This window comes from Tachypleus tridentatus, chromosome 10, assembly GCF_004210375.1.
Source record: "Tachypleus tridentatus isolate NWPU-2018 chromosome 10, ASM421037v1, whole genome shotgun sequence".
In the NCBI taxonomy this organism is placed as follows: Eukaryota; Metazoa; Arthropoda; class Merostomata; order Xiphosura; family Limulidae; genus Tachypleus; species Tachypleus tridentatus.
The window spans coordinates 39,788,298-40,035,360 of record NC_134834.1 but is presented as its reverse complement, the minus strand read 5'-3'; the positions used below and the strand labels follow the sequence as shown (position 1 = coordinate 40,035,360).

At 32.8% G+C, this 247,063-nt stretch overlaps 2 protein-coding genes across 15 annotated transcripts; both read left to right on the top strand.

Moving 5' to 3' along the window:
- The first annotated feature begins 13,282 nt into the window (after positions 1 to 13,282).
- Positions 13,283 to 114,246, top strand: LOC143229108 (uncharacterized protein C2orf42). Of its 7 annotated transcripts, none has more exons than XM_076460949.1 (10): positions 13,424 to 13,564; positions 39,729 to 39,821; positions 51,705 to 52,415; positions 74,295 to 74,403; positions 78,851 to 79,024; positions 83,951 to 84,058; positions 89,501 to 89,602; positions 92,053 to 92,261; positions 109,892 to 110,054; positions 113,782 to 114,246. In XM_076460949.1, exons 3-10 carry the CDS (start codon positions 51,735 to 51,737, stop codon positions 113,967 to 113,969), a joined length of 1,734 nt encoding a protein of 577 aa, XP_076317064.1. In that variant the 5' UTR covers positions 13,424 to 13,564; positions 39,729 to 39,821; positions 51,705 to 51,734; the 3' UTR covers positions 113,970 to 114,246. The 7 variants fall into 7 exon arrangements, with proteins under 7 accessions (XP_076317063.1, XP_076317069.1, XP_076317068.1 ...); XM_076460950.1 differs by lacking the exon at positions 39,729 to 39,821 and adding an exon at positions 34,206 to 34,231 and having other exon boundaries at positions 13,451 to 13,564; XM_076460948.1 differs by lacking the exon at positions 39,729 to 39,821 and having other exon boundaries at positions 13,283 to 13,564.
- Positions 114,247 to 121,968: 7,722 nt separating this feature from the next.
- On the top strand, positions 121,969 to 237,039 carry Sec15 (exocyst complex component Sec15). 8 transcript variants are annotated; one of them, XR_013015671.1, is made up of 21 exons: positions 121,969 to 122,348; positions 144,435 to 144,600; positions 147,081 to 147,265; positions 152,000 to 152,204; positions 163,320 to 163,526; positions 167,342 to 167,425; positions 180,632 to 180,678; positions 181,263 to 181,383; positions 182,266 to 182,337; positions 184,167 to 184,370; positions 192,887 to 192,996; positions 194,820 to 194,931; positions 198,734 to 198,813; positions 199,904 to 199,958; positions 201,116 to 201,188; positions 215,604 to 215,710; positions 217,636 to 217,777; positions 225,032 to 225,105; positions 230,672 to 230,784; positions 235,025 to 235,183; positions 235,971 to 236,107. XR_013015671.1 is itself a non-coding variant. In XM_076460941.1 (20 exons), exons 1-20 carry the CDS (start codon positions 121,993 to 121,995, stop codon positions 236,092 to 236,094), a joined length of 2,637 nt encoding a protein of 878 aa, XP_076317056.1. In that variant the 5' UTR covers positions 121,969 to 121,992; the 3' UTR covers positions 236,095 to 237,039. The 8 variants fall into 8 exon arrangements, 6 of the variants coding, with proteins under 6 accessions (XP_076317056.1, XP_076317057.1, XP_076317060.1 ...); XR_013015672.1 differs by lacking the exon at positions 235,025 to 235,183 and having other exon boundaries at positions 230,679 to 230,784; positions 235,971 to 237,039; XM_076460941.1 differs by lacking the exon at positions 235,025 to 235,183 and having other exon boundaries at positions 235,971 to 237,039.
- The last annotated feature ends 10,024 nt before the right edge of the window (positions 237,040 to 247,063 follow it).

Sequence of the window (247,063 nt, the reverse complement as noted above, 5' to 3'; positions counted from 1 at the left end):
TATTTAAAATGTTTACTTCTCACGTACGTATTTCTGTTGTAATTACTCATATTGTTTGTTTGTTTTATATATTTAGCTTACTGATGATGAAAATAAGATGACTGTTTATTTTATATGTCTAGGTTAGTGATGATGAAAAAACGATGATTCCGAAACTATCCTATTATCACATTCGTGTTTTGTTTTATCATTAAGTTACATTTTTTGAAAAATGGGCGTATTACTAATTACAACTATTGTTTTCTTTACAATGTGTTTTATTAAGTCAAAAAATAAAGATACTGACAAATATGTCTATTAAATTTACTGGAACAGCTGTTGATTCAAATACATTGCAAATCATCATTTGTTTTGAGAAATGCTTTATTATTATTTATCCACTATAGTTCTTTAATTAAGTCGTCTGCTTCTAATGACAACTAAAAAACGCATTGGTAAAAAACTTAATTTTTCTATTCCGATTTAGCTGGAAAATGTCTTTAAGCTTGTGTTAATGCAAATTTTCTTGTCAAATCTTTTGGGTTTGTTACACAAACAAAGCGCTCAGAAACAGTTGTTTGTCTTTCCAACTAAATTTTCAACACATATTTATATCCCGACAGAGGTCTAGAACGTTCCACACACAGTATTAGATATTATGATAAAATAATTTGTTTGTTTGTTTGTTTCTTTGTTTTGGAATTTCGCACAAAGCTACTCGAGGGCTATCTGTGCTAGCCGTCCCTAATTTAGCAGTGTAAGACTAGAGGGAAGGCAGCTAGTCATCACCACCCACCGCCAACTCTTGGGCTACTCTTTTACCAACGAATAGTGGGATTGACCGTCACATTATAACGCCCCCACGGCTGGGAGGACGAGCATGTTTGGCGCGCGACTCGGGCGCGAACCCGCGACCCTCAGATTACGAAGCGCACGCCTTAACGCGCTAGGCCATGCCAGGCCCCAAATAAAATAATACTCATTACGATACCAAAAACTCAGTAGGTTTTAGTAACACGATAAAATAATATAACAATTGCCAATTTAGAATAATTGAAGTACACAGCTTGCGATTCGTAAACAGTTAGATAAACAAGAACTTGCGATAAGCTGTTGCTTTGAAAAATAACTAAATTTAACACTCGTGTGATGTAATTATCTAAATCATAAGATTTGGATTAGGGCTGGTCTCTGATTAAATTTGGTTTAGTTTACATTTCGCGCAAAGCTACGCAAGGGCTATCTGCGCTAGCTGTCCCTAATTTAGCAGTGTAAAACTAGAAGGAAGGCAGCTACTCATCACCACCCACCACCAGCTCTTGAGCTATTCTTTTATGAACGAATTATGGGATTGACCGTACTTTATAACGCCCTCACGGCTGAAATGGCAAGCATGTTTGGTGTGATGGGGATTCGAACTCGCGACCCTCGGATTACGAGTCGAGTTCCTTAACTACGTGGCCATGCCAGGCCTAAATCTCTAATTAGGCGAAATAAGCATTTGACTGGGGTGCAAAAAGCTTGGGGGCGCAAAAATATGCTGGTCATAAAAAAAAGCAATTGCCAGTTGTCACAAAAATCTTGAAAAGTTTCCATAGAGCACCCAAGCTCATTTTGTGTTGCTATCAAAGTTGCCTCGGTACAATGATTTACATTCAAAAGTTAAAAACAAAAAACATCTCTCGCTTCTCAGCAAAAGAAGAACGTAATACTTGTGAAGTGCACCAGAACACTTTTTATCCTCGACATTATTTTGTCAGGCGCCTGATAGTATCAACGGTATCAGTGCATTAGCCTCATATCTTGCTTTGGTTCATTTTCAAAATAGAGGAGGTGGCACTGGTGCTAAGATAGCAACTGGTGTCCCTGCTGTCGTTTTTAGAAATATTATTTGCGTTGTTATTTCCGCTATTTTTTATTTAGCTAGTGTAGACTATTCTTAGCATTAGGAAATTTAGATCCTTGCACATATATTATGTAATGATAAACAACAGAATAACGGCAACAATGATAATAATATACCTGAGTGTACGGTAAGAAACATTTAATTCTCGAACGTTTTGAAATGCACATATACTTTCTTCAACAACAGATATTGAACAAGGTAAAGAATTAGGTACCAATAATTTATAGAGTTCAACCATCATATAGTGATTAATTTAAATGCAGATCAAAAAATGGAGTCAACAGAGAAATAAAATCAAATAACAAATCAGAAATAATAAGAAAGTGTAACAGTTGTACAGGTTGCACAAAAATAGCATCTCTTTCAAACCTATATTTTCAGGTATCGGTTCCCATACTTATAAAAATTTCTCGTACGCATGCTAAATTCAATTCTATCGAGTTTACACTTAAAAATTCCTTTCCCTTTACGCAAGGAATTGTTAAAGTTACTAATGCTGATCAGTATATACTCCTTAGTTTTAACATTGAATTTCTATTATCAAACATTCAACTTGAAGAAACAACATAAATTATTTTAAAGGAGCTATTCCCTAACTAAAAATGAAATAGATACAAACTTTAATAACCAACAGTTCGAATAATTACTTAATCTCTCCCTCAAAGATAATCAATTTGTCTTCAACAGTCAGTGTGGCAATAGAAGTCACTTTTAGACGCAATTTTCGCTAGTATATCCCTTTGCCACTACGAGCTTATGATCTCTCACTAAACCGTGATAATAGTCCCAGCAACAAAAACTATTTAACAAGCTCTAATCCAGTAGTTCTTAACCTGGGGGTCGTGACCCCTTGGGGAAGTTTGAAGTTTCTCCGGGGGTCACGGAAGGTTTGGGATTATTGGGGAAATAACAGAGCAGTTTATAGTTTTTGTGGCAAGTGCTTGTAACTGCCCACCAATGAGAAACACACTAAAGTGCGGCAATTGAACCGCGTCGAGATGCTTGTTGCGCAACCACCTGTCTAATTTTGAGTAAAATTTTTTATATATTACAACGTTTTGAATTGCCTAAATTTTTTAACTATATAATATTAATACATCGAGCTTAAAATTTAAATATCGAAGTTTCCATCGTATTTAGTATATTTTCTCATTATATATATATATATACAATAACAAACAGATTAAGAGTGACGAGGACACCCTAATCTACAAAACCGTGTTAGGAGATCTCTGTTGATTGACTGAATTCCGAATGACAATTATATACTTTTTGCTAAAAATATTTTCATAGGTCTCTGCAGATTGCTTGTTTTTTTAATTTCGCGGAAAGCTATACGAGGGCTATCTGTGCTAGCCCTTCCTAGTTTACCAGTGCAAGACTAGAGGGAAGGCAGCTAGTTATCACCACCCACCACCAATTCTTGGACTACTCTTTTACGAACGAATAGTGAAATTGACCGTCACTTCGCCCCAACGGCTGAAAGAGTAACATGTTTGGTGCGACTCTCACATTATGAGTCGAGTGCCTTAACCACCTGACCATACCGGGCCTGTGGATAGGATAAGACCTCTTTACTTAATTTTGCTGCTCTTCTTCTTTATGGGTACTAGGGTATGTTGATAAGTATCTATCCAGGAGGGTCAGGTGCAAAACGATCTCTTCCTCCATCCCTAACTTCAATTCGCAGCTACTAATATGATGAAGTTGTAGTGCTTGGGGGTCAGAGTAACCCACAATTACTCCGGCCTCTTTCAGGGCAATGCTCATATATTGTGTACAACCCTTAAATCTAAGTTTATATATAAATAAATCTAAATTACTTAATTTCTTTTTGGTTTGCTGGTTGTTTTGAACTTCGCGCAAAACTGCACGAGGCTACTTGCGCTAGCCGTCCCTAATTTAGCAATGTAAGAATAGAGGGAAGGCAGTTAGTCACCATCACCCACTTTCAAGTCGTGGGTTATTCTTGTATCTACGAATAGTAAGATTCACCAAAATATTATAACACCCCCACAGCTGAAAGGACAAGTATGTTTGGTATCACGCGAATTCGAACCTGCGACCCCCAGATTATGAGTCAAGCGTTCTAACCCCCTTGTCATGTCGGACCATTTATTTTTGATAAATAAGAATAAAATGTGATCTTATTAAAGTTTACAAGATTATCCAAAAGATCAATAAAATATATTAACCTCTGATTTATTTGTGCTACAATATGAAAATATAGAATTAGATAACATAAGTTGAAGATTAGGGAAAAAGCAAGCTAGGCTTCAGTTAGTACAATTTTGTTTTTCTAACAAGGTAATTGAATTACCGAACGAGATGCTATTGGCATTGCAGAACGCCAGAAATATGTGATATTATAAGAGTGAAATTGGTGGTTTCTTGAAAACAGAGGAAAATTTAAACCCTTGAGGGTCTAGATGGTCCACTATTGTACATGTGTTATATTACGATAATTCAGTCAGAAAAGATCAAGAAATATAACACAATTGCAAAAACAGTATGAAAAAGAAGAATAAAAAGTAAGAAACAGAAAGTTCCAAACTTTGCCAAAAGAGGTGTATTTTGCAAATCATAATATATATGAGCTCTCCATGATAACAAGAAATCCCCTTGAAATAAAAAAATTATCTCAGGACGGCTGGTATGGGTATTAACGCTTTTACCAAAATAAAGCAGAGAACAACTTTTCGATCTTCTCGGGTCATCTTCAGGTTAACAACAGCAAAAAATCTGAAGATGACCTAAGACTGTCGAAACGTTGTTCTTTGCTTTATTTTGGTAAAAGTGTTAATACCCATACCAGCCATCCTGAGATACATATTTGACCATTAATATTAATGTCATTATAACAGATTTAAAAATTTGTTGCTTTAACTTAAAGCAAATTAAGTTTTTGTTTTGCTGAAAAGTTTAGCAACCACAAAAAGTTCAAGACTAAAAATTCAAAACTATAATAAGTTATATTATGAGTTATGGAAGCAAAGATTATTTCTGTTCATTTAACTAAATAATGTAAGTATATGTTTTCCTGAGAAGTTTAGCAGCTATAAAAGAATTCAAAACTCTAGAAATTCAAAATAATAATAATTAATAACTTGTTGAAGTTAAAGTGTCTATTTCATTTCGTGCTTATAATTATTTAAATAATTATGACAGACATATTGAACACATTAAAAACTAAACTCTCCTTCTATATAAACTTTTCACGAACCAAACCATCATCATCAAAATCAGATGACTCGCGTATGGGCTAGCAATCCTGAGAATTCTGCGGCCTACTATTTTAAGCCTTTGTATAGTGCAAGAAGTGGAGACACGAAGGTGTAACGTGCACTTGTGCTATTATGCGATGGTGGTTCTACTGCTTGGATACAAATCAAGATGTTAAGCACTGATATTGGTACTATATTGCATGAAGTGTCCAGAGGAAAGGAAAAACCAGTCTAAATAGAGTAAACTTGAAGCAAAGGATTGTTGGCTCTTATTGAAACAGAACAACCATAGATAATGTTAGGCCTCTTTCAAAAACTGAATGGGGTAGTTAATATGTACTGATTGTTATAAATCACTTCACCAATTGGACTAAAATTTAACCAATGGCCAATATAGCTGATTTGTTGATAGAACAATAAGTAATCACATTTTAGTGCACCATAAAAAAATTCATACTGACCAAGAAACTAAAACTAATTTTATCAGCCAGCTGTTTTCTGAGTTGTGCAAAGTGTTGGATGTGGTGAAAATGAATATAAACTTTTGTCTTACAATCAGATACTTTGGTAAAATAGATAACATAAGACATCAGTTGTGTGCTTGTAAAATTTGTTAATCCTGGTTGAGCTAGTTGAGATGAATAATTGCTATATGCTACGATGGCATACAGAGTAACTGAACAGAGTTCTACAAAATGTTTTCTGAACGTGCTAACGTTTGGCTCAGAAATACAACTCTCTGCTGACGTTGTGTATGATTATTCCACACAAGAGGACGTTTCACGATCTCCACGAGAATGTGTGGAGTGAATAAAATGTTCATTAATTGATAGGAATGAATTCGTTCTTCAAGATGGTAAAAGAATGAATGCATTATTATGGCAATTGGATCTCGCTGTGGTATACGCCACTAGCATAGAAACAACTTGTGTGGACTGGTTCAAACTTCATAATCCAACAAATTAAACCATTGGCAGGCGAGTTATAGTGGGTATGATGTGCGAAAGAATACGTGAAGCGCGTCAATAAGCTGTGTCCATACATTATAGCCAAACCTCTGATATAGTGACTTGATCAAGAGTCTGAGGTTAAAAATGAAAATTGAAGGCTGTCATCTCAGTCTTGGTAACTCACCGGCAAAAAAAAAAAAAAAAAGATAAAATTGTATATCTAGCTGTCCACGACAAGTCAGGTAAGGAAATGTTGGAGTTAATAAAAATGATATCCAGATGTGCAAATCTCAGTTGTGGGATATGGTATTTCATTGCATAATTTAAGCACATTTTGTGATATCCATTTTATTTTTTTTATAAGTTAAAAGGGGCAAGTTGTTGTGTGGTAGAAAAATTGTAGCCCTTGCTTTTTTAGCTACAAAATGAGCTTTCCGAGGCCGAATGTCGTTATTAGATAATCATTCATCTTATCTGTAAGGTAAGAGCTCCAAGAAACATGTCATCTGGTACTAGCTAAATTTTCCCTATATAACTGAAAGTCGTGTTTCCACTGTGTGTGAGTTGGCGTGCAGCAGTATAATCATGAGTATTAATTGTGGTACGAGAATTTCAGTTAAAAAGTTTTGGTTTGGCTTAATTATGCCAGTAATTATTTATTTTGTGATGTCTGAAATGAAAAATGAATGATGTCTGCCAACTTTTAGATGAACATTGGCTTCAGAAGATAACCTGAGAAAGTTACAAAATTAGTTTAAAGAAGAACCAGGATCAAGCTGTTATAAGCTACTAAAGTACGTTACAATGTGTGTTATGTATGTATATAAATAAATATACATGTGGCCTTGGACGCATGTAAGACAATTACATAAAGTCATTCATGATTGCTCCATAACATAAATGAGCCAAATACACAAATAACACGATAGTAAGAAATATGTGTTTGGAGACAAAGCATTTGATCTTCATGCTAAGACATTATAATATGTTGTTAACTCTGATATGTGATCTGGAAAATATTATTTGGAAATACATTGCATTATTTTCTATAATGCTAGTAAAACAATACTTCAATATCACCATCAAAATATTCTGCACATAGTGTGTTTGTGTGTTTTTCTTATAGCAAAGCCACATCGGGCTATCTGCTCAGCCCACCGAGGAGAATCAAACCCCTGATTTTAGCGTTGTAAATCCGGAGACACACAGCTGTACTAGCGGGGGGCTCTGCACATAGTGAATGTTCATGAAAGAGATAAGAACAACAGAAAAATATATGCTACATCACAGAGAAAACAGTTTCAATAGTGTTTCTTTCCCAGTGCAATTGGACTGAATTGAAATATTCATGAGTGGGTCAAATTATGAGTAGTAAATAGACAGTAGTTTAGATATCTTAACACATATGAGCCCGGCATATCCAATACGTTATTTGGTTTTCACATAATATTTACATCCATGCAAACCGAAATATTTGTAACAAACACACATTTTCATTACAAGATACATTAAAGAACATGAGAAAATGCAGGCTGTAAATGTACTAGTGATGAGACAGAAAGTAAAACCTCTGTTGTGAAGGTTTGTAAGCCTGAGATAAAACATAGTTTCACTTAGTGTTTTATGGGGCAATTTGGATTGAACTTAAATATTCATTAATAGGTGAGATTATAAGTAGTATACTAAACTCACAGGCAGTATTTTAGCAAATACGAAATTGGTGCAACCAGTGTTTTATTTCATTATAATAGATTTTTAGTCGTGCACACTGAATTAAGTACACAGTTTTAGTAATTGTGGGATAAAAACTTTGTAAATTGCACCAGAAATTTGTACCAAACTTCTAATTGAAGGAAAGTCCTTAGAGAAAAACAGTATAAACACTATTATATTCCTATGGTAAAAATAATGGCCGACATTATCTAACCCACGTATATAGAATCTAGCTGCAGTTTCATCTCAATCCTTTTAACTAGAACTGGGCTCTACCCAGGTGGTAGGGAGAGGAATGGTACCAATCTAATATAAAGACTAAGCCATGGTATCGGTTGTCTGGCAAAGACAACAGGGAGCATTATTCCTAAGTGTAATGGTCATTTGAAAGCTGAAGCCAAGAGATTGGAAAGTGCATGAGTATTAAGGAAATATTTTATATTGATAATATAAGGAGTGAGTATGCATGAAGCCTGTAGATGTGTCATTAAAAATATACCAACACTACTCAGGCCCATTGGATTAGACTCATAACCACTTATACTCCCTATAGTTTACTTACTGGTAACTTCTAATATATTAAATGTATCTTCACAAAATTTGGTAGACTTTTAGTAAACATTACAAGGCTTTTGCACACGAAAAATAAGATTTTTTATTAGTATTTATTTGTGAAATTATTGATTCCTTTTTAACTAGTACGAGAACGAAGTGATTTTCATTTTGAGATTAAAAATACTTTTCTTTGTCTCAAATATCTTATACTTTATTTGTGCAATTATATGAAATAAACATATAAACTTTTTCAGTAAAACTATATTTTATCTGTTATTACATTAATTATTTGATTATTCAGCCTGTAGAAAACTCAAATATAATGGAAAGAAAAATTGTAGAATTAGAAATAAAATGAGCAGTTGTGTCCTTTTTTCTTCATTATTAACTCACGAGGTTTTAAAGTACGTACCCTGAAAGTTTCAATTGCGTATTAATCTATTAAAAATGAAAGATAAAAGTTCAAATATCTAATCTCCGACTTTCTTTGAAAACCTTTGGGAAAGACTTGTCTACCCGCCATGCTGTATCAATTTTTTAACTTTCAGTATTTCTATTTAACTCAAAGGGGTTGTAACAAGTTAATTTGACTTTCACTGGTTAAAAATAAATTTATTTAAGTCCAAAATGTTAATACGGTCGTGGGTTAGGCTCGCAAGTCGCCAACTTGATGGAAATTACATGAAGAGTAAAGAAGTTACTCAGAAATAGGTGAATAAAGCAACACTTATACTTTTATTATTAAAATTATAACGGATTTACTAATGTATACTTATTTTAACATAAATGTTGTTTTTTAAAGATATATTTAGAAATGTATCTAACTTAGTTGTTAAATATTTATTGCAAAAATTTCGTTTGTTCTCTAAATCTGTAGAAAATTCTCGAGTGTGAGAATCAATAATATATACACGTATGTGTGTGTGTGTGTGTGTACATTAATACTAGTATTAATGGACCCACTGAACTTTCGAGAACTACGCTTGAAGTTTATAATCGAGGCGCCAAGAGACAGTATATATTATTGGGTCGCTACAGTCAGTATACTACAAACCTCGGAAGCTATAATTGTTATAAAAGCTCAGTTCATTATGTAGCTACAGATATTTGACCAGGAACATTTATAGATTTCGAAAATTACAAATCATTTAACTTCAGTGAATTAGCTTCAGACGTTAGTATTTCTACGAGGACATTAAATATCATTGTGGCAATTGTTTTTTTGTTTTTTTTTTAATTTCGCGCAAGGCTACTCGAGGGCTATCTGTGCTACCCGTCCCTAATTTAGCAGTGTAAGACTAGATAGAAGGAAGGAAGCTAGTCATCACCACTCTCTGTCAACTCTTGGGCTACTCTTTTACCAACGAATAATGGGTTGACCGTCACATTATAACGCCCTTACAGCTGAAAGGGCGAACATGTTTGGTGTGATCGGGATTCGAACCCGCGACCCTCGGATTACGAGTCGAACGCCTTAACACGCTTGGTCATGCCGGACCCCATTGTGGGAAAAAAAAGTAGCTTTGTAAGCGGCGTGAGGCCAGTCAAGAATAACAGCTAGTAAGCTTAAACGAAGTTTACCAATACCGATTCAGAATGAATTTGTTCGTTCTGGACCTGGACAATCTTCCATCTGGTATGAAGCTGAATACTGTTTGTGAGTTTGTAAAATTTTTGTATATGAATCATTATTTATAATGACTATTTGTAATAACAGTTTTTATAAATTTTATTATTGTTTGTATATTAAAATATATTTGTGTTAAGAAAGAAAATTGTGGGTATCAATCTTGTTGGCAAACATCATAAATCTAAAACATATTGGTATTTAATTAGCTTTCAAATTAAAATTGAAATATCCAGCTATATGAAATTAATACATAACGTTCTTAACATAATAAATCGATGACTTGTCCGAGATAAATTATAATATGTAACATAATAAACTGGGGCTCCTGTCCGATCTCTGAATTAGAGAAAAAATTCGTTCTAAATCAAAAATCAAATTTTAACTCAATTTGTATTTACAGGGCCAACAAGATTTTATTATGTGTGATTACCAAGGTTTTCTTGAATCATCTTCCTTCGAAGAGTTACAAAGGTTAAACAAAAGCGAATTACACGAAACTGACAATGTTTTTAGAATTAGAAGTTAAGAAATCAATGAGGAAAAATGGGTTAAAGTGTATTATTGAAATACTAGTCCATGATGATTTGATGTCTGAAGAAGAATTAGGGAAACACTCTAATGTCTCCACTTGCTGATCAGAGTTGAGCGATAAAGATAAGCTAGAAATTCAGTTAAAACTCAAACAAATCGAGCTTGAACAAGCCCATATCGAATCTGAGAAAGAGCAAGCCGAAAAAGAGCAAACCCTTATCGAAGCTGAAAGAGAAAATAAATGTCTCGAGGCCAAACAAGTCCGTATTAAAGCCGAAGAAGGAAAAGAGCAGTTCCGTTTCAAAATCGTAGAATAAGGTAAACGTCTCGAGGTCGAACAAGTCATAATCGAAATGGAGAAAGAAATTACGCTGAAAGAAATGGAAATTAGACTCAACTCTGATCGGCCAAAACAAGATGACAACATCGAACTCAATTGATAAATCAAAATACCACGATTTAATGAAAATTAAGTTGATAAATATTTCCAACATTTTGAGAAAGTTGCTCAAACCATGGAATGGCCCACCGAAAAATGATCATTATTATTACAGGATGTTTTAAGTGGTAAATCACAAGAAGCTTATGCCCCCCTCTCTCTCTAGAAGGCTGTATGGATGATGATAAGGTGAAAGCATCTATTCTCAAAGCATGTAAGTAATACCTAAGGTTTATCGCAGAAAGTTTCGAGGTTGTCGTAAAAAGATAAACAAACGTATATGGAATTCGCCCACGAAAAAGAAGTCTATTTTGCTTGATGATGTAATTCTATGCATACTGGCAGCAGTTTTGAGAAATTAAGACAATTAAGTCTAATTGATGAATTTAAACACTGTACAAGTGATGACCTCAAAACGTACTTAGAAAAAGGAAAGTTGAAACATTACAGGAAGCAGCGCCTCTTCCTGTGATCACATTTTAACACATAAAATAATTTTTCTTTAAAAGAAATCCCTATAATTTCGACAAAAACTGTATTTATTCAATCTATGAGGTTCGTTAGAGTTCTGCGCTTCCATTTATATGCTTTGCGTTTCATAAGTATCTTGTCAACTCTCTTGATTCAAAATGCCTGTACGACATCACCTAAGGACTCCAATAATTTTTGGAGATTGTTTTTATTAAATCATCTTGCAGGAAGACAATAATGTGTGGTTATCATAACGTGTCATGCTCTTTATTTCGTATAGTGTTACTTCTTCATGTCTTAATAAAATGCATTAGAATAAGAAGCCAGTTATGTTGCCTACAATGGAATTGAGGAAGAAAAAAATCAACAGTTTTAAATTTCCCCTTATCTCTCATTATTAATCTCATATGATTGGTTATTTTTTAAATTACTAGTACACATGTTTTTGATGCAATAACTCATCATACTTAGTAGCATTTCACTTAGTAAAAACTTATTAAATCTTACCTTGAAAAAACAACAACAAAAAACGATTTTTCAAAACATTCACATTATAAGCGATTGTTTCAGGATCGCCCCCCCTCCAGTCGCACAGCGGCATGTCTGTGGACTTACATAGCTAGAATTCGGATTTTAATATCTGTGGAGGTCCGGCATGGCCAAGTATGTTAAGGCGTTCGACTCGTAATTCGAGGGTCGCGGGTTTGAATCCCAGTCGCACCAAACATGCTCGCCCATTCAACCGTGGGGGCGTTATAATGCGGCGGTCAGTCCCACTATTCGTTGGTAAAAGAGTAGCCCAAGAGTTGGCGGTAGGTGGTGATGACTAGCTGCCTTCCCTCTAGTCTTACACTGCTAAATTAGGGACGGCTAGCACAGATAGCCATCGAGTAGCTTTGTGCGAAATTCCAAAACAAACAAATCTGTGCTAGCCGTCCCTAATTTAGCAGTGTAAGACTAGAGGGAAGGCAGCTAGTCATCACCACCTACCGCCAACTCTTGGGCTACTCTTTTACCAACGAATAGTGGGATTGACCGTCACATTATACACCCCCCACGGCTGGGAGGGCGAGCATGTTTAGCCCCACGCGGGCGCGAACCCGCGACCCTCGGATTACGAGTCGCACGCCTTACGCGCTTGGCCATGCCGGGCCTCTAGCACAGATAGCTCTCGAGTAGCTTTGTGCGAATTTCGAAACAAACAAAAATATCCGCACTGGGTACAGCACACATTATGTAGCTTTGTGCTTGATTACAAATAAAAGGAAAGAAAATGTGTTGTAGGATTAGTATCTATAAGCTTTAGACCAATTTTAATATTTACCGTGGAATGGTCAGGATCAGCAATATTCCTAACTTTAGAATAAAATTAAACACAAAAGAGAAGAAAACATTAACATTTCAGCTTTCAGGATGCTTAAGGATCCATCCCCGACTTACGATGTCAGAATACGAGGCTCGATTCTCCGTGTTGGACACAGACGAAAGCTCTTAAACAAAATTTTATTTTGCCTGTAAAACATTAAATAAAATATTTTCCAGTAGTTCAAAAATTTGCCAGCTGTTTTTCATAAACTTTCCACAATTTCTTAGTTTCTCTTTCAATCAGATTTACCACACTTCTGTAGATTTTCTAACCAATCTCACAATTTAAACTTTTTAAATTTAAGGCATCGATTTTATTCTTGATTGTTTCGTTTGTACCTTCAGTAGGGCGATTAAGTTTGTTCTTCCCTGTACCTTTTATTTCTCTTTTTACTTAAATTTCTATGTTGTATTGCAAACAATGCATTTTTAAATTTTATCAGTTTTGTTCCATATCGGCATTACTTTTGCTGCATTTTTACATAAAAAAAACATAAAAAATTATTAATAATACTCTCTTCGATTTGAAATTACACAACATGTGAACTTGTAAATTACTTATATTGATAAGGAATATGAATCAATTTTTAATATAACTCAAATTCAACTGTTTAAATATTTTATTGAAATTTTTAAACTCAATATGACATTTCATATGGTTAACATGACAAACTAAAAGATAAGAATGGTATTAATAACGGCTTTAATTTATTGTCGAACTTAAGCATGTGTGTGCGTGTGGTCGTAATCAGCTTTATACACAATACGATCGTAAATTTTTATACAAGTTTTTGTAAAAAGGTAGGAAGACTGCTTACATATTTAAAATATTAGTGTGATGTACGTATACGACTTGCTAGGTTAGATTATGATCAAAACAAATTTAGAATGTGAGTAGTGTTAGTGCGTATTACCATAACTAATGTTGTTCGTAGAAAATGTTAACTAATCGTAGTAGTACTTATCTGTACAGTTACGTACTGTATGTGTTTGCGCATTTCGTTTACAATTTCATAATGACCAAGCTTCTTAATTGTTAAAAGCTGATTATGTAGTTAAGTAGTTAAAGGTTCTAAATATAAGCTACTTGTTCTGTTCTCGATAAAAGTTATGCCTCTAGGCATGCTTGGAAAGCTCATTATTTAACAACAGTGAAAATAAATAACATAGCTAAGAAAAGAACACTGTTGGACCTAAATGACAAACATGTTTCATAATATTATATTGCAATAACATATAAAGTATTAGGTAGTTTGATCAGAATTTTATTTAAATCAGCTGTTAGTGTTATGATGTGCATATGTCTATTTGTGTGTGTATGTATGTATATATATAAATGTATGTATATATGTTAAACATATCTGTTTTTTGTTACTGTTTCAATAAGTTCCGTTTGCTTTAAAGTGCTTTTACGTTTACTGGTTTAATGAATTAATTATTAAAAAAAAAAAAGAGCAGTGAATATGAGTGACAATCAACATAACTGAAAATGAATTTGATTTAAAACCAACAATATTTTGAATCTGAAAGAAGTACATGACTAGACAAATCAAAGTCAAAATGTTAATGTTAAAATTAAAGTGTGACACATTATACTTATAAATATTATTCATAATCAAAATGTGCCATTCTTTAATTTTAAAGAATGTTGAATTTAATGGTAGAGGTTATTGATGACAGTATGAATAATTCACAATCATTAGTTCAGTAGTGGAAAGAGTTAACGAAAGTTGTAATCACTGTTAGTGCAGAACATAAATACTGATATGAATAGTTGTAGTTTATATGCCTATGATTTATTGTGAAAAGAAAATTAACATGTTCAGATAAACTTATGCCTTTGAATGATAATAACATGTTATCATTGCAAATAAAGTTTATTGTAGTTATAATTTTTAAAGTGTTTTTATATCAAGTTCAAAAATATAATTCCTTGATTTATTAGTCTCATGACTTTGAAATTGAACATTCAAATGAATTAAGAATTTATCTCAGAATGGCTGTTATGAGTATTAACACTGTTAACCTGAAGATAACCTAGGAAGGTCAAAACATTGTTCTCTCCTTATCAATAACAGTGTTAATATTCATATCAGCTGTTCTGAGATACATTTTTATTTCAAGTGGGTTTCTCGTCATCAAGAATGTATATTTGTTTTGACTGATATATTCTATAACTTAAAGGGATTAGGATCTGGTGGAATATAATAGTTTGTCCAAAGTTGGTTGACAGTGGAGAAACTTGTTATGAGTGACAGTGGCTTTTGTCTCAAAGTGAAAGCAGAGCTAAGTTTAGCTCCAAGCTATAACAAATGGGAATGAGAGAGGATACATGGAATTTATTTTAAGTTTACTGATTTCTGTCTATTTAGCAAACTGTCATTTTGGCTTTCTTGCAAAACTTGTGCATCATTTTGTCCAATTGTTTTGATTTCATAAATTATATTGTTAACCAGCGCTTACCCTGGACTGAATTTTTTTGTAGCCAGGCTATTAGCCAAATGATTTTTTTGGTAGCCAATTTTAGCCAGTGTTTTAGCCAGATAGGTTTGATCCGTATCCAACCCTCCAGCCAGTCACATGTGATAAGACAGTCAACGAATAAACGACAACTAAGTTCTTATCATACATTTTATTTCAATGAATTTATCATTTATCAAATTTATTATAAAACAACAGTTTCACAGTTACAAAGTTCAATGTTTTTCACACACAAATCATTACAATAATGACATGGGAAGACGAGTCACTAAATTAAAAGTAACTGTTATTACATGCTGCTAAACAGGGGCCTCTCTAGACTTGCAAACCAGGGAGAAGTTTTGCTCTAATTTTACAAAATTATGGAAAAGTTTACAGTCAATAGCATTCTTTTCTTCTATAATATAATCTGTATAAGATGGCTTTTCCTTGAGCTTAAGAAGGGTGAGGTTTGGTCTGTTTTGGGAGACCACTTCTCCCAAGTCTCTCTAGTGAGAGCCCTGCTTAATAAAATATATATCATCACTCAAACATCACCAAACTAAACTTGACAAGTTTCAGTGACATTCATGCTGAAAATCTGAACACAAATTCATGACAAAATGAAAAAATATATACATGCCTTGAAGCATGTCATTTTGTTGTGCCTTACGACTCATTTACAGTTACAACTGGTGCCTTTGTTTTAATGATTACATTAGAATGCGTCTGTTCTTTTGTGTACTCCAGATCTTAAAGGCACGTTTAAAATCAAAATTTCCAGTGTTTGGACCATCTGTTGACAGACACATGATATTTTCCAGGTTTCTAGCACTCATCGAATTCCTCAGACACGTTTTAAAGGATAAAAAAATGAATTACCTCATGCATTGCAACATCTTTTTAATGTAATAACACTGCTAAAGTATTAGGAAATAAATTGACATGGGCATATTTTTTTTATTATATTTAATAATTTTATAAGTTTAACTATCCAAATAAGTCTCAACATTTACTCAGTCAATAAATACCTTTTGTTTTATGATGTTTGGTTAAGTTGTCTTTTTTCATTACTGCACAACCAGTTGTGAAAGTGTTTGAGTTTTGTACTTTAATGCACAATGTGCAAAACATTTGCTTTGTAGAGGCTTCATGTTTGAACCAGTTAAATTCATTCAACCATTTTTCTTGGAATGATCGTGAACTGTCAGTTTCAGATTTGGATTTTTCTGATGGAGGCATAAGACAACTTTCACTGTCTAAGGGACATTTGGCATGTGAAGAAGCTATTCTGAGATCTGATGAATTCGCTGCATATTGGCTCAATTTATAGAGAATCTTTCCACTAATTAACATTTTGTTTTTTACAAGTGCGTGTTTACTATGGTACTAATCCAGTAACCGCTTTTAATTAAACTTACTGGCCAAGCCATGAGCCATTAGATAATATAATTACAGGTGTGAAAGCCATCACAATCTTCGTGGTCGTCCTTTAATTATAGCGCCGCTAATCAACCACATATAAATGAGTTATTCGTGTCAACCCGTTAGGTCGCTGTTGATTGAACAATTTTTCACACGTTTGTCGATCCTGACTATGACCTTGCATGAATGCAGATGGGTTATTGATTTTTATCTGCTTACCGCATACTTGCATTAAAAAAAACGTCAATGTAGTGAACCAGTCTAGCATTTTGTAAACAATGTTTCGCTGGTATATTCGCCAATTACAATTTTTCTTTGCCAAAAAACAAAAATAATAGCCATTGGTAAATATGGCACGCAATAGCGTGAGCCCTGGTTAACCCTATCATTACTTGGATTCTTTTATCTGATAGCTTTCTAGCTAATGCATATTATCAAATTAAGATTAGCTTATGCTCACTATAAGAGTTTTATATTATGCTTTTGACAGTTCTTCTGTATAGTTTGTTTTATCATGTATTTTGTTATTTTTATTTCAAAATATTATGGTTACTGTTTTGAATTTCATTTTCAGAATGATTTTTTTCAGTGCATAATTTCAACATATATTTAACTGTGCACATTTCTAAGGAAAAATAGACAGTTCCATTTGCACTGTTGCTGCAGTGCATTCTTTCATTGACCTATTTGCAGAAACTAATTGTAGTACTATTTTTAATGGTATTCTGTTATGTTTAAAGTCCTTTTCACTTTAAAATAAATTGTCATATCATCATATTATTATACGATTTAACCTTATTAGACTTGTATTTTAATAGTAATAAATACAACCTAAAATTCTATTTGTCATAACAATAGCAGCAGCACGTTGTTTTGATAGCTCAAGCAGCTTATTAACCAAAACACCAGAACCTCATTGCTTAACAAAGTTAAGGTTATTCTCATCAAAATTATGTTTGTAATAATCAGTACTTCATAAAATCTCATAATTACATAGTCAAAGAAGATAAAAAAAATAATAACAGTTCTATATTTCAAAACTATGGTTGTGAATAATTTAAGTTTTTGTGAAATGTACAGATATATTTTTCTTAAAAACTGTGTAATTTTACTTATGATTTAAATCTTGCATTTAGTATAGTTAAAAGCCAGATGGACCAAATTCTTTTGTAAAACAACAGCAGTCTCACAACCAGCAACATCCAAGTCTTTAATATCACTGAGGTCTGATGTAGCAAACTTGTGGCATTAACCTAGTTTGAGTGAACTCTATTTCTGCTTTTCTATTCAATCCAGTCTCTTTTCTCTCTGCTGAACCAAACTGTTCACAACTAAAGAGATCATTTGTTTAACAAGCCTCTTAGGTGGCACCTTGTTGGATGCTTTTAAAAATTTAGGTACACTAAATCCATACCTTTACTTTTATTTACAATAGTAGTAACTTATTCAAGGAATAAAAAGATTGTTAAAGTAAGATATTTTCTACTATTTAAATCATGTTGACTATAGAAAAAACAAAACAAAAACTTCAAACTTTGCAAAAGATCCTTGAACAGATTTTATTAAAAATCTGACCCAACACTAATTTAAGACTTTTGACATACAATTGACAAGTGCTGAACTGAAACATCTCTTTATTATTTGAGGGAACTATTAAGTTTTTGTGAATTAGTAGAATGACAATTTTTGAACACTTGTACTTGCAAAATATTATCAGTGATTATTATTTGTTCAAGAATTCATACTTACCTTGGCTCTCTTTGCAACAAGCCATGAGTCATAGGCCATGTCATCATGTTTGTTGACTTGTATTTAAAATTTTTTCAGTCTACTATTTTATGAATATATCTCAGTAAGCTGGGAATCCAATTATTAGATTATAATTCAAACTTTAATTTCTTAATCTAAAATTAGAATATAAAATAAGAACCTCATATCTTTTCTGTTTGTCAAGATATGCTTATGCACTGAATCAAGCACAATAGCCCTGCTCATCTCTTTCTGTTTTTGGAAACAGTCCCTTATATACACTTATTCAATATATGACATGCAAATAACCATTTGAAAGCTCAAAACTGTTCACCTAGTTGATTTCTCAGCCACTTTAAAGTGCAAGAAACCAACCTTATGTTTTTCAAACTCGGATTTTAAGCATGTATGTTGCATTTTTAACCTGCTCAAAATTACATACTTTATTGACAAAATACAGCTTAGTTACCAAGCTTGATAAATTATAGTAGAATTATTTGATATCAGTATAGTTTTTTTTATTATTATTTCAGAAGTATATATAACCCCCCCAAAAAAAAATTATTTCATTTCACATTCTCTACATGCAAAATTAGAAGAGGCTAAGCAACTTATGGCAAGCAGCAAACGAGTACAAAGGTTGTCATAACTCAAAGATATAATTGTTTGCTATACTTATTTAGTGTTCTATGTTGTAAGAAAACTTTAAAAATTCTTGTGAATAGTAGTAATCTATTTAAATATAAAATTCTTAATAACTGAAATGTGAAATCAAGAAAAAAATGTGAATGTATTTTACCAAATACCACTCCACTGAAGCACAGTCAAGACAGGTCTCTTTGTAAAGACTAAAACCAGTAAAAGTCAGTTTTATAGTATTGGCTACAGTAACATGAGTACATGTGCACCACATTAGTCCAATTTCTGTAATGTTAGCAAGGCACGACTGGAAGGTCAATGTAGTAAAAACACTAAATATACATAAATGTCCAGTGTTATGAGATTCGAGCTATTTAGACTAAACGTTGTTTTTATATTATATGTACTTTTCTGGAACAAAAAAAAAAGCATAATTTTTATTTCCTAATTTTCTGTGATGGCTTATGAGATGGGTCAAGTTTAGTCCCCATGTAGTTAGGGTAGAGAAAATAGCAGACAAAATATAAAGTTTTACTGAAAAAAACATTTGAAATATATTTAGGAGGTTTCAAAGATTACACAAATAATATGAGATCTTTGGGACAAAGGATAGTTTTTTTATAATAAAAAAGAGAATCACTTTACTTTGGGACTAGTAAAGAGACATTCTCTATTTTTGGAAATTAATTTTTATTAAAGTTAATTTATTTAAAAAAATTTGTGTGTGTGTGTGTGTGTGTGTATATAAAAGACTTGTGATCATCACTAAAAGTCTGCTAAATCTTGTGAAGGTACACTTGTATCAAAAATTATAAATACTTGACTCATATGTTATACCAAGCCTGTCACAAAATGGTTAATTAAGAGCTTGAAACAGATCTTTTTGATTTGTAAAGATCATTCTGTAGCTCCCTAACAAAAGATTATGTACAGGGGATGGTTAAAATACCTCTAAATGAATATTTGAATGTTTAAATTCTCTATACATCTATAGGGTAATATAAATTAAAAAAATGTAATTTCCTTTCTCTTCCAGAAGATTTTTATTGTTCAAATATAGTACTTACTTTTTTTTAATATATTAAATATTACACCTGTCATTATTTTTGGAATTCTTCTTTTATTTTGCAACACTGTACATAGTGGTTATGGCTGAATCACTTATGCCACTGATAGCAATGTGAACTAAGAGCTTAAAGATTAGTGTGCAGTGAAAATGACGATACTTGGAAAGACAGTAATGGGGAAAAGCAACAGTTTTTTTTTTAATTGAAAAAGTTACAGAAAAGCTGCAACCTGTGTTGTCATTGTATTAAATGTAATTATGTAGTTTTCCTATATAGGATATTTTATTGGTGTTATGGTCATAATAGGTTCACCAGTAGCTATTTCAGAAAGTAGAAATAGTCAGAGATGTCTTAAGAAAGACTTAATAATTGAGCAATAATATTGCAATGAAAACATTAAGTAAACAAATAATGGTATAAAACGTCCTGTACTTTTACTATTATATGTATTCCAAATGATAGTTCTTTGCATGTTGTTTTTACTGACTGTTGCTAAGATACGTTACAATGTGCATACAACACAGGGCATTGTACAGAATAAGATTCAAAGAAGCAAAGAATGTGCAGATAAGACTATAATGCTCATAACATTTTTTCATTTATATAGAAAAATATTAATGACAGTTACAGACAAGGCTAACTAAAATATGAGTATTCACCTGGAATTATGTAATTTGTTTTAATGTTGTTTTTGAACCTCAATATGTGTAAGTCTGTTATTTGTAATACCTTCATTTGTTTCATCTGTTCTGCAGGTCTAAAGTTATGATTTCTTATCTTTAAATCCTTAGATTTTTAAAAATCCACCTGATCCATAAATTTTGATTATCTTTGCTTTTTAAGAGAAAATAATTTTCAATCTATTGTACAACCAGTTCATCTATAGAATTACCTTATAGTAGTAAACTTCTTCTGAATCCTCTCCAACAGCTGTGTTAGTCCTAAACATTACAATAAATAGTATTTATGAAATTAAATTTCAAGAAGTAGTGGAGTATAACTTTTTAAGTAAAGGGCATGTAAAAGCCTAGTTGTGTTTGTTCATTTTAGCACAGTAGGGTTTTTATGAGTGGTGTGCTAGTTTAATAATCTATGCACATATAGTGAGACTTTGTTGTGGTCAGTTAAGATATTTACATGACTTTTGTGAATGCAAGTTGTCGATGTAATACCATGCTATTTTACTCTTGAAGTGTTTGCTCACATAGCTTTCTTGGTATAGTGCTGCCCTCTGTATGCAGATGTTTTCATTTACCATCAGCCATGAGGCTCCTACCTAGAACCTAACTTGTGTTTCCACATATTACTTTGTAAAAAATGAGCATGTGACAACCATCCACCAATAGGAGTGCAACACATTTTTTTTCATGCATGAGCTTTATTGAAATTCCTGATTTTTTCTTGTAGCTTTATTTAATGAAACCAAACACGTTGTTGTTGAAAATTTATGCTTGAACTTCAGTTTTACTTTTACAATTAACTTTTAATATTATTTTGAACCTGTAGGTTTATTAGGTCCTTTTTATTTTACGTAATGAAATCTTAAGTTACTGTCACTTCCACTTTGTTCAGTGTAGGACATCAAAATATTATTCATACTGAACAAACAAAAACTGTCTTCAGGATCCTTTTTGTCTTTCAAGAAGATGACAGCCATTGTTTGATGGGAGATGGAGATTGTTTCCCTTCTTCAGATTTGGAGTCTAGATCCTCTGTTTTCTTTTCACTTTTCTCAGGCCCAAATTTTCCACCTTTATCTTATCCAAAGAAATCCATTATTCTCCCAAGAGAATTTTGGCAGATACTCATTCCCTTTTGTTCTTTATTTGGGGTGATCATTTTCCTCTTTCTGAAACTGAAACAAATATTCCTTTATCTATGAATCCACTTCATGATGATGAGGATTTTGATGGCCTTTTTCCACTTTCTGCCTTTACTACTACATCTTCCTCTACTACAGTTGATCTCCCTTGGCATTTCTCTTCTTTCTTGCATATTATTTCTCATATACATTAAATATTTTCTGTTATATTATTCTTTGTCTTCTCTTCTTCATTCAACCCCTTTTTCTAACTATTAAGTTTGTCTTCCTCCAGATATCCGAGTCCTTGCTGAACAATTTTTATCTCAAGTTAGTTTTGATGCTAGTATGCCTCATCCATCCCCATGCCTAGTTTACAAATATTCCTTAACTTATTATTAAGTTGAATTCCCATTCCAGGACATCCAAAATCTTGAATTTCTTCTTCAGACTTGGAGTGTATATTTTCTTTTTACTTTACTCAGGCCAAAAATTCTTATTTTCATCTTATCCAAAGCAGTTCATTATGCTATGTAACACAAATTTTGTTCCTGGATGATATGTGTTATTTCTTAATTGCTTATATTGTAAAAGAACAGAAAATAGCCATTATTTCCTTCAAACTTTGCTTTTGACCTGGATAATGAAATTTAGATATCAACCTATTTTCTATGTAAAAACAGACAAAATTGCAAATTCTCATTTACATAAGGTCTGAATAAAACAACATATGAATCAAGATTTACATGTATTTATACTAAAGATATACAAAAATGTTTAGAAGTGAGTAGTTTTTGAGATTTGCAACTGTAATGTAAATCACTTTCATGTATCAGCCCCCAAATATAGTCTCTCATCATGTTTTTGTTATACACTCCTTGGTAGCATCATTCAAAGTCCAGTATATCTTGGCAGAAGCACTCACATTGCTCCTCTGAGTATGCTCCCATATTTTCCTTGAATTTATCAAGATGAGCATCAAGAATTTGAACTTTCAGGGACATCCTCTAGCCCATTTAGCCATAGTTCTTCACCAGAGCCTCAACCAGTTTCATATAATTTTCGACCTGTTATTGCCCAAGAAGCCCTGAACCACTGTGACAAAGCTGCCTCAAGCTTTTTTTTTCTTCCTACTGAGCTTGGGGAATTCCATGCATTTCAGGTTTTTCTTTATTTGTGGTCCAACAAAGACACTAGCTTTGATCTTTGACTCGGACAGCTTAGGGAAGAAGTCTCGAATGTACTTGAAGGCTGCAGACTTCTTATCAAGAACTGTGACAAATTGTTTCATAAGACCCAGTTTTATGTGCAATGGTTGGAACAATGCCTTCTGGAGGTCCACTAGTAGCTCACACTTGACATTTTGCCTTCCCACAGAGAACTCAGTACATTGTGGCCACTGCTTCCTATTGTAGTGCACTACAGCATCCCTGCTGTCCCTAAGGCAAAGACAACAGGGAAACTTGGTAAAGCCTACTTGGAGACCCATCAGGAATGCCACCATTTTGAAGTCTATGATAACCTCCCAGCCATACTCATCATACTTCAAGGCTTCCAGCAAGGTCTTGACACTATTGTATTCCTCTTTGAGGTGCATCGAATGAGCCAGGGGAAGAGACAGATACTTATTCCCATTATGGAGCAGTACAACGTAAAGGCTTCTGGATGAACTATCAATGAAGAGGTACCACTTGTTTGGGTTACAGGCAATTTCGATTGCCTTGCACAGACCAGATACACTGTGGCAGAAGCAAAGCCCATCTTGACGAGTGAAGAAGCTTAAAAAAATATCGGTGACACTTCCTCTGACTTGCAACTTGCACACTTTCATCTAACAAATTCCACTCCTTGAGCCTAGATGTCAAAAGCTTGGCATTTAACTTTGTTAGACCAAGATCTCTGATCAAGGCATTGAGGTCTCTTTGGTTGGGGTAGTATGGATTTCTCTCACCAGCTACACTTCTGAAATTGTAATCTGGATTGTCAGTGTCTACATCCTCTTCTGATTTGCTGTCCTCTTCTCAGGATGGCTGCTTTCTCTCTGGAGGAGTGGGTACAGGAAGCTCAGGGCAGTGTGGCACTTGAGCGATGGAAGGTCTGGATACATGGTAGCAGATGCATTCTTGCTAGCCTGACATTTGGAATGGTCCACCATGCAGAAGTAGCAATTGCTTGAGTGGTCAGTGGGTTCACGCCAAGTTCTTGGAATAGCGAACTTCATGGATCTCTTTTCTTCTTTGTACCTTCCTGCAAAAGAGCAAAATAAAATTGTTATTATGAAGAATAAATTTATTTCATCTGAAACTAATGTATAAGAGGTTCATGCAAAATATTTTATATGGGATATTTTTTATACTATTGGAAATAAAAAAAAGTAAAGTAAAAGATATTTAAATTTTAAAAAGTCAAATTTTTATAATATGAAATCTTACTGTTCAAGCAAGTAAATATTGCCCATCTTACCTTCTATAATTTTTTGCAGTGCTTGCAGGTAAAATGAGGTGCTCAGGGTTTGCCTTGATCCCCGACAGGCATGCTAAAATATGCCATGTAGGCATCATACATTTTAGCAGATGTTGTCACAGAGTATTTTTTAGCTCTCATCTTGATAAACTGGCCACATACATAGCAGAATGCGTCTGGAGAATGCTTGCAGCTTTTTGATGCCATCTTTGATTAAACCAGATAGGTCTATGTGTTCACTAAGGCAGCCAGAACTAAACTGAAGTGGTGAGCCCCTGTATATGTATATATATTACTATGGAAAGTTCTAGTAAAGTCTAAGAGGTTCTTAAATTTTTGTAAGTTCTACAACATTCTTGAAAATTCTTTATCAGCTACTCAGCACTGAATCTTCCTTGAATGTTCTGGAAAATGGGTAAATTTGAAAATTCTTTACCCAGGTTACAAAAGCAAAGTTTCTAGAGAAAAATAGGTCTTTTTCATTTACTTTAAGCATAAGTAATTGGGAAATAACACTTTCTGCCCAGGAACAAGAAAAAGTAAAAATTTTGTTACATAGTGTTATTCTCCTGAAGGACTTTCAGCAGACACTCATTCCATTATATTTTTTGTTTGGGAACATTCATTTTCTTTAGTTTTATTTCTTCTTACTTAGTTGCTTTTGTTATTTTGATCTGTTAGAGAGGAATACTTTTTTTACTTTGGTGTATTGTTTCTTCCTCTTATCTCACAGACCTTTGTTTGGCTACTTTTCCTTTGCCATAATGTTTTTGATGAAGTTCTTAATTCTCTGAAGTTGAGGCCATACACCAACATTTTTTCCCATCTCTCAAGCTCTTCTTTCATCTGTCCCTTTCTCATCTCTTTCTGTCCTCTCCTCTTTTATTGTGGATGCCTGTATGTGGTGAAGGGACCTCCCAGAAAAGGTTCTGTCTTTTCAGTTTACCTTCTTTGGGGTCTGAACATCCATCTACATGTTTCTCTTGCATGGTGGACCATGAAGGAGAGGAGAAGATCCTAATGGTTAAGGGGTCCAACCCCAATATACCATTTTGGCTTTAAATTTCACCCCCCCAGGGTCAGTCAGCTAGTCCTGTTGGACTAGGGTCAATTGAGTACCAGTGCTGGGTGTTCTCAATAGGTGTTGTGAACATTATGTCTGATGCTGGTCTTTGGGTATAGTGCTCAAGAAACCTGGCACCACTGTAGCGTCCTTTTTTGGCCTTGTAATGTATTCCCTTGTAGGGCTCCATGGTGGATGGGGTCATTGGACACTTAATCTTTCTTCTTTCATTATGGATTCCCTACATTCAAATAAAAATAATATAAAACAATCATCAGTAAATGACCATGTCTTTAATACTGGACAGCAGTTTCCACCTTCTTCTACACCTGTATATCATTTTCTCAAACTACGCTTTTTGTCAGACAAACCTTTTGGGCAAATGTCTCCCTTTTTAATTCAGATGGAATTAGAGAGGCTTGCTGGCTCTCCCCAGTCAGTCAAGTAGCTATGTTCTGGGGACATTATGGTGGAAACATCTACCCCAAAACACAGTGAATTTCTCAAGCATTCGAAGGCCATTGGAGATATACCTGTTGAGGTTACTTCACATGCTACTTTGAATTGCTCATGAGGAGTTACTGTTAAAAGGGATTTATAAAACATCTCCAAGTCAGAAAACCTTCCTGGTTTCTCTACCCAAGGAATTTCTGCAGTTGGGCATATTTCCACGTATAGGGACAGAATTATACTGCCTACCAATGTTTTAATTTTGACATTTACATCACCACATCCACTTTTTGCTGTCATGGCAGGTTATGTGAACTGTAAGGTCTGACCATGAATTTTTAACCCTCTCAGATGTTTCCAGTGTCACCGGTTTGGTCACTTAAAGGCATTATGCCATAGTTCTTTGATGTGTGCTTGTTGTGGTGGCATAGACTATGATGCTTACAAATGTGAACTGGACCATCACTGTGCTAATTGCAGTGACTCTCGCCTCTCTTACTTTCATTCTTACCCTAGATGAGTTGAGGAGAAAGAGGTGCAGCATTTAAAAACAATTAACAACATTTCTTACCCTGAGGCTTAGAAATTTTTGTCCCCAACTCCATTTTTGGACATATACTGTTGCACTGCATTACACTGATACTAGATCTTTTGATGCTTTTAACAGTGCTGTTCTCAAACTATGTAAGGAGTCTTTTTGCCCTCTATGATTAAGTGAGACGACAAGAAAACATGTTTTTCTGTTTCTGTGCTCGTCATCCCTTCCAGTGACTGCCTGTGTCCATTTCCTCTGGCCTTGGCTTTTGGCATCTGCTCATGTCCACCTTTGGCCCCTGAGACATTTGATAATTATTTGTTCACACCTTCAGTCACTGGAATCTCATTCTAGTGACAGATAACTGGTCATTCAAACCAGGGCAGAACCCATGGAGGCAAACAGTCTGGTCATAAACCAAAGGGTTCTTCACTCAGTTCTACTCCAACAGAATAAAAATGACCACTTTAATACTCTTGAGATTATTGCTCTAATCTAGATGACATTAAGGCCTTGATTGATTTTTATCATCCTGTGTGGCTTTCTTTATAAGAAACATTTCTGAAACCTGCCAATACAGTTTCCTTTTGGCAGGTTATTTTATACAGGAATTACAGGTTTTATATTGCGCAAGTATGAAGAAGGATGGCATTGCTAGTTGACTGATTTTATTGTCCAGGCAGCTGACCATTCTATTCCAAAGATCTCGACATGTTTTCCATGGTTTCCTCATCCATGGTGGAGTCCTGTCTGCCAGGAGAAAAAGAAGGCTCAAATACAGACCTGGGATACCTTTCACAGGTATCCCACTCCTTTGAACTCCATTTTTCCTTAGTGGATCTGTGCCATTGTACAGCAGGTTAGATATAGCCAAAGGGAATATTGGTTTAAGTTCACAACTGGTCTCCTCGGTGTGGATTCCTGTATGTGGTGAGGGGACCTCCCAGGGAAGGTTCTGTTCTATCTGGTTACCTTCTCTGGGATCTAAACATCCACCCACGTGTTTGCCATGCGTGGCGACCCGTGAAGGGGAGGAGAGGATCCTGGTGGTTGAGGGGTCCAACCCTAACACACCACTTTGGCCTCGAATTCCTGTAGATGGGCGGCCTTTGGGTGGCCCCCCTTGGGTCAATCGGCTGGTCCACTTGGGCTAGAGTCAACCAAGTACCAGTGTTGGAAGTTCTTAACTGGTGTTGTGGACATTGTGCCTGATGCTGGTGTTTGGGTATAGTGCTCACAAAACCCTGGCGTTGCTGCATTGTCCTTGCATGACTTTGTAGTGCGTCCCCTTGTAGGGCTCCATGGTGGGTGGGGTCAGTGGGTACCGACATTTTTTATTTTCCTATGGATCCTCCAAAAAAATTTAAATAAAATTGTAAAAAAACAGTCAATGGGTAAGCGACCACGTCTTGAATACTCAGAACAGCAATCTTCAACATCAGTAACACACGTACCTCATTTTCTTGTATTACATTCTCTTTCAGAAAAACCTTCAGGGCAAATGTCCCCTTTTTCTATTCAAAAGGGACTAGAGGCACTTGCTGGCCCTCCAAAGTCAGTAAAGAAACTTCGATCTGGTGACATATTGGTTGAAACATCCACATCCCAACACAGTGAACTTCTCTTGAATTCAAAGGCAATTGGGGATATACCTATTGAGGTTACACCCCATGCTACCTTGAATTCTTCACGAGGAGTTATTGTTGAAGGGATTTGAAGAATGTTCCCGAGTCAGAGATTCTCACTGGTCTCTCCACTCAAGGAGTTTCTGCAGTGAGGCATATCTCCACTCGCAAAGATGGAGTTACATTGCCAACAAATACCCTTGTTTTTACATTTACTTCACCACGTGCACCTGCCACCATCAAGGCAGGTTATCTCATTTGCAGGGTTCGACCATACATACCAAACCCTCTTCGATGTTTCCAATGTCAGAGATTCGGCCACTCACAGACATCTTGTCGTGGTTCCCTGACATGTGCTCATTGTGGAGGCAAGGACCACGATGCCTATGCCTGTGACATGAACCCACATTGCTTAAACTGCAATGGTTCTCACCCCTCTTACTTTCATTCTTGCCCAAAATGGTTGAAGGAAAAAAGAGGTGCAGCGTTTGAAAACAACACATAACATTAGTTATCCTGAGGCTTGGAAATTGCTGTCCACAACTCCATCTCAGACATATGCTGCTGCACTTCATTCCACAACTACAGTGGGAGTGCAGACAGATCTCTCTGTGCCTCCAAGAGAATCGTTTTCGAAACAAATGAAAAGCCTTTTGACCTCCGTGGTTAAAAAGGTGGATGAATCGACTTCCACACCCATCTCTGTTCCTCCCATACCTTCCAACAAACCTCAAGATCCACATCCTTCAGTTTCAAATACATTTCTTCTGATACATCTTTTTCTCCCACCACAAGAGACAAAACAATTATTCGTTCTCGTCCTCAGTCACTGGAATCCCCTTCCAATAACAAAGACCTGCCTAATCGACCCAGGGCAGGATCCATGGAGGTTGATAGACCTCCTCCTACTAAGGACAGTAAGGAAAAAAGACGTGGCCGTAAATAGAAGGGTTCTCCAGCCACTTCGCCTACCCATCATTAAAAATGGCCACCTTGATACAATGGAACTGTCGAGGTTTACGTTCTAATCTGGATGATATCAAAATGCTGATTGCTTCCTACCATCCTGTTTGTCTTTCTTTACAAGAAACATTTCTCAAAACTGCTGATACTGTCTCCATTCGGCAGTTTTCTCTGTACAGAAATGACAGGTTGTGTGGTGGTCTAGTACATGGAGGGGTGGCACTGTTGGTTGATCAACACGTGCCCACCCTGTCTTTGTCAGTCAACACACCCTTGGAGGCTGTAGCCATCCATGTTTCCTTGGGTCATACCATCACTGTTTGTTCTCTGTACCTGTCCCCTGGAGAGACATATGATCAATCAGATCTTGATGCTCTCGTTGAACAGTTGCCATCTCCATTTCTAATCCTAGGGAATTTTAATGGACATCATCCCCTCTGGGGGAAGTGCTATTATTGATGGGAGGGGCCGATCTATAGAGCGGATGCTCTCTGATCACAATCTTTCTCTTCTTAATACTGGTTGTTCCACTTACTTTCATGCACCTAGTCAGTCCTTTACCGCTATTGATCTCTCAGTTTGCTCCCCTTCATTATTCTCCCATTTTTCATGGAGGGTTGACAGTAATCCACTAGGCAGTGATCATTTTCCGATCCTTTTGAGAGAGACTGGCCGTGGTTGATGCCACCCTACCCACGTGCCCCGGTGGAAGCTGGATCAGGCAGACTGGTCCACTTTCACTACTCTTGCAGAACTTGATCCTGCCATCGTAAATCAGCCATCAATAGACGACTGTGTAGCAGCGGTTACTGACTGTATTACACATGCAGCTGCTCAGTGTATTCCTAAAATCTCGACACGTTTTCCACGATATCCTCATCCGTGGTGGAATCCTGCTTGCCACTTAGCACGGAAGGCTCAAAAGCGGGCCTGGGATACTTTTCGTAGATATCCCACACTTTCAAACCGGGGTTGCTTTCCAACGGGCCCATGCACATGCTAGGTGGGTAAGATGTCAAAGCCAGAAGGAATCTTGGATTAAGTTCACAACCAGCATATCTTCTACCACCAGTTCCAAGATCATATGGGACAGGATTCAAAAGGTTAATGGGCACTACAATTCTATCCCCCTCTCGATCTTACTCTCTGATGGTTAGGAGGTGACTGATGTTCGGAACATCGCTAACACTCTAGGTGAAAGCTTTTGCCGGGTATCTAGCACTTCTGCTTGTTCCTCCACCGTTCTGGCCATCAAGACTCGGGCAGAGCGATCACCTTTTTCCTTTCGAACTCACTGTTTCTTTGACTATAATTGTCCCTTTACCCTGGTGGAACTAAAAATGGCCCTTCATCGGTCTGCCAGTACGTCTGTTGGACCTGATGATATTCATTATGACATGTTGCACCATCTATCTCCTGCTTCTCTTGATGTCCTTCTGATTGTTTTCAACCAGATCTGGCAGAAGAATGTTTTTCCTGATGCCTGGTGCCAGGCTATTATTTTACCTTTCTCTAAGCCAGGGAAAGATCCCAAGATTCCTTCAAACTACTGTCCAGTTGCTTTGACGAGCTGGCTATGTAAGACATTAGAAAGGATGGATAATGCTTGTCTTGTTTGGTTCCTTGAATCAAACAACCTCCTCTCGCCCACCCAGTGTGGGTTCTGTCGACAGCACCCCACCACAGACCACCTAATTCGTCTTGAAACATCTATCAGAGAAGCCTTTCTCAACCGCCAACATCTTGTATCAATATTCTTTGACATAGAGAAGGCTTACGACACAACATGGAGGTATGGCGTTTTGCGAGACTTCCATACATATGGGTTACGTGGCCATCTACCCATGTTTATTAAAAAATTTTTAATGGACAGGAGATTCCAAGTTCATGTGGGTTCGACACTTTCCCCTTCTTTTGTACAGGGACTTGGAGTCCCTCAAGGCTGTGTATTGAGTGTTACACTCTTCAGTATAAAGATAAATGCCATCACTGAACAACTCCCTCTCACTGTTGCGAATGGGCTGTATGTCGACGACTTTTACATCTCATGTCGGTCGTCAAACATGAGATATATTGAGCGGCAACTACAAACCGCCCTCAATTGTGTACGGAAGTGGACTCTTGCAAATGGCTTTAATTTCTCTCTCTCCAAAACTGTATGCATGCACTTTTGCCATCGACAGGGTATTCACCCTGATCCTGAACTTCATATCGGTGAAGTTTTGCTGCCAGTGGTCCTGGAGACCAAGATCTTGGGGCTTATCTTTGATCGTAAACTGACCTTTATACCACACTTAAAGCAGCTTCGGGTCAAATGCACAAGAGCACTGAACATCCTCCGTGTTCTCTCTTCTACCAGTTGGGGGGCAGATCGCTGTTCAATGTTAAAGGTATATCGTGCTCTTATTAGATTGAAACTCGATTATGGATCAATGGTCTATGGTTCTGTCAGACCCTCGGCCTTAAAGATGCTGAACCCCATTCATCACCAAGGACTTCGACTCTGCACTGGGGCTTTCCGTACCTCTCCAGTTCAAAGTATATACATTGAATCTCATGAACCTGAGATTGCAACGTTTGCAACTATATTTACAATATACTTCGAAACTTCATTCCTTACCAAAGCATCCCACCTGGAAATGTGTTTTCCTTCCTCGGTGGGCAGTACTTTTTCAGAACAGACGATCTGTCATTGCTCGTTTAGCCTTCGTGATCCGGCGCAATTGGATGAATTGGGTCTGTCCTTGGATAACATTGCAGATTCCACAGGTCGGCCCATCCCACCATGGCTTATTACAGCCCCCAAATGTGACCTTTCTTTCAGTCACCTAAAAAAGGCAGATACTCCAGATTGGAAGTACCGTCTTTTATTCAATGAATATCTTTCAAACAATCATTCAGTTCCCATTTATACAGATGGTTCCAAATCAGGTAATTCAGTGGGCTCTGCTATGGTTTGCTATGGGTCAGTAGTTGCACGCAGAATCCCTTCTACAGCTTCTGTGTTCACTGCTGAACTGTATGCCATATCTCTTGCCCTGGATCATATTGCAGCTGGGCAGTACTCCAAGTGCACTATTTATACTGATTCGCTTAGTTCTATACTTGCCTTGGAATCGCTACACATTAGCTCACACCCTATTCTCGCTGATATTTGAAACCGACTGGCCCATTTCTCATTAGCAGCTACTTCAATCCAGGTTTTCTGGATACCAGGCCATGTTGGTATTCGCGGGAACGAGCTTGCAGACATGGCAGCTAAATATGTCTGCTTCAGCACCATCACTCCTATGCCTATTCCGTACATGGACTATGGTGTTGTCTTCAAGGCTCGGCTCCGTGCCAGCTGGCAGTCCATTTGGAGTGAGCAACGCGACAACAAACTTTTTCAAATCAAACCCAAAATTGGACTTTGGCCATCTAGCTTCCGTAAAGTTCGGAAGGAGGAAGTTGTTCTCACTAAGCTACGCGTTGGTCACAGTTTTTTAACTCATCATTTTTTTTTATCTGGAACTGATGCACCAATGTGTAGTTTGTGTATCACTATCACTCAAATCACTATCAGCCACGTTTTACTTTCTTGCCATCGTTACAATTCTCAATGACGGCAATATTTTAAACATATTTTTCCCAGGGTCAGTCTCTAACATTGGACAGTTATTGGTGATGGTGACTCTGTCCACCTTGATAATGTTTTTAATTTTTTAATGGCCATTAATCTTTTTAATCTCATTTAAGTGTTGCATATTTATTCATTACACCTTTTTAATTGTGGTTCCTTTTTTACAGTTTTAATCACTCTCATTCAATTTGACATTGGACAATGGCCAGAACATTAAATAACTCGACACCAGGACTGGAAAGGCCAACTTCAGGTGACTAACACTGCTGTTTGAACTACCCATTAGTTGTCCTGGCGAGTTGTTATTATACTTTTGCTGCATATAATTTCACTCTTTTACTACTTTACTTTTTAGTACTGGCCATATTGACTCATAACCCGGAACCAGGACTGGAAAGACCAACTTCAGGTGACTGACGGTGGTTTTTATACTTACCTGTTAGTCTTCCTGGCGGGTTATGATCATTACCATTCTGCTACAGGTAGTCCTTTACAACTTTGTTGACTGGATGTCAACATTGGTTTTACCATTTTCTGTTTTAATTGCCGTTTTGCTTTTATCTTCAATTACTTTTACAAATTTTACTCCATTTACTTGACTTTATCTTTTTACTGGACATTTGGCTGCTCATTGTTACAATTTTGCTATGTATCTTTTAAAACTTTTATTCTTTTAGATTTTGATAATAGCTGCTATGACACATAACCCAGAACCAGGACTGGAAAGGCCAACTTCAGGTGATTGACGGTGGTTCTTGAACTTACCTGTTAGTCTTCCTGGCGGGTTATGATCATTACCATTTTGCTAGAGTAAATATTTTACAACTTTGAAGACTGGATGTCATCATTGGTTTTTACACCATTTTCTGTTTTAATTGCTGTTTCGTTTTTACCTTCATTTACATTTACAAATTTTACTCCATTTACTTGACTTTATCTTTTTACTGGACATTTGGCTGCTCATTGTTACAATTTTGCTATGTATCTTTTAAAACTTCTATTCATTTACATTTTGATAATAGCTGCTATGACACATAACCCGGAACCAGGACTGGAAAGACCAACTTCAGGTGATTGACGTTGGTTCTTGAACTTACCTGTTAGTCTTCCTGGCGGGTTATGATCATTACCATTTTGCTAGAGTAAATATTTTACAACTTCTTATACTCTGCCTTCTATCTTAACATTGTAGACTAGGTGTCAGCATTGGTTTTAAACTTTTTTGTTTTACCTTCATTTCCATTAATGTCTATTACTAAATTTTTTTTTATTTATTTTTTTTTACATTTTTACCGAATGTCTGGTGCAGATAGCCTCGCTGCTTTGTGCCATAAAACACTAAATCAATCAATCAATCACAACTGGCATCTCTTCTACCATCATTTTTAAAATCTTGCAGGACAAGATTTGGAAGGTCAGTGTTAAGTATACTTCCCATCCCCTTTTCACCTTGCTCTCCAGTGACCAGGAAGTTGCTGATGTCCTGAGCATTGCCGATACTCTTGTACATTTATTCTTAAGTGCATAATTTAATTCAATAAAAAATCATTTAGTATAGTAGGATCCTTTTTAATTGACAGTTGACAGCATAACCAAGAAGACTAAGGTAAGACCTTTATTTTTTGTTTATTCTTTATTTATTATTATAAAAGTAACTAAAATGTAAAAATTAAAATTTGTTAGATTAAATAAGATAATGATAAATATTTAGTACAGTGATGTGAGCTTCATGTTTGCCAAATGGTTTACAACTTTTTGTGAAATTGTTAGTCACATGCAGTTCAAATGGCAATAAAACAATGAAATTTATGTTCAAGTGGATAGATTCTCTTTCAAGCATTTAAGTTATTTCTGATAAGTGTATTTTTCTGTTGCAATTTGCAATAATACTACAAAGAAAAAAGAATAATTTAGATTTATTTCATAATTTTTATGGCAGTTATGAGGTTAGCCAAATTGACCAAATGTGTATAAAGTTAAGGTTAAGAAAATAACAAGTAAAATATGAATATTTGCATAAAAAGTTTAATGTTTATTTAATAAATTTAAGAGATTGTGCAAATAAAATTGGGCAATTTTAAGATGAAGAAAAGTATTTTTAACCCTAATATGAAAATCACTTTGCACTTGAAGCAGTTACCTCTGACTATATATATTCACAGAGAAATTTTTAGTAAAACTACTTGATTTGAAAATCCTGCTTTATTGTGTGTAGGTGTTTTGTAATGCTTACTGAAAGCTTTCAAAATTTTGTGAAGATACACAAAACATTAAAAGTTGTAGTATGGAAATTATGATGGTCAGTTTGCGGGTCACAAATTTGGTCAAATAAACTGAGCCTATAGCAAGAGAGTTATGAACATAGCCTATAAATGCTAGTGAAGATTATTGTAAAAAATCTAAAAAGTTATAATTTTTGGTGAGAACTTTGTCAGTTCTTGTATGACTGGAAAAAATTAACTTTAACTGTTAATATTAACATTGCTTTAATCTTGCAGTCTTTAGTGTCTACTCAGTTAAACTAAATGTTAATATTTTCAAAACAACATATACTGTATAGTTATATTTCAAAATTCATTACTTTTGCTCATTTACATTTGAAATTTTGAACCTAATGTTTCCACATTAATCAAATGTGACAAGCTTTTAAAAAAGTAAACAAATCTGTTATTAAAAAAAAAACAAGCCATTAAATGAATTATAAAAGCAGTCATACTTTTAAAATGTTTCTGTGAGTTGATTATATCATTCTGACTCTGACAGGTCAGAGTGACAGGTAATGATTAACCCTTTTGTAGCAGCCTTGGTATAATATTCCCAAGTTCGTCTACATATTTGCATATGTTAAGTATTTGCACTTTTACTTTTAATACAGCATATATTTCTTCACAAAATTTGGTAGACTTTCAATAAAGATCAGATTTTTTAATGAAATATTTTCCTAAAATGTTGTTTGAGAAAGTACTGAGTCTTTTCATTACTAGCTCAAGTGCAAAATGATTTCATGTTATAATTAAAAAATCTTTTTTCTTTGTCCCAAAAATCTCAAATATTATTTGTGTAATCTAGAAATCTCCTAAATATATTTTAAACTTTTGTTTTAAATGAAACTATATTTTTTATTTTCTAAACCCTACTATTTGGGGTCTTTCAATTGACCAACCCCATAACCATCATTAAAAAAAATTAGGAAATGAATATAAATTGTGTTTTCTGGTGTGAGAATGACTATATATTATAACACAAAAATACAAATGTTTAGTCCAAGTCTCATAACATCATATATTTATGTATATTTATTATTATAGTGATCTTCCAGTCAAGCCTAGCTAACTTTAGATAACTTTTATTGATGCTGAACACATGCACTTGTGTCACTGTATCCAATAATATAAAACTGACCTTCAGTTTTTTTTTGTCTTGGCTGTGTTTTAGTGGACTAGTATTTTGTAACAAGTTACATCATTAAATCAGTTACATTTGAATTATTATACATTTATATATGTATATAGATTATTACTATTTAGAAATAAATTATTAAACTTATTTTTCTTAAAATATAGAGTAATAAATAAAGAAGTAAAGTAAAGATTTATATCTTCTAGGTATGAAGTGTAAAGTTGGTTACTGCTGGATATTAGGTTGTTAAGCTTTTTAAAATTTGCACATGGAGAACATCAAACAATTTTTTTTTAGGTTTTATCCATACACACAGGCTTGCATATACAGTTGAATAAACAATAAAATCAAAAGTAACTACACTGATACCATAGAATTCCATTATAATTTATTAAGCTACCTTCTTGAAATATTTGTTCAAAAGAATGTGGTAGCTTTTTCACAGAATAAATTGCTGAGAAATCCACCAGGGGAACATTCTAAGCTCTCAATTGGTTATTCACATCATATATTGAATTAACTGTATATAAGGGACCATTTCCTAAAATGGAAAGAGGTGAACAGGAGATGCATACCTGCAGTTTTTTTCAGTATCCTTCTAAATTTTAACTGATATTTTACACCAGGGTGGTCTTAGTCATTTTAGGGCTCCATAATGATTAGAAAACTCAGAAGTAGATTAAATAGTATAGCATTCTGAGCCCTTCCATATGTGGGGCCCCAAACAATTGCCTAGTAGATAAGACTGCTAATGATTTACACTTCTTTGCAGAAATGATTGCAATTTAAGCAGTGTAGAGTACTTTAAAATAAATAAGAAATAACTTTGATATCAAATATGTAATGCCATGCTAAGTGACACTGTAAAAGTTCATGGCTTGTATACATTAATCCTCACCCATGCATATGGGTCAAATCACAAGTTTAAGTGCATTGTGACATAATATTTTTATGAGTTTCATGTTTATAACAATTTTAAAAGAATTTAATTGTTACAGTAACAATTAAAAATGTACCTTGTTTAGGAGTTTTTAGTTCTTTTTCTTATATTCATCAGTTTGCTCATTGGATTTTTTTTAAATGTGTGTGTGTATATATATATATATATATAGTTTTCTGATTTCTATTGGAGGCTGGAGGGAAAACAGTAACAAATATGTTACTTTTGGAGGTTACACCCACTAAAAACATTTTGGAGAGTTGATGAATCTGTCAAAAGATATTTAGATATTTTTGTAGCTGATTTAGGCAGTCTTTATTATGAAAAAGGTGAAATGGGAAGCAGTTGCACAGTTGAGTGTGACATTTGTGGAAAAATTTTTGAAAGTCTAATCTGCAAAAGTTGCACAGATGGAATGAAAAAATTTCAAAAAGTGAAAGATGTATTTCAAAACATCACCCTTTCTATCTGTGTTACTCTTTTTAGATCAGTTTTCCAAAACCTTATTCAAATGTGTTATATCAAAGTATGCATTTTCTACCAATTTCGTTTTTGTTTTTATGTAGATATCTTAATCTTTTCTTTCACTGGCATCATTTGATCACTAAAATACACAACAGAAGCTTTAATTTTCAGTATACAAATTCAAATATTTATTTATGTGATTTAAAACTTTTAAACCAAAGAAAACTTATTGTATGCTAAAATTGTACATGAATCCCAAAAACGTTTTTGATCCAAAATCCCAGATAGATGAAAAACTGAAGAGGTGCTAACAGGGATTTGTATTGTGAATGATCTACTTGAGAGAAGTAGGAAATTGAACATGTGCTATGGAATAAGCTCATTATTTCAAGATAATTATCTTAAATATCTACCTAAGCCATCTAATATCTGTTTAAGAAATAGTTTTAACCTTCTCATATTTTCCACATTGAAATGAAGAATACCCAAGAAAAGATGGAGATAAGACAAATCTGCCATAGAGATCCAGTCTCCTGGCTTTCTTGTCATCTAGAAAAATATGGGAATTGAAAAACCTTGAGACATGATGAACAATTTTAACACCTTTTTGTTTCTTTTCTTGTTATTTTTAATCCAAACTTTTTTTCGAAGTTTTATTTGAGAGACCAGAGAATGTTCAGGGTGAAAAAAAAAGAAGAAATAGGTGACAAAATTAAATAGAAAGACTGAATTGAAACAGCTTTCAAGTCCAAGGATCCTGTAATAAGATGAGTAAATGAACCCACACACAACTATTTTCAACAGTTCAGACAGTGTGTAGGTCTGATACTGAAGAAAGTCATTGAGCAGTTCATATAGAACCACCTCACTTGCTTCTACATTTAGAAGCTCAGTTTTGGCTACTGGAATGTGTAAAATTAGAAGATAAATAAAACTTAGGAATAGAAAATGGAGTGTTGGCTCTTGCCAGACATTGCAAAGGGGAATGATAACCATTAGAAAAAAAAAAAAATGCAAGAGGATAGAACCCAAATTAGCTCCTGCTGATGTGTCTCTCCTGATTGTAAAATAGATTTGGGGGAAATTCTTCTAAAGCAGAACACTGCTAGAAAGATTGATAAAATGTGAGGGGAATGAGTGCCTTATGATATAGTACTATGGGCTACAGTACTGAAGAAACATAAGAGTCATGTGGTAACAGATATTTAATTTTTAAGGTTAGTGAGGAATACGTAGCAAAGACTGCAAACTAGAAAATTAATCTTAATTAAAAGATTCAGGTGAATGAAAGTAGCTGATAACCAGTACGTGCATTAAAGAAGAGTTTTTCAAAATGAGATGAATCATTTTGCCTAGGAAAGAAAATGATAAGAAGACGAAGAACAACACATGGAAGATCTTCCCCCCTCCAAAGAATAATCTGATTGTCTAAAACTTGGGAAGAGAGACATGTTGTAGAAGAAGAATTGAGTACCCTGCTTAAGGACCATTTCCATGGTTATTGGAAGGAATGTTGAATATGCTAACATTCTACTCATTTATGAAAGCAGCATCAAACTGAAAGTTATCTTTATCTAACAAAACACTAGTATAATCAGGCCTAACAGAAATTAGTTGACGATTTAAGGTAGTATAGATACGAAAAGAAGAAAATAAAATAAGATTGGTAGAGCTTCTTCAAAATTAGTGGTAGTGGGGAATTCTGCTCCTCAATTTAAAAAAGTAAATAGGCTTGTTCAAAATATCAGGCTAGTTCACTAAAATGAGAAAAAATGGGTGTCCCACAAAATGAGTATCCACACAATATGGAAAATTAATTGGTACACCAACAGATACTTTGAAACAACAGCCTTAATATGCTAATAAATGAGAGCTGACAATGCAGCTTAGGATCTCCCTGCACATTAAAAAGGTTATGTGAGTAAGGCCTTTAATTTCCCTTACACTTGCACAAAAGATGAAGTGATAGGTAGGTGAGTGAGAAATTTGAGTAAGGTAACACCTGTAATATATTGCACCAAGAACATTCATAAACAAAAAACAGTTGTTGGCAGAATGAGCTTATAAATTTTAGATTTTTATCTTGTCTGATTTGAATATATATACATATATATTACATTGAAAATATACACAACTATATATCAGTTATTCATATATATGTACCAAATGTTTTTATGACCATTAGTCCCCATTCTGGTGGTCTAACAGATATGCCATATTTATTTATGATGTGTAGTACAAAGAATGTGTAATACTCTCTAGAACAGTTTATTTAAAAGTAGTTATATACTTGCACTAGGCCCAGCATGGCCAAGTGGTTAAGGCACTCGACTCGTAATCTGAGGGTCTCAAGTTCGAATCACCGTCACACCAAACATGCTCATCCTTTCAGGTATGGGAGCATTATAATTTGACAGTCAATTCCACTATTTGTCAGTAAAAGAGTTGCCCAAGAGTTGGTGGGTGGTGACTAGCTGCCTTCCTTCTAGTTTTACACTGCTAAATTAGGAATGGATAGTGCAGATAGCCCTTGTGTAACTATGTACAGAATTCAAAACAAAACAAACCAATATGTGCACTAAAAAGTAGAAGTAAAAAAACACTTAGGAAAAATAATTGTGATATTGTATTACATTCAGATTCAACTAATTTTACTTAAGATCATTAGGATAGGTCTGCAGAATAACTGGAGATTTACTCAAAATACTTATTACTGAATTCCTGAGTCATAAGAAAAATAAGATCAGACGCAAATATTCAAAATCATGTATACTGAAGTCTCTAGGTGGGATAGCAGTGAGCTTATGGACTTACAGTGCTAAAATCTTGGGTCTGATTCTCTACATTGGAAACAACAGGTAGACCAATGTGTCTTTTTTTTTGCTAAAACAAACAAACAAACATATCTACTGAAACAATCTTTCTTCAAACTCATTAACACAAAACAGTGTGTGTATAAAATAAAGGGCAATGCCTTTACCATTTAGTTCTTTCTGAACTGGCTCAGAACTTATAAAAATATTTAATAAGTATCAGTTACTGTTAAAAGTTAAACTTTAGAATATTACTACTTACAATGAAAGGACTTAAACCTTACTTACCAAAGAGAGGGCTTGAGTTTGAGAGAGAGAGCAAGTTAAGAAATAGTATTATATATCAAAAATATATAACACTGTATTGTTAAGATGTGTGCACCACCTATGTCACAGTTGTTTAATCCTGTTGAAACAAGGAAGGTCTAACCTCACGATATCACCTGACCCACCACTGAAGGGCACTGCTGTTGACATTTTTTCACCATGCAGCATCACAGGGGCAGAGCATGTATTATTTCCAGACAATAAAAAGGAAGAAATGCAACTCAAATGAAATAAACTTAATGGCTTTCTCAGCCATATGCTATCTGAAATTTGCATATGTACAGATTCAAGGATAAATTCAGAATACTGTTGTAATACAAGAAGGTAGGAATGCATAATATTTATATACTATATTATCTTGTCTTTCCTATTTCAGGCTTGTTTTCAAACTGACAATTTTTAATTTAAAACCAGTGAACTTTAAGCTTTCACTTTGGTTGTTAAGTGCTTAAATTTTTACTTGCCCCAGAAAACATTTAAAACAATATAATGATATGAGAGAAAAACTAAAAGAACCATTTAATAAGATGATCACATCTAACTTTACAATACTGTGTATAGTTTGAACACTTACACATCAGCATGATATCAATTGTAATACAACACCTTGGCATTACAGATCAGAATGACCATATTAATACATGTGTATAAATAATTAAATCATAATCATCATACGAGATAAACTCCTTGATAATACAGAAAAATATACAGCATTGGAAGTGCATGAAAAGAATGTCCTATAATCAAATTCATAATTTCAATTTCACCATGAATACCACAAACACAATCATGCAGTAACTTTAAATGGAAATATACAATACTACTAGATACATCTCCTTCAAATTAAACACAAAAGAAACTGAAAATACTACCCCCATTAGCTTAGTAGTAAGTCTGTGGGCATCTATGCACAAATAGTCCAATATGTAGCTTTGTGCTTAACTACAAACAAACAAAAGAAAACTGAAAATGCTTTACAGATAACATATACATTCTCCCATACAGATAAATATAATATTTACACTTGCACAAGCATATAAACAAAAACAATCATAAAAATAGTAACTTCACAACACACACACACACACAAAAACAAACAAAAATAAACCCCTTTAGAATTTGCTGAAACATTATCTACATACACATACATACAAGTACTACTTACTATAGAAAACTAAAACATTTTTTACTGAAACAACTAGATAAAACAAGTAAATGAAAAATGTAAAAAATTCAGATTATATATATATAATATATGCAACCTTTTATTTTAATAAAATGGTATATAAGCTTACCCAATAGCAAGCATAAAATTGAACTCTATTCTCCTCAGACCCTCTAATATGGTGGTTTACTGGTGGTTGGTTGTTGCAGTGTCTAGGATAATATCTATATTTTGGACAAAGGATTTCTTTGTCTATGCCAGTTCCAGATTTCTTCCTTTTGAAAAGTCAGGTGCTCCTCCAAAACAAATAGTTTTCTTTATGGCTGTATGTTGTCTAGGCCTTTGTCCACTTTGTGGTCATCTTTTAACAACACCGCTTCTTCATGGAGGTCTGCTACAGAGTAAGCAGTATCATAATTGTAACAGGTGGAGCTGTTGGCAATTTGGTCCTTGATTACTGTGGGTGCATTTGATGAGACCTCTTTGGTGGTGGTGACAGCTTTAGCACTAGTGAGTTTGAGGTAACCTTGTGTGTTTTTATCTTCTTGATCACCAACAGTTGTTGGTGCTGTCATTAAACTTACTGAGCCACTGCCAGTATTATGTCTGTGGTGCCGACAAACATGGTCTCAGTTACTACTATTTGGCCTTTGTCTCCCAACTTCAAAATTTCTATAAATCCTAGTCAAACCTTGAGTTTCCTTTAGCTTTGGAAATATCTTTCTCAGTTTTGTAATGCAATGCTGCTGTAGGTAACTACACATTTGGTAGCACTTTTTTAATGTAGTTACACAACACTAACTATTTGAACAATTGATGATTAAGTTCTGCTGCTTTGATAGCCAGTAGGATTCCATCTTTACCAGTATATTTCTCAGCTTTTTTTGCCTTCTTGCAGGCTGGGTTCCAACAACATTGTTGTGTTTGCAGGCTCCTCCATTACTGGTGTTGGGATATCCTCTGTACTGTGTGTCTCCATTGGCCATCTTTGTGACTGACAAGCCCCAGAGAGGATTTTAGGTTTACTGTAATAACTGATGCTGCAAGTTTTCCATCTGTTACCTTCTGTACACTCGTATTTTTGGACACAATTTCGTGGGTTTCATCTTTTTTCCCAGTTTATTATGACCTTGTCTCTTCCTCATTATGTAATGCTCCATTTTCTGATTACCTTTTTTTTTTTTTTTTCTCCTCTAAATATCATTACGTGCTGGGCATTTTCTTTCTTGTTTGAGAGCTGGTGCCAGTATGCCTCATCTACCACAAGCTTCTGATCATTATGCATTGGTTGTCATCAGGCCATTTGTGCTTTTCTGAACTCCCTACAATTAAAATCACTTTGGCTGTGCAGGAGCATATCCTGATAATCCTGTTTATTTAACTTACAACCAGTTTTTACAGCTTCATCTAATCCTTAAATCTTTCCTATAATACCTTTCTTCTATACACTTACTTTTTTAGTCTTTCCACCAATTCCCTGTAGGATTTTCAGAGAACAACTTTTCTCTCATTCCCTTCATATTGACATGATTATTCTCCTCCACCTCATCCCTTCACCCATGGTTTATTTGTTGTTGAGATCTCCTTGGAAGGGATGCTGTCTTGTCTCAGGTTTCTTTGTCTACTACAAATCTTTGTGCTTTAGTATGGATTCTGTTCCTCACAGGTATGTTTCTGAAGATATTTCTGAATATTTTAAGTCATGTATGGAATCTGTGAGGCATCACCAAACTTTGGTTGTTCTTTCATTTTAGTCTGTTCCCATACATCTGCTCTACTTGTTTCCCATTCTTTGCAACATCCTGCTTTTGCCATGGATATGGCAGTTTATGATTTGCCACAGCACCATGTTCATTGCTTCTAACAGTTCCTGAGACAATCAAGTGGTTTCCAGCCCACTGGAGTTTTATTTGTCCAATTTTAATCACCTGTAGTGGGAGTTTACTCCTGATCTATGAGGGATCATGGTTTTGCCAGACAGGCTTTTTCTTTATTTCTTCTTCCTTCTTCCTTTGTCTCCCATGCCAAACCCCTTCCCATATCCTTAGAATCCTGCTACCAGTTAGCACCTATTCAAAGCTGTATGCATACTTCTCTTAACAGCACACTATTTATTCTCAGCCAGCCAGATTTCTCCTGGCTATTACTCTAGGTTTTGTGTTTTTCCCCAAAAAAGACCAGGGACTGGTATCATGTGGTTGATTTGCCCCACCTCAACCAATTTCTGGATCTTCCCATTTTACCTTGGAAAACATTTTTACCCTTTAGCAGACTTTCTTCTGGGTCTGTGGATGATCTAGGTGACATTTTGCACATTTAACCTCCATATTTCCATTTCTCTCCAGCCCTAACAATATCTTTTATTTGTCCACATTGGGGCTATATTGTGGTTTTGTGCTTTATGTTTTGGATTTGCTTCAGTAATGTACCCCTCGGTGTGGATTCCTGTATATGGTGAGGGGACCTCCCAGGGAAGGTTCTGTTCTTTCACTTTGCCTCCTCTGGGATCTAAACATCTATCCATGTGTTTGCTGTGCATGGTGACCTGTAAAGGGGAGGAGGGAATCCTGGTGGTTGAGGGGTCCAACCCTAACATACCACTTTGGCCTTGAATTTTTCTGTAGATGGGTGGCCTTGGGGTTGTCCCCCTTGGGTCAGTCGGCTGGTCTACTTGGGCTAGGGTCAACCAAGTACCAGTGTTGGATGTTCTTAACAGGAGTTGTGGACATTGTATCTGATGCTGGTGTTTGGATATAGTGCTAACGAAAACCCTGGCATTGCTGCAGTGTCCTTGTTTGACATTGTAGTGTGTCCCCTCATAGGGCTCCATGGCGGGTGGGGTCAGTGGTCACCGAAATTTCTCTTTTTTTTTTACTATCTATCCTCCAAATAAAAATTTAAATAAAATAGTGAAAAACAGTCCATAGATAAGTGTCCATGTTTTGAATTTTCTGAGCAGCAATCTTCAACATCTGTACCACCTGTTATACCCCATTTCCTTATCCTACATACTTTTTCAGACAAACCTATAGGGCAAATGTTCTTCTTTTTTATTTAGAAGAGACTGGAGGGACTTGCTGGCTCTCCAAAGTCAGTAAAGAAGCTTCGATCTGGTGATATATTGGTTGAAACATTCACATCTCAACACAGTGAACTCCTCTTGAATTCAAAGGCAATTGGGGATATACCTATTGAGGTTTCACCTCATGCTACTTTGAATTCATCATGAGGAGTTATTGTTGAGAGAGATTTGAAGAACATGCCCAAATCAGAGATTTTGCTGGTTTCTCCACTCAAGGAGTTTCTGCAATGAGGCATATCTCCACTCGCAAAAATGGAATTACGATGCTCACCAGTATCTTTTTTCTGACATTTACATCACTTGCCACCATCAAGGCAGGTTACCTTAATTGCAGGGTATGGTCATACATTCCAAACCCTCTCCCATGTTTCCAGTGTCAGAGGTTCGGTCACTCAGAGACAAGTGATCCTCTCTGTCCCTTACAAACATTCTAACAAACCTCAAGATCCATATCCTTTGGTTCCTGATACAAGCATTCCCTCAGATACATCTTCTTCTCCCATCCTAAGATGCAAAACAATAATTTGTTCACATCGTCAGTCACTGGAATCAGCAAAGACCTGCTCAATCAACCCAGGGCAGGATCCATGGAGGTTGATGGACCTCCCTCGAATAAGGACAGGAAGGGAAAAAGACCTGGTTGTAAACAACCCAATTTGCTTACATGTAATTAAATATGGCCATCTTGATACAATGGAACTGTCAAGGTTTACATTCTAATCTGGATGACATCAAAACACTGATTGCTTCCTACCATTCTGTACGTCTTTCCTTACAGGAAATATTTCTGAAACCTGCCGATACAGTCACCTTTTGGCAGTTTTCTTTGTACAGAAATGATAGGCTGTGTGATGGATGAGTGCATGGAGGAGGTGCACTGTTGGTTGATCAGCATGTGTCCACCCTGTTTTTGCCACTCGACACAACCTTGGAGGCCGTAGCCATCTGTATTTCTTTTGGTCATACCATCACTGTTTGATTTCTCTACTTGTTGCCTGGAGAGATACATTATCAATCAGACCTTGATGCTCTCATTGAACAGTTGCTGTCTCCCTTTTTAATCCTAGGGGACTTTAATGGACATCATCCCCTCTGGGGAAGTGCTGATATTGATATGAGTGGTTGCTTTGTAGAGCATATGCTCTGTGATCACAATCCTTCTCTTTTCAATACCGGTTCTTCTACTTATTTTCATGCACCTAGTCAGTCCTTTACTGCTATTGATCTCTCCATTTGCTCCCCTTTATTATTCTCTCATTTTTCATGGAGAGTTGACAATAATCCATGAGGTAGTGATTATTTTCCTATAATTTTGAGAGAGACTAGCAGTGGCCAATGCCACCTGAGCAGCGTGCCCTGGTGGGAGCTGGATCAGCCAAACTTGCCCTCTTTAACTGCTCTCACAGAACTTGCTCCTGCCCTCATCTGTAAGCCATCAATAGACAACTGTGTGGCAGCAGTAACTGATTGTATTATACAAGCAGCTGCTCAATGTATTCCTAAAACCTCCACACATTTTCCACTATATCCTCATATGTGATGAAATCCTGCCTGCCACATGGCACAGAAGGCTTAAAAACGGGCTTGGGATACTTTTCGTAGATATAGCACACTCTCGAACCACATAATTTTCCAGCGGGCCCATGCACATGCTCGGTGGGTAAGATGTCAAAGCCAGAAGGAATCTTGGATTAAGTTCACAACCAGCATATATTCTACCATCAGTTCCAAAGTCATATGGGACAATATTCAAAATGTCAGTGGGTAATACAGTGGAGCGCCATTAAGCCGCGGACCAGTAAACCGCAAAATAGCTTAAGCCGCTGTAGCAAGTCTTGTGAGCGAGGATTATCTCGGCTCACCGCTAATTTAAGAACGTGTAAAAGCATGGCTTACGAATTTAATCCTGGCTTTATAACTTCAAGGGGATATTTAAAAAGGATTTGCTTTAATTTGGGAAATAACTAAAATATATTACAATAGAAATCGACCGTTAATCTACCTTATCTTATCTCTATGTCAGCTTTATGGAGGCCACCATTGTTATCGAATCACACCTCTCCATACATTAAAGTTAATCCTCGTTAAATCCATGAAAAAAGTGATCAATAATTAAAGTATTATTTTTAATTCGATAATCTGATATAATGATCAAGCAATGGCCCGGATGAGGCTCCTTGGCGGAGCTGTTGGCGACTTTGGCTTTTCAGTCACAAAGGTTTAAACCGTTGACCACGTAAGCCATGGTTAAGCAGGTTGACCCCCCCAAATGCCGCAGCTTAATGGCTCTCCACTGTATAATTCTGTCCCTCTCTCGATTGTACTTTCTGATAGCCAGGAAGTAGTTGATACCTGGAGCATTGCCGATACTCTAGGTGAAAGCTTTTGTCGGTTATCCAGCACTTCTGCTTCTTCTTCCACCTTCTTAGCCATCAAGACTCGGGCAGAGCGATCACCTCTTTTCTTTCGAGCTGATTGTCTCTATGACTATAATTGTCCATTTACATTAGTGGAACTATAACTGGCTATTCATCAGTCTGGCAGTACATCGGTTGGACCTGATAATGTACACTATGACATGCTACACCATTTATCTCCTGCTTTTCTTGCTATTCTTCTGATTGTTTTTAACAGGATCTGGCAGGAGAATGTTTTTTCTGATGCCTGGCACCAGGCTATTATCCTACCTTTCTCTAAGCCTGGGAAGGATCCCAAGATTCCTTCAAACTACTGTCCAATTGCTTTGACGAGCTGTCTCTGTAAGACCTTGGAGATGATGGTTAATGCTTATCTTGTTTGGTTCTTTGAATCAAACAACCTCCTCTTGCCCACCCAGTGTGAGTTCCAATGACAGCACTCCACATTGGACCACCTGATTTGACTTGAAGCATCAATCAGAGAAGCCTTTCTCAAATGACAACATCTTGTATCAATATTCTTGGACATTGAGAAGGCTTATGATACAACATGGAGGTATAGCATTTTGTGAGACCTCCATATATGTGGGTTACGTGGCCATTTGTCCACTTTTATAAAAAAAATTGTTAATGGACAGGAAATTCCAAGTTTGTGTGGGTTTGGCACTTTCCCGTTCTTTTTAAAGGCCATTGATTTTTTTAATGCCATTTAATTTTTTTAATTTATACATAAAACCTTTTTTAATGTGGTTTCCTTTTAAGAATCAAAGTTCATCTAGTTTGATTTGAAATTAGAAAATTGCAGTATTGTTAAATAATTCGAAACCAGCACTGGAAAGGCCAACTTCAAATTAGTAACGCTGCTGTTTGAACTACCCGTTAGTCATCCTGGTGAGTTGTTATTATTAAAAATTTGCTATAAATCTTTTAAAACTTTAATTACTTTACTTTTCAAAAATAGCCATAATGTCAAATAACTTGGAACCAGGACTGGAAAGGCCAACTTCAGGTGACTGACGGTGGTTTTTGTACTTACTTGTTGATCTTACTGGTGGGTTATGATAATTACAATTGTGCTACAGAAAGTATTTTATGAATTCCATTACTGTAGTTTTTCTCTTAACGTTGTAGACTAGATGTAAACATTGGTTTTATGCTATTTATGATTTTTTGTAAACTTTGTTTTGTTTTACCTTAATTACCTTCTATGAATTTTACTAAATTTACTTTAATTTTACCTTTTTACCAGATGTTTGGCACAGACAGCCTAGCTGCTTTTTGCCATAAACCACTAAATCAACCAACCAACCAGTACTGTATATACTCTTTTGAGTGGTCAAAGCCTTTGCCTAACTTGTGCATTTATGCCTACCCTCCTATCTGATTTCTTCCCAGGGTAATTTTTGTCATCCATTTTTCTTCATGTCGAATTCCTCTGATTGCTCCTTGTCGTCCAGCACAATTTTGGTTTCCTCATTTTCTTCAGCTCCAAAATAACCCTGTTACTCCTGTACACTTCATCCCTCCTTGGTCACTGGTTTATCGTTCTGCTGTTCTCATCCTCCAACTTGAAGCCTGTATTTTGTAAGGATAGTTAGATTGTGAGTGTGTGTTGCTTCCCTTTTAGCATAGTCCATTTTCTCTTCCTCCCTTGCAATTTATTAGTGTGGGGTTCCTCTTCTCACACCATCATTCCTCTCCTTAAGAACTTTTTTACCTGACTGTTCAACCATGAGACTTGTTTCTTCTAATTCAGGTTATCAAGCAGCATTGTCCAGCACTTTTGATTTTTCTAGGTATTGTGTCGTGTTTTCACTGCTACTGTTTCTCTTTTATAGCATTTTTTATGAGTTTATTGACCATCTTGTCAGATGGTTCTTCTGTATTGGAATTTCAGTGTAGTTCACTGTCTAGTACCCTTTGAACTCTTGTCCTTCTGTTCCCTATATCACATATCCCTTAAAACTTTTAACCTATGAACATTGTCAGTCTGATATCTTTACCATAGACATATCACATATTCTGTTCAATTCCATTTATATCTTCCTCTATCTGAATCAGTTTTTACTGCTGTAAACTTTGGCTGCTTGTGAGAGATAATCTTCATTCTTGCTGATTTATGTATCCTCCATTTCCCACCTTTTTTCTCTGTATTATCCAGATAAACCTTTGTGCCCCCACTGCATTTGTCCTGGTTATATTGTCCACACAATTTCTTCCTTTTATTCCTGATCCTGTTTTTTTATTCCCTGGAACCGTTTTTCATTGCAAGACTTTTTCATTCTATCCTGACAGATTGGGTTTGACAGCATATCAGACTGGCATATTTCTTCCTCTGTATCTCCCATTTCCCACAATTTGTTTCAAATGTCATCTTATCAGATACGATATCTTACTTTCCCTTTCATTACATCCCTATCATTTAATAGAGGAAATTCTTCATTTAAGCATGCAAACAATACCTCATACTTGTATTTCCCACCACCTTCATCAAATAGTTGTTTTTTCATTGTCAGGGCACTTCATATCACTGTTCATCAAACGTCAGTTTGACTATGACATGGTAAGTTATCATATACAGTATATTAATTTTGCTTACAATGATGTACTATTTAGGTCTAGAATCTCATTCAGTGGCAAGGATTAGCTATCCAGGTATGCTACTTATTTATTTTTTCCAAAAAGCTCCACAGTACAGCTGACCATAAGTCATCCTGGGATGTATTATCTGTGTCCTAGTGATTCAGTCACTCCACCTCTGTGTATTTCGGTCCCAGAGATTTACGTTCTGCAATCCCAGCTGTGATTACCCTCTGTACTGTAGTTGCACAGAACATCTGCTGGTAAATATATGCACTCCAGTTTCAGTGTCGTCTTGTTTGGAAGATGTTGCTGGGCAAGTTGCACATGGCCACTCCTGATGCTCTGCCAGACCATACTAATATATGGATTTTCATAGATAAGGTAAAATGGGATTGCTGCTTATTCCTGCCATCCATTTTATTGAATAAACCAGTGCAGTCAGCTTTTCAAAGTAAGTTTGTTTGTTTTTTTGTGATCACTCTTTGTGATCTAACATTAATACTAGTAGCAGACAACAATCCTATTAATTGCTGGTTGATGACACTGTCTGCCTTACTTTTGTTTTTAAATTTTTAAGAGCCAGTGTGTTCTTTTTAGTTCTATTTAAGTTTTTATATGAATTTCTGCCATTGTTTTAACTTGATTTCTTTTCACATGTTTTAATAATTTTACTTTTATTTTTTTTTACTGGTTATTTGGTGCAGATATCCTAGCTGCTTTGCACCACTAAACAACAACCAACTAATTGCTGATACCGTGACACTAGTTACATGAATCTAATTACTATTTTAGTGAATTCTCAGCAGCTATTATATAATAATAGAAACAATTATAAGTTTTCTTTCTTACTTAGATACAACTTGAGATAATTGCATATTTTTTTTCAATTTGCCATTTAATAGCTTTAGTATCCTATTTCCCTTTAAAAAAAAACAGTAAGTTAGGCCTGATGATTTAAAAAAAAATCTTGTAACTTTAAAACCAGTTGAATATACAATAATAAAGCCTAAAAGTGTCCACTCTTAGGAAATATAGATAAAATACACTAAAATAATTGATTTAAACTTTACTAATCTAAAAAAGAATGCTTTTCTTCTCCAGCAGAATTGTATAAATTACATTTCAAGTATTTCTGTGTCCAGGAAGTGAAGTGTGTTCTGAACATTACTTTCAACAACTCTCTTAAATTCACCCAGTTTACAGAGATGATTAAATCATTATGAGTCTTATGGCTACTGCTTTACTGTTTTTACAAGAACAACAAATTGCTGTTTTTGTTCGGGAAGACTTGAGTAAATTTTATCATGAAATCTTATTGCAATTTATTGATGAAAGTGACACATTGCTCTGCCCCTTAAAATAAGTTATGCATTACATAATTCTTTATTGCTTAAATTGACTTTGAGGTTGCAGATGAATCAGTTTAAGTGAATTCATTTTTATGATGAGTGCAATGATAATTTACTATTTTATACTTCGCAATTTTATATATGGGCATAGGTAAGATATTATGTGGATAATGAAAATATATTGACATTATCAGTTAGGAGAAAAGGTTGATTTATATAGTCTAATTTGCTATTGATTCTGCATTTTAAAGATTGAAAGCACCTAATTTTGAATGATTTCATATTTAAAATATTTAGAACACATACCATGCTAGGTAGATGTGTGCAATATGTTTCGTTTTATTGCTTTATTGTTGAGGTAATGTAGAAGCAAGTGAAATAGTGACTTCGTTTTGAAATACAGTAAGAATTTTAAAATGTGACCTGCATCTGCTTAGTGTGTGATATTTTCAAATTATAAAAGCATTGCATTTTGTGTTAAGTGTCACTTTTGCTTACTACAGTTAATTGTTAAATGTACTTGTATGTTTTTTTTTCAGGGAATAAAATTCAGTTGTACTGACAGTACAATGTCATCTTCTAACCAAAGAATGAAGACCTTATTTGGAGATTTAGGTAAACCTACCCTTCGAGGAATCCGTAAATGTCCTAAATGTGGCACATATAATGGAACCCGTAGACTGACGTGCAAAAACAAAACTTGTGATGTAGTTTATCGTGATAGTGGAGAACATAAGAAATCTTCAAGACCTGATGCAGTAAGAATCATCACAGGATCCACAGACCAGTTATATTCTGTGCGTGTTCGTGACAGAGGCCCAGACTACAGACGGTTTGTTCAGCTACCTCTGATTGATGCAATAGGTAACTCTGACATCTTAAAGCAGGGGCCTGCCCATTGTTATGTTGAAACATGTGTTAAATCAGCCCAACAGCAAGAACTGAATTTGAACCCTTGCCATCATATCAAGGCTGCTGTGAATTGTCTTACAGAAGGTCAGCCTTTAACATTAAAAAATTCTGTTTTGAATGCATTGCCTATATCAACAGAAATCAAACAGTCAATTTGGTTACTAGCCACAGAAACTGCTGGGCCTTTGGTACAAAGGGTGTCCAAAAATACAATGGTAGTAAAATGTAAGACAAGTACAAAGCAACCTTTAGGATTCCTCCATTTTTCATTTTTTGGAATGTCCAGAACGAGGGATGCACAAGATCAACGTTTCCAATGTAGCTGTAAAATGTTTAAGGTAAATTTTGTTATAATCTTGTTAATTTTTGATACCTTGTTATAATGTTTGCAAATAGATGTGTTTAAAAAAGCAACTGTACCAACCATTTTATTGCATTACACACAACTACAGAACATGTATCAGGTCAATATATTTCAATAATTTGGTTTGGTTCTTTGCACTATACTTCAATAATGTGGTTTGTTTCACTGCAATCACCACAAAAATCATGAATTATGTGTATACGAGCTTGATTAAAGATGCCACATGAAAAATACACTACTCGTTAAATTGGTCCATAAAATATGATTCACGTCATTTTATTCTTAAGCATTTTACTCTCCAAACAAATAAACAAAATTGGACTGAGCGTGGCCCAATTGTTTGCATGCTGAACTGTGGATATATCTTTAGCATTTCATTACCACCAAAAAAAATTGCACTACATACTTAGGGCTATGGATGCATTACAGTGGTGATGATTTTATTCCTATAATCTACTAGTTCAAAATTAGTGATAGCTAACACAGATAACCCTTCAGTTGCTTTGCATAAATGTCTCGTAGCAAATAGACAAAGCAAAAATAAATGCCAAAGGTGTGATCATTAATCCAATATACACTTACCCTTTTGTGATGGTCCATGGGTCAAAGGCCATGTCATCACATTTGTTGACTTGCATTCAAGATTTTATTAAACTACTATTTTATGAATTTATGTCAACAAGTTTGGAATCAAATTGTAGATTATAATCTAAAGTTTAATATTATATATTACTTTATTCCTTTAGTTAAAAGTAAATATTAAAAGAACCCACTTATAGAATTTAGTAAGTCAGGTAGCGTGTTGAATGTAGCAATGTTTAAAATTAGATGTTTGTGATGTCAAAATACAAAGTCTGTTGTTTTGTGTGAATTAGGAACTCAAATTACTGATATTGATAAATTAGAATATAATAATAAGAACATTGTATCTTACTGAGATATGGCTTATGTACTGAATCAAAGACAGTGGTCTTGTTCACCTCTTTCCATTTTTGAAAACAATTCCTTCTATACATTTACTTCAATGTACGACATGTGAATAACCAATCAGCGGCTTAGAATATCCTCTTAGCAATTTTATAGGCCATTTTAATCTGTTGTAACATCTTGTTCTTTCAAACTAAGATTATTTGCTCTTAGGTATTTGTGATTTTTTTTATTCAACTGTATATATAAAGAACCTAAAAAACAAATGTTGATATTTTCCACTTATGACATTTTAAATTGGTTAATAACCTATGTCCAACAGTAACTGAGTTCAAGCATCATAGCAAGAAGAGATAATTGTTTACTTTACTCTTTATTTATTGTTCTATATTTTGAGGAAAATAAGTTTAATTTATTTCTAAATAGTAATAATCTGTATATGTGTTTTATGTATGCAGTGGTGTGTGGTGATTTGTCCTGATGGGAAAGCAAAAGCATAAAAGGTAGATTATAAAATAAAACAAAATATGTACAGGACTGCACATAAAGATAAAATTAATTACATGTAGTCATTTATCATATTTAATATTAAGTACTACCAATTAAAGATGAAAACAAGACATATTTGGCTGCTTACATTATTTATATGTTAATTCAGTCCTCCTTTCCTTTTTAATTGAATAAATTTATTACATCTTTATAAAAACTATCTGTTTTTATTTCCAGGTCATTCTGGATTCTATTTGACAGGCCAGAAAAAAACATTCAATTTCTTTAAATGGGATTTCAATAATGGATCATATTTCTTGCATACCTTTACCATTTCCACACAAATGCCTTGGATAACAGACTTTAGTGATTCATCATGACTTCCAAATGCTAATTGTAAATAAGCAGCTTGAGTATTTAGTTAATACACAAGAGCAGTGATTTATGTTGACTAATTTCTCATAAACTAAACGATTAATTAAGTAATGTAACAGAAATAATCAACAACTCAAAATTGGTTTTTCTGACTATTACTGCTTTTGATTATTACAAAAATTGATTAATTGAAATTATGATTAAATCAGTTGTTGTTGAAAATAATCAACTTTTAAAATATAGGACATTCAGCTTTATGCTGTTTTTGATTATTCCAAATATTGGAATACTAACACTGTTTGTTATTGTGCACAAAGCTACCTAAGGGCAGGTGGAGGGATGATTCACGACTTAAGAATTTTGGTTTGATTCCCCTTGCTGCTAAATTTTGTGTTGTCTTTGTCGTTTCAAAACTATTAAGGTTATCACTAATTTTGAACTACTGACTAAAGAAAAGGCAAGTGACTGGTTTTAGCTAGTACCATATCTCTGGTTACACAAGTGTTAAATAAAATGTAAATTTACATTTTGTTTTTACACATTATGTTTCTAATACATAATTGCATGACATTATTGTTTAATATTCTATAAGCAGGTACATATCTGAGGCAAGGCTGAAGTTCAATCCCCAATCTATTTTATGCTCCAGTTATTAATTGTATATTTTGCTATATGAGCAGACACAAGCAGTGGAGGTGCCTAGGGAATGAGCCCATAATCATTTTTATCAGAACTTAATACAACAACCATATAGTATAAAAAATAAAATAAATAAATGCCACTGTTTTTATTTGACTGATTTGTTGGTTACAATAACTTTTTTAGCTTTTTGAAGTCAACATAGCTGGTGTTTACACTAATTCTAATAACCAAGCATTTTTAAATGATTACAACAATATGGGCATCAAATAATATTAATATTGTCATGGTAAATTTTTGTACCTTAGCTTTTCCAGACAGTAAGAGTATGTGTGCTCTAGGCTTCAGAGATTCATTTTCATTGAAGTTAGTATTGCTTAAGACATTGACAACACTTATAAACTTATTACAAAATTTATTTTTTTTATTGCTTGAAAATTATAATACTCATAAGAAAGATGATTTCATATTATTGGTGTCCAAAATAAGTGGAAATGCAAGCTCTACAAACTAGCAGTTATAATTAAAAATTTAAAATAGGTATCTTGTTTATAAACACTAAAATACTAATTTATGTGGAGACAGTATCTTTTTTTTTAAAAAGTTAACTATTTAATTTGAATTACAAAATTTGAAATATTTATCTCTAATTGTTTCATTTTCATATCAATCACATTACTAGAATTAAAGATAAAAGATTTTGAATTGTTGGATTATAACTAGGTTGAGCTACTTGTAATGATTTTTTAAGCTTTCTCATTGATTTTATTATTAAAGTTATGAGTAGTGTGCAGTTGTAAGAGGAATAAAAACAGCAAAAGTAAATGTAAGTTTATTTGTAGTGCTGGAGTATAGGTCTAGTTTGACCCTTTCGTAGAACATCCTGGATTGTTCCTATTTTGACTGGTAATTTCTACTATGAATCTCTAGCAATGTTTAACATAAATGAAGAGATGCATGAATTGTGTATGAAGAATGTTCAACATAAGCACTTAATATAGAAAATGTTTACAATTTTATTTTAATGAACATATTCTTCATTAATATCATTGATTTTTGCATGTGTTTTGAAGAATAATTTTATTTACAACAGTGAAAGAGTATTCAACTAATTTACATGTAGTGTAGGCTTATAACCAAAACTGGTCTTTTGTTTTAACACTTTATTATTAATGTTTTTTAGATGATAAAGTTTATTAACATTACACCTCTATAAAAACAGTATTTGAAAATATTACAAAAGTTCAGTAATTTCAGTACCATAGTCTTGTGAAATTTGTAGGGAGAATCGGTAGAATGCTATAAATCTTATTTTAAGGTTGTTGCAGGTTTTGTATTATTTTGAATGTATGATAAATTTTCATGTATAACAGTTCAGGACGAGCAAAATAACTTACTCCCAAATTATTGTATCTGTAGATGTGATTTTCTCTAGCTTTCAGTAGATTTTCACCAAACATTTTGAATGTTACTTCTATGTATTTAAACAATTTTAACTCCATAGTATTTTGAAATTGGCATTTTGTCATATTCTGACATATTTAATCTAATTCATGAAGGAAAAAGTTAATTTTTGCAAAGTTCCAAAGAATTTTGCTGGTAAACAAAAATATTTTTAATCTTTGAGGTCATCCCATAGAAAAAATGTTAATTTTAATAAAAAAAAACCTATCACCTCTTAAATATTTTATCAATTTCTTGACTTTTCAGCATTTTTTTTTTTGCTTTTTCAGAGGTTGTTATTTGAAACCTTGCTATGGCACCATGCCAATTGGTTTAATTATTTGCTAGTAAAACACAGCTTTGAAAACAACCTTTTTATTAAAATGTGTTTTATCTGTACTTAGTTATGTTGTTACTTGACATAATCTGTTATCTAAAAACAGCTTTTTTAACATCTTTCACTATAAATACCTTGCTCTGGTAGCTATGTCCAATCATAATTTAAGTTGGTGCAATTGCAAAATAGAAATGTAGGAGTACTCTAGAAGACCTTTGCTTACAGGTGCAGTGAAAGGCAAGCAGTACATACTCTACTCATTTGCCCCCAGCTTCAAGTTCTATGCACATTAAAAACTTTGCTGTAGCCAATAGATATTCATATGTGCACAGCACTGGATGGAAAAATGTATATGGATAGGTGGAAATGACAAGAAGCAGATGGTGTTAGCTGAATCTTTCTCTTGTTCACCTTAGAGTTTAAACTGAAAAATATTCTTGTCATAAAGAAGGACAAGTTGTCTCTGCTTTGTCTGTTCATCAGTCTTGATATTTATACCCAGATGCTACTACAGAAAAAGAATACAATTTGATGTTTTTCAATCTACAGTGTAAATAAACTACCTGTAAAGTTTGCTTGATTATTTAGCTTTTACTTTTTACTATATTATGTTTTTAGACACCTCAAGACACAAGTAAAATACAAAGCATATTCAAGGCACTGTTCTTAAACAATTCCTGTAAAATCCTGGCACCGAAATAAAACATATCCTGTTTTCAAAGCAGTGACAATGGTGGTCATCATAATACAGCATAATACCTTCTTCAGTTTATTTGGTCATATATCATCTTTGATAAAGAATGAGTTTAAACATATTGACACAGCCAGTAATCTGTTGTTTACCTCTGTAAAGACTCCTGCAGTTATTAATTGTATTGTGGATGATTTAATCCTGTTGCAACAGGCTTGTGTATTTCACACAGTTTTGTGACTATGGTGGTATACATACTATAACTCTGATTGTGCTAAAGGTATTCTGAAATTACTGCAAATTGTAATAGAAAAACACTATTATTTATCCTAAATAGCTTATAAACTTTGCAACCATATACATCTATCTATACTTACTTTTATTGTTTTATTGCCTTATGAACTGTTCCTACCTAATATTACTGCCATACAATTTGCATATCACTTGGTGAACATGTAATCCACATTTTCCTATCAAAGTTTTTAGTGCACAGGCTGGCCATGAGCGTACCTCATGAAAAATGTTTTTATTATAATTTATTATGTGTAACAAAACCTGAAAGGTTTCTGATTTTAGTTACTGGTATAATAAAAGGTAAAGCACATGAAAAACAAGAATTATAGTTCTAACTTAAGTTTTCTTTTTTTCTCTTCTTCTTTTGTTTTATTTTTTTTAACTATCTTTTTTGTATTATTGGTACTACTCAAATAATAAAAGAATGAAATAAATAATACACCTAAAAACAAGGGTAATAACATTTAAAAACTAGACAGTATCCAATACCTGTTGCAGTTTTTCTTCTTTCAAACTATGCAGTAAGAGATATTTAGAATCAATCAAAAGTCATCACTGTTTTTACTATGGTTATAAAGTTTAAACTGTAAGCAACAAAGAACATTTTCTGTAGAAAAAAAATGTAACATAATGCATCATTTAATGGGTTAAAACTTTAACTTTTTATTAGTTACAAATAATGTTATATTAAATGTTAGGGGGAACTACTGACAATTTTTTAAAGAGAGGACATAGAAGGTGTCCGATTTTTTTTAGTTTATGGCTCTGAAACGAAATAAGATTGAAGGATATAAAAATTATGCTTTGGTTGAGTAATAACAAAATTATAAGTATTTTACATTGAATTTTGTATTTCTCAGAGGGATGGTAAATAAAGTAGAAAAGAGGGAAGACAGAGAGAGCAAACATCACAGTTCTTTTATCAGGGAAGATTGAGTTGTTTTTTTTTAAATATTTCATTATAAAATAATGACTTGAAACTTAACTAATATTAAAATTTGATTTATTAAGTATGTTTTGATGAAAAATTTATTCATGTACATTGATGATAAAGTAAGGTAATTAAATTTTAATATAACTTACAAGATTGTTACATGTGCACTTTGCCCTACCTGGTGCAAAAGGTTTAAAGGATAGGATTGTTGCTGAGATGTTAAAGCAGCCATATACCTTTATGATTTATGGAAATAATAACACTGAGCTGCTTAAAATGTACCCTATTGCTATTTGTATATTTAATGTCAACTACAACAGAATGACTTTTTTTTTTTAACATGAACTTAATTGAAGAGCCAGATGCATCAAAGGCTTTCAGCATATTTGAAAGTGTTGATGGTTTGAGAAGTCTGATATCACAGGGACCTTAGTTACTGGTCTTAGAGTTGATAATATCAGTAGAAATATTGGTGACAAGAATTTGGTGAATGGTAGGACTCTTGAAAAAAAAACCCAAGTGTTGTTATTGCTGGCTCTCCAAGTTGCATGCTTCATATTGCAGCTAGTAAAGTCTGTACCTCATTTAAATATAATTCAGTATATTTATCTTCTGGCTTGATAAAGCAATAGAGAAATGGGATTCCAGAAGATTACCATGAGTAAAATAAACTTTCTGGGCTCAAGTCTTATTTCTTTAAAAAAAAAACTGCTCAGAGACCAAACCTAAAATACTGAAAGATACCTTTAAAGATCATGTTATTGGGTTTACTTCTCCTTTATACAGTCAATAATAGTGACCTTCATGGTGTTTTAACAAATTCTTTCAGCATGAAGACCCATTGATCTATCTGTTAGGAAAGAGAATGGAAAAGTTGTGATCAAGTTAGTTTTGAAATTTATAAAGCCTGAAACTTTGAGGAAAGAATAGAAAAATGATGGATTCATATAAAATACTATTCTTTGGATTCCACAATCAGAGAGATGACAGTCAATTACATATTGGCATTTTCACCAAAACTATCAAGAAGCATTTTAATGAAGAAGATATTAGCCAACATGAAGTTTATAGATTCTGTGATAATGTTAGAAAATGCTATGAGTCAGTTTTTAGACAATATCTGAATGAATGTCACTAACTGATATGCTAATTGAAAACAGTATCTTTATTGATTTTAATCAAAAGAACAAATCAGTCTTTGGTAATGTGCACACAACAGTGTCTCAACTGCCACATATCCATGATGGTACCCTTGTAAATTATCAGTAACTGGAGGAGGAATTGATGACTTATCAATCAGTGACTAAGAAGGGTATATCTGACTCTGTATGGAGTGAAGCAAAGGTCACGGAAATGTAAAAAGGGAACCAACATTACTGCATATCTTCCTAAGGATATGATTTAGAAATATTTGCAGCAGTAACCATGTTGCCTTGTCAGTTTTAATATTTCCACACAGCATGCAACAAAGAAATTTTTTCTCTTGAATTAAAAAGAATAAGAGATTTTAGTTGGTTAAAGCATGCAAATAGCAAAAAAAAAAAAGATACATAGCAGCTGTGAACATACTTTGTAAGAACAATTAAAGTTTCAAAATTATATATTGCAAGAAGTGGACTTAGTTCTGAGTGATATGTTCATTTAAACCATTTTTGTCTCTTAGTTTCACAACCATTTTTATTGCATCTTCTATTATATTTTGACAACTCCAGATAAAAAAAAACGGTATCATGAAATTTCATAACACATTTGTCATCAAAACTCTTTAACTTTAAATCTATTAAATTCACATCAACTTTTCTTGTGTACAGATAATTTTAGAATCCCAGAACTGCCAATTTACCAAGAGCTTCCATGGACCCTGCCCAGTGCTCCCTACAACTCCATCTGGATGGTGTCATGCCAAGATGCAACATTTTGGGATGTCTCTTAAAACTCTTCCTGATAAAGCATATTTAAAATTGGAAACTCTGAAAAAGTTATTAAAAGTTTAACACAGTAACAAATATATAATGTTTAAAGAAGGTTTTATCATCATCAGGTTGAAATCATTTTTCTTAGACACAGAAATATTGTACATGTATATATTGTGAAGCAAAAAGGTGACATGACTGGAGACTGCATAAAGCTCAATAAAAGTATGTTGATGTTGGGTTCTTTGTTTAAAACAATCATATTTTATTTTTTAATATATATTCTGTTATATTGTATTGAGTTGCAATACTTGTTAGCATATACTTGTTAACAGGAGGTTTTTTTATTGTGCTTATTAAATCTGATAAGTATATTGTTTGGTGAGTGTGGGAGGCATTAGTAAAATGTCTCAGTGGGTCAGCAGTAAACGTTTGAGGACTCGTACTGCTAAAAACAGGTTTTTGATAAAGTGAATATAGTACATTCTGCCAATGTTGATCTCGGTGCTTAACAACAAACAAAGGATTGCAATATATTGTGATAACTCAACTATTTGTTGAATATCATTTTTATATTTTTCTTATTCATTCAATGTACAGAAATAAATTGTAGTGTCTGACTGGCTACGTAATTATTTAGCATTGTAATCATTACATGGTTTAATTAAAAACATTATTATCTTCACTGGGTAAATAAACTTTGTTACTTATTTGATTTATAGGAGATCAGTGTGGGATTAAAACATTTGAGAAACAGACAATGGCAATCACTTCTTGTTATTCAGTCAACATTAGTCATTCATCCACCAAGTTGAAAATACCCATTAAACTTGCAGGAAAATATTTTTTGTTAAAAATTGTTTTTAAAAATTGTTCAAGTGGCCACTATAAGAGATGAATCATATGAAATCAAGTGTAATTCAAAAACCATTTAACCAAAACAATACCAAAGAAGGTAGGAAAATTAATAACAGGTTGCTTGAAAAAATTAAAACAGTAAGTGCATACCATTTTCATTTTTCTTTATTTATGTGCATGGGATGTAGAGAGCATGTTGTACTAATAAACTAGTCTAATGTAATCAATTAATAAGCTGGTAAATTAATCAAAGAGTAAATACTACATACTTTATTTAGAGGTGCATGATGACAATAACTCTCCCCCAAAAATAGGTAGATATAATCTACATTCACAGTAACACATGTTATTCACTTGCACTCACAGTAACTTCATTTCTTTCATTTACATTGTCTTGAACAGGCATGTTGATAATTCAGTGTACTGAGATTTGTATTTTAAGTTTCTTTGTCTTTTATCTCAAATTCAGGTGCAGAATGATTATTTGTTCACACCTTCAGTTGCTGGAATCTTCTTCTAATGACAGAGACCTGCACACTTGACCCAGGGCAGGATCTATGGATGTCAATAGACCTTCTTCTAATAAAGAGAGGAGATGTAGTGAAAAAGAGAAGGGCTCTTTGCCCAATTTTCTTCCATGTAAATAAAAGTGGCCACATTGATACAGAACAAGTGTCAAGGTTTCTGTTACAATTTAGATTATATCAAGGTGCTGATTGATTCCTGTCATCTTGTGTATCTTTCCTTACAGGAAACATTTCTGAAACTTGCTGATGCATCACCCTTTGGCAGTTTTGTTTGTAAAGAAATGATAGGTTGTATGATGGACAAGTGCATGGAAGGGTGGCACTGCTGGTTGATCAGTATATGCCCGCTCTTTCTTTGCCACTCAACACTCCATTGGAGGCTGTAGTCATCCATGTTTCCTGGTGTCATACCATTGCTGTTTGTTCTCTCTACTTGTTTCCTGAAGAGACCTATGATCAGTCAAACTTTGATACCCTCATTGAACAGTTGCCATCTCCCTTTTTAATTCTGGGGGACTTTAATGGACTTAATCCTTTCTGATACTAACAGGAGGAGTCACTCTGTACTGGTGTTTATACTTACTTTTATGCACTTAGTCAGTCTTTTACTGCTATTAATCTATCAGTTTTCTCCATTTCACTTTTCTTTCACTTTTCATGGAGGGTTGACAATAACCCACAGGGTAGTAATTATTTTCGTATCATTTTGAGAGAGACTGGCCATGGTCGATACCACCTGACCCATGTTCCCTGGTGGGAGCTAGATCAAGCCAACTGGCCTTCTATTACTGTTCTTTTGGAACATTATCCTGCCATCATCTGTGAGCCATTGACAGACGACTGCATGGCAGCAGTGACTAATTGTATTATCCAGTCAGCTACTCAATATATTCCTAAAACCTCTACACATTTTCCGTGGTATTTTCATCCATGGTACAATCTTGCCTGCCTGGGATACCTTTCGTAGGTTTTGAACCTCATCGCTTTTCAGCAGGCCCGTGCACATACTCTGCAGGTAAGATGTCAAAGCCATAAGGAATCTTGGATTAAATTCACAACCAGCATCTCTTCTACCACCAGTTCCAAAGTTACATGGAACAAGATTTGTAAGACCAGTGAGAAGTATAATTCTGTTCCCCTTTCAATCTTGCCCTCTGATGGCCAGGAAGCTGCTGATGCCCAGAATATTGCCTATACTCTCATTGAAATCTTTTGTCAGGTATCTGGCACTTCTGCTTTATCTTCCACCTTCTTAGCCATCAAGACTTAAGCAAAGTGATCACATCTTTCATTTTGGGCTGATCGTCTTTGTCACTATAATTGTCCCTTTATGCTGGTAGAATTCAAGCTTGCTCTTCATTGGTCTAACCTGATGATATACATTATGATATGCTGCACCATCTCTCTCCTGCTTCTCTTGTTATTCTTCTGGTTGTTTTTAAACCAGATCTAGTAGGAGAATGATTTTTCTGATGCCTAGTGGCAGGCTATTGCCCTACCTTTTTCTAAGCCTGGGAAGGATCCCAAGATTCCTTCGAACTACCATCCAATTGCTTTGACGAGCTGTCTCTGTAAGACATGAGATAGGATTGTTAACTCTCATCTTGTTTCGTTCCTCGAATCAAATAACCTCCTCTCACCCCCTAGTGTGGGTTCCAATGACAGCAACTACCATGGACAACCTGATTCAACTTGAAACATTGATCATTAGAAGCCTTTCTCAAGCAACAACATCTTGTGTCAATATTCTTTGACCTTGAGAAGACTTTCATGGAGATATGGCATTTTGCAAGACCTCCACTTGTGGGTTGCATGGCCATTTGCTCATTTTTTATTAAAAGTTTTTTAATGGGCAAGACGATTTCAAGTTCATGTGGATTTGATACTTTCTTGCTTTTTCCCACAGGAATTTGTAGTCCCTCAGGGCTGTATCTTGAGTGTAACATTTTTCAATATAAAGATTAATGCTATCAATGGACAACTCTCCACTACCATTGCAAATGGGCTGTATTTCAATGACTTACTCATCTTGTGTCAGTTGTCAGACTGAGGTTTATTGAGCAGCATCAACAGACTGCCCTCAATCATTTATTGAAGTGGACCACAGCAGATAGTTTTAACTTTTCTCTCTCTAAAATTCTTTGTGTGCACTTTTTCTGCCAACAGGGTATTCACCCCAACCCTGAACTCCATGTCACTGAAGTTGTGCTTTCCGTGGTCCTAGAGGCAAAGTTCTTGGGACTTGTGTTTGACCATAAACTGACCTTTATACCACACATCAAGCAGCTATGACTCAAGTGTACAAGGACACTGAACATCCTCTGTGTCCTCTCTTCCATCTCTTGAAGAGTGGATTGATGTTCTATGCTAAAGATCTATTGTACCCTCAGTTGATTGAAACTGGACTTTGGGTTTCAAGTCTATAACTGTGCCAGGACCTTGGCCTTGAAAGTGCTGGACCCTGTTCATCATCAGGAGCTTCGGCTCTACACATGGGCTTTCCACACTTCCTTAGTCCGAAAGTTGTACACAAAGTCTCAAACCTCCTCTACACCTCCACTGTTTGCAACTGTCTTTACTGTATGCTTCAAAACTTGAATCCTTACCATAGTATCCTGCCTGGGATTGTGTTTTCCTTCCTTAGTGGGCCATGCTATTTCAAAACAAACAACCTGCCATTGTTTCTTTTGGCCTTCGTATTCCAGGCACAGTTGAATGAATTGCATTTGTGCTTGGATGACATTGCTATATCCACTGGTCAGCCCATTCCACCATGGCTTTTTACCATACTCAAGTGGGACCTTTCTTTGAGTCATCTGAGAAAGGCAGATACTCTCAATTGGAAGTACCATCTTCCATTTACTGAACATCTTTTGAACCATCCTTCCATTTCCATTTATATGGATTGTTCAAAATCAGGTGACTCTGTGGCCTCTGCCTCTGTATTCCATGCCTATTTGTATGCCATTTCTTTTGCCCTGGATAACATAGAAACTAAGCAGTACTTAAATTGTACTATTTATACTGACTTGCTTAGCTCTTTACAGGCCTTGGAATCACTTCACATTAGTTCTCACTGTGTTCTTGTCAGTATTCAAAACTGACTGGCCCATTTATCTTCAGCATTTACTTCTTTCCAGTTCTTCTGGATGCCAGGCCAGGTTGGTATTCGTGGGAATGAGCTATCTGACACCGTGGCTAAGTATGTCAGCTCTGGTGCTGTCACTGCAGTGCCTGTTCTCTATGTGGACTATGGTCCTGTATTCAAGGCTCACCTTTTTTGCCAGTTGGCAGTCAACTTAGAGTGAGAAATGTGGAAATAAGCTTTTCCAGATAAAACCCTCTATTGGACTTTGTCTGTTTTGTTTCTAGAAGGGTCGGAAGGAGGAAGTCGTCCTAACTAGGCTGCATATTGGTCATAGTTTTTTAACTCATGGCTCCTCATTGAAATCACAATAGTCTGCATTTTACTGTCATGCTGTCATTACAACTCTTGACACCATTTTAGGCATGTTTTGTCCACAGGTTACCTCTGATGCTTGACAGTGTCATTGGCAGTGGTGACAATGTCCAACTTACAGATGTTTTTAATTTTTTAAAGGTCATTGGCCTTTTAAATGCTATTTAAGTTTTTAATTCAAAAATTGGATTTTTGTGTTTTTAACAGGAATCCTTTTTACGAATTTTAATAATTTCACTTTATTTTTAATTTTTTACCATTTGTTTGGCACTGATAGCCTAGTTGCTTTGAGCCATAAAATGCCAACTAACCAACCAACCAACTCCTTATTAATGTCTTTATCCCTTTTTATTTACATAATCTTCATTGGGCTTCTGTTTTTTTGCCCAGAAGTCTTTACTGGTATTACTGTTTCACTGAAGATTTAGGCTGAAGCAGACCAGCATTAGTCATTGTTATCTTCTTTTATTTCTCATATTTCTCAACCTTGTTTTTTGATTCCTGTTCCTTGACTGGATCAGTTTTCCCCTACACTTCCTTTTCCAGCGTCCAGGTCTTCCCACTTCCCACATCTCGTCTCTGAGTATATTCTATCAGGTCAGGTCCAGTGGGTACCAGCCTGTCTCACTTTGCCAATCTTTAGTTAGTTTTCTAGTTAGGTGTGTATTTTTCAGGTTCTTACCTATGGTCTCTTTCCCTCTCTTCTGCCCCCCTCCTTCCTGGTTTTTTCTCTTCTCCTTTCAACTCCCTTTTTTTTCTTCATATCTCAAGTATGTGGTCTGAAATATTTTAACTGAAAATGCAAGCAAGAGTGTATTTATCCCTTCTCTGGACTTTTTATTTTCAAAGACATATTCCAATTGCCTTCTGCCTCATCCTCAATACATTTTATTTGTTTCATTTTCCAGAATCAAGTCTTTCAATTTTGTGTTCTTATCTTCAGCCCCTTATATTTCCGATCAAGTTATAAAGGTCTTCACTCACCTGGGGCTATTATACCAATTTTACATGGAAGATTAGCTTTTACTTCTTGGGAGTTGTCCTTCTCTCACACCTCCCTTCTTCGGCAGGAGGCTGTTTGGGTGGGATGGCTTGTCGTGCTTTCCAACTCTTTTCTCACGGCATTTTCTTCAACTCTCATTTCAGTCACTCACTAATCACCTCTTTACCTGCAAGCTGTGTAATGGATGGTCACCAAGGATTTTGTCTCTCGTTTTCATCCTGTACAAAATGTTCTCTCATTTTGGGGAACTTTTTCTTCCTTGAAACCACTTATTTCCTTTGGGCATGCATGCTTACACCTTCTTCATTGAACCTTCCAAGACCAGTAGAATCTTTCTTGATATTCATTGTCTCTGATTATGAGCCTACTCTCTCTTCTTGAAGAATTGTGTTGGTGGCCAGTAACATAATTGGCATTTCCTTACCAGCACTGCTTCATCACATCTCCATATCATCACAAGTGCTTCCCTATTGGATTAGGGTGTATCTCTGAATGTCATGATTTTTCATATTTTGATACAGGAGGAAAATTCACTCACTGTTTATCAGGAAGGCTTTCATTTCCAATGACTAACTGATCCACTAGGTCACCCCTCAAACATCTAGTGTGTCCCTGTCCTGCAACTTGAGTCTTTCCACTTGAGCTGAGGTGAGCTCACCCTGTATAGTTTGATTATGACTAGCCACACTACATTTTTTGGTTCACTGACCATTTGTTTGCAAGTATTAATATCATCAAGTTTTTTTTATGCTCAACCCTCTAACACTTGAGGCTTATTTGACCCCCTTCCAGTTTTTATTCTGGCAGAAAATATACCCTTGTTGTGATGAGATGCATTCTCCAATGAATGTGCCCTTATTGCATTCTTTCCATCAGGTGTCACATTGAAGGGAGATTGAATAGGTTTAAATTTTCCCCAGCCCCTCCACAATTCAACATGAGATACTAGTTATCTGAGTTGAGATGCAGTCTCCCAGAAGTTATTTCTGATAGAAACTCACCCACACATACTCAAGCTCCCCACTTCTGGTTCACTTTCTTGCCTTGTATAAGAAGGACGTTGTTTGCAAGTGTTATCACTTGCCCCTTCCTGTTGATACATTTAATGTCACCTCAACTGGGGAAGGACATTTGTGTAACAGTATGTATGGTAATAATATGATATTCTAGTAATATTTTGTTAAAGATGACAAGTATCTTGTACATAAAAATTACATATTAAAGTATGTTATTTATCTATAGTAACTATTTGCATTCAAACTCTAAATAGTTCAGTTGCATCTTGTAGTTTTCATATTTCCTTTGTATCAGCTTAATGAATATCAAAAGTTTTTTTAAAGTAAAGGTTTACATTTTAGTTCTCATTTTCTCTACCATATCACCAACTTAGCTGTTATCATCAGCATAATTAGAAACTAGAGTTAAAAATTACTTATCTTTTAATATTTTATAGAGCATCTATAAAGGCCTTCTTTTGGTTATGTTCATAATTTCAGGTCTTTTCCTTTTCACATATAGTTAATTTTTAATGTTCTATTTTTCCTTAACCATTTATTATTCATCTTGATGCTCCCTGCTAGTACAGCTGTAAGTCTATAGATTTACAATACTAAAATCAGGAGTTCAATTCCCAGTGGTGAGCTCAGCAGATAGCTCGATGTGGCTTTGCAATAAGAAAACACACATGCACATTCATCTTGACAGCAATCAACTGTGCCCTTGGAGCATAATGCAGGATCTCTGGCAGAGATGTACAACCTTTATGGCACCTCATAATATTGTAAGCTTTGAGAATGATATATGTTTGAAAAATGTTTGCACCTTTCATTTATGCATTTTAAAACAAATAATACATAATCGACTGAAATATAAAAGTAAGACCTAAATACAATTTAATTGTATCTCTAGCTAGAACATATTTAGGTGAGAAACAGATGTAATTGCTGTAATTGATCAAGCAACTGACAGTACTATAAAAACTGTGCACCAATTTCAGAATAAATGTCAGATTTTAGTGTAGAATGAGCTCTTTTCAATGATTATTTACATGCTTATATAATGTTATATGAAGCTATAAAGCTCAAACAAATGTATTGAAGGTGATTGTGGTGCTAGTCAAAGATTGACAAAATTTATTATTTTTATGGACTGCATAAAACAGAGAACTTTGAAGTGTGCACATCAACACATTAAATAAATGGCTTATTGTCTAGATATACATTTACACTATTATTGAAAATACATTTCAAGTAGTTTTTAAAAGTTTCTTTTAAAATAAGGAACATAAATCTTATATGACATGAAACTTTGAATCATAATATACATAGTTATGTGAATTTATGTGTTTAATAAAATTTTTACATAATACAGTGACGTGTACAGAAAAGTATTTAAAGGGATACTCATGTCAAAAGGGTTAAGAGGATTTACTACATATGGAGATTTTCTTGCATTTTTTTGGTGAAGTGCTATTGTTACATGATGGTGTCATAATGTACCACCACAGTTCATGTCAAACACATGATCTTTTGGTGGGAGCTCAATAATAGTGGCATGAAAATCTCATATTCAGATATGCAAAGGATATAACTAGTCTGTACGAAGTGATGAGTATCTGTTTGAAATACATTTTTCAGATTAGGAACTTGTTAACTTTACAGCATATTATTATTTTATTGTATATATAATAGTAAAGTTACATAATATATGATTTTTGTTTCCTTAATCACTTTTGCATTGTCATTGTTTCCTTTCAGCTGCTAGAATAGCAACTTTTATGATTCTGCATAACTTGAAGGAGAAATTTTTTCTCTTCTTTTTCTTTATTATTAGGGTTTATACTCCTCATTAAGAGCATCACATATTGTCATTTATCATATTCAGTTGTTTTACTATCTTCAGTGTCCCTCTGTAGCTCTTTCTAAGCTTCTGTGACTTAGAGTAATAATCTATAAATAAAGTTGGAATTTTGAGGCATGTGAAAAGGTCTGTTGTGTTCTCTGTGATGCAATTTTCCTCAGACTTCCTGATACTCAGCAGGATGCATTTTGAAAGTTCATCCATTTAGTACCTTTACTATTGTTTGTTTCATCTATGTTGGTATAACTAAATCAAAGAATGCCAAACCAGTATGTTATTGAGGTACAGTTGATGCCCAGCACATTTTTGACAGTCAGGTTTTGAAATAGCAGGATTTGTTTTTTGTATACTGAAAGGTATATTGTTGGAAGTTAAAATCATTGCAAGGAGCTAAAATGCCATCAGGAGCAATGAACTATGTTGTAAGATAAATAAACATAGAGACCTTGAGGGCCTATGGTATCTTGGCCATCCATTGTGCAGGTGCTGTTAAGTTACACTCTGTGAAAAATGGAGGCCACTAAGAAAGGTTTTAGCGAGTTCAAGAAGTTCTCAGTAATTGTTTCCAGTTTGATTGACCTGAAATAACACTGTTCTTGACTTCCTCTATAATTTATGCTCTTTAATTACCATTGGCTGCAGTTTTATAACTGGACTTGTGTATGTATTCCAAAGGGTGCTGGAATCAATTGAAAATTATAACACCTGAACAATATGAAAGTCCAGTACAGTTTTTGCAAACATATGCTAGGATAAGTTCTAAGATGTGATGTTGGCATGCCAAATATAGAAAATATATGTTTAGGTCTTTCTTCTGTCAGTACATATGTTCTATTTTGGTGACCAGTATTGCTTGGTGTCGTATCATTGCAAATTTACATGATTAGTGACCTCCCAGTCGCTCAATAGATGTGCCACAACAGAAGCTTGAGCTTCTCCAGAGTTAGAAATCATATTTGGAACATCTAGGTGTAAGCTTACTACTGCTCTATAGGGAGTCACTGGCAGATTATCCACTTGGTTTTTTCCCTGTGAGATCATAAGAAGCTTTCTTTTCTAGTGTACTACAAGTGAAATTGTTGTCTTTCTGTCACTTAACATGGTTCTGTCTGTAGCTGCTAAATTGGGTGTGCTAATATTTTTTTCTTGCCCTTTTTTATGTGTAGAAAATAATAATTCTCTAATTGTTCCTCTATCTTCATCACTGTTGTTGGGGCATTATCCACCAATTTCATTATCGCTGCTATAGGATGATCTCCAACAACTAAAAATTTCATTCAGCTTTGCATGCTGTTTCCTGTCCGTACGTGCCTTACTTCTTTTCTCAGTTCTTGATTGCATTAAAGAAAGATCCTTATCTACCTGGCCAATCCATCAATGGCATTTGTTTTCCCTCTGAGCAAGAAAAAATTTCTTGCTTTCTGGAATTTTGGTCAGGTAAAGTCATCCCTATGAGTAATGTCAACAATTTCATTCAGATTTCAGGTAAACTCTGCTTCATTAACCCACTGTGTTTTAGTTTTCCTTTGTTGAATTTTATTTTAGTTTTCCCATTTTTCAAAAAGTGTCTCCAGTTTGATAATAGCATTATGTTGTGGACAAACTGAAATCTAAGCCTTGTTCCAAAAAGCTGCAGTCTGTGAGCTTTTATGAAGTCTGTATGAAATTACTTTTCCTTTTGTTGATACACTTTCTTCAGAACCGAAGAGCAATGGTGTATTTTTACTCCTTGTTGCAATATCCATTTGAAATGATATATTGATACAGTGTCAACTAAAGTAATACTGAAGAATCTTCTTTAGTGCTTTTATACAACCACAGAAATTCTAGCAACAACTGTCATGTCATACAGAATATTCCAGAAGCAAAGAGTGACAACATGAATTGCTCTTATATGGAACGTTCTTGAACATTCAGAATAATGTAGAATGCTCTGGAATATTCCAGAATGACCTAGAATATTTTAAAGTAGTACACTAGAACATTTCTGAGTTGTTTTGCCTTTATAAAATTTAAATAGAAATACATTTGTACTCTTACAAACTTAAAGCTGTTTATGATAAACAACTATCACCTCATATTACAATTTGAAGTCATTCTTGAAATAAAAAATAGGTCATTTTGATTTTTTATAGTTACAAAGTTGTTTTGATATAAGGTATAGAAAATAACATATAAAATATAAGGTTTTACTGAAAAAAAAGTTTGAAAGTTAGGAATTATACAAAGAAATTTTGAGATGAGGAAAAGCATATTTAATCTTGAGATGGAAATTACTATGCACATAAATTGTTCAAAATAGGTACTCAATATATTCATGGATGAATCTTTATTTTAGTTTTTTAAAAATATTTCACTAAAAGTATGATTTTTTTTATATAAGAAAGACTTTTAATACTAATTGAAAAAATAAATTTTATGAAGATGTATAGATTATATTGAAAGTTAGAAGTATTAAATACATAAAAACTTTAAACAAGTACAGAGAGGTCACAGAGTCAGGCAGATTGATGAAGTCCATCTTGAAAGAGTTAAAACTTATTTCCTTCTTCTTAATAACAGTCATTACAGGTCTGATATTTATGTGCTGGATGTCTCCTGTACTTTGCTTCATAGATCTTCCTTGATTTTATTCTCTGACTACTAATTCTTTCCTGAGATATGGGCAACTAATGAGAAAGATCATATCTTTTATATCATACCGATTCCATTTATCTTGGTCCTGTATACACAGATTACTCCTGATCATCTTTTGTGTCCAGTTTCAATAGTCAAGTATTACTTGGCATACACAGCTCCATTTCAAGATTCCCACAGTTGTTTATTTCCATGTGACTACTGCTCTTCTAGGGATCTTTTATCCTCTGTACTTAGTAGTTGATTTATCAGTTTATCTAGATTATCTACTCCTCCTCAGATGAAAATGTTTGGAGACTGTATCACCCTCACAACATTAAATTTGTGCCACTTTGCTCACTTTCTAGCCTTGTACTTTTGATGACTTACATACATGGTCCTCCAAACTAGAAGGTGGACTAAACTAAACTCCTTTCTCTCCCATTATCTTCACCATCTAGCAGTTTTGTTTCCCTCAGAATATCACCTCTCTCATGTCTACTCACCATCTTTAATGGGGAAATCCTTCTTCTGTTTCCTTTATAATCTAGTCTCATTCCCTTCTCTGGATATATCTGGTAGCCAGTATTCCTTTTCAGCATACACTTCTCTAAATCAGCATCAAGTCAGTGGTAACAAAAAGTATTAAACCCATCCATCCTGCTGTTGTGCCTACTGTTAAGATGGAGTTTACAGCAAGACCACTACATTGTCCATTCCTTGTTGCAGCTTTTATAAATAATCATGGAAGAAGCCAGCACTTGGAAAGTATCTAACTAATTCTCTGGCTTTCTTACTCCAACTTTTCAAATTAGATTTCATGATAACCTATTTCATCTTATCCAGTAAAAGACCTTTGTGGTGATTCTCCAGTGTGAATTCCCTCAGCCAAGTTTTTGAGTAGAGCACAGGAAATCTTTGCTGCCACCAGTTTCTAGCTGCTAGGGTGGCTGACTTGAAAAGTTCCTCATCAGTTGGGTAATCCCTCCAGAAAGTCTGCATGGATAGCACAACATGATGGAAATTAGGAAAGGGATGTCTTATGCCAGCATAATGCAGGCCACTTTCTGTTTCACAGTATGCCAGTTTCTTAGTAGCTTTGGCATCTGAATGGGATAGGTTTCTCTTGATAAGATAAGAATAAACTGTGCAACAGAATACATACCAAATTATACAATGTTACCATTGCCCAAGCCATGTTAAACCTACTTACCTGTTGTGTGTAAATTTGTAGTCAGTCATACTATTTTCCACCCATCCCTGTAACATATTGACTCATTTTACTTTCTTCATTTAATACTTCCATTCCCACCAAATAGTATGTCCTGCAGAAGATGAATGCAGTTTCCAATGAGTATTACCGTTCTACTAAACTCCTGTTTTAGGGTGTTGCACACCATGAGCTCTCTTTTTTTTTTTTTTTTTTAAGGTAGTTCATTTAGGTTTTTGCAATTGCACTGGCTTCTCCACCACATCAATGTGGGATTTCAGTTACTATGTGCAGAAAGTTAAGAATATCCATTTTGAAGTTAACATTTTTCCTTACCTGAAAATGCATTTGTATAAAATTGGAAATTATCTTGATTTCTTGTAGGTAACACTATTTGGCATGTTCTGTTGCTGCTTTAAATTGAAAATGTTCTATAATTTTTTTAAAACAACGGATAATGTGTAAGAAAGATCTTCGTCTATTAGCTAAAGTTTTTGGTGCACACTTTGTTTATGAATTTTCTGAAGACGTACATGAGAGCTGATCGTATGTAAGTTATATATATTGCTTTCTATTTTACCATAGGTTCATAACTGCTACACTGTCAGGTTGTGTAGGTGTTACTGTACCAATAATGTTGTTAAAGTAATGATATGAGTTGACTCTAGTTTTTTACATTTATTTACAGTTGAAACTAAAACTTCTTTATCAACATAGAAATTTGAAAAACATTCAAAAAGTAATTAATAAAAATTCATTTATTTCAAAACTAGCTGAAAGTAATTTACAAGAAATTAAAAAGCAAATTAGTTTTTAAATGTATGCGAGTTTGAACCATATGATAAGAAAAGAGCAACTCAAGTCCAATACTTAGTAAGTTTATTTTTAATCACATTTTAGTTAATCTGTTTGGTGGTTAATAATTAACTAAGTAATGATTTCATTAGTTTCAGAGTTAAAGAATGTTGCTATATGATACATGATACCACACTCATCCAAAATCCATTTTTCTTCATTCACTGGTTTTTGAGATATTTTAGATTTTAGGCTCCATGGGATTATACTCACCCAAGGGAAAAAAACAAAACAGTAGTGTATAGATTAATAATACAATTAATTGGTTAATTAAAGACAAGTTTTAAAATTTTTTTCTTGCTTTAATATCCAGTATTGTAATAAGATGTATTTTATGGTCTTTAAATGTTAAACAATTTGCATATTTACTCATTCTTTCAGATGGTAAATGATTATGAAACTTCTGATTTGTTTTTTCTGTAGCAAGAAGGTCAGAAAAGGTGTGTTCACTTTTATGCTTGCATCTGTGCCTTTGCAAGTGATGAAAAACTAGCAGAAGAATTTTCCCACTACATTATGCTAGACAATACTTGTAAGTTTTTATTTGTTTACATTTAATATTGTACTAAAATAAACAAAAGTTGTTAATAAGTTGTATTCAGTGGTGAAAAATAAAAGATTAAGCTGGAAATAAGAAAATTCATGTACCATGCCCACTTCAGAAATAATTGCAGACAAATAAAACATGAATTTGAAAAGAAATGGAACTCTTCAGTAACTGTTTGAAGTACTTTTTACTCAGTAATGTATTTATATTTGCACTTTTTCTAACTGAACTGCAGTTGTACAAAAAATAACTACTTTGGCTAGATTTCTATAAAAATTATGCACTTCTACCTTTGTGCAAGGATTGTAAAGTGACAATTCATGAAAGTAAATCTCAGTGAATCCCTTTGTTTGGGAATGAGGATCAGTATTATTTTATGTAGTTTCTATAGACAAAATTATTCTGAAAGCTTTTATAAAATGCAGAAAGTAATATGTTTTAACTTTTATGTACAAATTACTTAAATAATGTACATGTAAAAATTTATTGAAGAACATCTTAAACACGACAGGCATATGAAGTTTCAAAATTTAAAAAATTCTGAAAATCACTTTTTGATAAAAATAAAACTCATCTTGTACATTGGTAATATATTAAAATAAATCAAACATATGTTCAAGTATTCATTACACTGTTGATTATCACAATTGTATTCAGAGCTTTAAATAATTATCTGTTGTTGTTTTTTTGTCAAAGTCCAATTATTTTGTTTCACTTAATTCAAAACACAATTTCACAAGATAAGTTATTCTTTCTGCCATGTTATTATAATATAGCCTGTGATAACTTCAATTTAAAATATCTCTAACTGTTGGTTACTACAATTGTATTCAGAACTTTAAATAATTGTCTCTGTTTCATCAAAATCTCAGGTTGGTTCAGTTACTTTAAAAACAATTGACAAAACTAATAATTTACTCTGTTATTACAGTACAAGCTGTGATAATTTCACTTTGAAAATTGCTACTATACATTCTTTGTGATTGTACTCACTATCATGCAGTCTAGATCTATTTTTCAGACTAAATTTTTGACATGTATTTATACTTTCAGAGAGATCAAAAACAGTCTACACACTACTTAGATATTATGATGCAATAATACTTAATCAAAACAATAAGAAAAGCTTGGAAGACTTTAGTTAAATGACACAATAATAAAACAATCCCAAATTCATAATTATTGAATTACACAATGTATGATTCATAAACAGTTACATTTACATAAACAAACTAGCAATAAACTATTACTTCTAAAAATAACTAAATGTAACTCTCTCATGAAACTTAAACAGTAATGTATATATGAAATCTTAAGCCCCTTTTCAAGAAGAATATTTACAATATTGTTTTATACAATGTACAAAGATGTTTTCAGTTCATGCACAAAATTTATTCATACAGTATGCACCAACATTTCCAGTTACCTTGATAGCTTGAGCACAGAAACAATAGTTGTGGAGGTACAATGCCCACCTCCTGATTCTCACACTGTTAATTTTTCATCTCCAGATGTGTGCAAGGTGCTGATGGTCTGTCTAGATGATGAATTTATTCCTGTAGAAGTAGTTTTGGAATTTCTAGATGGCAAATACGTTGGTCAGACACTCACATTCAATCACAGAGTAGTAGATCTCACTACTTAACAATTTTTACTGATGTACCTTATGAGAAACAGTTTATCTACATCATCTTTCAGAAGTACTGCTCCAGTTCCTATGTTTGAAGCATTTGCATGATGAACAGTTTGTTGAAGTAAACATTCTGAGGATTGGCAAACTTCCTAGTAAGTTCTTCAGCTTCTGGAATGCCACATGCTATATTTGTTTTGCACTTTACATTATTGGATTGGCTTTTCTTGTTTAGTCAAGTCAGTGGTGTGGCAGCTTCAACTTCCTGTAGTATTCTGCTGACACCATCAAGGATCAGACTCACTATTTGGTCATTGGAGCTGGTGCATGTGCATCTTGTATGTAGGTTAATGTTTCTTTTTCCATGGTTATCTGTCTATTTTCCACCTTTTATCCAACAAAGTCTGGCACAGAGTAACCAGTATAGCATTTACATGTTCTGATGCTGATAACTGCTGCCATTACTCACCTAAACAGCTCTTTGAGTTTCTCTCCAGTTGACTGTGACAGTCAGAATGTTGTCCACATAATATTCAATGTTAGTAGTTTTGTGCAACAACTTTCTCATCACATAGTTAAATATCATTCCATTTATATACTTCAGACATATTTATTCCTTTTCTTACTTGTGGGAATTATCACTCAGTTTTGTCTTGGCCTCCTCCTGTACTTTTACCATAGGAATAAGTTAATCTTCTTCCCTAAGCACTCGTTTCTTTATGAAGCTTGTGTGAATTGGGAAGGATTTTCAATGCTTTCTCATTCTTTCCTTTTCTTTTCTGTACAAAACTTCTGACCAATTCCTTTATGCTGTATGGTTTATGCATTGTTATCTCACTTGTATTGTTTCTTTTCAGAGCATTTGTCAGTATTTTTTTCTTCCTGTGGGGTTCCTTTTCATCTGTTAGCATATTTTTTCCACATTTTCTGGTTGGAATATACATCCAATCTGGCTAGTTTATTTTTTTGTGAGCATTGACCATTTCCATGTTTCTTCCTATCTTCCTGTCAAGTTTCTATTGCAACTTCTCTTGCATGTAGCCATTGATATCCCTTGTTAAAAGATATCGCAAATGTTGAAGACCTCCAGCATATCACTGTCACATATTCTTAGGCCCTTAAGAGATTTTACCTATTTTTAGTTCTATCTCCCTCCATTCACAATTCTTCACCATTTGTAGTAGCTATCTGATGGTGAATTGTTTCTTTTTCCATTTTGGTTTTAAATCTCCTAACCACCTTAACATAATTGTGTATATCTCTGTTAGGGGGATGATGGAACCCATCAAGTGACAGGTGATGTCTCAAAGGAATACTTTATCCTAGAATATACACCAGCTAGAAGATAACAGAAAGTGATGAAACTTTGTAGAATGGACAGCAACTGCCTGTTGTGGAGACACAAGTGTAGAGGGCGACGTTTCAAAAGTCTTCCGCCTTTTGTCTTCTACACTTGTCTTTCCACAACAGGCAGCTGCCATCCATTCTACAAAGTTTCATCATGAATACTCTGCCTGGACAATCTATGAAAGAATAACATAAAGTATTAAGCCCATCTTTCCCTGCTTAGTGCTAACTGTTGAGATGGAATTATTGACATGACTGCTTTGGCAAATTTATATATTTTCTTTTCCAGGCTGTTCTACACTTGCCAAACGTGTGTGACTCCCTGTACACCTAGCTAGTGTCTAGCATCTTTAGTCCTGGTTACTTATTGCACAGTCTTTCAAAGTGAGACATAAATAGATATGAAAATTCCTGTTTCAATCCAAGCATCTGTGGCATTCTTCTCTGTCCTTTTTTGCCATTAGGGAATATAGAGAATAAATGTGGATAATTCCTCATTGAAATTGTGCAGTCCCACTGGTAAGAAACTTGAGTGGACACACCCAACAATGGGAAGTTAGGACTAAGGTATTCCTAGTAGTGAGGTACAGGCTGACCTACTACATTATCCCAATTAGTCCAGTTGGATAGATCTTGTGTTCTTCTCAGGAAACAAGACTGGGATGTTTCTCTCTGCACTTCTTTATTGTGGCAAGTATCTCACTTAGGTATTTCTCCAATATAGAAAGGCCTAACTTGTAACCATAGCCATATTACATTCGTGTTCAGCTGCTGTGATATAATGGATAGTTGAGTGGTCTTTCCACCTGTGTTAGCAACATCTTTAGGCATTAGGCAAAAGATTCCTTTGACAGTATATTTTTACTCAACTAATTCTCTTTGTTGAAGAGTATTTCCTGCTTGAAATGGTTGTATTCTTGCACTGGGCTACTTCTTCAATGAGTGACACACCCTATGGACTTTCCTTTCCTAGGAATATATTTTCAGGAAAGAGTTTATATATGTAATTTCTTTATTTGTACTGGCCCCTCCATCATATTTAATGTGGGAGTCTAGCTGTTTCTTCTGTGGAGAAGTGAATAGCATTTATGAAGTTAACATTTTACTTGCATGAAAATATATTTCAGACACTCACCTTTCTGAAATGCATACTACATTATATTTTAATTAGTGAATATTTTTGGTCTACCTAAAATTTTGTTTTTACAAAATAAGTGACTTACTGTATTGAAGCACTGCTGTATTTTTTTGATAGCTTACTTAGTAATACAGTTCTTGATGTAACTGCAGTTCTCAGCAACTTGAGTCACTAAATTTTACATACATATGAGCATGTCACATATTGGGAGTTGTACTGTGTTTTCTTGAGTTATCTTAAATTTGATAGAGTATTTTAATTATTTAATCATATTTTGTTGAATAAATAAATTGGTGAAACTGTATTTTTGTAAAAAGCTTCCCCAGAAAGGCATTTGGTTGCAATACTTAGTGATCCAGAGTATCAACAGTCATGTGAAGTGAAAGTAGAAGTTCTGCCTGAAACAGCCAGTCTGATTGCTGCAACGGAAGTGTCTCCAGTTATCGAAGAAGTCCGAACACTAAAGAAAAGAAAGAAAGATGATTCTTTAGGTATGTGAAAAATGTATGTTCTTTGTGAATTAGTTATGTAATATTATATGTAAAATGTATGAGGATATATATGTATACAGGTTGTGTCTATTCTTATGTATTATTAGTTTTACATATGATCAGGGTTTTATAAATGTAACTTGACAAAAAATTTATGATTTCAGTTGTCAGTTTTATTTTCATGTTATCAGGCATGTTTTAAAGCAGTTTCATTCTGAATGTCATTTTCACATCAGTGGCAAATGCTTGTTAACTGTTCATACTTATGTTTTGTTAAGTATTAATATATGTAAGGATGATAATTTTTAATCACCATTTCTTTACCTTTAGTGCATTAAGTTGTTTTTTTTGTAGTTTATAAAGTATATAGAATATAGATCTGCTATATCCTGCAACTCATGAGAAAAACTTATAAACACACTATTATGTCACCTTAATCTATTGACTGTTGATTCAGCATGTAGTAGGGTGCAGTGTATGGCTTGTAAAAACTCCCTGTGTGTTTAAAACTGCCCCAGCAGACAGTTAAGACAGAATCATAATTCTAAAGAACTCTGCCCTCCAGGAACAAGAAAAGACAGAAGAATGATTTGCAAAGATCACCAAAGACTATTTTAATTACTGAACATACTTTCAAGCATGAACAGTGTATTAAATGAATGCTTAAGGCACTCAGTTTTCAAAAAATGGCTGTACATATCAGAGAATATTGTACAAAATAGATATTTAAATTTATCAGTGTTTATTATAACACATTACCATAAATTATTCAGCACCCAATATCTGGTCTTAGAAATTTAATAGTATTGATATGTAAGATATTCATCCATTGTACAAATTGGGTGTAGGATTCTTGAGGAATGAGAAAAGAAGGCTTGTATCTGATTATTATGAAATTTTTTATGAACAGAGATTTAAGCAGTATTCCACATCTTGACTAGTTGATGGGTGGAAATGAGATTACATGAGATACATGCATTAATTCTGGGCCAGTTAAGAAGAAGATTAAAGATTAGATACAAGAGTTACTTGCTACAACTTTTGTCAGTTCTTGAATGATGAGAAGGTACCAGAGAATTGAAAGTTAGCTAATATAACTCCTCAATTCAAGGGACATGGTAAAATTTGCCTCACTAAATATGGAACCATTAGTCTTACATCAATTGTGGGAAAAGTTTTGGAAAGTCTTTTAAATGATACTTTTCAAATTCATTTAACAAAGCTTATAATTTTATTGGATAGTCAACGTGATTTTACTAAGGGAAAATCTTCTTATAAATCTTCTGACATTCTTTGAAAAGGTTACTACTTATGTAAATTAAGATAAGAGTGTAGACTTGGTTTGTCTGTGTTTTCTGAAAGTATTTGACAAGGTGCCACATAAAATGCCTGTAAAGTAACTTATCTCAATAGGTGTAGGGAATCAGTTAACTAATTAGATAGAAGAGTGGCTTGACGTAAGAAAGCACAAGATTGTTATAAATGGAGTTCAGTCAAACTGGATTAATTTTGCAAGTGGTGTACCTCAGGGCTCAGTCTTAGGATCATTGCTCTTTTTGATTTACATTAATGATATAGTTGTAGGAATGGTAAATAAATTACTTAAATTTGCTGAATATACCAAGATTTTGGGTGTTACTGGCTGTAAAGAGGATGCTGCTGCTTTACAAAAGGATTTAGATAATTTAGTGTGCTGGGTAAATAAATGACAGGTTTTAGTTATGATAAATATAAGATATTGCATGTGGGTTGTCACAATTTGTATTATAAGTACAATTTGGATGGGAATAACCTTAACAGTGTTATGAAAGAAAGGGATCTATGTATAATGGTTGGTCAGTCTCTTAAATTATCTGAGCAGTTTGCTCTTGCTAGTGGTAAGGCAAATAGGATTTTAGGTCATATCTAGAGAAATGCTAGATCTAAGTCTAAAGAGGTTATAATTTCATTGCACAGGTCACTGGTTAGGCCACGTGGAATATTGCATTCAGTTTTACACTTCTTACTTTAGGAAGAGTATTGAACTATAGGGAAGGGTTCTGAGAAGAGTTACTAGGATGGTACCTGAGTAGTTGTCATATAAAGAGAGGTTGAAATTTTGTAAATTGTTTTGTCTTCAAAAAAGAAGAGTTAAGGGGTTTTTAATTGAGGGGTTTAAGATTGTAAAAGGAATTGATAGAGTTGGTGCATCATATTATTTCTTACCTAACTGTGAGAATAGAGGACAAAATATAAATTTTTTGCAGGGTAGGAGTCATCTTCAACCAAGTCAGTTTTATTTTTCTAACAGGGTGGTTGCTTTGGAATAGGTTGCCTTCAGATATTGTGGAAGCAATAAATTTACATGAGTTTAAAAGAAAGCTTGATAAGTTTTTGGATGATAAGGACTGGCTTTTAGATTTATTTATTAATAGTTTTAGTTTAGTTTAGAAAATAGAACAGCTGAGATGGACAAGTATGTCCCATGTTGTTATTAAATCATGGACCATGCTAATGGTTCGTAATGGGGATTGTCCATTTGTTCTTCTTTATTATCATTCAATATTGTTCTGCCAGCTTAAGACAAAAATAGCCATGAGTATTGAAATAAAACCTGGGAAATATTACTAAACACATCTTTGTGCATTGTACTTTTTCAGTTTATTTGACTACTTAACAAATAACAGAAGCTGTAACTGCTGACACCCAATCACTTTGATGTTGTCTGTGGTTTATATGGAGCCTCGTAATCTAATATATATTTTTACATATATAACTATGGATGTAACTTTTTTGGCACACATGACATGTGTACCATAGTAATTATTGCCTTATTGTTGCAAATGTATAAATGTCATGTATCATTTATTTATGTACAAGGTTCTTGCCTTTTCAGATGTGACACTGCTGACTGCATAAGTTTTTTTATCACTGAACGATCAGGTTGGGCCATGTTACATAAGCATCTAAAATGTTGTACATACATCTAGGCTGTCTCCCATAACAGAAGTTTTTCATCCATAGTTTAAATAGAGCACCAAGCTCAGTTTTAAGCAGTAGATTGGTAGTCATCCTGATGACTGATTATAATTGTTGGATTATAGCTAACACTGCATGATTGAGAAATTTATAGATACTGCAGGTAGAGCAGTCATCCTTAAAGATGATTGTCAGGAGTAATAAGAATTTTGCAAGCAGGAAATGTTAAAAATGATGGCAAGTCTAGGCACAGTGAGACAGAAATTTTGTAGTTATGTATTTTATTTATTTAAACATATTTTGTTTTGTATAAAGTACACAACAGTGATAGTTCACCAGAGTTTAGGGTTATCACAGTGGAAGAAGATCATAAAAGTGCCACAAGCCAAACTCCATCTGAAATGGAGGAGGGTAAAGCTGTAATGTGTGCAGAATATCAACCTAAGAGAAAATCTGGCCAGCTGCAGCAAAATTGTGATCAGCATTACTATGGCCAGTAGGAAAGAAAAAGAGGAAAGGGGAAATGTAAAACCTGTAAGAAGTATTCAAAATGCTTATTTGTATACATATGTCATTACATTTTGACACACTATCATATATTTGCATAGATTATATATGCATACATCTATACAACTTGAAAATTTCATATAGGTATCTATATATAGTTTTACAACTTAAAACAAGAGGAAATCCTCAATAGCTGTGGCTGTAATTAGATCTCATATTAGTCAAGAGATAGAACTTTAAGCTAAAAGTTTGTACTTGAAAAAAAACAAAAACTAGGACATTCTACAAGCTACTATACATACAGCTATAAATAGTAGGCAGCATGCATTGCATATGTACAAAGTATAAAACTCATGCAGTTATAAAATCCAGTCCATACATCATTCCAGTATAATTCAATAGTTCCTCCAATTCATTGTTTACAGACTCCCAGTATAGCTACAGACATACATATATAGTTGCTACATACATTTTGCAAGCATATACATATTATATTGATCACCATGCATCGCCATGATTGTACATATAATACTACTATCAATCATAATATTGTGGCAATGATATCAGGAACAGTAGCCATCCAGTAGCAACCCAAAGGTAGTCATTGTTTCCCAAGAGCTAGAAGGGTACGAGTATAGACCCTTGTGGGCAGAGCACAAAGGTTGTTTCCTAAAAGAGCATTATACACCAATTACGTATTTCATTAAACTGTTTCAAATAAGACAATATTGCTGTTATACAAGTTTATGTCTGTGATTGGCATAAAAAAATTAAAGAAACAACATTATTAAAAAATATTTATTTAAGAAATGGGAGTAGGGATATTCAAAAAATTACAGAAACGATGTTGGTAGCTTAAAGTGAAAGTGCAACCACAATAAAGCAAACAAACAAGCTTAAGTTTTGAGACATAGTGTTGACATTATTTTCTCAAGTTAGAAATCCCTATTTCAACTACATGCTTAAAAGTTGTAATATTTTGATGATTTAGTTATTGTTTTACTCTAATGAGTCAAATTTATCTTCATTCTGGGCCTACATTTATATTCAAGTGTATGTGAGTTTATGAATGTTACAATCACTAGCCTATAACTTACTTAGAAATGTTAGCTTCTAACATCAACATGAATTTAGTCAAGTGTTAAATGAATCTTAGTGTCATTTATTAAAGATGTTTTTGTTGTTGTTTTTTTGTATCTAAAAATGTTTAAGCAGAATGTGACTGATTTTTCTGAAGGTTTATAAATAATCTACAAACAAAAGAAGTTACTTGCTTTTTCATAGCTATATCGACTTTTGAAAGTAGCAGTTCAGTGAGACTCATTCATAGTGAAATTCATCAAACCTCAGGAGAATAAATCCAATATCTGTCTATTTTTGTTGTTTTTGTTTATGGTATTTTTCAATTTTTATTTTCAAATATTTGTATTGTATTGATATTTTATTGTAATGATTTTGCAGTACAAGTTAGCAATGCTTTGCTGACACTGCAGGACAGTGTAACAGCAGTAAATAAATCCAAAACTTCAGCAAAGAGATTAATAGGATCTCAGCCTACAAAAAAGACAGGTACAGTGAACAAAATGTTTTCATTCTTGAAATCAGTGATTTTAAAACTTACATTTATAAGTAAGTTTTTAATAGTATTGTAAATTTAATTGTTGTCATATATGTAGGAAGTACTTAGACTGATAACTAGTTTGAAAAATTATGTTTAGACTTATTATCGTATAAGAAATCACTGAATGTAAATAATATAATTTCCAGGCATTAAAAGTATTTACAATGTAAAATTATTATTGTATATGCATATGATAGATAGCTAAGAGTTACTTCAAAGTTATGACTGTTGAACATGATGAAAGTAATAAGACCACCTTATTTTAATTAACCTTTAAAATTCTCAGTAAACTGGTATTTAAACATAACTATAATTGTTTATATCATCTTTATAACTCAGTAAGTTGATGTTTAAACAATGAAATATATCCATAATTGTTTGTTTGTTTTTTCTTTCAATCTTTTAGCTCAGTAAGTTGTCTGATTAGTCAAATACAAAGGTTGAATACATTATATTAAAATAATTTTGGAGCTTCATCAGATCACTACAGTCCATGGCAGCATGGCTGTGCATCTAACCAACAGCCCTGCAGCTTATTTTCATGTAAAACATTCCATCATAAGACTCTTATGTATGAAGCACATACCTACCCCTTTTATTCTTTCCATACACCATCTAGTGTACAAGGACAGCTGTTTCTCAGTGCTCATTTCAATTGTCTAATCACACAGAAATCCATACATGCTACATCTAGCAAATTGAATGGCATGTATTTTTATGATATAACATGAATACTCATTTATTTCTCCAGCTGTTTGAGGTATGTGATGGCTGAATTGGTAGGTTTGGAAGCAACTTGTGTGCATGTTATTTGTATTATTTTCCTGAATTCCATTTGAAGATTTTCTTGATTATGTTGTGCACTGTTGCATGGAGCATATGGACAGCTTTGGCAACTGACTTTTGAGCTTGAGAATTCTCATTTTTTACAAGACACTGCACTTTGTTTAAAATGACTGGGATATGACTTGTTGCAGATCTCTTTCATGGTGTTTTCAATGTCCCAAGTTGTTCCATATTCATTTGTTTTTCAATGTTATTGAGAGCAAAAGAATTTTATTCCCTCTATCTGAGCACAACTCTATGATGTATGTGAATATTTTGTGGAAGTCAAGTTTTGGTAGCATGAAACTATAAACAAAATGTCAGTCTATGTCAAAATATCCATTCTCTTTAACTATAATTTATGTTGTCTGTGGTTATCACATTCTGGTTTGCATATTCAAAATCATTTTAATATAACATATTTAACCTTATTCTTTGATATATTGTTTAGGCAGAGTATTTATGATGAAACTTTTTAGAATGGATGGCAAATTTCTGTTGTGAAGACACAAGTGTGGAGGACAAAAAGCGGAAGGCTTTCAAAACGTCGTCTTCTACACTTGTGTCTCCACAACAGGCAGTTGCCGTCCATTCTACAAAGTTTCATATTTAACCTTTCCATCCATAATTGTTTGTTTTGTTCTTTTTATTAGCAAATTGTTATTTATAGAGTAAAATGTATTCATGTTTATTTCATCTTTTTAGTTTGGTAAAGTCATAGTTATATAAAGATTAAGAACAGTTGATTTCTTCTTGTTGAGTGTATAATTCTCCAAACAGTCCACTTCAATTCAGTATGCATCCTGATGTAAGAATGAAATAGAAGATTGTCAGTCTCATTGGCTGAAATTTAACCATTTAATGGCAAGAATGTTGAAGGTAGCAGCAGAGTTAAAGAACATACAGGCCTTTCCATCATATGAACATGAGAGATTGATTGTAATATTCCTCACAAGGATGATAGCTCATTTAGCTTTCCAATAAAATTGCTTTTTCTTGCTCTAAAATTTATCAGCTGTGAAGTTCATTCTGCTGATCATTATTATTTGTTAAGTTGGCCAAAGTCATAATGATGTCACATGCTAAATCAAATTCATCATCATTCAAGCCCTTTCATTGGTGAAGCTGATTTATTAGGAATGTTGCATTGTGAAGAGGATGATAGCTTGCTTGTATTGTTCTTGAATGTTGTGCTGTATCTGTTTCTCTTTAGCTTTGGTGAGGAGACTGTTATCTGCTTCCTTATGGCCATCTTAATGTGTTATTATTCTTTCAGTTGATTGTGTCTTAAGCTGAAGGAGCTAGAAAATTTTTGTGTTTTACACCCAGAACAGTCTTATTGAAGGCAGCAAAAGAGATCCTGGTACAGCAATCAGAAACTTATTTTAAAGCAGCTAACTGCAGAGCATTCTCACATGTTTGAAGATCTTTTAAGCATTTCCTGTATAGGACTTACTGATTTGTATAAATGTTATGGGTGTTGGTGGAATGCAGTATTTGAGTAGTTGAACTTAACATTATGTTTGCCTGTAAATAGCTATTCTTACATAGTTAACATGCTCCCATAATACTGGATATGTAGATACTCGTTCATCAATATTTCCTGAACAGTTTTCTCATTGGATGCATTCATCTGTGTTTTAATCTGTCACTATTTGTCAATGCTGGTAAATGAATAAAGGATTGGCTGTTGGCATAAATTTCATTATTTTTTATTGCAAATATTACTTCATGCCACTTCGTTCAGTCATCAGACGCCATGAAGAATTGTGAGCTCTCTTCATTAAAACACTGATATTCTGTTGAACATCTGTATCCTTAACATCAAAACTGTGGAGACTTGAAAGTCTTCCTTTATTAGAATGCTGATATTTTGCTATACACGTGTATCCTCAAAATCAAACTCTGTGTAGATTTGAAAATCTTTCTTGATTAGAATACTGATATTCTTAACATATTAAAAATTTCCACCAGTATGTTTATAACTGATAAGGTTGAACTCATAAACAACAAAAAGTCCTGTACATAAGAAATTTTAATTAAGTGAAAAAGTTTGCAGAAGGAACACAAGCAGACATGTGATTAAGCTTTCTCTCCTTTGGTCAAGAAATCTGTCAGAAAATTCAATAAAAATTTTCTAACAGTTTGTAATTTATAGAAATTGGGAAGTGGTGAAATGTTTGGAGTTAAAAGCATCTTGCAAGAACAATTTACTGTAGTAACCTATACTGTAAAAAAGTTTGTTTTCTGCTATTTAGAAAATTGTCTCTCTGTCACAAAAATGGAAAGAAAAAGTCAAAATACTAATTACAAGAATTTTTTTAATAATATTGCTGTTTATGATTATCCTAATTTAAGCCATGTTTTAACCTTAGTAAGTTATAAATCAGCATATCAACATCATATTTAGTTTATGTGATGGAGTTAGTGTATGATAGAAAAATAGCAAGTTAAATTGTTACCCTTTTGTTAGGCATAAATGGCACTGTAAAGTGATTACTTCTGATTACTTTCATTTTCTCATGTTTTCAGAATTTACTATGACAATTTTTTATAAATAACTAACAGAACTTAACACTGTTCCACTATAATACTACTACTAAGTAGCTAACTCTTGTGTAAGCACTGTTTGAGAGGATTTATCTTTCAGTCTAGTGAAAACCAGTATCTTATTTGTAATTAGTTGTCTGTGACACATGGTTGCTTTTAACTGATCACCAACAAATTGTTCACCACAGTAAATTAACCACAACTGGTTGGTCAGTAATTCAGGTCAAATAATTTATTTGTGAGGGCTCATTTCTTCTAAATGTCTCTTTCTGAGTCTTTCTTAATTTTAGTAGGATTATTTTAAAACATAGATTTGAAAAGATAAGGTGAAACTGTAATAAGCTCAAAATTTCATATTTTTAGACCCAAATACAGTTTAGTTACTAAGTTTGATAAGTTATAGTGGAATTCTGTGGTATTGAAGTAGTAATTTATTGTTTTTGATTATTTCAAATGTATGTATAAAACCTAAAATATTATTCCCTTTCACATCTACTACATGCAAAATTTTTATGAGGCTTAGCAACCTATGACTAGCAATGAACAAGTACAAAGGTCATAACTAGAAGATATAACTGTCTGCTATATGTATTTATTTACTGTTCCACGTTTTAAAAAAAATAAGTATAAGAATGTATTTATAAATATTAGTAGCCTATATACATATATAATGCATAATAATTGAAATGTGGCTGTCTTCTACAAAATGCTAGTCCACTACAACACAGTCGAGACAAGTCACTTTGTAAAGAATAAAGCCAGTAAAGGTCAGTTTTATATTATTGGATACAGTAACATGAGTGCACGTGTACCACATTGATGGTACTTTTGTAATGTTAGCCAGACTTGACTGGAATGCCAATATAATAAACATATGTAAATACATAATATTATAAAATTTAAATATTTAGACTAAACATTTGTATTTTCATATTATAATTTATAGTCATTCTAGTATGAAAAACATAATTAGTAGTTATTTCTTAATATTTTATGGTGGTTACAAGGTCGGTCAAATTGACAGATCCCATATAGTTAGGGTAGAGAGAACAATGGACCAAGTATATAGTTTTACTGAAAACAAAAGTTTGAAATGTATTTAGGAGATTTTAGAGATTACACAAAAAATATTTGCAATATTTTGAATGAAGAATATTTTTTTAATCATAACATGAAAATCACTTCACACTTGGACTAGTAATATACTATATTTTCACACACATAGTTTTATTAAAAATATGATTTTATATGTTCAAACAATATGCAGTCTTTCTAATATTCTACCAAATTTTGTGAAAGTACACACACAGTATGAAAAGTTAGAGTATAAATACTTAACTCTTATATTATACCAAGCCCATTGAGAAAGGGTTAAAAATACATTTAGTACAAACATTATTATAATCATCAAATTAATATTTTGCTAATATTTAGGATGTTAAAAGAGATTTAAAATAGTAAAATTGTTATTTCAAAAGGATAATGAATGAAATTTTAAGAGCATATTTTTCACTCTATATTTTTTTCCACCCCTACAAAAAAAATATTAAGTTCCTTGAAGGATTAGCATATATTTTTATGCTGCAATGAGATGTGTACATTAAGAGTGAAACTGAATGTAAAAGGTAGTATTTTTTCCTTTGTTTTCTAGTTTGTTTTAAATTAAATAAATTACTTACTTAGATTTTGGCTTAAATAAAATAGAAAAACAAGCTTTCAGATTGCAGCAAATTTTAGTAATTATATTAATGATTGCTCTTATTGTTTTGTTACTACAATTTATGATGTTGCTGACAGTGTTACTGCTGCTGTTGGTGATGGTAGTGGCAGTGACAATATTGACAGTTATTTGTTGCAGATAATCAGTTACATGTGGTCAGAGGCTGGCAATAATTTATAGTGTAACCTTCAGCTAGTTATAACAGAATTTTATTTGGAGTTCAAATATCCATAGAATTTAGCTTCCTAACAATATAAAGCTACAGAACTAATTGTGACTCTTCATGAATGTTTAGGAGCTGTACCTATTGATGAATCCACAATTTCTATTAGTTTTGAACAATGGCTTGCAAGTGTTACTGAACAAATCAACGAAACCATGCATTACCAATTTGATGGTGAGTATCTCAGGGCTTATTTGAAACTCTTTGTGGGTTATATTTTATTGAGAAGTGTCATTTTATTTTTAAAATTTCTGGCAATGTTATCAAAAGTATAAAAACAATACATGATATAGAAGTCAAGAATTCTCAAACACTTCAAAGAAATTTCTAAAGTATTTGTAATTGTATGTGAAACTTGGCTTTGAATTTCTTTTTTTTCTCATTAAAAGCTCTTCATTTTTGTAAATCTTCAGTTCTATGGAAATTTGTTTACACTTATGATATACTTGCTTGAAACACAACTCAGAAGTGCTTATGCTGTTAATGCTTGATTTGCATAATTGTTGTTTGTGCTAATAAAGTTTAACATTTTCAAATAATGGCCTATTGACTAACTGAAGTATAAAATAATTTAACACACTCGTCATCACAATCCACTCACTGTTACATCTGTTTTGAGTAACTTGATTCTACCACATTCACTGAGGCATTCACAGACAAAATTTACGTACATCTTAATAAAGGATGAAAGTAGTCTGATAATTGTCTACTTTCACATATATAGCTTATTCTGATGTTCAGAAGAATGAGAATAATTGGAAGCTGAATTAACTATAAAAGCAGCTTAAAATATGGTGACAAGTGTTTTTTATGTATACATGACTTATTACAGTGTTGTGTGAGAACTCAGTCTACTTTAAAATAGTTTTTATGACTAACAGTAGAAAGCCTGAATTGATTAACGTTGGCTTAAATAACAGTTTACGCCTTACCAAATCAATCTATGAGACTGATTGCTCACCAACCCCACACTGAAAACTAAATTTAAATTATTATTTGCTAATGGCCATTCTTAATTTGAAGTTAACTTAGCACAGATGTGTTGTGGCTAATCAACATTACAGAATTTAAAAACTCTTAAGATTTGAAGAGTTGTATTACCAGATAAAAAATGAAATGAAATATACCTTATAAAATGCTAATTTATTTTTTGTTTTATTTTATCTCATATTATCACCAGTTAACAACTGAAAGGTAATAGAATCAAATACTGAGGAAAGCTACCATGCAATAAACTTGAGATAAATTATTTCCAGAGTGATGTAAATAATTTTTCAAAAACAAATTTCTATAAATTGTTAATTACACTTGAAAATCATTAGAGTCTGTTGCTGTCTGTCACTATACTTACATTTCTTGGTTAGAACAAGTTCTTTCTCATAAATGGTATCTTTGGCAAGAAAAGATTCTTTCCTGTTATAAGTAACTAATTGGTATTTTCTGTAAATGATAGTAATTGGCTGAAACATAAAAAGATGTTTTAATAAATAGTTAAATTCACTGACCATTTTTCACTTTGTTAAATGGAAAAACAAGTACAAATTTTCTTATCCTTACAGTTTGGTCAATTAAAAATGGTTGTAAAGTTTGGCTTATATATTTGGTTGAGGAATAATTTGTGAGCGTTTTTAAATAATTTCATTCAAGCATTACATGCAAGACTATACAATACTTCAATGCATGAACACATTACACCCAAAACATTTATTATGATACTTTATTTCATGTAATACCTAGGTATATAGTATGCATTGTTTTAAACGAAATTGCAAGAAATTAAATGCGAAAAGCAGATGGTGTCGAAAATGCTCGATTTTGTCCACTTGACGGTCCATTTAATGAGCTGAAAATGAAAGCAAAAATTAAAGACATATGAAAATCAAACACACCATCTATTAGAGCAAAAAATTATCTACCAAATGACATGAAATATTTTGCGAAAGCGTTTCATTTATGAATATATTTGTTTAACTTGAAAAAACGCTCACGAATTATTTCTCAACCCAATAAGTTAGAATGTAACTTTTTGCAGCATACGTGCACTGGTGTCTGTTGTGTCGGATGATGACTTTCAATGGAATGGCATACTCAAAGCAAACTTGCCATTAGCAAATGTAGTACAGTGACAAAATTCAATTAGTTATGGCATCATAAATTTGACAGGTACAAAGAAGTGGGAAAAATCTTTCTAAAGGAATAATTCTGTGGTCAACATTTTAGACAAATGATTAGCAGTTCAATACAGCTTTCTGCTGATATTTGTTTCCTGGAAGAAGGTTTAACTTGTCTGGGCAAGGTGCAATGCAATTTAAATAAAAGATAATAAAGAATATAATCACATGTGTAAATGAAAAACATTTTACTAATTTTCATGTAGGTGTGTCAGTTCATTTTTTATTATCTTTTATCCAAGTTTTTCTTGTTGTGTCTTGCATAACAACACTAATCCACCAATACTAACCATCAAGCCATACAATTGAAGAACTTCTTAGTGATACCATAAAGGGAAAAAATAAGTAGTTATGTGTTTTTAGCTAGACTAACTGATTTTTTTCTCATTATTGTCTTTCACTTTTTGTCATTTGTATGTATATTGACATTTATTTACATTTCTCTATTTGCAGGTCATCCTGACCATTTGGTTTTTCATGCCCCTGAAACATTTCTAGATTGCCTACAACAGAGAATAGCTATTGGTGGAAAGAAAAAAAGACTACCAAATTCAACAACAGCCTTTATAAGAAAAGATGAATTACCAATGGGTACTTTCTTAAAATATACATGGCATATTACAAATATTATACATCTCAAGCAGATTTTTGACACTCCAAAGGTAATAGATTAATAGATGTTTTGATCTATTGTTTTTACTATTATTTTTCAGACTGGAGCAGGGGTCACCAAACTTTTTTCATAGGGGGCCAGATTACTTGGGCAATGAGAAGCACGGGCCGCATGATCATTTTGTTCAATACTCATAAGCTAGAACGAAAGCTCTCTGTAAAAGACTTAACACTAAGTTTAGGATACCACATTAGCCATGTGGGAGTAGCATGCAATACACACATATAATAAAAAACAAACAGAAATACAATTAACATTTTTATTTACCGAAAAGTTATCAAAGAAAATGACATTAGCAAAATCATTGGTTACATTGCACATAGTGAGTACATATCTGAATTTCACTAAGCCACAAAAGAGTTAGTGAGATTTATGAAATTGGCGTTTGGCTTTTAAAATATCTTTAATGTTTGGTTTTGAATTGCTGCATCCAATCATTAGAATTGCTTTCAAATGTTCATCAGTCAACCTTGATCGATGTACCGACTTCACATACTTCATTTTTGAAAATGCTTGTTCACAGACATAAGTTGTTCCGAACACTGATGCCATACCAGATGTTAACTGCTTCAGCTTTGGAAAATCATCTTCAGGTATGCAGCTGTAAAATTCAGTAAGTTGCCCCTCTCTGTGTTTTGCTTTCAACAAATCATTTCCTTGTAAATCAATGACCTCCAGCTGAAGTTCCACTGGCACGTCATCAATGACACAATCAAAAAGATTCTGAAAAAGGAAAATGTCACTTCCGATTCTGTCAAGATCCAAAAATCTCTCTAAAAAATACTTATTTAAATCATCAATAATCTTTTTCTGAAACTCCAGGTTGACATCTTCTGTGATTCCAGCATGAAACTCATTGAAACACTGAAAATGAGAGAGGTTTCCTCCTTCCAAATGTGCTTCAAACAATGACAGCTTTCTCCAAAATCCTTTAATGATTTTATAGAGATCATAGACAAGGTTATTCTTGCCCTGAAGTTTCAAGTTCAATTCATTCATGTGGGATGTGATGTCAACCAAAAATGGCAACCAGGTTGGATCCGACAGAAGTGGATGTTCTATATTTCTCGACAAGGAATATATCTGTTTCTCTTCTCAGCTTATAAAAACGAGACAAGACTTTACTGCAGCTGAGCCACCTCACCGCTGTGTGATAAGCCAAGTCACAGAAATCTGAATCAATTTCTTCAAGAAACGCTTTGAACTGGCGATGTTAAGTGCATCACCCCGAATGAAGTTCGTTGCAGAAATGACTGGTTTCAGTATGCAAGAAATATCTAAGTCTTTTCCACAGAGTGCTCGCTGATGTATGATGCAGTGTATGAACAGAGCGCTTGGGAGTTGAAGATCTTTCAACTGTTTCCTGATCAACCCCACCAGACCCTTCTATACTCCAGCCATGTTTTTTTCCTCCATCAACTGTTACACCTATAAGCTGATTTCACTGAAGGTTATAGTCTTGGAAAGTTTTATGCACTTCCATGAAAATGTCTTCTCCAGTTGTTCTACCGTGCATGCTGCAAACTGATCCCAACTCTTCTGTGATCTGAAAGTCCAAATTAACTCCACGAATGAACACGAGAAGTTGTGACGTACTCAAGAGATCAGTAGACTCATCCAGTGCCAGAGAATACCATAGGAAGTTTCTAGCTTTTTGGTGTATCTGTAATGCGATGTTCTCTCCAAATTCTTCTGCTCTCTGTACAACTGAAGTTGCTGAAAGGCTGATACCTTAAAAGAAATTGGCTTTTTCAGGACACAGCTCATTTTCTGCTTCCATCACACACTCTTTGATGAAGTTGCCGTCAGGAAAAGGTTTTCCTCACTCTGCCATCCTATGCACTAATTTTGTAACTTGTACAAGTGACAGATTCATTTTCAGCAAACTTTCTCGTGAAGAGATTCTTTTGAGATTCAAAAACATGTTTCATGGATTCAAATTTCTCAGAACAGAACTTTCCCGAAAATTTCAAATATGTTGATAGATGTTTCCTTTCATAGTGACACTGAAGATTGTACTCTTTCAAAACAGCAACACTTTTGGTGCATATCACACAAGTAGCTTTCTGGGTTTTTGTTTCCACAAAGAAGTACTTTTCTCCCAATTTTTCATTGAAAGCATGACACTCAGAGTCTACTTTTTTTCTTTTAAAAGAAGCCATAACGATGGGTGAAAAAAACAGGATCTGAAAATGAAAAACACAGAATGCTGTGAAAAAAGTATTGTACTGGTACAAGAATGCACAAACAAAATATATTGAAACATACTTTTGCCACGACACTTACCTAAGAAGGAGTTATGAAAAGTGCATAACCCGACTACTAAGAAAATGAGCTTGCTGAAGCAGTTACCCTAGGCTGCTGAATTTATAAGACGAGTCGATAGGATAAGGGTTCAGTCTGTACTTGTTTTCCAAATCCTAATGCTTTCATAGATACGTGCCTCGATATGAATAAACAGGCTGAAGGACGAAAGAAGAATTTTCCTCTTGGTTAAAAATGCGCGTGACAGCGTTGTTTCTTTTTATCATAACGTCTTGTGTTTGCCAGCTTAAAGCAACCATCGGGGTGATTTATTTTGTTATGACAGTCAGACATTTGATGAAATGTCACTTTTTATTTCCAAGTGGCTAGCTACTGGTGGGCCAGACAAAATGACCTCGATGGCTGTATCTGGCCCGTGGGCCGTTGTTTGGTGACCCCTGAACTGGAGGAATGTAATTGATATTCTTTAAGTATTTTACCTTCTTATAATGGAACTATGTAACCAAATTGCATTACATTCAGTGTAGTATAAAATTACTAAATAATATCTAGTTTTGACTTTAAAAACTTTATTTTATTTAGTATTTCTATAATTGTTTTGTTTTTAAAATTTACAAAATTTTATTTTGAGACTGTTTTGAAGAAGTATAACAAATAATTTTTTTGCATTTCAGAATTATTGTTTTTTTATTGTCAGTCAAAAAGTTCCATTTTGTATATGCAGATAGTTTGAACTTGATGTTCATTAACACATATTCCACGATACTTTATTTTACTGATTGCAGTATTCGTTACTTTCTACCATAAATCATGAAAAACATTGAAGAAACTAATAAAAGTTTATCAGTGAAGTTTAACTTTGCATTTAAAAATATAATTGCTGATCTTTGTCTGTCTAAGTAGCTTTCATGATTTGTGTTAACAGTGTTATTTGTGATGAAAATTTACATCTAACTAATCTTTTCAATAAGTAATATGCTTCTTATGTACAGTTTTTGGATACAGCAAACTTAGCATTTAATGTGCAATAAATAAATATTGGAGACATCAGAATATTATACCATCATCTAAAGTAGTTGCTAAGCCTAACTAAGTTTACCTAAGTTATAGAACGAAATTTCTGTAGCTTTAAAACAGATATAGTTTGAAAGATTTTACAAAAAAGGAACATCTAAGGAATCTACAATAGACTTCTCAGAACTATTCTTTGGTTTTAACTCTTAAAAGTTTTCATTAGATTCTTTTATTTACCCATACAGGAGCTGTTTGTAAGTCAGTATATTAAGAAATCAGAAAATGCTACTCACTACTGTATTCACTCTACACATTGATTTTAACAGTTTATATTACACTATACAACATTGTATTTAAATATTCTCTTTAACTATTTTTCAAAGCAGAGCTTCATTAGTAAATTTTCAGGCCACATACAGTGGCATCTTAAATAGGTGGGAACAAGAACTGTAATAATAAAGCCACAACACAGGAGGAAAACCATACGAGAGGCAATGCATGAATAATTTTCTCATTAGGGAATAAGTTACTTAAAAAATATAAACATTGAGATGACCATGATTTGTTTTCTCTGTAAATTACACTAAATTAATGTTAAAAAAGGACAATTTTTAATTCTAAAATGTTTCCGAGTTAAAATTGTTTAGGTAGAGTTAGGATTATTATTGTTTTTTAGTGTTTCATTTGCTTGGATGTGCACTTGGCACCTGAATGGTGCTTATCATTTTGATAGGGTTGATTCTAAAACATACTTACCATGCACTGACAATGTAGCTATTCTTCAACATTGGCTTTGCCAGCCTCAGCATTGATCTTGCATGCTCCAGTTTTTTATACCCCTCTTAAATACCCCTGGCAATATATAATTTGAAACTTTCTCCATCCTCATCAATGCTCCCTATTTCTTGTTACTGTATACAAGCACTTCACTTTGATGCCACTGCACAACAAAGTTTTTGCTTCTGGAACGCTGTTGGGTGTTCCTTATAGATTTTTGACTGCTGATCACGAAAATCACATCCAAATTTGCCCATCATGTATTGTTTCATCGAAATCTTCCATTTCACCAGGACAATGCTACAATGGAAAAATGATATCAGGACAATTGGAATCCGTCAATTCTTGCTAACTACTGTTGGACACTGCAACATGATGCACCGGACATTAAATACAAACTAAAATCAGGAGCAAAACACTTTTAATTATGTTGAACTTAATAGCGTATTAGAAACATAAACACAATTAAATACGTTATTGCCGGTAAACAGTTAACTGTCTATTTCTCAGAGTTCTTATGTGACGAAGCAAAATCAAAACTATATTTGTGCATACCCACCAGGTACCTGTTACAATGAGCAAAAACTTTTCAAAAAAATTGTTGTGCAGTGCAATGTAATTATGTTTTTTTGAAAAGCATTGGTCACATTCTGACAAAGTGTTATGCATCATCCCATTATGGATGATTTTTTTGCCACCTTGTGAATTTCAGTATACTTATAATTTTAAAAAAAACTCAAACTAAATTAAACGTGATATTTGTGGGTATGAATTTCCATATTACTGTTGTCAGTAATGCAAACATAAAGTATACTAGTCCACTAAAGCATGGCTAAGATAGGTCACTTTGTAAAGACTAAAATCAGTAAAGGTCAGTTTTATATTATTGGATACAGTGACATGAGTGCATGTTAATGCAACTTTTGTAATGTTAGCCAAGCATGTCTGGTTTAAAACTAATTTGAGTTTTCCTACTCCCCACTTTGCTATCTAGCATCTCTCTACAGTTGAGGGAGAGGGAGTCACAGTCACTTTCAGTTGGGTCTGTACATGTTTTTGTCTGCTGAGAGATAGAAACATTCATTTGGACTGGAGTGTTTTTTTGTAAGGCTTCTGAAATTACTTTTTTTGTTCATCCTGGGGAGAATTTGGATTATGTTTTGTGACAGAGGTTGCCCTTCATCATTTCTTAGTTTCTACACTGCTTCAAGCCCAACTTTCTGCCACTGCACCTTTACCTACTTCCCTTTATCCTGTCTTTCAGTTCTCAATTTTTCTCTTCTACCTTGTGTCAGGCTCATCAAGTGTTGCAGTGTCTACTAAATCTGTCTCATTGTATAACTGTTGTCACTCTTTTGCATAAACAGAGAGGTTACTGTACTTCTTACACAAACTTTTTCTCCGGTTCTCTTCCCTTCCTCCTCTCCTAAGTAATCACGTTTTTCTTCTTTGTACACCCAAACCTAGCTATGTACACTGTCTCAAGGAAGTGGTGTTCATCAACACTTAAGGAATTTCATCATTTTCACCTATCTTGTTCATCTATGAGTGTTTTTCAACTCCATTTTCAGCTGTGCTCACTCTCTTTAATCCCCCCTGTGAGATATCGAACTAATAATCACCAAGATTATCACCTATCTTCTTCATACTGTGTGAAAAGTTTTTGCTTGTGGGGACCATGACTTAACTAGAACCACTTATCCCTTTAGGTTCTGCATATATTCTTCTTTTCCAACAGTTTTTTCACCACTCCCCCTTGGTGTGAATTCCTGTATGTGGTGAGGGGATCTCCCAGGAAAGGTTATGTTCTTTCAGTTTATCTCCTCTGGGATCTGAACATCCACCCACGTATTTGCCGTGCGTGACGACCTGTGAAGGGGAGGAGAGGATCCTGGTGGTTGAGGGGTCCAACCCTAACACACGACTTTGGCCTTGAATTCTTGTAGACAGGCGACCTTGGGGTAGCCCCTTGGGTCAGTCGGCTGGTCCATTTAGGCTTGGGTCATCCAAGTACCAGTGTTGGATGTTGTGGGCATTGTATCTGATGCTGGTGTTTGGGTATAGTGCTCATGAAACCTTGGCATTGCTGCAGTGTCCTTGTTTGACATTATAGTGTATCCCCATCGGTGGGTGGGGTCATTGGGAATTGAAATTTTCCTTTTTATATTATGAATTCTCCAAATGAAAACTTATATAAAATAGTGAAAAACAGTCCATAGGTAAACTACCTCGTCTTGAAGATTCTGAGCAGCAATCTTCAACATCTGTAACACCTGTCATACCTCATTTTCTTATCCTACATTATCTTTCAGACAAATCTGAAGGGCAAATGTCTCCTTTTTCATTTAGAAGGAACTAGAGGGACTTTCTGGCTCTTCAAAGTCAGTAAAGAAGCTTCGATCTGGTGACATATTGGTGGAAATATCAACATCTCAACTCAGTGAACTCTTCTTGCATTCAAAGGCAATTGGGGATGTACCTATTGAGGTTTCACCTCATGCTACTTTGAATTCATCATGAGGAGTTATTGTTGAGAGGGATTTGAAGAACATCCTCGAGTCAGAGATTCTTTCTCCACTCAAGGAGTTTCTGCAGTGAGGCATATCTTCACTCATAAAGATGAAATTATGATTCCGACCAGTATCCTCATTCTGACATTTACATCACCACGTCCACCTACCACTATCAAGGCAGGTTATTGTAATTGTAGGTTACGGTCATACATTCCAAACCTTCTCTGATGTTTCCAGTGTCAGAGGTTCGATCACTCAAATATGTCATGTTGTGGTTTCTTGACATGTGCTTGTTGTGGTGGCAAGGACCATGATACCTATGAATGTGAAAAGGACCCTCATTGTGTCAGTTGCAATGGCTGTCATCCATCCTACTTTTGTTCTTGCCCTAAATGGTTGGAAGAAAGAGAGTTGCAGCATTTGAAAAGGATTCATAACATTACTTATCCTGAGGCTCGAAAGTTGCTATTCACTACTTCATCTTGGACATATGCTGCTGCACTTCATTCCACAACTGCAGTGGAAATGCAGACAGATCTCTCTGTGCTTCCAAGAGAATCATTCTTAAAACAAATGAAAAGTCTTTTGGCCTCCATGGTTAAAAAAGTAGACGAATCAACTTCAACACCTATCTCTCTCCCTTACATATATTCCAACAAATTCCAAGATCCACTTCCTTTGCTTCTGGGTACAGGCATTTCCTTGGATACATATTCTCCCACCCCAAGTTACAAAACAATTATTCGTTCATGTCCTCAGTCACTGGAATCCCCTTTTAACAGCAAAGACCTGCCCAGTCAACCTAGGGCAGGATCCATGGAGGTACCTTGAATAAGGACAGTAAGAGAAAAAGACACAGTTGTAAACAGAAGGGTTCTCCACCCAATTTGCCTACATGTAATTAAAAATTACAATCTTGATACAATGGAACTGTCGAGGTTTACATTCTAATCTGTATGGTATCAAACCACTGATTGCTTCCTACCATCCTGTGTGTCTTTCCTTACAGGAAATATTTCTGAAAACTGCTGATACAGTCACTTTTCAGTGGTTTTGTGTACATAAATGACAGGCTGAGAAATGGATGAGTGCTTGGAGGGGTGGCACTGTTGGCTGATCAGCATGAGCCCACCCTTTCTTTGCCACTTGGCACACCCTTGATGGCCGTAGCCATCCATGTTTCCTTGGGTCATACCATTACTGTTCGTTCTCTCTACCTGTTGCCTGGGGAGACATATGATCAATCAGGCTATGATGCTCTCATTGAACAGTTGCCATCTCTCTTTAATGGGCATCATCCCTTCTGGAGGGAAGTGCTGATATTGATAGGAGGGGTCGCTCTGTAGAGCGTATGTTCTCTGATCACAACGTTTTTCTTTTCAATACTGGTTCTTCTATGTATTTTCATGCACCTAGTCAGTCCTTTACTGCTATTGATCTCTCCAATTGTTCCTATTCGTTATTCTCCCATTTTTCATGGAGGGATGACAATAATCCACAAGGTAGTGATCATTTTCCTATAATTTTGAGAGAGACTGGCCGTGGTCGATGCCACCCAAACCGCATATCCCAGTTGAAGCTGGATCACACAAACTGGCTTTCTTTCACTGCTCTCGCAGAACTTGATCCTGCCATCATCTGTAAGCCATCAATACATGACTGTGTGGTAGGAATATCTGACTGTATTATACAAGCATATGGTCAATGTATTCCTAAAACCTCCACATGTTTTCCACTATATCCTCATCCATGGTGGAATCCTGCCTGCCATGTGGCAAGGAAGGCTCAAAAACAGGCCTGGAATACTTTCCATAGATATCCCACACTCTCGAACTGCATCGCTTTCCAGCAGACCCATGTACATGCTCGGTGGGTAAGACATCAAAGCCAAAAGGAATCTTGGATTAAGTTCACAACCAGCATATCTTCTACCACCAGTTTGAAAGTCATATGGGACAAGATTCGAAAGGTCAGTGGGCAGTTTAATTCTGTCCACCTCTCGATCTTACTCCCTGATGGCCAGGAAGTAGCTGATACCTGGAGCTTTACTGATACTCTAGGTGAAAGCTTTTGCCATGTATCTAGCACTTCTGCTCTTTTTTCCACCTTCTTAGTCATCAAGACTTGAGCAGAGTGATCACCTCTTTCCTTTTGAACTGATTGTCTTTATGACTATAATCGACCCTTTACACTGGTGGAACTCAAACTGGCCCTTCATCAGTTGGACTTGATGATGTACACAATGAAATGCTGCACCATCTATCTCCTGCTTCTTTTGCTATTTTTCTGATTGTTTTTAACTGGATCTGGCAGGAGAATGTTTTTCCTGATGCTTGGCACCAGGCTATTGTCCTACCTTTCTCTAAGCCTGGGAAGGATCCCAACATTCCTTCAGACTGCTTCCCAGTTGCTTTGAAGAGCTGTCTCTGTTGGACCTTAGAGAGGATGGTTAATGCTCGTCTTGTTCAGTGCCTCAAATCAAACAACCCTCTTGCCCACCCAGTGTGGGTTCTGACAACAGCACTCCAGCATGGACCACCTGATTCAACTTGAAATGTCAATCAGAGAAGCCTTTCTCAAACAACAACATCTTGTATCAGTATTCTTTGATATTGAGAAGGCTTATGATACAACATGGAGGTATGACATTTTGTGAGACTTCCATACATATGGGTTATGTGGCCATTTGCCCATTTTTATTAAAAAATTTTTGATGGACAGGAGATTCAAAGTTCATGTTGTTTCTACACTTTCCTATTCTTTTCTACAGGAACTTGGAGTCCCACAGGGCTGTGTTTTGAGTGTCACACTTTTCAGTATAAAAAATTAACGCCATCACTGAACAACTCCCTCTCACTGTTGCAAACAGGCTCCTTGTCGATGACTGACATGAGATGTGAAAGTTTATTTTTCCTTAACATCTACTTCTATCTATTTACCTCAACATGAGGTATGTTTAGCAGCAGCTACAGACTACCCTCAATCACTTACTGAAGTGGACCACAGCAAATGGCTTTAACTTCTCTCTTCCTAAAACCATTTGTATGTACTTTTGTATTCATCCTGATCCTGAACTCCATATCAGTGAAGTTGTGCTGCCTGTGGTTCCTGAGACAAAGTTCTTAGGGGCTTATCTTTTACCTTAAGCTGAGCTTCATACCACACATCAAGTACTACAGGTCAAATGTACAAGAGCACTGAACATCCTTTGCATCCTCTCTTCCACCACTTGGGAAGCAGATTGATGTTCTGTGCTAAAGATATATCACGCATTTATTCAATCAAAATTTGACTATGGATCACTGGTCTATGGCTCTGCTAGACCCTCTGTCTTAAAGATGCTGGGCCCCATTCATCATCAAGGAATTTGGCTCTGCACTGGGGCTTTCTGCACTTCCCCAGTTCAGAGCTTATACATCACGTCACATAAACCTTCTTTGCACCTCCACCATTTGCAACTGTCTTTACTATATGCTTCAAAACTTCATTCCTTACCAAAGCATCCCACCTGGGGTTGTGTTTTTCTTCCTCGGTGAGCCATGCATTTTGAGAACAGATGGTCTGCCATTGCTCCTTTTGGTCTTCATATCCAGGTGTTGTTGGATGAATTGGGTCTGTCCTTGGATAACATTGCAGTATCCACTGGTCAGCCCATCCCACCATAGCTTCTTGCAGTTCCCAGTTGTGACCTTTCTTTAAGTCATCTGAGAAAAGTAGACATTCCTGATTGGAAATACTGTCTGCTATTTGCTGAACCTTTTTCGAACCATCCTTCTATTTCTATTTATACAGATGGTTCGAAATCAGGTGACTGTGTAGGTTCTGCCATGGTTTGTTGCAGTTTGGTGGTTGCATGCAGAGTCTCCTCTACAGCTTCTGTGTTCACTGCTGAACTGTATGCCATTTCTCTTGCCATGGATCACATAGAAGCTAAGCAGTACTCAAACTGCACTATTTATACTAACTCGTTTAGTTCTCTATTGGCCCTGGAATTGCTTCACGTTAGTTCACACCCTGTTCTTGCTGATATTTAAAACCGACTGGTCTATTTTTCCTTAACATATACTTCTATCTATTTTTTTTTTGATACCGGGCCATGCTGGTATTCGCGATCACAATAAGCCACATTTTACTGTCTTGCCATCGTTACGACTCTCAATGACAGCACCATTTTAAGCATGTTCTGTCACAAGGTGTGTTCACAATGTTAGACAGTGTTATTGGTGATGGTGACACTGGCCACCTTGGTAATGTTTTTAGTTTTTTAAAGGACATTAATCTTTTTAATGCTATTTAAGTTTTTTAATTTATACATTAGGCCTTTTTTATCATGATTCCCTTTTAAGAATCAAAGTCCATCTAATTCAATTTGAATTTAGAAAATGGTCGTAATGTTAAATAATTCGAAACCAGTACTGGAAAGACCAACTTCAAGTTAGTAACGCTGCTGTTTGAACTACCCGTTAGTTATTCTGGTGAGTTGTTATTATTAAAAATTTGCTACAAGTCTTTTAAAACTTTTATCACTTTACTTTTCAAAAATGGCCATAACATCAAATAACTTGGAACCAGGACTGGAAAGGCCAACTTCAGGTGACTGACGGTGATTTTTGTACTTACCTTTTTGTCTTCCTAGCGAGTTATAATAACTGCAGTTATGCTACAGAAAGTCTTTTGCAGCTTGTATTACTGTAGTTTTTCTCTTAACATTGTAGATGTAAACATTGATTTTATGCTATTTATGTTTTTTTGTAAACTTTGGTTTGTTTTTCCTTTTATGAATTTTAATAAATTTAATTTTTACCAGATGTTTGGCTCAGATAGCCTAGCTGCTTTGTGCCATAAAACACTAAATCAATCAACCAACTTTTCACAACTAGTGGAATTCAAAATCATCAATGGTGCTCCTTTACTGCCACCTAAATCAGACTTGTACTTCTTTGCTGGTGCTTCGCTCTAGTTATGCAGGATCTCTAAATGAGGATTTCACGTCAGACACATGAACCCAGGTTGAGTCTTCTCTCAATATTAATGAATTCAGTCTTCTAGCATTTTGTTTGGTATACTTTTATTTCTTATCTTTTCTTGTGAATCATTATGTTATGATCCATTCTAACAACTTTACAGTTGTTTCCTGTATCAACCTCTAAGGGAATACTCAATCCAGTACCTTTGTTTTCAAACCATAGACCTTCTTTTTTGGGCCATTTCTTTATGGGTTCTGTCTTATTTCTACTTTATAATAGGCACTACTAATCTGGTTGCAGACTGCCTCTCTCATAAAGATCATGTTCTGTCTACAGAGTGATCTCCGTATACCCTAGGTTTTCTTTGTGCATGCTCTCTTTTGGAAACTTTACCCGTTATTTGACCTTGTCTATTTTATTTTACCTTTTTCCATACCACAAGATATTTCCAGTTCTCTCCACCTTGTTCCTTATCAATAGACCCAAAATGGGATCTCATTGTTATTCTGAAACCTGTGCCTCTGGTAGCTATATATTGACAACCTGCAGTTTATATACATTCTCTCAAGACCTCTTTTTACTTCTCACCTGTGGTTGCTCTCTTTTTAGATATCTGTGCTATCTACTCTTACATTTTCCTTGTCCACTATTTGTATATTTCTTATCCTGACTTAACCCTAAGACTTCAGCCATTCAGGAAGGTGACCACTCCTTTTCTCTGTCTTTCTTTCTTCTATTTGAATCAGACATGGATAAGTCTGTATCTGGTTCTTGTTGTTTGTAGCTACTTAGATTGTATCTCTTACTTTCAAGGTTTCTGTCTTCAGTGCTTTGTTTCCTGGGATTCCTTTTTCACCAGTGAGATCTTTCTACTCTTAAAGGTTGGATTTGTCAGTTTCTGTGTTTGGTTTCTCACATGCTGTTCTGCATTTCATCCCATCATATTTGTTAACTCACTCATTCACATGCTGCTAGTTTCCAGTGGCTGGTATGTGAACCACCACTCACGCCATTGTCACTCACTGTATTCTCTTGTGTAGGTTACTGTCTGCTTCCATTTGTCTTCCTACAGTCTGTTCATTTTCTTTAGACAGTGAATATATTTCCTTCTTTCTTTTTTAGCAATTGCTTATAGTATCCCAACAAGATAACAAGTCAGGATAACAGAAAGTGCTTATACCACCTGCCCTGTATAAATCCACTGTGAGATATTCTCATGCTATATTTATATATCTGTCTGTTGTCCAGTACAGATCATAGTTATTCTAACACAAAAGGGTGCTTTGTCTGCTTCCCTGGCTCATGTTTGCAGATTTTAAAAATAGGGATAAGTAGTAACCCATTGCATTGTCACTAACAAGTAACCTTTCCAGTTTTAGGACCAGTAGGGATCCAGATGCTTTATCCAGGTTTCACCACTGTAAGTACTTCTTCCCTTTTCTCTTAACTTTTTCCACATGGCTTCAGTCAAATTGGCCAACCTTGTTACCACTTTTGTACTTGTTATAGTTCCATACTATAATTTTTAATGCAATATCTCATTTCCTTTACCTCAATAATAACTTGGTTCTTTAGCTTGTAGATAAATCAAAGTATAATGAAAAGTTATAAAATCAGAAATATAATTAGCAACTGTAGTTCTTGAGAGTTTGAATTACTAAACATTTATTTTTATTTTACTGCCAACAACTGAAGTAGAGACTCACCAAAAATAAAACAGTAAATTGCCACTTGTGTCAGTGGACTGTTTACTCAACACCATAATAAAAAACACTAGAAGGCAAAAAAACACGTACAAAAAGGTCGTCGACTTGACCCTGCTACAAGAGCATGATTTCTAATGTATTATATATCCTACATTGTTTTCTAGGAAAAGTTAGAATAATTACCCTGCACTTACAGTCAGTGAAAACATTTATACCAACAACAAAATGTAAAATCAAGCTTATGTATATATCCTACAGTGTTTACAACAAGAGTTCTCCAGAGCAATAACATTGTATTTTGAATCTGTCAAAACATTTACTATATCATTCAGTGCCAATACAATAAATACTGCAATTCTTTGAATAATGAACACAGGCCTGCAAGTTTAAACTTCATAAAAGCTGTTTTGATTTGATTAATGGACTTTTCAAAATTCAAGTACACAAATTTTTAAAATAACATTCATTTTTTTCTATTTGGAAAAGAAAAAACTTACTTAGTTCAGATTATTATTTTGTTTACCACAATGAACACAAATTAACAAGAATATAAACAAACTGAAGAAAAAGGAATGACATTTATGTTAAACAAATGTGTCCTCATTCATCCTGATTTTTTCTTTCGTGTGTATGCATGTGAAATCTATGTCATTTAGCCTCAAAACTACTTATTGTGAACTTTCTTTTATATATTGCATCTAGAACACCTTGTTTCACTGACCAGCAATAATTAGTCATCACGCTGATGTTCCAACTTCCCTGATACCTCCTCTCAATTTCTCTGGTTTCTTGATGAAATCGTTTTCCTTGTTCTTTGCTGATGGCACTGAGATTTTAAGGAAATGGTCAGTGTATGAGTGTGAGAAATGAATTTTCAAGCTTATTTTATAACCCAACTCTTTGAATTTATTGAACATGTTATTGACAATATTTTCATAAGTTGGATCCTTGTTGTTTCCAATAAATTTACCAATAATATCAATCCACATTTTCCAGTTTTGCTTATTATCCTTTCAAATTGTTCATCTAAAGTCAATTTCATAATTTGAGGCCCAACAGTAATTTACCACTTATAAGACAGGATATGTATTTGGGTTATTTACATAACCTCTTATTGCCATAACAACAAATAGTTAATATTGAAAAAAGTGCACACAAACAAATACTATCGAGAAATGACATCATTTGGTCTGTTAACTGTTTATATACTAACAGCATATTTCTCTTGTGTGTACAGAATGGCTGACAAGATTGTCACATTGTGTTTAATTTAGAGATGTCTATAGTTGATAGCTGTCAACATTTTAAGCATAATGAAAATGATTTACTTATGTAAAATTACATATGACATTTTATGAAAGCTTTCTAAATGTAGTCTTCTTTATAAAGCATAACATTATTTTCTCAGACATTTGTAAAATAGCTGACCTTGTATAATTTACTTTTATTTTACATTAGTTTAAACAATTACAATATCACACATTCAATAGGCACAACTCTATATTGGTCTACAAAATACAAATCTCTAACTATATTACAGATATTTTGCAAATCTAGTATCTACTCATAAATGTTCAAAAGTTTTGTTGTTTTCTTAAAACATAGAACAATAAATAAAAAACACATTGAAAAAGAAGAATTTCGAGTACTTATGGTATTACAAAATATTGAGCTGAGGTGTCACACATGCTAAACCTTATTTATTCTTTCAAGTGGAGTTTGTGTTTGAAGAGATATTCATTTTTGTAGGCTTTAAATATAAGTTTTAACAAACCAAAATCCCATTCCTATTCAGAGCAACAACTTAGTCATTACCTTTCAACACTTTTAATGAAGTTATTACTTTTTCCTTCAAGTTATTTACAAGTGACTGTCAGATTTATGCAGAAGTCTGCACTTTCTGTTAGTTATAAAGCTATTCTACTCAGTAATAGGTAGAAGTAGACAAAAGATTTTAAAAGAATGGATTATTGGGAGAAGCCACTCTAGTAGATTTGCTAAACATAATGGACACTTCAGCAAATCCTAGTGGTGGGAGGTTCTTCTTTCATATTTAGCTTATCCATATCTTGAATTTCTAATTTGCTAGTCACTATGCACATTCTGGTATAAGCATAATAAGATTTTAAAACAAAAGAGTGCTAAGACAAGGGCACATGTTATGTGAAACACAAAACAATATTTAGCTTTTTTTTTCTGTGTATTTGCTTTTAAATTAGGAAATTAAAACATATATTAACATTTCAGTTATAAATTATGTTTTGATGCCAATTTGATTTGACATCAGAAGTAAGGAAGTTATTTAGTAAAATTGTAAAAATAAACCTCCCAAACATCTTAATATGCATTTTAATCTGTCTGGGGCAACTGAGTTAAAGTTGCTATTCATTAGGTGATGGTCCATGGATAATCCTTACCAACTGGAACTTAGTGCCAAAGCTTGAACAAGGGGTAACAATCAGATGGAAGTGGGGTGGTGATGTTGCCATTGTAGTGCAGGTCACCTTTCGTATGTCTATACTTATTACTTTTGTGCCCTTCTCCTGTGACCTCAGTCTGCACAGTAGAATTAAAGCAAGCACATAATACAATAATATGCCCTCCTCCTGTGGCCTGTGATTGCCCAGTAGACCCAAGGTGACCATGTACTAATAAACCATACCTTTCTTTTCCAGTTTGTGTCTGTTTATCAAGTAGAGGCATACACATGCACATGCAAATTATTCCACACACTATATCATAAATTCTGTCCCATCCTCCAACAGCTGTTGTTGATCTAGTAGTCTGATGGTAGAGTTGAGGTGAGCACAAGGTGCAATCTGAATGTGATCAAACCACATTGCATAAATTGGCCATTCAAACTCTTGTATGCAAATACTCAGATGACCATGTTTTTTTTTCTGCCCACACCTGTAACATATGGGTCTCATTTGCTTGTTCCTCCCCTTCTTCCTGGGTGAAAAGTATACCCTGGAAGACAGGAGATGTGGTCTCACATGGTTGATTGTCTATTGAGCCCTTGCCAAAGGTGTCATGATCCATAGGTATCCTTCAGGCACTTTCTGAAGGGAACTCAGCTAGGTATATCATTGCACCTGTCCCTTCATTACTTCTATGTGTGATTCTAGCTTAAATGTTTGAATGGGTGTGTATTGTGTTTGGAAGTTACATTTTCCTTACCTGAGAACATTTCCAATGGATGCTTCTTCACATACATTTCCACCTTTCCTTTCCACTTTTGATGGATCTCAGTGTTCCTTGCCTTGCTGAAGAAGGAAGATTGACAAGTGCAAAAGCACAGAGGAAGTTAGTGTGTCACCATTCTGTTACTGTGGGACTTTGCAATTTAATAACACCATTATATAGAAGTTCAGTTCATGAGAAATCTTGTGAGATTAAATGGGAGTTGCTTAATGGCTAGTGAGATGCAAATGTGTAAAACAGTTGCATGAAAAAGAAGTGTATGAAGAGATGAGTATTTACCAGAAATACATTTTTAGGTAAAGAAAATGTTAACTTTTGTACAATGGACCCATCTGAAAGTGTAAATGTAACTTGCTTGTTGCATCAACATTAATTAAAAATAAAGACTTAACTGTTAGTGTAGCTTCAGTGTGAATTGATACCCTTGCAAGTTATATATTTCTTCATATAATTTAACAATTTTTAAATGTGTCAAGTCTATGCATGAATGGTCCTGTTGTATAATTAGAAATTATCAAACAAGTTTATGTTGAAATATGCCTCTCCCAATATTAATTGAAGGTTGACATTTTAAAAGTTTTAATTTCATGTTAACACTAGAGGTCAAAATTAAATCTGATCTTTTCTGGATGCAAATTGTGGTTATTTGACATTTGTTTATATAGTCCCAGCTTTTTCAAGTTGTGTTTTCAGTTTGTAAATCTTGGTGAACATAAATTAACTTGTAGTAGTCTCTGATGCTCTCTGTCATTGAAAAACATCTTTAATTTCACATGACCATTTTTTAAAAATTTCTTAAATTCATAATGTTTCCTTATGTATGTCTAAACAATTTACAGTTATAGGAGATAGAATTGTTAATAAATGTTGATTTTTTTCCCCTCCTACTGCTGTCAGTATACACTGTAAGATCTAACTCAGATACTAAATTTGAGACTAATCATAATCAGACTTTTAGTTTTAAAATGTATCACTTACTAAGACACAGCAATTCATACCGTAAGAACTTCTTTTAGGTGGTTTTGAAAGAAAGAAGTTGTACTGTCATAAGTAATTTTTATAAATGTTTCATCATATGAAATGCTTTGGTACAAAATATTCTCTTTTTGTGTACTTTCTTTTTAAATACTTTTCTTTTCATAGCACTATTAATATGATACTTTTTTCACATAGATGCCATTGGAAATAACCCGTAGTTTTGTGGAAAACCGAGATGGGACATATGACTTGTACAAACAACCAAGTATGGAAGTTGAGGAGCTTGCAGAAAATTTCTGTAAAACACAAAACACACCACTGATAAAACCCTTTGAGCTCAAGACTTTTCTTAAAGTTGGTAAGAATGTATTTTCATTATAATTTTCCTTATAATTTCTTTCATTGAAAATATAGATTAAATTTTTTAAAATTTCTTGGATTTAAACAAATATTAGTAAAACCTAGTATATATGTAGGAAGAGCATAAAAAGACATATATATAATCATAGAAACGTCATAATTTTCTGTCTTGTTGGACCAATAAAGGAGCTGTACAAAGATCTACTACATTAATGTATATATGGATATATACATACATGCATATATTGTTTTGTCATAATAATGAAAATAGTTTCCTATATTCTCTGCACAAAGCTACCTAAAATATTGTTGTGTATTCAAATACTAAATCTTTATAAGCCAATTAACACAGTAAATATTATATCAGACCTGGCATGGCCAGGTGGGTTAAGGCGTGTGACTCGTAATCTGAGGGTCGCAGGTTCGTATTCCCGTCGCACCAAACATGCTCGCCTTTTCAGCCAGGGGGGCATTACAATGTAATGGTCAATCCCACTATTCGTTGGTAAAAGAATAGACCAAGAGTTGGCAGTGGGTGGTGATGACTAGCTGCCTTCCCTCTAGTCTTACATTGTTAAATTAGGGATGGCTAGCACAGATAGCCCTCGAGTAGCTTTGCATTAAATTCAAAAACAAACAAACAAACAGAAATATTATATCATTAAGTAATTAATATATATTTCAAAATTTATTAAATGATGGAAGTTAATTTTTTGGTTGTTTTTGTATTTATAATACAATCTAGCAGTCATAACATCAGAGAGGTTATATGATGTGAATAAACATTTAAATACTACAGATAGGTTTGTTTTTTTTAAGAAAAGTTTGGCTGGAATAAACATTTTTATAAATTTTATTTATACACAACCTTATGGTGAACATAATTACAGTAAAGTATGTAAACCCATACAGTTAAAAAGATCTATTGGTGTCGTTAGTCTGTTAAGAAAATTTTAAACTTTAACAAAATTGTGTATAAGTTTTCTTGCATATAATAAACTTGAGCACTTTTAATTTTGAATAACTCTTTTACATGTTATATCTAATGTAGAAAAGCATTAATCAGTACAGTACTAAATTAATTTATAATTTATCTTTTTTTTTGTTAGGTACTCAATATTGCAGAAACCACTTGATCACAAATATAATTGTAGTTTCACATCATGATTTTGATCACAGTTGTTTAATGAGATAGCCTACAACTTTGTTTATTCTTTTCTGTATTACACATTATCTTACATCATAAATTGTTTTTATTTGATTAATTTGTTGAGAACAAAAACAGATGCTTTTATGAAGTTTAACTAATGTACATTTTCTAGTAAATATAGCTAACCAGTTTTATATTTGATATACCATCTCAATCAGATACAACCATTAATAAATATTGATATCTCTTACTTGGTCTTATTAATAAAAGTGCTTTATTACACAACTATCAAGCAGGATGTGTTAGCATGTTGTGTCAGCATTCTTTGCTGTTTCTGTTATAAATGTAAAATGTGAACTTCTCTTTGAATTTTGATGTTTGTTAAACTGTAACATTGTTTGCAAAATAGCAGTGTTAAAACATAGAACAGTTTCAACAATACAATGATAAAAGTATTGAAAATATTTTAAGTAATGGCCCATACTCCTGTAGTAAAGAATGGTATCATGTAATAATTCCATACATATTTTTTTTCATTTAGAGTAGTTTTGATTAGTTTTCTTCAGATACTTTTTATCTAACTTATCATTTTCCATAAATGTGTATTTTATACAGTTTTGAGTGTACTTTGTGTATTAAACACTTGGAAAAATTGGACCATTTTTGTACACATCTGCCTCTATATACTAAATCAATAATTTAAAGGGAAAAAAACATTTAATACAGTGTGGAAAATTAAACCTGAGTGCAGTTTGAAAATACATCATTAATTTCATATACACTTAATGAACTATGTTTTCAAAATTCAAAGCTGGTTTAGGAAATTTGGCACATATTTTCTACTCTAAAAGAGAAACATCATCTTCATATGTAAAGAATTTGCTTGTTTGATACTTACTTCAGTTTTAGTTTTAGATTTTGTGAAATTTTTTGATACTTTTATCTAATGATAATATTTGAAAAGTAAGTTTTAAGTTCTACTTAAATGTTGGAAAACTAGCAAAGGCAGTTGAAGGTAGCTTATTTTGATGTATTGAGAATTGTAGTGAAATGGTTATATGCATACTACCAAACAACTGATCTGTATGATATGACTTGACAGTATTATAGAAAATCAATTATGACATTTAATGACCACAGTCTATGCCACAATTACACCAAAAAATCACCAGTTCTGAACTCACGTTAGACTTCAAGACAACAAGTTGACTCTGGCTTAAGGTATAAGGGGCCAGCCTTAATCTCTTAGGTAACTGAGAATACCAAAATTGGCAGCAGTGCTATTGGATGCTTTATATTTCAGTTAAGAAATTTTGTATACTGGTGATTTGCAGGTGTATGTCTGGAGAATGAGAGGAGAAAGATAAGCAACATTGTTGTATATTATAGTTTTAGCGACAGTTCATTTATGACGAAGTAATGCATTACTATGAATGAATGAACAAATCTTTTGTGCTCCAAAGGGGGTATTTATTACATTATAGTATGTCAAGGCACTATTAAAACCAGTTCTATGACATTTTGTATAACCAGAAATGTGATCTGATGCAACATAATGCCCAGCATGCTCTACTGCCATTATTGTGCTTGATTATTTTGGTCTCATAAGAACACTTTCGATAAAATAGGTAACTTCTACTCACATACGTTTTCCAGATTCAGTGCTACCCTCTGTATGCATATTTTTTTTCTATCTTGAGGCTCCCACCTAAACTCTCACGTTTCCATGTGCTGTTGCTGTGTTGTTGCATACAAATGAATATGCTACAACCCTACACCAATGGGAAAGCAACCAACACTCTAAGTGCACCTGACTTCCTCTGTACTGATTGTTCAATCATCATTTCTCAATCTGGTATTCATATCAGATGTCCTTTTTTTTCATGCACAAGCATTATTGAAATAGAAAGTTTTTTTGCTAGAAGTATTTACACATTCACACCATTGTTGTGAAAAATGTAATTTTGAAAACAGTTCTGCTCCTGCAGTTTTTGTGGGCATTTTATATTCCACATTATGAATTCTTTGGTTATTGTAACTTCCACTTTGCCTGGTGTAGGACACCATGTATTTCAGACAGATACTCTTCATACTTGAAGTGTATTTCTTTTTAATTTGTCCTTTGTGCTTGAGTGAATTATTGTACATGGAAAATCTGTTGCTCTCTTAGTGAAGAAGGGTTATAAGCTAAATCTAAGTGCACCATAGACTGGTGTATCACATGTTAATATATATAGGATTGGGAAATTCTTTCAAGTCTTGACACATGCAAAAAATATTTCTGACAATGGTGTCTATTAAGAGCTCTCCATTCTATGGAGAAGTGTGTACATCTAAAATACATTTTCAGTTGAGGAAAATGTGACATTAGATACTTTTATTATCATTAATGCACAAAGAATAAATAATAGGTAAGTTTCACTGATATCGACAGTTTGTCATCACATAAAATTACAAAAGTATACCCAATTTAAAACAGTTGTACATTACACAAAGTTCTATATAAAACAATTCAGTACATTGTGGTAATATATTTTTGTTTAAAGCAAGTTACAAGAAAACTTTTCACTTACAGGTACCATGTCTTCAGACCAAAAAGAACCAACTCCATTTATCATAGAGTGGATACCTAATATTTTGCCAAAGTCCAAAATGGGTGAGCTGAGGATTAAATTTGAATTTGGACATCAACGCAATGGACATTTGGAACAACCAACTGTCTCGACACCCCAAATTATTCACATAGAGCAGATTCAGACATGATTTTAATAAAATGTACATTTTCAATTATAGAACCAATATCTGATATTTTTGTTCTTACTGTACAGGCTATGTTTTCTGTTCATCTACTAGACAGTTATTAATAAATGATTTAAATTGTCTTTTAGATATGTAATTATGGTACAAATTGTGTATTTTCTACAATTTGAGTTTATAATGAATATCACAAATTTTTTTATAGCTAAATTAAAGATAAATTTAAAATAAAACAATTACACTTCTCTTGTGTTTCCATAAAATAAATTAATTTTGTTTTGAATTTTTTTGTGTGATTATTACTCACTTTCCCATTTTAGTGCCTTACATTTTATGGAAGGTTTAATTATGACAACCCACACAAAAATTTTAAACTCCACAGTCATTCTGACATCTGTATTATTAATAAGAACTTTTGAATAAAAAGTTAAAAGCATGTATTTTATATATATAAATATATATATTATTTTATATCTACACACATTCACTACCTGCAGACTTTCTTCCAACACCAGAGGTCTGACTCGCACAGTAGTATTTAAGACTATTTGTATTAGCAAATTGCTTGACTACATCTGTTGTAGTGTGAACTGAATTAAGTTGGTGAAGTGTAATTTTTTAATCACTTTTAATTACGGTACAACAAGTTATAGTAAGGATCTTATAACTACAACGTTTATTTAACACAGTATGTTATTAATTACTGTTTTGTTATCTTTTTACTATCTTGCTGCTGCCTTGTGTTGCAACGTCAACTCTCCCTCAACCAGAGGCCTTCTTTATGTAGCAAACTTTTGACCACTTTCAGAATTAGCTAGGTTGATCCTCACTGCCTTATCTCTAGTGAATTACATCAGTCTATGATCCATGGTTATAAAACATAGTCCAGTGATGTAGACTATTCTTCAGCAAGATATTGAGAATTTTGGTTGCACTATCATCACTTGGATTTCTTTCATTATCAGGAAGACTAGCTCCTGTTTTCTTCCTTTTAGTGAGACATGAAGTGTGGGTTGTGATAGCTCCTAAAATAGCCTTTTCTCTAATAAATTAGAGAATAAAATTTTTTATTCAAACTTGGATTCCTTCAGGGTAATTTATTATTGTCTTCTTGAAAAATTCATATGTGTAGCAGCCCATTACATATGCTGTAGGACCTTTAGGATAACTTTATAAGCAATATTTTAAGACCATTACAGTACTCTAATTCACCATGGATAGGTATTACGTTGGCAATAGTGCATAGCCTAAATTAAACATATAATCTAAGCCAATTAATAAGTCAAAGGATTTAAAACTATTTTTAGTTGTAGTGTGATACTTCATAACACTTGTAATTTGAAGAGACATCAAATTTGGTTTTGTCAAGCAAACTACATAAGGACTATTTAAATTACTACAGCTAAGATTTTGGGTGTTTCTTATGATTTTTTGAGAATAAGTAATAGGTTTCTTTGGCAGGTATCTACAACAAAAAATGCAGTTAAAATTATCTCGTTCAAACTACAAAGTTAAAAGCAATATTAGGTGATTTAAGAATAATTTCATTATATATGATTTTCAGCCATTTTGTGGTACATATCATCACAGTATTTCCAAATATGAATAATATTTTTACAGTTGCACCAATATGTATAGTTAAATTTAAATATTTATTATTATTTAGAATCAAAATAATCAGATAATAAAATAACAGAATAGATAATGGTATAATCAGTAATTAAAATTCAGACTCGTATATACAATATATATTTAATGACATTGCAGAATTATTTGTGTTGCAACTAAATACCAAGTTGCACATGATAGAAGATAAGAAAATAACATTTATAGTAATAGTGCAATTACTGCTTGAATGGTAGAAAATTTATTTTCAATAACAGTTTACCATTTGAAAGAAAATACTGGAAAAAGTTAAATGGAAACTTGTTGCATGTTAAATAGAAATGGTAAGTACAAAACACTCAAGTATTTGTTAAACACTGTTTTACACGTATAATTTCATGTAATAGTAAACAAACAAAAGTACACATCTCTAGGGTGTGGCTTCAAGTACAACATGTACTTTTATTTGTCAATATAATTTACGTGTACAGTCTGACTGAAATGTAAAGCAACTTTTCAACTGTTCTATTCAGTAATTAGATGACCTCAGATTACCAATGATTAACTTAAGTTGTTTGTATTATATACAGTCGTATAAAAGTTGTTGATTTATTGACATTGTTGCTGCCATTTGAACATGTGTTTTAGACAGACATGTTAGAAGAATTTGTATGTATAGCAGGCCATCCATCACACATGCTCTAAGACTCCTAGAATAACTTTCAGCAGTATTATAAAATCATCTTAGCTAGTAAAGAGGTTGAATACATTATTTTAAAATGATATAGAAGCCTATCTATATCATTACAGTCTTATGTCACCACATCCAATTATGCTTTATCTAATAATATCCATGGAACATTGTTTCCACTGCAAAAGGCTTTATTGTAAGGATACCCTATCCAAAATATACAATATTCCTGCGTGTTTTCTAAAATATATTTTATTCAAGAGGACAATGGATTTGGAACACTCATTTCAACAGTATGATCACATAGAAATCCATGAGTTCTGCATCTGGCAACTTGAAGGTATGCCTTTGTTTGCAATAGCATAAATGCCCGTTTCATTTTTTAATTGTTTATTTATACAACAGTTAAATAGATATATATTTTAAAAGAGATACGTTTCTTGATTATAACTGCATCATGTTGCCAAAGATACTTGGAAAACTTTGTCGCAAGCCTCTGTATTCATGGATTCTCACGTGTTGAAAATAAACTCTGCCTTTTACGTACGATGAATGGTATGCAACTTGGTGCAAAGACTGATTCATATTCCTTTGTTTTACATTAACTAAATGGTATATATGTGTGTGTGTATCCATTTTGAAAACTTTAAATTCCTAATCGTAACACATCACTATGATCTTAGTATATGTGTATTTTGAGTCATAAAGGATTGTCACAAAGAATTATCAATAGAAGAAATGACATCTGTTTCATTCAACAATGTAGAAAGGAACAACTAACCCCTAATTTTGTAAAGGTAAAGCTATAAAAAATTAATCAATGCACAAACATTATCCAAAATTTACAGAAAAACTACCTAAAGCCATGTTGAACACGAAATACAAAGAACTACATGACTTACAAAACCAAAAAATGAACCTAGACCATCAACTAGCATGCTGCATTAAACCAGAGATTTACAGATTTATACAACAAAACATAAACCAAATCAACACTAGGAACGACAGGGGCAAAAAGATCTGCCACAACAAAAAACTAGAGAAACTAAGATGCAAACAACACGAAAGACACCAACACCACAAACCATTGACTAACCTCATAATTAACAGATCCGACCGACAATTAAACACAGACGAAATACATCTACTTAACAAAGGACTCGATTTCGCAATAGCACTTAGGTACATTCCAACCTTAGAAATCAAAACATGTTTAGAAAACCTAGCCAGGAGACCTGTGATACTTTCTACAGAAAACAAAAACAACGAACAAAAAGAAGACAACTTCAACAATTCTATTGACATCCAACAGCCAAACTTCCCAGAAACATCTTAAACGATTTTTTCAAAGAATTTTCTCACAAAACCATCAACATAATTTCACAAAATAGAAAGCTAAAGAACAAACTTACAAAAAGAGACATCAATTCCATTAAAAACCAAAAACAAGACAAAAACATAATTCTAAAAGCAGATAAAGGAAACGCTATAGTCATAATGAATACATCTGAAAAATGAAGAACATCCTATCAGACACAAACAAATTTAATCCATTACACACAAAACGCAACTAAACAAAATACTACAAAAAATGGAAAAAGCCAACATAATTTCAGAAACACTTTATTCCTACCAACGCAAAACCGACTCACGCACACCACAAATACACGGCATCCCCAAACCTCATAAAACAAATTGTCCAATTGTGACAATAATGTCCACATATGAATCGTTCAACTACAATCTTGGTAAATACATAGCATGGGCATTCTCCAAATATTTAACATCAGCCTGCTCATTCGTCAGAGACTTTTAATTTCAAGTATAATCTAAATCAACTTAATCGTAAAGCCTTAATGGCCAGTTTCGATGTTTTATCCCTCTTTACAGAAGTCCCAACTTCTGAAGCCTGCAAGATAGCCTTAGAACTCTGTCCGAGACCTTAACCCATCATTAGACATTCCCAGCAACCCTCATAGAATTCACCACGATGAAGACAAACTTCATGTTCAACAACCATAACTATATACAAACAAATGGCCTAAGCATGGGCAACCCAGTATCACCAATTCTAGCCAATATTTTTATGACACAAGTTGAAACGAGCAATTAGCACAGCATTACATCTGCCAATATACTGGTACAGATACGTAAACGACACGGTTGCGGGATTCACATCTGCAGAACACACACTTAATTTTTCAATCACATTAACGCTATACATCCCAACATTAACTTCACATGTGAACAGGAAGAAAGCAATCAAATACCATTTCTTAACCTCAAAATTACAAGAACCGATACACACTTTAAAACAAAAATCCACCAAAAAATTACCCATACTAGACTATACATTCCTTGGGAGTTAGCACATAAAACAAAACAAAAACTCAACATACTAAGAAACCAAATAAACACAGCCATAAAACTATGCTCACCAGATAAAATTAACGACGAATTTGACAAAATAAAACTACTTCATCAACATCAGTAAGTTTCCTCCACAAACCGTAGAAAACATTATACACACACACCTAGACAAAAAGCAAAATCAACTAACAAAAGTAAATATATCCCATGAATTAAAAGATCATGAAACCATATACTGCTGCATACCATATACTCCCGACATCAGCAGAAAAATAACCAACAGTTGGCAAAAACTAGTAACAAAAAATTACATTTCAGTTAATACTATATTTATTCAAAAACCAGGCAGAAAACTGAGGTCCATAATATGTAAAAATTACACTGACAAACACCAGACCAACATTATTTATAAAATACAAGGTGATAACTGCCGCGACTTCTATATTGGAGAAACAAGTAGAAAAATTGAAACCAGATTCAAAAAACACAAAAGATCACTTTCACACGTTTTAGAACACTGCAAATCAAATAAACACAACATAACTATAGAAAACACCCAAATACTAAATAAAGAAATAAACATAAACAAACACAAAATTAAAGAAGCCTTACTTATACAACAACTCAAGCTCAAAATAAACCAATACAAAAACACCTTGATACCTATATCAATAAATATAATCAAACATCTAAGCACGCCCTCTACATTCCTACACTCAGTTACACAACCCCCTTCAAACATGTGGTCAGCTGTCGGTCAGTTACCTCTTTCTTTCTTTGTGAACCTGACGATGACCGAAGAAAGTCGAAACGTTGTTCGCTTCTCTACATAAATATTTTTCTCAACCAAAACCAGCCGTTTTTACATATATATTTGTCTCTACAAGCGGGTTTTCTCGTCATCACCGATTGATATAAATGTGCAACTTCATCAACGTTTCCTGCAGAGGCGTTTTTAAAACTTAGGACTACTCAATGCAATTCTCTTTTGGAACCTATCCATACTATCGGCTATAATAGGCCTAGAAATTTATAGCTTTTTTTTATTATTTTGGGGCTGTTAGGTGCGTTATCCCAATTGCACCGATGTTAAATACGCCACGGCCTGGCATGGCCAAGCGCGTAAGGCGTGCGACTCGTAATCCGAGGGTCGCGGGTTCGCGCCCGCGTCGCGCCAAACATGCTCGCCCTCCCAGCCGTGGGGTCGTTATAATGGCACGATCAATCCCACTATTCGTTGGTAAAAGAGTGGCCCAAGAGTTGGCGGTGGGTGGTGATGACTAGCTGCCTTCCCTCTAGTCTTACACTGCTAAATTAGGGACGGCTCGGTGCAGTGGGCTAACAACCTACTTACTTAAATACTTGTTGAAGAATCCGCAAGCGATTGCGGCCCTATGTTCCTAAATGGAAACTAATGGTGATAACTAACTAACTAACTAAATACGCCACTGGTTTTCTGTGGTGCATAGTGTTTGCGCTATTAAGTATACCGTTTAAAGCGTCTAGCTTCTGGTGGGTTACACTATTAAAAAACCAGTTTACTTAATTCCCGCTGTATATGTTTTTCTATGAACTTTTACAGTGAACTTTAGGGAGGGGGGTCGTTGGTTGTTATCATTTAGAAAATTCATCTTTTAGTTATTTTCATTATCAACTGTAAATTATACGACTTTGTGTATCTGTTGAAGGGATTATGTTTATTCATCTTGACAAGTAAAGCAGCAAAAATGCCATCTGCATATCAAACACAAAATGCAGTCTTACATAAGGAAGAGATTACGGCATGTTGTACTGGTGCACACCTTTACGAGTTATTTCCCCCAAACATTCTTTACCTTATCCAAATATTTGTCTACCCGTTGGGAGAGCGGTAAGCCTTCGGATTTACAACGTTAGAGTCAGGGGTTCGATTCCCCTTAGTGGACACAAAAGATGCCCTGATGTGGCTTTTTTATAAGAAAATAAGCACATTCAAATATTTCGCATAATATTTTCATACTTATTCATTTTCGTTTTTTGTTGTTTTTTCTGTTTAGCAAAAATGAGTAACCTCTCAATTCACGCGGATTCATATGCACATGCATGTATAACCACTATCAATTCTAAACTTTAAGTATAAGATTCTTTTACAATGATTAAAATTGTAAAATTTAATGTTAACCGCTGGCTTCACTTGGCCCCATACAGCAGTTAAGCAGTTGCTTAGTGATGTTGTTATAGGAAATCCGTTAATTAAACTTTATTTTATTTTAATCTTATGGACCTTATTCTACAGTTTTAAGTAAATAAATATATAATTTTATTGGATATAATCATTCATTTTGTAGATCAGATTGAATGTTGCTGTCATCAAATAAAATAGGTAAGACTAAACCGATACCTTTTGTTATTTTCTTCCTCTTTTTATCTTAAAATAATATCACGTTTTCCTAGATTTCAGAAGCTCTTTCAGTGGGCTAATTTATACAATGCGGACGGTAAACGTGTTCCTTATAAATGGCGTTTGAAAAATGAACATGATTCATGGCGTTCTCATGTAAAACATACACAATAATTTCATTAAAAAAATGTTCTGTGCTTTGAAAGAATACATAAAATTGTTTTGTGTTTAAGAATATTATATTTCAGAATACAAATGGAATATATTAAAAGCACTAAACATGTTCTGTAATATTCAGTAGTAAAACCCAAAAGTTAGGTACGATGGTTTAATATGTTCGAAATGGAAAGTAAGAACAAATTACTTCACTGATAAAGTTTACTTATGTGGGGATATAAGTTAAAGAGTTCACAATTAACCATATTGACAACAGTTTGTTACAAACAATTTTACGATAGTATATATTTGCCTATCTAAGAAACACCGTGTGCAGGCGAGTGGAATGTAAAGGGATGAGACAGTTTCAATGCGTCCATCAAGTTGAAATTGAAATAGTAGTTTTTACCATTATGATATGAATGGAGTAATCTATATATACTTCCATAACTGAATAGATTTTAATAGAAATTGTTTAAAGTTGTTATTTTGATGAAATATAACTGTTATGCTTTTGTAATAACTTATTGGTATCTTTTTATTAAAAATAAAATATGAAAAGTGCTTTACAAACACTATCTACAAATTAAACACTTAGTAGTTTTTCAGAATCATGTCATCAGTTCTTTGGCTTAAACATAACGGTTTCCTTGTTTCTGGATTGAGTTATTATTTAAAATGTTGAAGAAAATTAAGTAAAACACCAGTCAACAAATTTTCAAAATCTTCATTCTTTGTCGTCAGTTATCTCACGTATATTGACGATTAGTGCAATATCAGAAGTCCAAAGTTCAGTCGAACGTGGCAGGAGCTGTATGAACGAATGAATGTCGCGTCTTGTAACTGAAAGAACCATGGCTGTAGTAGCTGATTGTAATAATCAAAATTTAATAAATTCACAGCAAAAATGGGCAAAAGATGATACAGACGGAATTCGCTTATCTCGATTAGTGCTAGAAAACCAACATAATAGTGATTCTATTCCGAGTAAAGAGAAAGACAAAAACCGATTCCGGACAGTTAATAAAAGTTCCGATCCTCTAGGTACGGCAGTGTCAAATCTGAAGGATTGTGCATTGAAAAGTGAAATATTTAGCGAAAAGACGTTGGAAAACCGACATGAATTGTACATCTCTGAACTCGAAGGCTCGGACGGTTTACTTACGACTGGACCAACTCTCAGGTAATATACAAATATACTGTAACTTGTAAGAAATATATCTATTTTATTAGTAAAATAATACATATTTTGTTCTACTTTCCTCAAAAGAAATGAGTTTGTTATCTGTTAATGTTTTATTACAAATAGGTTATACAAAGTGTATATACAATTTACCATAAATATATAAATGTTTTCAGAAAAACTTTGTTCACTGTAAATTGCCTCGTAATACTCTATGAAAAATAATATAGAAGTATGAAATTGTTATTTTTTGTTGTTGTTGCTTGAAGTTAAACACCAAATTACACAATGGGTTATATGTGCTCTGCCCACCAAGAGGATTAAAGCCCGGTTTCTAGCGTTTTAAGTCCGCATACATACTACTGTGCCATTGGTTGGCTGTTTTGTCGTTGTTTTTCTGTTACCATAGAATTTGTAATGCATAGTGGATATTATTGTTTAATAAAACAGCTCTTCTCTCATTTCCAAAGTTAAGATTTATTGATATGAATAAACCGGGAACTGAAACAAAAAAACATTAATTTTATCTAAATTCTAGAAACGTTTCAATATAATCTTTGTGGCAGCGTTTGATATGCGTTAATTAAAGTTATTAAAATGACACTAAATTTCACACCAGGTGAATATTTGACAACTAAACAATTTTTATCAATATCTAATATAAAAATCGCGTACTTTAGAATTAAATGACTTATTTCTTACATATTGTCTACACAAAATAAAATCTCGAATTTTACACATGAAGTATTCTTTTAAATCCTACTCTTTTCATAATAAAACATTTCTTTGTTCATTTAGTTCTTAATATTTTTAGATAAAAGTAATATGCTTAAACTTGCTGTTTGATCAGATGCATTTATTTTAATATCTGTTCTGTAACCTCACACCCTGTGGCTAAAACGGATTTTTGAAAAGAACAGATATTTTAATCAGTGCACTTTTTAATAATTGAGTTAATCTCAACTGAGTACGGTTCAAGCTATAATTACTCGTTTAAAATATATTTTTGCATACGTAATGGTGGTAACATCTATTAATTTAAATTATAGCAATTAAAGTAATTGTTTAGAATTACAGACCCTGGTTACAGAAATTTCAATACACAATGCTAAGTTTGTATAGTCTAGCATTCAGTGCTTTGGAGCACTCGAGAAACGTGAAATTAATGTCTGAATTGTAGTTGTAATCAAGTTTTGCCAAAGATTTCACACCGCAGAGAATCGAGCTATCCGCTCAAGAAGGAGACCTTGAGAGTTTCACATGTTATGTGGATAATCTGTGATTTCTTCATTGGAGAGCGTGACTTAGTGTGATGTTAATGTAGAATGCGAAGATTCTCATACACATGCTCATAATAAGGAGTTTTAATAAAAAATAAGGCACCAGCTACCTTCGAGCAACAGATGGAACTTACAATAAAAGGAACTGCAATTGAAAAAGCGCATGGTCTGTGCCGATGGTGTTTTGGCGTTTGGCCACACTTCTGAACCCGTTTCACACGAGTCAGTCTTAAAAATCTGATGTTTCTGATATTAGCTGTTTCAATACCAAAATAGCTAAATCAGACAATCTGCCAAATAAGTTCCTCATAGCCTTAACTGTAGTAGCATAAACTCATCCTTCTGAACGTGTCCCATTTTCAAGGTCCTTGAACTGCAGAGCTATGCTGCTAGAAAAACCACCAAGTTACCTGTTAATAGTTAAGAAAATGTTGGCACTATTATCATGACAACACTACTACTGATGTGTGTAATTACATTTAAACATTAAATACTTGGTTAGAAAGAAGATTGAAGTTCTACCTTAAATGTGGTTGCATACTTCAGAAGGAGCTGTGATTATAATTTCATGCAACAGTAAAGACAGCGGATGCAAATATATTTGTAGCATTCTCTATTTACCAGGAAGGAAAGGGAAAATGGCAGGAACTGTTGATATCTTGGTGAAAGGGTGACATGAGACATGATATTTTCACACAGGCAATTCTCTATATAGTTTAATAGCCAATTCTCTAAAAACTATATATAAAATTCCAAACCCAAAGGTCTTTCCCAATCTTGAGAAATTGTGGATGTTACATCTGTGAGCTCTACCAACTAATGTTTTTTATAAGTATGTTTAGTTATTTTCATTTTCATATTTTATTTCATCCAGAGTATGGTCAAATTTACCTGAATATGTATAGTTTAAATATTTACCTTATATTTAGTTTATTCATTCATAAGTCTGCTTTTATTTATTTAATTTCAGTATAGTTTGATTATTTTAAAGTGTCAGTTGACCTTTATTATATTATGTGAGAGAACAGGATGGCTTAAATAGATACCACATGTTCGTGTTCATCAGACTTATTTTTCTTTTCTTCTCGTAGAACGTTCCACTCATTAAATTTTAGAATTTTAATGCATATGTATACTAAATAATCATTAAACAAAAACAGAAAGCTTACACTAGTAAGAGCTTTTTGATACTCATGACTAAGATTTGTAATGGTTAAAATGGAATAGTAAGTGACAGATAGTCCTTGCATGCTCACTTACACAAAGTCCTTAAGCAGCTATATTTTGTTTTTGAAAAATATTATACAGCAAGCTATGCTTAAAAATGTTTAATATATGCAAATCTGCCCATCTGCAATATTCTGGCAACACTGCCCATTAATGATGGAGAACTAGGGCTATTATCACTGCAATCCAGAGAAGAATTATTGGACAAAAGGATATGCAGTTAGTATGTGATTACTTGTCATTAACATCATGCAATGGAAAAATGGCTAATATATATGTATCACAGATAATGAATATATCTCATTCAAATTGGAATAGCAGTATTCAGTAATGCAGTTATTACAACTCTTTTCTAAGACCTTTATTTCTACCAGCAAAGCCTTTGGTGGTGATATTTCTCTTGTCTTTGAGTTAAGATAGAATAGAAGTAGAGGGAGCATGTCTGACAGCTACTAATTAGCGATTAATACTTATTGAGTCAACAGTTAAGAGTTGTTGAGTCATGGGTAAGAGGTAGAGCAGGTCACTACATTATATAATGTTTCTGAAATGATTTGAAAATATTATTTTTCAAACATTCAGTTAAACTTTCTTGGGTAGCAAAACTGGTACAATGACCAGAAAAATTACAATGGAAAAATACCAGTTACACTATTTTCTTTTACTCTCTTATGTTTATTTTTACTGTGATATTGACAGCAGTAAACATTTTGACATGCAAAAGATAGTAACTGAAACTGTGACATATACTGGTCGTTTCATAAAATATCAAACATATGTTGCCGTTTCCTCAAATGTCTGGCTGTGTGAATTTTGATGTCTTGTGATGGGCAATACAGTTATTATGATCTAGATTATGGGAATTGCATTGGAAAATTTTGGATCCAGATGAGTTGTAACTGAATTATTTAACTCTTCTGCTAAATATTGTGTTTTATTGTTTGTAGATGGCAACACAGTAGCAGATAGTGTCGTTAAAGATGTTGGCAATCCTAGGTAATGGTAAATGTTATTTAGTGTGGATTATATATGTCTGATTGGACAGTTGTTGTATGAAAGTTATATACATAAATTGTATATATATGATGTTAGTGGATACATGCTTATTACAATATGCATATATTACATCACGTATTTGTTAGTTGCATTATAAACATATATATATTTGTATGAAATGAGATTAAAATCATCAGAATATATGAACATATTAGGCAAGAATTCATTTTTACCTTTTTCAAACTGACAGAATTTATTTGTATTTAAGCTCAAAGCTACACATAAAGTTATTTGTTTTCTGCCCATTACGGGTATCGAAACACACATGCTGGTGGTGTCTTTCTCATGCAAAATCATAGCGTTATGTTTTCTATGGCATAACATCTATAGAAGTGCTTATATATGTAAAAACGGCTCGTTTGGGTTGAGAAAAATTTTTAGTAGATCATCCGCGGGTATGTGGAAAAGAGGTGGAACTTGCCTCCCTTGGGAAGTAAGAAACATAATTATTTCTTTAGTCGGTCAGTATGTATATACCAATTTTTTATTCAATTCAAAATGTCACACTACTTTGCCCTATCTCCTTCAAGAACATTCATGTGGACACCCATGTCAACTGGGAACGTTTTATATGAACATGGACAAAAGTTCAAGAACAACAGGTAAAATGCTGCGTTTTTTTTTGTGTAGGGTGCCTTCATTTCGTATGTAAGTTAGTCTCCAAAACATAGAAACCGTACGTTTCTCAGTTTAGATTATCTATTCAGAATAAAGATTAGAAGATGATATACAAGTTTCCAAAGCACTGGTTATCTTAAACAACTCAGTAAACAGTTAACTATTGAAGTTTTCTCTTATATCAAATGTCGATCACATATTGTGCTCCAAAATATGTTCTCCATTCTTCAGTTAATTTGTCAGTAATTGTTTCAGAACCACCGTGTTAGACAGACAGTGAAGTAGTTTATTACTATTTATATGGGTTATTTTCTATAATGGAGAACCTATGCCTCAGTGATAGTTTTCACCAGTAAATACTTTTTCTGTTAGCTGCACATGTATGCTGTATATCTGAGGGAATATCTCTCTATCTGTGTACCATATCCAAACAGGACGTTGATGACCACAGCCTTCAACAGGTTTCTTTTCTTCTACAAGCATAAACAATTTTTATTCATTTAGATTCTTGACACAATGCATTTTATATCTCCCACAGTGTCTCCATCTTTCAATCTTTCTAAATACATAGAAACTTTCAATATAAGCCTTTTTTTTTTAAAAAAAAGGTATTTGTAGATATAGTGCTAGACATTTTTTGATGTTTTTTATTTTTGTATATCATGTAATCCTTAGATAAACTCAACTCTTAGAGATTTGAAATCACTAGGTGCATTTATAGTCAAGAAGCATACTTGCTGTAATAGTATATGGCACTCTCTCTCCTCCTACCTCCAGTTGTTTAAAAAAAGTTGCATGCTTCTCTACTACTTTCACCATTTTACTGTCTGCAATAGTCACGTAAACTTTTAGCATGATAAGTATCATCCAAGCTCGACCTTGGTCCATTTAGTCTTCTTTGTATAGGGCAACCATTCATTAATAGATTCATCACTAAATGTGTAGTTTATTATCATGGCTGTTTCAAACCACATTATGTCAAAAATCTGGATACTTTAAAAACAGTCAAGTTCTTATTTGTCAGATATTCCTTTTACATGTCCATGCTACAATGTTATATTCTAAAACACTACTGCAACATTGTTATCTCAAGTGCTTGTATACCTTCATAAGTCATTTAGTGACTAATACATTTTTTACCATATAAAAGGGAACCAAAATGCTCTACAAATACTAATACTCTTATATATTTGATTATTTTTTATACACGTTCATGCGCTGTTCTATACTTGTCACATAACAGTTCCAGTTCTAGTGTTATTATTCCACTGTTCTATCGAAATCCAGGATGGACAAAAGATATTTTTTATAAGCTAATACTCATGTGTCAACCAACTTTAACAATTTTACATATTCATAATTCATCAACCAATCTAAAATAAAATTCAACCTTAGTTTATACTGAAATTAGTGCTACCCTAGTAAAGAAAAAAAGGTAGCATCTGTAATATGATGACAAACAATGAGGAGGTTTCTGACCATCTTTTTGTTCATATGTTTTTGTGCACGTGCAAGCATTAGATAAGTGAATTTTATGTCTATTTAGAAATTTCACGATTCGAAGTTGGAAGATTTATTACATGCCGACTCATACTTAAATTTTAAATTGAGGTTAAAGGGTTAAAATAAGTAAGCCCGAAGATAGGCTTGAAATAAATGAAAAGGGTGTTCAGTGAGTTGTCACTGTTATTTTACTCGTTCATTTAATTTTCCATTAGTTTGATCATTTTGGCACCCACTTTTTGAAGTACCTTAGTTCTTAGTCTTTCCACAGCATGGCATGAATAAGAAATAAACACAATTTTGAATGTGTTCGTTAGACTTGTATGCCTGTTTCACCCTCTATCTTGTTCAAACAGTAATCCGTCCATCAAATTCTTGAACCTTAAACAGAACACTACTTCAGCGTAAACCAAGTGTTATATAAAAATAGGTAAGAGTATAAGACACAAAATTTAGTGAAAATTATTTATGCACTCATTTTAAATGCTTAATAGTAAAATATTTAAGACGGTTTTAAACCATAATCAATCCACCGTTTGCAAAACCTATTGGTTGAATTTTGGAGAAAACGACATGCAAGTTTTGATCAATAAAATACATTACTAGATAGCTAATTTTATTTTATTTGTCAAATATGCATAAAATTATTTAAATATTTTGTACATTCATAATGATGACGAATACCACAGCGGAACCTAAAGGAACCCCCTAAATTTGAAGATACTTCTATCATGGTAGAACAAGACATAACCAATTTTTAATAACCTTAATATCTATCATTTACGAAATGTACACAGTTTTACGAAAATATTTTACCTTGTTTTAAGTGTTTCTATGGTAACCGCATTTAATCAGGTGACTTTGAAAAGTATTTACAAAAAAAGACATATCTTTGTGATTTAACTACGCAAATGTATGTTTCTGATTTTGAAATTGCAGATTTAGTCTGCATCTTTACAAAATACTAATTGTAAAACACTTGCTGTTAAAAGTGTTCTGTGAATTACTTGAGTAAGATCGTAAGTAAAATTAAACAACAACCTTTTTGTTTTACACAATACAAAATTATTTGAGCGTAATCTACACTTCTAAATCCACTCTAGATGATTCGACGTGTAATTGAAATGTTCTCATAAACTTTTTATACGTCCTGTTTAGTCATTTGATGTCTTATTTTACATGTTTATTACACTTCGAACATCGCTTGCACTTTTCCATTATCCTTGTGAAAACTAAAGTTGTGGTGATACAGCGATACGATTATATCGATACATCGTCCAATACAATACCACTCATGTATTTTCACGAAATTTAGCAAGTTTTCTGTAAACATTATTAGTCTTTTGTAAAGAAAAGTTAGAGTTCCTAATAAAGTATTTTTGCTAAAAGCTAATGACTCATTAAAAGAAAATGGAAATGGAGTATTTAATTTCTTCATTTATTTTATCAAAAATATTACATGTAAAGTAACATAAATTAACAATAACAAAATAGAGAGATAACAACTTTTTTATTTTAGTTCTCTTACCAGCTACCATTTAGTTGATTAAACCTAATAATTTGAAAAACACTGTAAAGTGTGAAGCACTTGAATAAGACAGTGTTAATCCGGCAGATAATAAATTACAGGCAAAATTGTCAAACTTTAAAACCGTTGGTAAAATACGCATCGTATTGCGGCATCAATATCTAGCTATGCATCATAGTGACTACTGTAATGAGATACTAACCTTTAATTAAAAAAAACAAAATAAATGCAATTAGAAACCATTTACGAACTACTTTCGATCACGACTCAAATGTCAAAAAAAGCTCAAAGATAACAACATAGTGCCAACGTGGCAGTTCAAACCGAAAAACCAAAATCAAAGCTTCTATAAGTAATAGTATTTTTGAATCGAAACAAACACACAAACAAGATCACCTTCATTAAATGAAATAAACAATTTTTAATTGTTACTGTAACAAAAATTAACAGTGATATCACCCAGGGGCGTAGATTTTTTACACCTGAGGGGGGATGATTTTTGCAACCACTTATGTGGACTGTTCACTTTGCAAATTGGTAATCTCTGATTACGTGAACCTGAAAGTTGTAAACTTTTCTCATTGTTGCCATGATACTTCAAGGTTTCCATGTAGGTTTGTATAAGTGAGGTGTTGTGAACAGTTTTCAAAATGTTAACAGAATAAAGACAAATGTGTCGCAAATTAACTGCCACATGAATTTATTCCTGCACACTGCACAGTATAAAAGATTACTAATAACTTTCATTGCATGAATTACGTTTTCAAATATTAATAAAATTAGTAATTACCCTTGATAAGTTTATATCTACTGAAAAACTGTTCATGTTGTTTGATAAAAATAATTAAAATGTCTTTGCGAACTCTTGAAAATTACACATCAGTACAATGTAGCACATAATTATTCATATTTTAAATGAAGTAAGATTCATTTAGTCCTCTAGTCTACATGTTCCCAAACGCAGACCTCCTTTGTGATGATATGTTTATGAATTCTTTCATAAGCTCTTCTATATTTATCTTGTCGACCTCATCTTTGTGAGTGTGACAAACTGCCACATGGTTGAGGCGACACTGAGACTTAGTTAACCATAATACAGAAAAGCTGCGTTCACATTCGCAGCTGGATACTGGACATACAGGCAAAATTTTCATGAGAAGAAACACTTCACTAAACATCTGCTAGCTTATTTCATGCATTTTACAGTAAGCATCCTTCGCACCTTTCAGAGATACTGTTTTTGTTGTTCCTTTGAACATGGGCAACTGAAACTCGAACTTTTGTGCAGAGATTTCTGGATAGAAGTTTATAACCGAGTTGTTACTCTTGCCAGAAGCGATCATGTTTTCAAGTTCAAGATATTATCTCAAGTTATTGTTGTCTGCATTTAATCTAGTGGTCAGATGTTTTATAACTGTGTCCACAAATTCAAAATATTGGCTTCTGTAGTAATCTCTAGCTGTTGCAGAATGGTGTGCTGAGCCATCACCTGTGATCTTTCTAGGGGTCTGCGAATGCGTGGTAGTTCAATAGGCACCAGATCTAGGGAAGTTACCTTTTTCTCAGCTTCATCAAATATCTTGTTGTAATTTTCCTCTGTTTGCAATGCCCGCAATTGCTCAATTGTCATTGCAGATGCTTCAATCATGCCAGATACTGTCGCTGATTTTGCTTGGAATGCACGGTTTATTCAGTAATGTCGAGAAAACCCACTTGTAGAGAAATATATATGTAAAAAGGGCTCGTTTAGGTTGAAAAAATATTTTACGTAGAGGAGCGAACAACGACCTTCTTCAGTTATCGTCAGGTTCACAAAGAAAGAAAGAGGTAATTGACCGGAAGCTGACCACATGTTTGAAAGGGATTGTGCAACTGAGTGTCGGAATGTAGAGGACGTGCTTAGATGTTTGTATATATAATTTTATATTATTTATTTTATTATTATTATTTATTATATTATTTTTAATATAGGTATAAAGGTGTTCCTTTGTATTGGTTTATTTTGAGCTTGAGTTGTTGTATAAGTAAGGCTTCTTTAATTTTGCGTTTGTTTCTTTATTTAGTATTTGAGTGTTTTCTATGGTTATGTTGTGTTTATTTGACTTGCAATGTTCGAAAACGTGTGAATGTGACTTTTTATGTTTTTTGAATCTGGTTTCCATTTTTCTACTTGTTCTCCAATATAGAAGTCGTGGCGGTTATCACATTGTATTTTATAAATAATGTTGGTGTGGTGTTTGTCAGTGTAATTTTTACATATTATGGACCTCAGTTTTCTGCCTGGTTTTTGAATAAATATAGTATTAACTGGAATGTAATTTTTTGTTACTAGTTTTTGCCAAATGTTGGTTATTTTTCTGCTGATGTCGGGAATATATGGTTAGCAGCAGTATATGGTTTCATGATCTTTTAATTCATGGGATATATTTATTTTTGTTAGTTGATTTTGCTTTTTGTCTAGGTGTGTGCATATAATGTTTTTTACGGTTTGTGGAGGAAACTTATTGATGTCGATGAAGTATTGTTTTATTTTGTCTAATTCGTCGTTAATTTTATGTGGTGAGCATAGTTTTATGGCTGTGTTTATTTGGTTTCTTAGTATGTTGAGTTTTTGTTTTGTTTCATGTGCTGAGTCCCAAGGAATGTATAGTCCAGTATGGGTGATTTTTCGGTGGATTTCTGTTTTAAATTGTGTATCAGTTCTTGTAATTTTGAGGTTAAAAAATGATATTTGATTGCTTTCTTCGTATTCACATGTGAAGTTAATGTTGGGATGTATAGCGTTAATGTGATTGAAAAAATTAAGTGTGTGTTCTGCAGATGTGAATCCCGCAACCGTGTCATCTACATACTCGTATCTGTACCAGTATAGTGGTAGATGTAATGCTGTGTTAATTGCTTGTGTTTCAAGCTAAGGAAAGTATGGCGTTCGACAATAAAACCGGCTAGACATGCATAAGAACAAATGCCGTAGGAAAACCGTACAATATACACATAAGATTGATGCAGCTACAAGCTACAAATGGCCTGCCAGATCTAGATCACAGGAATTTACGCTTGGGAGTAATGTTTTCGAATTTCATGCTCTGTTCAATCTGTAGTGATGAAAATTTTACTTAATTTTACACTGCGTACAAGACGTAGGTAGATCCTGTGATAGTGCTTGCAAGCCTCGCATGCATACTTAGGTCTACTGACTGATACTTACGAACTATCGCTTAGATCGAAAAGCTTAGAAGCACGCATATACAAAGATGTACATTTCGGCTACTGAAAAAGCCTACATCTAGACCTGATTATGTAATTCGATTGGTAAGAACACGAGAATCACAAGAACAAACACAGTCTGTAGGCCTGTGATGCAATAAACAATTCAACAGACCAAACTGTAGGGGGGTTGATTGTATGCACCATATCCCCACCTAAAATGAAGGGGGATTTATCCCCAATCCCCCCCAGGATCTACGCCCCTGATATCACCTAAAACGCATAAGTTACGAGAAGGATATGAGAAGAACAGATTTTGGACGATTGGCTCGCTTACGTTATTCACATGCGCATTATTGTCAAAGTGTCGTTTATCTTAGAAATGGTATTTTTGTAAACAGTTCGAAAGCGCTGGCTATTACCAATTTTCGTCATGAAAGTGTGTTTTAGTAGATGAAACATGATCACAATACAATAACTTGAATGAAAAATGTAGCATTTACAAAGTTTACCAAATCTAATCTTACACGCTATAATAAATGTTTTACGCTGGTAACGAATCACCAAAATCCATCGAATCGATTTATATTCCAGCTATTATACTCAAGAGTGGTTTTACTAGACACAAGGGAAATGCTCTAGCATTGCTTGGATTGTTGCTATTACTGAATATCACGACATCTACTCACATTTTGCTCTATTAATCTCTTTTGGCTTGTTCAATACATTCTCATTACTTTTATTAGATTTCATTACCTCCAAGGATTCAGAATATTTTTCGTATTATCATTTATCCAGCTTAGCTCATAATATACGTTTTGCACTGGATCACACGTTTTGTTATACAAACAGTTTCAGCAAATGGTAGATATTTGTTCTTAGTTTTAACGTTATACTTATGCTAATTCACTTAGTATTGGACCTGGCATGTCCTGGTAGTTTGAGTCTTTCCTCCGCTCTTGCTCACTCTTTCAGGTATCGAAGTGTTATAATATAACAGTCAAACTCACTATTCGTTGGTAAAAGAACAGCCCAAGAGTTGGCGCTGAGTGATTTTGACTAGCTGGTTTTCCTATAGTCTGTCACTCCAAAATTAGGAACGACTAGCAAATACAATCAACAAGTTACTTTGGCTGTCTTATGTATATGTTTCCACATTCAGAAATTATTTTTGTCAGTACTTGTTTGCTTCCATTATGTTGTTCACTTTAGTTTTACTCAATAACTGATTGATTTAACTTCTAGATTTACATGTATGCGAAAATTATTTGTTGTGCATTTAAAATGCTTTTTAACTAGATAAACCAAGTATAATTGAAAAAAATAAAACCTCCATTTCTTATAGTTTTACAGATATTTTTATCATATTACTGTTACTGCTATATGTTTCAAAAATGATATTTTATTATTTGATTCTTAGTTAGAACATACTTCTACTGCTTTATACACAAAAATAGAAAATTGACAGTTTTAAGATTTGTATGATACAGTTGTTAATACTGTGGCTTGATTACAGGGAAATGTAGAGGTAAATTGTAGTCTCTATCTTTTGTCCATTTTCTTAGTCATATTAGTTCATTTTTCAGGTTAATAACACATTTTATACTAAACCTTTTATCAAATTAACTAATAGTCTTTATAATTTCTAATTCTTAATATATTTTTAAATCAATCAGTAGAATTTCGAATTGGAACTTCCATGAATAAACTTTATCAAATGAAACAAGTAAATATTTTCATTCTTATTAAATATATTTTGTTGTATATTTATTCTTTTCTTTTAAAAGCCCAAGTTTGTAGAGATAGATTTAACTTCCTTGTATGATCATGTTGCTAAATTAGATACTTACAGACGGTTCCCCTCGGTGGAATCAGCAGATAGCCCAATGTGGCTTTGCTACAAGAAAAAGACACACACACACACATTAACTATCATTGATTTTATGAATCGTGAGAAATGTGTAAAATGTTGGAGGCATAAAATTTGTTGGTATTAGTATCTTATTTCCATGTGGTATTAAAGATACCATTGCAAATTTTTTTTTATAGTTGGATGGGTTCTTTCGAGTTATTTTGTAATAAAGCTAAATTCAGTCCCTGTAAAGATAACTTTACAGACTTTTTTTTTCCTTTTTGCTGGCCTGACGTCAAATACAAATTTGGAATGACGAGAAATGAATATAAATGGCTGACTAGACAAACATATTGCATATCATTATTTTTTTAGGAAAATTACCATTGAAATATTTCAATGGGCACATGCTTGTAAAATATAATTTAAACCACCTAAAAATTTCTTTGCACAATTACTGTAGAAATCTTATATAATTTTGTTTGTTTGTAAATGAGCACAAAGCTACACAATGGACTATCTGTAATGTTCCCACGACATGTATTGAAATTCGATGAACTTACTATTGAGCCATTAGGTGATAATCCTGTACAAAGCATACTGTCGTTTATACATAACTATCTATTTTACACATGCAAAGTAGATACAAATAAATCCTCTTAAGTTTGTTTGTTTTTTTGGAATTTCGAGCAAAGCTACACGATGACATTCTGCGCTAACAGTCCTTAATTTGGCAGTTGGAAGGCAGCTAATCGTAACCACCCACCGCCAACTCTTGGGCTACTCTTTTACCAACAAATAGTGGAATTGACCGTCACATTATAACGCCCCCAGGGCTGAAAGGGAGAGCATGTTTGGCGCGACGGAGATTCGTACCCGCGACCCTCAGATTACGAGTCGAAAGACTTAACCACCTGGCCATGTTGGGTCCTTAAAATATGTTGCACTTAGTTCTATCTTGAGAAAGCAAACTATACAGCATTGTATAGTATTGTATATTATACAGCATTGTATGAAGGAAGGCAGCTAGGCATCATCACCCACCACCAACTCTTGGGCTACTCTTTTACCAACGAATAGTGGGATTGACCGAACATTATAACGCACCCACGGCTGAAAGGAAGAATGTGTTTGGTGCGACCGGGATTCGAACTCGCGACCCTCGGATTATGAGTCGAACGCCTTAACACACTTGGCCATGCCGGGCCTAAAGCCGATCGTATTTATCCAATATCAAAGCAAAAACTTTAAATTAAATCCGTAATTATCAAATAGTGATTAAAAACAATTATAAATAAGTTGATATAATTTTTCAAGATATTTTCACAATATATTATTTCGATATTAATAACACGGGATAACAAGTTATCTGTTTTCTTTTTTCTAGACTTCTTACCTTAAACACTGAAAAGTTATGTAACACGAGAGTTAAGTGATGCGTGCGTGAATAGCGTATGTCTTACTGTATTGGGTCGATTTGATTATAAATTAGTGTTTGTTTCTTGAAATTCGCAAAAAATATTAGCTGGTTATATGTGCTTGCTTTAATTAATTTTGTTGCGACAGGCCAGAGTGAAGAAAGTTAAATGTCAACACAACTCACCTCCAACCCGTGAGTTACTATGATCGAATAGTGGGGTGTAACTGTCGCTCATAAATTGTACTTACGGTCCCTAAAGTCAAACACTTTAAATAGTGAGCCACACCGGGTCCTTCGTTAATTATGACTGGCACATCATAACGAAACAAATGTTGTCGGATCTAAACGTTCATTTTATGAATCATTCAGGAAGGGGAGATATTTAAAGTTGATAAATAGCCACAACAGAAAATTAAAGATATTGATATATTTGTCGATATGCTAACTTATACAACAAATATATGCCTGAATAATTAGAAACTAATCAGCTTCCAAAGCAACACTGAAATGAAAAAAAATAGTTTTAAATGGTTTCGAAAAACGTTCAAGTAATATAACTTAGAAATGCATTACTAGATTTATCACAGTTAATTAGTAAGTAATACTGTTATAAAATTACAATATATGCATGTATAGTGAACTACTGCTTTATACATTAAGGAACTAAATAAAATGTAGATACTAGGTGACTCAAACGTGGTAAACTCCGACATCATAGGTTAAAAAAACAAACAAAGAATGACAAGATGGCGGAATGTGATAAAGTAATAAGCGCATATCCAGAGCATGAACATTTATTGTATGAATTAGAAACGTCGGACACGAGCAGCGTAGGCCTTGTGCTTAGGTAATTATTCAATAATTATTCCGTTGTTATTTTAAGTATCATTTCATGCTAGTTTAATTTCTCCGAAACGATAGGAAAATAGGTAAAACATAAATAGAGCATTTTTTGAAGTTTGTTTAGTATTCTCAGTTATCGCTATTTGTCAGTGCTAATAACATTGTTATTACGAAATTGAATAGCCTTAAGGTTATTGCACGTTTGGGATAATGAGTAATACACTTATACCGAAAGGAAAAATTGATTACGGTTAATAACATAGAAGTTTCGTAATGTAACATGGTAAGCCATTTGACACTTAACAAACTACTGGTATCGTTTGACTGTTTTTTTGTTTTGTTTTTTAATTCAGTGTACATACGTATCTGCTATAACTTACAAAGCTACACTGCAGTATAATGATGCTTTCAAGTTTAAGTACTATAATTTATAAAGCTACTACATTTGATAAAAATCTAATTAAACTGCAAATTATTACATTATTTTTAACAGTGTATTGTTTATTAAAATTACCAACGTTAGCTAAATTGTACCTTCCATTTTGTTGCTTGAAGTTGATGATTAAATAGTACATTGCAGAAAGTATTAGTTATACTTTTATATGTTTTCCTGTTGATATCTTATTATTTCAGACTTCTTACCTTTTTATTGTGATATTGCAACTAGTAAAGGGTAAGGAAGAACTGGCAAGTGAAGCAAGATGAGAAAATATTTTGCTAAAAGTATTCATTGAGGGGTGGCATGTACCTCTTCAGTTGCCTTAGGTGCTTGTGGTTAATTACAGACTATTCTACAGATTTTATACTTTACAACACAAAGGACCTGGCATATTTATAAGTTATGACTAACATATGTATAGTAAGGTAATTTTCTAACTTACAAACATTGTTATATTAAGTATAAACAAAAATATGCATCACATTTAGTTTGTTTATTAGCTAACAGTTATTGAAAGTTATGATTAGTAACTTCATATGCATGTATGGAAACCGTGATTTTGAAAATAACTACAAAAAATGCTGCCCCTGTTTTTTGTTTTTGTTTGTTTAAGCTCTGTTCATTTAATTGGAATCAACATGTTAGAGTGCTGATGATATTTTATCAAAACAATGTAATCAACTGAAAAGATTTATCCTTAAGCTGCTCAGTGTAGGATGTGCTGTTTTGCATATTTGGCATACCTTGAATAAGTGATGTTATTTGCATAACTCTTTCAAACTAAAACTTTACACAATTAGTTGATTGTAAAATATATCAGTTTTGCCTATTAGACCAATTTTTTACAGGCTGATTCAGCACAGTGAGTTAAAATGCTGATTATGCATGATTCATATTCTGCATAATAAGTTAACATAGAGCCCAATCTGTTTATTAGGTAGAAGCTACATAACAGGACCTGATTTTGGTACAATATATTCTTCATAATGCATGGGAAGAAATGTATGTGCACTGTCATTTTGTATTATATATTCATTGCTTGCACACATCTTTTAATGTATTATGTAAAATGAATTCAGTATTAGATTGTTGCACCTCAGTTTACAGAATTGACCTCTTATGTATACTTGACCTTGTGTTAAATTGTAATACAAAATAAATCCATTATACCAAGTTAAACTGTGGTTTAATTACTTGCTCAAAATTGTTTTGTTATGTAGAATCAAATTGTATGGTAAACTCATTATAAAGAATATTTTAATTCATTATACAAATTGGATATCTTTTTAGTATGATCTGTTATCCAAAATATAAGTTGTGTAGATTTCTTTACTTCATAAAAAATATTATTATTTTACATGTGTTTGTTTAATGATACTTTTCAGGAAAATGGAGGAAGTATTAGAAAACTAGATTTTATAGGTTTGGTTGTAAACATTCATTGTAGGAACCAAAAGACATGTTTTAATAAAATATAATTTCCAGGACTTTACTAACCTGAAACATGTTTTAATTATGCTATGTAGGTTTTTTACTTCTCAAACATCAGTAATTTTATGTGTACTTAAATGTAACATTGGAAAAAATGGTTTCATGATACAGCTTTCTTTTTATGCTGGAACATGCAAGTGACTAGCAGTGTTTAATTATAATGTAATGTACTCTGGACCTGTATGGGATACTTATATACAGCGTTCATTAAAATGTATGTTATATATATATTTCCTGGTGTAGAGGTCAGGTGTTTCCTGTTGATTAAGCATCTTGGGTTCCATATGTTGTCCACTGCAAAGCTGTACCAAGTGATATCTTGTACAATACACTGGTGGCACACGCTTTTGCATTAAGCTGTGTAATTATTAATAGTTTCAGTTTATTACAAAAATAGTATTGTAGCCTTGAAGGAGTGTAACTTCTACCAATCCATATACATCTGTTTTTATCAGTTAGCATTATGTTTAATTCGGTGAGATCTGAAATTAATGAACCCTTGATGCCTGACATTGATCCAGTTTGTGAAGAAATTTTGTGAGTGTACCTGTTTTTATAAGCTCAGTTTAATGTAATTTTGTTAAAGTTAAGGAGTTTGAGAATTGAAGACAAATAAAAAAACAAAAAAACAAACAGTGATATGTATTGGACAGTCCTTGTGTTTTAAGAAAGCAGCTTTTTGATTTAGTAATTTTTCTATAACAATGTTTCTTAAATGTAGCATTTAAAACAGCATTTAAGAAGTTTTTTCAAAGTGAAAAATAGAAATGAATATGTTGCTCTACTTTTTAGAGTTTCTAATGTAATTATAATTACTTCTTTTTGACATGGTTGAGAATTTGTTACCATTTGGCAGATTTCAACTATTTCAATTGCCATATTTGCCACATACTTAACTTGTTCAAATTCAGTGATAAAATTATTGGATGAGAAAGATTGGATGGGGTTGTAATGAGGGAAACAGAATTCTAGTACTACTAGGCTTGATATGATCCAATATTGTTTTGTTTGTCCTGATATTTACATTAATATAAAATTTATATTTGAGGATCCCTTTAACAAAACTTCAAAATTGTACAAAGTCTTTATAAAAAGTCAGACAGTAAAGAAGGAACAGGATAGAGGTAGTTGTTTAAATCTTTTGCCATCAACCTTTTTGCCATCAAAAAGTGTTCTCTTTTTTGCCTGTTTGTTTAGAATTGTATAGAATAAATATCTTTCCTTCATCAGACATTATTTTTGTGTGAAATCAGATTCAGTGAAAGTTGGGGGGCAAGTATGTTACAGAATTCTCAAAATTGTTTTGAATAATTGCAAACTTTTAATTTCAAATGAAAACATTACATGTGATAGATTCTGAAATTGTGTTATACACAGCACATGTGAATGAAATCATGAAAATGTGGAATTTTAACATGAAATCAGGATTGAAAAAACCAACAATTTAATAGTGTAACATGAAATAATTAATTAATCAAGGTTAGCATTTCCAATTATTCTAACTACTATATTAATTAAAATATTTCCATTATAATATTTCATTATTATTTTAGATTAATTCAGTGTTAGAGATTATTTAAAATTAGTTTCAGGTTATTACTGAATTTGATTTTTCTCAACTATCCAAATCTTATAGAATGAGAATAATTTATTACTGAGCCAAGTGATTAGACAATTAGAAAATATATTCAACTGATTATCCAGCTGTGGTAGAATTTGATTGTGCAAGTATTTTTTCAATATTTAATGATAAGTTTATACATAATTGGTCTCATCATTGTGATTAAAAACTGAAATACAGTTTTGATCATTTTTAAAATGAATTGAAGTGGCAAAAGCTAGTGGATACTGATCATACTAGTAATAAATATGTGAATATTTAGTGCCTCAAGACAACCTGGATATGCATCAGAGAGAGAATGTAGACCCCTGACCTTTATGGGCTGACCCATGATCTTCCAAAAAAAATGTTTTTGCTGTTTTCATTCTTGATTTGAGTAGATATTTTGCTTGATACTTCTTGAAAATACTTGTGAAGTACACCATACAAAAAAAGCTAAAGATCTTAGTAAAGTACTTGTAAAGATTTACAATATAAACCTATTATTCTTGCCCATTACATACTTTAACTGGCAAGTTTTATAAGATCTGACTTAGCATTTGTCATCTTGCTTTTCTTAAACAACTTTTGAATTTAAACACCAGCAAATCTTTGAAAGTTTACGTGAATATCAGTTTAATTACATTTATTATGTTTTAATAAAGATTATTTTACTTTTTTGTATTCATATGACAGTGTTTGTGTTACCATTCACTAAATTTTATATTTTTATACCTCTACTTTAGTGAAGAAGGAAAATGAAATGTTTGATAAATGCTTTTTATAATTATTTTTGTGTTATTATTCATAATTCAATTATGTTTTACCAAAAATGAATTGACACTAAACTTGATTATGGTATTTAGAAAAACACAATACTATTTGCATGAGGTGGTTGTGTGCTAGAAGATAACCTAAGAGAGCTTTGGGAAGGATTGTTACTAGGGGGTAGAAAAGCACATTATAATTCAAGGAAGCAAAAGTGAAAAAAGAGTGATTGTATTAGGAGAGGATGCATTGTAGTGAAAGCGTTAAATGTATAAATACAGGTTCAGTTAGCTTTGAGGTATCATTCTATTATATTTAAACCTTTGGCTACTTGAAATTGAGGAAGAGATGATCAATGGTTTACATGGTATGGTATGGAAGGGGTTCTCTCATTTACTGTATTTATAAAATTGTTTGTAGTAGGGAGCAGTGGAACACTAAGAATAAAATTTGCTTGCCAGTCAATGATATAGAGACTGTTATAGAACATATTTACTATTTAGTTGCTGGTTTTTGTATTTTGCATGTAAGAATAAATTATGATTGTAGTAGGTAATTTAGAAGAAGTTTACAAAGTATAAAGAACCCTTTCTGAGGTTAAGGGATAGAAACGGACATGTTATATGTGTGATTCCTTGGAGAGATGTGAAAGTTTTTGTACTGTTGCTTCTTTCTTTCTTTCTCCAAAGACTTTTTAATTAACTGCCATTCCTTCATTTCTTAGCAGACTGACTTAAAACTAGACATGGTTATACCTTAGCCTAGCATTTCCAAATCTTTTTAAAGATTTTATTCACACAAAAATAAAACAACCCAAAATTGTATATTTTGGGCTCCTGTGCAGTCTTATTTACAGCAGTCAAAAAGTTGGCACAGATGTAATTTTTTTCGTGCATCCAACATTGACATGCAAAAAAGGTGGATTTTCCCATGTTGGGTCCTTTTAGGGAGATCAGAGCTGAAGAAAAAGCAATTTTGAGGTTTCTGGTCAATTATTCAGTCATAATTTGGCCAGTATGCACAGGATTTTAGTACAAAGATACTTTTTTTTTTGGTCCTGCAAATTGACAAACAAAACATTTTTAGTAAGTTAAGGGATTGGGGGTCACAATACCATAAAAATGTGATTTTAGTTTATTGTTTTTTTTACAATTTCTCTGTCATGAATCAGTTTAATATACATGGGATATTACACAAAGATACTCTTTTAGAGGTCCCATACATATAGATACAAAAATTTGGATTTTCCAATTTTTGGTTATTGTAATGGTCAGAAGGTTAAATTAACTCATAATTTTAGAGGTTTTGGTCAATTGCTTAGCTATATTTTGACCAGTTTTTTTGGTATTTAGTACAAAGTTAATTTTTGCAGGTTTCAAACAAAGATATAAGATTTTGAAATTTTTTCTTTTCTGTAATTGTGTTAGCAAGAAAAGTACATATTAAAAGTTTTCATAAACTCTTCAGGTCAACCAATTTACATTGGAAAAATGTATATGTAGAAACGAGCCGTTACATTATGTAACAATAGCTCTTCATCTACAGGAAGGCTTTACAATATCCTTTCAGTTTCTTCCTCTGAGCACTTGCATTCAAAATAACTTCATTCTTTAAAAATAGTTAATTAAATATTTGAGATATGCAATTATTTCCTGCCGATTTAAATTTCATTTCAGGTTTTGTGGTTTAATGTGTTTTAAATTCACATAACAAACATGCCCTTTTATTTTTAACTTTTAATTACATAAAAAGCAATGGTTTTCCAATGTTCTGAATTCTCAAGTGATAGTAGATTCTGTTCCATCCTGTGATTGTGACAATGCTTCAAGTATGAGCTGTCTGTAGTTGCTGTTAGGGACACAATGTCTGTGTAAAATATGATATCCATTGTTTAACATGTTATGGATTTTTCGTCTCCAGTTTTAGTGTGATTTGGATGATCAAAAAGATTATTAGCTATTACTTTCATGAGTGTTTACTCTAGACACAACTTTATCTGTGTAGAAAAAGTCTCACCCTTCTACTCTCTTCCTTGATACGATTTTACATATTATCAGTAAACATAAAGTACTGATGTTTCAAAGAGTCATTCAATTCTTTAACATAAGTAATTAATAAAGTACGTAAAATACATTTGAGAAACTTGCTTGTTACACTTTGTCAGTCAAGAAAAAAAGTTATATTTGTAAAGTGATTTATGATTACTTTGTAGTTTGATACAAGATCACATTATATCTGCAAGTCAAGTAAATCATTATAGCACTAATATTCTTTTATAAAGTGAAAGGTTTTATTTTGCAGTTTTGGGTTAACATTGTACACTATAATTATTTGCTTTCTTCCCATTTAGTGAAATATTATGAATATTAACTTTTTATGGATGTGTAACTATCATGAAAAACATGCTTGTTGTAAAAATAAGTGTATTTGACATTTTATTTGATGCGGAGTAAGATTATTATCTGTAAACATTTTTATGTAAATGTTAATAGACTTTAATTACATGTTGGCATGTAGGGGTGCTCAACTTGTAACCTGAGGGTCATAGGTTCAAATCCCTGCCGCACCAAACATGCTTGCCATTTCAGCTTTGAGGGTCTAATAATGTGACAGTCAATCCCACTATTTGTTGGTAAAAGAGTAGCCCTAAGAGTTGGCAGTGGGTGATGATGACTAGCTGCCTTACCTTTAGTCATACATTGCTAAATTAAGGAATGGCTAGCACAGATAGCCCTCATGTAGCTTTGTGCAACATTAAAGAATAAACAAACAAAGTTCATGTTGTCAGTAGTGTTGAGTTTACTTACAACTGAACATGTGCATAAGTTACTTGCTTGTTTTTATTTAAATGAACTTGAGGTTGTTGTAGATATGTGAGGGTTGATCCTTAAGTGCAACCACATTTTTTTTAGTTGACTCACATACTCATTCCCTTTATCCATGATTCACCAACAAGTCTAAAGGCTTATAGTGCTAAAAACCTGGTAGATTGTGCTTAACAACAACAAAGACATCATCCTCCCTATAAGTATATAAACAAGTTTAAGTATATAAGTTTAAAACAAGTTTAAGAACTATTCTGGATTTTAGAAAAGTTCATATATTTTACATCACTGGACTCTTTTTTTTTTTTTTTAACTTAACAAGCAAAAGTTTGCTAATCGTGCATAATTATAAAAAACATAGCATTTAGAATTACTCTCTTTATTTCCATTTGTAGTTTAAAAACATTTATTTCTGTATAAACATTACAGAGCTATTTATGATGGAGATGAACACCAAAAGTTTATGGAAAAATTGGATGCCAGAATTAAAAACCATGATCGTGATATTGAACGCATGTGCAACTTTCATTACCAAGGTTTTATTGAATCAATTCGAGAGTTGCTCTTGGTACGGACACAAGCTCAAAAGCTGAAGGTGAGCTTAACTTCAACTTATTGGTTTTGATTTGTTATTTTTTTCAGTCTTACAGTAAATACTTTTCATTTGTTCCCTTTGTTGTTTTATCCCTCTCCAAATGTTGTATTTTGTAATTTGCAGATCTACATATCTGATAAGTGTATTAAAGTAATATACAACCCTTTTTTATATCTTCATTCACCTGTTTGTTTTCATGCAGTTATATTTTGATTCAGATAGTAAGTAATACAGAAAAACACTTATTTTTTAATATTTGTTTTTATAAATGTTTAAAGATAATTAAATCATAAATTTTAAACTTGAGTATTTTATACAGCTCATTTCACATAAGCTGTATAAAATACTCATTTCACATTCTTATTGCCTTTGTAAACAAAGTCAATTTTTCTTTTTCCAATGTATAATGCTATAAATGTATTCATTTGGGTTTTAACTTTATGAAATTTTTACATAACAAACATTTTTCAAAATGCTTAGAAATCATAATAAAATACTTACTTTTATTATGTTTTTAGTTCTTTCCAGCAAAATAAGTTACTACAATTGATATGCGACTCAAACAATTTGAATGTTCTTTATGCATTGTAAAACATACATCACTTTTCCTTGTGCATTCTTTTACCTTCCACCTGATTTACTGAACAAGCATAAACTCTTCCTTTCACCATAATATTTATTTCTTTGTTGACAGTGGTGCTGTTCACATAATGAATTCTTTTTTCTATGGTGAGTTCTGAAGTTTGTTCCTGTTTCACTCATTTCTTCTGCATCTTTAAATGAGTGAAGTTTGTGTTCTTTTCTTAAAGCCTTATTTCAGCATTTTCTCCCAGGTGTGTAGGGAATTCTTGAATACCACATTAAATGTATATTCTTATTTATAAATCTGTAAGCTGAGGTACTTGTGTTGTCTCTGGGTTATGTACTTTAAAAAAAAAAAAAGTGTCCATTTGCCCCTTTTTATTAATTTTTTAATGGACAGGCATTACTAATTCGACACTTTTCCATTCTTTTCTGCAGAAACTTGGAGTCCATCAGGGCTGTGTTTTGAGTGTTACACTTTTCAGTATAAAAATTAATGCCATCACTGAACAACTCCCTCTTACTGTTGCAAACAAGCTCTATGTTGATGACTTTAACATCTCGTGTCAATTATTGAACATGAGGTATATTGAGCGGCAGCTATTGACTGCCCTCAGTCGTTTATTGAAGTGGACAACAGCAACCAGTTTTAACTTCTCTCTCTCTCTAAAACTGTTTGTAGGCACTTTTGTTGCCTGAACTCCATATTAGTGAAGTTGTGCACCCTGAGACAAAGTCTATGGGGCTAATCTTTAACTGTAAGCTGACCATTACACTACACATCAAATATACAAGAGCACTGAACATTCTCTGTGTTCTCTCTTCCACCACTTGGGGAGTGGATTGATGTTCTATGCTAGAGATATATTGTGCTCTTATTCGATTGAAATTCGACTATGGATCACTGGTCTATGGCTCTGCCATGACCTTAGCCTTAAAGATGCTGGACCCTATTCATCATCAAAGACTTCAGCTCTGCACTGGATCTTTCTACACTTCCCCAGTTCAGAGCTTATACACAGTCTCATGAACTTTCCTTGCACCTCTGCAATTTGCAACTGTCTTTACTGTTTGCTTCAAAACTTTGATCCTTTCCAAAGCATCCCACCTAGAGTTGTGTTTTCCTTCCTCAGTGGGCCATGTTTTGTCAGAACAGATGATCTACCATTGCTCCTTTTGGCCTTTGCATCCAGGCACAGTTGAATGAATTGAGTCTCTTTACATAAAACTGCTGAGTCCACTAGTCATCTTATCCCACCATGGATTATTACCATCCCCAAATGTGACCTTTCTTTGAGTCATCTGAAGAATATACAAGAGCACTGAACATTCTGTGTTTTCTCTCTTCCACCACTTGGGGAGTGGATCGATGTTCTATGCTAGAGATATATTGTGCTCTTATTCGATTGAAATTCGACTATGGATCACTGGTCTATGGTATCATTTATCAGTAAAGTCTCCTTACATAACAATCCTAGGTATATTGCAATGATTTAATTACAAATGAATAGATATAATGCTGTTATTTTAAAATCTAGTATGAAATTTTCAGTACGAATTTTAACTTTATCACAAAAGGATATGCAGAATAAATGTAAGGATAACTACAAACATAACTTTTCAATGATTTTTTTTCCTTCATTTTATGGTATTGTATACTGAATTACACAAAATAGGATACGTCATATTCTTTAAAAAGATTATATAGTCATTAAGGCTTTTAATCACAAAATATTGTGAATGGTAAAGTCATTTATCTTCTAGAGTAAAAACTGCTCCATCAAACTAACTATAGTCAATTCAAACTTTTCACTCATTGAAATTTAGTGAACCAATATGATTCATGGCATTTTGTTAATGAAAGGCTGAAATGTCCATTTGGTTTATTGTCTTGGTAGAATGAAGTGAATGTAATTGATCAAGAACTTCAGTTTACTGTTCGAAGAGTAATACAAAAAGGAGAAGAACTTATTAAATACAGAAAAGTGCAGACACATATTGCTTCAGCTGTTGAAAGCCTCAGTTTGTGTCTTCCTGTCTTAGAAATGTATGGAAAACTTAGTCAGCATATGAAAGAGAAAAGGTATGTTGTTGTTTTATTTTACTCTGGAACCTTTGATGAATGATTTTTCAATAAAAATAAATTTATCAGTCATATTTTAAAGGCACATAATCATCTACAATACTTTAGACATTAAATATTTCAGAAATGCATAAAAAAGAAATATCTAAACTGATGCACGTGGAAAAAATCTAATTACCTTTAAAACTAAAATAGCAAACTCACAAATATCAAAAACTAACAGTTATTACACTCCATGTTTATGGAACAAAGCAACAAAATCTGTTGAATTTGCTGTTTACATCCAAGAATACAGTGAAACACAGAATTTAGGATATAGTGCAAAATGGTGAGAAGACTGTCATGCTTTTTGTCATTGTTTTTTTCATTACAAGTGGATGAAAACGTAGACATACAAGACAATTCAGTTTGATGTGCTTTGTAAGATACAAGTTCAAAGGCTTTATTCAAGAAGATTTTGTTTTGTAAACTACTTTCAATAAGAACAACAGCTAATGAAATCTTTAAGCTTATCAGTGATTTTACCATTCAAAATGTCATTCTCTTAAGAAATTGTGCTGGACTGAGTAGTGAAGGAGCTCTGGTAATGGAAGGTCACCACACCAGGATTTTCAAGAAGGTCCAAGCAATAGTGCCAGACTGTGTATGGGTGCATTATAGTATTCATTAGAGAGGCTGTAACCACGAAACATATGCCCTCACTTTTGAGTTCAGCTCTTTTCAAATGTGTTAAGTTTATAAATTATATAAAATCTCATCTATTGATTTCCAGGATTTTGCTGCTTTATGCAAAGAATTAAGAAATAAGTATTAGCAACTTTTAATGCACTGTGAAACTCAATGGTTATCAAAGAGGAATGGTTTGAAAGAACTTGCTGAAATGAAAGATGAGGTGTTATTGTTTTTGTAACAACATTTACCATTGGCAAGAAATGTTATATTTGAATTTAGGGTAGGTTTCATGAATTTGATTGGTTAACAAAGGTGACTTACTTATGTCACATATTTTGTGTCTTAAATGAGTTCAATTTAAATTTACAATGCACCAATATAAATATTCTTAAAGTTCAAGAAAAGGTTAAAAGAAACAATTAAAAAACTTTGTTTGTGGGCACAATGAGTTATAAAGGGGAATTTTAGGTCTTTCTTTTTTGTACTTTTAATTGAATTCCAAGATGAATATTCTGAAATTGACATCTCATATGCAACTTCTGTAGCAATTGAAAAACATCTATTGGGACTGTTATCAAAGTCAAATGAATACTTTCCTCCAGTTGACACCAGTAAAATGTCAATTAGGGACCTGTTTACTGTTAATGTGGAAAATGAAGAAATGGAGTACAGGAGAGGAGAGCCTTTCCACTTACTAACTTCTAATTGCTGGATCATGAAGAACCCTCACTTATTGGAGCATTACCATTGGAGCTAGAACAACCATTGCTAATGCAATGAGAAGGTGTGTAAGTAGTGACAAAATTTGGGAAATGCAGCTTATCTCATATATAGCTTGAATGCATCACTCATCCTAGGTGTGCCCTCCTCCTGCAGTCAGATCTTGTTCAGTAGAGTTGAGTTTTACAGTTAGTACATATGGACTATTGTTGTATAATACAGTTTTCTCCTCTTTCAGGCAGTCTACTCCATAAAAATCTTTTAATTTGAGTAGAGGTGATGACTCACTATACAAATCAATAAATGTATACATCTTGCATCTTCTTTTCCTCCAGTTTGTTCAGTAGAGCCACTATTACCACACTTGGTGCTGGTCCTTACTACATATCTAACAGCTGGTGGATGTGCCATAGAGTCTGACAGTAGAGTTAATATGAGAACTCCATATGCATCTGTAATATATCTCTCATGATCTGATCTCAAACAGCTGGTGTTGAACGTATACAGACTGACACTCGATACTATATATAATAATAAAGTACTCTCCTTCTGCAGCTGGAGTTGGTCTGGAATCTGACAGTAGAATTTAGATGAGCAGGGATATTTATTGCAAGTTCTCTCTTCCCATAGCTGATTTTGACACATCAAGTCTTATGATAGATTTGAGGTTAGCACAGAAGGTACAGTTTGAACTAGTTCCAACTGCAATACACATTTTGGTTGTCTGGTGATTTGTGTGCAACTATTTGGACAGTAATGTATCAATTCCTCCACCTGTCCATACGAGAGAACTCTTACTTCTTTGTCTCTTCCCTTTCCTGTGTGGGTGAAGAATATACCCTGAATGAGAAGAGATGTAGTCTTCCACAGACATGTCCATATCAAGCCACTGATATTGGTTGTCACACACCATGGGCTTCCTTCAAGCACTTTCTGAAGAAAGCTCATCTAGATAATTCTACCATTTCAATGTGAGATTTTAGCTAAACGGTATGATGTGGTGAGTTATCTGAGAATTAACATTTTTTTCACTTAAATGTATTTTTGATACATACCTATTTGCACTTCCTACTCATACTTCTCACTTTCAATGCATGTTTCTTACTTGAGGATTCACAAGAGTGCAAGCATAAGGGGAGTTATTATAGTTGGAAGTGTGTTACATTCCTGTTGCTGGAGAGCTTTTACTGCACAATAGAATCATCATACAGTGGCAGAAATTCACATAAAATTACATGGGAGTTTTCACAAGGCTATTAGCATGTAAACTTCTTTAGTAGAACCAGCAAACTGTATGTTTGTGAGAGAGATGATAATGAGTTAGAAAACCATTTTGAGATAAGGAAAATATTTTATTTCACAGAGAGGTTAAGTAATTTGTAAAACTAAAAGTAGATAGGAAATATTCTTATATCACACAAATGAGACTTGTTTAGAAATTGCTATTTGTGGGATAATAGATTTGATCTTCTTGCAAATATATATATTTTTTCTGTTACATGGCTTTTTTATTTTATTTTAAGGTAGTAAAATTTGCTATTAATATTGATATCTGAGCAAAGTTAAGCTAGAATATGAAAGCAAGACATTTCACTAGAGAATAGTAACAGTACATGTAAGTCTAGCCCATAGTTTTTGTAGTCTATATATGTAGATTTTTCAGTGAGAATGTTGCAGATTTACTCGTAGCTTAACTGATTTTTCAAAAACTAAAAATTTATGCATTTGTATGTTAAGCATTTAGTTCTCTAATCCATGCAGCAAAAAATTATGGTACATAAACCAATATGCCCTTAAAAAGGCTGTTGGTTTTTGTTGTTTTTTTTCAGTATAAAATTTTTAATCTTTCACAGAACATTTCATTTGCTTAATAAAATTTCTTACTTGCTTTTTGCATTTGGCAGTTAAAGAGGACCATAATGATTAATTATATACTTATAATAAATTAGCAAAATTTTATTCTCATTATCTGTTACTCTGAAAATAATACTGGGTCTGAATGTATTTCTGACAAGAAAAAGCTATACAGAAATTGGCTCAAAACAAACACAACATTACAAAATCAAAAATTATTTGAGCTACTGAAACTAATCAAACAATTAGGGATGCAAAACAATTACAGAAAATTCTAGATACCAATTAAAGATATAAAGAATTATGTTTTCAAAACATCATTTTTGATTAAAACAATAGAAAAATTAAAGTTTCTTATTTTCCTGTACAACTTTTCTGTATAAATAAACTTGTGAATTTCGGAAAGATACTTAACCTATATATACTTGTACATTATATAACAACACTGTTAAGTTTAGAATTAATTTATAAACTGAAATCATGGGATAGATTCTTATATATATGTCTATAAAAATGATGGAATTTTGAATGAACAGTACTCCCTTTTTATTTAATGGATTTATTTTGGATTAAAGTAATGGTGTTTTGTCTCATCATTAACAAAATTGTTTTAACAATTATCCTGAGAAATTTAAGCTTTCATATTAATGTAGTTGTATTTGTGAGTCTTTTATTATTGTTAAATCATCTGAATATGTTTTAATAAAATAGTTACACACATTATGTTATCTTTTGAATGTTGAGTTACATCTAATTTATTTTTGGAACTTGTAAAAGAAATGTTCATTATAGTAGAAACCTATTAAATTTGACAATGAGTCCAATTTTTATGCTTTTTTCCTAAGAATGGCTTAACATTTAACTTGAGGAAAGTTTTTAAAACTGATTAGTTTATTGTACACATATACAAGGAAGTAATTAATATACATTTATTATGGGTAACTTATAACAAACATTACATACATTTTTTTTATAAATTGGGTGGTAAAATTATATGAAGCAGCTGATTAAATATCTTTTAAAAACAGTTAAATTGCAACACTGCTGAAGGATTGAAAATGTCAGTCAAACCATAAAAATCTTTTGAGCAAAATACAAATGTTCTTAAACTCTTCCCATATAGGATCAACCATTAGCTGTCCTTTTATTTTAATATTAAAATACAAATAATAATGTTAATACAAAATTAGAATCAACATTAAGTGCTTAGATTAGATGTTTCTAAACAAAATTGACATGAAAGTTGCCATAAATTGTAAAAAATCCAAGAAAGAACTAAAAAGCTTCTACATTATCATATAATTTTGAAGTAGACTATTTATTTTTTAAAAAATGTTACAGTAGATGTACCTAGAAGGGTAGACAGACTATTTTTTAAATATGAAATTCATATTTTTGACATTTTTTTATCAATAAAAATATAGAACACTAGAATCATTTAAATTTTTTAAGGCTTAATTCTTGTATTTTGTATTCATTCATCATAAGGTACTATCCTGCACTGAAAACTCTAGAACAGCTAGAACACACTTATCTACCAAGGGTGTCTCGCTATAGATTTTCTCAGACAATGCAGTCAAGCATTCCAAGGCTAAGGGAACAGATTAAGGAGGCATCTATGTCAGAACTAAAGGATTTCTTAGAAAATATTCGTAAAGTTTCTTCCAAACTTGGTGAAGTTGCAATGAGACATGTAAGTTTATGTCATAAGACATGTAAATTTTGATCAGTAGCATAAATTCTCTTCACAAGTACTAGAATTCAAAATTCCTTAATTTTCTGCTGTTCCATTGCAGTGCATGTAGCTTCATAAAGAAACTTCTATTCTTAAAGTTATATTTAGCTGCTTAAAGGAACTTCTGTTAAGTTTTAAGGAATATAACTACTTGCAGACAAATACCTTTCACGTACTTCCAGTATACATCATTTGAGAGTGAATATTCTTTGGTGCTCATGTTTATTTGAGTGATTTTACTTTATTTTGCAAAATTCAATGTTTTGACATTTAACTTGGGTGAATCTCTAGAGAAATTCTATGGAGACATGAAAAATACAGTGGTCCACTTTTATGATGATTTCTTTGCATGAGGAAAACAATTTATGAAACAGAATTAATATACATGTATCAAAGGATATTGCTGTTCATTGGAGTTATTTATTTAGTGTATGTAAGTTCAACTCGCATAATGGTGCCTTTACATGAATAATCTACATTACTAACATGTATATAGGTGTATTCTCCAAGCACTGTATATGATTCAGGTGGTATTACAAGAGTAATATGGTTTTAGCCCTGTCTTGATGAGTTGCAGATCAAAGGCCATGTTATTGTATTTTTGATTTGCATTCAAAATTTTATTCAAGTACTATTTTATGAATTTATGTCAATAAATTTGGTATCAAGTTGTATATTATAATTCAAATTTTAGTATTATGCATTTGTTAATTTCTTAATTTAAAAGTCAGTCTTAAAAGAACACACCTAAATACCAATTTTTGTTGGTCACATGGTATGTTGAATGCAGTACTGTATAAAATTAGATGTTTGTGATGTCAAATACTAAGTCTGTAGTTTCATACAATTAGGAATTCAAATTGCCAATATGGACAAGCTAGAATATAAAATAAAAACCTCATATCTTTTAATTTTACTAAGATATGGCTTATGTACTGAATCAAACACAGTGGCACCATTCACTTCTTTCCATTTTTGGATATTGTCTCTTATAAAAACTTACTTCATTATATAACATGTAAATAACTAATCAACAGATATCCCTCTAGTGGTTTTCTTAGCTGATTTGATATGTGAAAAGGCTACCACATTCTTTCAAATCAAGATTTAAAGGAGGTAGGTTGTGTCTTGAGTTTGCTCAAAATTTCATTTTTCTTTAAGGCCTAAATATAGCTTAGTTACTACGCTTAAAATTTTTAGTAGAATTTTGTGTTATCAATGTAGTAATTTATGACTTTTTCATTATTCAACTATATACATATAAAACCAAGAAAAATTTGCATATCCTCCACATGCAAAAATTTAAAAAGGCTTAGCAACTACATCAAACAGCAACAGAGTTTAAAGGATGTAACTAGAAGAGATAATTGTTTACTTCTATAACTTAGGAAAAATAAATTTAATAACTTATTTCTAAACAGTAATAATTTATATAAATATATAATCTATAATAATTGAAATGTGACTGTATATTAAGAAATACTAGTCTATTAAAATACAGCTTAGACAAGGTCAATGTAAAAACTAAATGCCAGCTTTATATTTTTGGATACTGTAACATGAGTGTACTTGCACCACATCAGTGCAAGTTCTGTAGTGTTAGCCAGATACACCTAGAAGGTCAATATAATAAAAATAATAAATATATAACATTATGAGACTTAAGCTATATAGACTAAACATTTTAATTTTTGTGCTATAATTTGTAGTAATTCTAGAATGAAAAAGCATAATTTATATTTATTTCCTTTTTTTTTTTTTTGTTGTTGTGGTTATGAGATCAGTCAAATTTACAAACCCCACATAGGTAGAGAAAAATAACAGGTAAAATATAAAGTCTTACTGAAAACAAATGTTTGAAATGTATTAGGAAGTTTAAGAGATTACAAAAATTATATTTTAGATTTTTGGGATGAAGAATAGTTTTTAATCATAACATGAAAATCTCTCCATACTCAAACTAGTAATGAAACAGACTTGATATTTTCACAAACAAATCTTTAGTGAAAATGCTTCATTAAATAATCTGATTTCTTGTGTACAAAAATACTTGCAGTCTGTACTCAAAGTCCACCAAATTTTGTGAAGATACACTTATTGAATCAATACTTATAGTATAAATAATTAATGTTTGCAGATGTGAAAACAAACTTGTTTATTATACCAAAGTCATCGTGAAAGGGTTAACTTGTATTTGTAATAAGCAATGTACATACTTCAGATATTATCACCCCCATGAAAAATCTGTTGGCCCAACACAAGTAATCTACAGTTCTACATTTTATGTATAAGGTGTATTTTCTGAGCACTGTACATTAGTTAAGTGATATTAACCTGAACAAAACTCTAATGGTTTAATATGATTAATATACAGTACAAACTTGTATGTTAGATATGTGTTTACCATCAGAGTAAATCTGAGAGCTTAATACCTAGTAATTTACAGCATTAAATATGGTAGGTATTTTTAATTGACAGTGCACTTGATTCACATGTTATCATTGTCAGGGAAAACTGAGAGCCTAATATAAGTAATTTGTTACTAATTTGTACATAAGATATTTTTTCAGTGCGATATGTAAGTAGAATTTCATCATTTGTAAGTAATGATACTTTCACATAAAGTGTTTCAACACTATGTAAAGTCTATATAACATTAACTCACAGCAGGTTCAATGAATTTTGCTGAGCTTGTGAACCAAAATTGGCCTCTAGAGTTTCTATATTATAAGATCTAAAATGTCTTGTGTATCTCTATGAAAGTTCAGAAGCTTTAAGTAAATAATGTCTTTTGTGGACAAAAAATCAGAACTCGTAATAAAGTATGTTTACTAAACATCTATATATGTAGTTGACTGCTTTGAGTGCAAAGTGACATTCATGAAAAGATTGAAAACAAATTTTCTTCATTGAAAATTGTTAATTTTCATTTGTATAATCTGTAAAACCTGCTAAATAAGTTTCAGACTCTTTTTTTTCTGTAAAACTTTATATATATTTCATGTTATTTTCTCTTCACTAACCCTATACAGGGTCAGTTACTTAAACCAACTTCATAATCACCACACATATAAAATAAAACAAATTTGAATTAATCTTTTTTTTTTTTTTCTATAATTAATTCAAATTGTAACAGGAAAGTACAGTTGTTTATCCTAAATAGCTTAAAGCTCTTATCACTATAAATATGGTTCTACTTAAATTGTTTTTAATTGCCCTTTGAATTATAACTAATAATCCTGCCACACAAGTTGTAAATCGCTTAGCAACTTATGCATAGTACCAAACTGATTCTGATGACAACACAAAAAGGTTTTCTTTGATGCTGCAAATAACAAGGTGTAATTCCTGTTGTGAGCTCACTAGTTCTTTTTACTTATCTAAATATATCTTTTTCTAAACATGAGAAATATATGCAAGAACTTTTATCAGATTTTATCAGTAATGCTTTTATAGAATAAACTATCATCAACATGTAATCAACAGCAATTAATTGATAACAACTTAGCATGATCAGAACAAATTTTAGTGTGTTGATGAGACTAAGCATGCCATTTCCAGGTTAGAACATGCATTAAGCACTTATAAATTGGACAAGAAATTTAAAAATTTCATTATCATGAAATTATATGCAATCCCCAATGATGATTGTGATATTAAGAATGACATGTTAACAGTTCAAACAAAACAGCAGCTTCCTAAAGGTACTGAGACTCTTAGGAAGAGGCGCAGTTTTGCAGTTCATTGCTATTGCTCTTGTACTTAATGACAAAATACACCTAGATATCATGTTATCATTACAATGGACAATTTATTGAATCCAATTTAAAAAGAAACATTATTGTGAAGTTGAATGTGATAATACATCTGGTGCTATAGCAAATAATGCAGAGATTATCTTGAAATATCAGTCATCCAAAAACAAGTCTACAAGATCTACTGAATTGATATATGAAGATCGTAAAGGTTCCAATGACATCCAAACTACATAAAAAGAAGAGATCCATGTTTTGCACAATCCCAACATTTTAAAACAGTTTAATATCATCAACCATGTTTGTTTCTACTAAGAGTATATGAGGACATTAAAACATAGATGTAATAACCTTAGATGTAAAATAGACTCCTTACTAAAAAGTATTGTGGGATACAGACCAAGAGGTGATTTAAATGTTTAGAAAGAGTCAGCTTTTAGTAGTGTAAATAATAATCTAATTATAAGGATCTCTGATAAAGGTAAGAATTTTGTAGTTGTGGATAAAAACATGTATGTAAATAAGGTAGATGACCATCTCAGCAGTGGAAACAACCACAAAACATTACAGTGAGACCCTACTAATAACACTGAGAAAACATGTAAAGATTCAGTTTAAAGGACCAGTAAACACTCAATCAAATTGGAAACAACTACAAAACACTACAGTAAGATCCTACTCATAACACTGAGAAAAAATGTAAAGATTTAATTAAATAGAGCATGAAAAACTCAATCTTTCATAAATGTATAATGGTTAACCTTATTTCAAACAACAACAGACCACTGGAGCTCTGTGGTTTTTCCCAAGAACAAAGAAAATATCCCTTTGAGAGCCATTGTGTCAGCTTACAACTTACCAACAGAAGAACTCTTGTGGCTCATGGAACTACTTCACAACTGCTTGAATTTTATTCCTACGTACTTAAAAAGCACTCAGTATTTTCTTAAAATCTTCCATTCTCATATTAATGTTATCAACATAGATTGTATATCATTCAGTTTAGATGTTGAGTCATTGTATTCCTCTATCCCTATTGAAAAAGGGGTTGATTTTGTCATGGAATTTGGAGAGAATCATAAAAACAGTATAGATTTAACATGATACATGATTCAAAACATGATAAATTTGGTGCTAAGAAACTTTTTTTTTTTGTTTAATGAAAACTATTATCAGTAGTTATCAGGTGTTGCTCTTAGTAATCCTTTAGCTGTAGCATTTTCAGGTACTGACTTGTAAGTATTAAAAAGGCAAGCTTTGAAACACTGGCATAAGAAACCTCATAAGAAGCTTGATGTGTGGATGAAACATATTAATGGCACATTTAGAAAGACTAAGTATTTACTTCTTTTCTATGCTTTTCTCAACAGTTCCACCCTTGTATGAGATTTGCTATTAGGCACTTCAAAAAGTCAAACATATTATCATTGTTTGATGCTCAGATTATCTCAAAATATGGTCAATCTGTTGCAAAACTGTATCATGAGACTGTGAGAAACCAGTGTTTTCACATTACCACTCATATCACCACTGCATGTTAAACATGCAACTGCTATTGGATCACAAAATCCATGTTAATAAGACTTCTACAACTAATAAAGGTAAATCCAAAGCTTGTACATAAGTTATGCATTAATATTTCTAACTTTCAGTATAGTGTGTACATTTTCACCAAATTTGTCTACGTTTCAGTTAATATTATAAAAGTTTTTCTTACACAAAATCATATTTTTTAGAGAAGTAAAATAACTGTTTGTCAACAAATATATTGAGTGTTTGTTTTGAGTATTCCTTGTGCAAAGTAATTTTCAATATAAGATTAAAAATACTTTTCCTCATCTCATATTTGTTTTGTTTGAATCTTAAAATCTTATTACATTTCAAACATTTTTTTTCAGTAAAACATTATATTTTATCTTTTATTTTCTCTACCTTATGTCAAAATGGGATAACTCAATTTGTGGTTTTTAGGGGCATGGGTGCAAGGAGGCCATGAAACCTTGTAAGTGTAGTGAGTATTGTTATAATAAATGTAAAGTAAATACATTGTGTAGGATCACTTAGCCTAGAGTGAAGTGCATAAAATGTATCATGAAAATAAAAGTAATGATTCAATTTTGAACCAGAATCATTTCTGAGTTAAGCCTTTTTCTGTTATATCACCAATATTTTAAATAAAAACAAACCTCTTTAATCAACAAAGACTCTAAAAATCAACAAATATTTTTTCAGTTTTGTTGTCTGTACATTTCATTTTATACTTTCAGTACATAGACTGACAAGAATATTAGTGTATAATTTTGTTGCTAAGCAACATGACATAAGAACCTGTTGTTGGAATGTAGTCTCACCAAAATGCACTTGCTTTTCTATACATGTATAGATATTTAATTTCATTTTTACCATTAATTATTTATGAATACACCACAAATTCATTTCATGAATGATTTTAATTTTGATTGACTCGCAAAGGAACTGAATAACATTTGACTGCCTGACTGCACTTTTCTACCTTTTTGCTCTGTCAAGCTTGATTTTGCAAAATTTATTTATTTCAGTTAGCTACAGAATCTGAGATTAGGATGGAATACTTGCTCCATTGTATTTGACAGGTTGCACACTAGTATAGTGTTAATCATCAGAGTAAACTATTCGCAATTTGTGTAAGAGAAGGTGTGGCAAAGGGGTCTTACTTTCTAGTGTATGACTTTGTAAAGAAATAAAATTGAAGACTGAAAGTTATTCTTTGTCTGAGTAATACTATATTATAATAAGTAATTTATATTAAGTTCCTTACTTCTCAGAGCAGTAGTGATAAGTTGAAGAAGGAAGGTCTAAAGAATAAGTGTCTCAATTCTCACACTAGGAGAGATTGAAAGTATGTTTAAATATTTGCTTATAAAAAGGATGCATTTGGCATTTGTACAGCAAAAGAAAAGCCTTATGTTCTGCATGGCCAGGTGGGTTAAGGTGTTTGACTTGTAATCTGAGGGTTGCGGGTTTGAATCCCTGTTGCACCAAACATGCTCGCCCTTTCAGCCATGAGGGCATTATAATGTGATGGTCAATCCCACTATTCATTGGTAAAGGAGAAGCCCGAGAGTTGGCATTGGTGGTGATGACTAGCTGCCTTCTCTCTAGTCTTATGCTGTTAAATTAGGTATGGCTAGTGCAGATAGCCCTTGAGTAACTTTGCATGAAATTCAAAAAACAAACAAACAAGAAAAGCCTTTGCATACAAGAGTACATCAAAATAGGTAACATATTTTAAGCACTACAATGAATGATTGTTTTTGAGAAGTACATTAAGTGTATTTCAGTTTTTGCCTAAGTTATTATATAAACTTTTTGAAGATGAAAAAATGATTTGATATTGTGTTGTTCAATGAAAAAAAACAAGAAGAGCAATGCTTACACATTTACATAATTTGATATAACAACTGGAATAATGTTGTATCTTCTGTATTTGTTTATGTGAGCAGCTAGTAACAAACTTTTGAAATAGCTTTACAAGTAATTTGTCGTTTTTATGTCCTCAAAGTATTTTTTTTTAAATTGAATTGTATTTTGTGTAAAACTCTTAAAATAATGGAATAAAAGTAAATAACTTGTGGTGAACCAAAAAAAAATGTTCCTGTTATTTAGTTGTGTAAGATATATATGTATACTTTCAGTAGAGCAAAATGATTTCTGTGTTGACAAGAACAACATCTGTAATAATCTTAGAAGAATCAGTTATTATTGTCTAACATGCTTTTATGTTCAGATGTATCCCAACAGTCCAGCAGGCTTTAGTTTAGAAACATTTTTTCTAATGCTGATACAGATTTAACTGTGACTTAAGTGAACACCTTTTCTTTCAGCATACAAGTGATTGCAGGTTTTGTGTGACTCTTTAGCATTATATCCTACATGTCATTTTGAAATTTTTCATATATATTTTAAAAAGGTATCTATATAACCTGTGAAGAAACTAGTAAGATAATGATACACTTCATCTTTGATTATCTGTATGGTATTCACATTCCAAGAACTTTTTTAAACTTCTTTTGTCACCCAGTTTCCAATAAAAGCTCATTCTTCACTTTTGTACTGACATGGTGTTGGTGGTCTTTTATTTACATTAGTTTATATTGTGGAAAAGTTAATTTAAAAGAAGAACTGGATTATAGTTTCCTTGGGGTAATGCCTTGCATTTTACAAATTCAAAATACAAATTTAAGTGTGAAATAAGTTTTACATGTGATTCTCCAATATGATATTCAAAATGCCTATTAGTCCAATGATAGAGTGATGTAACATTGCAGTATGTCCTTTACCTTGTACAAGAGTCTGATGGCATTGAATCTGCTTCCATAGAAATCATCATTTACATCAACATGATGAAATACATGAGAGGAATTACACTAAATCAGTATTTATTAATCATATTAGAAGTTGTGTTCCCATTTAACAACAATATAGTATCCAAGAGTTTCAAGTTGTCACTCTGTGTCTTGAGTTTGTTTTCTTATGACTCGTGCTGGTGTATTTAAATCAGTATTTAACTTACAAAACACACTTAAGTTCTACTCATATTTAATTGCAGCATAAGATGAAATTATTGTCTTATAAACTGGTATAATTACAAGTGGGTTGTCTAGTACAGTTGGTGTATTTTAGCTCTGGGTTACAGAATATGGCTGATTGAATATTTATAAGTAGCATCATAATTGATTTATGTACCACACAAAGTTTTAAACTGTATATATAGTTAATTATAAACTGTTTCTTTTAGTTTTGACAACTTTGTTAATGATGATACTTTATTTCCCTGTCGATATAAAGTTTAACATAGAAGGCTGAGTTTGGCCTCAGTGTATACATGCCATAGGATACAATGAGTGTGTTAGTATTTGTTCTTCTGGAAATTTTAAAGTTTTTGAGTCAGTGCAAGGATCCTACATCTGTTATTATAACACCACATGTATTCAGTCATTAGCAATAACTGCTCATCATACAAAATAGTGAATAGAGTGAAGGTCTTGAACACATTACCAAGCTGAGTTTTGTATTATGATATAAATGAGATTAATTAGTATTTGTTATTTTAGTCATGTATTTATTGTTTTGCATCCATGACTAGCATATATTAAATAACTGAATTTTTAAAATGCTTAAAATAAAGCTTTTCCTTATGTGTAACTACATATTTATATAACAAATGTGACTTAAGTTTCCTTGAATTTTAATTTTTTGTCTCTTTCAAGTATCAGAGTCTGGAACTTTAGTCATTGTAAAAATTGCATACAGACTATTCTTCTAACAAGTACACAAAAATTTGTCTTGGATTCTGGTAACAGGCCCATAATGTCATTTCAAGAAAGTCTGTTGTTGGTTAATGTAGTATGGAGCTAAGTTCAAAAATGAATGCTTTGTATGAGCTACAGTATTTGTTGCAAATGTTTTCTATGTTCTTAAAGTTTGTCTTTTATGTGTGTTATATGTTTGGCTATAGTTTTATAATAAATAGATTCCAGTGTAATATAAAGTTTTATTCATTTTAAATGTGTGTTTTGAGACTTGTATATTACAAAAAAGTAATTATAAATACTTTTTTTTGTAGTAGTAGTCTGTTGTTTTATATTTCAAAATGAATTCTTTACAGAAAATCATAGTGGCTAAAATTGTAATTGTTGCTACTTCACTTAGTTTCTATAATTATGAAGTTTACTCATAAGATTAATTTTGTTCCACAGTAAGTCATTTCCTTAGTTTACATGTTCAGACATAAATATCTAGATTTTAAGTGCTTTAGGTTAAAATAGTTCTCTAAGTATTTGTAAGACCATCTAGTATGTACGAGTATGCATGTAAAGCATGAAGTCAAACTATGCTTAATTATAGTTAATAATGATGTGAAAGTTATGTAAACATTGAACATTTTATACAACATGATACTGACCTACATGAGTAACTTAAATAATACAGTGTATGATGCATGACTAAGGTTTGATTATTTTATGTTAATATGGAATTTTGTTTTATACCTAAATTATAAATTAAACTAAAATATAGATATGTGTAAATCTTGAAGTAGGCTATAATGATGACAAATGTGAAGCAACTTGTCTAGTGTTTCTGAAATATGATAGAGACTGACCTATGTGTTGGGCCACAGTAGAAGATGCTTGATTGATTTCTATAAAAACATTTACCAAAATGAAAATGTTACTATGTGTAGTTGTATCCAAATGATTTTATGTAGAGTTTTTAATAACTCTGTTAGAGTAGCATAGTCATATGATAAATATCTGTTGTTTGAATGTTATGTATTGACACTCCTACGAAAGACGTTTCTAGTCCTGATTTCTCCAAGCCCGTTCCCCTGGCTGTGGTTTTGCTAGATAGTAGATAGGGACAGTGGGAATCTCGTTAATCCATTCATTAATGGATTTAAATGGCAATTTCATTTAAATACAAAATTATTAGCCTAATATTAATAACCTTTAAAGTTGCTCTGGGGCCTATCAGGCCCCACTTTTCGTAGGAGTGTTAATATGAAAACGAGGCATCTATGTAGATTATAAACCAAAATATGAATATTCTTGAAGTATACCATACAAATAGTTATTCTTTATTCAATAAGATATTTGTATTAAGTAATGAAATGATTTACTTACAAAAGTAATACTATAAAGTTAACCATAACAATAAAACTAATGCTAAAAACTCAAGGGATAGAAATAGTAGTTTTTGTTTTTATAATGTGATACATACAATATATATGTGTATCTAGAGTTTGAATGTTTTACTTCTCAAACGATATGAAACAGTCATTTTGAGAATTACATACATTTTTAGTTTCCATACCTAGAGTTTGTTATATGTAAAAACTGACGTTTAGGGATTCATGAAGCATGAAATGCAAATAATAAAAAATCACATGTTGAGATACCTACAACACCTTCTGGTGGTTTGGTTGCAAACCATCTGCCCATGCATTGTAGATGACTTCATTATTGTAGACTTTGCAACTGTCTGTTCCCCATCTTTTCCCTCTAGTGATTTGCTCTCTAGTGACACAAAATGGAATTATGCAACCTTAGTAACATGCACTTTTTTTTGCCACTTTGTGAAACTGGATGTCACATGAAAATAAAGTCTCAAGATCACCCCTATCATTTGAAGCAGCCAATTAGCATGAGATGCATTGTTTGGATATAAATTGACCTTGTTAATCTACTTTCTAAAGTGGAATCAAAGTAAGCAATCTATAATATTTTTTTTAAAACTTCACTACTTTTGACAGTATAAAGAAAAAAACTTTGTTTATTAGGCAGAAGAACAACAAAATATTGAAGCTGGTTTGATCAGGAGAAGAAAAAAGAGAAAAGCACCTCCTCCACCTAATCCTTTTACTGGAGAAGTGGAACTAGAACCTGAAGCTGACAGCTCCCCATATGAAGGCAGTGAGGAATTAAGTGCTCAGGATTTAGTGGATTTTTCCCCTGTGTATCGATGTTTACATATATATTCTGTTTTGGTTAGTTTGAAATAGTCAAATCTAAATTAATTTCAAAAATGTAGATTTTCACTGTGTAAAAGAGAAGGTTATTTTCTTGAAGAGAAATTGTTTTAGACTAGATGTTAACAATATTATAATCTTGTAGATGAATGTTTTTTCTTATCAGTACATGATAAGTGTTATTGTTGCAAAAAATATTTTTTCGTGTTATTAGTTATGTAAAAGACATATGACTGTAACTAATAACAACATGCTTTCTTAAGTTCCTTTCTGGACATATCACTGAGTTACATTCAGAATTCAATTAATCCCCTTTATTATCAACGTATTTTCATGAAATTATCATCAAGTATGTTGTAGTTCAATATTTTATATTATGTTAGTTTTTATTTGTTTATTTCAAAAGACCCTGTCACACTAAACATGCTTACTCTTTCAGCCATGGGAGCATTATAATGTACAGTCACTCCCATTATTCATTGGTAAAAGAGTAGTACAAGAGTTGGCAGTGGGTGGTAATGACTAGTTGTCTTCCTTCTAGTCTTACACAGCTAAACTAGGGACAACTAGTGCAGATAGCACTATGTAGCTTTGCGTAACATTAAAAAAACAAATGAACAATTTATTTTAAAAGAAACATCAAAAGTTATAACGAAACCTATCAGTTTTATGTTGTGATGCATGAACTATGTACAATGCTAATATTTTGTGAAGTATAGCTTGAAGCATGTATAAGTAGGTCTAGATGAAAATATAGTTTACTTGACCTATCAACATGTATATTTCAAAGTTCTTTCACTGAATGTGGTTGGAAAAAGAAAGAAATTTTGTCAGTTTTCAACATGTGCCATTCCTACCTTCTGTTGTGTATGTTGAATACTAGAAGTTACATGTATATTCAACATGTATATGTTTATAGTCATTATAAAGAGCTAATTTTATACTGCATTTCAACAAAAGTTATTTTGAAAGTAGTGCTAAATTGTCATCCTTAGGTAGACGTATAACTGCTTATGCTATTGTTTGCTCATTTGTTCACAATAGTACTTCATTTGTTTCTTACCTAACTATATTATAGTTAGAGAAACAGTTAAATTATATTTAAGTTTTACTTTTATATTTTATTTAATAATGCATTATTTGTGTTTTAAAATTCACATTTGAAAGGTTTAATAATTTTTTATAACATAGCCAAAGCTTCCCCTTGCTCTGCATGGCTTACCCTACCAAGCATGTATAAAACAATTGTACTGGAAGCTAAAATATCTATGTTGTTCATACTGTTTTATCACTTAGTGCAACCTGTTGATATGTGTCAATATAAAAAATTCAGTGGTGAAGAATAGGAAAGGAAAATATTGAAAATAAACTATAACAGAAAAGGTAAGAATATGAAATTATGCATATGACCCAAAGAAGATTCTTTAAGATGTTTAAATGAAGAATTAAAAGATATGTACATATTTCTGTTTCTTAATTTTAAGCATTTCATTGCTTTTTACCGTGATGATAATAGTTTAAGTTATTGATATGGTAGAAAAAAAATGGAAAATAAAATATAAACATTTGCCATGAAAAATCTCTTGATATTCAGTTGGGAAATTCTAAAGATTATGCAAATGAAATATGAAAACTGTAAGATAATAAATAGTATTTTAAAATTAAAATTAAAATCACTTTGCAGGTGAGCTATTCAAAATCTGAGTGCAAATAATTACATTAAGTAATGAATTTTTATTAGAAATAATAGAGAGAAACCAAAATTAAATATTTTTTCAAGCCATATACATTAATGGAAATTTTTAAGTTTCAAGCAATTTTATCCACTTTTTTAATATACAAAAGTTAATAAGAGTTATGTGAAGCTTGTTGTTTTTATAGGGTTAAGAGAATATTCAATGTTCTTTTAAAAACTTGTAGCAGCAATTCTTATGATTTGTGATTATTGTAACCAACTTTTTCTACTTACTGTTTGGGAACATTTCATCTACTAGAGTAATTAAAACAGGTAAAATAAAAATGTTTTAACTTTTATAAAGACAAATAGCAACCTAGCTATCTGTAGTGATAAATAAAGTTTTAATGCTATAAAAACTATTTACCTAAGAAAGTCAAAACTGCAAAAACTTAGTATCTTAAAAATTAAAAGATGTTATTCCAATCTTGGCTCAGACTGAAGTAATAGCAGTGATTTGCAAAAAAAATAGGCATAATTGTTTTTTTTTATTTCTGTGGACAAGCAATAACAAGTGTGGAGTAAGTGTATATTTACTCAACAGCTTACCCTAAATCTTATTATATGTCCTTGTTTGTATGTATGCTTATGTATATATGAGAAAATTTCAAAACTTTTTTTAAATAAAAATTCATTGCAATTTCCAGTTGCAATCCAAAGGTCATAATGATGTTTGCCTGCGGTAATAATAGTACCCAAAAGCATTGGTGATATACCAGTTAGCAGTCGTGGAAAATTATTTAAGGGTGTAGAGTTTAGTGCTTATACCCACAATGTCTCAACTCCTACTGCTTTTCATTGTATGTAGCCTCTTGTGGGAAAGCAGTTACCTTTAAATGGATATATTAAAGTCAAAGGTAAAGATAAAATAAAACTGCTGCAAAAGAATTTCTACTAAGCATTATCTACTATCCTCTATCCTTTTTATAATATTACCAAAGCATCCACTTTCCCTACAAGGCTTGGACTACCAAGCATGTATAAAAAGAATTTGCTGGAAACTAAGAATAGGAAAGGAAAATAAGAGTATGTATGTCTATGTATAGGCATACATACTAGTATCCTTTTTTGGTACAAGAAAGGAGTAATTGAGAACCCACACATAGAAGTTCTGTGAAAGAAGTATAGCAGTAATGTTCTTTGTTTTTCTGTATGCTTGTCTGGAAGAATAACTTACAAAAAAATTAATTTAATTCAGCTGGATCTACTAAACCATTTGTTAGAAAAAAACACACTAATCTTGATATTGTAATATTTTTATTTGTTCATTCATGTTCTTTGTTTTTTGGTTCTTTGTATTTCTAAAGTATTCTGATTATAAAATTCATAATGTACAAATAATATAAACAAGCTGTAAAGTAAATTGTATGTTTCTAAAAGTCTGATACTATTATTTCTGTATAGAAAGATCACTCAAATCTGTAATTAAATATTAAATATAACTAATTTCATCTGTTGTTTAAATATTGAGAATATCAATAATCTAGTCTAGGGCCCTGACTTAGAATCCAGGGTTTCATGTCCCATTGTTACAAGAAAACACTGTCCACTTTGGGGCTTTAGATGTGCCATAACAGCATTTGTCAGATCCCACTGTTTACACAAGAATTGACAGTGACTGTGGACTAGGTTAATTTCCTCTAGTTTTTCAGTTCAAAATCATGGATCTTTGTGAAGTGTGGTAAAATAATTCTAAAAAATACTTGTAAAAATGAAAATCTTTGGGGTTTCAAGTTATAGAAGGTTAAAAATTTCAGTTTTAGATATATAATAATAGGAAGTTAATTGAAATGTTAATTGGTTATTTCTTTCAAAATACCCTGAAAGTCATATTAAAATGTGTCATCAAGCTTGACAGAGGAGCTACTAAATCAAGCTGAACTTAAGTTCAGTTAGTTTAGTGATTAGCATTTATTTTAAGCTTATTTTATTGTATATTAGTCAGTATTGATATTATCAGAAAATGTAGTTTCTAATGACACATTACTTACTATGATTTTTTTTGGCTAGTAGCTGTTGGCCTACAATGATATCTTATGCTTTGACTCATAACTGATTTCTATTTATCACACCAGTACAACATACCATTGACTTTCAGGGTGCTCGTGAGACCTTTGAAACCTACTACAGACAGCAAAGAAAACAGCAAGCAAGACTTGCCCTTCAGCCACCAACAAATATGGTAAATATTACTCATCAGTAAAATTTAAAATAGTAAATTTGGTTTTTCATGTTATTTCCAAAAAGTATTTTACCTTACTTAAGTTTCGCAGGTTTATAAAGAATTTAGAAATGTTGTAAGTAAAACATTTTAAATTTAATTTAAATACACAACTTTGATTTTCACTTTATTATTCACTTTATGCTGCTTTTTCAATTCATGCATTAATAACTTGTTAAATAATAGATTTTACTGGTAGATGGGGTAGAGGGACAGTGGTAAGGGAAGCTTGCTTGGTCCATGCTTTCCTATGTTATTCTTAACCTCCCCTTTTAACCCCTGCATCCAGTAACAATAACAAATTCTTCTCATAAAAATTGGCTGACTTTCTGAATACTATAGTATGCGTGCCCACCTACAAAATGTAAAAGTGCAGTCCTCTGAATCTTTGATTGAACCACCCCAACTCCTTCACCATGGATAGGCTGGTGTTACCCCTGAGTATGCACATTGCTCGTTTTAATCCTTTTACATTTCCTTGCATTTTGTGATGTTTTCTTAGTTATCTGATGGTTTTGTATTATTATTTGAAATCCCAGCTGTTATTTGGTTGTACCATTGATCTGCAGATGTTATTCTCAACACTTATACTTAATAGGGAAAAAATGTATCTTGTGTAAATATTAAGGATTTATATAATTTGATTTGTACAATATGTTTGTGTTATTCATTACCAATACTGTGCCATTGTGTGAGATAAGAGAGAAATGTGATACCCCATCTAGAGAAGAAAAATCTGCTTCCCTTCCATCTTATTTGGATATGACCAACTCTACATCCCATCCTCACTTGGTGCACCACTATAAGACTTATTGGTGTTCATTTTTCACTTTTGTATACTCTAATTTCATAAGATATATTTATTTTGTTTTTTTTCTTTTTGGTTTTTTTTTTCACCCTACCTAAACAAGAAAAGAAATAATGAAATAAAATTACATTAACAAGATTAAATTTCCTCATGAATTGTTTTTTTATTTAATCCATGCAATACATTTATATTTATTGGTCATAATGAAAGGAATACAGATATACCATGCAGTCTCAATCAGGAAGATCAACTAAAAAAGATGAAATTAAAGCAAAGTTAAATTTGTTAGAAGTGGGGAATATAATATTTTAATACTTGCATAACTTTGCTCAAACTTATAGCTATTATTCAACTGCCATGGTTTCATATTTGCCAATCTTAGCATTAGTTTGATTTTTTGTTACTTGCTGCAGACATTTATACCACGCTTAATTGCCCATGGCAGAATATGTTTCATGATATTCTCCAACTAAATCAGTGCATATTTTATCCTGATACTGTATATATGCACCCCAATTCAGATAATTTTATCTTTTTTTTTTTTTCAAAAAAAGTAACTAACAGGTGTCACATTATTACAATAATGATCTTGTAGTGATAATAATTAAAAACAAGTTTCTCTTCTGATTGACAAGCTGACTGTGGTATGAATCCACAGATTATTATTTCTGGCATGGAGGCCAATTTTGTCTTTTCTGTTCCACCTCTGATTCTCTAATATCTACCATTGTGCAACAATCAGGATGGATAGTCACTCACAGTTGAGAGTGTCAGTGATCTTATCCTTAGTGAGCTGGAGCCACGTATTCAGAACATGTGGCTGCAGTTGAGAAAAATCCTGAACATTTTGGAAAGATTATGAATTCACATGTTCCTGTGCATTTTGTTAGTGTGTTGGATCAGCAGCCCCCTGTAGGTCAGTAGTAAGTGTAAGGACTTGCATTGCCAGGGTTCATTCCTTTATGGTAGGTGTGGCAGATGGTTTGCACCTGCTTTGCTCTTAAATCAGTGTACCACCACAAGATGCTATTCCAATCAATGATAATCACCACAATTGTTAAATGACCCATGAAAAGGAGGCCACTTTAGGATAAACTACCTTTGATTTGTTTTCTTTGAGTGTTTTATGTGTTTATTTTGAGCATGGAACTTAATTGGTGGCTAAAACAAAATTTACTCAGTTATATGAAGGGTTAGTTAGATCTTATCAGACTCATTGTTGGAACATTGATTTCACCTACTACCACCAGGTGGAGGCATTTTTCCAACTCTTCAAGTAATTTATGTTCCTTGAATTTCAGGGGTTCTAAGGCAGAACATATAGTTCATCTGTATAGATCTGTGTACCTTGATGGGACAGAGCAAATTGCTGTGGACCTAAAATTCAACTTCAACATTTGAGATTTCTTTATAATGATAATAATTAAAAACAGGATACAGAAGGATTGTAGTTTCACTCCTATTCATGAGTACTGTTCCATACATTAACCTCTTGGCATGAAATCCTGTATGTGATGAGGGGACCTCCCAGAGAAGGTTCGGTTCTTTTAGTTTACCTCCTCTGGGATTCAAACACCCACCTGCGTGTTTGCCATACATGGTGACCTGTGAAGGGGAGGAGAGGATCCTGGTGGTTGAAGGGTCCAACTCCAACACACCACTTTGGCTTTGAATTCCTGTAGATGGGCGGTCTTGGGGTACCCCTTCCCCCCCAAGATCAATCAGCTAGTCAATCGGGTGTTGTGGACATTATGTCTGATACAGGTTTTTGGGTATATTGCTCACGAATCCCTGGTGTTACTGCAGCGACCTTCTATGGCACAGTAGTGCATTCCCTTTAGGGCTCCATGGTGGGTGGGTTCAGTGAGAACTGAAATATTCTTTTCTTTATTATGGATACTCCTCAAATAAAAAAAATTAAGCATGACAACATAGAGAATAATTCGACTTCTGGCAAATGACCACACATTGATGACTCTGTACAATCAAAATCACATCTTGAATCTGTCCCACCATTTTTAACTATACGTTCTTTAACTGAAAAACCCTTAGGGCAGATGTCTCCATTTTTTATTCAGAAGAGTTTGGAAGGGCTTGCTGGCTCTCCTAAATTGGTAAAATAGTTACAGTCTTGGGACATTTTAGTGGAAACATCTTCATAACATTTTAAACTCCTCTTGAAATCAAAGGCCATTTGGGATATACCCATAGAGGTTATTTTTCATTCTGCTTTGAATTCTTCCAGAGGAGTTATAGTTGAGAGAGATTTAAAGACCATTCCTGAGTCAAAAATCTTCGCATGTTTCACCAGCTAAGGTGTTACAGCTGTGCACCAAATTTTTACATGTTAAGAAAGGATTATGGAGTTGACAAATGTTTTAATATTAACATTTACAACATCACGTCCTCCCACTACAATCAAGGCAGGGTATCTGAATTGTAAGGTATGGCCTTATATTCCTAACTCTGTTAGATGTTTCCATTGTCAACGATTTGGTCATTCGAAAACATCTTGCCGTGGTTCCTTGACATGTGCTTGTTGTGCTGGTAAAGACCATGATGCTTTTGAATGCCAACTAGAACTGCATTGTATTAACTGTAATGGTCCACATCCTTGCTATTTTACTTCTTGCTCTAAATGGGTAGAAGAGAAAGAAATACAATGTCTAAAGACAGTTCACAATATTACTTACCCAGAGGCTCGGTAATTACTATTCCCAATTCCATTTCAGACATATGCTGCTGTTATCTGTTCCACTACTACAGTAGGAATCCAGACAGACTGTGCCTCCTACAGAATCCTTAACAGCACATCTTAATCTAGCACCCTCCAAAATCAAAGATGTTAACAAATCAGTATCTACTACATCTGTTTCTACCACATCTTCTATTTATTACCCAACTTTACCTTGTTCAAGCCCAGGTGTTTCCATGGGGTCTTCCTCTCTTGACACCACTAAAATTAAACAAACCATTCATTCATGCCCTCAATCACTGGAACGTATGTCTACAAACACCGACCTCCCTACTCGATCCAGAGCAGGATCCGAATCACTAAAGGGTGACAGACCCACATCCAGTAAAGAAACAAATGGTTGCAAGCAGAAGGTGTCTTTGCCATATTCTCTTTCAAAATAAATAAAAAATGACCATGCTAATCCAATGGAACTGTTGAGGTTTTCAATCAAATGTGAATGACATCAAGGATTCGATTGACTTTTGTTATCCCAAATGTCTTTTTTGCAGGAAACATTTTTAAAACCTACTAATACTCTCACAATTTGACAATACTCCTTATACTGAAATAACAGGTCATGTGTAGGACAAGGACAGGGGGGAGTAGCACTGATGGTTGATCAGCATGTGCCCACCTGGTTCTTGTCATTGAATACGCCCTTGGAGTCTGCAGCCATCTGTATCTCCTTGGGTTGTACCATCACTGTTTGTTCTCTGTACCTTACCCTTGAAAAAAATATAATAAATCAGATCTTGATGCCCTCATTGAGCAACTACAAAACCCCTTTTCAATTTTGGGGAATCTTAATGAGCATAATCCCCTCTTGGGTGGTTCTGGTATTGATGTAAGGGGTCAGGCTATAGAGCATATGCTCTTGAATCATAATCTGTATCTCTTCAATACTGGCTCTTACACTTATTTTCATGTACCCAGTGTATCATTTACTGCTGTAGATCTTTATATTTGCTTCCCTTGGCTTTCACTTGCTTTTCTTGGGAGATTGACATCAATCCACAGGGTAGTGATCATTTTCCTATCATATTAAGAGAGATTGGCTGTAGTCAGTGCCACCCGATCCTTGTGCCTCAGTGGAAGTTGGACCAGATCAACCAGATTTACTGCTCTCTCAAAACTTGATCCTGCCATCTTATGTAAATCATTGATGGATGATTGTGTAGCAGCAGTAACTATCTGTATTGTCCAAGCAGCTGCTCAGTGCATCCCCAAAACTTTGACATCTTTTCAATGGTATCCCTGCCCTGGGTGGAATTTTGCTTGTTCTATAACATGAAAAGCTCAGAAACATGCTTGGGATAAATTTTGTAGATATCCCATGCTTTCAAACCACATTGCATTTCAGCAAGCCTCTGCACCTCCTTGGCAAGTTAGACTTCAAAGCCAGAAGGAATCTTGTATTAAATACACCTCCAGCATTTCTTCAACCACCAGTTCAAAATTCATATGGGACAAGATCTGGAAAGTGAGTGGATGATATACTTCTGCCCCATCTCTATCTTAATATCCAATAGTCATTAAGTTGCTGATGCTTAGAACATTACCAATACTCTTGGTGAATGTTTCTCTCTTGTATCTAGTTCTTCAAACTCATCTCCTTTCTTCTTAGCTATTAAAACACAAGCTGAACATCTGCCTCTTTCCTTTTTGACTGATCATCTCTATGACTACAATTGCCTTCTTACACTGGTGGAACTCAAACTTGCTCTTTATTGGTCTGGCAAAACATTGGTTGGACCTGATGATATACATTATGAGATGCTATGTTACCTTACTCTTACCTCTCTTACTATTCTCTTGGCTGTCTTTAACTGGGTATGGCAGGAGAATGTCTTTCCTGATGCTTGGCACCAAGCTATTTTATTCCTTTTTCTTAAACCTGGGAAGGATCCAAAGATTCCTTCAAATTACCATCCAAATGCTTTGACAAGTTTTTTCAGTAAGATCTTAGAGAGGATGATTAATGGTTGTCTTGTTTGGTTCCTTGAATCAAACAACCTTCTCTCACCCACTCTGAAAACAACGCTCCACGATATACCACTTAATTCGCCATGAAACATCAGTCATAGAAGTCTTTTTGAAGCAACGACATCTTGTTTCTATTCTTTCGATTTAGAGAAAGCTTATGATACAACATGGAGTTATGGCATCATGCAAGACCTTCACTCATATGGATTGCATGGCAATTTGCCACTTTTTATTAAGCATTTTTTAACGAACTGCCGATCAGGTCTGTGTGGACTCAACACTTTCCTATTTTTTTCCACAGGAACTTGGAGACCCTCAGGGCTGTGTTCTGAGTGTCACACTTGATTATAAAGATTAATGCTATCAGTGAACAGCTACCCCCTACATCTTTTTGTTGATAACTTTCACATCTCATGTCACTCATCAAACATAAGGTTTATTGAGTGACAGCTACAAACTGCAGTAAATCATATACTTAAGTAGACCACAGCAAATGGTTTTCAATTTTCTCTCTCTAAAACTGTTTGTGTACATTTCTGCCACCAACGGGGTATTCACCCAGATCCAGAACTTCGTATTGATAATGATGTACTTCCTGTCGTCCATGAGGCAAAGTTCTTATGTCTTATATTTGACTGTAAAATAAACTTTATTCTGCACATCAAGCAACTTCATGTCAAATGTATAAGAGCACTGAACATCCTCCGTGTCCTCTCTTCCACCTCTTGTGGAGCAGATCGATACTCAGTGCTTAAAATTTATCGTGCCCTTATCCAATTCAAACTTGATTATGGGTCTATGATTTATGGTTCTGCCAGGACCTCAGCACTGTAAATGTTGGATCCTGTCCACCATCAGGGGCTTTGACTTTGTACTGGGGCCTTTCGTACTTCTCCAGTCCAAAGTTTAAATGTGGAGTCTCACGAACCCCCTCTTTATATTCTCCGTTTGCAGCTGTCTCTTATGTATGCTTCTAAACTTCGATCTTTACCACAGTATTCTACTTGGGGTTGTGTTTTCCATCCTCAGTGGGCCACACTTTTTTATTGTAGAAAATCTGCAATTATTCCTTTTAACCTTCATGTCCAGGCACAATCGGAAAAATTGGATTTATCTTTTTGAATAGCATAGCAGTATCCACAGATTAGCCTCTTTCACCTTGGCTAATCCCCAACTGTGACCTATCTTTGAGTCATCTGAGGAAGGCAGACCCTCCTGATTGGAAATATCACTCTTTATTTTCTGAACATCTTTCAAACAATCCATCCATTCCCATATATACAGCTAATTCAAAATCAGGTGAATCTGTAGGCTTTGCCATGGTTTGTCACAGTTTGTTTGTAGCACACAGAATCCTCTCTACAATTTCTGTGTTCACTGCCAAATTGTATGCCATTTCCCTTGCCCTGAATCATATTGAAACTGTGCAATATATGAATTGTGTGAACTATACTGATTCACTCAGCTGTCTATTGGCCGTGACATCATTCCATGTTAGTTACCACCCTGTTCTTATCAATATCCAAAACAAACTGGCCCATCTCTCCATCATCTATCTCTGTTCAGTTTTTTTGGATACCAGGTTGTGTAGGTATTTGTGGGAATGAGCTAGTTGACATAGCAGCAAAGTCCATCTGCTCTGGCTCTATCACCACCGTACCTGTTCCATACATGGACTATGGTCCAGTTATCAAAACCCGACTGTACACTAGTTGGCAGTCAACCTGGAGTGAGCAAGGAAATAATAAGCTTTTTCAAATGAAGCCTTCTTTAGCTCTTTGGCTATTTTGTTTCTGTGAAGATCAAAGGGAGGAAGTTGTTTTGGCTAGGCTACGCATTGGTCACAGTTTTTAGCTCACCACTTTGTTTTATCTGGTACTGATGCACCAATGTGTGGTCTATCTGTTACTCAGGTCACAATCATACATAATTTATTATCATGCCTCTGTTACAATCAAGAGTGACGATGCCATTTTAAACATATTTTTAAGGTAGGTTTGCCCTTGACATTAGTCAATGTCATAGATGATACTGCCCACCTCACTCATGTTTTTATATTTTTAAGAGCCATTGGTCTTTTTAACTTACTTTATGGTTCTTATTGAACTATATACTGTTTTAGCATGATTTCTTTTACACATTTTAATTTTTATTTTGACCTGAACCCAGGACTGGAAAGGCCAACTTCAGGTGACTAACATCAAGTTTGAACTTAATGCTTCAGTCTCCCTGGCAGGCCTTAATTTTACATATTTTATGTATATTTACCTTAATTTCCATATACCATTATAGTACACTACATCTTGTGTGGCACAGATAGCCTAGTAGTTTTGTGCCAATAAAAATGAAATACCTACCTACCTACCCTGTATCAACTTCCTTGTACATTAGTATTCAGAATAAATTCTATCAACATGCAAGGTTCCCACTGCTTAATCAGATTGTCAGCAACATTGGTGATTATTATTATACCTTCAGGTGCTAAGATTTTTTGGATGTGTTATAATCTCACCCATCATTCCAGAAGCTATGCAGGTCTTTGGGTAACAATTGGTTGTTCAGTTCACATCTTCCCAATACTATTCACCTAACCTGTATGTTCTCCATCTCCCACAGTTCATTGGGATTTGGAACTCAGCTTTAAGGTTAGATGAGTCTCATTGGTCTGGGACAGTGAGAGTGTTGGACTAGTTCTTCAGAGTTTCATTCATGTCTAGTTGTTAGCCTTATTAAAATAGCAGATTGGTGTGCAGTCATCAGTTCTCATTGTCTGTATCATTGCTTAGATTCTTCAAGGTTCACAAGTTAATCATTCCTCAATTTGTATTGATGTTTTTTACTTAAAGTGTAAATGTCCAACCTGGTTATAGTTGGCACCTAACTGCACTTTACCAGTGGAGTCCCTCCATTATTGGCATTTGTGGTGCACATTGATGAAGTACTGCATTTCTGGGTTTACTTCATTTGGCCTCACATGGTTTCTGCTGTCTGTACAAGCTTTCTCTTCCTTTTATTTTCTCTTACTCTGCACACAGCATTCTATGGACAACTGGTTACTGCTGGCAACATCTTGTCAATTATTAGACCATCATATCCTGATTCTGTTTTCAAATACAACCCAGGCAAGCTTCTTTTTCAGAACCACAACATCTGTTCTTGCTCTAATTCAGTATGCTATCAATCTGGGTATTTTTTATTTTTCATTTTTTCTCTCAGGCTCATCTGTTTTCCATCCTACTTATTATTATATAATAGGACCATACCTGGTGGTGCCTTTGGAACAAAAACATAGCAATCCTTTTATTGGTCTCCAGGTGACCAGATGTCAAATACATTTATTTCCTGGCTAGCCTAGATTCTTTAGTCAGGATCATTCTTTTATACTGGTTTTTTCAGTCAGGATGTTACTACAATTTGGTTCCTCTACTGCCATCTCATCCAGAGTTCCATTCTCTTCTCACATGCCTTGCTCCAGGTATGGAGTACCTGTACTACCAGTCAGGAATTCCAGAGTATATGCATGGATAACAAGGATTCCCTACACAGTATTTTTGTCCTTCTTACTCTTCAACAAATGAGGTCTCGTAATGTGGGCTTCTTGAGGGGTAAATCATAAAGCTTCACTTTGACTTTTCCATAATGGTATCTTATGTTCTCAGCAAGGAGGCATGTGGTCTGTGGATCCTTATTTTTGAATGTTGGACCTCCTTTCTTAAGGCTAGTCTTATCTTTTCACTTTTTTAACGTCATATTTCTTGGGTGTTGCATGTGGTAGCTGGTCAATTGCCTCAATCTAAAAAGATTTTCCAGAGAAAATAAATGTTGCATTGCAAGGTTCAGTTGGCTTGCTTCTTATTTCACAACTCTAATGGGTGGGTTAGTCTCTCATTGGATCATGCAATTACTGGCAATTTTATCGTCAGTATCTTATCTTTGGACCTTGAGAATATTTGCTTTCCATCAGGACAGGACAGAATTACTACTTTGAATCTTCTCTCCAGTTTGTATGTTACCTAGGGTACACAATTTGAGGCATTACAACACATCATCAGGTCCTGTTGATGGTACTAGATTGTCAGCTACCCCCAAGTTTATACTTCTGAACTCCTTTACAGTGTGTCCAACTCTTTCATTTCATTTTAGTCTCTCTCTGTGGAGGAAGCCATGATTGGATATGGTACTCCTAGCTATGCAGAAGCTCAAACTCAGTCAGGGTGATTTGTGCTTTTTGTCCACAGACCATTTTCTCATTCTCTCTACATCCTCAGTTAAATTCTTCTTACACAATATACTAGCAGACAAGAAAGGGGTTTAATTTACAGTTCATTTGCTCAATTTTTCTATCTCAAATCGGATTTTCATATTGGTCATGTTTAGTGAAGGTCTTGCAGGTTTTGTTGCCTGCACTTATTACCTTTAGATATACTAAACAGTGCCTTATTCTGGGCTTTCTTTGAAGACATGGTATATTATGTGAATCATATCTCATCAGATTTTTCTTTTCTATGTTTTTAGCAGCCAAGTTAAATTGTCCACTGGAGGTCACTGTGCAGACTGGTATGTGGATCTCCATCAGTATCTTTATTTCACATTATTTGTTTGAGGGTTTTTGCTTACCACTGTAGCTATCTTAACTATTTCTGCTATATTACCCAGAGGGGTAAGTATTTTTATTTCTACCTTACAGGGTATCTTACCTTGTTTTCACAGGATCCCAGTCTGTGGTGAATTTTGCCCAGACATGTGTTTTTTATCAAACCAATTCTGCAGTAGCAACCACTATTTCACTATGACTACTACCAGTTGCAATAGGCTCTGTAGGAGCTTACCAGGTTGTTTTTACCTTAGTATGCTGGACCACCACTCGTGGACTATTAGATGTAAAACTAAAAAGTCTCTTTCTCATCCCTGCTGATCATTGAATTAAATTCCTCCATTCCTGGAGAAGAAGGTGAAGTTGTAAGCCCTATCTAGGTGATTGTGTTTTTTCCCAGATGTTGGTAGGAGCAGTGCCAGCCTATGTCAGAGCCTACTCCATAGTATTGGTTCAGGTTTTATATTCTGCTATCAAGTTGGAGTGTACATGGCTCTTCTTTTACAGTCAGTATTGGTTTAGTATATTGTTTATTGGTAGGAGGTCTATTATTTCCTCATGATTCTGAATGCACAGTAGTGCCATCATAAGTCATTAGTTAAGCGTAGTTTTTCCATGTTCTCCTCCTAATTCTAGGGGCAGGTAGAAGGCTCCTTGCCCACTTGGTTGGGAAATGAGGATGAATGCTCATAATTCCAGACCCTCAGTTCAGTGGTATGCCTGTAAATTTAAAACACTAAAAATAAAGTTTCATTATTCTTGTTTGGCACAGCACAAATAACCCCGTATGTAGCTTTGTTGTTAAATACAAACAAACATAATTTTGGACCAGATGAGTTTTGTTCCTTTGGTCAAGCAAGGTATAAATGATCCCATCATTCAGAGCCTAGGATATTGCTTTTTAGGCTACTTCAAGTGGAGGAAAAGGTTTATTCACTGTAGTGTTTCTTACATTTCCATTGTGATTTTGGTGATTCAAAATGTATCAGTTTATTGCTACAGGTTGATATGCAGTCAAAAGTACATCTGTGTATAATGTTGTTGTCTAGTTGCTCTAACCACCAACATAAAATATAGGGATCAAGCCCTCTTAATTCCTATCCTGAGTAGTGGAACCTAGATTATCTGGTTGGGGTTGGCCTTATAGTAATGATTGCTTATGTACAATTCCACCCTTCATACTGAAACTGAGTTCAGGATGAAGAGCATACCTGTTATGGGTGTAGTGCATTTACTCCGTTTTAGTATCATTATTACCTTGATATGCTCATGATCTATGCAGATGCTTTCTATATGGATAATGTCTTCCACCTTCACAGTGTGGGATTCTTGCTATAAGTGGGATAGGAGGAATGTATATTCTGGAAATCAACATTTTCCTAAATTGATAATGTATTTCCTGTTGTACTTCACATTCTCCTGTACTTCCTGCACACTTAGAGGCTGTATTAAGAGATCGGATAGTATCAGTCTTAAAAAAGCATGAAAATTATCTGAATGAGCTGATTATATATGGTATCATAATATATATCACTTTGACATAGGTGAATACTATCTCAAGACAAATATTGCCAAGGGCAGTTGAGTGGGGTATAAAAGACTGGAGCAACCAAGAAAAACTCAAACCAATGCTTAGATGGATAAAGATGAAACCCTAGTGGTTGAGTAGAGCCTATAAGTGCGAGGGAGGTAATATGATTGGAAATACATTTTCAATTTAGAAAAATGTTGATTTCAACCCCTGGAAAGGGTTAAATAATTAGCCCAAAAATTAGGTAAAGTTACTACTTTTTGGAGTAAAATACACAAAGTCTCAACAGTAAATATAAGTAATTGCAACTTCAACATCATTTTTGTTAAATTTTATTTCTGTCTTTGTGACTTACATCATTGATGCATAAATAATTTTGGAAAATATGTTAGGATGAGGTTCATTTCAACCCCACTGGTAATTCTAGGCTTAAGTTGTTTGTTTCTTCATTTTGAAAATTTTGGTCAGTTTGGTATACAAATAGCTTCTGGAGGTCTGGAACTTCAAAATATCATTGTAACTATTAGAGGGATGGTATTTGTTCCTATTTGTAATGGAGTCCTTCTGATTTTTGATCCCAGGTGATAATATTACAGCTATACTCTTTTTAATTCTTATTTTATGTTTTGAGAATTTTATATCACAAAATTCAGTATATTTGTTATGGAGATGAAATGAAACAATTCTGTTAAAATTATAGTCGCTTAAGCATATGTACTTCTGCAATTTTACTTACTGTATTTCTACACTTCCATAACACTGAATAAAGTTTCTGCCCATCAGAAATCATTTTGACAGATAGTACAATTATAAGTTACGATACGAATATTATTGTTATCATAAAGATATCAGAATAAAAGTCATCTAGCTGAAACTGTGTATTAAAAAGCAAGGGTTAAAAAAACAACAACTTTCATATCAGGATTCTACTATACCCTTACAACAAAGGAATGTTTTTAAAATATTAAAAAACAAACAAGTAGGTTTATGTCTTAAAGTAAAAAAAAAATCAGTTACAATACAAGAAGAAATTGCATCCCTATACTGTTCTGTGGAATATCATAACAGGGCCCTTACACCTCAAACATCAGGAATAGAAAAATAACAGATTTTAGGTGGGTTTAACCATGATATCCATAAAGAAAGCTAGAAGTGGTAATAAAAAGGAAAGAAATGTCAACTACTATAATTACTACTGTCATCATGAAACAAACTCTTGCTGAACATGAATGTTGCAGAAATGTCCCTGAATATACTGCCCAAAATAAGTGAAAACTGTGTAGTTGTCTGTTGTATTATTCAGATTTCAAAATTACTCGTGGTGGGTAAGTAACTAAAGAAATTAATTTTTTTTTTTAAGGCTGGGATTCCAGTTTAAAATAGCATCTTTTCTATTATCAGACTTAAGTAACTTTGTTTTTTGGAACTATATATAAAATAGTTTGACTTGGAAAATATTTTTACTAACAAAATGAGATTTTTATCTCAATGTTGTTAATTTTATTTACTTCTAGCATGAAACAGTAAATGGGTATAGAAACTACTTCAGTGGTATAGTTGGGTAAGTGTTGTGTGTTAATTGTTTACTGGAAAATATGCTAAATGTATAAATTAGACTGTATAGGATAAATGTTTAAAATATATGGGATGTTGAAATTCACTAATGAAGTTTTGTAACTCTAGTATATATTTTAATAGTGAATTTTAGAATTATTGCTATTTATGACAACATAGGTCAGTAGCATGCTCATGAGAAATTTACCATAAGACTACATGTTAAAGTAGCCATATAAGGAAAAGGTAGTTTTTAAGTTCTTAAATATGTCTGAAACTTTATATTAGAATATGAATTTCATTATTTTTTTTTTCGAGGTCATATTCAGGTTAACAAAGGTGACCTAGGAAGGTTGAAATATTGTTTCAATAAAAGTTTTAGTACCCATTCCAACCATTTTGAGATACAATTTTGTTGGTTTTAGTCTGAGAAAATGTCAAGATTTGTTATATTTGGGTTAAACGTTATATTAAAAAGTGTTTGAGAAGTAAGCTTTTATATAACGTGTATTTTGATAACTGTGATTTACATGAATGCTTTCTTTATGCAAGACTTTTAAAGAGTGACCTAAAAAGTGATATTTGTTTTAGGTTTTTCGTTGTTGAAGATCATATATTAAATACTGCAAGTGGGCTTGTGAATAGAGCATATCTTGAAGAAGTGTGGGAAAATGCTTTGTCCAAAATTTTAGCTTCTTTAAGAAACCACTCAGTAAGTTGTCATTTAGATATCAATATGTAATCACTGAATTTTATGAATGTTCATAAGTAAGAACGTAAAATTGTCACACAAAAATTATTAATTTTAGCCAGTAGGACAGTGAACTTAAGTAGTTTGTAAAAAGAAAAGAAAAAGAATCTTCTAATTTCTAAATTTTCTAGTATTATTATTACAAAACATTTTTACATATATAAAGAATATTAAGTTTACCAAGAAATGACTTATTTTAGGTAAGGAGAATGAAATTCTAAAAACAGTTATTGATTTGTTTTATTTCATATTTTTAAAAGGAAATAGTAAAACCAGTTATTAATAACATTACAAAATGATTATCTTTTCAGATGAATGACTTTTAAAATTTTATTTTGTGAAATATATGTTTTGTTTATGATGACCTAAGGAAGTTGAAATGTTATTTGTTTTGTGCTTTTCAAATAGAAGTTTTATATACCCTTATCAGCTTCCTCTGCACTGTATATATATGTTTCAAGTGAGTTCTTTGTCATCATGACTGTTTTATGGTTGTTTTTACATTCTATTAAAGGAAGTTGTGTAGAAAATAAGATGAAATTAAGATAATAGAAACATTCCACATGTAGATAATTAATTTTGCCCCTATTTTGTTTCATATAAGTATTTAGGGTGAAAGAAAAATTTCTGCATGGCTCAATAAACTTTTGTAAAAGTTAAGGAAGTGTAATATTGTTTTAGGCTGGAGATGCAGTTAAATATTCAGCATTTTAAAATTATTTGAAGAAACTATTCTTTTGAATATAAGGTAGTTAAAAATCACTTTTACAAGTTAATATAATTATTAAATTTATGAAAATAAACACTTAGGTTTTGTTACTGTTATTTTTGTATTTTATTCAGTCATACTGTACTGATGCAGACCTGATGTTGAAAGTGAAACATTTAATAATGTTATTCAGCTTTACTCTAGGGGTAAGCATCTTATTTTAATTAACTTAACATTACTTCTCATTCAGTATAAATGTTTTTATATCAACTGAAGTTAATTTTTAGTGCTAGTTTAATAAAGTATAATATTGTCTTGGTCATTCAAAGGGCTTTGATACACTACTAAGTTCTTTGCTGATGTTTTCAAAAATAAAAAAGTATCTAAAAAGCAGTTTTAATAATTAGCTAAATATTTCATTATAAGTAATGTTTTCTTACTAAATTTATAATTAAGATCAGATATAATACTTGCAAGTATTTTAAACACTTTTTTACTTTAGCTATATATCCAGGCCTGGTCATCTTTTACTAAGCTTATAACCATGAAATATTACTTAGGCAAGTTTTTAGTAAATATTTATACAAATTTGTTAGAGAAATCAGTTTTTCTAAATATGTGTTTTTGCTGATAATGTGTCTGCAAATTTACTGAACTTTTATTAGACGAGTCCAAGTCATATTTCATACCTCCTAAATGAGTATTATTATTTTTTCTCTATAAGTCTTTGTACTTTATCTTTTTTTAATTTTTTTTTACATTAATACCAACTGCACCAAAACCATATGAAACAAAAGTTGAAAAATATGAAATAACTGAAAAATAATTTTTTTCATTTTTTTAAACTAGAATGACTGCATATCGTAAAGAACAATTACAGTTCTTTATCTTAAGAGCTATGAGCCTGTTACATTTTTACAGTTGCTTGCATTAATTTTTCTTGTGTTTATGCATTTTGTGCCCTTTCTAATTATTGTGAAAAGCAGTAAATCTCCAAATGGATAGCAGTGCAAACAAATAGATCAAGTTATATCATACATGCCTAACTTTGCATGTTTCTTGTGGGTTCCTCAAGGAGTAATGATGAAAACTTGTATAATTTGTTTTTAATTTAAGTTTTGTTACTTAACCTAACAAGTTTTAAATGTTTATATTTCAGTTGTTTATGTTTAGAAAACCTAGAACTTTTACATCTTTAGGTTGGTTTCACCTAAAATGTCTGCTTTCAAGTGCTTCCTCTTTTTTCTAACATTGTTGGTTCTTGAAAACTATAATTCATATATGTAGTTTCCAAATATGAACTTTAGAAAATCAACACTAGATTAGACTGTACAAAAACTAATGCAATTTATGTGGCTTTCCAACTGATCTACAGATAAGTTCAAATAATGTTATTACTACTTAAACCAACTTGTCTGAACATATTAAGCTCTCATGGCATATTATTAGCTTTTATTTATATGACTTATTTAGCTTACAGGTTTCATTTACTGTTTGTTATAAATATGTCCAACAGCAATATCAAAGAAAAATTTAAGCATTTCTTGAAAATAAGGGAATGAGAAAGGTATGTCAGTGTGGGTTGAACAAATATAGTGATATTTTAGTAAAGCAGTAAGACAGGATGTTGAAATTTTATATTCTAGCCTATCAGTATCTGTAACACTTGCTTTTAATTGAATAAATGATCTGAAGCACATATATAAATGAGAAACCATAGTACCTCTGAGTCATAAGACTGTGAATTGCAGATTCAGAATTTATTTAAATATTTCATTTTAAAATTAAGTGATAATTTAAGTTGATTTGAATTTTAAACTGATCTACTGTCAAATATATTGACATATGTTGGTAATAAAGTTTTCTAATTCAATTTTTAAAGTAACTATATATATATCATAACATTCACTTTGACCCCCACTCACATCCATGGGGTTAATTGGTTTTTTTGCTTGGTATACACCTTCTAATTTGTGTGTTTTATATTTTCTATCTTGTGTGAATGGATGTTTTAAGAACACTTTTTGTTTTTTAGAGTTATGGCTATCCTGTTGGTCAGTTGTCTGACCTGCTTGTGGAGTTGAGAGACCAATATATTGAAATTCTGATGAAGAAGTGGGTTCAAGTTTTTAGAGAAATCTTTGATGATGATAACTACCAACCAGTCCAAGTGGTAAATCAAGCAGAGTATAATCATGTGTTGAAAGACTTCCCATTTCATGATGAAAATTTAGAAAAGGTGAAAAATATTATGTGAAAAGTAACTGTGAAATTGTATGTAAAGCTTCAATATCTTTATGCAGACAGGTTAAAAATCATTGTTGTTAACATTATATTAAGCTAAATTTCTGTGTAGTGTTAAGTCACACTTCTTTAGTTATTGATACCTGTGCTTACATTATGTAAATCCACCATAGTTATTAATATGGAGCAATCAAAATTAATGCTGATTTTTGTGGTCTGAGTCCAGCAAATATAGCAATGAATCACCAAGTATCATTTAAGTAGTGGTTCCATGCACCAGTAAAACTTCCATAGCAAAAGTGGCCTGTGATAATCAATAATGTGTTTTCTGTATGTTATGTCCTCACCTGACTACTTCACAGACACAGTTACTTTTTTTTTTCCTAGTGTGTAATTAATTTTGACATGCATCTGAACTATTGCATTTCATGAAGCTTATGAAGGGATAGAACAGTAACTTGGTACATTATTGACATTATTAACATAAATATAGCTGAAGCAATGTTGCAAGCATCTAGTGGTACGCCATTCATGCTTAAATATCTGTTGTTATTTTGATCTCATAAATTTTAAGACCTATTACTTTGATGTCAAAATTAATGGAAGACCATTTTATCTTATTGAGTGTATATATTTGTCTTGAATATGAGTGTCAGTGATAGTTATTGCTTCCTTTGTATCTGCTTTCTCTTTGTTCCTCATAGATATTTTGATCACCTTCATTAAGTACTACTCCTGACACTGATAACTTTTATTGTATTGTATGTGAAGAATGGTGAAAAAGAAAAGATGATTCTTTTTCATAAATTCTGTGCAGATACTCCATTATATATGAACGATGGCTTTCAAGATATAATTTTAAGCAAAAGTTTTATAGGTATGTTAAGTGAAGTTGCTGTAATTCTATTTTCATTGACCATTTTTGTCATAAAAGTAGCCATTGTTTTCTATATACGATGCTGGCCAAAATCTTAAGGCCAATGAACATAAAGAAAAAGTATGCATTTTCTGTTGTTAGACTCAACCACTTATTTGAGTAGAGCTTTGAAAGATGAAAATAAGAAAAGGGAAAATAAAAATAAAAACCTTTATTCTTTATTTAATAGAGAAAATTGAACACTATGAAACTAGCTGAAATACTAGCTGGTCAAAAGTTTAAGACCATACCAAAAAGAAGTCCTAAACACGGTAGGAAATGCCCAACAAGAGGTCTTAGTAGTGAGTTGCATGGCCGTCATTGCAAATAACTGCAAACTTTTGCTTTGGCATGGTCAGTATAAGCGTTTGCAGAAGGCTGGCTGGAAGGTTATTCCAAGTGGTGAAGATGGCTTCATGAAGATCATGCACTGTTTGGAATTGACGTCCATTTCTGTAGACTTCCCTTGCCATCCACCCCCAAACATTTGTAATGTGGTTCATTTCGGGCGAACATGCTGGATGTTCCAAAAGAATCATGTTATTCGCCATGAAAAAGTCCTTTGTCCTGCTGAAAGATCTAGTCATTTCCACACAAGCAAAGGCCTTCAGTCAATAAGGATGCTCTCTCCAACATGCCAATGTAGCCAGCTGCTGTTTGACACCCATGTATAACCTGAAGCTCCATTGTTCCATGGAAGGAGAAAGCACCCCAGATCATGATGGAACCTCCCTCACTGTGTTGTGTAGAAAATGTCTCCAGTGGGATATCCTTATCGTGCCAGTAACGTTGGAAGCTACCTGTACCATCCAGGTTAAATTTTTTCTCATCAGAGAACAAAACCTTCATCCACTTTTCTACGTCCCATGTTTGGTGCTTCTCAGCAAAGTTTAACCGAGCTATTTTGTGGTATGAAAGGAGGGGTGGCCTTTGAAGCCATTCTCTCATAGATGCCGTCTTATTGTTCTTGAGCTGCATTCTGCATTTGTAAGGGCCTTAACCTGGTTTGAGGATCGGCTGGTGTCTTGCCGGACAACCCGTCGAATTCTCCTGCTCAACGCTGGCAAAATTTTCTCAGGCTGACCACTTGAAATTCTTATTCCATATTCCTCATGGTCTTTTAAGAAATTTGCAACAGCAGTTTTACTACGCGAAGTCACGTTGAGAGGGACCTTGCTTTTGCAGCTCGACAATTGTGCCACGTTCAAACTCTGTCAACTTTATAGTCTTTGACATGTTTTTACCCAATGTGACACAGGAGATGTCAGTGGGAGATATTGACAACGCTAATGCTTGAACACAAATGATTAAATTTCATTATGTGTTTACCGATTAACGCTTCGTTTCAGTATGGTCTTAATCTTTTGACCAGCTAGTATTTAGGCTAATTTCATAGTGTTAATATTTTCCCTATTAAATGGTAAAAACGTTTTTTCTTTTTCTTTTTTCTTTTCTTATTTTTATCTTTCGAAGCTCTACTCAAATAAATGGTTAAGTCTAACAATGCAAAATCCATATTTTTTCTTTATGTTCATTGGCCTTAAGATTTTGGCGAGCCGTGTATCACTGGGAGCTTGTTATCTTATAGCTTTTTAGCCTTCATCAGTATCAAATCCTTGTTAATAATGTATTACCAGATTGAACAGAATAGCTTATTGATACAAATGAGGTTCTTTTTAATAACCATAGTTAGTGACATAACTACTATATTAGGATCTGTACATTTTTTGCTGTTCACACCTCTATGTTATATTTAACTACAGTTTAGTTTCTCCAAAGATAATGCTACTAATTATGATGGAAAACTATACAAAATTGTCAAAAATTTAATTTAGACATATAACTTTATGAAAACATAATCACTTTTAGACATATAAACCACTTTGGCATTTAAATACATTTAAGTTATATAAAAAGATTGATCAAGCAGTGTTAAAAACTACTGATTCATTTATGTCAGTGCCCTGCTTGTCTTCTTTTTTGAATTACTTCCAATAAACAACACTCGTTTTTGTTTACAGTCATTTGTAATAATGGCACTGTTGTTTTTGTAATAATTGTAGTATTTGGCTCATTCTTATTAGCAAATCCCCTCAAGGTGGATTTTTGTACATAGTGAGAGGGTATCCCAGAGAATATTCTGTACTTTAAGTTTATCTTCTGTGGACTCTGGACATTCATTCACGTATTTGCTGTGCGTGGCAACATGTGAAGAGGAGAGGATCTTGGTGGCTGAGGAGCCCAACCCTAACACACCACTTTGGTCTTGAATTCCTGTAGACTGGTGGCCTTGGGGTGCCCCACCCAGGATCAGTCAGCTTGTCCACTTGCGCTCAGGTCAACTGAGTACCATTGTTACACATTTTCAACAGGTGTTGTGGACACTATATCTGTTTCTAGTGTTTGAGTATAATGCTCATAAAACCTAGGCATTGCTGCAGTATCCTTGTTTGGTATTGCAGTGACTGCCTCCATAGGGTTTCATGGTGGATGGGGATGGTTGGCACTGAAATGTATTATCTTTATTATGGATGTCCCCATCTTTGGAAAAAATAAATAAAGTGAAAAAAAATAGAAACTGATTATTTGAAAATGACCACATATGGACAACACTGTTATATAGTCACCACCTCAGTCAGACTCAACACCTTGATTTATCATTCTGCATTCCTTGTCTGAGAAATATGTAGGGCTAGGGCAGATGTCCCTATTTTTTCATTCAAAAGGGATTAGAGGGGCTTGTTAACTCCCCCAAGTCTGTAAGGAAGCTTTGCTCGGAAGACATTTTGATGGAAACATCTTCACCACAATACACCACGCTCCTGTTGAATTCGAAGGCTATGGGGGATATACCCATCAAGGTTACTTTTCATGCAGGTTTGAATTCTTCTAGAGGAATTTAACACTTTTGCTCCTGCTCTGCCGCTGTAGCGTAAAGTGCATGTCACAACGTTTGGAATGTTATTTTGAAAAGATTTATTAAATAACATTTTTACTACATATGTAAATGTGATTGCAATCAAAATGTAATTTATAGTTTAAATTTTAAAATTATATGTTTTAATTTTCTAATTTAAAAGTAAATGTACAAAAAAAAGATGTTAAGTATCATTTTTTGAGTGTCTCATGAATAGTCCAGTTGTCTTAATTCTCAGTTTCTATTTTATTATGCCTACCATAAAACATGTAGAAGTATCTAATGAATTAGAAACTCAAATTTGAGATATAGACAAGCTAAATACAAAATAAGAACATCCCACCTCTATGATTAGCTGAGATATGAATATATTTAGTACATCTACCAATGGCTCAGCCCTTCAAATCAATCATTTGAAAGTTCTTAAATAGTACCACCTACTACTAAGTAGCTCAAGCTTATAAACAATAGAAAGAGACTCTTCCCTCTACATAATTCTGATAGTTGTTTATAAGTGACTTGAAGAAAGAAAGAATTTTGCCAAAACTGTAGATGTGTGATCAATAAGTCATTGCTGTGAACAGAAATGGGAGTTTTTTTCCACCCTCATATACTTAGAGACCCTACTAATTTACAGAGATTTTGAGGTTACTAATACTGTAATTTGATATTTTTTTTATTTTTCAAAAGTTAATGTTTGAAGCTTACAAAAATTATCATCTCCACACATCCTATCTGCAAGTCTAAACAAGACTTAGGATAGTACGTATGCACAAGTGCAGAATTTTGTAACACAGGTATGTACTCGAAATCGATGTTTTTCAATGTATTTCCCATTTACATTCCATGTTTTAAGAAATATGACTAAAACTTAAACATTTATGAGTAAATAGTAATAGGTATATTTATACACATGTAACATCTGGTTGCCAAAATAGTATACTTTTGTAGGCCAATACATTGTTAAGCCTACTGCACTTGTGTTAATCTAATTGTCTGAACTGAGGTAAATTTAAAACCACGATATACCACATTTGAAACTTGACAACTTTGAAACAAGAGGGTAGTAAATTTTATACGTATGTGCCCAAATAACACCATATACATATGCTGTGAAATTCAACATACATCATATGAGCATTTACGATGTGAATGGATTGGCAAGGCTCAGAACCTACAATGTTTATTGGACCAGTGCAACTTTGAACTGTATAATAAATGTTTTCACACATTCTAATTGCAATTTTATTACATTTGGAAATTTCTTTTGTAAGTATCTTAGGAAACATAAACTGCTTAGTCCAATATTGTGTTCTTGGACCAAGGGCATGTATGAATGACATTTTTCTGTTTTGTGCATGCATTTTTGCTCTCAAGGGTGTCATATTACAGGTTCTGTGTGCAACAATGGGCTAAAACAATGTGCTGAGACAGTCAGAATGTCATCTTTATTTACAGTGGGTTTAACTTTAGATACTGAAAGTAAAATAAACAGAAAAATTTATTGGATAAGTTTAACAATTAAAATTCTCAGGGTACATACTTTGAATCCTCATGATTAAGAGGTTCTAGAGGTTATACAAATGAAATATGAGATTCTTGAGACAAAGAAAAGTATTTTTAATCTCAGAATGAAAATCACTTTGCTCTCATACTAGTTAAAAAATAATCAACAATTTCACAAACGAATATTAATAAAAAATACTTCATTAAAAATTTGACTGTCTGTGTATAAAAGCCTTGTAATATTTACTAAAAATGTACCAAGTTTTGTGAAGATACACTTATTATATTAGAAGTTATTAGTATGTAACCTTTAACGAGTATATATGATTACAAGTCTGGTCCAGTGGGCCAAGGCAGTGTTGGTAAAGTTAAAGAACATTCCAGTGTCAGAGATTTTTGCTGGTTTCTCCAATCAAGGCCTTTCTGCAATGTGCCATATCTCCACTTGGAAGGGTGGAATAATGCTATCTACAAATGTACTTATTTTGATGTTTGCGTCACCACATCCACCTGCCACTATCAAGGCAGGATATTTATACTGTAAAGTGTAGCCATATTTTTCCAACCCTCTTTGATGTTTCCAGTACCAACAGTTTGGACATTCAAAGACCTCTTGTGGATCTTTAACGTGTGCTTGTTGTGGTAGCAAAAACCATGATGCCTACGAGTTCAAACTAGAACCACACCATGTTAAGTGTAGTAAATGGAAGAGAAAGAGGTGCAACGTTTAAAAACTGTACATGATATTTCATATCTCAAGACTTGGAAATTACAGTACCCCACTCCATCTCGGACATGTGTTGCTGCTCCCCATTCCACTGCTACAGTGGGAGTGCTGACAGATCTTTGTGTACTTTGAACAGAGTCATTCTCCTATTATGTGAAAAGTCTTTTACCCTTTGTGGTTAAGAGAGTTGATAAGTCAGTGTCTACTCCAGTATGTGTTCCCACTAATCCTTCCAGTGATTGCTTGGATCCATTTCCTTTAGCCCTGGCTTCTAGTGTATGCTTGAGCCCATCTTCTTCAGTCCCAAGATGTTAAACAATTATTTGCTCTTGACCTCAGTCACTGGACTCTACATCTACTGACAGAGACCTGCCCACTCTATCCAGGGCAGAATCCATTAGGGTTGAAAGATTTCCTTCTAATAAGGAAAAACAACATGGTCATAAACCAAAGGGTTCTCCACCTAAATAAAAACGGCCACATTGATACAGTGGAACATAGATTACATTAAGAATTTGATTCATTCTTATTATCCTGTGTGCTTCTCTTTGCAGGGAACATTTCTGAAATCTGATGATGCAGTCATTTTTCAGAAGTATTCTTTGTACAGAAATGACAGATTGTGTGATGGATGAGTGCATAAAGAGGTGGAACTGCTGGTTGATCAGCATGCACTTGCCTTTTCTTTGCCAGGTGATACACTCATGGAATCCATAGCCATCCATGTTTCCTTGGGTTATACCATCACTATTTGTTCTCTCTACCTGTCTCCTGGAAACTCTTAAGATCAGTCAGACCTTGATGCTGTCATTGAACAGTTGCCATCTCTCTTTTTAATCCTGGGAGATTTTAATAGACGTAATCCCCTCTGGAATGATGCTGATATTGATGGGAGGGGTTATTCCATAGAGCATATGCAATCACAACCCTTCTGTCATCAGTACTGGTTCTTATACTAATTTTCATCCACACCTAATCAGTCTTTTACTGCTATTGATCTCTCTATCTGCTCAGCTTTACTTTTCTCTCATTTCTCTTTGGGAGTTGACAGTGACCCATGGGGAGGTGGTTATTTTCTTATCATTTTAAGGAAGACTGGCTGTGGTTAATACCAGCTGACCACCTTTTCTAGATGGTAGCTGGACCAGGTCAACTGACCTTTTTTCACTGCCCTCTCAGAACTTGATCCTGCTGTTGCCTGTAAGCCATCAGTAGATGACTGTGTAGCAGCAGCAGCAACTGATTGCATTGTCCAAGCAGCTGCTTTATTCATAAAACCTAAATGTATTTGGTAAATGTGTTTGCTAGGTGATTTATGACTTTTGTATAACAGATATGTTATACTATTACTAGATTTAATCTATTAGGATAAAAAATTTGTTGTGCATTACAATTTTAAGACACTTTAAAAAAGGGTAATTTTGACTTATTTTGTATTTTTATGGTAGTTATGAGGTCAGTCAAATTGACCAACCTCATATAGGGTTTGAGTAAGAGGTAAAATATAAGGTTTTAGTGATAAAAAGCTTTTGAAAATTATTTAGGAGGTTTTAAAAATTGTAAAAATGAAATATGAAACTTTTCAGATGAAGAAAGAGTATTTTTAATCTTTATACAAAAATCACTTTGCATTTAGGACAGTTAGTGTTTTAACTTCAAATATTCACAGATAAATTTTTATTTAGAATACTTCATTCAAAATCTTAATTTTTGTCTACAAAGTAATTCTTCATACTTGCTGAAACCTTATGAAATTTTGTGAAAATACATAGGGCATAGAAGTTACAGTATTCAAGTAAATTCAGTTTGGGGTCATGGACTTGGCCAATTTCACTGAGCTTTCAGCAAGAAAGATAATGTGTGTTAAAATGAGATTCCTCCAGTTATTAATTTGTTTCTATACTTTTAAAGTATTAATGTAACATTGTCACAGTTATTTTATTTTATCAATTCAACTGCATTTTAATAGGCCTGAAGGTAATGCAGTTGCATTTGTTTTACATTTTTTAATAATTAAGCCATTATATGGACATAAAATTTTGCAGTTTTCTTCTACTCTATTTTACACCAACTGCTATAATCATTGAATTTTTTGAAGCATCAAGTATCTGTCAACCAGCATTGAGTTTAAATCATTACAGAAGAGTTTGTTCAAGTTATACAATCATAAGCAGTGTATATTTGTGCTTTACTGAAGACATAGACAAACTTGAACTTTTCATGGTTAATTATTATTATTATTAGTGTAACATTTTATTATGATTATTATTGGAATCATTGTTCACTGATTCTAATAACTGCATGACAGTACTACATTATACTTGGAATGTAAATTTGTTCAAGTAACAAGAATTATCTACCTAAAAGTACTCTTTTATGTAATCTTTTTTTAAATTAATAGTTTAAATAACTTAATGTAGTGGACATTCTTTGTTTTTCCCACAGATGGGCTTTCCAAAGATTTTACCTTTTTCCTATTTTGTGCCTAAAGTTTATAATCAAGTGAAACAGTTCATCTATGCTTGTCTTAAATTTTCTGAAGACCTCAATCTTAGGTAAGTAAAATTGCTCATAATATTTTAGAAAAAAAAAATCTTGGGTGGGATTTGGACTGTGTGATTATGAGTTTAGCCATAAAGAGTGAGAAGTTGTGATTTTTAAAGTGAACTTATTGCAGATGTGTTGTAATAACAAAGCAGGAAGAATAATAATTCTTCTCAAAAGTTGTCCTTAAGTAACTGAATAAGCCTGTGTGGACTTTGACAAAAATAGACAGAATTATTATAAGCACTTATATAGCTGTGATAACCAACAGTGTAACAACTATTTGTAAATATGTTTGACTTGGTTTAATTTATTTTGAAATAAACGGACTCTGTGTTGTATGTTTATTGTTTAAATTTATCACCAACATGTCACTGCCAGAGACATATACTGTAAAGAATTCAGACATATGGAATAACTGAATATGTTTGTAAACAGCACACTAGCCAATCATAATGCATATACACTATGGTTCAAAACACTGGATGGCCTACACGTTTTTATTCATTCGTCACTATTTTTTGGAAATTTGCTTTTGAATTGTTTCAGTGGGCATCTGTTAGTTATACAGAAATGTAAATAATAAAATCTGTAATTTAAAATAAAAGGTGAATCATAATGTCTATAGTCAGTAGAGTTTGTTTTGTATGCTTTATCGTACCCATAATGTGGCTACAGAAACTGCTATTATAGGGAAAACTGCTACTTCAGGGTTCAGAAACTTTCTCATGACAAGGCTTTCCTGAAAATTCTGCATCCTGATGCCCCCATTCAATTAATTTATAGATAATGTGTATGTTAACAGTATTTGTTATTTTTGTAAGCTCTAAAGTCCCCCTGAAACATTTCTGTGACTTCCAATTTGGAAATAATTCTTCTGCTTGATAAGTAAACTTTGAGTTGGAATGAAAGAAAGAAACTTCCTTCAAGATGCCAACCATAAAATACTTTACACAGTAGCCTGTTAATCTTTAGAATAATTTACTTAAGAGTAGTTCTGGAAAGAGGAAAAGACTCTAATGACTTTTTTTTTTACTTGCATATATAATTGGTATTACTCAAGGAGAAGAAGAACCAGTTTGAGAAACATTAATTTTCTGTATTCAGATAAGGGAATATTATAAACTGAGTGTGATTGCTATGGTATCATCAGTACTGATACAGGTAGTTGATATATTTTGTTTGTTACCTCATAAACAAATATAATTGTATAAAGTGACTAAGTGGCATGCTTCACAGCTTATAGTTCTAAAATTTGATATTTCATCCTTGTAATAGGCATAACATTGCATTCAACTACAAACAAAATACTTTAGGTTTTAAAGTGTACTTGTTTATAGCAACTTTTTTTTTCCTCACTTTCTAATCATTCAAAATAAATTATATACATCTGAACTGTAATAACAAAATTAAAATGTTGGCATATTGTTTATTTCATATATTGATCTGATACAGGTAATTTTCAATAACACCTGCATACTCTTTGAAACTTGGATAATACATGCAATACATTAAGTTAAAAGGATTGGCAATACTCTACAAAATGGTTTGTAAAAACTAAAATAATGGAAAAGATGAGGCTTTGTACTTTAAACAGTAATAGAAATTATGTATCAACAAATTTACTGCAAATTCATGTCTGCATATTTTTTGTAACATTTGCTTGAAATTAAAAACCATAAAAAATGTCTTTTGAGTTTTTCATGTTTATTTTAATATAGAAGAGGAATCGATTATGTTTCAAAATTTGAAGTTTAGCTTTTATATTACGTATCCCTGAAATATTTCTCATGCTGTTCAGATTGTATATTCTATTTTTTTTTGTAATCCCTAGTCAAACTGAAGCTGAAGATATGGTTCGGAAATCCACCAATCTACTGTTAACTAGGACACTTAGTGGTTGTTTATCAACTTTAATAAAAAAACCACATCTGGGACTACAAGAGGTATGATGTGCAAAATTGTTAAAATTTATCATTGAAATGTATGAAATTGGAAGCTATGTGCAGAGGACAAATATTTGCATGCTTGATATTTGGTGATATAAGAAGACTTGCCAAAATTTAGTCACTGCAATTATACTGTTTTATTCATTTTGGTAAAAATAAAATAAAAACCCCATATCTCGAGCACATTCGAAAGATGGACCTTTCTTCTTCATTTTGGTGTTACTACTTTTGTTGTTTACCTTCCCACTTATTTTATTGCAGAAAAAATAATTCCTAGTCAGCAGATAATTTTTAACTATTTTGCAAAGGATTGTGACTAATACAGCACGTGGTACCTGAATGCAGATATATGTATGTATGGAATTTAAGTACACTTTGAAATGCGTTGGTGACGATTTGTAATAGAGCAACATAGAATGAAATGATGCTCTAGACAGGTAGTGATCCAAAATGACATAACACAAACAGCTGTTGTTGAACTGCCTCTCCTTTTTCTTGCAGATAGTTGTACCACAGTCATTACTAACATTCACATATTTTATTTTTATTAGCAAATGTGATTTGGACTTTCATCTTTGACAGATGATGCTACTCAATTGTGCTAGAACTGAATTTTTTAAGTTTATCTTCATGGAATGATCTATAGTTTTAATTTTTTATAAATGTTACAAGTTTGTTGTACACACAAAAGAAATGAAATTTTTTTAATATGTAAAGTATTTTGTACTAAAAATAATTCTTTGCATTTACAGAGTCATTCTAAATGTTCTGAGTGTAATGTTATTTTCTCTGTTAAGAATAAAAATACTTCATTTTGTTTTATAGTTTTCATATTTAGGTTCTGTGACCCCTTGAACCTCCTTAATAAATATTAAAAATTTAAATTTTTTAAAGTAAAACTTTGTGTTAATCTGTTATTTTCAGTACATAACACTAATTATAGCTGTATCCTCAACTCTATTGCCACAGGTATTATTCATTATGCATGACACAAGATTTTAGTGTCTTATGTGCAGAATTTTATTAAACAAGTTTATGTTATGCCAATTAATATAGCATAAAATTTCAGTTAATAATTCATAGTTTAATAGTATATAAGTTTTAAGTTTTTAATTCTACAAGGCAATATTTTAAAAAAATCATGAATTTCCCCTACTGAGATACATATGACACATTTTCTCTAGATATGTTCTGTTCTCTATTTTATCCACCACCCCTTGAAAAAGTATGAAATTAAATCTAAGTTATTTACTATAAAATCATCATTGCTCAGGCAAACCATAATTTTTAGCCTTCAGTTTTGTTTGATTACAGAGTTATTAAATAGAAAGTTACTGTTCTTGCCACATCATCTTTCACGTCTTCTCTTTCAGGATTTATTAATAGTTCTCCCTTGTGTGTAATTATACATAACTTATAATCTCTGACTACTGTGGCCACTTCTTTTGTCTTTTTTATTTTTGAAATGTACAGTTTTATTGTTTTTCCTCAATTCTGTAATTTATCGAGTTTCACCAAGTGCAGACAGTTTCAAGTATCTGTTATGTTTCCTTCTTTTGTTACTCATACTTCCTAAATTGAAATATTATTTGTAATGTTGTCTGTACTTTCTACTGATGAATGCTAAAATTCATGTTTTCTACAGGTTGAAATGCTGTTACTCATGCTTACTTCCAAAACCCTGTTAGCTGAGAGATGATTTAGTTTTAATTTATTGAATTATCCCTTCTTAGGTAAAATTTTGCAATTTTATGTTTGGTATTTCTATTTTCAAAAAGATAAATCAACTGTAAGAAATTTTGATATGTTTTTCCAATGAGCTTTCAGTTGGTCACTTAATTTGTTTGCTTCAAGTCTTTTCTTGAATACTTTGTGTGAATGTTTATCTTGTGTAATAATATGTCTAAACTTAATATTCAATAAAAGCCTAATTCATTTTAAACTTGTGATTATAAAAAGGTTTTACTAAATTTAAAATTCCTTGTGTTAATTGAATGCATAATGGATTTCATATACCTAGGCAATTCTGATAGTTAAAACATTCAGAGAAAACATAAGCATTGTCTGTGGACTTTTGAATAGTATCTTGTTTTATTTTTTTCTAAATTAAGTAGCATAAAGCTGTCTCGGTAAACTAACAAAAATTATTTGTAATAATGTGAAGCAGTATGTAGACGTTATCAATGAAAACAAAACAAACTGTGTGATCACAAGTAGTAATATTTGGATATTATTAACAGTGTCTGATTATTATTATTAGGCAAAAAAAATGGTTGCAGTCATTATTTTTAAAAGAAGTTGTTGGTTATTAATAGCTGAAAGAAACATTCTGGTTATTATTAGTGATCATTGTGTAACATGTAGGAAAAGCTCAAGCCACAGAAATTCCTATCTGAGTTACAATTCTTACATGCTAATATGGAAGCCATCTTCAACTTGGATGAGACATACATAGCCATAAATACTTCTGAATATGAACCTTCATGTCTAGATGGTTTAAGAATCTCCACCTTTAAGATATAAATTATATAAAAGAACTGTTTAAGCTCTGTTACACCTCACAATTCTGAGCAGCATCACAGAGGACCAACAGCAGTTAAAAGTAGAGTTTCTGACTAAAAACTTGTTATATAATGAATATACATTCCATCATCAAATGGCATCTCAGGAGACAGTCATGGGTGGACATATAGTTTAATGCCACCATTGAAATAATCCATTATCACCAATTTGCAACTTCCTCTATGTGGAACAAACACTTGACACCACTCAGGTATGTGAGAGTAAGTCTAGACATAAAATTGTAGAGACTGCAGAGGATGAAGTAGAAAAACCTATCAGTATTTACTTGAACAACATGGTGGACAGTTTCTTCTCATCATAGCCACAGATAGTTCCTAAACAACAGATATTGCTTTCCCTCTAGTCATTACTGGATAATGTTAAGGACTGTTATCAGCATTAGTTTTCACAAAATATATCTCTAGATCTTGTGTTGTTTTTTAAGCTTTGAGAGTCAAAAATTTTTCATCTGGTCTTTTGCTTATTTGTTATTATTGTTAATAAAAGGCAATAGTCTTGTAATAACAATAATACAGTAGGGGAAAATTTGTGGTAGTTTTTGTTGTTATTGTTATTTTGGTGTCATGTATTTGAATGCATAAAGCTGGTAAAATGTAAAGGGAGTGATGTGTTTTTACAGTAGTGAAGACATTAAAATGACTTCCCAAGACTATTCACATGTGAGTTTAAGTATGTAGAGTTCTGAATGTACCTGATGCTCATGTGGTATAATTTGGTGATGGCAAGATTGAACCTAAGTAGAGTTAACCTACTTCACAACACTATACCTGCCAAAAATATTTAGTACAAGAGACACTAGATTTAGTTACAACTTAAAAACCTAGACAAGTATTAAAACTTGGTGACGTTTCTTTCAAGTCCATATTCGGCATTGTGGTAATATCAGTACCCTTAAGTGTCTATAAACAAATTAAGAAATTCACACACAGAACCATAACACAAAAACACTGCTGTATGGAATTGTGTACTGAGGGATGACATACATTTTCCAAATATCTTTCCCTTTGCAATGCATAGTACTATCTACATTCACCCCTCCCTCATGCATACAGTGACACTGTTCATACTTTCATAATCCTAATTTCATTTTTACATACATTAATGAAGTTTAAAACACCACAAACACGATACTTTTTTGATTATATAGATTTATGTTTTCATTTTGTATCAAAATAGATCAGAATGTTGTTCTATTATAATTTTTTTTTCCCTGTAGTTAATCCAAATCACAATCAATACAAATTATCTGGAAGATGCTAGTGTTTATCTAGAAGAGTTTATATCAGATATTACAGGGTAAGTAGGATGTAACAATTGTTCATGTTATATTTTATAGTTTGCATCTTGTGTGATTTCAGAAAATTAAAATTATGTTGCTTTTAAACTGTGTGTTATTGAGCCAAATTAAAAACTAACAGGAATCATTGTAATTTGCTATACACTACTTGCAAAGTTAATGATATTTAAAATTACACTGGGCAAAAATAAATTTAAACAACAAAAATTTGTCTTGTAAACTTCATTTAAAGAATTACATTACCGTATATAGTAATATCTTGTTTGTTTTACTGTAACAGAATAAGAAGAGCAGTATGCTATATATTTCATTATTAATTAGTGTTATGAATTGAAGCATCTGTATTATTTATAAGCTGTATTATTTATGAGGAAAAGTAACTAAACTTGTCATAATCCAAATACTGAAAGTCAAAATATTTAAATCTTATATTGGCATGTGCATTTTTGTATTAAAAAAAAAGTAATATTAGTTAAGAAAGTGGCAATATAATTCATCAAGTGTTAGTGTAATATTCCCTTTTCAGGTTATTATGATAATAATAATCTACATAAGTAAAATAAAAGACCTTTGAATATAAAACATTGCCAGGAAGTCCACTTGTTTTGTAAAATCTTGATGAGGTACAATATCAAAACTGATATAGTCAGTCTTATTTATTCATGTATGCATGCTTCTTTTTGTGTATCTGAAATAAAAGATGCAATATTAATTACTTTCCAAGGACTATCATTTTTTATTTCTTTATTTTTATAAATCACTAAATTGAACCCAGTTACAGTAAATAAAGTTATTCTTTTAATTTCCAACTATCTCTAGATATGAAGTTTTCATACATCTAAGTATAGTGGCAAAGTCTAGGTTGTATCATTCTTTCACCATCTGTACATTTATACCCAAACTTATACTGTGTTAGTCCCATGTGTGTAGATAACAGATAAACTGTCTGTTAATATTGTAGTTGCTTTAGATTTCAACCCATGAATGACATTACATGTTTCTGTTTTCTAATTTTGAACCTTTATATAATTTCTTGATTGTTGAAAGAAAGGTTTACCCAAGAAAAGTTTATTCTAATGTACTTTTCAGGTCAGGAAGCAGCAGTCTACATTGTGCCAAGTTACAAAGTAAATCAATGTTTAAGGTATTTTATTAATTTTTTTCACTTCTTAATGTTAATGATTATAAAAACAAATGAAAATAAATGTGTAACATTTTAATTGGGGATTGTGTAAGTAGATTTAAATACCTCAGTTCTTAAGCATTTATACTTGTTTATTAGGAAATCAACTCAAGCCTAATGGCTTTGCTTTATAAACAAATGTAGACATCAATTTACTCTAATTTAAACAGAAAATAAATTTTTGTATTAACCAGTTTATTCCCTAAATGATTTAGAGAACACAGAGGGTTTAGTATGTCATATTAAAACTTATTAAATATGCATATCAGCAAGTTACATGATGACAGTCACATCCAGTATAAAGCTGCAGTGGAATACAATATATCACAACAGCATTTTGAATTGTTTGGCACATCATAGGTAGTATACTACCATAAAAAATCAATTGCTTTTCAGAAAGGTACACAAAAACGTTTTCAGATACATAATATTCATATGTCAAATCATAAAGATTGCCAAAATGGGTGTATCCATTGTGCTTAATGATGTTGTAGAATAAAAAAGTATGGATTAATTTAAAGCACAAGGACAATCCAAAAAGAAACCTACAGCAAGTTGAAGCACAACAGCTGTGGTAAGTGTTGTGTAGAAGATGAGGATCTCTGAACACCAAGGTCAGTGACAATAAACATCCATTGATCAGTAAGGATATTCATATGGAAAAAAATGCAAATCACAAGCACTGAAGGTGGTACCATATTATATTTTTTAGTATGTTAAATATATTAAACACGTAGAGAATGAACTGAGTATTTCTGCCATTTCTCGTGACGGTGTACTGTTCAGATTACCTGATACATCACCTGCGAACTTCTATGTGAAATGGATGCTGAAAAATTGCCTTACTTGTACATCATTATGGATTATCAAAAGTTTGTGTGTTGAACATGACAGCCTGACAATGGAGCATTTTACAGTCAAAACTGCTGTATAGCTATTATCAGGATTCACAGTTGTAAACTATAGCATGAATGAATGTCATGACATGAACTATAACAGTGTGGTGAGAGTCCAATATTGTGTTCATGTAATGTATATCCTATTTTATTGTATTATAGAATCACATTTCAGTCACTTTAGTCTGATTACTAAATGTACTTTTTTATTTTTATACACAGGATGCCAGGGCAGATGCTGAATCTCAAATTTATCTTCAACTTAATAAAAAGATTGATGGGTTTTTGGAATTGGGTGAGTTAAATGGTTACAAGGTCCTGACTTTTAGTTTTTTACCTTATATGTTTAGTGAATGCTGGTACGATACTCCTAAAGTAAAGACATAGTGTGGGATCATTTAGCCTTGAGCCAAGTGCATAATGTTTATCATAAATGTAAAAGTATCAATTTGGTTTTAAACTTGAATCATTTCTGAATTAAACCTTTTTCTATTACCACTAGGCTTCAGATCTCAGAGTTGATGATGTCTGCTGGGGAAGCTTAAGTTTTAGTTTGCAGGGGAGTTTGTGTTTTATGTGTGGCCTGTGATTTTTTTTCCCCCTTTCAAGTTACTTTATTTGTCCAGATGTGTGTAATTATTGTGTAGAAAGTTTATTTCTATGGTACTTCCCAACTATTACCATGCATTATTGTAATCTGCTGGTTTAGATATTGTTCTTTTTTCCTAGGAAATCGGTGTTTTTTTAGTGCATATTTCCCACTCCCCTTAGGTATACCTATATTTGATGAGTTTATGTGTGTGGATGGATCTAATTACTTTACTCAATAATTTGGCTCATTCATGTGTTCTCTGCTCAGTGTTTGGTAAATTCGAATTTTTTTACTTCTTTCAGCATGTAGGTTACTTTAGGTTAAACATGCATTTGAAGTTTATTTTTTTATTTTTGTTGAAATTTTTACATCTTTTCACTGTTTATAATATAAAGTTTGTAACTTATTTTTTCTTTATTATGTTATTGTTAAATGGTTGCTTTTTGGTTCTCATGTTTTTCAGGATATGTTTTATTTTCATGTCCTTTGTGTTCTACATTCTTTGAGTGGACTTAAAAAATTTGATACTTAAGGGTCCTTATCTCCTCATTTCTTTAAGTGGTTTTGTACTTTGTGTTACTTACAGTTTTACATTAAATTTCATAGTTTTGCAGGGTGTTTCATATACTTTGTAGACTTTACTCATTACCATGTTTTGTTTGTTTGTTTGTAATAAATTCTTTAGTTTGTGTCGTTTTAGCTACATTTCACAACAATTCTGTGTTTTATACAGGTTCATCTGTGGGTTTCTGCCTTTCCTTTTTCTGCCCTTCTATTCTCTTCCCAGATCTTCCCTTATCCTCAGGATCATATCTTGTCCAGTTGTTATGCCAAATCTGTGCATGTCCTACTGTACAAAGGAACTATCGTAAGGGTGATGCTCACTCAACCAGGATTTTACTCATGTCTTTATTTTGTTTCCAAAATCATTGAACTTTGGAGTCCCATCATCAATATGACCCAGCTTTTTTCTTATTTGGAGATGTCTCTATCCACCATATAGTCCTATCTCTTCTTTTGGTGAGATTTTGCCCTAGTGTCACATCATTTTTTTTTTTAGGTTGATCTACAAGGGTTCTGTCCTCCACCATTGGGTGCTGCTGTTCAGTTTTTCTTTAGTTCCATATATGTTTGGTCAAGTGTTACACTCTTTTGCATGTCATTTTCACTCACTGGGTCTTCTGATTTCTTCTTTGAGAAGCTACTTGGGTGGGGTTTCTTATCAAGTTGGAGAAGTCCTTTTTTCACTTACCATCTTGGTCAAGCCCAGCCTTCTCCACCTTGCCTCCAGGATGTGGATTGGGCAGTCATGATATTCCTAAATTCTTTTCTCTCTCTGCACATGAGGTTCTGTATTTTTGGCATGTAGGCTTTCATGGAAACTCTCTTTGATCATATGTATTCCCTTCATTGGATGCTTCTTGACCAGAAGAACGCTTTTATGACCACTTGGACCATCCAATCTCCCTTCCACCTATAATTTAGAACAACCTTGCCTAGTGGATCAACATGGACTTCACCACAATGAGGTTCTTATTCCTGTGCCTCATCTCTCATATCGTGTTCACAGATGCTTGGCGAGTTTGGTGTTTTCCTTTATTCTACGGAGATTTTGTATCGGTGATCAGTTGAGGAGGCTCTTCATATCCAAATTCTGTAACTTTTGGCAGTTCATTGAGCTGTGTATCATTTCTTCCCATTTCTTTAGTAGAGGGTGGTTAAGGTTCATTCTGACAATTCCACTTTTGTTAGCTTTATCACTAAACAGGGGGAACCAAGTCCAGATTCTTGTCTTTTCAGATGCTAGATTTCCTGCATTAGGCCAATGACTATAACTTGAAGATTCTGGCAGGTCATGTTCCTGGAATTATGAATCTTGTGACTGATCTCTTATCACATCCCAAGTAAGCTCTCCACAAAGCACTTTCTTCATTCACAGATGTTTCTGTGGATGTGTTCTCAGCAGAGAAATTACCCAACCCATGTACCTTGATAGAAATTGGTCCAGGCCAACTGGTCTTCTTTCACTACTCTCTCGGAACTTGATCCTGCCATTTTATGTAAATCATCTGTAGATGATTGTATAGCAGCAGTAACCAACAGTATTATACAAGCTGCTACTCGATGCATCTCTGAAACCTCGGAATCTCTGCCCTTGATGGAATTCTGCCTGTTCTATAACATGGAAAACTCAGAAGTGTGCTTGGGATAAATTTCAAAGATACCCTACGCTCAGCAAGTTGTGCACACGCTCGGCAAGTTAGACGTTAAAGCCAGAAGGAATCTGGGATTAAATACACCTCCAGCATTTCTTCAGCCACCAGCACAAAAGTTAAATGGGATAAGATCCGGAGGGTGAGTGTAAGATATACTTCTGCTCCCCTTTCTATTTTAATATCTGATGGCCATGAAGTTGCAGATGCACAGAGCACTGCCAGTACTCTTGGGGACCTCTTCTTTCATGTATCTAGCTCTTCAAACTCATGACCTTCTTTTCAAGCCATTAAAACACAGGCAGAGCATCTGCCTCTTTCCTTTTCAACTAACCATTCCTGTGACAATCACCCTCTTACACTGTTGGAACTCAAACTTGCAATTCATCAGTCTGGCAATACATCAGTCGGACCTGATAATAAACATTATTAGATGTTATGCCATCTCTTTCAGAACTCTCTTACTATTCTCCTAGATGTCTTTAATTGGATATGGCAGGAAAATGTCTATCCAGATGCTTGGCGACAAGATATCATACTTCCTATTCTGAAACCTGAGAAGGATCCAATGGTTCCTTTGAATTACCTTCTCATTGTTCTGACAAGTTTGTCTCAGTAAGATCTCAGAGAGAATAATCAATGCCCGCTTCGTTTGGTTTCTAGAATCAAACAACCTCCTCTCACCTACTCAGTGTGGGTTTTGAAGACAATGCTCTATGATAGACCACTTAATTCACCTTGAAACATCAATCAGAGAAGCCTTTTTGAGGTGACAACATCTTGTTCGTTTTTTTTTTATTTAGAAAAAGCTTACAATACAACATGGAGATATGGCATCTTACGAGACCTTCACTTGTATGGATTGTGTGGAAACTTACCCCTTTTCTTCCTGCAATGTTTAATGAAGTGCTGATTCCAAGTCCGTGTGGGCTCAACATTTCTCATTTTTTCCCATAAGAATGTAATGAAGGGCTGATTATGAGTGTCACACTTTTCATTAAAAAGATTAATGCCATAAGTGAACAGCTATCCCCAACAGTTGCAAACTGTCTTTTTGCTGATGACTTTCACATCTCATGTCAGTCATCAAACATGAGGTTTATTGAACGGCAGCTACAAACTGCAATCAATCAGATACTGAAGTGGACCACGGCAAATGGTTTTAAACTTTCACTCTCTAAAACCATTTGTATACATTTCTGCCGCAAACAGGGAATCCACCCAGATCCAAAACTCCATCTTGATGGTGTTGTACTTCATGTCGTCCCTGAGGCAAAGTTCTTAGGTCTTATATTTGATTGTAAATTAAATTTTATATCGCACATCAAGTAACTTCATATCAAATGTCTAAAATCATTGAACATTCTCCGTGCCCTCTCTTCTTCTTAGGGAGCAGATCGATACTCCATGCTCAAAATTATCATGCCCTCATCCAATCCAAACTTGACTATGTGTCTGTGGTTTATGGTTCTTCCAGTACCTCAGCACTAAAAATGTTGGATTCCATCCATCACCAGGGGTTTTGGCTTTGCATTGGAGCTTTTCGTACTTCTCTTGTGCAAAGTCTGTATGTGGAATCTCATGAACCCCCTCTTTATATTCGCCGTTTGCAACTGTCTCTAATGTATGCTTCCAAACTTCGATCTTTACCACAGAATCCTACCTGGATTTGTGCTTTCCAACCACAGTGGGCCACACTTTTTAATAACAGAAAATCTGCCATTGTTCCTTTTAGTATCCATTTCCAGGCACAATTAGAAGATTTGGATTTATTCTTGAAAAACATTGCAGTTTCTTCAAATCAGCCTATTCCACCATGGCAAATTACTGTCTCCCCAGTTGTAACCTGTCTTTGAGTCATCTGAGGAAAGCAGATACACCCGACTGGAAATATCGCTCTTTCTTTGCTGAACATCTTTCATATGATCTATCCATTCCTATATATACAGATGGTTCCAAATCGGGTGACTCAGTGGGTTAAGCCATGGTTTGTGACAGTTCGATTGTGGCACACAGACTCCCCCCTACAGTTTCTGTTTTCACTGCTGAATTGTATGCCATCTCTCTTGCCATACATCATATTGAAATAATGCTATATACAAATTGTACAATATATACGGACTCACTCAGCTGTCTGTTGACCCTGAAATCATTCCATAATAGTTACCACCCTCTTCTCATCAATATTGAAAACAAACTGGCCTGTCTCTCTCTCATCTGGTCTGTCCAATTCTTTTGGATACCAGGTCATGTTGGTATTTGTGGGAATGAGCTGGCCAACAGAGCAGCAAAGTCTGTTTCTTCTGGATTTATCATCCAGCACCCATTCCATACATGGATTATGGTCCAGTTATCAAATCCAGACTGTACATCAGATGGCAGGCAATCTGGAATGAGCAACATAATAACAAGCTTTTACAAGTCAAAGTTTCTTTTGGTCTTTGGCCCTCTTGCTTCTGTAAGGGTTGAAGAGAGGAGGTTGTTTTGGCAAGGCTATGCATTGGTCACAGTTTTTTAACCCACCACTTCCTTTTATCTGGAACTGCTGCACCAATGTGTGGTCTACGTGGCACTCGGATCACAATCATCCACATTTTATTATCATGTTGTTGTTACAACCTAGAACGACAACACCATTTTAAAGATATTTGTAAAATGGGTTTGCCCTTGACTTTGGCCCATGTCATAGGTGATACTGCCCATCTCACTCTTTTTTTTACATTTTTAAGAGCCATTGGTTTTTTACACTTAATTTAAGGTTTTTTATCAGACTATATAGTGTTTTAGCATGATTTATTTTACACATTTGAATGTTTCAACATGATTTCTTTTACACATTTTAATTTTTATTTTGACTTGAACCCAAGACTAGAAAGGCCAACTTCAGGTGACTGACTGCAATTTTGATCTTGTTTCTTCAGTCTTCCTGGCAAGTCTTAATTTTACACATTTTAGTTTTTATTTTTCTTTTGAACTGAACCCAGGACTGGAAAGGCCAACTTCAGGTGACTGTCAGCAAGGGTGTACTTCTTGCATCAGTCTTCCTGGCAGTTCCTAATTTTACATATTTTACTTTTTACCTTAATTGCCCTATACCTATACTGTACCACATCTTGTCTGGCACAGATAGCCTTGTAGCTTTGTGCCAATAAACATTGAATACCTACCTACCATTTCTCTGGACATGAGGGGCAAGCACCATGAGTGAAGTATGTTATGATATGGTATAATATTAAATATTATAAAATTATAAGATAAAAAATGTTCAGTCTAAATGTATTCTCAAGACTTTTATGCTCTCACTGGCCCCTTCACCTTTGCAGTAAGGGATTCTAGCTGTAGGTGAGTGAAAGTAGTAAGTATTGTTTTGGAATTTAACATTTTCCAAAACTGAAAATGTATTTCAGTACTTCCCACCCTTTCTTCTCACTGATATACCACTGTGTCTGGTTTATATCTGCCAATTCTCAAAGAGAGGATTGTGCTGCAATGGTAGATAGAGCAATCTACACTAATATAGATGGTACAGTATGATTGGTGGAGGGTAATCAGATGACCAAAACACATTGCTGTAATGGCACAAATTGAAGGGATATAAAAGACAGACATACTGTTGAAAATTTTAGCAATGCTTAGATGGCAAGTCAAGGTCAGGATAGGTTTGCATGAGAGGAAGTAAGTAGCTATCAGAAATACATTTTCAGTGTTAGAAAATGTTAACTGTGCAACAAGAGCCATTAAAATTTTCAGGTAAGCTAATCAGTGTGCTTCCAGTAGGAATAAAGTTTGAACTTGAAGTAATATGGATAATTCTTTGGATGAAAACAACACAGTATAACTCATTATTTAAAATATTAAATCCTTGGCTTTCTATTGGTTATCAATTATGTAGTTCTAACTGTCAGAGAGAACTACTGGTAATTTTTTAAAAAAAGGTTGTGACAGGCGGGTGTGGCAAGAAGGTACTAATTTTATAGCTGTGTAACCAAATAAGATTGAAATCTAAAACAATAAAGCTTTGCCTGAGCAATGGCATTATAAACAGTAATTTACATTAAGTTATGTACTCAGAGGGACGGTAAATAAATCATCGAAGATGGGGCATCTAAATGACAAATGTGACACTTTTAATAATAGAAAAAAATTCAGAATTTCTTTCCAGTATATTGTCTTTTAAAATCAATAACCTAAAACACATACAGTATTAAAATTTGGATTACTGTCTACTTTTGGTAGCAAGTTTATTCATATAGTATAATAAAAGAAAAAGTGGTTTAAATAAATCTTAATGTAGCTCACTAAAGCCTTGTAACTTCTACAGAAAAAGATTCTTGTAGCAGAAGTGTTAATTCTTTTGTGCTTAACCTTTTTACATGCAAAAACACATCCAAATGATTCACCAAAGTAGTGAGAAAAGCTAGTAAAATATCTGTAATATCATCTTTCAGCATTACTGTTGCCAAATACACAGCAATGTATTGTTGGAATAGTTCATTCAGTTTGAGTAACTTTAACTACAAAAAATTAGAAACAAGAAGCTGACAATATGAAAAATTATTGCAAAGCAAAGATAATTATCTCAATTTCACAGGTTATCTAACAGTTATATGGTGATATAGCTGTAGTATGATTGAAAAATTTTATTTTATATTTCACACTGTTGTATTCTGTGAATTTCTTGATAAGTTTTAAACTTTCTTGTATAAATTAAGTTTAATTCAGTTGATATCAGCATGCAAGTGATTTAGTGATGATCATATGAAAGAGAAATGCAAATGTGGGATTACCATACAATTTTCTTTATATTTCTGAAATCATATGTTCTTACTAAATTAAGTTGGATAATGTGATGGAGCTAAACTTTTAGTATTTGTTCATTAACAAGCCTATGGATAGGTAGTGCAGGGCTCAAAAAATTACACAGCATAATGAGATTGACTGAAAAGTCATCACTAACCTTAATAGCTACTCAACAGGGTTAAATTCTGATGTGGTACATTACCTCATCTCACATAAATAGCTATTCTTGTTTAGTGCTCTCCCCTATATGCAAAACATTTATTTTTTGCACCACAAGCCTTGAAACTCCTGCCTATCTGGAACTGGTTAATTCCAATATATCTTGCAGGCAAGTTATCCTATGGCAACTCTCTAATGATAAGAGCTCAATTCACACTCTTGATGCGCATGACTACTTTTATTCAGTTTTACTGAACTATCACATCTCATTTGGCAATACTTGGGTCAATATATTTATTTTGTTTTGGTGCTCTTCATATGGTTCAGATTTGTGACTTTTATTTCTTCATTTCTTTTCCTTGAATTTTTACACACATCACACACTGTATATATCTCTATATATATATATTTCAACTCATACTAGCATTGTATACCAGGTTACAGGTGAGGGAGATCTGTCGTTGGACTTATCTCCGATTACATACCATGAGATTGATCATTATATAGGTTAGCCTTCTCCTTCTAAAATGACAAACGTGTTCAGGCTGACAAGAATTTTGATCGACTTTTTCTACCACCGATTTTGTTGTGTATTGTTATGTCCCACCTGCAGAGTCATGCCTAATATGGAATTTTTAAACATGATTTCTCAGGTATGTGATGTTTTGTTTATTTTCTCAATTTTTTTTTCATAATCCCTGTCCTCTTTGTTACGTAATACATATTCATCTCAGTATTTGGTATTACAATCTGTACTGAGCAATTTGCTTTGCAACTGGTTGAGTGTGCCAGCATCCATGGGCTACAGATCAGCTTGCATCAGGCTGACTATTTGTTTACTCTAAGCAATTAAGATCAGTTTTACCCATGTGGGGATGGTCCCTGAATTTCCTGTGTATTTTTCTTATGTCTAGTTTTCTCACCTTACATATCTTCAGTGGTATTTATGTACTAACAGTTTCCTTTCAGAGGCAATTCAAAGAGATCCTAAGAGCTTTCTGAGGGAAAGCCTCTCACTATTTACATCTATGTTAACTCATTTGTCATCTTAGCTCTCACTTTACACATATGATTTCTCTCTTGTTGTGATCTCCTGGGTCAAAAAACCTTGCTTCAGGTTCTTTTAATGTCCCCTTATCTTAGAGGTTTATGAATGACTCCCCTTTTCTTTGCAATATGTTTTTGGTGATTTATCTGAGAATTTGGAAACACATTTGGAGTTTGTACCTCAAGCCTTGAAACTCTTATCCATCTGGAATTGGTTAATTCCAGTTCATCTTGCATGCAAGTTATCACATAACAATCTTCCACCAATTAAGAGCTCAACATATGCTCTTGATGCATGACTTCCTGATTTTTATAAATTAAGATCTAAATTTTATATTTCAACTAATATATGAACTTAACTGAAAAGTGATCACTAACCTTAGTTGCTACCATAAGAGGGTTAACTTCCAATATGGAGTATTATTATTATACATGATTGCAGTATGTTTTTTGGTGATGTAACTGAGACTTTGGAATCACGTGTAGAATTTGTGTTTGAACACACTACCATATTTCTTTGATGAGAAACGGGAATAAGGGTTCTTATCTCCAACCACAACAAATGTGCAACCATAGTCCTTCTCAGCCTTGACCTGATGCTCCTTTATTTGTGTTAGACAAATGTTTTTTCATATTATCAGACCAAGAACCTTCTCAGCAACTGTATTTTAAATATATCATTTATATATTTGTATTTTGTGTATTACATCACAAAATTTCTCTTCAACATCACATAATATACTTTTCAACATTATTTTTCATACATGTTTGACGTTTTAATTTAAATGCAAAACATTGCCAGTTTGAGAATAACAAAATCAATTTAAGTAAATATATGATTTTATTTCAAATCTTCTTGAAATATTTCATGTTTTATTACTTTAAATGTAAAAATAACTAGAAATATTTTGGAAAAAAAACTATTCTATCATAAACAAAATAGGCTATTAAAAATCTATTCAAATTTAACTTTGAGATGAAATATCCAAAATTCATTTCTTAATGCAGTGAGAGCATAGAAACAAATAACTATAATTGAAAGTGTAATAAAAATAACTATATAAAATAAGATAATACTAAGAATAGAAAACTGAAAGTGTGCTGAAAATAGCTTTTAAGTGGATGAGTATCAGAAATAACTAACTTAAAGTGTAGCAAAAATAATTAATTGAGAACATACTAAGAATCTATACCAATGATCTCATAAGATGGAAATTTGAAAAAGTTATTTAAATTTTTGTTAAGAAATGGAGCGAGAGAGAAGTCTTAAAAAATTATGTGGACATAAAATAACAAAACTGCTTCATGAAAAGAAAGCAAATGGTTTGTTTTCATTAGAGTAATTCCTTATATCTTTGAAGATATTGTAAACTTGTTTTGCTTGTGTAAGAATCTGTTCATTGGTTATGGTGTCATAAGATTTTGTAATATTTCTGAGATATGTTGAAATCAAATGTGTAGGGTAATATTCTAAACTGTAGGAAGTAATAACTGTTAGCAGGAAAACCTATAATCATAATATCTATGAAAGCCCAACAAAAGCAGAGCTGTCAAGTCATAGATTAAAACTTTGATTCAACATACTTTAAAACATTAAAAGAATGAATTTATTGTCAAATAAAATCACCTAAAACAATGTATATTAATAAATTTAAAGATTATTGGAGGGGGAACCTTCAAAATTAAAATTAATATCATCAAGGTTAGTAACCATAATTGGAAGACAATTAAAACTGGATATAAAACTGTCTTTGTATCCTAAGATATGGATGAAGAATAAGTTCTGCAATAGATCTTGGAAAAGGTTTAGCTTATGAATACGGTGTATAGTATAACAATGTTGGATATTATTGCAAAGCTACATTGTAACATATTTTTATAATAACTTTACACAAATTATCAACAGAAAGTGTGAAAGAAGCACTGTGCTACAGTTATTACCACTAAATGTCAAAAAGTTTTGTTTTTTTAACTAATCGAAATGGATATAAACCACACGTTAGGACAAAAGCTTAGTTTTTAAATGTTTTAGTTATGGTTTGATCTTATGTCCATTTTCATGTGTGGTAAAAATAGCATTTTAAACTATTTAAGCTTGTTATAAGAAGTAGTATGATTGACTTTTTTGCAAACCAATTTGTTCTATAGCAGTTGCATGTACTTTATGTCAAACAAACTTTTTACTTGGTTCTAAGGACAGTGGAACAGTTTATTTAAAATTTATGAATTATATATTGCCAACTGGATTATAGTACACACAGTTTAAAAAATACATAAAATGACCATGAACTCTATAGAATTTTTGTGTATTATTTACTCAGTGTTCTGGGTTTATGCCTTCATCAAGAGTGTACATTTTTTGTAATGAAATATGTCACTGAAATTAAAACCATTTTGTTCTAAAAATTGAACTATGCACAAGAGTACATTTTACAAGTGGTCATTCCTATTATAATAAGGAATGTGGTACATATGTAAACAGTATAATATAAGCATTGATGTTGTATAAATAAATAATATCTTTCATAGTAAGATAAAACCGTATACAGTTAAAGTGAGTAAATTGAATGAGTATGACTTAATTTATCCATAATAAATTTAGTAAAATTAAAGAGAAGGTGAATCCATTGTATTTGCTCATTATATTTTTCTATAAATGTTATTGCACAAAGCGGTATCTTACGTAGTAAAAGAAACCTAAATTGGAAATATTGAATAGGATTAGACAAGTTGAATAAGTAATGTTTAAATTATTATCCACAATAACTTTGTTTACATTTATGAGAGGGCTGTGTGTTATAGCTTCCTTCAAATAGTGATTCCCTAATTTTCTGATCATTATCAGATCTTGTGACATTTTAAATGTTATTTAGCAATCTGGTATACCATGATTCAAAATACAGTGCTCACCCATAACACTTTTTCAACTTCTGGTTTCATTATATCCTAAATATGCTTATTTATACATTAAAGGAAGGTTATTCCAGTTCCTTTGGCTTAAATGATCTTACATTCTGAGTATTCTAGCTGGTATATTACATTTTTAGTTAATACTTTCATATGTGATAAGTTAACAAGTCTTTTTTTTTTTTTTTTGCGGTGTGTATAGGAAATGAAAGCCGATGTAATAAGAGTATCTTTAAGTCAAATCTAGTTTTTTATAATTTTAATTATGAGACTGGACATTTTAACAACTTTGCCCGGTTGCTTGGTCAGTTAATTTCTGATATATACAGTATTATCCATATAGCTGGAGAAATCTTGGTATGAAATGTCTTTATGTTTATGTTATTTGTATAGTGTAAACCTTGAAATGTAATAGTTCTTAGTTTAACTGATAGTTACAACCTAAAATATATTTTCTTGATAAAGGTGTAAACTAAATCTTGTAACAAATAAAATAACTCGTACAATTTTATAGAGTTCACTTTTATTTTTTCTAACAATTTATTTAGATTAGAAATACAATATTTGTACAAGTTGTATTTATAGTAGATGTGTATCTTCACATTATGGATGTGCATTGTCTTTTTATTTATATCCAAAAATATTTGTCATAATGAAAAATATTCTAAGGAGGTGCTTGAATAATAATGCAGTAGTACTAAGGGTGGAGTTTTATATATGTAATGAGAACATGATTGAAATTTTATTTGCTCTGTGTATGTGAATTATGAAAATGAAATCTTCATTTAACCCTTTCCAAACTGATCATGGGTCAAAGGCCATGTTATCACATTTGTTGACACACTTTCAAAATTTTATTGAACTGTTACTTTATGAATTTATGTCATTAAGTTTGATAAAAATTGTAGATTATAATTTAACTTTTCATATTATACATTATTTAATTTTTAAATTCAGAAATAAGTATTAAAAACACACCCATACATAGATTTTTGTGTGTTTCATGGTATGCTGAATGCACCACTGGTTTAAATTAGAAGTTTGTAATGTCAGAGTTAAAATTATGAACTTAAACTAATGATATTGACAAGAAAAAATATAAAAACACCTTTTGCATTTTCTTTTTGCTGAGCTATCACTGTATTTAGTGAATCAAATGCAATGTATCTTTCTCAACTCTTTCCATATTTGGATACAGTTCCTTATACACACTTCTATATATGACATGTGAATAACCAATTGAAAGCTTAGAATGTCCATCATGGTTTTCACAGCTCTTTTCAAATTTAGTGGTGTCATTTCTTTCTTTTGAGACAAACCTTCATAATAGTAAGTTGAGTCTTTAATCTTTTCAAAATTTAATTTCTTTTTATAACCAAATACAGCTTAGTTAATAAACTTGATAGATTATAATGGAATTCTATGGTATCAATATAACAATTTTTGATTTTTTGGTTATTCAAATGTATATATAAAACTAGAAAAAAAAATTCATTTCATATCCTCCACGTGTGAAATTTCTTAAGGCTTAGCAACCTACAAAAAGCAGCAAATGAATACAAAGATCATAACTAGAAGAAGTAATTGTTTGCTTTACTTTTTTATTTAGTGTCCTATATTTTAGAAAAATAAGTTTAAAAATTCTTATTTGTAAATAGTAATAATGTATGTGTATATATAATGTATTATAACTGAAATGTGGCAGTGTTTTATAAAATACTAGTCCACTGAAACACAGCCAAAACAGATCATTTTGTAAAAGTTGGTTTTATATTTTTGGGTAGAGGAACATGAGTGCACTTGCATCTCATTATAGCAATTTCTATGATATTAGCCAGCAAAGGCTGAAAGGTTAATATAATAAAAATAATAACTATATAAATATATATCATGTTATGACATGTAAGCTGTTTTGACAAAACATTTATGTTTTTGGCTTATAATTTGTAGCTATTCTAGAAACAAAAAAACATAATTTATAGATTTCTTAATTTCTTATTGTGATTCAAAGATTGGTCAAATCTGTGGAACATTTATGGAGATTCTGATTTGAGATTGAAAATAGCTGATAAAGTGTAAAGTTTTTTTCTTAAAAAACATTTCATAATTATGTAGAAGTGATATAGTTTCACAAGTGAAATTTGAAAATTTTTTGATCCATGAAAAATATTTTTAATCTTAAAATGAAATTACTCTGTTGAATAGTCAACATGCTAAAAAAATTTACAAGAAAATGTTTAATTAAAAAAATCTTAATATTTTATTCAAAAATTTGATATTTATTATTCAAAATTATTATAATGTTTACCAATAATCTACAAAAATTTTGTATGTACATACATTATTAAAAATCATAGTATAATTACTATTGTGGATACTTTTGTGGTTACAAGTTGGGTGGATTCCATCCAATCGTTAATGAAAGGATTAGGGTAACAAAAAAAAATTAACATTTTTATGACGGTGTGTATGCTTGTTACAAGCCATTTGAGAATGATTACAATTATACTTGTCGTAAGAAAAACATTAGTATCAAGCCTATTATATTTGTAAAAAGTACATTCTTTATATAGTTCTTTAGAAAGTTTCAAGAATTAGAAGAGTTTGTATTAATACTCTTTCAATCACATTATTTGTTAAGTCCAATTCCAAAGGTACTATTTAGAAATATAATATGCCTAATAGTAATGTGCTATGATAAGTATAATTGTAAAAGTTTTTATTGTTGTATTATTCATTCTGGATCACTTGTAACAGTGTATAGGTTGATAACAAATTAAAGTTTACTTTCCAGAACACTTTAATGAGTTGGATACTACAAGTACAGCAGCAGTAATCACTTTTTTGAAAAAATTATTTAAAGAATTTTAAATCTCTTTTATTTTAATAGTTTTTGCATTAGTGGGTTTTAACTGTTTATCAGCTATTATGAAAATTTTCTCTCCTGTTTGCATTAGAGCTTGATTTATTATTTTGTGTTATTGTTTAACAGCCAATTATGACTGGCTTCTTGGAGAACCTGAAGGACATGCCAGTAGCTACCTGACAGATTTAATAGCCTTCCTACAAAGTACTTTTCAAGCCTTCACCAACCTTCCGGTGAGTCTTTTTTTATATCTGTGTTTTACAAAGATATTTTAAGTTAAATATTTAAAAGATGATCAAGCAAAATATATACATTGTTTTTCTCCTCAGTTATGTGTTTATTTTTCAGTATCATGTTTTTCTTCTTAGATGTGTGTTTTTTATTTCTCAATATCATGTTTTTCTTCATAGTTGTGTGTTTTTTATTTCTCAATATCATGTTTTTCTTCTTAGTTGTGTGTTTTTTATTTCTCAATATCATGTTTTTCTTAGTTACGTGTTTTTTATTTCTCAATATCATGTGTTTCTTCTCAGTTATGTGTTTTTTATTTCTCAATATCATGTTTTTCTTAGTTGCGTGTTTTTTATTTCTCAATATCATGTGTTTCTTCTCAGTTATGTGTTTTTTATTTCTCAATATCATGTTTTTCTTCTCAGTTATGTGTCTTATTTCTCAATATCATGTTTTTCTCCTCAGTTATGTTTTTTATTTCTCAATATCATGTTTTTCTCCTCAGTTATGTGTTTTTCATTTCTCAATATCATGTTTTTCTCCTCAGTTATGTGTTTTTCATTTCTCAATATCATGTTTTTCTTCTTAGTTATGTGTTTTTATTTCTCAATATCATGTTTTTCTTCATAGTTATGTGTTTTTTATTTCTCAATATCATGTTTTTCTTCATAGTTATGTGTTTTTTATTTCTCAATATCATGTTTTTCTCCTCAGTTATGTGTTTTTCATTTCTCAATATCATGTTTTTCTTCTTAGTTGTGTTTTTTATTTCTCAATATCATGTTTTTTCCTTAGTTATGTTTTGTATTTCTCAATATCATGTTTTTCTTCTTAGTTGTGTGTTTTTTATTTCTAAATATCATGTTTTTCTTCCTAGTTGTGTGTTTTTTATTTCTCAATATCATGTTTTTCTTCTTAGTTGTGTGTTTTTTATTTCTCAATATCATGTTTTTCTTCTTAGTTGTGTGTTTTTATTTCTCAGTATAATGTTTTTCTTAGTTGTGTGTTTTTATTTCTCAATATCATGTTTTTCTTCCTAGTTATGTGTTTTTTATTTCTCAATATCATGTTTTTCTCCTCAGTTATGTGTTTTTTATTTCTCAATATCATGTTTTTCTCCTCAGTTATGTGTCTTTTATTTCTCAATATCACGTTTTTCTTCTTAGTTATGTGTTTTTATTTCTCAATATCATGTTTTTCTTCTTAGTAATGTGTTTTTTATTTCTCAATGTCATGTTTTCTCCTCAGTTACAACGTGTTTTTCTTCTGTCGATGTTATGTTTTTCTCCTCAGTTACAACGCGTTTTTCTTCTGTCGATGTCATGTTTTTCTCCTCAGTTACAACTCGTTTTTCTTCTGTCAATGTCATGTTTTTCTCCTCAGTTACAACGCGTTTTTCTTCTGTGGATGTCATGTTTTTCTCCTCAGTTACAACGCGTTTTTCTTCTGTGGATGTCATGTTTTTCTCCTCAGTTACAACGCGTTTTTCTTCTGTGGATGTCATGTTTTTCTCCTCAGTTACAACGCGTTTTTCTTCTGTTGATGTCATGTTTTTCTGCTCAGTTACAACGCGTTTTTCTTCTCTCGATGTCATGTTTTTCTGCTCAGTTACAATATGTCTTTTATCCGTCGATATCAAAATCAATAGCAATTACTACAAGGCATGTGTTCTTTGGTATATCTGCACCAACTTTATATAGTTAATTTATTTATGTAGAAAGATTTATTTTGTAGTGGAGGTTGAGTTCTTTTTCTGCTTGAAGAGGTATGTTGTACTCAAAACAGAAAGTGGGTAGATATCATTAATGACTAGTAAACTTGCTTACAAGGTACAGTAAGACTTCATTGAGCTGGCTAATTTTAGAAATGCCAAGCCCATGTTTTGCATGAAAAAAACTTCATTAATTTTTGTATTTTGTTTTTACAGGACAAAGTGGCTCAAACAGCATGTATGTCATCTTGTAAATACATTGCATCATCCCTTGTGGAATTCCTTATGGACGAGGATGTGAAACATGTGTCCATGGGTGCACTGCAGCAGTTTAATCTTGATCTTATTCAGTGTGAATGTAAGGTTTTAATAGTGTGTTGTTCACATTCTAGATTTCCCAGATAAAAGATTCATAAGATCCACAATCATTGCATAATTTGTAGGAAAGGAAGAATTTGCAAAAGACTGTGTATAAAGTATATGTCATTTACAGGAAACAGTTATGTTAGAAATAGTATTTCTGTTTAACACATTGCATTTATAGTTTTATAAAAATGTGCTAAAATGTGATGTTCTGTTGACTAGTATTTTTCTATATCTGATATTACCAACTTAAATTTAGGTTTTATCAAAGAAAGCCAGTTAAAGTAGATGTATAAAACAAGATTATATCAGCACCTGCCAACTTTTGTCTGAATGAAACTGTAGTCAGTGTGGATATATCATTCTATAATATATGGGGAGTTCCCAAATTCATATAAAACAAAGGATTTATATGAAAAGGTTACATCTATTTTCAAAATTAAATACAAAATTATTTTAAGCTGACATTATTCTAACAATTTCAGATCCTATATCCATAATTATGATTGACGTTCTGACATATCGGTATTTTTCAAGTATAGAATGATTTGTTTAAGACACTGCTTTCACACCTTATCACTGTGAACTGCCATTTCATTTCATCAGTGTAAACTTGCAATTGTCTACCAGTGTTTGGGTGGATCAATATTCTTTGGGAGAAACTGTGTGGTAGAATGCAAACAGAATTAAAAATTTTGTTAATTTTTCACTCTTATCACTTTTAAAGGGGTATTTCTTAGTGTGAAATGTCTTTACTCTGGAAATTTGGAAGCTTTCCAGTTACATTGTTCTGCTTCAAGATTTTATAGGAAACTGTGGCTACATATAGATAATATACATTTTGTTTTCCATAAATTACCAAGTCTATTTTAAATCCTTGTGACACCAGTAAAAATAAATTAGACAATTATAATTTCATTTTTAAATAATAATTTAATATTTAATGGTCATAATAGTTGAAATTTATATAACATAATTCCATTTAAACCAAACATGACAATTCTAGAAAATTTAATGGAAAGATACTCATATGGTCTAGTAGGCATGATGAGTAAAGGTACATTCAAATTGGAGTTCAGAACAACAGTAATGTAATTTATAGTTTTTTCCTTGACAAAATTTACTTTTACTGCAGAGCCATCCTGGATTGTGGATTTATATAGTTATAGTAATGTTTATTATATTAAATTGATAACTTAAATATCCTCATCATTGATAAAATAAGATCCTGAAAATGCAGTTATTCAGTAATTATGGAAAAGTAAATTATGCATCAAAGAAGTATTTCAATATGGTATGTTACCTTCACTCTCATGATTAGGTATTCTTGTTCAGTGCTGCCATCTGTATGAAAAACATTTCTTATCCATGCCACAAGACTCACTCCAGTGTGTGTATCATGTAAATCATCATGGGACAAACCTCCACCAGTGAGAGTGCCATACACTTTCTTAAGTGTGTAATTCCCTTTATTCAATTCTACCAGATTATTACTTCTTGTTTGGCAGTACATGTATTTATACATTTCAAATCTTGCTCTTGTGTGTTTCATCCTTGTAACTTTAGAAGTTTAATTTCCAAAGCTGGTTCTTAATCATTTCTGGTTATACAGCTGCTACTTTTGTTTTCAGTTTACTTTCTAATCTGTATTTTTATTTATTGACATAAATTTTTTTATGTCAATTTGTTTGACATATTGTTATTTACCATGAATTTTGATATTAGTGTGTACATTTCAGGTCTTACACTAACTACAAGCTCTTTTTCACTGGCTGGAGGTGCAAGCAACCCTGTTAATGGAATTATCTGCAATTATTCAATGAGAGACTGATCGTTCTGTGAGTCAGCCACTTCCTCTTGAAGTTATTCACCTCATGAACAATCTGAACCTGTTCATTCCGAGAAAGATTTTTATAATCTTTTTCCACCACAGGATTTTCTCATGTTTTTCCTATACACCTCCTGCAGAGTCAGCTAGGTATAATATTGTGTATTTAGGTATTATTTCTCAGGTATGTGATGTTTTATCCCTTTTTATGATTTCCTACAATCCTCATCCTTTTTGTTGTATGATAGTTCCTAGTTCTTCTTTACCTTTAGTTTTCCCACTTTCTTTGGATATAAGGGTTCATACAAAACATTTTATTTCACAATTGGTTGAGAGTTCCAGCATGTCTTGCTTCCTATGTGCTGTGGATATTTTGTTTGACGAACCATCAAGTAGGCTATCCATTTTTAGACTCACATGTGTTAGAATCTATTTTGCCAATTTGGGAGTACTCCCTGATTTCCAGTGCTTTTAACCGATGCCTCTGTCTTATCCTTACTTTTGTGGTATTTATCTACCATACATTTACTTTCAGATACTCTGTGCCCAATTCCTGAGGTTTTTGAGGGACAGCCTCTCCTTTGTTACTTCTAAGATGACTTATTTTTCAGTCTCTACTCACGCCTTGCATACATAATTTTTCTGTTGTTGAAACCTACTGGGTCAAAATGCAGCCTTCTGTCAGATTTATTTGCTGCCCACGTAGGGAATCATGTGTAGCTCTGTTTCTTAGTATATTTTCAAACGTATTCCAGATACTTTGGAATTTCATGCTAGGAATGCCTGCATCAACACTCTACCCTTTTGTTTTTGGTAGCTCATTTGCCACAGTTGGAATCAAGACAAGCCCCTATTCCTGTTTCCCATACTAGTGCTTTCCAGCTTTTACCTGTTCCTCTTTCCAGGTGTTTTCTTCAGTGTGGATCATCATAATGTCAACAGTACCAGTTGATAACTGGATGGGAGCTGAGTTGTGTGACTTTCTTCCCCTTTGGCAATATTTCACCATAGATTGGTGGATTATTTGGACATGTCCTATGCTTCCTTTACCTTCCTCTTTTTATCACAGATATCCATTTCTTTCCTTCTTCCTCAGGATCCCATTAACAGCCAGCTTCTGTTGGAGGTAGTTCAAGACCTTTTGTCCAACAGAACATTGAACCTGGAAATCATCTCTCTCCCAGTTTCTATTCCAGCTGTTTGTTGTCATCATTAAAACTGAAGACTGGCTATCTGTCATAGTTTTTCAACAATTCCTCAGTCTCCTTTTTTTTTGTTTTATAATGGAATTGTTTCTCCCCTTGTTGGGTGTTCTTTCTCCTATTAGCTTATGGATGTTGGCAGTCTGATTTATTTGCCATTAATGTTTCATATACTCTTTATCATTTAACATATTTTATTTATCCAGGTTATTCTTTCCTCCATAAAATCTTGGCTGCTAGATATGGTTACTCCAATTTCCCTTCCTTCCATTTCCTGGCCTTCTGTGTCCTGTATGTGCTCTTCATTGTTATATTGCCTGCAAAGCTTCCATTCATGATTTCCATTTCCAACTATTTATCCCTTGGAAACCATCTTCTGTTTGTGATTTTTCTCCTTCCACCATATGGGTTCAACTTTTGATTTGATTGGTTTATTCCTATGTTTCTTTATCCTCCCATATATTGCTCCAGGTGTCTTCTCATCAAATTAGGCATCTTACCTTTTCTCTGGCATCTCATCTTCATCGTCTGTTGGAGGAAATTCTTGGGCATATGGACTACATGTAATATGTCTCTCTCTCATTATTTGCATAGGCTTTCTACTTCCTCTTCAGGATATTGTCTTCCACCTGTGACTATTCTTTAGACTTCCATGTGACAACAAGCCTAGATAAGTTGTATTTCTTCTTTTTCTACATTTTCAGAGGCCTTATTTCCAGTCTCATTGTAATTCTCTGTTTGGATCACACTCCATGGCAAGTGTTGCCTGATCAAGTATTCTTTAACCTTAAAATCCAAACTTTTCTGCCATGTATACACACCTAAATATATTCCATGGTCATTCAGTGCACACTATTGAGATGGGGTATTCAACAAGGTTGCTTGAGGATTAACTTTGCAACAAAATTGCTTCACAAATACACCCATCCCAGACTGTACCAATCATGGACTACAGGAGTAAAACAGAATGTGATAGCTGCCTATCCTGCCATGCCTTATATTGAATAAACCAGCTTGGTCTACTTTAAGAAATAGTTTTATGGTCACTTATTTCACTATCTGAGGTGTTGACATATTTCCAAACTTTCCACCACGTATCATACTCCCTTTCCTTCTAGTGGAGTTGGGTGTCCTTATCAATTTTCAATTCCAAGCCACTGTGGTAGTGGAATATGGGACGTTGTCCTGAATTGTTTAATGGCATAAAACATCTACAAAAGTACAATTTAGTGCAGAGTAGGGAAGTGGTTTTCGTCTTGTGTATATGACATCATATATATAGACCAAAGGAGTGAGACCTCAAATTGCGTTTCACTCGTTTGGTTGGGTTCCATCATCCTGCTCCCATGTGAAAGTCAGTTCCCATTGGCTGCATTTTGGATTTAGAGTAAAAGCAAAAAACATAAGTTTTTGCACAGTATGGATGTTTGACTTTCTCCTTCAATCATACTTTATCTGTATTGTGGAGGCAGGGCTGAATTATTTATTAGGCACAGTGCCTAGGGCCTATGAAAACTATAGGTCCATGAAAATTGTCCTTGAAAGTTAATTTTTGGATTAACTTACATGGCTGGTAGGGCCTACAAACAGTAGGTGCCTAAAAACTTTCCTTGTAAGTTAATTTTTGGTTTAACTTATATAGCTGGTAGGGCCTACAAACAGTAGGTGCCTGCATCCTACAATCATCTTGATACAGTATGGTGAAGGAACTTGGGATTGTTCTGGTTGTTTCCCTTCAACTGTCTTTTGTGTAGCTTATTCTTAGGATGTTATTTGTCTTGGGTTGGTTCTGGTCAATTTCTCTCTCATACACATTTTTTCAATCCAGGACATCAGGTTGATATACCATTTTTTATTCTTAACATACGCTCTCTTCAGGATTCAGGGGTTTGATATCCCTTCTGGTCTCATTAATTTTAGGTGAAGATGGTATGATCCTCATTCTACACCCACCCTCTCTATCTGTGTCAGTTTCCAGCAGCATAGATTCTGGATGTAGTGGACTTGTCAAGTACAGTCCATCATGCCCTAGCCACTTTGTGTCTGGGGACACTTCCATTTTTCTCCAATACTAATTGTATTTACTTCTCAGTTTTTGTCTACCAGAATATACAACACATTTCCCAAATTGGTGAAGAGTATGGCTGGTTTAGAAGTAGTGTAGTCTCCCACATCATATCTTCATATCTAATTCTTTAGACTCAAGGTGTGTCCTTTGTACTCTTTCAAAGGGTGCTTCTTTTCTTCCCTTGCACCAATTCAGTGTGTGATTCTATCTGATTATATAAGCACAGCTAATGTACCATATTAGAAGTTAGTTTTTCTATACATAAAATGTGCTTCCTCTCCACTCAGAATGAGTGCTTCAATTCTCTACCAAAACTCAAAACAGTAATTAGATAGAACTGAATAGAGGAAGTCACACATATAATGAGTGTATAGCACTTTCTTTTGTGGAGGATTATCCATGATAATTTGCACGAGAGACATTAAAATGAGTCATTTCCAAAGGAAGGGAGGAAAAAGGCTTGTGGCATGTTTTTCTTTCTTTTTTTCACATAAAGGGCAGCACTAAATGAGACTAGTTATATGAAATACATTTTCAGTATAGGAAACATAACTTTCACTGTTGCCCTACTTAATATCTTATTTTGTTGAAAATCACTTATATTTTCATGAAAATTGGGATCATCTAGAAATTTTTCTTTCTCTCCAGTATGTTTTCTTGGCCTCCAAATTAACAAGGCACCTTATATCCAATTTTATATTGTAAGCCTCGATATGGATATATTATCCAGTTGTAAAAGAGACCCAAGGCATCTCTCAGTCCTAACTTGTTAATTTGGAGACCAAAAAAACATCCTGGACGGAGGGAAAAATTTCTAGAAGATCCCAAAAGATTAAAGAGTCAGTGAGTTTAGTACAAAGGTAGATGATGTGAAAAACGATTGAAGTAGGTGATGGAACTTTGAATATTTTACAGTTTTAAGTCAGCTTTATCATACTAATAAGATACAGTGTATAATGTAAGCCAGTAGTGAAAAGGAAAGGATGGTTTTCTGTGGACAAATATTTAGTCCCATCTTTTTAAGTAAGGTGTACTTTCTCTGAAATCAGCTTGACAGTGAGGATGAATCACCTGGTTTTGCTTGTGTTATTCAGTTGTTATAGTAGTGAGGTGCAATGTATGTATAATGTAAGTACTGTGGTTCCTGGGACACAAACAGCACAGCATAAAGATAGACTTTAATACAATAACAGTTTCTTTACTTCACTATTTTCCATATATTGCAACAAAGGTATTTCTGTTGAATTAGACAATGACTAAAGATGGAATTTGGTCATTTAGCATACACATTATGTGCCATATGATCTTTTTATGCATGATTTATGGACAAAATTGAAAGTGCTTTTGTTGTTATTTTTTAAAGGTTTTAACATCTGGGGAAATAAGGTTAACACAATATATGCAAATCAAGAAATTTTAAGAGTTTGCAAAATGTGTACCTTATGGACCATCACACTTTAATGTTATTACCTTAAAATTGAAACTGTTTATTTAAACCACATCTGAAACATAAAACCATTTTTATCAAAATCTAATTTCAAAGATACCCAAGAATAATTAACTGCTTAAAAGTTTTAGGTCAATTAGGAATTGTATTGTTTTTAATGAGATTTAGTTTTCTGTGAAGAAATTTATTTTTGTTGTTGATTAATTAATGAAATTCTTATTGTAGTTTTGTTCTTATTTAATTTTTGTTGTGTTTTGTAAATAATCAGAATACTTAATAGTCTCGCACAATATTATTTATTTAAGGGTTAATTTATCTTTTAAGAACAATTTCCAGGTTTTCTGCTGCCCTTGGAACTATTTCATTATAAATCATGTTCAATTTTGATGGCCATAATATTGCATTATTGCCTGAAAATACTTCTTTCATTGTAGTAAGTTTCTACAAAAGTTGATGAGGTCAATCTTATTCCACACATTTTGATAAACTTTTCACACAATCTCCACTGCATTTGGATGTTGGCTTTCTGGACTATGTTTAAGCAGATCAAAGACAAAAACGAAACAGCATTTTATGCTTCAATAAAACTGAATTATGTTGGCAATCCAAATATTTTACATTAAGGCCTTCAAAACAAATACAGATAATAATTATTCACTAATGGATGTAAACTAAACTGAGTTTTTTTTTTTTATCTTCAATAGTGTTTGCTAATTCAGAACCTGTTAGAGGGTTTGAAGAAGGTGCACTCCAGATGTGCTTTGCTGATCTTAGGCAGGTTAGTAAACCTTTACAAAACTCTACTATTTAAGTTCATATTAAAAGATATTACAAGTAATGTAAACATTGCTTTTGGACTAAATACATTTTATGTGGTTGCTGTAGAATAGTCATTAATATTGTATACATATGTAACATAGGCATACATTATGTATATAGATATGTAATTAACAGTTACATCATGGAAGACATTAAACCTTGAAGAATGATATATGCTCATAGGAAGAAAAGTATGCAACTCTCATGAAGTGCCTTTCAAAAATGAAACTAGTTAATGAAATTATTTCCTTAAAACTTGATAACAAACTTTCATTAAAGAAAGTAGTTTCAGCAAAAGTTTTATTTTGTAAATATTTTTTGGATTTTTGTAATAAAAATTCATTATTCAATGTAGTTATTTACACTTGGACTCTGAGTAGTTCATATGTAAAGTAATTTTTACATAAAGTATAAAAATAATACTTTTTACCTTACAGTTTTTACATTTCATTTGCATAACCTCTAGAACCTCATAAATGAATATCAGTTGTTGTTTTTTTAAGGTAAATGTTTGAACTTTATTTTCTCTTTTATGCACCGTATTACTAACTCTATTTATCATCATCAACAGAGAGTGCAGGGAAATGTTTTTAAAATTAACAAAAATGTGTACATACCTTTTACATCTTTATAGAAATTTACTGGTATAGTCATCTTTTTCACATATTTGTAATTTAGCGTCTTTATCTTTTCACTTATAGTTTATTTTTAATTCTCCTTTAAAATTCTTTGTCTCCATTTATTCTGATATGTTAACTAATACCAATAGGCCTTTTATGAAGAAGTTATTTTGACAAATTCACCACATAGATGTGTTGCCAAAACAGGATGGCTGTTACAGATACCATCTTGTTTATAAAGCTTTCACAATCCATGTAACAAGTTAAGCTTATAAAAACCACTAAATCACTCAAATATGATTTTTAAAACATAAATTATACATAGTTAACTAAAATATAAATATTAGATTTAAGTACAGTTCAACTGTCTCTAACTATAGCTATTTGAGGTAACAAACCACTGTAAGTGCTGTAGACAATGGTACTGCAGGCTGTTACTTCTACTTCAGAACAAAAACTGTACACCAATTTCATACTAACTGTTGGTGGAGTGGAGTGTAAACTGACCTCTTTATAACAGCTTTGCACACTTGCATTAACTAATTACTTGTACATCATAAATTTCTTTCCAAAGTATAGAAGATTGGCATAGCACCCATGAAAGGCTGTAAAATCTATTTCTCTTTTGCAGTGGATTCAGTTCTAAGACTGCATATATTGTATGTCTCAAAAGGACATGTGAAAATACATTGGCATCTAGACAGTTGTATACATTGCGAGCTTATGTGTTTGCAGTCAGTTTCTGTTAAATTGGAGATTTTTTTATATAACTTGGATTATGTGACAAACAAATTATGTAAGCAAAATACTTATTTTAAATGTTTCTGTTGAAACAAATAATTAAAACTTGGATAACATAAACATTAAATTATATACTATAATGTTAATTTCATTCACATGCATGGATTGTAAAGATGTTTAATTAAATTTTGCACATAATTCAGTAATTTGCATGTAAATTAATTTTAAAATGCTGCTGTTCTGATCAGATAAACAGATATGACTTTCAGTGTTATTTTGTTTATCAACACTACTCATCATTGAGTTTCTGATGTGAGTACTTAAGACCATGTCATTTAAATGCTTCTGTGTGCATTTTAATCTGGAATTTTTTGCCTGTTGACTTCAGTCAAGAACACTTTTTATATATTTGGGAACCAAATATGTACACGAGATTTACATTCATTGTCAGTGACAGCCCTCAATGTATTTATGGCATTTGTACTTGTGATTATAAATGTCACATATATGTTTGTAATTGATACATTTTTTTGTTGACTTCGCTCTCTTGAACTTCGAGGAATCCAGTTATATGTCTTATCACAGCTGTAAATGGGAGTGACTTATTTTGTCACGTAATTCTTGGAATTGTGATTTCTTCATGAAGTTATTTGCTTTTATTCTCTTTTTTTTATATTTTTTCTGTTGACTAAATCACTGGACCTTTCTACTGGCTTTAAAAGAATTTCAAAGTAATTGTTAATCAGATTGTTTACTTCTGTTATAATTATTTTGGTGAACTTTGTAGTTGGTCATTCTAATTTGCTTGAGAAACATCTCTAGAATACTTTAGAATCCTCTTTTCTTAGTCTTGCCTGAAACATCAGTCTAGTCTAATTATCTGAATTGTAAATGATGAACAAGTTTTTGTATTTGTCTAGTTCATCCCATAGTTCTGAACTGTCATGGTTAGTAACCTGTATGGTCACTTCAGTCTGATTGTTAATTGAGAACTTTTTTTTTATTAACTACTAGATACTAGTTACTCATTACTTTTTATCCTGTGTTTTGACTAATAATCTGCTTCCATATTCTTGGAAATCTCAAAGAACTATTTATTTAGTGGTTGTGGCTGAAAATCAATCATTGGTCTTCTTGATACAGAGACTGGTTGATATATATACAGTGACCATCATGGAGGTCTGTTTTCTCTTTTTTTTAACTTAAGGGAGTTTCAAGTTTGTATTATGTGAATTTTTTTGCATATTGCTTTTTCTTTGTATTAGAGGATGATCTTGTGTGTGTCTCAGGTTAATAGGCTGGTTTTTATTGGTCACTAGCCATTGTTAGGGTGTGTCTCAGGTTAATAGGCTGGCTTTTATTGGTCACGAGCCATTGTTAGGGAAGGTTGTATAAAGTTTTACTTGTACAGGTCTCATGCTTTTCTAGGTACAAGGAAGCACTGTGCTGGTCTACAGTATATGGAATCCTCTCTTACTTCACAAAGGAAATATTGTTTTTATAAACACCTAAAGTTAAAAAAAGGACAAAAACAGTTACATTATTTAACTAGTGTTTCAAACAACTGCCCTTCATTAGGTTGATATTGTTTAAGGTTATTTACTTTTCTCAAGTTTCAACATAACTTCTCATTGTTATTTGTGAATCTTTTCCACTTTTAGAAAGAAATTAAGGATGTTTATTGGATAGCATTGTTAAATACTATAACAGTATGACATCATTCTCAGTCCTGGAATTAATGACCTTTGTGCATCTCTTTAAAAAATTTCAAAACAACTTTGTAATTTTTTTTATTGATATCACCTATATTTTATTCATTTTTCTATTTCCCGTATATTAGTATTGTTTCCTATATATTAATATCACCTGTATTTTTATTCATTTTTCTATTTCCCGTATATTAGTATTGTTTCCTATATATTAATATCACCTGTATTTTTTTTATTTTTCTATTTCCCATATATTCATATTAATATCACCTATATTTTTATTCATTTTTCTATTTCCCGTGTATTAGTATTGTGTTCTATATATTAATATCAATATTAATATCACCTATGTTTTTATTCATTTTTCTATTTCCCGTATATTAGTATTGTTTCCTATATATTAATATCAATATTAATATCACCTATATTTTTATTCATTTTTCTATTTCCCGTATATTAGTATTGTTTCCTATATATTAATATCAATATTAATATCACCTATATTTTTATTCATTTTTCTGTTTCCCATATATTAGTATTATTTCCTATATATTTCTTTACATTATCATTTTCTCTAATTCCCATTCCTTTTTATTTTCTTATTTTTCTATTCTGTGAAAACTGTTTTAACATCTTTTTAACTGTTGTCACCGCCATTTTTCATGTAATGCACACATTTTTTATGTACATCTAAACATGACAGGAATGTCTTCTGTTATTATTGACATAAATTACATCAACATCTGTACTTGTAATGTGCCCTACTGATCATTGCTCTTTATTATCCTAAAAAAGAATAGTCAATTGAGTTAAGATATTTTATGTCACCTTTATTGGGATATATGTAGTACTGATAAAGAATTAAGCACTCATTCAGTTTCCCATGTTTCACATGTACATAAACCTCTAAATAGATATTTTGTCTGTGTGCACAGTCAGAGGATTGGTAGGTTAGTTTGGCCTGCTTGAAATGAATAGTGTATTTTGTTCAGTTTAAATTCTTGCTCTTGCTCAGTATGTTAGTTATTGCTATTTCTTTTCCAAAAGTTTAGCAATGCATTTGAAAGCTATACTGTGTAATGAATAGATTTAAAATAGTTATTGGTATCTGAATAGACCTATTCACTTAAAAGTTCCACCAATTTATAGAAATGCAGAGATAAAAGTTACAGTTTTGTAAATCACCTTTTGAGTATATGTATAAAGATTGGCTCTGCTTACTGTTAATAGGAAGATTTTGAATTTTTCATGAAACATTAAGTTATGAAGTACGTTATAAAAATGATAAACATACCATGAGATAGACTTAAAAATTGAAATAACTTTATTTTAACTAAACATTTTAGTAAACTGAATACATTGAAGATCTACATGTTGCATTCTTTGGAAATAAGAAGCTTTATGGCTGTCACGTATTTACAGTGTTAAAGAGTATAATGTGTGTGGTAGAAGGAACATTCTAAATGTCCCTCTGGTGTTAATATATATATAATAAACAGTTTGTGTCATGCTTCTTTTTTTTTAATAGTAATGGTCTACAATTTACATCATCGTTTAGTAACAAAACTCCCAATTAATATTGTTAGGTCAACTATGGTATTTATGTTGAATGTTTAATATACATATTTGTTTGTTTTTTATTCTTGTTAACTTTGGTGATACAACAAAACAATTTAATTCAGAAATTATTTAGATTTAGAATTAATATTTTGTCTTTATTGAGCTTGGAGTAAGTTATTGCACAGTACGTTTTTAAGCTTAATTATAAAACAAATAATACTCTAGGCTCACTTATTGCACCACAATAAGTTAAATAGCATTTTATTTATATTTTTTTCAGTTATTTATTAACACTGAGGTATGGACAAAAGTAAGATAAAAGTTACCAAGGGTTTCAATGGAGTAGCGTTTCAACTAAGCCTTTGTTACAATAATGTTTTACACCTAATGCTTATATTTAGGCCATTAAATACACCTTCTGTTACTAATGTTAAGATCAGATGATAGCTAGTTGTGTCTAAGTGTGAATGTGTAGTATTTAAAGTATGTAGTTCCCTCTAGTGTTACACTGTTAAATTAGGGATAGCTAGCTGACTTCTGTCTAGTTTTACACTTCTAATTTAGGGATGGCTAGTGCAGATAGCCCTCGTGTAGCATTGAATGAAATTCAAAAACAAACAAATAAACATAATTAAAGATGTATTAACTGTGGAAACACTACTAAGTAAAATAGTTACATATATTTTTCGATATCACATCTTCCAATTATTTTAGTTTAGTCACAGAGTCCATCAGTTTCCTTTCACTAAAACTGATTTCTTATTATTACTTTCTGACTTACAGTGTACAATTCCTTCTTGTAATTTTTGTTAGTTAATTTATGTATAGCAGTTTACTTTATTTTGGTGCACTGGAATTTCTCTTGCAGATTTTTTGTAGCTATATTTTCTAATAGCTTCTAGATCTTTTCATGACATGGGACTGGGCAACCTACTTTCATGACTATGGACAAGAAAATAGCAAGTATTTAAGGGTAAACCCACAAGTTGCTGTAGTTCTGCTTGAAAAGTAAGTGGAACATATAAGTAATCAAAGTTAATTTTAAATGTCACTATATACTGCTTTATTATAAATTGTTAAAGTCTTTCCAATAATGATTATGCATGCTTTGATTTTTAAAAAAGGTAAAAACGTATAGCCACCTGAAAAGTTGTATGTTTAGTTACCTAGTTATGTGTTGCCCTTAAGAAACCTGATACTATTGATGTCTTACTCCAAGACATGTCCTGCAAGATGTCAAGTTTCATTTTTTAAATTAAAAGTTAAGTCTTATTTAGTTTCTTAACTAGCCTTTGACAGGTGTAAATACAAATTTAGAAAGAATGAAGGTAAGATGATAAATAGTTGTAGACTGTGAATAAAGTAATGTTTTATTTTTTTCTTTCTTTAATGTTAGTTTATTTTTAGTATTGGTTAAATTGTTTGATATATACATATTTGTTTGTGAGGATTATTTTGCATTGTTATCTTAAGATATGTGTTTAGAACAAAACTAAACCTCCTAAGCTAGCTGAATCTTGTGTTTGGGATTAGAGCAAAAAATTTGCTTGCATTGAGGTACCATGACAGATGAATCAATACCTTGTAATCATCATGAGTATTGTGGTATGTTAGACGTATATAATATTCATTACTCGTTTAATTTTTATTTGAACTATATAGGTATTTTGTTTTGATCAGAAGTTGGAAACAGTTGTAGATTTTATTACCAAAAAGTTTCTCTCCGTAGATGTTTTTTATCATAGTAATATATTAGACATAACTTGAGAATTCTCTGTATTAATACCATAATTATTAATGAATCAGTTTTAACTGTCTAGAGTTTAATAATAGTTGAATGTCTGTTGTGTAGTCAGTTAATCATACATGCGTACAATTTGCACATATTCACAAGATGGTAGGTTCTAATGCTTCAAATTAAATAAACATTCTTAGATTTTCATCTCCACGTGTTATGTGAGAGTAATAAAACATTGAATACAAAGTAGATAAATATTATCAATATATTATTTTTCTAAGGTAGATAGAAATAAAATCTTAAATTTATGATATAATGTTTATAACTAAAATTATATTTTACATTTTGAAGTTAATAATCATGAATGTGTTAGTTAATTTAGCCTTAATTAGTTTCATTTAGTAGAAAACCACTTAAATTCAGAATGTTTGTTTATTCATATATTTAACACTGCTTACCACAAATTTGCACAATTAATTGATACTTTCTTGCATATAAATACGATATTTTTCCTTAACCTTTTTTTTATAATAACTAGGTGTCTAGGCTTTTTATAATGAAAGAACACCTCATATCTGTTAAAGCATGTCTTGTTAGTTGGCATAACTAAGAATATAGATACTTGTAGGAATATCATGAAGTATATATTTTGTATAGGTTGATCTGTAAGTATTTTGAAAATTTTATATTTAAGGTTGTTTTATGTGTAAGCTTTTTTATAATAGAAGTTATATATAGTTTTAACCACCAGCTTTGAACAAAAGATTAATATTCCATTTATATAAGACTTGTATTTATTCTAAATGTCACTTGTAGTAATGACATTTCATTATACAGTAAAATGTGAACTTTTCCTTTGATAGAACAGTACATGAAATATTACAAATAATCTTGTACCTGGTGTCAGGGTTAACACTTTCTTCACCACCTACAGGTTATGATATGGTCTTTTTTTTTTCACTTGAATTATCAAAGAATACGTCTTTTTTTGTTTTTAATCTAAATTGTGCGAAATAGCTTTTGGTGTTACAAATTTGTTGATTATAGTGTACCTAATTATATAACAAATAACAGAAAAAAAAATTCGAACAAAACTCTGAGCAGTATTTCACATTTGATCAGTTTTGCACAGTGAGTGACATGATGGGTTAAAAATATAAAATTATTCAGTATGTAGACCCAAATGGTACTGAACATTATGAAGAAAAACTAATTTTAGTCTTAAAGTATTTTGATACACATAATTTCTAAATTTAACGATGATGCGTTTCAGTATTAGTTGGTTCAGTAAACATACAAGTTTCTAACGTACTTAAAGGGGAAAATAGGAAAAAAAAATTTTTGTTGTTGTTAGTACAGCTGATGATAAATAAATAGGAAAGAAATGTCTAAAGCTGATGACACCATGTGCTTCGTTATGTACAGTCTCATGTTGCAGACACATCCTGTGCTTCATTACATGCAGTCTCATGTTGCAGACCCATCCTGTGCTTCATTACATGTAGCCTCATGTTGCAGACCCATCCTGTGCTTCATTACATGTAGCCTCATGTTGCATGAGATGTTGCATGTTACTTATGAGATAAAATTCATGTTTTTTGTTTGTGTGTTGAAATATTCTTAAGTCATTCAATCAAAGTAATTTTTTTAGAAATATGTAAAGCATATAAGTGTTTGAGTAATTTTGCACAGTAATTATATGTTTAGAAGTTACACTGTGCACAAAAGAAGCTTCTCTACTACAATAAAAATACAACTGTTCATGAGTAGTTTGTTGATCCTGATTCTAAAAATTGTTGAATATTACTGATCACCTCTAGTTTTTGAGCTATGTTAGGTTTATTTTAAATATTCTTATATATTGTGAAAATAACACTCTCTGATAACTTTATTTATTTATTGAAAATTGCATTTAAGAATGTTCAAAAGCAACATGTAATTATATACTGAAAATACACTTAAGCTATGTTTAAAACTTTCATCATGATATTATTTTTTATTTCTTTTTACAAAATACCTGAAAGACTTGTTGCATCTTTTAAGTATGTTGTTAGTTTTATGCTATAAGAATCAACAGTAATCTTCCGTCATCACAGGATTCCACTGTCTTCCTTGATGTTACTGTTCTATTATAGACATATCTTGAGGGAAGTGCTCACCTAGATTATTGCTCACTGCACCTAGATCATTTGATAAGAAGCTTAATTAAAAGTGTGAGAAGTGTAACTTCAGTGACATCTTGGACCCAGTTTTCCTCTAGTTCTCAGGGATATCATCAATCGTCACAACATAGTTTTCATCTCTGTAAATTCCTAAGAAAATTTTAACAACCAGTTTGAGTGATTTCCTTGCAGTAAGTTCTTTCTGACTGAATAATGTTTCAAAATCACCATTCATCAGCACTTCCCAAATCTGTGGCCCAACAAAGATACCACCTTTTAGTTTTTACTTCACTAACTTTTTGAAACTTATAAGACAGATGGAATGAGGGAAGAAACATATCTTGATGATTCATTGAAAGTTGGAACTCATCTTTCTGTTTTCCTGGAACGTAATTCTCTCACTAGCCATTCCTTCTTTTTGAAATGAATTTTATGATATTGGCTATCCCAGACAGACAAAAAGCTACAGTGTTTGGTATACTCACTTTATAGACTTAGCAGTAGTGTATATTTGATTGCTTCAGGTATAAGCTGCATGTTCTACTATGTTCACAGCATTAATAACGGGAACCAATGGCTTAGTGTTCCCATTATGTAAAAGCACAGTTTTCACACTAACTTTAGAAGAATTGGTGAAATGTTTTCTTTCTTGAGAGTATATTCAGTACTTGATTCTTCAATTTGTGCATCAACATTTGTACAGAAACACAAAGTATCGTGCATGCTGTAGTGAGAAACAAGACTTTTATGATAAATTCCATTGCCGCAAATGAAAGTTCCCCATGCTGTTTCAGTATAAAACAAGTCACAACTCTGATCATTTAGCTCATCTTGTGTGATCAGATGAAGCAGTTTATGCTGAGATGCCACAGGGATAAAATTACTAAATGAAGGAAGTAAAGATGATTCATTGTCTTTTTTGCAGTATAACTTCTATTTCCCACTTTGCTGCTGGATGTGGCACAAGAAAATCATCCCCATGAGATACTGGTTTCATCATAGATGCAATCTCTGGATATTTAGTGTATTGTTTAGTTTTGTCTGAATATCCAGAAATATTAATGCAAAAATAACAGTTAGTTAGATGATCTTTGGGCTCACACTGTATCATTGAAATTGTCAATGACACAATTGCTCTTCTTTTATTTAGCCATTGTGTGAAGCCAGATTTGGAAACTGTGCAACACAAATGTAGCATAAACTGTTTAGGTGTTTTTTGGACTTTACTTGAAGTGAAATCAGCCAGCACATCAAATAATTTTCTAAAAAGTATAAAAGAATTATGTTTACAGAACTAGTTTAAAATATTTTAAAAACAAAATTTTGATTTTATTTGATTATATCACAGGTATGATGTGAGGAAGATTGACTTTGTTTTGAGTGTGTGCAGAGCCAGACAAAGTAACCAACTGAGTGAGTGAGTGAAAAGCAGTTGAGAGAGAGGTGTATCACTCTTCCCATTTTAAGCTCAGTTGAGGGACTCCTCAAATGTTCCTGGGCAGAAAAGGTGAACATGGGAATGAAACAAAATTGGTGCAAGTCATAATAATTTTATCAAGAACAAGTAGCACATATAAACAATATATATGGAGTTTTACACCAATACAATACAGTTACTGTTTGAAGTTATCAAAAATTTATTCTTTTTGTCCATTAAACTTTCTCTGTAAACTTAATTTCACAGTATAAACCTATTGAACTGAGCTGATTGTATGGTATTACACATGTTGATAAAGTAGTGAGATACTACAGTATCTTAAAATCTAGAGGTGATTGGGCAAATTCTGATTACATATCTGAAACCAAAACTATTTAATTACCAAGAATCACTTGAGTTTACTCTTGTGGCAAATGATTTGTTATGCAGTGTTACCTAAAACATTGTTTAGGGCAAATTTGTGTATGTGCAGACTTATAAAAGAATTGATTGATTGATGAATTTGTGTTATATAGATAAAAAGTTTTTTTTTTGTTTTTTACTTTACAATGGTGTGTTTACACTTTATATTTTATAATGCATGCTTTTGAACCAATTGCGATGTTTATTTATTTATGAAAAGTGTATTACTACCTTTCAAGTTATTTTAGAAATAAAATTATTGCTAAAAAATACAACTTTCAAATAATGCAACATTTTTTAAAGGGTCTTATTTTTTTTAGGTAGGGCTTGTTCAGGCTTGTGAATGAAAAGGATTTGTACAATTTTAACAATATAATTTACTAATTTTTTAAAATATTATTAATTTGACCTATCCATACTTTTAGTGTGAATTAATGTTCTTTACTCCCTTAAGGGTGAGAGAAGCAGACAAGAAGAAAAATATATTTTCAGCATTAAAAAAGAATCAACGAGACAAGAAGAAGTTGGTAGAAACCGTCCTAAAACAGCTCAGACAGTTAACATCAAACAGTGATTAGTATAATTGTACTTAATTCTTCCCTTTGTTACATATTTTGGTTTCCTATAATTACTGGCTTGATGGAAAGTATCCATACAGTTTTTTGTGTGTTTTATGAATTAGTAAAATGTGACTGTTCAATGTCAAGAACATTGATATCAATTATTCTGAGAAGTGACTGAACCAGGCTTTCAGTTAACATTAATAAAATATAAAGATTCTTATTATTACCACAGTTTTGTTAAAAATGGATAGTTCTAGCAGCAGAGCTTACCATATTAATGTCTGCCATAAAGGGAAATTAGGCCAAGAAGTGCACTTTCTACTTCTTATTTCTAACAAAATGTATTGACCAGTTTTTGATTGTTTGGCTATATAGTTTTAAAATTTTGTGAGAGACAAAAACGTTTATAACACTAAATTATTAAAATTATTTGACCCATATGTTGCTTTATTTCTCAGTTTTAAATCACTTTTTGTTCAGCCCATTTATTGTGTTATAGAATAGGGAAAGAGTGTGATTCTGAGGGGAATTTGATATTATAATTAAATTGTGATCATAACACAAATAATAAAAATAGACATTAAACACTGCTCAGTGTTGTCTAGCAGATTTTAGTGTATTAGTCTATTAATAATTATACCTTGATTGAAATTATAAGTAAGTAAAATATTACAATATAAGACAAATACTGAAATATTTTCTAATATAAAAATAATAAAATTCATAAGGTTTCTAACTGATTTAGAAATTTAGGGGGAAAAACTTCATTATAGTATGAATATAGACATTTAAATAAATCACTGAGTAAATTAACATGTTGCTATTGTGATACATGTAATAGTTTTGTTCTAATTTTCCATTTGATTTAATAGCTGGCTCATAACTGTTTGGTCTCAAGGTAATATATAGATATTAGAAAATGAACTTGAATCATCTAATAAACTGTTGCTGTGACACAACTGAATTCCTTGTGTTTTCTGAATATAACTTAACAACTAATTGTAAAGTTACATACAGATATTAGAATATGAACAAACCTTGCAGTCTAATAAATAGCAGCTATGATAGATCTAAACTGTCTTCTTTATGATTCAACACACTGATATAGTTGTGTTAAGAGAGTCATCTGTATAAACAATATCTGTAAAGATGTGTTTTCAAAACAAACACCAATGACCTTTATGAGATTTTTAGAATGGTACTTAATACAGTTTTTCAAGTGTGGTCCCAGTTATTACTGGAAGAAACATTTTCATGTGGATGCAAAGTAAAATTGCCAACCTGGTATATGGTGAAGTGAAATGGTGAGCAGACAATACAGGAGAGAACAGTTAGTATTATGTACAATAATTTAGGTATAGTTGACTGGTATGCTGTAACATAATGAAGGGTGCTAAGAATACATTGTGTTATAGTAATCCAAAAATGGCTAAATGATTGTTACTATACCACAACTGCTGCAACCTAATGGCAGACACTAGAAAAACACAGTACTATGACAACGAAAAAAAAGGGTAATGTGATTGTTACCCTGCTAATATGGTAATACTCTAATATAGTGGGAGATGCTAAAAACAAACAAACGTTACTACAACCATGAAAAAGTGGCTAAATGATTGTCACTGTGCTGTACCTTGATGTTGCTATAAGGTGACTGTTTTGTGGTGCTAAATAATTTGACAAAGTTGTTTACCAAACTAATGGAGAAGAGCATATGATGTTACTACTGTAGAATAATTCAGTTTGTTTGTTATATGTACAAAACAAATATGTCTGTAGTAATATTACAAAGTAGTATAATTTCATTGTCATTGTATAAACAGACTTTTCATCCTCTACTTACATCAGACAGTTATAGCTGGCAGCTGATTTTTACTCAATATTAAACCAATTTATGTGCTGCATATCTGAAAGCCAGTGTTTAGTTTATTTTGAAATAAAACTCTCACATCTCATGCCTTGTAAGAAATGTTTGGTAGGATAGTCTACAAATGGGAAAAGAACTTTTAAAGAATCTTAAAAATGGGAATAATGTTTGACATGTTTCTCTAATAATTTGACACTGAAAGAAGTTAGTTGTGCTTAACTTTTATGAAACATTTAAAATTGTGCCTTTTACTTGTCATATAAGTATGCTACTGGTTGAATTGTAATTGACTAATTAGACAAAATAATTATTAGCTATGTTGTACTGTACATTTTAGGCTCATAATGAATGACACATCATCAGGTTATTATGGGGTATAATTTTCAACAGTTTTTGTACTTTACATTAAATAAACCCCACTATCTGGTAGATGGTGTAGTTAAATACTTTTCCTTTGCAAAGAGGTTTTAGTGGAATAGTCCAGTGCAGTTAATAAGATAATATAATTTACTTTGTTTGTGTGAATAATACATACTTCATGAAAAATATGTTAAGATCCAATTTTTTTCATAATTACGGTCATTAAGTGTTGCATTTTTTTTATATCATTCATGCTTTTTCATTTATAAATTTGACTGCTCATGGGAGAGATGTAATTAAACATTAAGGGGTTCTTTTTTTTCTCTCTAACACTATACTGTTTCTGCTTGTGTTTGTTTAATTTGTTTGTTACTTGAAATAGAAATACCAATTTTGAAGGTCCCAAACTTGTAGATGTTTACAGCCCTAGAACTACTAGTAAACATTTGTTAATGAAGAAGAATTTTTGTAACATTACTCCTGTTACTGATTGTAAACAGAAGGCTTAGTACTCGTGATTTACATATTATTTTATGTTAGTACAAATATAGTACTACATCATGTTTTTTTTTTTAAATCAAGGAATACCTATTGTGAATCATATTAGATACTCAAGAGATTCAGACAAATGAAAAAGGTAGTAGAGCAACATAAAATTCTAACAAAAGACAGCCATGTTTAGATAGTGAGTAAAAAACTTTCATGTTTTGTTTTTGTTGTGAAAAAAAGTCAGAGTGGCCTTTTAACTAATATAAAACAATTTGTTAATGATAGTGCAAGTTCCCTTGCCAAGGCCTTCAACAGTTACAAAGATCAGTGATAAGGGTTAAAATTTTCTGTGACCATCAGTTGTCTTAAGGGTTCAAAATATTTGTAAGCTAATAACCATCATGAAGGGTGGAAATTTCTGTAAGGTATCAGCCCCTGTGTTTCTTAAATGTTTTCACGAAAACTCATAGTTGTTTACAATCCATTTTGTCAGGTTGAACTTCAGTGGTCACATCATGATTCAAACTGCTTACTCTTGAATGTTCACCATATAGTTGTTTCTTGTCCCAGCCTTTTGTATTACTTTGTTTTGACCATAGGCAATTTTTTTTTCAGAATAGTATGTTACTGTGGACATGAATAATTAGTGTAAATATGTGTATATTGCTTTGACGTTTTGAACTATGATGTGCTTCTTTATGTTTAGTTTTACACTTCTGGAAACAGCTAAAACCATTTAACTGAATTGGGATTTTAACACTTGTTAAAAGGTTATAAAGTTTGATAATATTGTCATGCTTTCGCTTTTGTGTAAATAATAAAAATTTATCAGAGAAACTAACTTTAAAACATAATATTTATAAGTAGATTTCAAATGAAACAAGTCAGAACTGGTTTTTTTTTTTTGTGTGTTTGGAAAATATTTTATTAATCATTATAAACTTATAACTGCTGCAAAGAAACTGTATAACACACTTATTTTTCTGGTTGTGTTAGATGTTGATTTTTTTCAGTTTGAAGAAATCAAGTATTGTGGAATGTTTTTTTGTTTAGTAACTAAAAAAGATATTTATCTGCATAGTACGTTGTACGTTTTTTTGTTTGTGGGGTACATTTTTTTTGCACAAAATAGTTTATTGTAACTATCTGTCAACACCTTTGTTGCTGAATTTTTGGGAGATAGTTTTCAAGTGCCTTTTGTGTGCAAACCAAACAAATTCCATAAAATCAGTTTATAAATTTTCAGAAAATTGATCCTATTTAATAATACCATTCTTTTGCTTGAGTTGTATATAGAGTTGTATTTATATGTTTATGTACACGGTATATTTATTATTTGTTTTGGTTTCTGAAAATATTGGATGGCTGAATGGATAGAATACATTAAAAGTTAATTGTATTGGTTTGTTAGCTGGTGTTTATTTTTAATGTTTTAAACAGTAATTTGTATGTATTAACCAGTACTCTATTATATGAAACTATATTATTTTATCCAATAACAAACAAGCATACTTCAATGAGATGTTGGTTGTTTTTTTTTAAGTTAAGAAATAATAATACAGTTGTTAACAGAATGACTAGTACACAGTTTCCAAAAAATGTTTTTGTAGATTGTTTTTATCATAGGCTGTGTTTGACTTACAGATGTTGCTGTATAGTCACAGTTCTTTGTAGTAACATTTACTATGCAACTCTAGATACGTATACTTCTCCCTCAAGTACTTTTGTCAGACATTATTTCATTTGTAGGTCATAAAAACGTGATGAATATAATCTACAGCCTTTGTTACTGTTTGTTTTTAACAGCTACAATAAGAAGACAATTTTTATGAAACACAATCAAGATGTTCCTCTCATTTAATACTTCTGCTTATAATGATGTAAAATTATTTTTATGGAAGTAAACATTACAACTTTATTCAACATACATTATTATTGTGGCATTATATTTCTGATTTTATTTCATAACATTCAGTTTGAGATGTTTTAAGGATAGTTTGGTACAGCTGTAGCAATGTATCCTTGTCTGATACATTTTTTAGTGTTCCTCTTTCTTTTGTTCATGCAATCATATGTCCTAATGTGATATTAAATACAGTGATTGTGAAGGAAAAAGAAAATTTATTTAATTTTTAACATTTTCCAAGAGACAATAATGTGTGTTTTTCAACTAATGTTTAGTAAAGTTTCCAAAAAAATGAATATGAAATATCAACTTCAGAGTGGGAATTTACATTCACTCAGAACAAACTTTCAAATTCCAATGGTAGATTACATCCATCTATTAAAGCATCTTATTGTTTACATTTTTATTTTGATTGTTTTGCTATATTAAAATTCCTACTGAATTGTTTTGGACAATGTGAATTATTCTAGAAAATGCCTACAATAAAGTTTTTAAGGTAGTTACTGAAATACTGTCTTTTATCTTCAAATTATAACTTCTTGCATGTTAAGATATTATAAATGTTTTTATATATCAAAAATGCATATCAGTTATAAAGAAATAACTTCATATACAAATGTTTTAGAATAAACTGCATTAGAAACCTTTACTGTAAGTTGTGTTTGTTCATGTCTTTACCTTGGGAAACAAAACCTGTACTTCAGTCTTTCAGAGTTCGACTTGATATGTATTTTAAGTGTAATATTTTACAAAAAAAATTTTTTTATCTTTAACTATTATGTTCAGAATTTACCTTTCTATAGACTTTCTTCATTCTTATTTTGTCCTGCTATACTGAACAGCACTTGCATGATGGTGGCACTCTTTTTATTAAGATAACAGTTGTTAGTTAGGTATTTTTGTAGTATAAGGTTGTTGTTTATTTGAACTGTTATTTGTAACATTTCTGTGTGTATCAAGAGAGTGTCATAAACCTGACATCTATATTTCTATGTATGTTCCTTCTTGCTTGAAAGATTATCTTTTTCATGCTAATAAAACCCTTCCCAGAAATGTTTTTCTGTAAGAGTTTTTCCAAATATTACTTACTTACTTGTCATTTAAATGTTAAAGTAAAAGTTAAATTTTGAAGAAGTTGGAACATTCACATAAGCTAAAATGATACAGGATATTTGATTATTTTGAGTTATTTGCTTGAATCATTTCATAATATTATTCATTATGAAGAATGAGGATTTAACAATCTGGATTAAACAGAAGTTTATATATACATTGCTATTTATCTTTAGTTAAGAAATTTTTACATTTTTCTGTTAGAGATTCCAACTTTTGATTTCCCATCCTGTGTTATAATCCTTGTACAAATTTTACAATCCTAGTCATTCCCTTCCTTGGTGATCACGTTTGTATGAATATCTTCTCCCTTAAATAGCTGATTGGCAAATAGCAAGATTTTACCCCAGCAGTTGTTATCTTTGAAGGAAGTTCACTGAATAAAGTAAATTAACATTTTTCCAGGGATATTTTTAGTATGATACAGCCATGTTCTCAAAGCTCTCTTTGCCTTCAATTGTAAATTCAAGAAGGTTTACTGTTAGTAATAGGGATAACACAAGATGAGTCTGTAAAAATATTTTATATATCATTTTTTTACTTCCAATAAAAAACTTGCTTACAAGAAAAGGAGGACAGTTTCACACTATTAACTCATCACCCCTTTGTATGCCTTTTTCAAGGATCGTCCACTAATAAAAAATTAACTTCTCATCCTAGACCTGTAGTACTGTTATCTAGTATCATTCTATTTACTTTTCTAATATTTTCATTTAGTTTTCTCTTATTAGAAATTGCTACTTTATTTAACATACATATTGTTTGCAAATTTTTTGTAAACTTTATTTGCATTGTCATGTTTTTCTGTTGTCAAAATATCATTCCCAACAGTTATGACAAGTTGAGCAGAATGTGTATTTACTGGGATTTGTTGAGTGTTTTCATTCTGCTTTGACTCCTTTTCATTTTCTATGCAAAAATGGAAGAATCTTTAAATGTTATGTTCATATTTCAACAGTAGTGTTTGTTACTTTAAAATTCTTGTTATCGTAAGTCCACAAGAAATGGCTGAAGCTCACAACTAAAATTCAAAGTATTCAAAAATTATCATTCCTATTTTAAAGTTTAATAATTAACTACTTAAGGAAATACAATCATGTAGTTTTCTTTCTTGTAGCACAACTCATCAGATTTTATTGACATGTTGATAGACTTCTACATGTGCACCATTAGTGGCTCTCAGCAGGTTTAACTGATGCTTAATTTCAGTCAATGTTTGCTGCAACATCTCAATATCAGCAGCTCTTGCATTTGTTATACTGGTCTTCAGCTCTGAGATGTTTGCTGTAGATGATACATGATGTCCTTAGCAAACCACCTTACATTTTTTGTTTGTAATTATGTTGCACCACAGTTACTGACTTGGTCTATACAAGCTAACCAATGTATTTGTATATTACAAAAAAAACAACCTTTTCACTGATATAGGATTGTAATCCAATGTTGAAGAACCTTGTTTTTTTGGTTGTTGTTGAATATGCAGTTTTGAAAGAAAGTTGTAGTTATAATCATTTTAATTTTTTTTAACAAGATATCGGTGATGACTCAAGGTTGACTGTGTTTTGCTTTTAATCCCAGGACTCCATAGATTGAGCTGGTTTTAGCAACTCTTTATACTTTCAGTCTCTCATTATAAAATCTGCATGTCTACCTAAGTACCCCAACTTTGCAATGCCTTCGTATATCACTGAATTGAAATGTTATTTTATTTAATAGAGAAATCTATATTATTCTAATTAAATGTCATTTTTGTGTTCGGATGAAAATGATAATAAAACCAAAGTATTTCGTTTTTAATGTTTACATATGTATTATAACTTCATCTTTATTTAAGTTCTTCATTAATAACATAGGAAATTCATGGGTTTTTTAACTATATTATAACAGTAATGATATGTTATTCAAAAGATTTGGAAACTGATTTGAATAGAATAAAGGGAGAATTGATTATTTGTTAAATCATGATTTTTCCAAGTCTTTAATTTATGAAGTTACGTTTAAATGAACAGTTGTATATTTCTGCATAATAATCTTACTTGTTTTCTATGTACTACATATGTAAAAATAGCCCCTTGTTAAATAAATTTGGTACGAATTCACAGAGCATATGCTTTTCTAGTTAATATTAAGTACAGTTATAAACAATGCACCACAAATCCAGTGGAAGCAACTGTGATAATCTGAAATTTAATTATAACATACAGACTCTGATCTATGCAAAACTATTGGTGCTGGATTTAGTTTTCTGAAAGACGTGTGTAGCTATTTTTCAAAATTAATTTAAAGCGGGAAAAACATACGCACAAGAAATGATGAAAAGCAAATATTTGTAACTATTATTACTTTGTAAAGTGGCACAGTGGTATGTCTGCAGATTTACAAAGCTCAAAACTGAGCTGTAATACCCATGGTGGCAAAAGCACAAAGATTGTGCGGTTTTGTGCTTAACTACAAACAATTGCATTATAAAGCAATATTAAAAGCATTGGCCATCTGTGATTAATGGAAGCGGTGCTTAAATAAAATGTGTAAATAAAAGAAAAACAAGATTGACAGAATCAACAACTTTGAGAACGTTACAAAGCTACAGGAAACTTTCACAACACGTTTTGATTATTACAAAACAATCTGTGTAGACTACCAAGCAGAAAATGAAAACGAGAATGCAGAGATGTCTGTGCTTCGTGTTATGTTTGCTTGGTGGTTCTCTGTGCACAAGGTAAAATAAAATGCAATCCAATTATTCCATGAAACAGTAGATGAGTTCCTTAAACAGAAACTCTACAAGAAGTGATGCTTCAAGCTTAGTTTGTCATGTGACTCAATGTGTTACAATATAGAATGTTTTTAAATAAAAGGTAGTGAAATGTAAATTACAGGAAAATTAGGTATACAATATCTGTATACTTCAACACTCTTGTCCCCTTATTTTAGGCTTGTTTTCAAGACAACTTTAACTTACATTTATCCCCAATTAACATGTTACAATGCAGCCCCTGTAACCAGACTCGCATATGATGTTCTCATGAAACTAAAAATAATAATTGTAATAGAAAAGAAAAACCCTTGTTCAACCTAAATACAATAAAAGACGTTAAAACTTGCATTAAATAACTTACAAGGAAAAACAAATATTTACAATGCTATAAAAGTGGAAATTCCTTCTAATATAGGGCCTGGCATGGCCTAGCGCGTTAAGGCGTGCACTTCGTAATCTGAGGGTCGCGGGTTCGCGCCAAAACATGCTCGCCCTTTCAGCCGTGGGGGCGTTATAATGTTACGGTCAATCCCACTATTCGTTAGTAAAAGAGTAGCCCAAGAGTTGGCTAATCGGGGGTGGTGATGACTAGCTGCTTTCCCTCTAGTCTTACACTGCTAAATTAGGGACGGCTAGCACAGATAGCCCTGGAGTAGCTTTGTGCGAAATTCCAAAACAAACAGTTTCCTTCTAATACAAGAAGCTTCGAATAAATGTAATGTGTTGAAATCGTAATAGATTTCAAATTTGAAAAGAAACGTGAAATTGACTGTAAACATCAATGTATGAAATAATACCGCACTGTTGATTGTGCGTTTACCAAGAGTGAAATAGAAGCATGTGTGTTTTTTCTTATAGCAAAGCCACAAAGGGCTATCTGCTCAGCCCACCAAGGGGAATCGAACCCCTGATTTTAGCGTTGTAAATCCGGAGAAATAGAAGCAATCAACAAATTAAAACTTAAAGCTAAACAGTTAATAATACAGCAATATATATTGTATAACGGAATTAAACTCAATGATTAAACTTCGACAACAATACTAATATTGTAAATACATAAAACATTTAACAAAAAAAGGAACTTATTTTAAAATACAAGAATTTAACCATGTGTATTATGTACATATGCATAGATATTGAAGAAAAAAAGCAGTGAAAAATAATAATTTTAAAAGTAGAATAGCTTATTTATATTATTTACACGTGAAAAACAACGAACGTTAACTCATAAACGATTAAAGACTTATAAACTTGCAAGGCGCGTTAAAAAAGCTGAGCAATAGTGTGTGTGTGTGTACATATAAGTATATCCATGGAAAAATAAAGGAGATCAAACATCAAAAGCATATATGTACATAAAGTGCTTAAATTAAGTGTTGGTGGGAAGGAAGCAGGATGTGAATGAAGCACTTGAATTTGAAAAAACACAAACGTAAACCATTCGTGTATAATTTTAGATTACATGTGACTGAAATAGTCATTCTGAATTTTTATAGTTTATTTACTAAATGTGTAGTAATCATACAGTCTCACATTTTCTTATTGTAGTAGCAGAACAAAAAGTGTATTATACATATAGCTGTGATTGTTTCACAATTTTGGTTTAGAATATTTAAAAACGAGTGGTGTTCAATTAGGAGGTTTTGCAGATTACACAAAGGAAATTTGACAATTTTTAGATTATAAAATGTATTTTTAACTTGAATACTTTGGTCTACTTTCATCATTTTTGGAGTAGTGATCAAGTTCACACAGTAGATCGTGTTTTTTTTTGTCAGTTTTTTAAAAAGTAATTTAGAGAACTATGCAAGAGTCTGTTGGCTGTGGTTTGTATATTTGTACATAAATGTTCACAATGTACTACAAGAGACTTTGTATGCTGCAGTAATTATTAAGTTTTGTATTGATTGTATTTTATTTATGTGTTTCAGTCCAATGTTTAACCATGCTGGAAATGCATATTCGATTGTAGGTCGTATATATGTTTTGTAGATTTTTATTATCTTGTCTGGTCAGGTTCCTTGGTTTTTGCCGGTTAGACTATTTGCATAATTTGTGCATTTCCAATTTTTTTTAAATATATTATTTGCATGTTTCACCCATGTTAGTTTCGTATTGATGGTTAAATCTAACAGGTTTGTTGTGGTCTGGAGAAGTGTTTCGCTCGTGTATAATTTGGAAGGATCTGTTTTATGTTTTGTTTGTGAATGTTACTTATTGATTTTTGGTAAGTTTGGTTTAATACAATATTTCTGACAGTATTCTTCTATATTATCTGACAACAGTTGTAGATTTGTCGCTGTTACGGATGGGGTGGGAGCACTTTTCCAGACCACAACATCGTCCACGAATTGTGATGCATACTCCAAGCTTGGGTGTTTTAAGGGCATATTGATGAACAGAATAGGGCTAGTTACCCCTCCTTGGAGGACACCAACCTCTGGAATAAATGACTCCAAGAACGTTCCCCTGATGAAATAATAATCAGTGA

What these genes read in the sequence shown, in the direction of transcription:
- Sec15 (XM_076460941.1), top strand. Translation starts at nt 121,993, where the DNA reads ATGTCGCGTCTTGTAACTGAAAGAACCATGGCTGTAGTAGCTGATTGT. An exon ending in ACGACTGGACCAACTCTCAG is followed by an intron (nt 122,349 to 144,434) that starts GTAATATACAAA and finishes TAAACATTACAG; the next exon opens with AGCTATTTATGATGGAGATG. An exon ending in TACATATATATTCTGTTTTG is followed by an intron (nt 163,527 to 167,341) that starts GTTAGTTTGAAA and finishes ATTGACTTTCAG; the next exon opens with GGTGCTCGTGAGACCTTTGA.
- LOC143229108 (XM_076460948.1), top strand. Translation starts at nt 13,490, where the DNA reads ATGTGTGTGCGTGTGGTCGTAATCAGCTTTATACACAATACGATCGTA. An exon ending in AGATTTTTGACACTCCAAAG is followed by an intron (nt 92,262 to 109,891) that starts GTAATAGATTAA and finishes TTTTTCACATAG; the next exon opens with ATGCCATTGGAAATAACCCG. An exon ending in CAAGACTTTTCTTAAAGTTG is followed by an intron (nt 110,055 to 113,781) that starts GTAAGAATGTAT and finishes TTTCACTTACAG; the next exon opens with GTACCATGTCTTCAGACCAA.